This window comes from Xyrauchen texanus, chromosome 49, assembly GCF_025860055.1.
Source record: "Xyrauchen texanus isolate HMW12.3.18 chromosome 49, RBS_HiC_50CHRs, whole genome shotgun sequence".
NCBI lineage: Eukaryota > Metazoa > Chordata > Actinopteri > Cypriniformes > Catostomidae > Xyrauchen > Xyrauchen texanus.
Window position 1 is genome coordinate 10,714,085 of NC_068324.1, and position 263,891 is coordinate 10,977,975.

General features: G+C 37.4%; 11 protein-coding genes, 1 long non-coding RNA gene, 2 other non-coding genes and 2 pseudogenes across 21 annotated transcripts; 7 read left to right on the forward strand and 9 right to left on the reverse strand.

The window, feature by feature from the left end:
• Window positions 1–3,481: 3,481 nt before the first annotated feature.
• Window positions 3,482–14,767, reverse strand: LOC127640266 (uncharacterized; annotated as a pseudogene).
• Window positions 14,768–15,144: 377 nt separating this feature from the next.
• Window positions 15,145–21,551, reverse strand: LOC127640337 (cytochrome P450 2F2-like). Of its 2 annotated transcripts, none has more exons than XM_052122827.1 (9): window positions 21,366–21,549; window positions 20,508–20,670; window positions 20,119–20,271; window positions 19,226–19,386; window positions 18,456–18,629; window positions 18,193–18,331; window positions 17,939–18,126; window positions 17,610–17,751; window positions 15,145–16,094 (listed from the first exon to the last, which is right to left on the reverse strand). In XM_052122827.1, exons 1-9 carry the CDS (start codon window positions 21,525–21,527, stop codon window positions 16,024–16,026), a joined length of 1,353 nt encoding a protein of 450 aa, XP_051978787.1. In that variant the 5' UTR covers window positions 21,528–21,549; the 3' UTR covers window positions 15,145–16,023. The 2 variants fall into 2 exon arrangements, with proteins under 2 accessions (XP_051978787.1, XP_051978788.1); XM_052122828.1 differs by lacking the exon at window positions 15,145–16,094 and adding an exon at window positions 16,606–17,505 and having other exon boundaries at window positions 21,366–21,551.
• Window positions 21,552–22,643: 1,092 nt separating this feature from the next.
• On the forward strand, window positions 22,644–34,080 carry LOC127640513 (transcription factor E2F4-like). Of its 2 annotated transcripts, none has more exons than XM_052123116.1 (10): window positions 22,644–23,107; window positions 23,932–24,041; window positions 26,470–26,630; window positions 26,794–26,838; window positions 26,935–26,999; window positions 30,328–30,622; window positions 30,859–31,011; window positions 31,147–31,191; window positions 31,588–31,632; window positions 31,976–34,080. In XM_052123116.1, exons 1-10 carry the CDS (start codon window positions 22,952–22,954, stop codon window positions 32,089–32,091), a joined length of 1,191 nt encoding a protein of 396 aa, XP_051979076.1. In that variant the 5' UTR covers window positions 22,644–22,951; the 3' UTR covers window positions 32,092–34,080. The 2 variants fall into 2 exon arrangements, with proteins under 2 accessions (XP_051979076.1, XP_051979079.1); XM_052123119.1 differs by having other exon boundaries at window positions 30,331–30,622.
• Window positions 34,081–35,066: 986 nt separating this feature from the next.
• elmo3 (engulfment and cell motility 3) lies at window positions 35,067–64,132 on the forward strand. Of its 2 annotated transcripts, XM_052122915.1 has the most exons (21): window positions 35,067–35,214; window positions 38,360–38,461; window positions 43,251–43,291; window positions 43,392–43,464; window positions 47,348–47,398; window positions 47,607–47,776; window positions 47,877–47,976; window positions 48,532–48,683; window positions 50,070–50,148; window positions 50,775–50,825; window positions 51,112–51,234; window positions 51,543–51,665; window positions 51,786–51,890; window positions 52,153–52,261; window positions 53,559–53,695; window positions 58,275–58,438; window positions 58,542–58,654; window positions 60,266–60,370; window positions 60,503–60,582; window positions 60,774–60,854; window positions 62,357–64,132. In XM_052122915.1, the coding sequence occupies exons 2-21, from the start codon at window positions 38,384–38,386 to the stop codon at window positions 62,567–62,569; spliced, it is 2,148 nt and encodes a 715-aa protein (XP_051978875.1). In that variant the 5' UTR covers window positions 35,067–35,214; window positions 38,360–38,383; the 3' UTR covers window positions 62,570–64,132. The 2 variants fall into 2 exon arrangements, with proteins under 2 accessions (XP_051978875.1, XP_051978876.1); XM_052122916.1 differs by lacking the exons at window positions 35,067–35,214; window positions 38,360–38,461; window positions 43,251–43,291; ... (10 more) ...; window positions 52,153–52,261; window positions 53,559–53,695 and adding an exon at window positions 55,117–55,568.
• An 882-nt stretch (window positions 64,133–65,014) lies between these two features.
• LOC127640392 (F-box/LRR-repeat protein 20-like) lies at window positions 65,015–75,000 on the reverse strand. Of its 3 annotated transcripts, none has more exons than XM_052122919.1 (8): window positions 74,646–75,000; window positions 71,464–71,565; window positions 71,065–71,379; window positions 70,195–70,866; window positions 68,452–68,670; window positions 67,472–67,609; window positions 66,176–66,393; window positions 65,015–65,765 (listed from the first exon to the last, which is right to left on the reverse strand). In XM_052122919.1, exons 1-8 carry the CDS (start codon window positions 74,670–74,672, stop codon window positions 65,597–65,599), a joined length of 1,860 nt encoding a protein of 619 aa, XP_051978879.1. In that variant the 5' UTR covers window positions 74,673–75,000; the 3' UTR covers window positions 65,015–65,596. The 3 variants fall into 3 exon arrangements, with proteins under 3 accessions (XP_051978879.1, XP_051978878.1, XP_051978877.1); XM_052122918.1 differs by having other exon boundaries at window positions 67,472–67,630; XM_052122917.1 differs by having other exon boundaries at window positions 67,472–67,684; window positions 74,646–74,998.
• Window positions 75,001–78,242: 3,242 nt separating this feature from the next.
• LOC127640679 (pinin-like) lies at window positions 78,243–90,969 on the reverse strand. The gene is made up of 13 exons (XM_052123373.1): window positions 90,888–90,969; window positions 89,515–89,655; window positions 89,060–89,119; window positions 87,326–87,722; window positions 86,210–86,243; window positions 84,697–85,418; window positions 83,793–83,943; window positions 82,272–82,368; window positions 81,930–82,095; window positions 79,707–79,779; window positions 79,492–79,602; window positions 78,914–79,087; window positions 78,243–78,750 (listed from the first exon to the last, which is right to left on the reverse strand). The coding sequence occupies exons 1-6, from the start codon at window positions 90,944–90,946 to the stop codon at window positions 84,898–84,900; spliced, it is 1,212 nt and encodes a 403-aa protein (XP_051979333.1). The 5' UTR covers window positions 90,947–90,969; the 3' UTR covers window positions 78,243–78,750; window positions 78,914–79,087; window positions 79,492–79,602; window positions 79,707–79,779; window positions 81,930–82,095; window positions 82,272–82,368; window positions 83,793–83,943; window positions 84,697–84,897.
• Window positions 90,970–92,733: 1,764 nt separating this feature from the next.
• On the reverse strand, window positions 92,734–102,083 carry LOC127640680 (uncharacterized). The gene is made up of 14 exons (XM_052123375.1): window positions 102,064–102,083; window positions 99,946–100,024; window positions 98,576–98,597; window positions 98,396–98,459; window positions 98,168–98,270; window positions 97,974–98,002; window positions 97,764–97,869; window positions 95,750–95,774; window positions 95,552–95,642; window positions 95,217–95,329; window positions 95,026–95,089; window positions 93,418–93,481; window positions 93,290–93,314; window positions 92,734–93,015 (listed from the first exon to the last, which is right to left on the reverse strand). The coding sequence occupies exons 2-14, from the start codon at window positions 100,021–100,023 to the stop codon at window positions 92,990–92,992; spliced, it is 810 nt and encodes a 269-aa protein (XP_051979335.1). The 5' UTR covers window position 100,024; window positions 102,064–102,083; the 3' UTR covers window positions 92,734–92,989.
• A 2,631-nt stretch (window positions 102,084–104,714) lies between these two features.
• LOC127640534 (matrix metalloproteinase-15-like) lies at window positions 104,715–119,281 on the reverse strand. The gene is made up of 10 exons (XM_052123152.1): window positions 118,742–119,281; window positions 116,625–116,773; window positions 116,100–116,222; window positions 115,183–115,487; window positions 113,772–113,933; window positions 111,370–111,638; window positions 109,392–109,530; window positions 108,662–108,809; window positions 107,729–107,844; window positions 104,715–107,056 (listed from the first exon to the last, which is right to left on the reverse strand). Exons 1-10 carry the CDS (start codon window positions 118,856–118,858, stop codon window positions 106,590–106,592), a joined length of 1,995 nt encoding a protein of 664 aa, XP_051979112.1. The 5' UTR covers window positions 118,859–119,281; the 3' UTR covers window positions 104,715–106,589.
• Window positions 119,282–120,799: 1,518 nt separating this feature from the next.
• LOC127640535 (uncharacterized) lies at window positions 120,800–136,544 on the reverse strand. The gene is made up of 3 exons (XR_007970093.1): window positions 134,926–136,544; window positions 122,683–122,803; window positions 120,800–121,830 (listed from the first exon to the last, which is right to left on the reverse strand). It is a non-coding gene; the product is annotated as an uncharacterized LOC127640535 (long non-coding RNA).
• Window positions 124,310–147,744, forward strand: LOC127640533 (protein VAC14 homolog). Its single transcript, XM_052123151.1, has 19 exons — window positions 124,310–124,905; window positions 127,182–127,332; window positions 127,456–127,623; window positions 138,756–138,818; window positions 138,970–139,077; window positions 139,249–139,358; window positions 139,456–139,577; window positions 139,666–139,803; window positions 140,201–140,344; window positions 141,226–141,289; window positions 141,555–141,699; window positions 141,830–141,895; window positions 141,982–142,129; window positions 142,707–142,839; window positions 143,022–143,196; window positions 143,502–143,620; window positions 144,553–144,632; window positions 144,732–144,882; window positions 146,771–147,744. The coding sequence occupies exons 1-19, from the start codon at window positions 124,802–124,804 to the stop codon at window positions 146,931–146,933; spliced, it is 2,352 nt and encodes a 783-aa protein (XP_051979111.1). The 5' UTR covers window positions 124,310–124,801; the 3' UTR covers window positions 146,934–147,744.
• trnag-gcc (transfer RNA glycine (anticodon GCC)) lies at window positions 140,719–140,789 on the reverse strand. Its single transcript has one exon. It is a non-coding gene; the product is annotated as a tRNA-Gly (tRNA).
• Window positions 140,911–140,981, forward strand: trnag-gcc (transfer RNA glycine (anticodon GCC)). Its single transcript has one exon. It is a non-coding gene; the product is annotated as a tRNA-Gly (tRNA).
• A 33,416-nt stretch (window positions 147,745–181,160) lies between the features above and the next one.
• LOC127640563 (polypeptide N-acetylgalactosaminyltransferase 18-like) lies at window positions 181,161–249,967 on the forward strand. The gene is made up of 11 exons (XM_052123190.1): window positions 181,161–181,411; window positions 212,885–213,080; window positions 214,648–214,814; window positions 218,404–218,587; window positions 223,487–223,684; window positions 223,874–223,988; window positions 229,937–230,122; window positions 232,549–232,686; window positions 236,229–236,324; window positions 244,873–245,037; window positions 249,349–249,967. Exons 1-11 carry the CDS (start codon window positions 181,171–181,173, stop codon window positions 249,493–249,495), a joined length of 1,833 nt encoding a protein of 610 aa, XP_051979150.1. The 5' UTR covers window positions 181,161–181,170; the 3' UTR covers window positions 249,496–249,967.
• A 3,801-nt stretch (window positions 249,968–253,768) lies between these two features.
• Window positions 253,769–254,993, forward strand: LOC127640516 (protein preY, mitochondrial-like). Its single transcript, XM_052123124.1, has 2 exons — window positions 253,769–254,083; window positions 254,591–254,993. The coding sequence occupies exons 1-2, from the start codon at window positions 253,884–253,886 to the stop codon at window positions 254,730–254,732; spliced, it is 342 nt and encodes a 113-aa protein (XP_051979084.1). The 5' UTR covers window positions 253,769–253,883; the 3' UTR covers window positions 254,733–254,993.
• LOC127640517 (phosphatidylinositol N-acetylglucosaminyltransferase subunit Y-like) lies at window positions 254,778–256,910 on the forward strand (annotated as a pseudogene).
• On the reverse strand, window positions 255,313–261,054 carry si:ch211-176l24.4 (uncharacterized). Of its 3 annotated transcripts, XM_052123122.1 has the most exons (4): window positions 260,942–261,054; window positions 260,390–260,467; window positions 258,143–258,299; window positions 255,313–256,421 (listed from the first exon to the last, which is right to left on the reverse strand). In XM_052123122.1, the coding sequence occupies exon 4, from the start codon at window positions 256,414–256,416 to the stop codon at window positions 255,313–255,315; it is 1,104 nt and encodes a 367-aa protein (XP_051979082.1). In that variant the 5' UTR covers window positions 256,417–256,421; window positions 258,143–258,299; window positions 260,390–260,467; window positions 260,942–261,054. The 3 variants fall into 3 exon arrangements, with proteins under 3 accessions (XP_051979082.1, XP_051979081.1, XP_051979083.1); XM_052123121.1 differs by lacking the exon at window positions 258,143–258,299; XM_052123123.1 differs by lacking the exons at window positions 260,390–260,467; window positions 260,942–261,054 and having other exon boundaries at window positions 258,143–258,406.
• Window positions 261,055–263,891: the final 2,837 nt, after the last annotated feature.

Sequence of the window (263,891 nt, forward strand, 5' to 3'; positions counted from 1 at the left end):
TATATATATATATATATATATAAAGAAGAAGCTAAAATTGAGGTTACAGTGAGGCACTTACAATGGGAGTGAATGGGGGCAATTTATGGAGGGATTAAAGGCAGAAATATGAAGCTTATACTTTCATAAAAGCACTTATATTAATTATTCTTTTAAAACTTGTGTATTATTTGAGCTCTACAGTTGTTTAATTTTTACAGTCATTTTAGGGTTTGTTGACATTACATCATCATGCGATTAAGTTGTAAAATTGGTTATATCTTTACACAGAAAAGGTTAGTAAGTGATTTCATCACACTGAAATCATGATTACATGCATATTGTTTATGTCTTGTGGCTATACTTTTGAAACAGTGAGTATTTTAACATTTAAAAATTGGTCACACTCACTTCCTTTGTTAGTGCCTCACTGGAAACTCGATTTTTGCTTTTTTAAAGAAAAGTTGGTGCAAGTCAAACGTAATTGTTGTGGTAATCAATATTACACCCCGATGCTGTCGATTGAGGAAGGGGTTCAAGAGGTCAAAGGTAAAAGTTTATTGAGTGAACCAATAAACCTGAGAAGGCCAGCTGTCCGCTCTGCTTTCTCAGTCTCAGACTCCCAGTCTTTATACATTTCTGTTATCTCTTCTGAAGCCATAAATTGTTCATTCTCATTATCTCTAACCAATGGGCTTGCTTCCCCACCTGTCTCTGCTCGCCACTATTATATCTTAGACCATATGACTTCTTTCTAATCGTGGAAACCTAGCAACCCATTTGTTTTTTAATAAGAACATTCTGATCCCATCTTTCCCCCCCAAAAAAAACTGTGCACCGTGTGTGTGTGTATGTGTGTGTGTGTGTGTGTGTGTGTGTGTGTGTGTGTGTTTTCCAGTATCTGGGTGTGAACTGTTGAACTATAACATATAGGTAGTTGTGGCTTCTTGTGCAACCTCTGAAACGGTGGAGATCCATTTGTAGTGTATGCATCCTCTTAAATGGACTTGGGTTCTCACCACTAACTGTAATTGATAGAAAAATATTTCCATTATCAGTTCAGTTGACTCAACTGTTAGTTGATACAACACCTGTACTGCAATGCATACATGCAATACATAAAATAATGAAGAATACCTTTAGTGTTTTTCAAGTCCCTAAATCCATCCCTCTGGAATGTGGTGTTTGACCCTTTCTGACTGTTGAACATATACACACACAACAATATGCTTCATCCTCAGATGGAGAGTACCATAGCCAGGGGTATTTATTTTCCCACTCCACACTATACCTCAACAGCCTTTTCCCAAATTACCTTCGGGGATATACACTCACCTAAAGGATTATTAGGAACACCATACTAATACTGTGTTTGACCCCCTTTCGCCTTCAGAACTGCCTTAATTCTACGTGGCATTGATTCAACAAGGTGCTGAAAGCATTCTTTAGAAATGTTGGCCCATATTGATAGGATAGCATCTTGCAGTTGATGGAGATTTGTGGGATGCACATCCAGGGCATGAAGCTCCCGTTCCCCCACATCCCAAAGATGCTCTATTGGGTTGAGATCTGGTGACTGTGGGGGCCATTTTAGTACAGTGAACTCATTGTCATGTTCAAGAAACCAATTTGAAATGATTCGAGCTTTGTGACATGGTGCATTATCCTGCTGGAAGTAGCCATCAGAGGATGGGTACATGGTGGCCATAAAGGGATGGACATGGTCAGAAACAATATTCAGGTAGGCCGTGGCATTTAAACGATGCCCAATTGGCACTAAGGGGCCTAAAGTGTGCCAAGAAAACATCCCCCACACCATTACACCACCACCACCAGCCTGCACAGTGGTAACAAGGCATGATGGATCCATGTTCTCATTCTGTTTACGCCAATTTCTGACTCTACCATCTGAATGTCTCAACAGAAATCGAGACTCATGAGACCAGGCAACATTTTTCCAGTCTTCAACTGTCCAATTTTGGTGAGCTCTTGCAAATTGTAGCCTCTTTTTCCTATTTGTAGTGGAGATGAGTGGTACCCGGTGGGGTCTTCTGCTGTTGTAGCCCATCCGCCTCAAGGTTGTGCATGTTGTGGCTTCACAAATGCTTTGCTGCATACCTCGGTTGTAACGAGTGGTTATTTCAGGCAAAGTTGCTCTTCTATCAGCTTGAATCAGTCGGCCCATTCTCCTCTGACCTCTAGCATCAACAAGGCATTTTCAGCCCACAGGACTGCCGCATACTGGATGTTTTTCCTTTTCACACCATTCTTTGTAAACCCTAGAAATGGTTGTGCGTGAATATCCCAGTAACTGAGCAGATTGTGAAATACTCAGACCGGCCCGTCTGGCACCAACAACCATGCCACGCTCAAAATTGCTTAAATCACCTTTCTTTCCCATTCTGACATTCAGTTTGGAGTTCAGGAGATTATCTTGACCAGGACCACACCCCTAAATGCATTGAAGCAACTGCCATGTGATTGGTTGATTAGATAATTGCATTAATGAGAAATTGAACAGGTGTTCCTAATAATCCTTTAGGTGAGTGTATATACTGGTCCCTGCTCCATTTGTTTTGAAGGATGCTCTGCCTCTCCTCATCAGAGCAGTGGCTTCTGCATTTATATATTGCAGGGTCATTGGCTGCAAAGCTTGAACCTTCTGACACAGTGAGTGTCACATCTTGACTGTCCTTCACCTATTATTTCCCTCTTTTCTCCTTCTAATTCTTTCTCCTCCTCAACTGCCTGACTTCTCTCTCCTGTCTCCTCTGTTGAATAATAATAATAATAATAATAATAATAATAATAATAATAATAATAATAAAACAAGTCTAAATAACTGACCAATTAAGTTATTGGTCATAATATCATTCAACAATAGGTTATGTTTGGCCCATGCTTATTAAAAGGATAATATCCATCACTTAACAACACATTAATTATCCATAGCTTCAAAGTTTTGGTACCCATTAACTTGCATTGTATGGACCTACAGAGCTGAAATAATCTTCTAAAAATCATAATTTGTGTTCTGCAGAAAAAAGAAAGTACTATCCCTTTAATGGTATAATGTAAAGATTTCATGGTAATTTCTTAATCTTCATTTATTCAATCTTTTCTATAAACCTCACTAACAGCCATCTTATCTACTATACTTTCATGCACTATATTAATATTTTGGCTTATTTTTAAGATTCACGCATTTAAATTTCATAACAAATGGCAACATATTCAATTGTGTTATTTAAAAAAAAACTGATTTTGTTATAGGTTACTCAATTCAATTTGATTGAATTTTGTTTTGAAATTAAAACACGAAAATTTTAAAATGTATTTATATGTAGTGTATTTGGCCAAGTAAGCCTACCATCAAACCTTCCACACACCTTACTTGGAAGACTCCAATTTCAAGTTTTCAGCTACAAACACATTGGTCGCATGTTTTGAATGTCATTAAAATACTCTAAATGCTCTCCCATGCTAACATACACAAACTCAGTGAGACTGAAGTGTTTATTGTGTTTAAATTCATCAAATGCACAACACAATATTCAAAAACAAAGTCAAAGCATAAACATAAGCATAAACGGTTTTCCGTTAATGAACAACTTCAGACATCTACAGAATAGTTCACCCAAAATTTTTAATTTTATATCATTCATTCACCCTAATGTTGTACCAAAACCTTATGACTTTTTTTCTTCAATGAAAAACAAAATGATTAATTCATAGTTGCATGTCCCTGATCGCTATCCATTATCATAATATGGTAGAAAGTAAGCTTTTCATTTGGTGTTCCATGGAAAATATGGCGGCGAGAAAATTATGACAAAATCTTCATTTTTGGGTAAACTATGCCTTTAAGATCCTATTCATATCATATCAAACATTGATGGTTAACTCTCTCTTAGCTTCACTGTCATCCTGTACGGTCTGGGTGCCTGAGTCACTCCAAACACAGGGTTGAAGTCTGGTTCTCCCACGTCCTCTGGCCAGATAAACTGGAACCGGCGCAGTAGAGAGACCAAAATTAAGAATAGCTCCATCCGAGCCAGTCCCTCCCCAAGACAAGTGCGAGGACCTGGAAAGAAATGTATTATTGTACATCACTCAAGGCAGACACCATTAATCTTGCAACCTTAAAAGAAACAATGTTATCACACCGACAGAGAACGGCATAAAAGCTTCAGGCTTCTTAAGCTGGCCCTGTTCATTCAGGAAGTTAGCTGGGTTGAACTCATGAGGAAACTTCCACTTTTCCTCCTCATACAGCACAGATGAGAGATTGGGAATTATGAGAGTTCCCTGCAAGAAAGGAATGAATGGAGGTGTAAAACTAAAACAGCAATAATCATGTGTTCCATACAAGGCTTTTGCGGAATTTTTTAATTGAAACAATGGATTACTATGAAGCCATTCACACCAGGAGCAAACATTCAATCACCAACAAAGCAAGGTTTTTGAAGAAAAACTATTTCTTCGCCGGGCGATGAAATGGCATTACCAATAAAATACCAATAAAAAGTTTTAGGCCAAATAAAATCTCTATTTTATCTCCATTTAAACTCGTTGATATGATCTCAGTGATCTCAAATGTGATTTATCTTTTTAGGAGTACATGTGAAATTTGTTTCGATACTACACACTATTCCAAGATATTCTAAGATTTTCACCTTAGGAATGTGATATCCCATGAGCTCGGTGTCTCTGGTTGTACAGTGGAAAACACTGAGAGGAAGTGTGCTGGCCATGCGCTGAGCTTCATGAATCACAGCCTGTGTGTATGGCATTTTGTGTCTGTCTTCAAAAGAAGCTTGCATTTTATCCATCAAAACACTATCAATTTCTTGTTGACATCTTTCTGGAAAAGAGATGAGGAGACATGTTTACACAGAGGTATCACAAAGATACATTGTATGACATATGCAATCTTTAAGACCTTGAATTTCTGGATAAGCCATAAGACAGAGGACTGTGTATCGGATGGTGTTTGATGTTGTATCAGTTCCAGCAAAAAGAAGATCAAGCAACAAAACTAGCATCTGGCTGTCATCAAACAGGGCACAGGTTTCCCCTCTCTACAATTAAAAAGCAAAACAGTGAACATTAATCCAAATTTAAAGGGATGGTTCACCCATAAATGAACATTTTGTCATCATTTACCCTCCATACTCCTTATATGTTCCATGGAAGAAAGAAAGTCATACAGGTTTGAAAAGACATGGGGGAAAGTGAATCATGACAGAATTTGTATTTTGGTGTGAACTATCCCTTTAAACTAAACTGCAGCATCTCCAAATGCACATCTGCTATTTGATGCAGGTAATGCTGATGATGTAATCAATAATATTAATTATCATGAATAAACAAGCATTGTTGCAAGAAAGACAAAACCTTTTCCATTTCATCCAGATAGCAGTCAATCACGTCACGTGGTTCTCCTGGAACTCGTGTTGCTCTGTGCTCATCTACGATGCCTGATGCATACATTTTAACTGTATTGTAGTCCCTAAGAGCCCTTTGGAAAGGCAAGGGAAGATTCCTCAACAATGGCATGGTGTCGTAGACCTGAAGGAAGTGAAAGATCAGCCAATTTGCAATGGCTCTTTCTGAACCATCCACTTACATACAGTAGAGGTAACAGAGAGTATCATGGTATTACCAAGTTTTATGGGCATGGTACCATGGTAATGCCATATTTTTTTGGGCACGTACCATGGTAATACCATGGCATTCTTTGAACAACCTTGGAGTAACATACTGGAGTAAATACTGTACCATGGTATATATGAAAATAAATGGCATATATATCAAAGTAACAGGGTATTGCCATCTGATATCATAATTGTACCATGGTAAAAGAGACAAACTTGTACCATGCCCCATGGTCCATTGGCAATCTTCGAGTTCTCTGCCATCATTTTTATCATGGTCTGGAAAAACTCATGTTCATACTCGTACCGAGAGCCAAAAAGGATTGAGCAGATGATGTCACAGGAAGCATTGTGGAACAGAGTCTGAGGATCAATAGGTTTTCCTGGCCGCGGAAATGAATAGAAATCAGACCATGCAGATTTTGAACACATTTAGTATATCACTAACCAAAAAGTCTTATGGTATCATCATAGATTTATGGACATGTACCATGGTAATAACAGGGTGTTCTTTAAGTGCCTTATTGAAGTACCAAGCAAATACCATGATATATCAATAGGGCAATCATTTAGTTCTGTATTGTGTATCAAAGTACCATGATATTATCATCTGAAAACACCATGTTATTACCACAGTACTTTATTGTAAGTAATTAAACAAAACTCGCTTAGCCTCAGGCACCTGCATTGGCTTCTAAATAAGCACTGACATAAGACGTCTCTTCTAGAATCCGTTCTTCCATTGAACGCTTTCCCAGACCGAAATTCTTTAAGGTCATCAGGGCAAAGCGACGATGTTCTCTCCAACTTGGGCCATAGTCGGCCATGATTACACCTGAAAGTATATATTTCACACCATAAACATTGTTAGCCTGCTGTTAGCAACCTAGCATCACCAAACGGAATTAAAAATAAAGATTGTTTCCAAACGTTTCTCAAACACTCTCCCTATCTGCCATATGTTGTCAAATAGATAGTGCTGCCCCCAAACTCACACCAATGGTTGAGTTTGCTGTGATTGGCTGGTCAGAATGCTCAAACAAACAGATGAATGTTTTGAAAGTGACAGTGTTTACACTTTTTTTCAGAATAGCTTACGTATTGTCGTCTCTTCATATTAAGAGTTCTGAACCTTGCGATTCGCTGCAAATGTTTGCCAGACGTTTGCAGCTCTTCGCCGTTAGTAGTGAACCTGTAGCAGACCTTTGCAGACGATGAAGAGTTTCCCGCAAAGCTCATTTGAATGTGAAAATAATGAGTGGCAAGTTTGCCAGAACTAATAACTTTTTGGAAGGGTAATGCTGTAAGCTTAATTTCAAAATAAAAGCCACATACCACCTACATCACTTAAAAAAATATGCATTGCTCCAGTTTTGAGGACTGCACCAGCATACCAAGTTTCAGACTAGTTTCACGTAGAAACATTTTCTGAACTTTACATTAAAATATTTTTTTGATTTTTGAACTTTGCCTTTTCCATGTGTGAGATGATTAAGTAACAGGCCAAATGGTCTTCCACCAAAGTCTACCCCCTTGGTGACAAGTGCTTCCTTCATCGCTTTTGTTCCAGTCAGTATCACGGCTGGTCTCCCTCCAAAGTAAAGACTGAAAATTCGTCCATACTTCTCTGATAACTGCCAAGAAAGATATAACATGCAGTAAAGTGGTATTAAATACAATATACTGAAACATAGACTGGTAATATTTTCATATTTAGCTGTTTATTATACAAAAAATATTCTTACCACTCATTATTTTCACATGTAAATTATCTTTGCGGCAAAATCTTCATTGTCTGCAAAGGTTTACTGCAGGTTAACCTATACCGGTGAAGAGCTGCAAACTTCTGGCAAACATTTGCGGCAAATCGCAAGCTCATTTGCATGTGAAAATAATGAGTGGTGAATTTGCGGCAAGTTTGCAGCAAGTTTACCAGAACTCTAGATTTAAGGTAAATAATATACAGTATAAGATATACTTAATGTAAAACACCTTATAAGAAAATGAAAATCTGAATCTAAAACATAGAGAAAAGTATGTATAAATAGTGCATGGCCTTATATCTTAAGGAAATTTGTAGAATTTGTAATTATACTGAGAGAAGCTTTTCAAGCCTGGCCTATCAGAACATGTGTATAATACTATATTAATGTATTTACATTCTTCTTTTAAAGCTTACATTGAAAGCCATTAATCATTATTAATGTGCAGAGTCATATACCTAAAGGAATGTTCCGGGTTCAATACAAGTTAAGCTCAATCCACAGCATATGTGGCATAATGTTGATTACCATGAAAAGTAATTTTGACTCGTTCCTCCTTTTCTTAAAATTTTTTTTTTTTTAAAAAGAAGCAGAATATGGTTTACAGTGAGGCACTTAAAATGAAAGTGAATGTGGCCCATTTGTGGGGGTTTAAACAGAAATGTGCAGCTTATAATTTTATAAAAGCACTTGCATTAATTCTTCTGTTAAAACCTGTGTATTATTTGAGCTGTAAAGTAGTTTAAATCATAATTTTGCAGTCATTTTAGGGTTTGTTGACATTACATCATCATGTAACAGGTTTAAAAAAGGTTTGGGATTTTATCACACTAAAAGGACACATATCATTTATTTCTTGTGGCTACACTTTTGAAAAAGTGAATATTTTACAGTTTGAAAATTGGCCCCTATTCACTTCCATTGTAATAATCCAGATTGTTGCTGTTTTTAAAGAAAAGGAGAGACGAGTCTAACTCATTTTTTGTGGTAATCAACATAATGCCACAAATGCTTTCGTCTGAGCTTAATTTGAATTGAACCCGGAACATTCCTTTAATACATTTTAATGTTAAATGAACAATGACACATTTAGATTGAATTCACTTTCTTAATATAGCACTGGTAAGCTATGTTAAGTGGTTGAGGTTAATTTAATCTATAATGTTTAATGCATATTTTCATCTTTCCACAAAAAAATTACTTTACAGTCAAACAATAACCGACAAACCCCTTGCAGTTCTGCAGCGGACCCCCTAGTTTTAAGGAAATACACTCTTACGGAATCTTTTAATCTGTGATATCAAGTAATTTAAAGTAACTCACTCTTTTAAGATCTGGCATGGGATTTTCCAGATTTAGCTGTAACAGATTGCCAAATATCGGGAGGGGTTGTGGCCCGGGTGGGAATTTTTTGGGCCGACGGGTCCGGATGAGAAAAAAGAGCAGAGAAATACATATCCACAGCAGAATCACTGAGCCCAGCATGATTACTGTTGTTCAACTGTACTCTGTCCCACTAGATCAATAACATGACACTTTCATGGTCATGTAACACTGCATCTAGATAAGGTAATTGGTGGTAGAGGACCCTTAGCATAGATGTTGTTAAATAGGACACTCATGATAGGTCTGCAAACAAAACAGAGATAAGTCTAATACAAGAACTTTTCACTACTTTTTACCTGTATTTCACCACTGAGAAATTCTGATTTGACCATTACTAGTTGAAACCATTAAAATGTCATTTTATTTTTTGTTGCCTTGATTAATCAATTTAGAATGTAGCAATTTAAATGAAAAGATAATTTCTATGTTATGCTGCCTATGTTTGATTAGTATAGATGCCACATTAACCCAATCTTGGGATATCATCTCTAAACATTTTAATCTCAATTTATACAGGAAATCATTTTATTTGAAGTTTATTTCATAAAGAATTTACCATACAGTTTTCAGTCACATATTTCAACTTTAAATGATTGCATTTGTGGAGGGTAGACACAGATTTCTTGATTTGTTTGCACATGTTTCATAATGATTAAACCAGTAAAACCTTGTCCTAGATTTGACGTTTGTGTTTGTGTTTGTGCAAAGGACAGACTGATAGATAAAATGTACTTTCTTCCATTGCAGATTAAAGAGATTTTGCATCTTTTTTTATTCATTTATTTAATTATTGAACAAATTACATTTTATAGCTCTATACTCTTACTGAATGGCCAACAATTCAGTTGTGACTATTTTTATTTATCCTTAGTAAATTTCAGAGAGACATCTGAGAGAAAAATGACTTCAGTGAACCATAACTGAGAACATAATTCATTCTTCTGACCTATGAAAGATTGCTTTAATCTTTGCAATACAATTGTCATCTGGGCTGCAATAAACTACTTATTACATCACTATAGTGTACACAACATTGTTGTTTTGGTTATCTTGTCACAAGATGTTATATTAATCATTGATTAAGTTCAATTTTGTATACACTATACACCATCACGAGTTAAACAAAAACTTCCCATTACCATTTACGCATCTCTGACTATCTCTCTAAGTTTGATGTGCATTCTGTAGGGTTTGGGTGTAAGTGTGATCCCATACACAGGGGTGTAATCTGGTTCTCCAGCATCTTCAGGCCAAACAAACTGGAAGCGGCGCAACAGAGTCACCAAAATCAGGAAGAGCTCCATCCGAGCAAGACCCTCACCGAGACACACACGGGGACCTGTAATCATGTGTACTTATGTTGGTTAAAGAATAGCCCTTACAAAAATCGAAAGTTCAAGGCAAATGGCAGGATCACCATTATCGGCGAAGAGCTACAATCTTCTGGAAAACATATGCAGCAAATCACAAGCTCATGTGCATGTAAAAATGATCAGTGGTGAATTTGCGGCATGAGAGTTCAATTGCCACGAACTTTCGGTTTTGGTAAGGGAGGTTCAAACAAGCTAAAATGCAAACAATGTGACTCCATGCCATGGTTCTATGTTACCTGTAGAAAATGGTATAAAGGCCTCAGGCTTCTCAAACTGTCCTTGATCATTCAAAAAGTTGGTTGGATTGAATTCATGAGGAAACTTCCACTGGCCCTCTTCTTTTAGTACAGTTGTAAGGTTACAGATAACAACAGTTCCCTGGATGGGTGTTGACAGGAGAATGAGTCTAAATTGATAAAGCATGAAAAACTGTGGTTTATAAGCAGGTTTCTTCACCTTTGGGATGTTGTAGCCCATCAACTCTGTGTCTTTGGTGGTGCAGTGAAACACACTGAGCGGTACAGTGTTAGCGATGCGCTGAACCTCATGAATTACAGCGAGTGTGTACGGCATATTGTGTCTGTCATCATAAGACGCCTGATCTTTTCCATCCAGAACTTCATCAATCTCTCGCTGACATCTCTCTAGAGAAAAGACGAGGATAATGATTATCTGTTTAACCTATTGGACAATCGTTAAAATTGACTGATGAACCAAAATACACACCCTGAACTTCAGGGTGAGTCATGAGGTAGAGAAAAGCAGTGAGCAGGGTGTTGGAAGTGGTATCAGTCCCTGCAAAGTGCAAATCCATTATATACATGATGAGTCGGGCTTCAGCAAAGGTGGAACCAGCTTTTTCTTTCTGGGGACATAAAATATCTTTCAGTTGAGACTCTGTGCATCTGTTAAAGTTGCAAAGCCAGACTAGCACACACAAACACACACCTTGTCAAGCTCATCCAGATAACAGTCAATGAAGTCTTTTGGCTCTCCTGGAACTCTCGTCTTCTTGTGTTCATCGATCAGACTCAAAGTCAGATTTTTGATCTTTTCTATATTATCAAAGGCTTTTTTAAAGGGCAGAGGCAAGCTTCTCAATGCAGGAAATGTGTCATAAATCTGTAAGGAAAGCAAATGTCTGACATATTCATACAATTAAAATGTAAGCAAAATCTGCAATGATTTTATTTCAGTGAAATAATTTTTTCCAAAGACGAATGTCAAACATTTCAGTGTTTTTCTATTAAAAGTTTAGTTTTATGTTCATCTTGGACTTATACTGACACCTAGTGGTGTGGATGCAGCGTCGTGTAGAAAAATGCAATTCACAGCAGTAAGAGCACCTTTAAAGTCTTTAAAGTCTTGACTTGACAGGCACAGTTTTCTTTTCTTGTGTTGATATATTAAGAGCCAGTTGAAGGCATGTACACGTACATATTACACATGCTATGCTACACTTGCATATTAGACATTACTTAAGGTGGTGCTGATGTTTCAGTGATTGTCTTGATTTACAATTGACATTGCTATTTGATGAAGAAAGAACATGGAAGTAAACTATAGGAAGTGTAACACATGAACAGTATGAAATGTCTATTGTCAAGTTGTGGATCTATTTAGATTTCATGTCTTACTATGTTCCATGGTCCATTGAGGATCTTTGAAATCTCTGTAATGAGGGTAACATAGCACTTGAGGAATTCTTCATTGTAATCATAACGGGTTCCAAACAGAACCAAGCTGATGACATTTGATGCAGCATTGTGGAACGTAGTCTGAGGATTCACAGTTCCTCCTGTAGAGATACAACGCATGTCTTTTTGTAGAGTAAGATGAGTAGGAAATAAGGTGCAATTTAAAGATATGAGATTATGAAATTAAATTTCAGGTGAAAACACAAGTACCAGCATTTCTTTCCAATTTGGCAACAATGTGTGATGTCTCTCCTAGAATTCTCTCCTCCATGGACTGCTTCCCGAGGCCAAAGTTTCTCAGGGTCATAAGGGCAAAGCGTCTATGCTCCTTCCAAGCAGGGCCATAATCAGCCAAAATCACTCCTATGGTACAATGATGATGTCACTAATGACCTGTGGGCTGTGGCTATTCAAACACTTTTTTTTTTTTACATGACTTCAAACAGCTTATAGTCAGCCACTAAAACAGCTGTAACATACTGGTCAGCTACCAGAGATGGGAGCAAGTCACACATGTTCAAGTAACCATCAAGTCTTGAGTCAAGTCTCATGTGCAGTGTAGATAAATCAAGTCAAGTCGAGTCCTGTTGAGTTTCAAGTCAAGCCACAGTACTAAAATAAATATTTATTTTTGCTCTGAAAAGATTAACTTATATACATATCTTTACATACATTTTTTTTATAATGTGTTATACATATATATATATATATATATATATATATATATATATATATATATATATATATACTATATTAGTAAATTGCGTTAATGAAAATGTATTTTTATCGAGGGCACGTAAAATTAGTGTGAATACTTCTAGATATTATCCGAATTGTTTAGATTTTTAGAATTAACCGGTTAATATGTGTATGCTGTGTAAAAATCCCGTCAGATTTTCACATTGATCTAACAAAAATTTAGACGGGCTGAATGAAAATGACAGTCTCTGACAGTAGGTGGCGCCTATGCAGCAGAAATATAGCTGTTACCCTGGTAACGCCTGTACACAAAGCAGCCCTGCGCATATAAACAATACTTTATTAGGCATTATACGGAGGTAAGATGAAAAGAAAATGCCATCGAAACTTGAAGAGAGTCAGTTCCCTTTAGAGATTTATATAAAATATTCATAAAGGTTTGCATTCAAGGGCTTTAGTTAAAGTCTTCAGAAGTCATAATCACTATGAGAGTACTTGGATTTCGTCATTCTGTATATTTTATACTACTTGTCATGTTTCAATAAATAGTTGTGACTGCAAACATACCTGTTATATTTCTATATTGCAAACAAATGGTTATGGTATATTGTTGACTACTGAGAAGGTTTCGAGGCAATGTCGGGTAATATAAAAGTTGTCGTGCTACAAAACATGAGATTAATTGTGAATCATTTAATTTACTGACAACCCTCAAACATTTGAACAGTAATTTTACATATTAATCTTTCTGGATAATGAAATGATAATACGATTTACTTACATTTCTTTGTGGTCTTTGAAATGTCTGATGAAATTCGAGCTTGTGGTGGTTGTATCGGATATTTTTGCATTGCATATTGTGCATCTGGCAAATCTTTTTTTTTCGCACAATCCAATTCAAAATCTTTATATACAAATGTGATTATTTTGGGAACTCAACAATCATCTGGTATTTTGGCGCTTTGTGAGCAGATGCAGATCTGTGGTGCTGGCTGGTTTACATTTTTGCATATGAATGACTTAATGTCGCGATGTTTTTTAAACACATTTCATTACTGTTTATAATAAGTTATTTAAAACAATAATAAAAAAAACATTCAAGTCATTGTCGAGTCATGCAGTTCAAGTCAAGTCTCCAGTTGCTGGTTCTCAAGTCAAAGTCAAGTCAAGTCATTTTCTTCATTTAGTCAAGCAAGTCATGAGTCCTTAAATTTGTGACTTGAGTCAGAATTGAGTCAACTCATGTAACTCGAATCCCCCACCTCTGTCAGCTACACCTGCTGCATCTATCAGTTATATTCAGATTTATGTTCTTAGCAGACACTTTCTTCCAAAGCATCTCTGAAAGTGAAAATAATGTTTAAAAGGCAATTGGTGAACATCAATTAAAAGCTGTTGCATGATACATGGTACAGGTTGCATCATAATACAAAGTACATTAATCCTGGGTAATGTGTATTTTAAATTATTTGCCAAAATTACTTCTCTCCCGGTCAAGTCTAAGATTTCCTCTTGACTTTTTGGTCTCAAACATTTGTAAAGTCTCAGTCGGTAATTAAATTATAATATTTGATCAATGGTTTGAAGAAGAAGTATAAGTAGAAACATAATAGTTATGTCATTAAAAAAACGGATCCAATTTACGGTAGGGACAGGTCACATATTATTGAACTGATATCTAGGATGGCTGTAATTGTTGGTAGCAGGATTTACCTTTATTCTCAGACAAATGATTGACCATGAAGTCTGTTGGTCGTCCTGCAAAGTCTACAGCTTTAGTAACCAGAGCTTCCTTTATAGCCTCAAAACCGTGAAGAACCACGACAGGTCTTGATCCCAAATACAGACCATAAACATTCCCATAGCGTTTTGCAAGCTGCAAATATTGTAAATATATGTGTGTTTTTTAAGAAGCAAGAAAAGAAAAACTTTTTAGAATATCAATGAACTACAACCAAAATTGAAACAATACTTTTTCAAAAATTTTCAATGGATTGTTCCTGGTCAGATCAAGCAGATTCCCAAATATTGGGAGAGGTTGAGGTCCAGGAGGGAAGTTCTTGGGCCTCTGGATCCGGATGAAGAGAAAGACGATGAGGACGCATATCCACAGCAAAATCAAAGATCCCAGCATACTGACTGATGCCCAACTGCTACAAGCTCTCTTTTTACAAAAGCAAAAACAAGTCAGTGAACTCAAACCACCGACTAAATCAAACGTAATTTAGACTAGGCATGCTGCCTTATCTGATCAGATATTGTGGCTATATTCCAAGAAATATAAAATGACTTTGGTTGAGCAGACCTTCACCTTAAAACTATATGTAAAATTCCTTTAGTACTGTATAAAACAACAGAATGCACGTCTCTATTGATTGATACATCAGAATTAGGGCCCAGTTTACATTTAATTTTATTATATTTAATGGATGAATCTGTTGGAAATGTATGGACTACTTATGGAGTTAAATATTCACAGACTTGAGCACCACCATTTTTGGTCATGTCTGAATTAAAATGTAAATTTAGTGAGCTCTCAGCAGTTAAAATAAAGGTGCACCTCCATGTTTGCCACTTCATGAGACCTTTTAATAAGAATATGTTGACTAACAGCCAGGAACAATGAATAAAAGCAACATGTATTATTGTAGTTATTTTGACTAGGTTTTAAAGAATAGTGTTAATATAAATTATAATATTAAATCAGGCCATTTGTTGTTTGTTTATAGTTCCATCTGCCTTTAACACAGACACTGTTGAAACATCAAATATCACAGGAAAATGTACAGTTGGTAAATTTAAGAGACACTTTTGTCCAAAGAGAACATTAGCTTATATTGGATTAAAACAAAATAAAATAAATACAGAGAAGGGACTTTGCCTCATTTCAGGCATCCAACATACACAACTGATTCACCATGTGAAAATACTATTTAAATAGGTGTAGTGGCTAAAGCACAGGGCTGTTAATCAGAAGATCACAGGTTCTAACCCCACGGCCACCACCATTGTGTCCTTGAGCAAGGCACTTAACTCCAGGTTGTTCTGGGGGGATTGTCCCTGTAATAATTCGCTTTGGATAAAAGCATCTGCCAAATGCATAAATGTAAATACAAGATAATAGCATATATTTATTTAAAGGAAACATTTTGTAAATTATTTTTATTGAAGCACTTGATGCACTTAAAGGGATAGTTCAGCCAAAAATTTAAATGATCTCATTATTCACTCAGACTCCTGGCATATCAGATGTGTATGACTTTCTTTGTTCTGCAGAACACAAATTAAGATTAATAGAAGAATGTCTTAGCTCTGTAGGTCCTCACAATGTGAGTAAATGGGTGCCAATATTTCGAAGCTCCAAAATCCATATAGAGGGAGCATAGAAGTAATCCAAAGACTTCAGTGGATAAATCCATGAGTTCAAACACGATATAATAGGTGTAGGTGAGCAACAGATCAATATCAGTCAACTTCTCCTCCCTGTCCAGTAGGGGGCAATATGCACTTGTGAATCACCAAAAACAGAAGAAGGAGAACCTGAAGGTAAAGGAAAAAGGACTTAAATGTTGGCTGCATCCGAAAATTCAGGTAGCTAACTTGCTGCCTTGCTTAACTGGCAGTTGTTTTGAATGAACTGAACTCTTAAGGAAACTGGTCTCTGAACAGTTTGATAAGCACCTTATTTTCATCTTGTCTCCTTATACAGCCTCTGAAAGCAGAATTTTCCTGTTTTAGGATGCAGAATAGTCTTTTGAGTGTGCTGTACTTCATTTTAAAGTGTTTTTGGATTGTTCTTGGAGCTTTATACGATTTGTGCCATTGAAGAGATGGTAAGTCTATCCCTCACAGCCTCCTTTCCATTCCCATTAATAATCAAAGATGGTGCTAGCATGAATAAGTCTGTTTTTGATCTGTTTCTCACCGATCATATTGCATCAGAAAATATAGATTTAACCACCAGAGTCATCTGGAGTAATTTTATGTTGCCCTTATGTGGATTTTGGAGCTTCAAAATGTTGGTACCCATTCACTTGCATTGTATGGACCCACAGAGCTGCGATATTCTTCTGAAAATCTTTGTTCTGCTGAAGATAGTCATACACATGAGGGCGAGTAAATTATGATAATTTGTAACATCTAGATGTGTTTTTGTTCATGTTTTGTTCCTGTTTCCTTGTCATGTGACCTTCCTGTTTCCCTCCATGTTCACGTGTCTTGTTTTCATTCGTTCATTGTTTGATTACTTTGTTATCAGTTCTAGTTTGTCATTGGTTTTAGTTTATTGTATTGTTGTTGTGTTTAGAGTTCTGTTCGTTCATTGGCATATGTTTCCCCATGTCCATGTATTTAAGCCCTCATGTTTGCCATTGTCTCTTGTCTAGTATTGATGTTTGTGTAATTGTTCATGCCATATTTCATAGTCAAGTCAAGTTTATGATTTGTTCAAGTTTAGTCAAGTTCATGGTTATGTTTTGTTTTGATTCACATTTTTAGTCAGGGTTTTTGGATATTACATTTTGGAATAAACTGCACTTGGGTTCTTCAATTCATCGTGTCATCGTCATTGCCATGCTACATTGTTACAGAATTTTCATTTTTGGGTGAACTATCCTTTTAAATAAAAACTAAGTCAACAATTAATTACATACATTCATAATGTATTTAATCTTGTTTGGACCTTTTAATACATATCATAATACATAACATAAATTACATCCATCTTTGTAAAAAATGCAAGAAATCTGACATCATTATTATGGTTTCACTATTTCTCTAAGTTTGATGTGCATTCTGTAGGGTTTGGGTGTAAGTGTGACCCCATACACTGGGGTGTAATCTGGTTCTCCAGCATCTTCAGGCCAAACAAACTGGAAGCGGCGCAACAGAGTCACCAAAATCAGGAAGAGCTCCATCCGAGCAAGACCCTCACCGAGACACACACGGGGACCTGTTATGTTGGTCACAGAATAGGCTCAAACTAAATAAAACTAAATGATGGGTCTTCATCCACCTGTCTTTATTAGGAAAATAGTAATGTATCTGAAAGATTACCTGCAGAGAAGGGCATAAAGGCCTCAGGCTTCACAAACTGGCCCTGATCATTCAGGAAGTTGGCTGGATTAAACTCATGAGGAAACTTCCACTGGCCCTCTTCTTTCAGAACAGAAGTTAGATTAGGAATTATGAGAGTTCCCTGGAGTAAAAATTTATATATATATATAAAAAAATATTATTTTAAAGGGACAAAGTACAAAAAAGATTTCTTAATCAGTAAGTGAAATCAAAGTGGTCAGAAACTTGCAATTAAAAAAGCTGCAAGTTGTATTTAAACTTTCAATTTCAGTGGGCTGTTTGTTTCACAGTGCATCCAATTCCGTCACCTTTGGGATGTTGTAGCCCATCAACTCTGTGTCTTTGGTGGTGCAGTGAAACACACTGAGCGGTACAGTGTTAGCGACGCGCTGAACCTCATGAATCGCAGCGAGTGTGTACGGCATATTGTGTCTGTCATCATAAGACGCCTGATCTTTTCCATCCAGAACTTCATCAATCTCTCGCTGACATCTCTCTAGAGAAAAGACTGTTTAACCTATTGGACAATCGTTAAAATTGACTGATGAACCAAAATACACACCCTGAACTTCAGGGTGAGTCATGAGGTAGAGAAAAGCAGTGAGCAGGGTGTTGGAAGTGGTATCAGTCCCTGCAAAGTGCAAATCCAGAACGTACAGGACAAGTTGGGCTTCAGCAAAGGTGGAACCATCATTTCCTCTCTGGTAAGATTAAGATATCCACTGATTAGTGATAATAGAGAAGACTTCATCCTAAAATGCAGCCCTACCATCTCATTCAGTTCTATTTCAACCCTTAGAAATATCATCACAGATACACATACACCTTGTCAAGCTCATCCAAATAGCAGTCAACGAAGTCCCTCGGCTCTCCTGGGACTCTTGTCTTTTTGTGCTCTTTGACCAGATTTCCAGACATTTGTTTGGCTATAAATGCATTTTTGAAGGCCTTCTTAAAGGGCAGGGGCAGATTTCTCAGCAAAGGAAAGGAATCATATATCTGCAGAGAAATAGAGTCATTTTTAGTGTGAGATGACTAGTGGAAGGCTTGCATTCTGGTTTATACAAAACAATTTGTGTCTAAGGAGCTCTAAAACTCTGGTTGAACATTGTCTTACGGGGTGCCTGCCTTGGTGCCCCCTTGATGTGGTGCCCCTATGCATTGTATATACATTGCATAAAGTTTTTACACCTCTTCCAACGCTAAAAAAATATTTTAAGATGTACACATTTCAGTTTCAAAACGAAATTCCATCAAATTAAATTGGGTTATCTTTTTTTTTTATTATTAACTATTTTTTATTTATTTTTTTTATTAAACAATTCACTTAGATGAAATTTTGTGATGAAATAGAAAAGCATAAATCTTAAAAGTAGGCAAAAAAACTTTTTTTTTTTTTTTTAGAAAATGTGCAGAATCATGTTATGGCACTTCTTTAAATCCAAAAACATTCTATTTATTTCCTGATTAAGCCAGATTTTTTTAATATGGTCTCATGCTTTTGGACTCCATGTGACTGAATAACTGTGGACACAACTGCAGTGACATACAAAGGCCACGATGACAAAACAGATAAAACAAATACAATGTCTCACCATGGCCCATGGTCCATTAGCAATCTTCGCATTCTCTGTGAACAGGTGAATAAAACGCTTGAGAAATTCATCATTGTAATCATACCGGGATCCAAAGAGAACAGTGCAGATGATATTAGATGCAGCATTGTGGAACATAGTTTGAGGATCAAAAGAGCTTCCTGTACAGACAAAATGTGTTTTGATCAGATTGTCATTTCAACATCTTGAGTGAGTTTATTTAGATGTAAGATACAGTATGTGGTCTGTAACAGAACATTTATTAAAATGTATATATATAATATATATATATTAGTGTAATAAAATCACTTATGTAAAGTTATAATCAATATTACAACTCTGTTGTCATGACGACATAATGCCAATAAACCATGTAATCTGTTAAATGCTTTAACGCCTTAAAATCAATATTTTATCACACTAAAATCACGTTACATGTAAAATGCTTATGTCTTGTGTTTATACTTAAATAAACGGTGTGTATTTTAACATTAATGGACTGTCCCCATTCACTTCCATTTTTAAACTTTGCACTGTATCTGCAATTGAGTCGATTGAGTTTATCTTGTACTGAAGCTCATCATTCCTTTAAAAATAATGCAATTGTAACCGGTCCTGCTCCAAGTGGGATTCGCACCAGTGTCAACCGTCATGGGAGGCAGGCTCGCTAACAAGAATGCTAAAGGCTACAGCCTCTAGTGTAAGTCGCTAGTGCACCTGTTGAGGCCAGGGGAGTGAGGTTTTTCACATTCAGCTATCAGCTGGTTTTTCACATTCCGGACAGCTATCATGTACCAGCTGGCTCCCCTTACACATTATTGTCCAGTTTCAGGACTTAAGCTGATGCAAATTTTTTGCATCAACTACCAAATAACAAAATGAGCACACCTTACCAACAATTTTGTCCAATTTGGCAATTACATGCAAGATCTCTCCCAGAATTCTCTCCTCCATAGATTGTTTCCCAAGGCCAAAGTTTCTCAGAGTCATAAGGGCAAACCGTCTGTGTTCTTTCCAACCAGGTCCATAATCAGCCAAAATTACACCTACAACAATTTTTGTAGGTCAGTTATAACACCTATAACTATATCTGGATGTCAGTTGTGGGTCACACTGATTCTAAGTGAGTTCATTTTTCAGATAAGACTTCAATTCGCTCTATGGCCTATTTTTTTTGAGACAACAAGAGAACAGTAAAAAAAAAGATTTATTAACCTTAGTCTGTATAGAGGTCTGAAAGTGAGGGTTCATTGTCAAGCTGATAACTGGCAACTGTTTGTACCTTTTCTCTCTGTGATATGGTTGACCATGAGATCTTGTGGGCGTCCAGCAAACTCCACAGCCTTATTAACAAGAGCTTCCTTCAAAGCCTCACATCCATTAATTACCACTGTAGGTCTTGATCCAATGTACAGACTATAAACATTTCCATAGCGATCTGCCAGCTAAAAAGTTGAACATTATCAGTGTTGGTTAAGTTACTCTAAAAAAGTAATTACTTATTAACTACTATTTACATCTTCAACAATGTAATTATATTAATGTATTAATTACTCTGTCTGAAAAGTAATTGCATTACTTGTTACTAATTACTTTCTAAAACCCTGATCAACCTCGATCAGATGTCAAATACATGGATAGACATGAAACTGTTCTTTTAATTCAATCAAATATATATTTTAAATTCAAATAAATTATTCATGAACTGGCCAAAGAATTTAAGGGGGCTGCATTGAATTAGAAAACATTTTACAGTATACATTCTAACATTAGACATTAAATTTCTATTTTAAATTCACTATTGTTTTATATAGAATTGTTCTAAAGTCTATACAGTATATAACACAATTACATCAGAAGTAACAATAATTAAATTACTGAAAAATTAAGAGTAATCCATTACTTTACTTTTTTCAATGAAAATGTAATTTAATTACAATAAATAATTACTTAGTAATGCATTACACCCAACACTGAACATGATGATACTACACTTAAACTTTTCCATAATGCTGATTATACATAACACAATAGCAGATATTTTAATAAAATTCAATGTAATATCTAACTCTTGAAAGCAACAAGTGAATGTTGCACAGTAATTCCCCATGTACATTTGTCAAAGAATGCAATACTGTACCCTCTTAAAGTCATTCAAAGGATTGTTAATGTTCAGCTCGAGCAAATTCCCAAATAATGGGAGAGGACGTGGTCCGGGGGGAAAGTTCTGAGGTTTCGAGATCCGGATAAAAAGAAAGACGAGAAAGATGCATATCCACACCAGAATCAAAAAGCCTACCATGCTGACCGTGTAAACGAGAGCAATGTTAACTGCTCTCGTTTACACAAAATATCAGATACTGGTTCACCAAGCCCTCCCACTTCAAATCCCATTCCTATGAATGAATCATGTTGTTTATGAACAGAAAATGCATGAACAATCTTTGCCAATTGCCATATAGTAGAGCATGTATTGTGTACTGAATGAACATGTATTTCAGTCATACCAGAAATGTTCATATTTTAAATGTTCCATATAACAAAATGGATGAAGACAAAGTAGAACTGTAGGAAAAAGCTAACTTGAAGAAAAATGAGTTGACTATAAAATACATAATCCATGTGCAATACTTTTGAGAAGACTTTGCATATTGCGTTGTCTATATAATGTCTATTCACATTCAGAATATTGGTAACACTCTATTAATGTTCCCTTTGTTAAAGGTTCACTCAGTAACATTTTGTTTATGTAATCTTGGACTGACACATAGTGGTGTGGATGCTAACACATCAAAAGCTGCATATAAATGTCTAGTTAGAAAGGATGAATTGCAACTGTTCATGTATAAATTTACTAAACCATTTAATCGATGAAGGTGTTACAAACATAAAAGTTAACCAAAGCCTGAAGATAGAACTAATCAATGAAAATAGTTAACAAAACCAATAGACATTTAGGCTATATTTACGCATTTGGCAGACGCTTTTATCCAAAGCGAATTACAGTGCACTTATTACAGGGACAATCCCCCCGGAGCAACCTGGAGTTAAGTGCCTTGCTCAGGGGCACAATGGTGGTGGCTTTGGGGATCGAACCAGCAACCTTTTGATTAACAATTATTTGCTTTAGGCCACTACCACCACTCCGCATATATATATATATGTTTCTGCGGCAGCCCCAGAGCTCCGACGCTCACTCCAAATTCACTCACTGCTAATATATAGTGCACACACTGTCATTCACTAGATAGGAAATAGTGAATGAGTGAACGATTTAGAACACAGCATACTTTTCTTACACGCCCACTTGTTCAAACTGCAAACCTTATCGTCCCCTACAGGCCGTTTGACAGAATGCAGAGGGATTCCTTTCCTTTTCATCAGGTCATCCCATGATGCACCGCTCCTTCAACGGCTTCAGTCATTCAAGCTGCTCAGCTCTGGTGCTGTGAGAGCGTCCGCTCGGTTAGGCCACCTGGGTTCGGATAAACCTGCATCCTGAACGGACTGGAACCTGAACGGGAATCTTAACGCAGTGCAATACACTTTCCCCGTCCATGCTTCAGGAATCGGCGGCCGTTGACGGGAAGCGAACGTTTGGGCGGCAGAAGCGGCGGTGCTGTCAACGGAGAGTGGAGCTATTGCAGCAGAAAGTGTTCAATATATAGACTAACACAGAGTGCGACGAGAACCGGGGGGATTTATTTATAATTATAAAGCAACTTGATGGATTTAGAGACCGGAAGAAACGAGCTGGGGGCGATGGGAGACCCTTTGCAGCCGCAGACTCCCAGTCGCCACGAGAAAAGTCTCGGGCTGCTCACCACCAAATTTGTGACTCTGCTGCAGGAAGCGAAGGACGGAGTGTTGGACCTGAAAGCTGTAAGCACGAGACTAGTTTGTGCTTCATCTTCATCATCACCACCGTCATCACCGTTTTTATGCTTTCAGTGTCGCACGCGCATAGCGCCTGATGCAAATGTATCTCTTTTTTTAACGTTTGCATACAAACAGATGCACTTTACAGTGTTTTGGGCTTAAAACACAGAAAAAGTTGTTTAAAAAGTTAGTTTTCTTTTTAAAAGGGGGGAAGGGGTGGCATACACAACCCCTCTCTCAACTCCCCCGACAGCTTGGCGCAGATAAAGTAGTTCCTTCATAAGCCAGCTAACAGGTTGCATATGCAATGCTACCACTGTCGGCAAGGCAAACCGCCCCTGGTGCTTGTTGTTTTGTCCTGGATGTTTGTGCGGTTGTGGAAGAATGAGCCCGTCCGGGCTGCAATCTCAAACAAAAGCCATCAAAACAAGCACGTGCTCCTGAGTTGCTGCTACTTTGGATGGTTTAGGCCAGACTTGAGCTTTTTGCACGCTCAGAGTTGCAAACTTTGCATCTCTTGGGTTTAAAAGTTGATATTACGCCTAAAAACGTTAAGATCATTTGTACAGAGAACAACTTGGATTTTGTATTCAGTTGTTGAAAGCAGTCATGACAGTGCATTGTAGTCATTCAGAAAAGTGAGTGAGCTACTGGAACTTGATTGCATCAAGTTGTTTGTTCTGGCTGTATTTCTAGTTTTGTAAAAGGCTAAACACTTTAGAAGTGGGTCCTGTTTTATAGTTAGTCTATTGACTTGTAATGATGAAACAATGAGAGGGATCAAAAATTAATCTCTGTTTTGTTCTTTTGGTGTAAATGTGACGTAGGCTGCAGATACTTTGGCTGTAAGGCAGAAACGGCGCATCTACGACATCACCAATGTTTTGGAAGGCATTGGACTCATTGAGAAGAAATCCAAAAACAGCATCCAGTGGAAGTAAGGCTGACATGCTCAATCATGGCTCTTATTTTCAATAAGACCTATATTCCTCTATTATCGGCCAATGTTTGGAGTATTAAAGTGATTTGTAGAAACATGGTAAAGATTTTAGTGTGTCACTTGGGGTAAAATTAATGGTCGACCAAAAGAGGAGTTTGCTGGTACAATAACAGATGTGGCTGAGAAGGCTGGTAAGTTTTATAAATCGAAAGAATGAAAAAAAATCTCATAGTCTTTCCTTACTGTGATTGGCACAGACATAGAGGCTACTGGCAGTAGCGGTGTTAACCACCTTGCAAACCATCCCAATTGCGTGGGGCCCCTGGACTTCTGGGGGCCCCGGTCGGAAAGCTGACCAAGATGTGACCGGTGACACGTTACATGTTCATGCTTGGATACGCTGTTCTCAGCTGTCTCGGAGCGGTTCACGTGCATTGTGAAGGCAAAGTGTTGCAGGTGCACCTATTCACGCAATTCTGATTGATGCTGCTTATAGTTATTATACAAATCTATAAATGCAACACAGTATCACAGAATTGTAGGACAACCCAGCATGTCACCTGATTTGTAATAAGGAAACGGTCAAATAAAGTTTTACACTGGAGTGCACTATCATCCCGTCAAAATAAAAGCTCCAGGTGAAGTAAATACGCCAGAAATATATTACTATTGTATTAAACAAGTCCTCACAATAATACAAATCAGTATCGTATTATAATAATACATTTGCAGGATAATAATTAATATTCATCTGAGTTCAAAATATTAGTGAGTGAAGTTGTAGTTTTTGCAAATCCTTTTAATTTACTAAAAATGCTTTGTAATAACAAGTGTGTGTGTATATATATTTGGGTTTTTTTATTACTGTATTGGTGCATATAAATTATATTTATTATGTTATAAATTAAATACAATTCTTCCTTGTGTTTATTTAGTGGAAAAAATGCATTCATTGTCTTTCAGATAATTTGTATTTAAAGAATTGGTTCACCCAAAATGAAAATTCACCCTCATGCCATCCCAAATGTGACTTTCTTCTGTTGAACACAAATTAAGATTATTAGAAGAATATTTGAGCTCTGTAGGTCCATACAATGCAAGTGAATGCGTGCCAAAAACTTGAAGCTCCAAAAAGCATATATAGCCATCACAAAATTAATTCACAAGACAATAATGTTAAAAACTAGGTGTAAGGAATTGATTAGATGGATTTAAATTTTTATTTTTTACTAAAATGTTTTGCTTCCAGTCAACTGTGGTATGCACAGTCACAAGGGTGTAGTTCAAACTACCTCACGCTTGACGGATACAAATACAAATCTATAGAAAAACCAATTCAGCTTCTGTATAACGCGTTGTAAACAACACAGCTCTTCCATATTACATGCGTCAGTTCTCGCGTAAACTTTCCAACGTGCTTGCGGCACATGAGAGGAAGCGTGTATTTGACTCTCGTGACCATGACTACCCCAGCTGGGTGGAAGATACATTTTATTTTTATGTTAGATTTTAATGTTGATCTTTTTCTTACTCGCCGAGCGTTTCTCTTCAGAAGACATTATTTATGATGGCTATCATTACTTCATAATGGCTATGTGTGTTTTTTTGGAGCTTTAAGATTTTGGCACCCATTCACTTGCATTATATGGACCTACAGAGCTGAAATATTCTTCTAAAAACCTTAATTTGTGTTCAGCAGTAGAAAGTAATACACTTCTGGGATGCATGAGGGTGAGTAAATGATAATTTCACCCAGTTGTTCGTCAAAAAAGGGCCCTCGGCTGGATGGTTGCTTGGGGCGCCGGAATTCTTAAACCCACCCCTGGCTATTGGAGTCCAAAATGAATAAAATCACAGATACAGTTTATTGTGGTTTTCAGATTTTTTCATTTAAAGTTTAAATGTTTTCAAGTAAAAAAATTTTTTTTGTAGTTTAAATTAATTTTTAGTAAACTATTAAATAAGTGTGTGTTTTGTAACCGCATTTATATCAGTCATCCTGCTCTCTAGATATTGCTTTTGACATAAGCTGTTTGAAAACCCCATATCGGTCGACCACTACTTTAACCAAAATCCCAATATTTACCTGAAACAAATTAAGAACTGGTGCACAGTGTGAGACTTTTATCTATAAACAAGCCCAAAACACAAGGGACACTTATTTTGAAATGACGGAGACTCCATTACAATGCTCTGTTTATAAGTATTTACCAAATTAAGTTTTTATAGCATCTACATTTGCCAGATTAAGGGTTTTGTATAGATATATTTCACCAGATGAGGTTTAATGGTTTATTTAACTTAATAAACACATTACCGCACCAGACATATCTGTTTAAAAATAATGACTGCATTTAGATATATCTCTTTTAATGTAGATTGTAGACTAATAAATAAGTCTGTTTCTATTTTCTTTTGTTTGTAGGGGTGTTGGTCCAGGCTGCAACACGCGTGAAATTGCAGACAAGCTGATAGATCTCAAGTTAGAATTGGAGGATCTTGACCGAAGGGAACATGAGCTGGACCAGCAGAGGGTTTGGGTTCAACAGAGCATCAAGAACGTGACCGATGACTCACTTAATAGCCCATATCCTTCCAGTTATTCCTTGATTGTCTCACTTTTGATTGTTTCACTGTTGCCAAGTTGTGTTCGCCCTAGATGCTGTTTTGAACCTTTTAAGTTGATCCTCAAAGTGAAGGATCTTTCATGTCAAGGCTTATGGCTGTAGTATGTCCTTAACCTAAAACACATTGGCATATGTAACTCATCAAGACCTCTGCAATTGCTTCAAAGGTTGGTTTACTATTAACTGCAAAATGCCATGTTTAATGCTACAAATGTATACATAATTTTTTTAAATTCGATACATCTATGCTTGTTTGCCTCTAGGTGACACTCTTCTAGCAATCAGAGCTCCCTCTGGAACACAATTAGAGGTTCCTGTGCCTGAATCTGTAAGTTTTGCTTGTACTGACCTACTAAAAAGTAATGTGGCACTACTATGTTAAGGTTATGGTGTCAGAAGGTCTTAACATGGTACTTAGACAAACATGATTGCCATATTCTTATACCATGGTATTTACATGGTGACCAAATTTGCTTTAAAGAATACTGTGGTACATATCAGAAAACAAAGAAAAAAACATGGTAGTGCTATGATACTTTTTAGTACTGTTTTGTTAGGGTTATGTCCCTTTATTATAATATATTTATTATTTTTGCCAACTGGGTGATTCCTAAGAAACCTGTCATAAAAATGTCCTGATCCTATTGTACACCAAAATCAAAACAAATCCATAAGCAATAGGGCTGGGTTGTATTTAGATTTTAAATATATATCGATATATTTTCAAACGAGATACAGGATGAGACAATACCATTTATATTGATATAGTTTAATGTTGCGTTACATAACCAGTTTCCTCCATAAAGCCGTGCCAGTGTTTGCATCTCTCACTCTCAACCGGACCCACTCATTCACAAGTACTCCTGTGACATGGAGGGAGATGCAGTGCCGGTCCAAACTGCCGAAAAAACACCCTGTGTATCAATCAGCTCCCTAGCACCCTATGTCGTGAATCAGTATATCTTGAACACATTCAAGATATACTGAACATTTTGACACTTATGACTCAATCACCCACGACACGTTAATGAGCTCGCACATTGAAGTGCAGCTGTTATTAATCAGCACCATCGTTGTATAAATGACAATCATTCATTTTCATTTAAGATATTCAAACGTACATTGCTATAGACCTTTTTCACACTCCGGGTTTTGGAATGCAGAAGTAAATGTTTTCAGAGTAAACTTTGACAGCGGTGAATGGGAGATCACAGCAAATATTTTTTTCACTTACCCATTTGCTCCAAGACCAAAAGAAAAAAATTCACTTTTACGTTTGAATGATTTTCAGTAGAGGAAAAAATAGAGAGCGGTGGATTAAGACAGCAAAATGGGAGAAGATGCCAAATTTACTGTCACTTTCTCAGCAGTTGTAATGGAAACACCCTCGGACCAGTGGTGATTCTTTTTTTTTTTTACTAATTCCAGGGTAATATAACAAAGCATAATGTTTTAAATTACACTCAATATTTAAAAAATGTATAATATAACATTTGAGATTTACGCTGATAAGGCAGAAACGCATCATCACAGTCTGTGAAAAAGGTCTACTATAACAGATAAATGGCATAAAGAAATACAAATATAAAGGAGTGTATTTTAAACCGTGTTTTAACAACTCAAATATTTAAAAGATTGTTTCACTTTCATGGTAATTATGAATAAAAGACATTACAAACAACATCTCTTTTAAAGAGAAAATAATGCTTGGACGTCATTGTTTTACACTTGTGTTCATCATCTAACGACTTGAGGGACTTCAGAAGACACAAGGAGGTTTCCGGTTAGGGACTACATTAAGCAACGATGCTCCCTGGTTTTTACAGTGCATTCTGGGATTTTTAAGGGAGCGAACATAAACTGCAGTAAGAACAGTGTGTTAAACTTCATGCTGCTGCTGCAACTCTGGCGGTGAAGCCTTCCAGCACGAAAAGTCTTCTGCCATGAAACAAAGTGTGTTGCAAACTTCATTTACAATCTCACACGTGGCTTTGACTTACAAAAGAACATTTAGCCCACTTCATAGAAAATATTGAGATATAGATTGTTTATTGCCATTCAGCCTAAAAATACAGAGATATGATTTTTGGTCCATATCGCCCGGAGCTAATAAGAAATTATATGTAGAAAATGGAAGTCTATTTTTGGTGCTATTTGATACATTTGGACATTATTTTCATGAGTTATGCACGTTTTACCCCCCAAGTCTTATTACCGCAATGTGAAAAAATGATATATTATTTACATTAAAGTATTTATACATCACAGTAGTACTCCCTTGGTACTACCTTAAATGTTTTGCAGATTTGTAATTTAATTCAATGTATTATGGTAATGAGAATCATCATTAAAAAAATTGGGAAGTATAAAAGTAAAACTTCCAGACGTGTTGCCGTAATGAGAATTGGAGGGTAAAAATTACTTTGGTAAGTGTCCTAAAAATAATGTCACAGTGCAAATAATCTTAATGGTCCTAAATGTAGGCCTAATTTTCTCATCAGATGTTATTTTTATATATTTTTTGTATTGATTTGGTGTTAAATATGACCTCACAATATCCTTGCAATGTTAGCAAGCATGCAGTCATTCATTATGTGGTACAAACTTGAAGGATTTGATGCAGATTTCAATTACAATTACAATTCACAAGCTTTTGATTCAATTTCGATTCATATGGGTGTATTTCAGCTATAATGTCAATTTTGCTTATATATACAATACATTTTCCATCATATAATGTTGTTGGGTATACAGGGGACTTGTGTTGTCAAACGTTCTGATAATTCGGTACCAAGTCGGTACTAGAATAGAAAAGATGTCAAGATAACAGTGATTCTACAGTACTGTTAGTACCGAGCACCGATTCAATCTGATTTACTAACCCACGCTGTCCGACTGACACAAAACTGCTTTCAAATGCTCACACACTTAATTTGAGTGTGCTCTGTTACTCCTTTTACACTGAAATGCAGAATTTATCAAATAAAAATTGTGATATGTCCAAGTGTGATAAACCTAAAAATGACTGCAATCTTAGTCTGCATTTGAGCTGCGTGCTTTAAATTAATGTGTGATGCAGACTGCTCATACACTGAAAATGCCACAGACATTGAGAACCATTTGCTTTGTATGAGATGATAAAGCAGAGCACTAAACCACTGTGAAGCGCACAGCACTATATATATATATTCACAGCATTTGCGCTTGAACAATCACACTGTCCATGTAACGAACTGTTTATCCATCAGAAGAAAAAGTGAAGCTTCCGTCAAAACCAAACATCAAAATAAAAGCTCATGTCAAAAAAAAGCTAGATGCCTAAAGTTGGAGAAATTGCAACAGAAATATATTACAACTGTCACTGTAGTAATATTACTAGTTACACTTTTACAACATGCAGTGAATGGATCTCAATATACTGCTCAATCACTGGTGACTGAAATCTGATAATTTGCCAGCCAGTGACTAATCACAGACAATTTAGTCACATATTGTGACATTTTGTAAATAAAAAAATAATCTTTAGATTTAAGAATCGGTATTGAAAGCATGATGTATCGGAAAATCGAGATGTTTACCCATTCCCACAAACTAGTGTAGAGTGTTTTTTTCAATAGTTTTAAAAACCCCTAATCATCTTATCTTTTTATTTTCAGCAGGTCAATGGACAAAAGAAGTACCAGATTCACCTTAAGAGCTCAGCGGGCCCGATCGAGGTCCTCCTGGTCAATAAGGACCCCTCTAACTCATCTCCTGTGGTGCTGCCGGTACCCCCACCAGACGATATGCTTCAGGGCCTCCCCACCCCAGCTTCAGCTACCTCAGCTGCTGACACACCCACCAAACAAGCAGCCAACAGTACGCCATCTCCTGCCTCCACCTGCCACAGTCCCACCACCAGTACTGTCCCTCCCAACACAACAACTGCCACTGCTGTTAATGCAGCCACAGGTTAGATGCCTTCTGTGATTAGTTGTTTGTCTGTTCCGCATTACTTTTTGGAAGTACAATTACTTTCACATTTCTTTCTGTTTAGCGTGGTAAAATGAAACAAATTGTAGATATTTTGCAGTTAACAGACAGTTTGTGCTGGCAGACAAATTCTATGGTGTCTAACCTCTTCCTTTTTGGATTGTGATGTCGTTCTATTCTTCATTTTGTTCTCATGCAATGGTTGTGGGTTTTAGACATATCATGCACAACCACTTCAGACACAACAGCCAATCTGTCATCTTCAGTGGATACCCAGCAACTGCAGTCATCTGCTTCATTGGATGGCAGCTCCTCACTTCCTGATTCCTCAACCCTTTTTGAACCAATCAAAACAGACCCTTCAGAATGTAAGTGACAAAAATGTTTTTAGTTTTATTAAAAGAATACTCTTCCTGTTATAAGTGGAGTGTGTAAGCTATCATGCAGCATTTTGCAAGCGAATAAACATATTTCTGAGACATTTTTTTCATTTCTGTTCTCAGTGCTGGATTTCCCCAAAGATCTTTCAGAAATGTTTGACCCTAAAGGTGAGGATCTGTTCAACATACTTGACATTTGCGGTGCCACAATAATATGCTTATGCTAAATATGCTAAAATGCTGTCATCAGTTACTCACCCTCATGTTGTTCCAAACCTGTATGACTGACTGACTTCTGTGAAACGTAAAAGGAGATGTTTGGCAGAATGTTAGTCATTGTCACCATTCACTTTCTTTGCATCTTTTTTTCTTTACAATGAAAGTGAATGGTGACTGATGCTAATCTGCCTAAAATCTCCTTTTGTGTTCCATGGAAAAATGAAATACATGAGGGTTAGTAAATGTATATATTTTAAACTATCCCTTTAGAGATGCAGTGATTTTAAAGAACACAAGGAAGAATTGCAGTTTCTTATTTTCACACTATTTCCTTCCTCCATACAGAAATCATGAGTACAGATCTGCTGGAGGAGCTGATGTCATCAGAAGGTAATGCTCCTCATGAATCGGGAAACCTGTACATTTTCTGTTATTAAACATGAAGTGGAACTTTGGATCTTTAAGTTGATAAAAGTCACAATGTAACAGTTTATTATAGACAGCAAATAAGGATGCTTATGTATGTATATTATGTAATCAATAAAAATTGTTGTAAGTTTGACAATCAAATGAAATTACAAGCTGTTTTTAAACGTTAGCTCATTGTGGTTGATTTCTGCACATGTTCAATGACAACATAAAGAGAATGCCCGCTAGAAAACTTCAACATTGAATTTGGTAATTAACTAACATGGCCACAATATCACCAATTCTCTCTCTCTCTCTTTCATAGTTTTCTCTCCACTCCTACGTTTGTCCCCTCCTCCGGGTGACCATGATTACATTTATAACCTGGATGAGACTGAAGGCCTCTGTGACCTTTTTGATGTTCCCATTGCCAATCTTTGACCTGTACACACACCATGCAATAAGAGTAGTGTACTTAAAAACTTTTAAACCCTTTTCCAAGGTGAAAAAAGAAAGAAAAGTATGGCTCTGTGTCAGATCCAAATGTATAAGCTGATTCTGTGTGTATATAAAGCTTTTATATATATATATATATGTATATTTACTCCTTACCAAAAGCGGCTGGCTGAAAAGGAACTTCCCTGCTAAATTCAACTGAGATATGAGGCTTTACCGGCCCTTGTTCAATTCATCTGATGAAAATATCAGCTATCCATTCAAGCATAATTTCTGTCAAATCAATCTATACTAGTGTGATGCCATTGTTTTTATACTACTTTTGTATAGACACAGAGAATTTCATGGTTATTACAGAAATAGACTAAACTCACCAGCAGTGGTTAGTGGTTCAAACAAAAGGAAATGTGAGCTAGCTTTATTTTAAAATTGTCTTCCTGTTTTATAGTATCTTTTGTCAAAAAGCATGGTCATGGCATATTTACTTATGACTTATCTGAACACAGCCTGCATACAGATTATTAATAAGAAATTATTGTAACACTTAACAATAAGGTTCCATTTGTTAACTAGTTAATGCATTAGGTGTTATGAACTGACAGTGAAATATATATATTTTTACAGCATTTATTCATCTTTAAGGTTAGTTTATAAAAATACAATCGTTCATTGTTAGTTCATAGTGCATTAATACAACTTTTGATTTTAAAACGGTATTGGTATATGTTGGGGAACAAAACTAACCAAGATTATTAAATGCTGTAAAATATTTTGCATTGTTAATTTGAACAATTGGAACCATATTGTAAAGTTTTACTAAAATTAAATAAATTTTTGCTAGCAACCATCATGCTTATCACATGCTTTTGAACAGTCATAAGTGTTTGAAAGAATTCAACCAGTAGGATGCTGTTTGTTCTCATCTTGCATCAAATGACAATGCTTGGAAGCATACAGCGGAATTAAGTTATACTAACAACTAAAGTGGCAGCGAGCATATTAGAGAGATTGAAAGTTCACTGGTATTGCAGAATAGGCTATTGTGTGGAAGCTTTACGGACTTGCGTTATATAACAACATATTTATTGTATCGTCAAGCTTTTCAGATAAAGTGAAGGAACATGTTTACAGTGTTGGATAAACCATTCCTACTTCAATCTAAATGTTTTTGCTCATCAGATGTGAAATTGTGTTAATACTCTGACTAACATAAAGGCTAGCTTACAGAGTTTCTGATGCGTTATGAAATGAATGCCTTACCTATACAACATATGCTATAAGTGATATTTAATATTATGAATTTAACTTAATTTTATCAGGAAAAATGGCTGTGGAAATGTCATGTCTAAAACCCTGTACAAATGTTAAATTAGATGCCAATTATTGCTATTTTTGTATTTTGAAACAACCCTACATAAGTTCCACCAGTGTCCTATTCTCAGCCCATTTAAATGTGTATAGATTCTTTTGTAACGTTAACATATAACATGTCTTCATTATATCTATATGAGAATAACTGTCTGAAGAAGGATGTGTGTTTGGTGGGGAATTAAAGGGCAGTCACAATATGACAAGAAATAGAGTATCAAAGAGAATGTTGTTCTATTGGCTCCTAAATGTGTGTGCACCAACTGATCGCAAACAGATAGTCATTTCATATAATGTTTTTTTACTGTCTTATATTTGTATGGTTGTACACAGTAAGCATTTACCATTTATTTTGTACTCAATAGATTTCTGATGGTCTGGTTTTCATTAGATGAATTGTCTGCCATAGTTTTCGTCTAACCTCTCCACATTGCACTTTAAAGCAGTATGACCACACAGGTTACTTCCAGCCCTGTGCTTTAAAGGGGTTGGCTGATTCAATACATTTGACATTATCCAGGGAATTCTGGCGTTTTTTAAATATTCACTGTTTGTCATTGCATTCATTAGTCATTCATCAACAGAGTTATTGGCCCCTTGAAATAAAGAACGTTTTTTTTTACTTTGATGTTAATGTATGTAAGTTTGTTGTGATTTTTACGGATTTTGATTATTATTATTTTTCCATCTCATTCCAAAGGAGTCTGTCATACTGCTATTATACTTGAGTCATATCCTGGACTTTCAGACATTCATGTTCAACTCTGACTGCAATAAGGGTGTTGTAGTGATGTGATTAAAAATTAGTTACTGAAAGAGTTAAATGTTCAAATCCCACAAGGAATGTTCTGGGTTCAATACAAGTTAAGCTCAATCCACATTATTTGTGGCTTAATGTCGATTACCACAAAAGGACTTTTACTTTTCTTAAAAAGCACAAGTCGATGTTACAGTGAGGCACTTACAGTGGACGTGAAAGGGGAATATTTTTAAAGGCTTAAAAGCAGAAATGTGAAGCTTATAATTTTATAAAACCACTGTCATTAATTATTCTGTTAAAATTTGTGTATTATTTGAACTTTAAAGTTGTTTAAATCGTCATTCTTAAGTTGTAAAATTGGACAAATCTTAACACTAAAATGTTAACGCATATTGTTTATGGATTGTTCCCATTCATTTCCATTGTAAAGGAGGGACACGTTCAAATTCATTTCTGTGGTAATAATCAACATTATGGCACAAATACTGCCGATTGATCTTAAATCGTATTGAACCTGGAATATTCCTTTAATTTCAGGATTCTACTCTATGTTGCTAAATAACAATGATAAAAACAGGTTCAGGTGGTCGTTACACTAGCAAATAAACCTTTCATATTCAGGTATTTTCCACATATAATGATTTAGGGATCATTTAGCATATTTGTTTACGCGTTCTAGTTTTGTCGCGTCTCTAACGGTGTACACAGGATGTAAAGTTGACTTAAGTGTCAGGGCGAGCAAAAGACAACGTTGATCCTTATTCGTACCTCAAGGAAAAGGAAAACATTTGGAGAGTGCTGGGTCTTCGCTCCCTCCTCAAGGGGGCGGGAGGGACATTATTCAACCCGGAACTGTGAATGTGATCGATTAGAACACTGAAAACTTTGAAGTAAATGCAACCGTTCGAATAGAGCTCGGAATAAAAGATCAAATGTTTATGCGATCTCGCCGACTGTGAAACTTCCCCCGCTTCCAACAGGTAAGACCAAAGTCACAACAACAAAAAAAACTTCTGTTCGCAACATTTTGCCAACTTCTTCCCTGGCTCTCGCAAAGCAGAAACAGACTTCACGCAAATGTTGACATGCATTTCTTTAATCGGTTCATCGAGTCTTTCGCATATTGCTGTGTAAAACGCTCAAGGTTAAACTAAAAACGCACTTTTTTCTACTGTTTAGACTTAATGGTTATATAACACATTTATTATACCATCTATAATTTAAATACACTGAGTTTTGAGTTAAAAATGTGTCCTTACAAATGTTGTGTATCTAATGCACGGCACAGCCGAGCGCGTGAAGTCTAAAAGCCTCTTGCACTGGGGATTTAATGAAGAAGGATATTATATTGAAGTCCATTGGAATTTGGCAGAAAAAAGTATGTGTGATCTTTGATTTGGGGGTTGGTGGTGTGTCAGAAGGTGGCACAGTTGAAATTCCAGGCAGTCTGTTTTCATGCTCTCCCACTGTGACTGTATCAGACTCCTGCACATGCTTCCAAGAGCAAGCACCATTGCGACACTGAAGTAGTGAATGTGGCTCAGCTTACCTTCCATTTACTCATTTTTTTTTGTGCAAATTTTCTCCCTTTCTATCTTTATTTCTGTCTCCATTTTTTTTGGCCCAAAAAGGAGAGCAGAGGGAGGGCTGTGCTGTCATAACTCCCCTCTCTGGGAATGAAGCCTGGGAAACACAAACATCCGACCTGTGTCAGCAACTCTCATGCAAAATCTTAAACTTCTTGTTTAATCCTCTAGCAGGATCCATGCACTGATCTCATTATTTCTAGGCTTTACAGTCATCTGCCTTCGATTAGTCTGGAAATGTTACAGTATGTCTGAGTTCTCAGTTAGTAAGGTGATGTAAAGAGAGCAGTGATAAACTGGTAGATGTTTTAGCTACATAGGTTGTATGGTGTAATTTGTGATAATCAAAATCCCAACTCACTTTTTTCCAATGGGAAGCCCTCTAAGGTCAATACTAGATGGCCTGCACATATGGAAGAACTTGAGTCTGTTAAACAATTCGGCAGCGGCTCTTGTTGATAATGTCACCCATTTGTATGAGAAGTAGTAGTTTGAGCCTCAGATGGCACGTTCAAAGACTGTTCACAGATTGCCCACAGTCTGTCTGAAGCTTATTGCAGACAAAAATAGAAAGAATACAAATTACCAGTGTCTACCGGACTGGCTGGCTTCATGCAACTTTTGCGAATCAGGGTGCGAAGGTTTTTAATCCGTTCACCCAGAAAGAAAGTAGTGTTTACAAGGCTGCTACAATGAGCTCCTTCATGTGAACATCAGAAAGTCGTTTATTGCAAGAAAGCTGCTTAAGACTCCAAATCGGGGTACGTGTTTACATGAAATGAAAAGCAGCTTTCTCCACAGTGACATAATTTCCCTGTGACAAAAACATGGCATATGAGGAAGACATCAATATTTTATTCTCTGTTGCTTTGCTTTATTTCCAGATATTCCAGAGTTGTTGCTGAGTTAGTTTCCTTAACTTTCCATTGTGACCTGCAGTGGAATTGCGCTGCAATAGTGGGGGTTCCCTCTTATTCCCTCTTTGTGATTCCCTAATATACCGAAGTGCATAAACTCAAACGTGAGGGACAGTCGATATTTTAAATTCGTGTATAAATAGTTTATAAAGTATGGGTTTTTCCCACTGTACTCCCAGAAATGTTGAATTCTTTCCACTGTGTTGACTTGTTAATATGATTTATGATTTAACATTCTATGACGTTAGTTATGATGTTACTTGGATTTGAACTTGTGACTCCAGGGATGGTAGTTAGCGTCAATACTTGCTGAGATACCCAGAGTTATTTATCATAATCTTTGTGCATATTGCCCCCTTATGCTGCCTTTATGTGCTTTTTGGAGCTTCAAAGTTCTGTCCACCATTCATTTGCATTCAATGGACCAAAAAAGCTGAAATATTCTTCTAAACATCTTCTAAACATGTTTGTGCTCAGCAGATGAAATTAAGTCATACACATCTGGGATGACATGAGTGTGAGAAAATCACGAGTGTGTCTTTATTTTTGGGTGAACTATCCATTTAATCCCTTATCATGTATTGTCTTTCAAATGGATAGAAAAATGTAAAGTCTAAAAATTATTTTTTGGTATATTCTCCCCCTTTTCTCCCCAATTTGGAATGCCCAATTCCCAATGCGCTCCAAGTCCTCATGGTGGTGTAGTGACTCGCCTCAATTCTCTGATGAATCTCAGTTGCCTCCGTTTGCGAGACCATCAATCCGTGCATCTTATCATGTGACAGTTAATCACATTACTGCAGAGACATCATGAGGCTTCATGCTATTCTCTGCGGCATCCACGCACAACTCACCACGCACCCCACCAAGAGCGAACCACATTATAGCTCCCATGTGACTACCCTCCCTAGAAACCGGGCCAATTTGGTTTCTTAGGAAACCTGGCTGGAATCACTCGGCACACCCTGGATTCGAACTCACGACTCCAAGGGTGGTAGTCAGCGTCTTTGCTCGCTGAGCTTCCCAGGCCCCCCCCCCCATCTACATACGTTTAAAACATTTTGTGAGATTTTCCTGATTCGAAATGGCACGTAAGAAAAAACACATTGTGCTTGGTCGCTATACATGTCAGTCAGATAATGCCTTTCAGACAAAGAGGGTGGTTCGTGGCCTGAGTAACCAGCAAAATTGACCAGACTTTTTGCAGATAGTTTATAATCTTGCTTGACTTGTGTAAAAGCACAGAAAGAACAAGAAAACATAGTGCATCACTAACACAAGTTTGCTTGCTGATTGTAACTTGAAACACAATATGAGCGAGGCATAAGTTCTCCTTTAAAAGAGGAAGAAAGGGACATAGAACTCAGTCATCCTGAAAATAGAACGAATGACACCTTTACTGTCCTAGTGCCTTCTGTCCTGGTGTCTGTTGTGTGTGGTTTGAAATGTATAAACCTACTGTTCTTGTTTTTGGTAAGACATCAAAACAGGATAAACCTATACTACAAACATGTACTGATCTTTGTACAGTTTCTCATTGCATGCATTTTAATTTAATTTTTTGAGTACTTTTGAATTGTTTTATTGTTCTCTACCTCCTGAATATTATTTCTTTCTTTCAGGGTTGTAGACATTCAACTTTCAAAATGCCACAGCAAAAGGATATAGTAAAGATTGCCATCCAGATGCCAGGCGCATACCCGCAGCTCATTCAACTAGACCAGGTGAGCCATCAAATGTTTCTCTGATACTGCCATCATAAAGTGGATGTTAACCTGTGCACACGTTAAAGAGCAATACCTGTTCACCAGCATTTGAGGAATAACAAAACTGCTCATTCTGTGTCATACTGAACTAGGTTTTTCTTACAACAGTTCATAAAACATATCATAAACATTAAATAAAGAGCAAGGTATTTCATCCAAATGAGTAAGTAACTTGTGTGAACTGATTTGAATTTCTAGAAACTGGGATTATACAATTGGAGTGCACAGCTTACAATTGCTAAGAATGCTTTTGGAAAGTACTTGGAGACGATATGCTTCATATAATCAACATTATATAATCTATAACTAGATTTGCTTCTGGAGTGAGATTTAACATTTAAATTAGATGATGTCACCCAATCTGCCCTTGTTTACAGCTGTGGCCAAAAGTATTGGCAGTGACATCAATTTTGTGTTTCACAAAGTTTTCTGCTTGAGTTGTTATTAGATTGCTAGATTATTGTGCAGTGATCAGATACATTTTAAATAATTGCAAAAAGCTTCATTGGCCAAAAAATGTACTTTATAACAAAAACCCAAATTTTCACAGTTTTTTTATACTACCCCCAAAAATAGTACAGAGCAGGTGGTGCAGCTATAAATACCTAAAGAACTGAGATCTGGGAATCCTAAAATGTTGAACCATATTTTCAAAAGATCTCAACACCCTCTCTCATATATAAGTCACAGAGTGTTATAACCCCCCTCACAATCCACTCTGACCAGCAGAAAGGGGACTTATTAATACATCATTTTGGATTCTGCCATCTGGTCGAGACAACATTTAAATAAATGTCAGAATTAAACACTCTGGACAATTTTGTCCATACAGAGTGCAAATGCGAGATAATGGGGTGTAACTTAACTTCCCTGATTAGTTTTATAGAAAGGCTTTGCAATGGGAAAATAGGGGCAAGAACTTCCTGTTCAAAACAAAACCAGGGAGGGGCACTCTCAGGTGGAAGTGACCAATGAGCCAAATGTCTGAGACAGAATGCACAATAATAAACCAAAATCCTGTGTAGGCCTAGACCACCTTTGTCCATAGGCCTATGTAATTTATTGAAATTTAATATGGGACACTTGCCATTCCAAATGAAGGATTTCGCTATGCTCTCAAATTGCTTGAGATAAGAGAGGGGAACATCTACAGGGAGAGATTGTAGCAGATTGTTGAATTTTGCAATACAATTCATTTTAATAACATTAACTTTCACAATCATAGATAAATGTAATGAAGCCCACCTGTCCACATCGCTCAAACCTTTTTATTAAGTGGTCAAAATTAACTATATCACACAATTTTGCTGAGAATAAAAATTCCCAAATACTTAATGCCCTGTTTAGGCCACTGGAATGCGCCCGCTGTTAGAGTCTGAATTGATCCAGGTCTATCTCCCTCAGTGGATCTCCAAGCCGGGTCTCTGTGAGCTTGCTCGATTTCCAGCTTATGGCCTGTTATGTCGAGCAGACTTGGGAAGAGCTTGTCTAGGAATTTCACCATATCTCAGCCTTCTTCGTTCTCAGGAATTCCAACAATTCAGACGTTGTTTCACCAATTATGATTCTCAAGTCTTCCAACTTTTGCCTTGGTCGCTAGTGGGTTAGCAGCTAATTCCCTCTCTGATGACTCAAGAAAATCTATCCGTTTATCGACGTCCCCGATTCTTGTGATCGATCGACGTATTACAGCAACATCTTCCATGTCCGCCACAACCTTCTCCAGCTGACTACCACCCCTGGAGTTCACTAGTTCGAATCCACCACAAGGACTTAGAGTGCATTGGGAATTGGGCATTCCAAATTGGAGAGTAAAAGGGAGAAGAAAAAAAAAAGAATATGGATGTATTGAATCTGACTGGTTTATGTCCATTTGGCAATGAGGACTGACACCATTTAATCCATAAAATGCTCTTCACCAGATATATTTAAAGATTTTCTTAAAAAAAAGAAAGAAAAACACTGTATGCTGAGAAACTCGTGCCACTCTTACAAATGACCCAGCAGCAACGATAAATTTTTTATTTTATTTTGATAAAATCCCGCTTAAATTCTCAAACACACATTACTTACAATAGGCTGTCATTAGAAAACAGGAAAGGCATGTTGGAGCAATGGCAGCAGGGCAACAGTTGCTAAGACAGGATTGGCCAGAAACGCCTTTTAAGGCAGGGTTTAGCAAAGGGTCAGTTGATTAAAATGTTCAATCTAATCAAAAACATGACGTATAATTAATAGAATTCACTGAATATCAATATTTGCTGCAAAAGGCATGCAAGTAAAGATGCTTCAATAGATAATGACCAAAATAAGTACAAGTATAATAATTCTTATATTCAAAGACATTAGATTATTGTGGAAAACAACTAAAGCATTAATTAGACAATACAAAAAGAGTCTTTAGAAGTTGGAAAATGTACTTGTTTTTTATTAAATAAATCACAAACATTGTATTAAAGGTGGGGTATGTGATTTTCTTTTTTGACCATTTTTTCAAAATAACTTGAAATCCTATTCCTAACCCACTTACTGGCTGTAAATTAGAAGCACTGAAATGAAAATTAAGCAATTTAATCATCTGTGGAACGGGCAGGACGCGAAAAACTCCAGCCGATCATTTTCAAGACCATCTAGAATCATTGGACAGAAAATGTGTCAATCAAACGGTCGTACCATGCCCCCTCCCCCACCACCCTGGCGCTGCGTGTCCGTTAGTCATCAGCTGCTTTCAGATGGAGCGGCATTTACTACACAGAGCTGTAGTTCATCACTGACAAGCTGGGCAATTTACTCTTCATTATCACGGCCCAGCTTGTTAGTGAACTACGGCTCTGTGGAGTATACGCCGCTCCATCTGAAAGCAGCTGATGGCGATTTACTAATCAATGAATGCACTTTATGTTATGTGCTTTACTGACGAGATGCGCATAACAATCTCATCTGATAACGTTATATCGGTCAGCCCTATATTTAGCCATAAACTTCGGTGACAACCAGGACGTCCAATATATTTTTATATATATTTATACAATATATATTTACATTTCAAAAACATAAATTTTCTAACAATACTAATGATTTATGTGACTGTTGAATGTTAATAATATCTGGTGCAACTTACCGCTGAATGTTGTGCCATGTTGACGGTCTTAGCAGGTAAATGGTGACGTCATGCAGAAACTCCAACCTATGCTAGCCTGGCTCGCTCTCGCGCATCTGAGTTTTCGCTCGTGCATGATTGCGCGTCCATGTTTTTCGAATGGGTGGAGTCAGGGCCAGCGTTGGAGGAGAGAAGGTAGGACCTTATGAGTTGTGTATTTTCAAAATCTGCCGGCCGTTTTGCAAATCACATACCCCACCTTTAAGGTATTAAATAGACATCCTTAGTTAAAATATCTCAAAAGCCCTTGGGTAGGGAAAATTAGTTTACATTGAAAGAATTTACATCTCAAAGAGTTACTTAAATACATTTGTAAAGCAGGACCGGTACCAAGATTCAACCTATGGGGGTATTTTTAACTTTTGGGTCGGCAAGTGGTGGTCTGTTCTCTGGACCGGGAGGGGGGTGCCAGTTTCTGTGAGGCACAAGGAAAATATAGCCCCCCCCTCCCCATAGACCTGGCCATTTGTAAAAGCCTACATTATCTGCAACAAACCATAGAGTTGATTATAAAGAAATGTAGTATGCTATAACAAAGTTTCTCTTAACTAAGATACAAGCAACTTTGTATCTTACAGCAGACTTTTGTTATTTAAATGTATTTGGTCTACATGATGAAGGGCTTTCTACATCTTACAAATCATAACCAATTAGTTCATTCTCAGTTGCTTTTGAATGAGCTATTATGGCATCTGCCCAGTTAAAACAATAGGGTGGACAAGTGTTGTGCATATTCAATATCATCATAGGTTTTGGTCACATTGTGGTCCCAAGATGTCTTAACAGGATGTGTTATTGTGAGTGAAGTCTTCACAATATGAAGGGCTAGCCATTGTCAGAGGTCTCTGTGGGATCTTCTCACTATGGGATAACAGGGTTGAAATATGAATGAACCTGTTGTGTGACAGTGATTGGTGCTTATGGATAACAAAGAACCTCAAACCCCCTAATGACCTTCCCTGCTTCACTTCCTCGCTATTCCAAATGCTTCCACATGGCTCGCCAGCCCATTGGCCACAAATTATAGGGCAGTGTTTGGTCAACCGCAGAACACCAAAATTTCTGATTGGTGAGCCACAGCGGCAGCCACAAATTACGAGCTCTTTCAGATGCTGACATGGGAGATGCTCTCATATTTTGTGTTTTTGTTTTGTTGAAAATCTTTTAAGATTAATAAAATCTCTCCGAGCTTTAAAGAGAGAGTTCACTCAAAAGCGAAAATTCTGCCATTCACTCACCCTCATGTTGTTATAAAAGGAGACGTTAGGCTGAATGTTCATCTTGGCCACTATTCACTTTCATGGTATGGAAATAGATGCAATGAAATTGAATGGTGACATTCTGCTTCACATATTATTTTGTGTTCCTTGCAAGAAAGTAAGTTGTACAGGATTTGAAACATGATTGTGAGTAAATAATGAATTAAATTTGAGTGAACTATACCTTTCAACAGTGTGTTTAGAATCCAGTTAAGTCAGTCAAATGACTCTTTCTTGGTTGTTAGACAAACATTTAATCAAATTATCTGTTTCTCTGCTGTGTTTAGCGTCCAATGCGTTTCACATTTTACCCTTTTTTTTCTTCCAGAAAAAGCCCCTCACTGCTGTCATAAAAGAGGTTTGCGACAAGTAAGTCAGTATTTTTGAATACAGAGGTGTTTATTTCTGTAGCTTAAATATCCATAGGGGGAAAATATATGTTTTTGTAAAGGGTGTATTATTTTTAAAGGTGGAATCTTCCAGGCCCTGACAATTATGCTCTGCAGTATGCAGATGGAGTCCAGACCTACATCACTGAATCTGTAAGTCATTTCCACCGTTTCGTGTGTGTGTGTGTGTGTGTGTGTGTGTGTGTGTGTGTGTGTGTGTGTGTGTGTGTGTGTGTGTGTGTATAGAGAGTTTAAGTCTAACCTACAGCCATTTGCTCTAGTATTGTTCGGTTATCATACAGGGCTATATTTAGCTGTTGACCTTGGGTGTGGTCACAGATGGACTTCATGCTGTGGTTGTGTTTGCACTTAAATCGCTGCTTTAGTTTCTGTCTGTCTGTAACCTGAGCAGAGGGGATGTGTCATGTGACTCTAAAGGCCAAAGTATACTTTGGTTGTCCGCATTGCTGATCGCTCCAGATTTGTTCCGACATGCGGACAGTCCTCCTCTGTGTGCATTGTTGAATATACTAAAATACAGGTGAAACTCGAAAAATTAGAATATCGTGCAAAAGTTCATTAATTTCAGTAATTCAACTTAAAAGGTGAAACTAATATATTATATAGACTCATTACAAGCAAAGTAAGATATTTCAAGCCTTTATTTGATATAATTTTGATGATTATGGCTTACAGCTTATGAAAACCCCAAATTCAGAATCTCAGAAAATTTGAATATTACATGAAATCAATAAAAAAAGGATTTTAAATACAGAAATGTCGGCTCTCTGAAAAGTATAATCATGCATATGTACTCAGTACTTGGTTTGGGCCCCTTTTGCATTAATTACTGCCTCAAAGCGGCGTGGCATGGATGCTATCAGCCTGTGGCACTGCTGAGGTGTTATGGAAGACCAAGATGCTTCAATAGCGGCCTTCAGCTCTTCTGCATTGTTTGGTCTCATGTCTCTCATCTTTCTCTTAGCAATGCCCCATAGATTCTCTATGGGGTTCAGGTCAGGCGAGTTTGCTGGCCAATCAAGCACAGTAATACCATGGTCATTGAACCAGGTTTTGGTACTTTTGGCAGTGTGGGCAGGTGCCAAGTCCTGCTGGAAAATGAAGTCAGCATCTCCATAAAGCTTGTCTGCTGAAGGAAGCATGAAGTGCTCTAAAATGTCCCGGTAGACGGCTGCGTTGACTCTGGACTTAATAAAGCACAGTGGACCAACACCAGCCGATGACATGGCTCCCCAAACCAACACAGACTGTGGAAACTTCACACTGGACTTCAAGCATCTTGGATTATGTGCCTCTCCATTCTTCCTCCAGACTCTGGGACCTTGGTTTCCAAATGAGATGCAAAATTTGCTCTCATCAGAAAAGAGGACTTTGGACCACTGAGCAACAGACCAGTTCTTTTTTCTTTAGCCCAGGTAAGACGTTTGACATTTGAAGCCCATGTCCAGGACCCGTCTGTGTGTGGTGGCTCTTGATGCAGTAACTCCAGCCTCAGTCCACTCCTTGTGAAGCTCCTCCACACATTTGAATGGCCTTTTCCTGACAATCCTCTCCAGGCTACGGTCATCCCTGCTGCTTGTGCACCTTTTTCTTCCACACTTTTCCCTTCCACTTAACTTTCTATTAATGCGCTTTGATACAGCACTTTGAGAACATCCAACTTCTTTTGCAATTACCTTTTGAGGCTTTCCCTCCTTGTGGAGGGTGTCAATGATGGTTTTCTGCACAACTGTCAGGTCAGCAGTCTTCCCCATGATTGTGAATTCAACTGAACCAGACTGAGAGACCATTTAAAGGCTCAGGAACCCTTTGCAGGTGTTTAGCTGATTAGAGTGTGACACTTTGAGCCTACAATACTGAACCTTTTCACAATATTCTAATTTTCTGAGATTCTGAATTTGGGGTTTTCATAAGCTGTAAGCCATAATCATCAAAATTATATCAAATAAAGGCTTGAAATATCTTACTTTGCTTGTAATGAGTCTATATAATATATTAGTTTCACCTTTTAAGTTGAATTACTGAAATTAATGAACTTTTGCACGATATTCTAATTTTTCGAGTTTCACCTGTAGTATCATCAAGCAGTTCTAGTTGAAATGCTTCAAAGTTGTTTGTGTTTGCTCGTGGTCGGAAGTGTATACTCCAGTCGGAACTCACAACAACGAAGTATACCCGGGCCTTAAGAGCTTACTGAATATTTGGAATAAGTAAGCTTTGATTTGATAAGTCTTTTTTTTTATGTACTATCCAGTGGTATTTTTGGGACCATGCACACGTATATGCCTTATGCTTCCTTTTTCACCAGGGCTGTTTGCGTATAATGACTGCTAAGGATTACTATTTGTGTATACCCTCGGTATACCCACTTGTTTTGTTGCTTCAGAAGTCCATAATCTACTGTTGTGTTAGTTTCCCTTTATAAATGGGTCATTCCTACAATTTGGTGTTAATAAGTCCCCAGTACAAGTGTGTGTGTGTGTGGTATTTATATTGTTAAAAACAATTTTTACGATTACAATTGGCATAAAGTTACATTTTAAATAATTTAAATCCTTTTCTAATTAATTCTAATTAATCTGCACATCAAACATTGACAAAAATAAGTGCTAAATCTTTGGATATCTATTGTTTCCCCATACAGGTACTCTTGTTAAGTATTACATTCTCTCACTAAAATGCATTCAATTGTGGTAAATGTGTAATTTTATCACTGATATTGAAGGTTTTTGTGTGCCCTTTGATTTATTGTCCACCCTGTTATACTATGACATTTCATTGAAGATGTATGTAATGAAATTATGTCTCACACACTGATTATTGTATATGTTATATGTGCTCAAGCATAACATGTCCACTCTGTTATGGGAAGATATATGGGTTTATGGGTTAAACCCATATATATGGGTTAAACAATATTAGTTTAGAAATATGTTTCCTAGATATCAATCACAGACCATGTAGTGTCTCATTTATCCACTGAATGTCCACCCTGTTATTGTCCACCCTGACGCTGCCCATTTAACTGGATGGACATCTGAATTTTACATTAATTTATTTTGACCGGATGACTACTACAATCTTTAACATGTCCCTGTAATGATGAATCATGAAGATACTTATAATAGTATGTTGTATTTTTCAAGTTTCAAAGCCAGAATGTTTCAGATTAGTAGGAATTACCTATACGATATGTACAGAGTTGCAGTTCCGTCACTCTCTTCACACTCTTTTTTTTTCTTTCTTTTTTTTTCTTGCATTTTGTCTTCCTTTTTTCTGTCCATCTGTCTTTTTTCTGATTGTCTGTCTGTCGTTCTGTCTTGCTCTATTCTTTATTGCTTTCATCCTTTCTTATCTTCTGTCTGTCTTTCTATCCTTTTTCCTTCCTTGCTATCCTTTTTCTTTTACTTTTTCTCCTTTCTTTCTTTCTTTCTTTCTTTCTTTCTGTGTGTCTGTGTCGTGTTTTTCTGTTGCTTTCTGTTATTCTTGTGTTCTGTCTTTCTTTTTTCTGAATGTTTGTTGTTCTTTTTCTGTTTTGCTCTTTCTTTCTTGTGGTCTTTCTTTCTTTCTTTCTACCTGTCTGTCGTCTTTCTTTCTGCCAGCCTGTTGTCTTGCTTTCTGTCATTATTATGTTCTGTCTTTCTTTTTCTGTGTGTCAGACTTGTGTGTCTGTTCTGTCATGTCTGTTTTTTCTATCTTCCTTCTTGTGTCTTCTTTCTTTCTTCTATCTTTCTTTCTTTCATCTTTCTTTCTGACTGCCTGTCTGTTGTTAATTTTTCTGTCTTGCTTTTTTCTTTCTGCTCTTCTGTCCTTTTTACTTTCTGCTTTCTGTCATTCTGTCTTCTGTTTCTATTTGTCGTTCTTTCTATTTTTTCTTTCTATCTGTCTCTCAGTCTCTCTCAATCTTTTATATTAACATATGGACACATTTCTGGTGGTTATAATTATGTTTAATAATAGCTGTATCACTTCCTCAAAACTGACAGTTGGCCATTTGATGATGTTTGTTCTATAGAATCGCCTGGACATAAAAAATGGCAGCATTCTTCGTTTAACCAAAGCACCAGTGAGTACTTGCACTACAACCTCATGTACACAAAATTGTTATTTTGCAATGAGAGTATGACACTGACAGTATATAACTTGTTAATTACATCTTATAAGTTTGCTCATTGTATGTGTCAGAAACAAATTTCAGTCTGCACGATAACATGTAATGACCATTTATGCTGTATTAGTGAAGTGATTTACAGCATTGTATGTGTGCTTGTCAGGGCCGTTGTGCTGAAGATCTGTATAAAGGCATTCAGAGTTCAGACTCGGGAGTGCGCTGTGACTCTCTGAAGCAGCTAGCGACCGTTTCCACTGACATCACGTTTGCTCAAGAGTTTATCAGTCGTGATGGGCACTCCTTGCTTGTCAAGATTGTAGAGGACGCTCACGAGTGAGTTTCATGTCTGACTCATTCCTCTCTTTCTCACTCAATAGTTATAATTGCAAGTGTATAGACCAAAGAACATAATAGTTTGATTTCCTGTCTCCAGGGCTCCTCTGATAATGACACACACACTCACTGCTTTCATGGAGCTCATGGATCATGGCATTGTGTCCTGGGAGAATCTATCTAGTGTCTTTACAAAAAAGGTGAAATCCAGCTACACAGTACCCTTCACATTTAACATAAAGCACAAACCTTAGACATCTCTTTTATAAATTCTGGTTATCATTCTGTGGTCAAATATATATATTTGTAGAATGAACAGTTGAGGTAAATAATTAACAACTCCGATTAATATTTAATGTCCATTTATTTATACATTTTCTAATTAGCCATTATTTTGCAATAATAACTGGCTGACTCTACATTATCACTAGCGTGTTACACAGCACTGTTGAATATTTAATTCTGATTGGTCAATAGCAATATTCTGTGGTCTTCTATTTTTGGCCATTATATCCTACATAGCTGTGCTAGTTTCAAGTCTCACGGTTCACTCTGTGGTCTCAATCTTCTCATATAATAAAATGTTTTCAACTCAAATTAACATTACATGTCCATTAAAGTACTTTCTGCAGCTGTTGTACTCTATCCCTCCCACTACTCTGGTCTGTTGTTGTAATTTTTGTCTTCTTTAATCTCTTGCCGTCCCTAAGTGTGAAAGTCTGTGTTTTCATGCATTTAATTGTTTGTTTTTTTAGATTGCCAGTTTTGTAAATGCAAAGGTGCTGGATGCATCTATCCAGCAAGTGTCACTGGCCATCCTGGAGAGCATGGTGCTCAGCAGCAATAGTTTGTTTAATGAGGTCAAACAAGAAATCACTCTGGAGAGACTCATCTCACATCTGCAGGTGTATGTATGAATACTTGGTCATTCAGAAAACCATCATTTCGCAATTTTACCAATGTTTATCTTATGGGTGCGGAACAGGAACTAGATAGTTGTGAGTTTTCTAAACTGTAAAATACACCACAAAGATGGTTCTTAGGTGTAGTACACTAGGTTTATGGCATACTAAATGAAACCTATAAAATAATTTGAATTATAATGTGGTATTTTATTTGTTTGAGCAGCCCATCCAGCCTGGCACAATAACATTTCAAAATGAATTAATTGAAAGTTTTTACAAGTAATTTAATTTCTTTAATTCAGATTTTAATTTTTATTGACATAATTTAGTTGGATTTGGTCAAATATACTATAGAAGTTGTAACTCAACTTCATTGGGTTGATCAAACTCAGTGTGTTACGGTTTATTTAATACATTTTCTTATGTTGGGCCAACTTAGTATTTTATTAAACATTAGTATATGCCAGGTGAGCAAGTGTAAGGACAGCAAAACAATTTAGAATCAACTGCTCATGAAGTTAAGCAGCACTCAATTCAAGTATCACTTGAAAGAAGTCCATCCACAGCCGAAGCACAAGTGCCATTCTTCACCCCAATGGTAACACTGATAGCTCCAGCATAACAGACTCTCCTTTTAAACACCAATATAACAGAACCTTAAACATTAACAAATCTCTTCCTATTCTCATCTTGCTCAAAATTGCATAAAATAACACTTGATTTCAACACTTTTCTTCCTATACAGTCCCATACAAAGCATGCTGGGAAATTTAAATCGCCTGTCCAGTTACGTCAATGCTACATCAACACCACTAAATATGAATGTATTCCCAACTCAAATGAATTAAGTAAACTTCCATTTTACAAATTTATTAAATGCAATAAAATCATCTTGTGACAAAGTGTTCTAGAATTGTGTTGCTTTAGTTCAGTTAAATTAAGTAAATTAAACAAGCAGCAAAAATCCTTTTGTGTGTATTTCAAAGTTTTCAAGAAAAAATTACAGCAATTACTGTATATTGACCATAAATGGGAAATTTACTAGAGGGCAGCAGTTCACGCTTCATTACAGTGTGGTAAAATGCAGGGAAGTTTTGCTCTGCTTCATATTCTATGTAATAAACTTAGAAAGTGTCATTCTCTGAGATCCCATTTAGTTTTTTTTATTTATGTGACTGAACTTGCAGCTCAAAATGAGGGCTTAGAAAAACTTAAGATTCCTATCTAATTAAACAAAACAAGTTCCTTTCTTGTAAGGCAACTGAATGTTTCTTGCTCTTCTTGGTTAGATAATGTCATAGAATAGATATTGATCATATTTAAGATAGAGTGCCATCTTCTCACCTCTATCTTTTTCTTTTCTCTTCGATTGTCCATTCTTACTGCAGAACAAATCAACAGCTGCAGACTAAGGCCATGGCTCTGCTGATGGCAATGTTACAGGCTGCTGGAGAGGCAGACAGACAGGTGAGCAGTAGACAATCTCTCTGACATCATGGTGTTGCTGCCACTGTCTGTTAGTATTTAAATAGTGCAGGGTTATGTTCAAAATAAGAAACTTTTTAGTTCAGCATTTAAGTCTAATTACCTGGACCGAGAGAGTGTCCAAACTGGCTCTTGGTATATGAGAACGATTTTGCCAGTGGCAACTCTGCATTATTAATCGGGAATGGGTCCCAGTCCAAAAATAAAACTAAAAATTGCAGCAAAACTTTACAATAAGGTTTTATTTGTTAAAATGAGTTAATGCGTTAGGGATCATGAATGAATGTTGAAAAATATTTGTGCTGTAAAGTGTTGTTCATTGTTAGTTCATTTTAACTAATCTAATAAAATGATATCAAATGCATACAACTTTATTGTAACGTGTTACCAGAATTGCCTTTTTTGCCAGAATTGTGAGTAAATAAAATGAAAGAGTTACTGGCTTGTTATAACATAATACATGGTTTAAATCACAATGTAAGACCTTTCTTCAGTTTTTTTTTATGTGTTTAGTGATGACTGAATATCAGTTTTGTGGTGTTTTGTGTTTAATAATGTCAGTTTATCTCATTCTGATTTAAATTAGAAATTATTTGAATTGATTTCAGGAGCTTTTTGACTTTCTTGAGAAAAGGAATCTTCGCCAGTACATTCACAAGGTGGGAAAGTTGCATTAATTTGATTCTTTGTTATAAAATCACGATGGAACAATTTGGTAAAACTAATTTTGAAACCATGTCATCCCCTTTGTATTGCCATAGTCATAATATCAAACTTCCTCATTGAATTTGTTTCTTTAAATAAAAAAAATACACTTAAAGTAACTTAAATTATTAGAACTGTGACTTTGTAACATGAAATTTGATAATAAAATCTACTCTATGAACATGTATTATATAAATTCTACATTTACATAAATTCTGTCTGCTCACATGCTATTTTCAGAACATCATCCACAGCTCTAGTTCAGCAGGTGATGAGATGGCACATTACCTCTATGTGCTGCAGACTGTCCGTCTAAACCACCTGGAGCCCCGCATGAGAACACCTCTCGACTCTTACAACCAGGTCTTCTGTTCATTTGTCATTACTCTTTGTTTAATCTTCCTTTCTGAGTTACCATTTGAGCTCTAAACTGTTTTTATTTAGCTAGAAATGGCTCTTTGTGTGCAATCTCTGTAAAATGATGTTAAAAATCCCTATCCAGTAATTACGCACAACTAGAAGAACTGGACATTGACTGGTCAAAAGGTGTGGGATCTCTGAGTTCATCTTACTTTCTTTTTCACAGTCTCACACAGACATTCTGCCCCCCTCATTTCTCCAGCAGTCTAAATATTCCTCTCTCTGTGTGTTTGTGTTTTCTCTCCTTTCAGGAGCAGAGAGAGATGCTGCACATTTTGCGTCAGGCTGCGTTTGAGACGGAGAGTGAGAGCGGTCTGAGCAACGAGCGTCGACGTTCACTCTGTGCTAAAGAGTTTAAGAAGCTTGGCTTCTCGGTGTGTATGGTAAAAATGTTATGAAAAGTATTGTTTTCACAATAAATCATGCCACTAACCCTACTCCATTCAAGTCCTAATTGTGAGTTTGTTCATCTGTTGTTTTTGTGTGCGTGTTAGAATAACAGTAATCCTGGCCAGGATCTGGGCCGCTGTCCTCCGGGCCTCCTGGCATTGGACACCATGGCGTATTTTGCCTCCCGTTACCCTGACGCTTACAGCAGGGTGAGTGGGCCCAGACAGAGAGAAACTGTAACTTCTTAAAAAGACCTTTTGTAGACATTCCTGCACAGTATCTGGGTAATAGACATGAAATAATTTTGAAAAGTGTCCTGGGGTGTAACATGCTATACTCCATCTGAAACTATTTTAAACATCTCTTTGCTCATTGTTTTACAATCATTATGCATGCAGCTTTCATAATGGACACTTAATGCATCATCTTGGCATCTACCGACCAATGACGTTCTCTCCGTCTCACTCTCAGTTTGTGTTGGAGAACAGCAGCAGGGAGGACAAACACGAGTGTCCGTTTGCACGCAGCAGTATCCAGCTCACCCTCATCCTCTGCGAGATCTTGCGCATCGGAGAACCTCGTGAGTGACCTGAAACTGTACTGGAGATGATCAGTGTAAATGATCAGAATTTTAAATGGCACATGAAACCGAATGCAATCTCCCGAATGTTTTGCCAACATATCTTGGCAGTTCTAAATGTAGCTGTTCTGTTTTTTTATTATAGAATTAGTCAGAGTAGAAGCCATTTTTAAATTGATGCAAGCAAAAATACACCTGTTATAATGGTGTTTATAAAGTGCTTTACAGATTATGTACATAAGCACTCACATACATGCAATGTAGATATGGAAAGAGAATCAAGAAAACAAAAACAAATGACTGAGATTCAACCAATTCTTGCATTTAAAAAAAGGTAGAGACAATGCAATGAATAAAGTAGTACGCAGGTGTCTCAAGATGTGTTTTTTAAAGTTAGTTATTTTAAAATTGCACTCAGTATTTGTTTTTTCCTCATTAAAAGAAGATTTTAGTCCCAAAGAAATAAGTTTTTTAAAACGTATGCATAAAATCATGAGCACTCGCTTGAGATGAAGACTCATATCAGTAACCTTATAAAAGAGAGGGAAGGGAGAGGGTCCCTTCATCATGCAGGATCCCATGTTATTATTGCATGACCAGTTGAATGCTACCGTACTTGCTTAATCTCAGTAATCATCCTGCTTTTGGACACTTTCACTCATGGATTAAATGAATCGTGTCTGACAGTGAATAATGAATTTCTACAATGGCATCAGTAACCTGAAATGTATTGTGTTTGAATGATGCAGCATCCACGCCACTAGGTCTCAGTGTAAGTCCAAGATGACATATTAAAAAATTGCACATTTAACTTGGCATGGCATCTTAAAAATGTGGCACTCCTGCACGAGATGCTGAAAAAACAGTGAGGTGCAACACATCGGTCAAAAACGTCTGTCTAGCACGTTTTCATAGAAAAACAATTGAAAAACAGCGCGGATAGATGCAAAAATGCATTCAGTGTAAATTGCCTGTAAGAAAACAAATAAGCAAGCAAATAAAAATAAAAAGTACAACAATGAAAAACTAAGGAAGGAGATGAGACAGTTGTTCACAGGTTGTCAAGAAGAGAGATCTACAGCTTGGGTAGGACAACAACATGAAGACATGTAGGCAATATGTTGAACATGGAATTACATATTTTCAATACACAATATACTGAAAGGACTGTACTTGGGTTCAAATATAAAGAACCACAAAAATATTACAAATACAGCCACCTGGTGTTCTCTTCTTGTATCTACATCTCAGATCTTCTCATACACTCATCCCAATTCATTCTTCCCCCTCTCTGTAGCCTCTGAGACAGGCTCAGACTATCACCCCATATTCTTCGCTCAGGACCGACTGCTGGAGGAGCTTTTCTGTATCTGCATTCAGCTCCTCAACAAGACGTGGAAGGAGATGAGAGCCACGCAGGAGGACTTTGATAAGGTCAAGTTTCATCATAGTTGATTATCTTTCAAAAGTGCAAGAAAAATGTTGGTTATTATCAATTTAAGGCTAAAATGAATTCATCTGTTCGTGAAAGCATTTTAAATGTGCCATTGAGACACATTGTGGATTTATTTGATAGGACTATCTACCAGCTGCAGCAGTGATTTATACTTTAAAAGAACAAACAGATATTGATTCATTCATTTGGACATGTCTGAGAAATGTCAAGATAGTGGAATGATAAGCATGCCATTTCTCTTCCAAAGAGACAGACTCCTTGTATACAAAGTGCCTTTGTTATGTCTCCTTTTTTGACTTAAAAGAAAAGTATCCTTCCGCAAGCCCAAACAATTCAGTGGTGCAACAAAACAGACCTCCATTTGATGCTTTCAGGCCGCAAACCTTGCGACCTTGTGACCTTTGTGATGAAACGAGTGTCCAGCCGGCCGGCCTGTCTTTTGTTTTCAATGAAAGCCTCCCTCCACCACGCCAACCCTGTGGGCAGGCACAATAAGGCGTATCTTTTTTTAAAAGGGGTATTAGAACAACAAAAGGAATCACAGTCTGTGTCAGAAATAGAGAGAGGTTAAAATTTGCATCCCACAAAGTAGTTAAATCAGCATTAAACCACGTCCCGAAAATGTTTGACCTGCCCTCCTTTTTTTTTTTCTGTCATGGAAAGTCAACATTGACGTGTTAAGAAACAGAGTATCTTATATTCACTTAGATTAGTTTTTTTTTTTTTTTATTAAAGAAAATTCTGTTAACATTTACTCACCTTCATGTTGTTCTAAGCCTGTATGACGAGAAGGAGAATTTTCGAAGAATGTACTCGTCACTCTTTTCCATGCAAATACAATGAATGTGAATTGAAGTTTTAAAGCTTCTAAATGATGCAAAAGCACTGAAAAAGTATCAGACATGTTCTGTTCGACCTGTGCACTGTAAATCTTCTGAAAATTGTAGTTATGTGTGAGAAACAGATTTAACAGTCATTATTCACTAATAATCTTCCCTTCCAGTTAGTTTTTAACTCGCGACCGGATCACAGAGTTGGTGAATAAAATCGATCGGTCTGAATTGTGAATGAATAAGTGAATAACAACATAAATTTCAGTCTGTTCCTCACACAAAGCTATCGTGTGGATGGAAAACTTGGACAACATTCCACAGCAGTCAGATGGACTACTTTTATGATACTTTAATAATACTTTTATGGGGCAGTCGTATTCTTCTTGATACTTGAAAACTTGAAACCATTCATTTTAATTGTGTGGAAAAAACCAACCTGCAAATTCTTCAAAACTGTTCTTTTTTATGCTCATGAAAGAAATGAAAATGTGTTTGGAATGACGTGAGGGGGATTAAATGACTAAAAAATGAAATAATTTTAAATTTCGGGTAAACTATTTCTTTAACATAAAGAAACCGAATAGAGAATTGCATTAATTATGAATTAGAGGGAAATTACTTTCACTGTTCTGTATCTATATTCTCATCACTTGCTCACTTCTGTTTTTTTTCTCCCTCTGCCTCAAAACACCCTGACTCTGCTGTTTCTCTTCAACAACGTTAATCGTTGCTGGCATCATCCTTTTGCCAGCTGGTTTGCTTGGGCCCATGTGTTGTGTGTGTGTGTGTGTGCTGCTCTCTCTCTCTCTCTCTCTCTCTCTCTTTGGGATGGTGTTTTAGAGGGATGTTTCCAGTATTGAGAATGCGTATCAGTATAAAGGGGGTACGTAGAGGGAGGGTCCATACACGCGCTTTCTAACACATACACACACACCCAAACACCAACACACTTTATCTCTGTCACTGCGGTTGTGAGGGAACAGCAGCAGCAGCAGCAGCAGCTTTCACTGTGGCTGAGGTAGGGATGATGGCTTTGTCTCTATTTTAGGGCTAGTGATAGAATATAGATGTTAATTGGAAATGTATGAAATAGAGGGTGATGTAGATGTGGTGTGGCTGTCAGGGTATATATTGGACTAAATGGCTGTTCGATCATATATAAAAAGTTATTCTCGCCAGCTCTCATCTTTCATTAGGAATATCTCTGCAGTGAAATTGTATTGGTTTCAGTATAATGCAAGTTAGTCTATTATAAAGTTGTAACTATGAACAACATGAGTGTGTTTTGAAATTAAAAGTTTTGTCTTAGTCATATTACATCACAACAGACTCACACATGTGCTTATATTTGATGTGATGTACTTTAATGACAAAACATTTAGAAAAATGAGGCATTTTTGAGGCATTTCTTTCTTTCACATTTATCAGAAAAAAAATTGTTTTGTCATTATCAGCCCAAAATGAGATCAAACAATTTTGATATTTTTTGGGGGAGAAAAAAAAATGGAAATATGCATTAAACTAAAATTCTTCAACCAGAGCTTAATGTTTTATTGTTTCCCCCACATGAATATAAATTACGATGTAATTTACGGTACCACATCCATGCTAAAACAAAAAAGACACCAGTCTTTCAACAGTCAACATGATCACGGTAAATTGGGATTTTGTTTGCGAGAGTTCCAGTGCCCTAGAATCTGCCACATTATACTGACTCCCTGACAAAAGCTATCTCCTATCAGATATGTTTGCATCAGCTCCAGCATGTTTACCTTCCCTTGTGGTGTGAGCGGTAGCACGTTGTGTCAGCAGCATGGAGGACCCGGGTTCAGATCTCGCATTTAAACAAGGAATTTATCACATTCGCATAATCAGTGATGAGCATGATTCAGAGGTTGCATTTTTCCCTCCAACATTACATTTTTACTCCACTGGTGGTTAGGTTTAGCGTTTGGTATGGGAGGTATGTATTACAGCCTGCACCACTGAAAACAACTTGCTTTTGGTGCCCCACTGTGGACATTACACTTGGAAAATGGAGCTCATTGAAAAATGGAAATGGAGCCCAAACAACACTTGCCGCTTTGACCATTGGGGGCAGTGTTTAGAATTTCATTAAGCACAGACCGATTTTAGGTAAAGAGAAGTCAACGTACAGGCTCGATTTGGTACCTGTACATTGTCAGACTGACAGACGCCTGTTTTCAAACGCTTGCATGCTTATTTTGAGTGTGTGTTCTGTCACTCATTTTCCACCGAAAGATCTGAAAGTGCTTGAAAGAGTGTATCATTGCAGTTCTGTCTCTTTCGCAGCTAGACATCCATCCGAGCCATATTTTCATTTTCATTTTTCATTTCTTCTTCTCCTCCCCTGTTGCTTTACTAGGGTGCCCCCACCCCTCTTTCACTGCTCCATTCTCCTTAATATCTCTTGACCTGAAACAGTGATGTGTGAGGTCAAGCGCTTTGTGTATTTGTGCGAGTGTGGTCATCAGGGCTTATTGGAGGAGATGGACACAGTGTGGGACCTTTTTAGGCAATCACATACACAATGCAAAGGGTTGGACAGGAATGCTTAGTTTTCTAATATGTATATGGAGCGCAATAATTTAATAATGTAATGGGTAACTGCTTGGGTTGGTGACCAAGGAAATGTGGTTGTCATTGAGCCAAAAGTAAAACTTTTGTTTTTGCCTGGAGTGCACTTTAAAAATGATTGTGTTTTCTAACATCTAAAAGTTCAGTTTCAGGCTGCAGATGATGTTTGAACTACTCAACGTGGTTGGCAGACATGGGACTATGGTGATCATTGCTTAGATTCAGAATTTATAATGTGTAATTTTATTTTAATATGGTTGGCAGTGATTGGATGATGCTGGCCATTACTTTGAATTAGAATTAATTATGCTAATTTCTGATTGGTAAAATGCTTCAGCACTGGCTATCACTTGTTTGATTGACAGTGCTAAGAGAGAACATGGAAATTTGGTTGCCAAAGCAGAATAAAATATTGTAACAAAAGTCAAATCATTATTATTTGTGTAGTTTTTTTTTATTTGTGCTTTTCCCAATACACATTGTTCCAAAGCAACTTTACAGAAAATCGGCTTTAATGTCTATAGCATCTCAAAAACATGAATAACCAACACTCCTCAACATAATAAACCATTTGATAAAAATAAAAAAAAGACTTTCTATAGCTTGGTATTATTTAAAATTTCACAACTTAGTCCTGCGTTCCTCATATGAGGATATCACTTTACTCTTCAAAATAAAAAAATATATATTTTGGATGTTTATTAGGGGCTATTAGTTACAAATCAAAAAGGGAAATGGAAAACGCACACAGCAGTCGCACTCAGGTCTCTGGAGTTCAAAAAAAATACAAGATTCAGCTAAAGCCAATTTTTTACGTTTTGGTTTCTCATAATAAGTAGTACTTGGCCAGATGGGTGTAACAGATATCATAAAATACCAAGATCAACAATTTATAAATTTGTACTTAATTATAATTATTATTATTTTTTTGTAATTAAAATGAAATTGTGCCTTTTTCTTTTAGATGTTAAAATAGCTTCTGCTATCTCATCTTAATGTGCATAGACAACTAGAAGTAAAGCAATTGTAGATTGATTCCCCCAAAATGTGAAAACACTAGGCACCAAAGAGCCAATCCAAAATGTATTGATTTATGGATGATCTCATTTTCTTTCTTTCTCTGAAGGTGATGCAGGTTGTCCGGGAGCAGATTACAAGGACTCTGTCCAGTAAGCCCACATCCTTGGAGCTCTTCAAGAACAAAGTGAATGCTCTGAACTACAGCGAGATCCTCAAACTCAGACAGACAGAGAGACTCCACCAGGAGGAGACGCTTGCTCCACCCGTGCTGTAAGTCACCAACTTTCCGAACAGAAATCTTATGCTCAGTTCCATGTCAAGCCTCTCAGTCAGTGTATCTTTACCATCCCACTGTGCACATGTGTGTGTGTAGTGAGCTGAAAGAGCGTTTGAAGCCAGAACTTCTGGAGCTCATCAGACAGCAGAGACTGAACCGGCTGTGTCATGGAACACTCTTCCGGAAGATCAGCAGCCGACGGAGACAAGGTGAGAGGTCAGGTTAAAGGTCAAGGGCAGTCACTCAAACCTAAGTATAAAAAGCTATATGATCAATTTGTAAGTACTAATTGTCAGTGGCATACCCCAAGTCTTGGAGGCCCATGTGAACTAGGGGTGTAAGGGTTCAAATTTCTCACGATTCTGTTTGTATCACTGATTTAGGGTCATGGTTTCAGTATGGTTCAGTATTTGCCATGTTCGGAAAAAGTTAATATTACTGCCAAATCCAAAGTAAGAATACTCTATTTGGTAACAAACACTACAAGTTTGCCCTTAATAAAAATAATTGTTTTACAGTAACCATATTACCTATGCTATTTGTAGTAAAAACATAGTAGCCACAACATGGTTACTGTCATGTTTACAATATACAGTAATGTGTCACTGTATGGAAACTACAGTATTACTGTTGTAAAACCATGGTTAATTGTATCAACCATGATTTCTGCAAAGAAAACCATGGTGACAGCAGTCATGGTTACTACAGTATTACTATAAGTAAAATCATGGTTAATTTTCGTTACGGTCTTTAATTAAAAAAAACTTTTCTCTACTTACTAAATCAACATTTTAACTTAATACCTGCATTATTATGCGACATAAAATTCATTTCAAACTCTACTGTGCATATATTCAATATTCGGAAGCTGTACATCACTATAGCAGAAACTTTGCTATTAAAATGGTTATGAGGTATGTTGTGACGCGGCTCGAGTGTTTTAATCATATGCTGAAATCACTAAACGGAGTAAGGAAACGTATCGTTGGCAATGAACAAACCAATTGCTTTAGCTATTGTCTTATGCTTGTTCGAAATAGCACTGAGTGCCTACTTAAAAACAAAAGATAGTGTGTGCAGTTTCGGCTCATCTGCGGCATTCTCTGGTGATTTTGACATAATTACCAGTATACAGCACTCGTGTCGAGTGATGTCTGCAAAAACTGCCTGTTTTGTCATGTTTTTTGACCATCACTGTTGTAATAGACTGCAAAAAGAAAATGTTTCCAGAAAGGAGACCTGAATAAAGCAGGGGGCTTCTCTATCAGCAGCTCGTTTTCTCCACTTGCTATTTTCAACTACACAACGCTTGCAGCACAATGATGTCAAGTTGACCCACGTGAAACACAGGCTGAGCGGATCAATCTACAGATCCATTCAGGCGCATGAGCGGAGATAGTAATGATTTATTTTCTTGGTGGCAAAACCTTGTGTTCCAGATGTGTCCATAAACTTGAGGTGAACCGCGGTGCAGATGCTTACCGAACCGTGGGTGGTAAACTGTATGGTTAGGTTTTTTACTGAGAACAATTACACCCCTAATGTGAACCATCAGATATGTCCCTGCCCACAAGTAGTGACATCATATACCAGCATTTGTATCGTGAAATAGTGCGCCAGTGAAATAGTATAGCTGATGGAGACAGTGGTATTGTTTTGGGTAATTTCGCTCGAAGAAAGGCACATTTCGACCCCAAAAAACATTCCGGGGTGTCCCGTAAGCCAGTGCTAGGTCTCTTGTTTGATTGATTGATGTTGTTGTAAAAATTTTGTGTTTTGAAAAGAAATTTTGTTTGGAATAATTGTCTTTGGTGTTTCAGATAAGCTGTGGTATTGTCGGCTCTCTCCTAATCACAAAGTCCTCCACTATGGAGATGTGGAAGAGGAGACTGAGATGCCTTCCATTGAGACTCTTCAGGAAAAGAGTGAGTTCACTAAAATTACTGCTCTAGAATAAGCTTGTTCGTATGCTCAAAATGTGGCTTTCTCAAACCCTTGGGTGACCTCTGACTTCTTTGTCAAAAAATGCTAATTTAATTTTGCTGTGCTCCTCTCAGTTCCTGTCGCAGACATCAAAAGCGTGCTGACTGGCAAAGACTGTCCTCACATGAAAGAGAACAAGGGAAAACAGACCAAGGTATGCTTCTAATCTTTGGCAATGGCTAATAATAATTATTTAATTAAACATAAAATTGAAATAGTTCTTACTGTGAATTTTTTTTATTGTGAAAGATAGTCTTAGTCTTTAGTTTAGAGAGGAAAAAAAAAGGTTTTTGATCACAGAAGTTTTAATACTACTACTATCTTGGGTTGTGGTTGGTTTTGCAGGAGGTGTTGGATTTGGCTTTCAGCATCACTTATGACGTTGAGGAATATAGCTTGAATTTCATCGCCTCTTCCAGAACAGATGTGAGTTTATGCATTTTTCCACTGTTGAACAGATTGAAGCCCTCTGTTATTCTAATTAATTCTGCTAGTATTATGACAACACAAAGGCTGTTCTATTGGTATACCTCCATTTATAAAGCACTAATTGGTTTGTTGCCATTCAACAATTTATTCAACAATATTCAATCCAATTTAAAAGACAGCTTACAATCAGCTGATACATGACAGTATGTGTTACAGTGCCAAAAACAAGGACTATGTTTGGAAGGAAGGCGTTTATACCCACTGGCCATTCATAGTCCTTTTATGATGTACTCTTAATGAATCGCATATATAAATAATTGCTGAGAAAGACCCTCAAATAATGATTCAATACAATTAAATTATTATAAAAATTGTTTTAAATAATTATAAATATAATGTATATTATAAATATAATAATTCAAGTAATTAAAATGCATTACATTACTGTGCCAGAGGAGTAAAGCATTGGCAAGATAATACTAAAAGTGGCATACTTTGGTTCCATCGTGTCATAAACGCAGTGTTTCAAGTTAAATGTAGCTCTCAATTAAATTCCGATTTTGATTCGATATCAATTCATATGGGTATATTTCAGTTATAATGTCCATTTTGCTTACAGATGAAAGACATTTTCTCCCAGCTAACACTGTTAATCATACAGGGGACCTTATAACTTACTAACAATTCTGTATATTCCATCAATAAATATTATATAAATATATTTTTTACATGTTTATTGTTTACATGCATAATTTGTATGATTTTCAAGTATTTACATTGATTTATTGAACACGTGCTAAAACCCAGTACTGTCTCTAAGAAAACTGGCTGTTTTGTAAAGAATGTCTGTAAATGAGTGCATAAAAACAAGAAATGACTCAAATGGCTTTACTTCATCTGTGCTATGCATAGAAGTAAATGGTTTTTTGAACAACTCTCTGTAAAGAACAGAAAGGATATTAAAAGAGACATTTTCAATGACAAATGGATTGTGTGGATCTCATCTTTGGACACACTAGAAAATAGTCAAACCAAACTTTTAATTTCAACATGCAGTGAAAGGAACTCGCTGCTGAATACTTCACCACAATATTGTACAAATCAATCACTGGTGAGTGAAATCTGAACATTTACCGGCCAGTGGCTAATCACAGACGCTTAGTTGCATAGCGCAAAATTTGCTGTCAAATGCGATCTTGGGATTTAAGAATCGATATCGAGAACACAGCCTACACAGCTGGAGTTCTGCTTACTGCCCCTTGTTCAAAACATTTGGTACTTCAAGCTTGCCATGCTCTGATGTTCGGAATGTTCCTTACTACATTCCTGGGGACACGATTAATTACGTAATTTTTAAAAAATATATTTTACGTGTTATTTTTTATATAATTAATCAAACAGTGTGATAATATGTTGTGATAATATTTCTAATGGTGAGTTCATACTTCTCTGCTGTAAATTATCTCTTGTTTTTCTCTTTCTGTCTATCTATCTCTCAGTTTTGTCTGTGGACAGACGGACTCAATGTGTTGCTAGGCAAAGAGATGAGCAGTGAGAGCATGCGCAGCGAACTTGAGATTCTCCTCTCTATGGAAATCAAGCTTCGCCTCTTAGACCTGGAGAACGTCCCAATCCCAGACACAGCCCCACCCATCCCCAAACCACCCAGCAACTTCAACTTCTGCTACGACTTCAGCCAAGCTGAACAATAATGCTCAGGACACCCATAAATGTGTGGTCATCCATAATTACTGCATTACTATGATGGGAAACAACTGAATGCTGGAAAATGGCCACTAAGTGGCAGCACATATGTGCAGTAAGGTTTTGCAATTGAGAGAGAAGTGAAATTGAAAAATTATTTGAGGACTTGATATAAATTAGAGCACCTTGTACAATCATAGAGGGATTGCAGAACCATGTGTCCTTTTATAGTGTTGTGCTATAATCTTAAGTGCCTGTGGAGATAGCCTTGCATTGGTAGATGCTTTTTGTTGCCTTGTGGCTTGGCATATTGCATCTAAATGTGCCTTTCGGACACTTGTACGATAGACCTGTATGATATTCTCTAATCGGGTCTTTATGCACACCTTTTGTGATTCTCCCCAAAAAGTAGTTTTGCTTCTCCAAATGGTTTGAAATCCGTTTATCCATTATTTATTTACATTTAATGAATGTAAATGGTGACTCTGGTTAATATTCTTTTGTGCTTCATACAATTTTGGAACAACATGAGGCCATGTAAACAGAATTTTCATTTTTGGGTGAAATATCCCTTTTCACAGTATCCCCATTTTCAACCGGTACGATGTTAAAGCTTAATGCATCAAAGGAATTGTCAATCAATAGTTTACTATGAGAAATAACCATTGATATTCATCATTGTAGAATAAAATCAACAGTTGGATAGTTTGGAAGGTACTTCTAGCTGTTGATCTTAGATAATTGCTTTGGTTTGATCCTGAACTTGGTTTAAGTTCCATTAGGAAAATGGTTTGAATCTCTAATATTTTGCATGTCGTTATAGGAGTAGTTTGGCCAAGTGTGAGTTGACAACACTGCATGAATATATTAGTGTCTGATTTCTATTTTCACACTAGTAACTTTATCACAAAACGCATGCATCCAGGTATAAACTCATAAATCAAGGAAATTTACAATTACACAATGTAAAATGATTTAATTTTTGGTCCAATTTTTATATAGCCATTCAAATTATCCATAAATAAATTATTTTCTCCCACTCAAAATGCTGATTTCCATGTAGAATTAATGTCAGTATTTTTAAGGAAAGATGCAGTGTATTCACGATGATTATGTTTTTTAAATATTATTTAATGGTATTTTATCAAGAATAAGGTTTCCTCAACTGACTACAATATCTGGCTAACGGTCTGATTATGGATTTAAGGCCACATAACAAGCACTTCTTTGTATGTAATTAAAATACATCATATGTTTTTTGTTTTAAGATCAAAGAAATATGATTAAAGGGTTCTGTGGTACCTTTGCAGCTGTTTGGCTACTGCATGAATGGAACTGACAAACTTTAAAGTGTGAAAAACTTGTGCCATAATTCACTGATTTTGAGTGTTCTTTTGTGGTACTCACAAATCTAATGATGACTTTGATTTAGCAAAAAAAACTATCCACGTACTGTACATCGCTTCTGTGTAATGATTTAGACGTGACCACTTTACCACCTGAAAATGGTAAGTGACATTAATTCAAGAATTTGTTTTCCCTTTGTATGGAATAAAAATAAATATATATATATATTGTGAACCTTAATTTTGTCTTTTTGGTTACGGTCACAAAATTAGTTGTATGTATGAATTGTTTCTCCTGTAGGGCATTGCTCTGAAAACACCAAGGACATGAGTTAGTTTCCCAGGAAACAGACATACTGATAAAATGTGTACTTTGAATGCACTCTAAGGGGCCATACACACTGAATGCATACGCCTGTGCTGTTTTTACTAAGATTTTTTTATTTGTTTGTAAATGAGCTAAATGACATCTTATACCATTGCGGCATGTTTTTTAGATGCCGTGTAAAATAAAAAGTACTTAAACTTTTAAAAATGTGTCTTAAGGCAGGGCCTGGGTAGCTCAGCAAGTATTGACTGGAGTCACAAGTTTGAATCCAGGGTGTGCTGAGTGACTCCAGTCAGGTCTCCTAAGCAACCAAAATGGCCCAGTTCCTAGGGAGTGTAGAGTCACATGGGGTAACCTCCTCGTGGTCGCAATTAGGGGTTCTCTCTCTCAATGGGGCTTGTGGTAAATTGTGCGTTGATTGCAGAGTGTAGCATGAGCCTCCACATGCTGGGAGTCTCCGTGGTGTCATGCAGAACAAGCCATGTGATAAGATGCGTGGATTGCCGGTCTCGGAATCTGGGAGACTTGTCCTCCACCATCTGGATTGAGGTGAGTAAACGCACCACCACAAGGACCTACTATGTAGTGGGAATTGTGCATTCCAAATTTGGGAGAAAAAGGGATAAAAATAAATGTGTCTTAAGACACTTGTGTTCTGTTATATACGTTGTGATGTTTATTCAGTCTGAACTCCCCTAAGTAACTTTGATAAATGCCTGTCAGCTGCATTAATGAAATCAAAGGAATTAAAAAAGATATACAGTGTAATAACACGATTTTAAATACTCCTTTTTATTTTAATTACAGGTTGAATCCGTAAAGGTTTATAGGTTACATGGCAACAAATTATAGTATAAAAACACATCCAGACCTTTGAGCTGATTACTCTTAGTCATCGCTTACAAAGCCTGATTGTTCACTCCTATCTACTGCTGACAAAATACTGATTCGAATGTTAGAAGCAAGGTGTAACTGGACTATATGCATGTTCAAATTACAGCAATACAGTATAACTAATTAAAAGGACAAATAACAAGCATAAATTTACATAAATTAGAAATTTGCTATCATGATAACAGCCATACTGAGACCACACATCTTCAACTTGTATTATATCTACAATAGTAAGATCAATAGTAGATCATCTATATAATGTAGAACTAACAGAATGATCAGAAATGAGTGGACACAGATAATACTCTGTTACATTCATAAGCAGTGATTTGCCACATTAAAAGAAAAATAAATGTTTTACGCAAAACAATACAGTATTTTGGAATTGTTTCCTCTTATACCTGAGCTCAAAGTGCTTTAAATATATTATTTAATATGAATAAAATTTCTTGCATTAGAGATATTACTCATAGAATTATAGTGAAATCTGCACCATTGACAAAGCGACACTGGACTTTCTCGAGGAAAGGCAGGCGAGACTGTAGGTGGTCCACCTGGTGCACTGTTATGTCCTTACACATGGAGACGTCGAGGGTCCTCAGTCTATCACAGTGCAGCGAAATTATAGAAAGAGTTCTGCAGGAACATGGTGACCAGTTACAATCAAGCAATAAGTTTGTACGTTTGGCATAACCACTTAAAAATGTGTCCGGTGAAGGCTTAAAATGAACTATGATGGCTTTTTCCCGTCCTCTAATATTACATAGTTTAATTGACAGGTTTTGTGATATGCCTAGGGTGATTTGGCTCATGTGAGTTACAGTGCAAACTGCATCCCAGATGTCTTATTTTTTACCAGATACTTATTTTAGGGCCACTGTAGGTTTAGTCCAAGCAAGCATAAATATAAAAATGTCAAAACAATTTATAAAGATTTCAAAAGGACATATGTGACAGCATATCTGTTATGGCAGCTTTTATCTATCTAAGACAGCCAAAAATAATTTGTTTTGAACAAAAACATAACATTGGTTGAGGTTACTCACTCGTTAGTTATGGCGTCGCAACAGGCCAGGTACAGATGCTGTAGTCTGCGGAGGAGTGGGAGGGCCCGTGCCATGCCCTGGTCACTGATCTGGGGACAGTGGCTGAGGGCTAAACTGGTGAGGCTGCAGCAGTGATAGGCTACAGACACCAAGCTTTCATCACTGATTTCAGGCAGCATGGAAAGTGACAGATGCCTCAGCTCTGGAAAACGGAGTACCTGATGGTGCCATGACAAGTGCATAAAGAAATAGTTTACCCAAAAATGAAATTCTGTTATCATTTACTCACACTGTCATTCCAAACCTGTATGACTTTCTCTCTTTTGTGGGACATGGAAAGAAGGAGTCATTTATAACAAATGTCCAAGCTGCTCTTTTCCATTAAATGAAAGTGAATGGTGACCAAGGATGTCAAGTAAGGTTTTTAAGTAAATGACTTAAATTGGGGGCCTGGGTAGCTCAGAGAGTAAAGACGCTGACTACCACCCCTGGAGTTCACGAGTTCGAATTCCAGGGAATGCTGAGTTACTCCAGCCAGAACTCCTAAGCAACCAAATTGGCCCGGTTGCTAGGGAGGGTAGAGTCACATGGGGTAACCTCCTTGTGGTCGCTATAATGTGGTTCTCTCTCAGTGGGGCGTGTGGTGAGTTGTGCGTGGATGCTGCGGTGGATGGCATGGGCCTCCACATGTCTCCGCAACACGCTCAAGCAACGTGATTAAATGCGTGGTCTCAGACGCGGAGGCTGAGATTCATCCTTCACCACCCGGCTTGACTTTGGGAATCACTACGCCACCATGAGGATTTGAGTGCATTGGGAATTCCAAATTGGGGAGAAAAAGGGGAGAAAATCAAGAAAAAAATAATAAAATAACAACTTAAATTTCAGCCTGTTCCAGACACAAAGCTATCATATGGCTTCTGAAGACAAGTCCTATGAACAACTTATAAGAAGCTTTTATGTCCTTTTTGGAGCTTCCCTGCCCCTGGTCATCATCCACTTTTAATATACGAAGAGAACAGCTTGTATATACTGCTAAACGTCTCCTTTGGTGTTCCACGAAAGAAAGTAATTCGGGAAAGTAATTTGGATTGATGCTGATTAAATTATGACAGAATTGTCATTTTGGGTGAATTATCCCTTTAACGTTCAACATGACTGTCTGTATACATTTTTTGCAGTGCGAAAGGCCATTTGAGGATCTAAATATCACAGATTGACCTCTTGGCTCAATGCAAAGAATACAAACTTCAAATCATCCCTCACATGCATAAAACTTCTCTATTATATACTGACCTGTGTAATGCTGGTGTCAGTTAATTTAGAGCAGGCTGACAGGTCCAGTTCCTGAAGACCCCTGAGAGCCAGCAGTGATGCTCCTTCTTGTTCCTTAAAGGTTCCCAGATCCTCATCTGTCACCAGCCGTGGTTTCTCCTGGAAAGGCAGGCTTGGAGGCTGGAAAAATCCCATGTTCCCAAATGTCCTGGTAAAACTTGGACCTTTGTCCTCCTTTACATTTAGGGCATTTATGAGTAAGTTGTATATTTTTTGTGCAATGATTATCAGAAGCAGTGTTAGGGAAAATTACTTTTAAAACTAACAGCATTGGAGCTAAAAAAAAAAGGTAAATACATTACATTACAACTATGTAATTAAATTACGTTGTGTTTTGCGGAAAGTATCTTTTTCAAGAGAGGGTTTCACTTTACCAGTAAATAAATTAAAGGTGAATTGTGTAAATTCTTCACCACTATTGTGACCAAATTGCAAACATAATGACTGTTTTAAAACAATTTTCCCATTTAGTTTCTCCTTTAACCATTGGTCAGACCAACAGATAGTTCCGCCCTAAAGTCTTGCCATTGGTTGAGCCAATAATGCAATGTTTTCCGGCCAAATCAACCTAATAATGCTTTACTTGTACTTGCCTCGGCCTATTAAGAAAGTATTATAACATTGAAAAGTAACACACTTCATCTATAAATAAATAGAAAAGTTAAGTGATACTTAAAAATATATACTCAGAAATTGTGTTGTTAATCCAAAAAGTAAGATGTTGCTTTACTCTGAAAGTTCGAAAAGTCTTATGTACACTGATAGTTTCGCAACACTGCTCCATGAAATAAGTATATTTCTGGTGTCTGTTGTGGCTGTAGGAATGTAATGTAGGAAATAACTTGAAAGGACATAGTACTATCAAAATCTCTTCACAATCTTTAACAAAATGATAAATACAATAAAAAGAAGAAGAATACAGTCACCACCAAGAATCCCACCTCTTTGTCTCTTGGTTCACAATCCTTGGTGGGCTCCACCATCCCCAGCAGCCCCCAATCTGAGATCTCCTTACACCAGCCAAGTCGCAATACCACCAGAGCAGGCAAGTAGGTTGCAATGGCTCGAACGCTCAGGTCAGTGAGGTAGACGCATGAGGTGAGATCCAGCTTTTTCAGGTTACTGCCTAGCAGCTGTGTCAGGGAGTATATGACTGCATCCTGTTTGCAAAAGAGATTTGTCAAGAAGCGAAAGAGAATAAATAACGCGAGTTGAAAAGGGGTTGGTTGATCCACAGTTAGGGCTGGGTGATACAGCTCAATAATTATATTGACATTTTCAACCTTTTGACGATACTCAAAATAGTTCTTGATATTTACATATCTGCTCTGAAATGGCTTAAAAGGGAGATTCATTGGTAAGAACTATAATTTGACTGTGCAGCCACTGTTTGCAAAGTAGATTATAATGATTAATGAAGGAACTAAATAGAGAAATATAGACATGTTTTCCATACAAAATGCACAAATTCCAATCATTTTCATTAATATGCTAAAAAAAAATCAATAGTAAGTATATAAGAACGTAAATATCGCTGTTTATTAATAAAACTATTTTAATACATAAAGCAGCATGTAGTGACTTTCAGGAGCATTTCTGATGATGACGCAAAACAAACCATTGAATCAAAATTTTGATTCATTGAAATGCACAGTTTGTGAATCGAACTTACCAACTCTAATGCCATTTTTGCTACTGAAGTGTAAATAAGATTCGCTATTGAAAAAGAGGTTGACTGATAGTAGACTTTGCCAATACCAATAACTAAGGTGGTGGAAAAGGGCGATAACCCATTAATCAGCGGATAGTTTTTAAAACCAATTTATAGAATGATAAAATATGTTAATAGTTTATAGGCCAGCCAAAATTCTATTAATAATCAGAAAAAATTAAGATTTGGTGCATAACATGGGACTTCTTAACAAAACACACTGGGGACTCTTATTTCAAAATGACGGAGATGTCTTGGTTCCATACAATGCTCTATATTAAAGTATTAACCATATTCAACTTTTTATAAGTTATATATTCACCAGATGTATGTGCTGGCAGGGCACATTTCTATATAGTCACACATTTCTTTGCATGCCCTCACTTCCAATTTAAAACATTTAATTATCTAATCAAAATAACAATATATACTGTATACTGAAATAAAGTTAAGTATGAATATTGTCCCCTGCGATGGACTGGCGACCTGTCCAGGGTGTCCCCCGCCTTTCGCCCAATGTTAGCTGGGATAGGCTCCAGCCCCCCGCGACCCTGTACACAGGATAAGCGGTTGACGATGGATGGATGGATGAATATTGTCAATGATGAAACATTTTGACATTTTTTTTTTACCTCTAGAGGCCGCTGTTGAACCAAGTCAGTTGGAGGAATAATAATTAAAAAAAAACAATCTGCATATATTTTTGCCAATAACAATAGTTCCGAAAACATCTGTGTTAACACTCTCATTCTCCCATGTCATGAGAAGTGTAGGGTTGCGAAAATAAAAATCTAATGACGGATTCTTTGGGAAACTTAATGGACTAATAAAAAGTCCACTAAAATCATTGCAATGTTGCATAATTTTATGTTGCCATCAAAATCACTGCAAAAATGAATATTTATATATCGCCCAGTACTATACACAACTTCCAAATAAACCCCTTGAATCCAAACTTCCTTCAAAGCCTCACCCTTATATATGTGCAATTCCTAAGACTAAGGGTCTCCAGCTGAGCTCTGGGCTGTGGAGAGGACAATCCCTTCACCAGATCTACACCGATGACATGCAGACACTCCGACAAGTCCAGAGCCCTCAAACAATGCAGTGCCATTAACTCGGCCAAGCCTTTATCTGTTATCTTCCAGTCCTGAGACAGGGTGAGCAGCTGTAAGTCCTTCAGCTCAGTTGCAACAGCCAGCACCGTCCTACTTGTTAACTCAGTACACGCACTGAGGTCCAACGTCTTCAGAGCATTCTGTTGCTTGCAGAGGATTTCCATGGAGTAATCTGTCAGCTCTTTACAGCCATGAAGACTCAACTCCTCCAGACAGAGGCCTGGCACCTGGGCTATAGAGCGCAGGGACTCAGGAGTGATGCTGGTGCGACTCAAGTCCAAGCGGCGGAGTGTGGAAGCTTGCTTCTGTAAAAGACTCAGGATATTACGGAGAGAGACAAGGGCAGAGGAGCCAGACCCGACTGGACAACCTCGGTATGGGTCGAATTCAAAAGCAATGTGGCATCCGGCTAGGGACAGCTGGCATAACTTGGGTGTGCAACTAGTTAGCCGGTTGAAAGAGAGGTCTGAGAGGTAGCGGAGATCGGACAGGTCAAGTTCCTGCAAGTTCCTCAATGCATGTTGGACCTGTGAACTGACAATGATAAAATTACACTTGGGTCCAAAATTACATCCACAAGCATCAAAAGCAAATAACAAATGGCTTTGGTGAGAAAAAAAAAATTGAGCTGTTTACCATTGATCGTTAATTTCATAAAGAACTGCAGCATACTGTATATGGACTCATGTTCACATATAAAATGAAACTGAAGGTAAAGGTGCAACCTGCTGACGGTGTTCCTCTCTGGACAGAAAGGCTCCAGACATAAAGAGGCTGTCCAGCCCCTGAAGGTCCAGTTTCTGCAGGCCAGTCAGATGTGGTAAGAGTCCCAACAACGAGGACTCAGTGATGCTACTGCCAGGTAGAGCCAAACTCTCCAAGTGAGGGCCGAGGTGAACACCAACCTCCACAAGAACCTGTCTTGACAGACTGGACCCATCAAGATGGCTGATGATTAAGCCACAACAAGGGCGCCTTGCAAGCGCCCGGATAAAGTCCAGTGAAGATGTGGAAAGGGGGAACTTGAAGGTGACATTTTTCTGCAGTAAAGCACCCACAGGTATATGCAGTTAAAATCAGATATGGGACAAATATCTTGATATTCAGATGAAAAAGAGAACAACCTGAAACTGATGTTCTTGGCTTGCTTCATACCAACTCTTACAGACCAGTGATGCCTCCCTGCGGTCCGTTACATGAAGGTAACCCAGTATATAGGAGATTATCTGGAGCAAATGGGAGGAAAGTCACAGGTTATGGTCCCTTTATGTAATGCCTTTCAATTGATACATGAAACATGTCCTAGTCCCATTATGTTTTCCTTAACAACAAAATGAAACCTGTTTTTGGACCATAAAGATTTTTTTTTTTTGATTGACTGTCTGTAATGGATTAGACAGTCAAAAAAAAAAAAAAGAACTTCATGGTCCAAAATAAATAATAACAATTAAAAATAATTTTATTTTTTGATATGGCAAATGGTCTGCACTTACATAGCACCTTTTAACCTTAGCAGTATTCAAAGCGCTTTACACTGCATCTCATTCACCCATTCACACACCAATGATGGCAGAGCTGCCATGCAAGGCGCTAGCCTGCCATTGGGAGCAACTTGGATTTCAGTGTCTTGCCCAAGGACACTTCGGCATGTGGAGTCGTGTGGGCCAGGAATCAAACCACCAACCCTGTGATTAGTGGATAACCCACTCTACCGCCTGATTCTTTACCCCAACAGATATTGTGTTTTTGTGTGATTAACCCAGGTGTCTCATTTTTATTTTCAGTATCTGCATATAGGTCTATTGTGTTTAATTTTGACCAGTTATCCATTTATCATCTACTAGGCATAAACAGATGTTATGAATAGTCAATAGTGAGTTTACCCTACCAAAACACTCAATGGCAGTACCACTGTACTGGTAGATGAAATTACCATGGCATTTTGATTCCTTGTGTAATAACCAGATTCACCTCCAAATATATTAAGCTTAATCGACAACATACAGTATGTGTAATTATGTTGGTTTCCACAAGAAAAATAAATAAATAATTTCGAATTGCCCCTAGTTTATAAATAAATAAAAAAACATCGCATTAAAAGCAAGATGGAAGTGAATGGGGCCAGCACATAAACTTTGAAATACATATTGTCTCAAAAGTATAGCCATAAGATGTAAACATCTAACATTTTAATATGATTTTAGTGTGATTACTTCTCTTGTCTGTGTACAGTTATATCCAATATTTCAACTCCACTGTCATGACGAAAAAGCCCTGTAATCTGGAAAAACGCAGTAACGTTGGTAAATCCCTGATTTTATCACACCTGCACTAAAATCATGTTAACACAATGTTTTTCTCGTGACTATACTTTTAAAACAGTGTGTATTTAAATTTTTTATGAATGGGACCTTTCACTTCCATTGTAGGCTACTGTAAATGCATTCTTTATTTTTTTTTTTAACGTGGGATGAATAGAAAACATATTTGTGTTCCACATTATCCACATTTAATCAACATCATGCCATAAACTGTGATTATTTTTACGTATATATATATATATATATATATATATATATATATATATATATATATATACACACACACACACACAGGTGAAACTTCGAAAAATTAGAATATCGTGCAAAAGTTCATTAATTTCAGTAATTCAACTTAAAAGGTGAAACTAATATATTATATAGACTCATTACAAGCAAAGTAAGATATTTCAAGCCTTTATTTGATATAATTTTGATGATTATGGCTTACAGCTTATGAAAACCCCAAATTCAGAATCTCAGAAAATTAGAATATTACATGAAATCAATAAAAAAAAAAGGATTTTAAATACAGAAATGTCGGCCCTCTGAAAAGTATAATCATGCATATGTACTCAGTACTTGGTTTGGGCCCCTTTTGCATTAATTACTGCCTCAAAGCGGCGTGGCATGGATGCTATCAGCCTGTGGCACTGCTGAGGTGTTATGGAAGACCAAGATGCTTCAATAGCGGCCTTCAGCTCTTCTGCATTGTTTGGTCTCATGTCTGTCATCTTTCTCTTGGCAATGCCCCATAGATTCTCTATGGGGTTCAGGTCAGGCGAGTTTGCTGGCCAATCAAGCACAGTAATACCATGGTCATTGAACCAGGTTTTGGTACTTTTGGCAGTGTGGGCAGGTGCCAAGTCCTGCTGGAAAATGAAGTCAGCATCTCCATAAAGCTTGTCTGCTGAAGGAAGCATGAAGTGCTCTAAAATGTCCCGGTAGACGGCTGCGTTGACTCTGGACTTAATAAAGCACAGTGGACCAACACCAGCCGATGACATGGCTCCCCAAACCAACACAGACTGTGGAAACTTCACACTGGACTTCAAGCATCTTGGATTGTGTGCCTCTCCATTCTTCCTCCAGACTCTGGGACCTTGGTTTCCAAATGAGATGCAAAATTTGCTCTCATCAGAAAAGAGGACTTTGGACCACTGAGCAACAGACCAGTTCTTTTTTTCTTTAGCCCAGGTAAGACGTTTGACATTTGAAGCCCATGTCCAGGACCCGTCTGTGTGTGGTGGCTCTTGATGCAGTAACTCCAGCCTCAGTCCACTCCTTGTGAAGCTCCCCCACACATTTGAATGGCCTTTTCCTGACAATCCTCTCCAGGCTACGGTCATCCCTGCTGCTTGTGCACCTTTTTCTTCCACACTTTTCCCTTCCACTTACCTTTCTATTAATGTGCTTTGATACAGCACTTTGAGAACATCCAACTTCTTTTGCAATTACCTTTTGAGGCTTTCCCTCCTTGTGGAGGGTGTCAATGATGGTTTTCTGCACAACTGTCAGGTCAGCAGTCTTCCCCATGATTGTGAATTCAACTGAACCAGACTGAGAGACCATTTAAAGGCTCAGGAACCCTTTGCAGGTGTTTAGCTGATTAGATTGTGACACTTTGAGCCTACAATACTGAACCTTTTCACAATATTCTAATTTTCTGAGATTCTGAATTTGGGGTTTTCATAAGCTGTAAGCCATAATCATCAAAATTATATCAAATAAAGGCTTGCAATATCTTACTTTGCTTGTAATGAGTCTATATTATAATCATATTAGTTTCACATTTTAAGTTGAATTACTGAAATTAATGAACTTTTGCACGATATTCTAATTTTTCGAGTTTCACCTGTATATATATATATATATATATATATATATATATATATATATATATATATATATACACACACACACACACACACGTTTTAAACCCGGAACATTCCTTTAATATCAGTAAATTAATCCGTTTTGTATCTTACCTCAGTAGGCAAGTGTTGACCTTCCATGGCTATGAGCTCACCACATGCCTGGTTTTATGAATTATCAGTCAACAGTAGATCGTTTTAATCGTGTTTATCATAGAGAACGCGCCGTTAAAGCGCTTCGGAGACTGGCAGGTCTTGTGATCTTCGCGGACTGTCAACTTGCTACGTTCATGACCACGAGACCGTCTGATAACAGCCTCTTGTGTTCCTCCACATATATTGTATTAACCAATGCAGCAAACGACAACATTTATCATTATCACGTTCCCTTCATCCTAAAACTCTCAGAAATGTGCGTTCACAGACAAGCGAACAGGAAGAAATGGGAAGAAAAACAAAATAACGAAGGACTAGCTCAGGGATATCTTTTTACACCACGTGGTTGAAGTACACGCACTGGTTGCTGGGAAACGTAGTTCATAGGAATATTCCAGATTCAATTCAAGTCAAGGTCAATCAACAGCATCTGTGGCATAATCTTGATTACCACAAAAACATATTTCAACTTTGTTAAAAAAAAATCGAGGTTACAGTGAGGTACTTACAGTGGCCAATCCGCAAACGTTTAAATACACACTGTTTCAAAAGTATAGCCACAAGATGTTAACCACTGATCTATATATATATTTTATTCATATATATAAATGGTATAAATTTATTCATATATATAAATGGTGTTAATATGATTTTAGTGTGATAAAATCACTTTTAGTGTGATAAAATCACTTTAAGCTTTTTAAAGCTGAATCCAATTTTACAACTTCTTACCATGTACACTTCATAACACTGTAAACCTTAAATGACTAAAAACAATTGTGATTTAAAACAACATAACAGCAAATGATACACTCGTTTTAACACATGCATTAATGTAAAGTTTTTTTTTCTCTAAAATTAGACTCTTCACATTTCTGCCTTTTAAACCCTAAAAACAAATTGGCACCATTCACTTCCATTGTAAGTAATTTTTGAAGAATGGTGAAAAGTACTGCTATTATACTGTAATTACCTGAACATAAGTAACTTTGATATTTGCTTCTGTGCTTTCCTTATATCCTATTATTTATTTACACATTATACTATACTAAATCATATTTAATTCACAGTATGTAGAATTAGTTCATATTTATTCAAACTACCTGTGCATAGTCTACTTACCTCCTCTGCCACTGACATAGCAATAAAGATATTTGATTATATTGTTTAAAAATATGATTTTGTAACCTGGGTTATATAAACTATTTAAAGAAAGTCAATGTATAAATGCACAGAATGCACAAAAACAATTTTAAAAATCCTTATTTTTTAAGGTATGCACCAAATGTATTATTATTTTGAAGTAATGCACAGTAGGACTCTCCCTCAGTTGAATATAAAACCAATATATATAGATTTTTTTTTAACTCTAAAATTTTAAATTACAATGTGCACAAAGCTTATAAATCCAACATACTTTAGATTCACAGATCACCTATTGAGCAATAATTAGATCAATTAACATGAAAACTGTTCTGATTAAATAAATACAAAAAGTGTATAATCTAGATTAAGACCAGAGCCATTCATTAAAGAAATGTGTTGAATTGAGAGATGTTTTGCTAAATGTAATTTTTGAACATTAGTGTAAATTTTAAAATGTGCTTTAATCTTGCCTGTTTTTTTTTTTATAGTTTCAAACCCCATTTTGTAGCCTTTTTATAATTGTGTGGGGATTCAGAAAATAAGGCTGCTCTGTTGGCTTGCAGCAACATAAATAGAAAACCACAAAAGACAAGTCCTTCATGATGTGGTTGAAGATTTTTATTCTTATGTACGATTTAGAGGTTGTTGCTCTAATAATAGAAATAAGACTTCCTCCATACTACAAAGACTCAATCCACTCTTTTAGAGCAGAATCATTTAACATTTCTAACATTAGTCCTTTATAATAAAAAGATAATACAGCATTGTTCAGTAGAACTCTAATTTAAGGCACTCAAATTGACAAATGACATAAATATTGTCTTTCAGTGAGGCATTTCCCTAACCTCATTATCACAGTTGGAAAATAAAGATTCAACATAATATACCAATAATAAAAACACACTTGAACCAAATTATTAGCTTACCCTTGAACATTCTCCAAAAGTCATCACAAACTGAAACGAGGTAATGTAAGCAATGGGACACAAGACTGTAAATATCAACCTCAAGAACAAGGCCAAATAAGACATATTAAAGAGATATTTTTGGTTCAATATAAGTTAAGTTCAATTGACAGCATTTGTGGCATAATATTGATAACCACAAAAAAATTACTTTTGACTAATTGTAAATTAATGAAAAATAAATAAAAAGAAAAACAAAAATGGAGGATACAGAGAGGCACTGATAAAGTCTGGAGGGTTTAAATGCAGAAATGTGAAGTCTATGCATTTTATAAAAGCACATTAAGTTGTGTTAAAACTGGTGTTATTTAAGATGTAAAGCTGTTTAAATCGTAATTTTGATGGTTGTTTTATGGGTTGTGTTTACAGTGTTACGTAGTCATGGCAACGAAGTTGTAAAATTGGCTATAACTTTACACTTTATTCTGTTAATATGCATATTGTTTACATATTGTGGCTATACTTTTGAAACAATTAGTATTTTAATGTTTACGGATTGGCCCCCTATTCGCTTTCATTGTAAGTGCCTCACTGTAACACAGATTTTTGCTTTTTTTTAAAGATTAGGAGGGATGAGTTAAAAAAATTGTGTGTGTGTGAGGTAATCAACATAATGCCACAAATGCTGTCGATTGAGCTTAACTTGTATTGAACCCAGAATATTACTTAAAAGCTGACTCTCACCAAAGCTCTATACAGCCAAAAGCTCTTCACTTCAGATCTTCATTTGTGTTCAGCGGCCAAGCCACAGGCAAAGTTCATGAGACCATTTGGGATGGCATGCAGTGTTAGTAAGTAATGAGAGACACCTTCTCTGTAAAATTGTGTGTGAAGGTGTGATACAGCGCATTCCTCAGAGGAATGCGCTGTATCACACCTTCACACACAATTTTACAGAGAAGGTGTTTCCATTCTTCAACACTGAATGCTACTGTGGTCTCAGAATTTTGCCTGTGGATTGGCCCTTAAACGAAGAGATCTGAAGTGAAGTGCTTTTGGCTGTATAGGTCCATACATTGCAAGTTAATGGGTACCATAATTTCGAAGCTCCAAAAGCACAGAGGCATCATAAAAGTAATCCATAAGACTTCAGTGGATTCATCCATGTCTTCAGAAGCGATATGATAGGTGTGGTGGAGTAAAAGATCAATATTTAAGTCCTTTTTTACTATCAATCTCCATTTTCACATTTCATTTTGGCAATTTACATTCTTGTCCATATCACCACCTACTGGACAGGGAGGAGAATTTATAGTAAAATGGAATTGAATATTGATCTGTTTCTCACCCACACCTATCATATAAGTTCTGACTACATATATTTAACCAATGGAGTCTTATAATTTACTTTTATGCTGCCTTTATGTGCTTTTTGGAGCTTCAAAGTTTTAGTCACCATTAACTTGAATTTTGAGGACCTACAAAGCCAAAGTATTTGTCATTCACATCTGGGATGGCATGAGGGTGAGTAAATGATGAGAGAATTTTAATTTTTGGGTGAACTATCCCTTTATCTTTTTGTTTATAGAACAATCATGCTTTTTGTGTCCTTGCTCGTGATATATTACTTTATTCTATTGAGATTTATTCTGAATGAGAGATGAAAACGTCTTGTGTATATGGTATAGATGAAGAGACAGTTTTGTTCACTCCCAAGTCCATTTCAGAGACTTCTGTGAATGTTTCTGTCTCACAACCCATTTTAGACCCAAAACACAGAGCACAACTGTGCGTCTTGTGCGACCATTTTAACGCCCTCTCAGCTGTCCAGAGATTTATTTGTTTTCTCCTCTCCTGGGCTGTCTTTAGCAAACAAATTCCCATCTCCAGTCCCGGTGGGGGTCATGTGAATGTCTTGCTCTGAGTGCGGTTTGTGGACTGGTGAGTTGGGAGCCACAGAAGAAGACATGGAGCGTTACAAGGTATAGAAGTATTTGGACACTTTATCCAATCTAAAAAAATGTATGAACACCATAGCATTCAATAAAAAATTATTGCATCATTAAACTTAGCATCATTTGTTTGCAGATGCCACTTCATTTGATATTTTGTTTCTAAAGCATTACAATTCATAGACTACATTTAATGCATTTATCTGGTAAAATGACGAGTTACCAACTGGATCTGTTGGTCTTCTCCTTCAGTTTGGACCATGTTCCTTTCATCCCTGATTTCTCAGTCATCTCCAGTGCTACTTTTAACAGTTTGGGTGTCTCGGCACAAGGAGAAATAATCTTGATGGGTTCCTTCTCTTTCCCTTTCTTCTCAGCTGGCTTTTTCACCATTTTCCTAAACAGCAAGTTACATATAAACAAAAGCTAAGGCAAAAAAATTAACCACTAGAACACATTGAGAAAACTAGTGAGTACTAGTGATAAAACAATTTGTTAGTCAGTTGGTTTATTATTCTGAGTAGCTCCGCCCACATTTAAATCCCATTAGTCCAAAAGCATAGCCACATTGCTGTATATTAAAAATCGTTGGATTTGTTGTGCTGATATGGATTGCAGTCTTTATTTGGCAACAAAAAAATACAGCTGAAATAATGTTGCTTCTCGCAGCATTTTAGCATACAGTTACTTAAATCTAGAAAATCGTTATGTCACACCTGGTTGGCGCACTGCAAAATTACCTCGGAAATATCAATAACAATTTGGTGTCAATAAAAGCTAATAAACACAATTGCTTCACACCTATTGCCTGTCCCATCTGAGAAACCCAGACCCTCGTATGCTGAGCCCCAGTAATAGAGACAGGCATTGCAGTGGACATCGTACAGCAGGTAGGTTGTGGTTCGAATCAATCTAACAAAATAAGTGAGATATAAGGGGCAAGAGAAACACTCCAAGTCAAGGGTTAAATGCTGATTAGACACAAGTCCTATACAAAGGCTTAAAGATCAGCTTACCTGTAAAAATATCTCACATTACCTTGAATCATATAACTTTGAAGTAATTATCTCTTATCTCCTCCTTGTCACTCTAAAAACAAACATTCCACAAAACAGGTTGTAGAGAAAGCGTTTGGTCACTGATTACTCAAATTGAACTGAATTCTAACAATATATATCAGCCTAAACATACAACAGTGTCCCCATGTTGCACAAACTACAGTCGGGGTTGGAATGCCAAGATGTCCAGAATGTAAATGGTGCAAGTAGTCAATCAACAGCCACACATTAATTTTTTCCAGCGTTTGATAAGGAAATGCCCAACGCACTGGAATCATCCATGCATTCCAGTAAACGCCAAAGATACGCATAACAGATAAAGTATGTAGATCGGTTGCATAAAACTGTTTTAGACTAGTCTTACTAGTTAGTCGTCTAAAATGTTGGTCTTAATTTTTTCAGTCAGTTGCATAAAAACTTAGATCAGTCTAATTAAAGACCAAAATGTAAGACAGCACACCTCAGGCTAACTTTTGTTTACATTACATTTTGCCATTGAAATAACTGAATAACTGTCAGCTGAGCCAGTGGAGGCTGAAAGGGGCTTGAGTTGAGACTTGGTTGAAGACTTCGACTTCAAAAATGGTAACAAAATGATGTGTTTTTAATTATTTGGGTTAAATCACTAAATGTGTTCATTAAAATACATTTTGAAGCATTGTAGTCCTCTAATAAGCAAATATTCTCAGCGAATAAAAAATGTATTGAGCGTCCACTGTCGGCCATTTTTTTAAAGCTGTTCAGTGTCTTATTTTTCCCACAATGCAATGCAAATTAGACTGTCTTACTAAAGACAACTGTGAGCTTGTTTTATGCAACAGGCTTTCTATGGCGTCTTTAGCTAGTCAAACTAATTGTTAGATGCAGTCTTAAGTTAATGGCTATGTTTATGCAACCGGCCCCAGGTCAGCAGAAATTACAGAGCACAGTTACTGTTACATCATTCTTAAATGGTAATGGAAACAAATGTTGACTCAATAAATTGTTTTTATTTAGGGCTTTAGTTTAATTCACTAAGCTGACCTAACTAAATTTGTTTGCAACCAAAATGACAAGACAGGACAGGCACAACACAACAAAAACAATGGAGTGAAGACAAAGGTTTCTATAAGCCACCTTTATGCATCAAATATGTTCCGTTTTACAAAGGGGTCAATGTCAATAACATCTGCTCCTTATAGCACAGGACAATTTACTGTCCTGTGCTTCGTTCTCAGCAGGGGCCTCCGGCACATCCTGCTCTGCTTTCTTTCCTGCTGCAGGCTAAGGTGGCGCTGGAGCTTAAAAAATAAAAAAAATTATATATTATTACTTGTTATATACCCTTTAAAACTGCTATTGATGATGTATTCGTGCTTATTGCAAATTTAGAGTGTAATTCAAATTTGTGTCCTCACACAGTTGTAGTTCATCATATGGACAGGTTCCATATGGTTTGTGAAATCTTTTAATTGAAAATTGTGCACGCTAAGTTTCTTTAAAATAAATGTCACTTTCAAACATTATGCAATAACATTCAAACATTTTTGATGCTTAAAATGGATAGTTCACCGAAAAATGAAAATTCTCTCATTCACCCCTTCACTTGCATTGTTTGGACCTACAGAGCTGAAATATTCTTCTAAAAATCATAATTTGTGTTCTGCAGAAGAAAGTAAGACATAGGCTACACATCCATAATGGCATGAGGGTAAGTAAATTATGACAGAATTTTCATTTTGGGGTGAACAATCCCTTTTAAGGCATGTTCACACATACAATTTTGCGCAATGGACTTCCGGTGGTGAAGAATTTCCTCACGCTGATTTCGCCTCGAGTTCAAGTTTAGTGAACTATGATAGACAAAATCACCGTGCTGACCAGTAGGAAGTTGCTTGGTTGGATTGATTTAGTTTAAGTCTCAGTATAAAGCGCAGAATTAAAAAAAGGCTGTTTGACTATTATATCTTTGCTGGTTTCGCACTCGCTCAACATCCACCACGGTATCTCCTCAGGCAGAATTTCGCTGTGAGAATGTATGGGTGACTGTGTCTTAAGTGTCAAAATATTTCAGGGCCACTGAAAATATTTCAATCCCTATATGCCTATTTGATTAGTTCCATGTGTTTGTGTGATGTGCCTGTATTATTTGAGGTAGTGTATATTTATCCTTATCAATCTGTGACACTGGACTCGGCTCACGTGCATGCGGTGTCTCATCGTCCGAGTTATCTGGATCAGTCAGTTTCTCTTTGACATGCTCCATTCTCTCTTTGAACAGCTTGATCATCTCCTGTAATCTCTCGTTTACCACAGTACTAATCAGGCTGTCTGATGAGGCTGGACGTTGATTAAGACTGAAGACGATCTATAATTAAGGCATTAACATTAAATCCAATATTATGAAGAAATATAACAATTTATGCATATTTATGCATACCATATCTGTAAAGTGTGTTGGGCAAAATTCCAGCAACATATATTATATCATATAAGGAACAGGGTAGGGAATTTCCCGTTTTATGAGAATGTTTATATTGTTACCCGTCATCTGCACTCGTAATGCTGCTCTTGCTTGGCCAGGCCCTGACAGTAGTTTCTATATCCTCCTCTTCTTCGTCATCTTGAGTCAAGTCTCTTGCTGTAGGAGCAAGACAAAAGTAAGTTAGGATGGGGTCTACATGGCGGGACATAGATGAATAGAGCAACTAGTTACAATAAAAGCATTATTATAAAAACTTAGACTAAAGAAGAGGAAATGATAATATGAAATCAATGTAATCTGTGGTCATTTGCATGTACGTATATTTGACATCAAAGTTGATAAAAATGTCATTCATAAAGGGATAGTTCACCCAAAAATGTATTGTCTTCATTTACCCTCATGTTGTTCAAAACAAGTATGACTATATTTCTTCACTTTCATTGCATCTTTTTTCCATACAATGAAAGTGAATGGCGACTGAGGCTAACATTCTACCTTTTGTGTTCTACAGAAGAAAGACAAGTTTGGAACAACATGAGAGTAAGTAAATGATGACAGAATATGTATTTTTGTATGAACTATCCCTTTGATATTTTAAAGGTGCAATCATAAAAAATTTTACCCATTAAAGAAGTTTACTCCTAAAATTGTATTGTAATTTTGAAACGCATGTATAAAATCATAACCCCTCGCATGAGATGAGGACACTAGTCATATCAGTAACCTTATAAAAGTGGTTTTATTTCACACGGGGCAGGGGCTCCCTCATGGGGGCTGACATTTTAGAATACTACTCGCTTAATCTCAGTAACCATCTTGTTATTGGACACGTTCACACTTTATTGGACACGTTCAGGCTTCCTCATGGGGGCTGACATTTTAGAATACTACTCGCTTAATCTCAGTAACCATCTTGTTATTGGACACGTTCACACTTGGATTCAATGAATCATGGCTGATTGAAAATAGTGAATTTCTACAAATGGCATCTATAACTGAAAACTATTAATTTTGAATGATGCTGCATCCACACCACTAGGTGTCACTGTCCACACCACTAGGTGTCACTTTTTGTTTGTCCAAGATGACGAACAAAAAGTTACTGAGTGCACCTTTAAAAAAAATTATGTGATATGCACACAAATGTACTGTAAATAATAGAGTAGAAAATATGGAGTGGATTGTGATGAGACAGCATGAGTACTTCAGTGGGTCCTGATAGAGACTGAATCAAAGTATCTGACACCTTGGTCCAAATTGTCTGTGGCTTTCTGTCTCTGGATTCAACATTGTTTGCATCCAGCTAAATATGTGTGTGTGTGTGTGTGTGTGTGTGTGTGTGTGTGTGTGTGTGTGTGTGTGTGTGTGTGTGTGTGTGTGTGTGTGTGTGCGGTGTGTGTGTGTGTGTGTGTGTGTGTGTGTGTGTGTGCGCGCATAGACAACAGAATAGTAAAGAAACAAAAATCAAAAGGTTGTTATTCAAAATAACTTTTAATTAGATAAATTTGGCCAATTAATATTTAATCTTTCTCTGTTGTTTTCCATGTCCAGAGTAAATTATATATACAAGGTAGATTTACCTGATTTGGTTGGCTTTAGGGACACCAGGAACAGTGAGGGTTTTGAGGTTGGGGTCCTGTGGGTTGATGATTGGGGTTATGGGGCGGGATCTTCTTTTTCCTTTCCCTCTGTCGGAATCAACTTCCACATTCACAGCTGGGTGTACGCTCACTGCAGATCACAGTGTTCAATATTCTTAATGATCAACATCATACAATAGGCCTAAATATATTGAGAATAGCAGTAAGGTATATACTTTTGGCACCAAAAAGTAATTGGACACTTTTAGACACTTAAGCCACATTCACAAATGTACTGTACGAATGTCATTGCATTAGATAGCAAAATATCAACCAAGTTGCATCTGCAATCAAATGATGCTTGACAATTTTGCAGAAATAACTTTGTGCATAACAAATGTTTCTCACTGATACTTTTAGCCAACTGGTCAAACATTTTAGTGGATGTCTCAAATCAGTTCCCCTCAGGTTCACACAAGTGTCCTAGCAAAGTAACCACAGTTGATTACATTAATTATGAACAAGTTTCACTATGTTTAACAACCAGAACATTTCCAAATACATTTGTCTTAATTTATATGCCAATTTGTTATATATTTTGCAATATAATGTAAATACATTGATATTTGTTTTTTATTGTAAAGTATCCAAATACTTTTTGGGGCCACTTTAAGCCATGCCAATACATCAATGTTATTCTCCATGACTCACCTTAAAAATTGGCCTTTAAAGAGTTTGAGGTCAATGCTTGGTACATAAAGAGGCCACTTTAGTCACTACAGGCACAGACATATTCTCTCGCAACCTAACCATCTCTAAGTCACACTTGGCAGCAAGGCATAGCACAGCAAAGCATAGGACTGCGCAGACTAATCTATCAGAAAAAGGCGACAGTGTGGATCACCTGAGGGTCTAGAGGAGGTGGGGTCATCTTCAATGTGTAACGCAGGGTTGGCGACCCCTGACAACTGCCTGGATGGTGTGTGGCAGGCAGAGGTAAGAGGACACATTGGGCAGGTCCAGAACGGAACTTGGGGAGGAGAGTGAGATGCTACAGGGGGAGTGGATAGGAGATTGATGGACTAGATGGTCCAGTTCCAGATCCCTAGTCTTCTGCAGTTGCTGCTTGTGCATCCTGCTCTGGCTTAAGTTTGTTTAGACTTTTCTGAATGTTAGAGTAGTATTGCTGGGCACACTGTGAAATTCTGGAGATCTTTTGTGGAATGCTGGATACCTTTTGTGGAATGCTGGATTCCATAAGTTGCTGAGGAATGTTGGATTCCTGTTGTGGAAAGATGGAAAACCGTTGTGGGAGGCTGGATAATTGCAGGGGGAAGCTGGGAAAGTGGTGAGGAGCACTAAAGCACGACTGGGACAGGTTTGGGAATTGCTGAGGGATTTTGGAGATTTGCTGAGAGATTTGTTGGCATATCTGAGCCAGATGAGGCGGTAGCGATGGCAGCTGTTGGGTGATCTCAGCCAGAGCAGGGGGCAAGTTGGGTATAGAAGGCACTTTGGGAAAGGAGATGTTGTTGTCTTTCATGAACTGGTTGAAGCTGTCGAGGGCCTGTGGTGCATAGGGGATTCGCATGAGGCAGCTCTTCAGAGCATCACATCTGGAATGAACTGTGAGATGAGAAGCAGATCAATAATTGTCATACATCATCATAGTCCATCTTTTGTAGGTTATGAGATTCTGTGGCTATTTTCATGCTTGGTCATACAAAATATTCTGATAATAATATCCAGAGATACCTGTTAGGTCCATATGATTTTCAAAAGAGTAATAAAAAATGTGTTTGGTTGACAAATAAATTGTGACAATATACTTTTTTTACAGATCTTAAATGTATCATATATGTGTATGTATGTATGTGTGTGTGTGTGTGTGTGTGTGTGTGTGTGTATTTGTGTCCAGGTATTCCCTATGTTGTGGGGACCAATCAGTCGGTCCCCATGGAGAACACTTAGAAATCATACTATATGATGTTTTTTGAAAATGTAAAAATGCAGAAAGGTTTATGTGAGGGTTAGGTTTAGGGGGATAGAATATAAATTTGTTCAGTATAAAAACCATTAGGTCTATGGAGAGTCCTCATAAAACATGAAAACCCAACGTGTGTGTGTGTGTGTGTGTGTATGAACAAAAAACATTGAAACAAGCAAAGGGTGGCTACTTTGATGAAGCCAAAATGTAGGGATGTTTTTATTTTTTTACATTTATTGATCACTAAAAAAAGATCATACTTCCAGTTAATTCATAGTTTTGATGACTTTACTAATATGTTGAAAATAGTAAATATTTGACTCGTGTTTGATAGTTAAAATATCATCTGTGGATTTCCGTACCATTTTGGCATAAAAAATGTAAGCATTTGCATTATCTTTACTTTGAAAGACTGACAATACATACTCACCACTACTTTCCTCTTCAGTAGCTGCACTCTCCACCTACATAATGCAAAAAAATACACATGGAAACCGGATTTTGACAAAAAGTGGTAAAAGTAGCCCTACTATAAATACAAAAGCAATATGATCAGCACTGGTAAACACAGTGTACTTTAACCAAAGTTACTCCAGGGGGAGTGTTTTTAATATTGGTGGGCCTCGCATTCGATAATAAGTGTCTGCTAAAAGCCAAGTAACAACAAAGAAGAAATAAAACCTACTGTATGGAGTAACTATTTGCACTAAGTGTAAATGGCACCAGCCACACAGCACAGCTATTTGCACTCAAATAGTCTGTTGGAAACAGGAACTGAAGACATACAGCATCTCCAGTGTCACTGCAGTGGCCTGGGGTGTAAACACAGTGCGTAATGTGCTTTTTTTTTGTGTGGACAACCCAGGTTCGAATCTGCCTTTTGTCCCACTTTATCCCATCCTGTTTTCTGTCTCCACTACTACTATTTCCTTTAATTCTACATATAATAATAATAAAATATGAATATAAAGGTTGATTTCCTCACAGCAATTTAGTCATGGTGAAGGTCGGGGAGTTTAGAGAAAAGTTTTAATGGTTTTACTACATAGTAATACAATAATAGTAATATTATAGTTACCATGTTTTTGGTGGAAGCCATAGTTTTAATGCAATTAAATATAGTGTTATTACAGTACCATGGTGTTAATATAATAACCATGTTTTAATTTGTAGTTACTATAATTTACAACAAAATACCATGGTGATACTATGGTTCCTGAAAAAAAATCATGGTTCATTTTTGTGAGAGAAGGTTAGGTTTGGGGGTATGGGTTGGTGAAGGGTGTCTTTTGGACTCTAAATAAACACAATAAACATGCTGCAGTGATACCGCTATGCTGTAAGTTAGTATTTAATTAGGGGTGCAAATAGCATCTAACACTATTTGCACTTAGTGCAAAGAATATGATTTTTGTTAATATTTACCCAGAGGCAAATAGCCTCTGCCTACAACATAATATTTTAAATATGAACAAGAACAAGTGCAAGAGAAGTTTACAGTTAGAAGATCAGATATAAAATATAAACTCTTCTTTCAAAGAATTACCGGAGTAACAGTCCTTGATGTTGAGCTGCTGGAAATGGACTGAGGTTGCTGAGTGATCAGGCCAGGTTCAGCTTCAGAGTCCCTGGGTTCCTCTTCCTCATGGAGCTCTTCAGCTAAAGAGCCTTCAGATCCGGGTTTGGGTTCAAGCTCAAGCTCAGGTTCAGGTTCAGGTTCAGGTTCAGGTTCAGGTTCAGAGTCCCTGGCTTCCTCTTCCTCATGGAGCTCTTCAGCTAAAGAGCCTTCAGATCCGGGTTTGGGTTCAAGCTCAAGCTCAGGTTCAGATTCAGGCCCTGGTTCCTGCTGTGTGGGTGAAAGGAGCTTGAACTCTTCTACAGGGGTTTCAGTTGGTAACGCAGTCTCTGTTACCCCTTCAGCCTCCAGCTCTTCTGAAGCAACCCTGAAAATAGTGTCATTGTCATTTTAGCTCAAGTATCTTACTTTGAATTCAGACTAAATCTCTGAATGCATCAGGTGAGATACAGTGATCATCTCTGTTTATTGTTGTGCTGTTTGTTTTTAAACTCACAAGAAATTAAATGTATTTAATGCTGGCGCAATTATGACAATGTCGAAAATGTTCTGAAGTCCGATATCGTACAAATATAGAACTGAATAACATGCCATTCTTCAGTGAGGCGAGTCAGAAAATAAGCATCAGAGGGGTGATTAATAACCATAGCAACCACAAAGGATGTGATGCGGCACAGTTGCTAGGACATTGTTGCTTGTTGTAGCACTGCATCATTTTTAAATATTAAGCACCACGTGTTTTGTAATGATGTGTGATTATGCAGTTACATAACATAGGTCTTTAAGTTTAATGGTGCATTGACATATTGGAAACACACTAATGTGAACAACAAAGCACTTAAAAGATCAAAAGAATACAGTATGCAATATGTGGCCATAGTTAACAGAAACAATAAAATAATCTGTCTGAATAACATATGTAGATTTTACATAAAACTTCATCAAGTTGTAAGCTGATTTAAAATTTAGACAATATATTATGACCCAAAAATGAAAATTCTCTCATCATTACTCATGCCCTCCTAGATGTGTGTATTTCTTTCTTCTGTAGAATAAAAGTTAAGATTTTTAGAAGAATATCTCAGCTCTGTAGGTCGATATTATCTTTAGGTGCAGCAGTCTCTTTGGCGATCAATACACTACAAGCTCAATTACACTTCCTAGTGCTTTATGCATACGCAGAGCGCTAGACGACACTAGGAAGTAGAGCTGGAAATCATAATTACCAAAGAGACTGCTGTAGACAAGATTTATATTAAAAAAGGACATAAATGTTTTCTCACCCACACTAATCATTGTTTCTGAAGATATGTATTTAACCACTGGAGTCTCACAGGCTTATACGGTCAGAAGCCTAGGGGCCGACAACTCCCATGGAGAGTTCAACAACTTGAAGGGGGCCTCAGCAAGCCAGCGTGCCCATGAGCCCAGAGGTACCTTAAAGCACCCCTGCTTTTATGCTGCCTTTATGTGCTTTTTGGAGCTCAAATTTTTGATCACCATTTGCTTGCACTGTAAGAACCTGCAGAGCTGAAATAATTTTCTAAAAATCTTCATTTGTATTCAGCAGAAGAAAGAAAGTCATACACATCTGGGATGGCATGAGGGTGAGTAAATGATGATAGATAAAATATTTTTGGATGAACTATTCCTTTAAGGGGGTTATGTTTTTGACAGTTATGCTATTAGTTTGAAAAGTCTTACGCTGCAGTGTGATTTTGTTGGATTTCCATCTTACTATCCTCTTCCTGCAGCACTTGTAATCTGAGACAAAGACACATGCAAGTTTTGTTAGATTTTATGTATAGCCTAATACCCTTCATACATCTGTATGCATGCATATGCCACTTTCAATGGCTATAAGGTTGAGTCAAAAGTCCAATTATAAAAAAAAAAAAAAAAAGTTTTTGTAGTTTTGAATGTTGATTTTAAACACCTAGTTGAAACCCCCCCTTTTTTTTTTTTTTTTTTAATTAAACTCAGTTTTGTGAATCCTTTCCTCCAAACTTACATTACAAAATCTTTTTTTAACTGGCTAAACAAATCAACAAAATAAAAGTCTTAGTCCATAAAATGTAACAACATGCCCCGCTACACACATTCACGGTCTAGATCTGCAGTTAATTCTTTGTTAGTGTACATGCGATTGCATTAATTACTCTTGATCATCATCTTCTGGCTCCTCCACAATGGTCTGAATGCCAAAACGAGCCTGCGCCAACTCCCTGACCGCCATCTCTGCTGTCTGCCTTGCAACCTCTTCTGCCATACGCGCCATCTCTATATGCTCCTGTATTAACCTGCAACAAATAACAGCACAACAAATAAACAATAAAATTATATCTTTTCAAGTTAGTTCAATTAATTTGTCATCAAGCTGCCACTGTGATTCAAAGTGTCTTTCAGGATGATATGTGCCATTCAACAGTCAGTGTTCCCACAGTTTTTGACAAATGACTTTCTTCTGCAGGACACAAATAATGATTTTTAGAAGAATATTTCAGCTCTGTATGTCCATACAATGCAAGTGATTAGTGGTCAGAACTAAAGTCAGAATTAAAGTAATCCATACAACTCTGGTTTAATCCATGTTTCTGAAGTGATCTTAGTGGTTTTGTGTGAGAACAGATGAAAATATAACTCCTTTTTCACTGTTCATCTTGCCAATGCATTCTCTAGGCACTATCGTGATTTCAAGATCGATTACATTTCCTAGTGCTTGACAATTGTGCAGAGTGCTAGATAATGCTAGGATGTGTAATTTGGCTTGAAATCATGATCACCAAAGAAACTGCTGAAGTCAATATATATAGTGAAAAGGGAGTAATATTATGGTCGATTCTCACCCAAACATCTATTAAATTGCTTCAGAAGACATGGGTTAAACCACTGGAGTCATATGGATTAATTTTTTGCTGCCTATGTGATTTTTAGAGCATCAAAGTTTGGTCACCATTCACTTGCATTGTATGAACCAACAGAGCAGAGATATTCTTCTTAAAAATTCTTTAAATAATAATACAAATTTAGACCAATCCACAAATGACTCATTAAAACCAACTGGTGAATCATTTTGACCGATTCATTAAATAGTTGACTCAAAAGAATGACTCCCCTACAAAGTAGTTCAGCATTATGGCTTGCAACCCAGTTTTATTCTACACAAACATCTAGCAGGTAATATATTTCAAAACAGAGCATAACTACAAAAATGTATAATCATGATAAAAATGTCCATGACTTTTAATACTTAATACATTTCTATGACTTTTCCAGGTCTAGAAGAAGAACAGTTTTAAAATTCCATGATATTTTCTATATTATATTGTCTATTTACATAATATTTTCATTGTGGAAACCCTGATGAGCTAAGCTCATTTTTTTCTTCTTTTCTTTAATAAAAATTAATATAAGGTGGTGTCAGGTTGTTTTTATAATCAATGTCAGTTTTGCTTTTGTCTAGTCATACACTTTTTGTCAGTGAAAAGTTATCAGGAATTGCATGGGTGTCTGACATAGAACACCCTCTTACCGTTCCTCCATAATTGATTTGGCAGTATCCTCCGCCTCTCTCTTGATGCTCTCAATCATGGGTATCCATTGTGCTGTTTGGGTCTCTGCATTCTCCAGCTCTATGCATGCTTGTGAGGGTGTGGTCACTGTCAGTGGAAGACATTGTTCCAGTGACCGAGGTGTCTGTGGCTGGGAATGAGCTTGCAGAGATGGCAGTGAGCTCACGGCTGTTACCGGCTGTCCAGAACATGTTTCCTTTGCTTGAGTCTCATCTTCAGAGTCCACCTCCTCAAGAATGAGGTCTGCAGGAATCGATTTAGCACTGCCTGCTGAAGATATAGCCATGCTTGAAGACTGAAACTTCACATTCTCTGTTTATTAAACTTTCATGATATTTCTTACTATTTGATTCTGTGGCGAAGAGTGTTTCATTTTCACTATTTCTCAGGATTTTTTTCCGTCATTCTAGGTATGATCAAGGGTATAGCCAGGAAATAACTTTTTGGTGGGCCTCAACAAAAATGGATGGGCCAAGTTTTTGGCCAAAATAATTTTTTTTACCACATTTTCCATAACAACAGAGAAGCGGCACATTCAAGCAGTTCTTTCACACTTTCAGAAATCAGAATTTATACAGTTTTTTTAAACTATTTTATAAATCTTTATTTCAAGTCAAAGAATAACCTCTAATGAATAAGTGGGACCCCTGCCCATCCTTGGCTACACCACTGGGTTTAATACATGTTCATTTCTATGGACAGCATTGCTATAGACAAAACATTGTGTGTTCAGAAATGGACTTTCCTATAGACTTCCAAGGTGCAAAATTGTCAACACATATTTTGCATCTTTTCAAACTGAGGTACCATAAAATTGAAAAGGATTTTCTGTAGTAACAAGTTGAGCTGAACTGAACCCTGAATATTCCTTTAAATTGAACGTGAAACTGAATAATTTTGGCAATAACACTCTTCCAGTTCAATAGTTTTAGCCTTAATTAAATTTCATTTTAACATTTCAAACACAAGGACTCATTGTCAGTTTAGTGCTTACAAACTAGGAAACATCTGTTAATTAAATTGTCACTCTTAAACAATCTGTTGTTTACTCACAGATCTCAACTTTAGAGCAAAATTTTTTGCATATATTTTTCCACAGAATTCTGGAAGGTTTAGTTTATTATGCAAATAAGACAAATCACAACTATGCATTTCCCTTTATTTATGCAATACATTAGTCTAATTTAATAATTATTAAAATGAAGTATATTAAATATTAATATACCATGTATCATAAAGATTAAATGACAACATATCTGCTTAATCTACTTAAAAAACAGATGTCTTATATATAGCCACAAATGTCAGCCACATTTATGAGTCAAGGCAATACAACTTTGTTCTTTTTTAAAACATACCCCTTTCACTATTCATTTAATTTGGGTGGGTACAGTGAATTTTTGTTTTATGGATATTAGTCCATTGAGGAAACTTGCATTCAAATTTATGATATTTACATCACACTAGCACCATAAATGTTTTAAGACATGTACAGTCATACCAATCTAAATGCCAGACCATAAAGATCACTGCAGTGAAAACAACAAATAACCATCTATTCATACAATATTTTTTAAACATAAATTTTTTAAAAAACATATTTTTTTTATCGAGTTAGTTACAAAGTCTAGCACTATATTCAGTGCAATTTCATAGCTCCCTGGTCATTTAAGAGAGCCACTATATAACTTTTTTCTTTAAAAGTCTCAAATGCATCTGTCTCCACTGCCCATTTCTCTTTTTCTTCATTTCTGTCTTGTTTTCCAGAAAATAAATCCCAGAACACCCTTAAAACATTGTACATTTACACGAAAGGGAAAACTGTAAGTAAATAAGACTTGTTTTCAGAGTATTTATTTTGAATTAAGTTTATTTCTCTTACCCTATTGGTAAATTAAGAATATACATCACTAAATGTAGTTTGATATGCTTAGCTTATGGGGCTTATAGGATTTTACTGGAAAACAAGCCAGAAATAATGAATAAGAAAATGATTTTTTTGTAGTGCTCTGTGACAGTGACAGACTCCTCCTCAGTTGCATCTCTCTCTCTCTCCTTTTGTTTAAGGGGTTCTCAGTGTCCTCCCCCCTGTAACAGAAGGAGAACATGGACTGAGTTACGAGTTTGTCCTACACTGCAACAGTTCAGCTAACTCTGAGGGGCCACTGAGCCTGGGGCCCATTGAGGCTCTTTATCTTTCTAATTGTATTTTGTTGTATCCCAGAGTGGGTCATCTTGTTATCCATGCAATGATCTTTATGTGAGTTTTCATATTCTACTGAAACCACACTAGGGTTTCCAGGAAATAAACTGAGTTTGTTATAAAACATGAAAACAGTGTTAAAAAATAACTCTTACTCACCATTTTGCACAATCTCCCCATCCTCCTGGTGGAGAGAAATTGAGTCAGTCTGGAGGCAGAACTGTTAACATGAAGTGCAAACTTGAAGTAATGTAAGAGCATTGACCCTCACTCGTCACATGACCCACCTTGTTTTTCAGCACTGGTTGTGGCAGTGAAAGGCCGAGACCATGAACAATCCTTCCCACCATACTGAAAACAAGATATGTAGAAAGAAAACACATGGAACACACGGTTGCAAAAGGAGTTAGCTTGAGAACATTGCAAAAAAAACAAAAAACTTCTTAACCAATAATTTTGTCTTATTTTCCAGTAAAAATGCCTAAGCATCCTTAAAAAAAGATAAACTGACTTTGGCTAGGTTTTCTGAAGCACTAAGTAGAACGTTAGTAGCACTTTAGTACTTAATCTCTGAAGTGCGTTTCCCAAAAGCATTGTTATCTAAGTAGTTTGTAAAATCATTCGTAAATTAACGAGAGCTTTGAACCACTCTTAAGTCCATTAAGTGCAATATAAACATATCTTTCTGGTATCTTTCACAGTTTATCAAAGATATTTGGACATTTAATAAATTGCATTAGTATATTTTGATAATTGGAATGCCATTGTAAACCATTTCAGAGGATAAAAAAGGTCTAAAATGTACAAGACACATAATACAGTATAACGTTATATTAGTCTTCATTAAAAAGCATAATTGTAATGGTAAAACTGTTTAAACAGTTTAAAACTTAAATAAATAATTAAAATATGGTTAACAAAAGGAGATTAGAGTGAGAGTGTGCAGTGCAATGAGATTCTCTCTCTCTCTCTCTCAGCCTCCAATGGCTGGTACAAATCAGCACGCCTATAAACTTTTTATGAGGCAGGTCTTTTTACAACTCTAACAAGATGATCTATTTGTATTTAGATATGCCTATGAGTAGTTCAATACTGATGCCTGTCATTTTAATACTGGTCTTTGTGCATTTGTTCAGTTTCCAGCCAAAGTAACAAAACTTTAGGCTACATGTGAGCCCCTTATTATCCACATTGCATACATTCATGTTACATGCATTTATTGCATCACTTTCATTCATCTCTGTGATTGAGCATCAATACATTACTAAAGCCATCATTATTTAATACATTTACAATGTCTGTCAGTATTTACACTATTTTCATTTTGAGAAGACAAACTCCTGGACATATATTGGCCAAAGTTATCAGCACCAATTTTGACAGGACATTTCCCGTACTGAAGCACATAAATGAATAGTTAACCCAAAAATGAAATATTCTCTCATTATTCACTGACCCTGATGCCATCCCAGATGTGTATGACTGTCTGTCTTCAGCAGAACACAAATGAAGATTTTTAGAAGACAGAGATCTGTAAGGTCTTTATAATGCAAGTAAACGGGTGCCAGCACTTAGTCTTTGATGGTCCAAAAGTCACATATAGGCAGCATAAAAGTAATCCACATGACTCCAGTCGATAGATTAATGTCTTCTATAGTGAATTGATAGGTTTATGTATGAAACAAAGGCTTAACAGAGAAGATGGGTAAGAAAAATAAACTTAATTTAAGATACAGTATATTCCATGAAAACAAGTCTTGAATATCTAATATGTAATAATATATGATACATTTTCCTTCTCCAACTTTCTCTAACATTTATCTGATTTTAAGGGTACTTAAATTTTTACTGGAAAGCAAGACAAATGAATGAATCATAGGTTCAATATGACTCACCTGACTGCTTTTGAATCAACCTCTCTGGTCAAGCTGGTAATTGACTCTGGAGGTGGTGAATAAGCTGTTTATTCAAGAAACAAAAGGATTTGTTTATTATTATTTTTTTTTTTTACCAAGAACAATATTAAACAGTTGCAATCTCTCTTTTTTTTGTCATCTGTATTATAAGGTTTGAACAGTTTTGGTACCTTTGTTTGAGCACTGTGATGACCTCGGTGAGGATGTCGTGGAATTATTTGGGGGTCTGATCACATGTTGAGGCAGAGCGTTCTGGAAGCCACTCTTTATCCAGCCCATTACTCTGTTTACACATTGAATTAAGCAGTAGTTTTTATATTTTTTGAAAATGTAAGTGGTGCTTGCCTGTGCAAAACATGTGAACACAATGCAAGGTTGTTCTCTGTGGTTGCGCAGTCATGTTTTTGAGTCACCTTAATTGCATTTTATAGCACAAACTTATTCTCCAGCATGTCACTATTTTACACCATTTGCTTAATACGGCGAAGAATGATATGTCACTCACTTTGGAGGAAACTGAGCAGGGACATCCACCTCAGATAGCTCGTCTTCTGACACCATCTCTACCACTGGTATGTGTGGCAAGGGCTCTGCATCTGATGTAAGAGATACACAGTACATTCATGTACCTTCAATAATAATAAAATTATCACAACTTTTGCCATTTTCAATTCTGCAAATTAATGTTTTGGTTGTTACACACCTGGGAGGTCCTTGGGATCATAGATCTGACATAAACATAAACAGAAATGAAAACAGAACGTTTAGGAAAAAAGGATACATCAGAAATTGTGATTCAGAGAATTAAAAGAAGTTATTGTAATTTATCTTACTATAATGGTACAGTTATTGTTATATAAAGTTATATACTTATTATTCACATTTAATTTATTTGAATAAGTTTCTATGTACCTTGACTTTTAATTATCTTATTTACTGATGGTATTTATCTGTTTTTCATTCAAAATGATGACCAAGTTATTTATCAAAGTGTTTAATAAGGCCTACTAATATATGTACACACACACAAACACACACACACACACACACACACAGAGCCACAACATTAAAAACCACCTGCATAATATTGTGTAGGTCCCCCTCGTGCCGCCAAAACAGTGCCAACCCACATCCCAGGAGATCGGCAGTTACAGAAACACTCAAACCAGCCCATCTGGCACCAACAATCATGCCACGGTCCAAATAATTGAGATCACATTTTTTTCCCCATTCTGATGGTTGATGTGGACATTAACTGAAGCTCCTGACCCGTATCTGCATGATTTTATACACTGCACTGTTGCCACACAATTGGCTGATTAGATAATAGCATGCATGATTGTTGGTGCCAGACTGGCTGGTTTGAGTATTTCTGTAACTGCTGATCTCCTGGGATTTTCACACACAACAATCTCTAGAATTTACTCAGAATGGTGTCAAAAACAAAAAACAGTGCCAGTGAGCGGCAGTTTACGGATGGAAATGGCTTGTTGATGAGAGAGATCGACAGAGAATGGCCAGACTGGTTTGAACTAACAAAGTCTACAGTAACTCAGATTCTGAGATGTGGGTTGGAGCTGTTTTAGCAGCACTAGGGGGACCCACACATAAATGGTCCGCACTTATATAGCACCTTTTTAACCTAAGCGGTATTCAAAGTGCTTTACACTGCATCTCATTCACCCACTCACACACACACACACACACACACACACACACATTCACACACCAATGACGGCAGAGCTGCCATGCAAGGTGCTAGCCTTGGGGTTCAGTGTCTTTCCCAAGGACACTTTGGCATGTGGAGTCACCAACCCTGCGATTAGAATACTGTTAAAGATTTAGCTAAGTTTCTTTTTTTAAGCTTTGATTTATTATAAATGAAATGCTGCACCAGAGCTGCTTTGTCATGATCACAACTCTCTCAAAATATAACGTGAAACTGTTGTATAAGGTAGCTATAAAGAGTTAATTATATGCAAGGAAGACGAGACTTTTAAACGTGTACTATAGCATAACATACAATTAACATACTTAAGTATTCCACAGGGTAGTTTAATGCCTATTAGACTACATCACCTTGCTTTAATGGCGATAGAAACAAGGTCCAGGACTGTGCATGGAAACTTGAACACTTTGTGCACTTGATGAGAGTAACAATCAACAGATAATTTTTTTTGGTTATTTACTGTTAATTTTGAGTACAAAAAGAACTTCAGACTTCACAAAACAATTTACCAAATGTAACAAGAAAATACATAATAATAAAAAACGTTTTTTTTATTTAATATTTAAGCCCAGTGCAAGCTGGGAACACTAGCTTCTTAAGTAAAATGTACTTCTTTTATTTACAACTCAAATTAGCTAATAAATATGACAAGGTTTTTGACTTTTTGATATATGATAATACATTGCATATATGACAAACGTTCGTAAATTATATTTAAAAACTAGAGCATTAATTTGTACATGTTTGAATTGAGTATAAATGTAGAATTTACTTAATATTTTCAAGTTCTAGCTTTAACTTATTCAGTGTAGAATTAACTTAAATCAACATTTTGTGACAAAGCTAAAATTATTATTTATGTATTTAAGTGTACTGTAGATATCACACCTAAGGCTAAAATTATCTTCAAACCAAATCGGAGAAAAATTCGGAGAAGAAGAAAAAGAACAAGAAATTCTCCCTGCTAGCACTATAATAATTCTCTAACCTCTGTGACTTCATCAGATTCTGGAGTCTGTTCTTGTCTGTATTTCTCATCAGGCTGAGGAACCACCTTTCCAATCCCTTGTGAGATCCAACCAATAACTCCAGTCCTGGAGGAAAAAGTGTGCTCAATGTATCAGCTCATACAGGCTACATCCAGCATGTATTTTAGAGCATTTTAACACTTTTCACTGAAGACAATTGATTGTCTTACCTGTCTCCAGTACATTCTCCTTGCAGTGACTGCAAGATAATAAAAACAAAAAACAGTTAATTTCCAAAGAAACGTAGTGGGAAAGCTGTTTAAATCCTTTAAAGCTACGATTTATTATTAAACATCAGGTTTGAAAAGAATTATACATCAAATGTTAAACTACTTTAGAAAGAAGATGAATGGGAAATCAATACTTTAGCGTCAGCGTTAGCTCTGGTCAGAAGAGGACTCCCTGCAGGTTGGGGCAGTGCACTCGTGAAACCATTGGAGAGCCAGTTCATCATACCACTCTGAACACTGACAAAGATAGATATATCAAGTATGTTTTAGTTTCAAACATCCAACAAAATACTAAATATTTTCCATACTTTGCTCAAAGGATTTTTATTTTTATTTGCATAAAACTCCTGTAACTTACTGACCTGCCCTGTGAGGTCTGAGATGTTTGGTCTTCCTCCCTGATTGATTTGGATGACTTTAGCTTGACTGCATGAGAATGAGAGAGATTGCGACTCATTTCATGTTTGTTTATTACGTGTTGATTTTATGGTACTGTGCATTTTGTTTTACATTAAACTTAGCATCAAACACTGTAAATGTACCTCGATTTGATGTTTTTCCATCCTTTAGACAAAAACAGGAAAATGAGAGACATAATATATAAGAGGAAATATATGCAATACATCATCAACTTGGGGTCTGGCAATTATGTATGAAAAAATCTTAACATGCATTAAATCGCAAAACATAAAACTGTATTAAAGGAATATTCTGGGTTCAATACAAGTTAAGCTCAGTCGTGGCATATTGTTGATTAGCACATTAGCTCTCTTTTTGTCTTGTTTTTTTCTTTATTTTTTTTTAAAGCCCAAATCTGGGTTACAGTGAGGCACTATGAAAGTGAATGGGGCCAATCTGTAAATGTTAAAATACTCACTGGTTCAAAAGTATTGGCAAAAGACATAATAAAATATGTATGTTAACATGATTTTAGTGTGATAAAATCACTAACTAACCTTTTCTGTATAAAGTTATATGCAATTTTACAGCTTCGTTGCCATGCCGACATAACGTAAACTCTAAAAAGACGGTAAAAATGAAGATTTAAACAACTTTAGCTCAAATAATACACGTTTTAACAGTTAAATTAATGTAAGTGCTTTTATAAAATTATAAACTTCACATTTCTGCCTTTAAACACTCCAAAATTGGGCCCCATTCACTTATATTGTAAGTGCCTCACTGTAACCTTGCTGTCAATAAAGCTGTATTGTATTAAACCCAGAATATTCCTTTAGTATAAGTAACATAAGTCAACCAGAGCTAAAGTTAAAGTGATTGTTCACCCAATAGTGGAAATTCTGTCATTATTTTCTCACACTCATATGGTTCCAAACCTGTATAACTTTTTCCTCTGTGGATTACAAAAGTTAGCCTGTTCACTTTCACTGCATCTCCCCACCCCTTCACCAATAACCTTACAAAGAAAGTGAATGATCACTGAGGCTAACATTCTTTCATGTTATTCTGTGTTCCACTTTGGAAAGAAAGTCAAGTTTTGGAACAGTTGGCAGAGTAAATGAGAGAATTTTCATTTTTGGGTGAACTACACCTTTAAGGAGGTTCATTTCAGCTCTATGTTTCATTGTCCCTCCCACATTCAAAATTCAAATGTAATGCAAGTATACTGTATTATTGTACATCAGTAATTATCATTTTGATGGCTTTGCAATGTAACTTAAGCATAATCACGAACTATGTAAATTCATTAATATAGTAAATGGTGTACAGAGTGTGGAATGGGATCAGGACCACATGAGCCCCACAACTCAATGTGTCAGAGTGTGCTAACAACTAGGCCATGGCCCCAACGTATTTGCACCGCTAATGTTAAATACAGCAACAGATATCTGTGAGGTGTGTGTTACAAGACAACGTTAATGGACTTGTGGGTGATGTAATCATGGTTTACCGCTGTGGCCAATTCCTCCCCCAGGCTGTCCTGCCCATCAGGGGGTTGTGGCACTACCTTCGCTACCCAGTTCAACATCCTGAGAAATGGATAAAGCTCTGTTAAAGCAATAGATAGCCCCATCAATTCTCAAACACACATACTGCACCTGTAATGTTGGTTGGTGAAGGATAGTTCACACAAAAATGTATGCATTTGGCAGATGCTTTTATCCAAAGCAACTTACAGTGCACTTTATTACAGGGACAATCCACCCCGGAGCAACCTGGAATTAAGTGCCTTGCTCAAGGACACAATGGTGGTGGCTGTGGGGATCGAACCAGCAACTTTCTGATTTCCAGTTATGTGCTTTAGCCCACTAAACCACCACCACTCCATTGTCATCATTTATTCACCCTCATTACTTTCTTCTGTGGAACACAAAAGGAGATATTAGGCAGAATATTAGCCTCAGATTAGTCACCATTCACTTTCATTGCATCTTTTTTTCTTTACAATGAAAGTGAATGGTGTCATTTTGCCTAACATCTCTTTTTGTGTTCCACTAAAGAATGTAAGTCACATGGGTTTGGATGTGAGAGTGTGTATATTATTGTGACTGTATTTAAATATATGGGTGTAATATCCCTTTAAAGGGATAGTTCACCCAAACATTTTTTTTTCTTTTATCATTTACACACCCTCATCCCATCCCAAATGTTTATGAATTACTTTCTTCAGCAGAACACAAGCGAAGATTTTTAGAAGACCATCTCAGCTCTGTAGGTGTATACAATGCAAGTGAATAGTGATCAGACCTTTGTATCTCCAAAAATCACATAAAGGACACATAGAATAATCCATATGACTCCAGTGTTTAAATCCACATCTTCAGAAGTGATATAATAGGTCTGGGTAACACATTTTTATTTTCTCTAAATCTCCACTTTAACTTTCACTTTCAAATGTAAAAGTGAATGTGAAAGTGGAGATTTAGAGTAAAAGAAAGGATTTAAATATTGATCTGTTTCTCATCCATACCTACTTTATTGCTTCTGAAGATATGGGTTTAACCACTGGAGTTTCATGGATTACTTCTATGTACTTCTACAAAGGTCTGATCAACATTCACTTGCATTGTGAGGGAAAAGGTTTTTATCCTTGGGAAAGCTTCTCATCCAAACAATTCTAAAAGCTGATGGTCAGCAGGGCTTGTTTCTAGGGAATTCCCACAACAGTTTCAGAAATAGAATGATTTTGTCACATCCCTTAACAAACAGAAGAGGTTCGATGTGCTTGGTGGGAGAACAATGAGACCAGTGAGGGGACCATGAGCAGAAACCAGGAAAGAAAACCAGTCAACAGTCATTTGAGAGTGTACATAATCGTTCTCAAGGCAGAGTTGCACTAACAATTCTTACAGATGTAGGCAAGATTTTCTCACATTGTAGACAGAAATCATGATAGATAGTTCAGACCTAAATAAGCAGATAATATAGAAACCCATCCTAGTTTGCCATTGTGCACTGCAGTGGGTGATCAGGATATAAAGCAAAAGTCAGTTAATCTCTAAAGTGAGTCTGTCTTCAGTGTCTTCTAATTGGTCATTATTTTACAAAAGTATTTAGCAAAAATGCAGTCTGAGCACTTGTATAAAGTTTAGACTGGAAGACCAAGAGTTTAACTATCTGCCCTTGCTTTTAAAATGGGCAATTATTGTAGGTCCACTGCCAAATTCAGTAATATTGCCGATCCCATTGCCAAAGTCCATAAGCAAAGACATACAGCACAAATCCATCCATAGATTCTTGCTTTTTGTGTGTCTTATCGGGCAAATACATATGATTTTTATGTAGTCAATTTTAAAACCTTGTAGTTTGCTCTTCATCTCAATTGAATCTGTTTTTAAATGAAGAGTTATATATCTCTTTAAAGCAAGTTTAGTCAACTTTACAAAAACTTTTTGAAAAAATGATTATCCTAAAATGCATAAAAATGCACATTAACCTGGTTGTCACATCTTAAATACTAACTTCTAGAATAGATCATTGCTCTCATCCAGAGCACCATTATTAAAATTATGCTTGATTTGTTAACAAGATTCCTGGAAGAAAAGACTGTTATAATCAAATTTCTTACCTGAACGCTCAGCAGTGCTTGTACATTCCGAAGGGATTGACACTATCCAGAGCAGACTTCAGCAACCTGTGAGGATTAGGACTGAGGCAGGACTGGGCTAACTGGATTAAATCGTGAAGGACAGTGCTACCCCTCACAAAATATATAAACAATGGGGTTCTACAATCTGTCACATTCTAGGTGCTCTGGGTGGTTGCTAGTGTGTTCCTATGTTGTTCAGGGTGGTTGCTAAATGGTTACTTACTGGCCCAAGTCAAACAAGCCCAACAGCTCCGGTAGGTAATCATCTTTTTGTCAAATGGGGTGCTTGAGCATTGATCACTTCATATGGATTAAATATGGGACAAAAAAAAGATGTCTTCATTTCGCCAAATATATGGGATGTCCCGGTTAATATGGGGCCATTGCAAACCCCGAGTTATTTGCCAAAGTTTAATACTTAGGCTTAGAGACATAGAAAAACCCCAACTGAATTAGTGGTGCTTGCCATGTAAACTATATTCACTGTAGCTAGGGCTTCATGCAATGCAGGTAATTAGCATTGATGGCGGTAAGGCCATAACCACAATTTTAGACAGGAATTCAACGCACCAATGCAACAACATTATCCGTTTCACTCTGCGAGATTAACCCCGGATATTTCTTCCAAAATAAGATACAGATACAAGTATGCACTTACTGTAATTTCTAGAGAAACCTGTCCTCACACCCAATCAGTAAGATTTGGGTTGCATGTAATTAACTAATCAGAGTTGACAGCAGGAGAACAAAAATATTTGCAAACCTTTTCTATCTTACTAAACTTCTCTATGCCTTGCACCTTTATAAAAAAAAGTGCCTCTGTATTCTTGGTGTATAAGGCTACGAAGTAACGGAGGTTTACAGTGATTCTTTGAATTTTGAGGGCATCTGTGTTCGTTACTTTCAGAAGCCAATGGTGCCATGGTGATTGCTGGTCCGACCAGCTAAAAGGCAGGACATCCAATAATGAGATAAAGTCAGGATTAGCTTTTAACTAGAGACGGGTGCATACAACTGATCAAGGACAAGCTATTGCCTTACAAACACAAACCACAACCATTTTCAGGAAAACCTGAACTGATCTGAGGTAAGCCCCTAAAGTGCATCACCTATCAGCACCCTCAGACCCGTGTCATGTCATTCTCCTCGCTTGTGATTGGAGGAAATGCAGAAGAGAGCTAATCTAATCCACTAACAAGATAATAGGGGAGAGTGTAGAATAGGATGGGGTTTTATGAGGTTTTGGTAATTTATTTAAAAATTAAGCAATAATATATGAAATGCTGTCCTAAATAGTCACAGTTAAAGGGAGTTGTTAGGCAATGTGCTGAAGAGTGACTATTCAAACACAGCACATCCCTGAGTGCCTCATTGTTTTTGTAATATGGTCATTACTGTATATAATAAAAATATTAAAAACACAAATTTTCATTAAAACATTATTTTAAGCAATTTCATTAGGTGCTGTATCCTTTCGCCATCATTAGCCTCAGATACACAGATTCTCGACTGCAAACAATAACTCATAATTACAACAAAGTTATCATGGATACTAGGTTGGTCATTATTACAAGAAAGATTCTCATTATTATGAGATAAATTCATTATTGTGAGAAAGTTATTCATTATTACTATTTTATGCTAAGCCATTATTACAAGAAAGTTTCTCATTATTATAAAGACACTAAATCATTTTTATGAGAAAGTTCCTCATTATTATGAGATGGTTATTACAAGAACGTTTCTTATTACCTTCTAAACAGGATAAAGTCTTAATCTCCTACTGGGAAGAGTTCAGAACACACTAATACATCACATCTACATGTAGATACAATTAGCACCTTCAGCACAATCTCAGGAAAAGCATGATTTACCTAACACTAGTATAATGTCACCGATATTCTTAGAACAGATATGCATGCAATACATTTTGAAGGTGTTATTGTACTCAAACAAAACAAAGGATGTGCACAATCAGCAGAGGACATCCAAAAATAAAGGGGATAACATCTGTGTACTCCATTTTATTGTGAGCAAGCTACATACCAGATAATATCTGTAAAAGCGATACATGCCCTGCATGATTTACACGATTGTTAATAAAAACAATATAATTGTCTGAAATCAAAATTAATTGAGGTCTGAAAAACTTCTCAGCTGAAAACAAAAAAAAAAACATTTTAAACTTAAGCTGGTTTGCTGTTCGAAGCTGGTTTAAGATGGTCTCCTTGCCTGACCAGCTGAAAGTTGACTTAAAATCAGCCTAAATACCATCCTGGCCACGCTGGAGACCAGCAAAGACCAGTAAACCAGCTTAGGCTTTTTGTTTTTGCAGCAGCAGCAGGGAAATTTAAAACCCATTCATTTTGAGAGACAATACAAAAATTACACAGTTTTAAAAAACTGAAGGCCACATATGAAAACTGCTGAAACTGCACAAATTTCAAGTTTATGTGACTGCAACGAAAAGCTTGCAGACTCATGCTTAGTCAAAATAAAGAAATACACTTCTAGCACTGTTAATTCGTGATGGTGTTAATTCCTGATGGTCTGTGTTACCTTAACACAGACCATCACGAATTAACAGTGCTAGAAGTGTATTTCTTTATTTTGACTAAGCATGAGTCGTACAGCACAGATACAGTACAGCCTTCCCAGGCACTGATAGACAGGATCCCAAGGCCAGGAATGCCTCTCATAAACAAAGACTCCAGAGTTGGGGGGAGACTGTGGCTGGGGGTACAGTGAGGTAAACAAAAGGAAAGTCCCACAGGAAGACAAACAGTAAGGGGTGGTTTGGGGGTACTGTACACTATATCTAGGTCATGGTGACAGTATGGCACACCTCACTTCTATTCCCCCTCCTTGTCCTCTTTGGCACGCTCAAAGGAACTCAGGCAGAGGAAATGCTGGCAGGCTACAGGCCCCCACCTTTTTTCTCTCTCCATAAAGTCCAAAATCAGCAACATCTGTGTAATGCAAGCCAGCCCCAGCAACACAGGGAAGAGACTGTAAATCCTCCTAAATGTTTGCAAGACAATTTATTGAGCCTGAATATTCTTTCTTTCTACAAGACCTTGACACAGAGTTTGTGGTTTCCTCTATTATTGAGGCTGGTTAACAGAGGATGTGCTGAAATTTGCTAATCTAATTTTTAAATACATCCAACGTTTCCCACAGTGTAAAACCAAAAAGTCTAGGCTCAACAGCAAAACACATAACATAACTAACTTGCTCACAGAGAAGAACCACAACACAAAATGACCATTAAACAAATCGTAATCATCTATCAAAAATGCAAATGATCTGCTCAGAACAGGGTTCTGATTGGATGAGCACCATAAACAAACAACAAAGGTGTGTGTCACTCGGAAGACATATGTGCACAATATCAGCTATAGAGTAGTGTAAGCAGATCTGTTCAAAACTTAGTAAGCATCCTTGCTGTCTGCTGCCTATGCCTTTTAAGGCAGCATCCAAACTGAAATCGAACTTCACAAGTGACAGATTTGAAACACACTATGAACTCCATGCACCACACAGACATAGGCCACGTTCAAAACTAAGGTTTATTTGGTAAACGAATCAATTACGCTATGTTTACGCCTCTCATCCACACTAAAATGGCCTTTTCATCTACCGAAAAAGGGAGACTTTCAAAAACATTTTCCATTACCACATACTTTGGAAAAAAATGACGTTAGGAAACTGAAAACGGATGTAAATGGATAAGTGTAGATGTGGCCTGCCTTACAGTTGATTGCAATTTGGTTTGCCGTTAGCATGTTGGTAAGCGAACAAAGTTATACTTTAATTTGCACAAAACATACATCGCACACAAATATTGAGTAAAATTATCTATTTTTATTAATACTGCTATTTTTTGTGATACTTTTTGAACTGGATTGAAGAATATTTACTTTCTTATGGTCATTTCTTTCCACTCTTCACATTTTCTTTTACTCCGTTTACATGCACATTTATAATTGAGCTACAGCTTTTTCTGAGTAGTCAAGCTACAGTCTTCATCTGTCTGTCCAAGCACACATGACAATGCGCAACCGAATATTTGAATGAAAGATGTCAGCTGAGGAAGTGTTAAATACACACCACACGTTGTTGTTTCTGTCAAGCAACGAATGCTCCTACACATGGAGCAATGGCGAGGCCGAATGTGGTCCAAATAACGTGTATACATGTTGGACGAACCCAAGCTACAATCTCATTATCTAGGTATGTGGACTTGTATGAGTTCAGTTGAACCAAAGCGTTTACACAAAAGAATTTCTGTTTTACTTCGATTGAAATGAAACTTGTAAAGTGCATGTAAACATACTGACTGATCATTGTATTGGGATTGTGTTGTCCACCAAGTATGCATGCAATGACACTAAGGCCTACTCATACAGCCTTCATGTTGGGAGTGCACATTTGACACCTTAAAATATCATCTAGGCAGGCAGCTCACTAGGCTTTTGAACAGAGCTAATATATGTTAGTGAGCATCAGACCCACTCCTGCAGGGACCTTTTGCAGTGAACTAACACTTTGGGTGTCTGTCTTTTCTGGAGTGTGGTAATAATGACATAGATCACTCCCAAAATGCATAGCACAGAGACCAGAGGTACTGTCACCAAGATGAGGGTTGTTATGTGTTCATTATCATTCGCCCTTAGAACAACATCCACCTCCTTTTTCTCCTCCTCTTCATCATCATCATTATTATTTTCATCAACTTCATCCTCAACAGCAACATCCACATCACCATTTTTGTAGTCATCAAGGTCTTGATTCTTATCTGTGGTCTCTGGCCACCTGTGGTCAGGCTTTATATCTGTGTCTGCATCAGCGTCAAAGGTCACATGGCAGCCCATGAAATCATTTAAAATAGATCTGGGGTATCCAGCATCAACCTTCTTTAGTTTATTATCGAACCTCCAGTATTTGGTGCCTTGGTAGAAGAAAGTGTATGCTGTGTAAAAAAAGAGAGTTGGATAAAATGCATGTTAGTAACTTAATATTAGATTTGCAATGGTTATGTTGTCATGACACTCCGTGCACATCTTATTTTCTGTGCACGAGGATAAATGCAGTAACGTCATTGTTTCATTTTGAATGCTTAACATTCTACCAATGTAAGTAATTGAAAGATTTTCAAAATCGAATTACATTTTCTTATGAAGTTTAAGTGTAAAGGTTACAAAAATAAATATTCTGCACACGTAAGACAAATATCTGCAAAATGTCTGTATGCAGACTGTATGCTAAACGGTTCAGACTGAATTAATTAATTGCATAAAAAATAAAAAGCACTATAATAAATACACTAGTGACTCAGATGACATGGAAATTTCTGGTCATTGTAATCATCACCAAATGTTTAATTACGCGAGATTCTAGTCAATCGTAAGAGAGTACCAAATTCTACAGCTATAAAAAGATGTGGTAAAGGAGATTGTGAACAACACTGTGAAATTAGAAGTGAGTGCAGAACACTTTCATGTCAAAGATCTTATTGCACCCCAGTTTTTCAGCGATGAAGTCACTCTTTCCCTCTTAGCTTTGGATTAATGGATTTTGTTCTCTTTTTCTTGCATTCGGCTGTGACATTTTCTTGGGCAACCATTCCCTTTGCCTCACTTACCTCCATCATCGCTGAGGAAGGCCCCTTTAAGTGCGCCAGGAATGGAGCCCCACACACTCAATGGTTTGGGGTAATCTTTCTCCACAGCATGGGATTCTTCACTAAATCGCCAATATCTGCAAGATAAAACCAGCAATGGGAAAAAATTAAAGTGGACACTAAATTCCTTCTCTGTGCTAAAGCGGTAAAGATATAGTCCACAAAAACAAAAAATTTGGTCATTAAATATTTCCAGCTAAATTGTCTGTTCCTCACACAAATTACCATATGGTTTTAGAACATACTGTATGAAACAGTACATGAGTAGTAGGGACTACTTTTTTGGTACTTTGTCCTATTTGAAGCTTGATTAGCCACGAGTTGCCATCTACTTCGTATGGAATTCGATTGTATGGAGAAGAGCAGAAAAGTAATTTCAGCCCAAAATAACAATAAAATAGGCTTTATTTTTTTGTTTACATGTTTAAAGACTTTATTTGCATTGTGACATCTTTGTCATGACAAATGAAAATATTTGTAACCATTACTAAAATATGAAATATAATGATATTTTATATAAATTGTAATGTATTTATACATCATGTTAGCATGTGTTGTACTGCCTTTATGCTGATTTTTTAAAATTTATTTATTTTTAATTTTAAAGGGCATTTAAAGAAAATGGGATACTGGGAATTACAAAAAAAACAACTCCTTTTGTGTTCCACAGAAGAAGAAAAAACCATATACTGTTTAAGGTGACAAGAGATGATATACAGTAGGTCGTGACAGAAAATTCTTTATTGGGTGAACTGTCCCTTTAATTGAAGCACCACATGAAACTGCTCTCTAAAGCTAAACAGTTAAAAAGTGAGTGTTATATTATGTGTTGACAGGTAACTCTCAAACACTTGACACATCTGGCCTTTTCCACCAGGACCTCAGCATGTTTACCCATCTCCTCTGAAGAAGTAGGTAAAACCAGATGGTTCCCACCACACTGCAGTGTCCACTCTGTCAGGCATGCCCTGACCATAACGAAACAAGTCCTGCGGGTATCCAGGCTCCACGTCTGCCTCTCTGAAAAGCCAGTATTTACTTCCTGCAGGAGCAATACAGAATACAGAGAGGAGATGGACAAAAGCCACATTAGAAGGAAAGACATACAGTAAATGGCAGGGGTTGAATGACTGAGAGATGAGATCATAGAGCCTTCTGTTCACTTACTGGGATAGCACAGAGGATACATTGTACAGCATAACAGCATAGTTCCCTTCAAAAAATGTAAAAGTGAAATCTAAATTCTCAAAAAAACTGCAGAACTAAGAATTCCCAAAATGAAATTCAGTCAGTTCAACCGTTCACAGCTATAAGTTATATAATATAAGTCATTTCTTTCCAGGTTCTCTACCCCTCTCTCTAAGTGTTTCACGAATAACATAATTTGTTGCTACTACAGCCACGGGAACAGATGTTTAAAGGAGAAGTAGACTGATACCTGTGAAATATTAAATTAATTGGACTGTGTTTTTTGAAGATGTCATACACTTTCATCCTGATACTAAGAATATTTACTATCCTGCTGTGTGGATGACAATAATAATTGGTTTGAGATACTATTGTGAAGATCAAATACACTTCTTATTGGCTACTGAAAGCCTTGGAATTAGTTTAGGATGCAGACCTTTAAAGAATACAAATTTTCCATCATGCCGTTCATATGCGGCATCAATGTCTTCAGGAAGCCCCATCCAGAAGAAGGAGATAGGCATTGGGTAATTATCCAGAACCTGGTTCCTCCGAACCCTCCAGAACCAACGACCCTGCCAAAGAAAAACTAATATTGTTAACACACAACAGAAAGCCATTGAAGATTTATACTTCCTTGTAGATCTATCTTTTGCAGGCACAAGATCCAAATTAATGATCAAAAACAAACAAAAGACGTTGATGTATACTGAAATTAAGCAAACAAGGCATAAAAGCAGCATTACAATTGGTATGAAAAACCTCAGATCACCTTTACGTTAATTTTATGTTTACAAAAATGTTGAGCTGCGCCTTGTTGTACCAACACAAAGAGGCACCAAAACACTTTCCCGGACTATCAGTTTCACTGTACCATGTTGGTGGAATGACCTTCTGTCTTCAAAACCGCTAAAAACACTTTATCCATGAGCACTTAACCAGTCACTCAATATAAAAAATAATATATATATATATATATATATATATATATATATATATATATATATATATATATATATATATTTCTTGTTGCACTCTTATCTGTCTTGGATACTACTATTCTGATGACAGTGAAACTTTGTAATGCAGCACTTTTTGTACCACTGTCTCATTAAGATAAATCGCTTCTGATGTATTAATCCTCTTTTGGAAGTCGCTTTGGATAAAAGCATCTGCCAAATGAATAAATGTAAATATACATTTAATAAAGTGATGTTTGCCCATACAAAAGTTCCCACCAAATGCTAGGGTCTTGTAAGTGGTAATCTATGCAGTTGCTAAAGCTGCCGCCACACTAGCGGATTTTCCCCGTAATTTTCAGGTGTGAACTTCATAAACAGTGCATAATCCGTACATACATAGCTGGCCAATAGGTGAGAGACGCAGCACACATTAGCATCTGCCAGCGGTAGGGCGTTAACCACTTGACCGTCCGAACTCCCTGCTGAGTTAATGGCTTCAAAAACTCAAAAAGCACATCAGGCTTGCTTAAATAATTGTCGCTCATATGGGCTTGTCTTCTCTTAAAGTGACCAATGAGCTTCTTTTACTGAAGAACTGACAAAACGTCAAGCTGATCTGAACAGTTGCATCACACTCAGCTGCATAGAAGCACAAACGCGGATTGTAATCCATAGTGATTCTGTCAACAAGCGTTTTTCCTGTGTTTTTCTCCTACACTAAAATGACTGATGAAACTCACTGAAAGCTGCATTTGACATTCACATTTTACGGCAAGCTTCAAGGGGATAAATACACAATTTTCACAAGGTAAGTTACTCCATGAATCACATACTAAAATCACTCATTTAAAATGATTTATGCTCACGTGGTACTACTGTTGTTATTTAGAGAGAGAGAGAGAGAGAGAGAGCGAGCGAGAGAGAGAGAGAGCGAGAGAGAGAGAGAGTTGCTGCGAGTCGGTTTGTCTGTCACCCTTCCACAATTATGAATCGCCATGTGTCATACCTCTGACTGGATAGAGCGAAATCTCAGCAATACAGTCTGCATGTGTGACATCCTCGGGCCAAAATCGAGTTGTTTGGAGTGTGCTAGTGTGGCACCAGCTTTAGGTGTTCTAAGATGTTGCTTTGTCCAAAGTCAAAAGAGAACATGCCCATCTCTAAAATATTCTGAATATTATAGTCCATAGATACGGCTCAGGTCCCTCCTTCAATGTAAGTCTAAGGGATATTTTTGCTTATTGTCTGGCAAGTGACAACTGCAAGTCCAGTCTCTTACAGAAGTAAAAGCACACCTCTACACAACAAGCCACACAATTTAAGGTATCATTCATCTCTAAAGTTTTCAATTCCTAACTCTAAGTATGGGCAATTGTCATAGTTATACTTGCCCAAGCAAGAACACTAGTAACTACACATTTTGATATTACAGCATTTACTGAAGTTCCTAACCTTGAACACAAACATCTCTCCTCTCAACACAGTGACTGTGTCAAAGTTCCCCTTGCAGATGTCAGGTGCGTCCTGATCAGAGCGTGCTGTTGGCTGGGGTCTGTAGGTCCTTCTAGTTGGGTCGACTGGAGGCAACCAGGGCTTGGTGGGCTGCAGCGATGGTCTGGTTGTTCTCGAATGGGCCATAATGGTGGTGGTCTCTGGCTCAGCAGTGGTTGTATACAAGGTTGTGGTGGACAGTGCTTGAGTGGTCACAATCTCTGGAGGTCCTATACATACAAACGCATACATGATTATTTGTAATTAACATTTTTAATTGATTCTTACAATAAATAAAGCAAACATATATACATAGAATCAACATTTAATCCCCACAACCACCCATCCCAATCCCCAACCACGCCCTTACCCCCAACAAACATCCTTGTGGTCACACATGAGTATATACACAAGAAAAAGCAAACACAAATACATTTTATATATATATATATATATATATATATATATATATATATATATATATATACACAAAGAATGTGCAGATTTGTTTGGGAACAAGTTAATACTTTGTCGCCATCCTTGGTATCTGTTCTCAATTTGGCCGGGAACATCAGTGCAAAAGAGACTAGGGATGCACCGATCAGATACCTGGCTCCGATACTGAAGCTTTTAGATGGATCGGGTATCGGTTCACTTGTAAAATGCACCTCCGGTGCCATTCTAAATGCATATTATAAGAATTTGAATAAGAAGTGAATTTAGCTACTGTGAACTTGCCAACAAAAATACACACTTACAGGACTTCCTTGAGAGTTCAGAATGTCAAAATAAAAGCGTGAGGGTTTAAAAGTTAAAGGTGCATGATTGAGATATATTACTATATATTACTATTATTATTTGTTTACAAATGATAATATTTAAGTTGAATAGGTTCCAAACAATAACTGTGTGAATGAAAGTGAGCTGATATCTTACAACTAAATTAATTAAAAAAGAGATCTGAATCCTTTAAAGTCCAGATAAAAGTTGGAAATTGTTGCAAAACATTTTATTAAAAAATGCCTCTTTTCTACTGATGAGTTATACTGGAATTACTGTTAATTTTTGCGCTACAGAAGCCGGTATACTAGTTAATAACATGGAGTGGTGATGGTGTAGTGGTCTAAAGCACATAACTGGTAATCTGGTAATCAGAAGGTTGCTGGTTCGATCCCCACAGCCACCACCATTGTGTCCTTGAGCAAGGCACTTAACTCCAGGTTGCTCCAGGGGGAATGTCCCTGTAATAATTGCACTGTAAGTCGCTTTGGATAAAAGCGTCTGCCAAATGCATAAATGTAAATGTAAATGTAATAATAAAGTGTTTCTTAATGAGCTATACATTTATATTGAAATAATGTGTAGTTAGAGGTTTGTCTTTCTTTACATATTAAAGAGTACACCCAATTAGTTCCACACAATAATGTAAAGATATTCTAAACTGATAATGCAAAAGCTACACTGGTATCAGATTGGGATCGGCCAATACGGAGTGACCTTCCATTGATGCAAGAGATTCTTGCATTCCTTGAATCGATCACGTTTCTCTCGTCGAATTTTCAGAGTCTGGGAACAAGAAATTATGTGGTTCTTCCAAGAAAACCTTCCTTTACTCCTCGCCTCGTGTACTACATGATCTTTATTGGATGGTCTCAGATATTTGGTCAGAATGGATCGGGACCTGTGTCCCTCAGCGGATCGCCAAGCCAGAACCCTGTGACCTCGATCCATTTCCAGCTTATGGCCTGTTATGTCGAGCAGACTCTGAAAGAGTCCATCCATATTCAACCATATTCTGAGCCTCTGTACATTCAGGAATTCCAACAATTCAGACATTGTTTCGCTGGTTACGACTCAAGGTCTTCCAACTTTTCCCAAACACAATCCAAGTCCGCCTTTGTCGCTAACAGGTTTGTAGCCAATTCCCTCTCTGATGACTCCAGATAATCGGTCCGTTTCTCAACATCCACCACTCTTGCAACCAACTCAGTCAATTTTGTCTCCATGGCAGTGATCGATCAACGTATTACAGCAAGATCCTCCAAGTCAGCAACGACATTTGTCAGCATTATTAAAAAATAAGAAGGCTTGGTGACATTTGCCGAAAAGGAAAGTTGTTTAAGAGGAGCAGCAAGTAATTATTTTTATGAAAGATCACAGACAAAATTTTATTTTTCTTTGGAATAATATATGGAACAACAATAAACAGGGTCAATATTGATTTTTTATCTATAGTTACTAAAATCTTTTGTGCGCTGACAAAAACTTTAACTGATTTTAACAGCTGAATGGATTCATTGACAGTCCAAAATAAATATAGTAATGGTTAACTTAACTGAAACAGAGTGTCTTGGAGTACTTACCATAGATCTGGTGAATACCATTTATGTCATCTTCAGCCAATGAGAAGCTTTCTGTGTCCATCCACTGGTAAAACGGGGCCATGATGGCAGTAGGGTCATTGGAGTGCTCCAATCCGAGTGCATGACCCAACTCATGAACTGCGACCAAAAATATGTCAACACCTACAACCACAGACAACAACAGCAAATTAAATAAATTGACACGAACATTAGGTGCTTTAGGGAGAAGTACGTAACTTCAGCACCCCTAGTGTCACCAAACGGAGTTGCAAAAATAATAACTGATTTCAAAGAGGTTTCCCAAACACTCCCTCTGTCTGACATTGCTCATTAAACTGATAGTCCCACCCCAAACTCACACCACTGGTTGAGCTAGTTAAGTTGCTCAAACAAACAGAGGTATGTTTGTATAGGTTAACAGTGTTTACACTTTTTGGGGAAAGCAACCCAAGACAGGCTTACTTATAGTTGTCTTTGCATAGTAAACTGAAATCAGAGAAAGTATTTTAAATAGGGCTGTCGACTTACTAAGTTAATTTAGTGCGATTTATTACATGAATCATGCCCCCAACCTGTACATAAATTGCGTAATAATTAATGATCCTAGCATCGGAGCAATTAAAGCTTGATGTACCACCTAGATGCAGTAGGGGGCCTTCAGCATTTCAGCTTTACAGGCAACACGTCTCATCAAACCAAAGAGCAACCCTTCCATAGATAACGTGCTCTTGCACACAATGACATCTGCCCTCGAGCACAACAGAATGCAGGAATCTTGAGATGGGTATTCAAAGTTTTGAACTTTAACTTTGATCTTTAACTTCACACAGCATCCTAAAAACATTTATGACTAGAAGCACAGAAAACTAGTAAGATGCTCCAAAAATGCTCCGCCCATCTATGCACAAGTACATCAACTAAAAATAGAGCAGAGAGAAGTATGCCAATAATAGGGCTATGTTCAATTATATAGAAATAAAAACAAGCAATATTTCACTTTTAAAGCCACTTATAGAATGTTCTAAATGCTTTATGATGCAATATGATGCTATATGTATTTTAAATATCTAAATTATAATATTTTAGGCCTATATAGGCCTATTATATTTATAATTATTTAAATTATTGTAAATGATCTTTAATTGGGGGACTTTGAATAAATATTGGTATGCAATAAATTTCGTTTAATTCGATTAATTAATCTGCACATCGTTTAATTAATTTGATTAAAAATTTTAATAGATTGACAGTTTTTACACCAAAATTACACCACCTTTAAGCAATTTAAAAAAAATGCCTACATTCACATCACAAGGTTTTCTGTGGGAAAGTAACTACTCCAAAATTGGGAGAAAAAAAGTGACTACTTTGAAGATGGCAAGAGTGCAGAGAAACAGCTAATAGTTCAAACCTGAGCCCTCCTGTTGGTTAAGGGTCCATGGTTCATCTATGTCGAAATGAGTGTCTCCACCCATTCCAGGACCAGGGTAAAAAGCATGAGCCAGAGACCCTCCTTCCCCATCGAAAAGAGACATATCACCATGATATCCAGAGGCAAACAGTAGTATAATGTCAGGCCCTTCACTTCCATTCTTTATCTTGTGGTACGGGACCTCCTCAAATCGCAAAGGTGTTACTTTCTCCCAAACACTGAAGGCCCTGCGAATAGCCTTGTGAGTTAGCTCCTGGCTGACTTTTGGCGAGTGGTTCTGAATGCTTAAAAAAGGAAAGGGGAAACAAAAAACAAAAAAATCGATTTACTTTATTTACTCCTGTGTCATCAAAATCACAGTATTTTATCAGCAACATTTTATAAAGCTTTAATGTCAAACTTAATATATTTTTTTTTTTGAATGTTAATCAAAGTTGCCTTTAAAATTATTTTTATATTTTAAATACCATAATTTAATAAAAATATTTTTTTACTTTTAATTATGGCCTTTTTACCTTTAAAATATAGAAATGTCAAATGAGAAACAGTAAAGTTTGGGAGAGAAAGAGGCAATGGGATCATTATGGGAAACATAAGGAATCATAAATATGGCAAAGCTTAAATATATTAATCAGATAATAACTGATCTCCATTGTAACAAATCACAGTTTGCCACATAAACACACGTTATCTACTGCGAAAGTGTCATCTAAACAACTGTATAAGACTTATCTTATTGGGTATTTTGAGTATTCTATTAAACTAAAATACACTGTAAAAAAAAGCAATATTTTAGTGCCAAAGAGCTCGGAACATGTCGAAGGGCTGGATTTGAACCTATGACAACATGCATTACCCACTGCACCACAGCTCTCAATATTCAGTTGAAAAATCACCTGTAAGTGAGCTTATCCTGATCCCACTTGTGGCCAGTAAGGGTGAAACGCTTATGACGAAAACCTCCCTCAGTTGACTTCTCGAAGCGATCAGGCACTCCACAGCGAGGTCTTTTCATAGCTCTGAAAATACAGAGATTTTAGCATGTCTGGTGGACAGCAAATATCAAAAGCTTACGAGAACATTCAATTTGTAAAACTACTCGGACCCAAGCATGTTTGCAAATTAAAAAGGGAAGACAATATTCTATGAGACTGTATTTGGGTAACTGTTGCATCTCTAAAAAAAAGAAATTTTGTCATTGCCCAAAAGACAATTAAAATGTTTAGTAAGCAGTTTTCACTGAACTGCTACTATATTGCAAAGGCTGCAGCTGACCCAGATACACAACTGTTGGACAGTAACTTTTTTCCATTCCCTCACAGTTAACTTCAAAGTATACAGTCATTACTCTGCTCAAGGCTGAGCTCTTGTTGTTGTTCAATGGACAGTTGAATGAGAGGGTGCACTAGAGGAAATCATACTTCAGAGTGGCCATGTCCATTTGTCCTGTCATCTCCAGGCCATGGAAGCGCTGCATGTCCTTGATGGCACTGGAAAGGATCTGAGATGACTGCATGGTGGACATCTGTCTACTAGCCTGGGAAAGGTAGCCATACATCCTCAGCCATGACTTCAATAGAAAAAAAGAAGTTTAAAATGTAAAGTGGACAATGAACTGAAATGACTACTGAGTAGTATGATTAAGGATGGATTTTAAAAGGATTAAATAAGACACAAATACTGGCCCCTTCTTGAGAACATTTAATGGGCAGATTAGCTTCTGCTTTGTCTCCAAATAACCTTAAAAATACAATGGGAAATCTTATGGAGATCTGTCAAAATGAATAAAACCCCAAACTTCAAAATAATTGCACACCAAAAGCAAGTCTTAAATGTTAGGATTATGAACTTATAAACAGAAATAAGCAGCTGAATGTGTTCCCAGATTATTAAAAGGCCCATGAGTGAGTACAGACAGAGACAATTGAAGCTGTATCAGGACCAGTGTATATGAAAAACCATTCACCATTCAACAATTAAAAAATTAGTTGAATTGGGAGTGAAAACTTTTTCTTTACCAAAATTAGGAGTGAAAACAATTATAATTGCTCCTTAGTAGTCCATTAACTGTTTCCTAAAGATATTGGCCAAAATGTGAGATATTTTGTAACAACAAAATTTTCCCTTTCTTTTATTTCCCTCACTTGTATTTATTCTTTGTATTGTCTTTTTCTCTAAATAGCCTTCTTGAAACACGTTCTACAATGTTGATAAAATAGCAAATTAAAATGTGAAAATTCTCTCATCATTAATTCACCTTCATCATATGTTTGACTTTGTTCTTCTAAACAAACTTGAAGATGAAAAAAAAGGCATATCATGGCCCCTTTAAGTCGTTTTAGTTTTTTACTATATATTCTCCTCCCTACTCAGTAGGTGGCGATATGCGCCTATGCATATGATAATGCGAATCGCCAAAAATAAAATTTCAAGTGGTCATTTATAGTAACAAAAGGCCTTAATATTGATCAGTTCCTCAACCACAACTATCATATTGCTTCAGAAGACATGGATTTAAACACTGGAGTCCTATGGATTAAGCCCAAAGTATACTTTGGTCAGATGCGAATGCTGTACAGGACGCATGAGCAAATCAGAGTGCTCGAGCACTGAACATGTGCAGCCCTATCTTTCTAACTATGCATCTTTGAACGCACATGCTCCTGGAATTATTTGCACAAATGAGTGGATCCACAAGGTGGCAATATTAACATTTGAACCATTATGGTCACAAAGAAATGCTAGAAGACGAAATCACCGTTACATAACAGGCACCAACCACCTGTGTATGCACGCACCGTCAAATGGAGTACACTTTGACAGGCTTGCGTTCAACTGTACGCAGATGCTGAACGTTCACGTCAAAATCGATGTATAGTTTGGTCTTTACTGTTAAGCTGCCATTATGTCTTTTTTGAAGCTTCAAAGTTTTGGTCACCATTCACTTGCATTGAATGAACTTACAAAGTTGAAATATTCTAAAAATCTTTGTTTGTGTTCTGCAGAAGAAAATCATACACATTTGAGATGGCATGAGGGCAAGAAATTATGAGAGAATCAGTAGCGGAGCTTGTTTGGCACCCTTGGAGAAACCCGCTTCAACACGCCCCCAACATTTTTGACCCGGGGAGATGCCACCCTGGGCGGCTGCCCATGTCGCCCATGCCTAAATCCACCACTGGAGAGAATTTTCATCTTTGGGTGAACTATTCCTTTATCATGCCAAGGAAGCGTTGTTGACTTTTCACTCTAGTAAACTTTTTTAAAATAATGGCTGCACAATGCATTAAGTTTATAAATAAAGAAATATCCATATAGCTTATTAAAAGACACCAGGTAAATGTCATGTCTTCATCTAACTTAAGCTTACATTTTTTTTCTCCCCAAGCCCAAGAAAATAAAAATCTTTGACCATACATCAATATGTATCATGTACACATCTATAAACAATATATTTTGTTTTAAATAATCAAGTTTGATCAATTTCAGCATGTTAAATACCATTCAAACAATGTTTTTTTTTAAATACCCCACAAACCTCTGCATTAAAAGCGTCATCGTCTGCAGCTGTTCCAGCAATGTTGATAAAAAGCAGGATGAATATCGCAGTAACGGCTCTCAGTGACCGGTGAGATCTGCTTCCGCGGGCTGACATCTCTCCGCGCCCGCTCGGGACAGCTGCGGTTTATGTGCGATTAGCTGATGGGTTATAAACGCACAAGCTTCTCCTCCCCTGGAACACTATACTTAGAATAGTTCGTAACCGGATATATTTTATATAGTCTTTAATTACCAAAACACAACAATTGTTCTCATTGGAACTCAAAGGCACTACAAGCCCACCAACTTAAATGGACATATTTCTAGTTCCGTCAAGTTTTATTCTCCATCATAGTTCTCCGCGCTTAACGGCAAATGAGATGCCAGTTTTGAAATACGGTGAACTAAAAAGCGACTCCACCTCGTTAAAGTCTCCAACGGCCCAAAAGCTTATAAACCCCTTAATGGACAACTATAACGTGTGCCTGACAAGCAGTTGTCTACCCATTATATAGTAAAGAATAATGCTACTTGTTGATAGTTGCATCATATCGTCTATGTTGACACGTGCCGCCCGGTTAAACCCATCTGGAAGTGGCGAGGACATGCGGCGCATCCTCGATAAAAGGCCAAATGATCTTCAAGCTTTCGGAGGACGCCAAATAAGAGCATTGAACCAACCTCACGAGGATCTCATGCCGATTTGCAGCCGCACCCGCTTCTCTCACAATCCGTTGAGCTTTCTACACCCTTTATTATTAAACATGCTCACCGCTTTAGAATAAAAAATACATTAGTGTAACTTACATGAAATCGATTTATTTAAAGAATGAAAACAGTTTTTAAGCAAATGTGATTTGTTACACGAAGTCCTCACTGCCACCTGTTGTTCATACTCCGTATAGAGTTGGATTCATGTTTCTTATGGAAACAAATCAAGCAGCAACACATTTGATTTAAAAAGACAACACGTTCAGGTTGCCCAATCAAGGACCACTCGATTCCCTCTCCAACACTGTAAAATGTCAGTTGAGTGTAGGCCTACTTGGTTACAGCTTTTTTCAACCATGCAGTATGGAAACGCAAGTTTATTTAACTATTGGTCATGTGTCGTCTAATTCAGCTTTAGCAATGCTGATCAGTATAAGGAAGTATAAATCACTCCCAAGAGATCTAAAATGAAACAATCTATACTGTTCAAACAATTGAAAGAAGTGTTACTCAAGTCTAAATCCAGTTATACCAATTAGCATAATCTAAATTTAAACCCGTTCATTGTGCCAGTTGAAGCAGTGGCCCCAAAATACAAAATTACTATAAATGAATGAATTTTATTGTGCAGATTAAAGTCACATCAAGTGGCGAATAAATGATGCTCGATCTTTTTATTCAGAACTAACTTTGAAGGCATTTTTTGCAATTACTTTTAATCAACTGTTAATTTCAATGTATGAAGTCAGTTCACCTGAAGTTCACGCAAGTGTCCTTGAAGAATATCCACAGGTTTAGTTCACCACATTACTATGTTTCACTAAGTGACAACCAGAAAGTGTCCAAATACTTAATTTTTAATAGTAAATCTATCTGCTTTTATAATAAATTTAAGATTTATGTATTTCAATTTCTCAGTAATCAAGTATCATTTTTTCGAGTAATCTGTCAAAAATGATACTTTCAGTTTTATTACTGGTAATTTAAGTGTTAAAAATGACAATATAATTTGATGGAATTTTGTTATGAAATTGAAATTTGTAGATCTAAAAAATTGGCCAACATATTTTGTGTTTCATTTAAAACCTAGCAAACATCTTATAGTGATTTTATTAAAGTGCAATACATTTCTTTAAAATAAATGCAACTTGGCTTGATATTTTATTATCTAAATATACCAACCTAGTCTCATAGAATCACCATTACTAAAACTACATTTTTGCTAACTGAGTTTTACATTCCAAATTCTGTTTCATCGCAGTTCTCTGGTGAAATTAACACTAGAGGTGCTTCAACAATGGTGCGTTTTATTCAATTTCACATAAATCACAAGTACAATGGGGGATTATGACTTCATAAACACATATTTTTTGCACTTTCACTCACACACTGCTAAGTTATGATATAGAAACTCGGCAGACTCGCCTACATTTACACACTTACTCAAACACGATTAGCTTCTGCAGTAGCTCACCTGAGAGTGTTCAACTTTAGACTCTGAAGTATGTGGTTTGAGCCCAAACAAGCATGGAAGTTCATATGTGACACAAAAGTGTCAAGCGACACGCAATGACGTGGTTGCTTCATAAAATGTGCTTTTGCGACAAAAACACTATCAGTTAGGTTTAGGTGTTGGTTAGGGTAAGGATGTCGGTTTTGTTTACCTCATTGGTCAAAGTTTTAGGTTAGAGAAGTATGTTTTACTCATTAAAACATCCATCTAAAATTCATCTTAACCTTATCTTATTACAGCATAATTTGAATCGTATTTGACATATCACTGAGAAACACGCAGCCAAACGTGTAATACATGTAATTTTTAAAAAAAAAATATGTTGCCATGGTCATGTAAAATTCATGAGGCCAGGCTGAAATATACATTTTAATATATTAAGTGTGGCTTAAGTATCCAAATACTTTTTGGGGCCACTGTACCCGTTTTATCCACTGTACCTATTCTCAATTGCATTAAAAGTTATCCATGTATTAAAATGTTGTATGGACCTGTCTAAACTTAGGCCTGTCTGGGACCTCATGTTTGATTAGTCTGTAAGACAGGAGGCTTTGAAACTGTTCATCCACAATCACCTCTCTTTTACACTCCTAAAAAAAGGGTTATCAAGTAAACTATGTGAAAATAAGACCTTCAATAGCACAGAAGAACTTATTTGCAATAAGACAATGGTACAGATGCTTACAGGAATCCAATAATTTTCATCCTCTGGAGTACAGAGATGAACAGTACAATGAGAAACCATGGGCCTCACTTAGAAAACGAAACATTTCAAAGGAGAAGCGGACAGTTGATCCCTTGCCATTTCCCTTTCTCGATGTGCTGAGCTGTTGACGAATAAAGTTGTTTTGTCATCTACACACCTTAAAGCAAGAAAGAGGACAGAAAACAGAAAAATGTCAGGAAATATTGGAAGTGTGATTATCAATGTTAGTGACTTCAGTGGCAGTTGTGTGTGAGCCACCTGGGTTTGATATTTGCAAGAAGATCAAATAAGAGTATTCTTAGTAAGCTTAAATTCCCAGAACTAACTCACATTTATCAGCAATGTGAGAGTAAAGCCTGATTTGTCATGAGGCGGAGCAGTTTGAGTTGCCCAGCACTTTCAGACGGAAGAAGTCTTCTGTCTCTGTGACTTGGATCTGGACGTAGACTTGATCCTTGAACTTAATAATATAGGTGCACTGGTGAAAGCCTCTGTGTACGTGTGATCTTTGAACAAACTCTTTCCACACTCATCCAGCTTCAGCAGGACTTCTCGTAGCAAAAAAAAAAAAAAAAATAATAATAAAAAGACCAAGTGCACAGAATATACTGTACACAGTTTATTTTATGGCTATAAATATTAATGTTTTACCTGGAGAATGAAAAGATGGGAAATGCCAGGCCGAGTCAAGGATAGACACATTTGTACTCTATCTGGCTGTGTTTGAAACCTTTTTGAAATTAATTATTACTGTAAGTAAATACCTTTATATATATATATATATATATATATATATATATATATATATATATATATATATATATATATATATATATATATAAATTAATTAATTTTATTTATTTATTTTTTGTTATAGGTTTAAAACCAAATTAAGAAACGGACACAGCAACAGTTACATGAGAAAGCAGCTACAAGTCATGTCAGTCTTACCTAAAGGGGTTTGTATCCAGTGTACATTGGTGTGTGCACTGCGAAATATCACATTCACCTGTGTACACAAAATGTGTTTAGTGACTTGACATCACTACGACGCCACCTGTCCTTCACGTTTTCTCTCTCACCAGGAACATTGCCAAGAGCGCACAGTAAAGTTGAAGACACAGAAACACCTGTGGGAGAAAAATGTCATTTTGAAGTTTTAAAATGGCCTGTAATTTATCCGACTGTAATTAAAACTGCGCGTGAAGGGTTCACACCTTTTAATTCTGAGAGCATGTCATTGGTGATGTTAATAATCGTGACACTTTTATTTATTTAGCCCGTTTTGAATTAGTATTTGGAAATATTTAGAAAAATGTCAACGATTTTTCTAAGTAATTACTAATCTACACGTGAAAGGATTCTTAAAAAAATTTAAATATGGATTAAATACTTCAGAGAGGAGGCCCTAAATTAATGAAATGAGTGAAAACTGCTAACAGAAAAGGAGACAAACGGTTCCCTTAACCAGAGAATATTTATCAGAGAGGGGGCCACTTATATTAAAATGAATGGCAGAAATTGGAAAGCTCAATCAAGAGGCTGTAGCGCCCAATAGTCAACGGATGTAGAAAAGGAAGTCCCGCCATACAGGTAAAAGAGGCAATCACCTTTTAGATACAGACATTGCCTGTCAATCAATTCAAGAAGGCACATGCCGGGAGTTTTTTTTAAGCGTAATCTGAGGTAAAGAAACACAATTTATTATACCAGTTTTGTCAGATTTTACTGCTGATTTGAAACATGTTCTTTGATCGTAATCTTGACCAGCCGTTTTGGAGAATTCGGTCTTTCCCATTCAAGTAGTTAGTAGTTGTATTTTCATGGCAGAGCGTTGCAAAATTGCCCGCGAAGTGACCTGACTTAAAAAGACATGCACCATATCAGAAACAAACCTTATAAACCGTCATTATTAGATAAACTAAAAAAATACATAAATATAAACCGTGTGACGACAACTATAAAACTATGTAGAATTTATTTTGACATCGCTTTCATTCAGTTATTATAACAGAAATGTTATTGAAAACATTAATTGTTCAAGAAATTTTCGTTGTAGTAGGACATTTTTTTTGGCTTCAGTGATTCTCCAATGATGACAAATGCTTATTTAGTTAATATTATTATAATTCTAACTAATTGTCATATTCATCAATGGAAGCTTTATTAAACTTTATATTTGTTTTGAGTAAAACAAGGCTGTTCATATACAAAGGCTTTAAATGTGAGCTTCATAAAGTATTAATTTGAATTACTATATATATATATATATATATATATATATATATATATATATATATATATATATATATATATATATATACACACAGTATGTAATTATTGAACCTTAATTTGTTTTTATATTATTACCTCTCCCTTACACTATATATATAATTTATATCCTTAAATTATTTGTATTTTATTTTTATATATTATATTAAAAATTAACACATAGCATTATATTAAAATAAATACAAATTATTAACAGAAGTGCTCTATCAAAAAGAGAAATTCTCCTGTTTTTATCTTCCCCCACCTACTGTTGTTTTAAAGACCATGTGATTCTTATGACGTCATCAAAAAAAAATCCATTGATCGGTGCTCGATTTACAAGCCACTGACGTTTGTAGGAAGTCATGTGAGCCGGGACATATGGAGGTTGTGACAAATAGTTTGTATTGAAAAACAGCGCGATCTGCCACTGTCAACATTTCTTGCGAGGATATTCATCAGATTTTTTAGATGTGATCGCGTTCGGATTATGGGCTCTGAATGATAAAATTGATGAATTAAGAAGTGTCTCAAGGCTTTTATTGTGGATTGGCTGTAACGACAGCTCTTTTAGTTAAAGTCGCAGACAGCAGCAGGTCCAGTTATTTTATAAGTGCAAGTGATGAGTAGCTTAGAATGCAAACTTATTTTAAGACGTCTTTTTGTGTATTATAAAACAGATGAGCGAGTGGTGACCAGTAGCTCTTGGATGAAACATTAATTTATTGATAATCTGACTGAACTGTCATCTTATGTTTCTGTTTACTCTGGACATTTTCAAAGGTCAGTTTTAACAGTTCATAGTGTTATATGCGTAATTTGAGAAGGTTTTCGGAAAAGTAAAAACTAAATAAAAAATGAACACAGAAAAGGATTTTTCTCCCCTGACTCCTAACATTGTGAGAGCGCTCAACGACAAACTGTATGAGAAGAGGAAAGTGGCAGCTCTAGAGATTGAAAAGTGAGTCCTAGTGTATTATTTACTATTTCAAAACACCAGAACAGATATTCTTTCAGAGAGAAAGAAAATTAGATTAAATTGCATGCAGTTGCTGTTTGATTTATTCCCATTTATGACACTGACACTTACACACTGCATACAAATGATAATTAAAAACATGTTGTTGTTCTCTCTTTGTAGTAAGTATCAGTATTTGTTTCTGTGCTTCAAGGGAGAGCTAATCATCTGACATGCCATGTGATCTCATTATTAGTCATGTTAAATCAATAGCCCATAGTTCAGTCATTTTCAAACAGCACTGAAGGAAATGTTGATCTATACGTTTGAGTGTGTCTATTAAATTGAGGTTGACTTTTATCTACTTGAGCAGGGGTTTCCAAACTTTGCAGACCAAGTTACCTCCCAAATATAAAAGATACCAAGATTTTCTCCATAGTATTTTATAATAACCTTGATTAATGATTTCCTACCAGTGCTGGGTGGATTATTTATGAATTGTAAACAGGTACTGATTACATATTACATGACAAAAAAACGCAATCAGTAATGTAACCTCATAGATACATTTTTTGGGTAATCTAATCAGATTACTTTTGGTGCTTAGATCCACAAATTCAGAAAAAATATTGTAAATGTAAAGCTATGAAGAAGTTTTCATATTTTCATAGAGGTCTAGGCCTTCCATCAATGACAGACTCAAATATGTATGAGTTTAACAGGCATTTCTTATTGGAGTTTCTAAAATTATGGACTGGTTCAAATGCAATTTTGCAATTTTACAAATTTCATCCACATGTGGTAAGAGATCAGACCAGTTATATTTGTGATTCAGCTTCACAAAATGTCTCTTTAAGTTTTCACTACACTAAAAGTGCATTCATATACATTTGTGAAGCTGACTACAAAAACAATTTAAGAAACTACAAGTAACTATACGGCACTAATCCAATTGAATATGAAATTATGTGATTTTGTGCATTTGATGCGTTTGATGGACAAAACCCTTCCAAAGACTTTGCGATACATGATTATATTACACACAGAGTGATAATTAAAAAATGTGTTTCAGTTGGTTAGATTTGTGATGTAAAGTTAAAAAAAACCACGCAAACACACATTCAAATGCTTCTTTAGATTTGAAGTATAATCCTTCGCAGTTGACAGGATATTAACCTTTGGAAGGCAGAGTATATATTGCACAGCGATGTTTTTTGCCCCGTTTCTCCTTAAAAATGAAATTATCTCTATAGATCCAGTGGTTAAATGCTGAGGTAGACCGCTCCATCTTCATCTGGCTGACTAGTAGCGAGTATCAGTTCTGAGTGCAATACACATAACCCTCCCCCTCTGTCAAAAACACTCGAAGACTTACCGAACGTATGTCAGCGGTGTGCTGACTTAGAATGTAAAAGATTGAAAAAAAAAGAGAATGATTTTAGAGAACAATTTACTGCTGTTGCGGGAGACTGGGTAGCTCAGCGAGTATTGACGCTGACTACCACCCCTGGAGTCACGAGTTCAAATCCAGGTTGTGCTGAGTGACTCCAGCCAGGTCTCCTAAGCAACCAAATTGGCCTGGTTGCTAGGGAGGGTACAGTCACATGGGGTAACCTCCTCATGTTCACTATAATGTGTGGTTCTTGCTCTCGGTGGGGTGCGTGGTGAGTTGTGCGTGGATGCAGCGGAGAATAGTGTGGGCCTCCACACGCACTACGTCTCCGCGGTAATGTGCTCAACAAGCCATGTGATAAGATAAGCAGATTGATGGTCTCCGACGCAGAGGCAACTGAGGTTTGTCTTTCGCCACCCGGATTGAGACGAGTCACTATGCCACCACGAGGACTTGGAGTGTATTGGGAATTGCGCATTCCAAATTGGGGAGAAAATATATATTTTTTTACTGCCGTTGCCTTCATAATATGTAATCATGCTGTCTATAAAAAAGTAACTGTAGTCCGATTATAAGTATTTTAAAATGTAATTTAATCCAATTACAAGTACTTTATTTTTGTAATCTAGATTGCATGTAATCTGTTATTACCCAGCACTTACTACCTTCTATGATGCTCAGCTGTGCATTAATGTACCAAATTTGGATATAGTTAATATGACATAGGTATGTAAAGAATATTCTTACATTGTTAAAACAAATCCTATATGTTATATAAATCTGTCCATGAACCCCTGGTGCTAGAATATTGAAATGAAATATATATATATAATATCACTTGTATAGCTCAGAGGTTTCTCATTGCTTTTTTGCATTCTTCTGCCAGGCTTGTACGGGAATTTGTAGCCCAGAACAACTCTGCACAGATCAAACATGTTGTCCACATTTTGGCCACAGAGTTTGCACTCTCCCAGCACCCTCACAGCAGAAAAGGGGGTCTCATTGGCCTGGCAGCGTGCTCCATTGCCCTGGGAAAAGTATGTGAACTATACTATACTGTACTGTTATTTTATTGGAAACAGCCTTTACTTGTGGATATTTGCTGAATTAGGTGGCTTCACTTATGATTATCTCATCTTCCACATGACGTGTTTTCACAGGATTCTGGATTGTACATGAAAGAACTCATTGATCCAGTTCTTACATGTTTCAATGACTCTGACAGCCGTCTGCGGTACTACGCCTGTGAGGCCCTTTACAATATAGTGAAGGTTGCTAGGGTAGCCGTGCTGCCTCACTTCAATGTGCTGTTTGATGGGCTTAGCAAGGTAAAATCTTTCAAACCTTTCATATCTAGTTGCATGCTTGGTATGTAAAAAAAAAGTTATCACACTTCATGCTCCTTTTAATTATTTTTATTAATTCATATTTTTTTATTTTATTATACTATTATAGTGCAAATATATATATATATTTTATATTACTTATAATTTATTGAATTATTATGAAAGCTACACTATGTAAGTTTTTTTTTTTGTTAGAAATGAACAAAATTAAAAGTACACCAACAATTCGTCTTCCAAACCATGTTTTTGCCTTACCCAGATTCACTACGGCAAGCCTATAATAATAATCATTAATATTTTAGAGCTGTTTGGACGGATTTTATGGGAAATTGGATACTTACGTTAGTCGTCCGTGCGTGTTTACTTCATGTCCGTAAATAAAGAAAAGAAGGTCCAATTAGGTACTACAGTGCATGTATATGTGGGGTGATGGGTGTGAATGAGCAAAATTAACCATGGATTGTTCCCAAAGGCAACCCTGGGAACAGTCACTATTCAATTTCGAGACATGTGTCGGTCTGCGGGAGAGGGAGAGCGGTAAGTCTCGTCGCCTAGGCCGCAATTACCTCTAAAACCTGTCTCTCGTTATAGTCATGCTGGAGGGAGACCTGAAAAGGCACGCCAGAGCGTCAGAGTAGAGACAGAGACCAGAGCCACAATAAGTTTATCGAGTGACGCATAATGCACAGACAAAAGTTTCAACTCCGTTTTTGATACCAAAGAGCCATCGGAAAATGCTATTCCAGACAGCTCATCATAATCCAGTGGCTGTATGAGCGTTGGCCCTGCAGCGTGCTTGACGTCACATGGGAAGCAGGACCTTCAAACAATAACAGTTCAATTCAGCACATTCTTGATCTTAGAGCAAAACGCCACATTTTGGGTCAACTAACATAGGAGAATTTGCTCCAAGCTCAAGAACGCCAAAACCGGCTGTATGATGGGGAGATTGGCTATGGGAATTTGCACCGGGAGGCAAAGTGCTTGTATTACTCCCAATCTTGAGCTCCAAATAACTCGCCAAGTAGCAAGGGCCCTTTGAGCAACAACAAGTATGAGATCTCGATTATGAGGTCAAATGTACAGATAGAGGTGACGCATGTCAAATATACTGTCTCAACCTACTGAAATTTTGGTGGGAGACGGTCCCTGAGACATTGGCGATGGTGATTCCAGAGAGGGTGTAGCTGAACTTAAAAGCCAAGCATCTCACCCCGGTTACTTGTGGAAACCACCTTTCACCTTCTCAACTCACAGACATTGCTAATTTGGGTGTTCTCACCTCTACCTGGTCATACAAACCTCATACAGCACCACATCGAGACTATGCCCAGGGTAGTGGTACGTACTCGTCCCTACCGACATCCCGAGCACAAGGAAAAAGTGGTACGAGAAGAACTATATGCAATGGTTGAGATGGGAGTAATAGAAGAATCCCACAGTGATTGGTCCAGCCCGGTAGTGCTGGTTCCTAAGAGCAACGTGTTGGACCAGTTTTGTGTGTATTTTCGAAAGGTAAACGCAGTGTCTAAATATGATGCATATCCAATGCCTCGTATTGATGAACGAATCGGTTACCTAACATAACCTCGGTTCTCTCTAGACGAGGGAACGAGTATTGTGTAAGCTAGCTTACGCTACGGGAAAGATTCATCTTTTCTGAGATATTGAAGCCAAAAAATTATCCTTAATTTTGTATCATTTGTCAACGCAGTGCAGCAACTGCAGACCTTGAGCGGGCTAGCTAGCGAGCTCATTGGTTGCTCTGTGGCAACTGCTGCAGCCTATAGACGAACTTAGGCGAACTCGCGTCCAATGAGAGGCGTCCCGCGCTACTGCATCAAAGCCCGCCAAAATGGGCGTGGCTAGAGTGCATATAAGCGTAGTTCGTGAGGCTGGAACCCTGGTTTTCATTGAATGAAGCTGAAAGTCGCCGTGGCGCGAAAGCACGCCGGCTACGCAATACTCGTTCCTCGTCTAGAGAGAACCGAGGTTACGTTAGGTAACCGATTCGTTCTCTTACGAGAGGTTCTCTCGTATTGCATAAGCTAGCTTACGCTCACGGGAACCCATTGTCAACGCCGCGGCGCCAAGCATCCACTGCATGAGCCCCGGGGTGGGGGACCCGGGGAGCCCTTGTGAGTGGGGAAATAATATTTGGCCGGCAAGAGTGCGGACCAGTGTGTGTGTAATACATAAGCACATTGTGGGAAGGGAACGACAGAGCGGCGGTGCCGGTCTGTGTGGAATGAGTCCCATCAGTGCAGCTCACCAGGGGAGCTGTAGCGTATTAAACCGCTAGTAGTTTTGCCTGCAGGGCGGGCACTTCCAGATTGTAAAATCTGACAAAGGTGGAGGGGAAGCCCAGCCCGCTGCCACACATATGTCGTGAATGGAAATCCCGCTGGACCATGCTCACGATGAGGCCATGCCTCTAGTGGAGTGAGCCCTAATGCCCAACGGGCATGGCAGGTCTTTGACGCCAGTATGCGGCAGCAATAGCGCCCACTATCCATCTAGACAGTGTCTGTTTCGAGGCGGCGAGACCTTTGGTGCGCCCTAACGAAACGAAAAGCTGCTCAGAGCGCCTGAAAGAGGCGGAGCGCACAGTATACAATCTCAGTGCTCTGACTGGGCAAAGGAGATTGGCGTCGCGTTCGCTATCGGATGCTGGCAGCGCCGATAGGGAAATGACCTGTGCTCTGAAAGGAGTACCGATCACCTTGGGAACATAGCCGTGTCTAGGCTTTAAAATGACCTTGGAGTCACTTGGTCCAAACTCAAGACACGCAGCGCTGACAGACAGCGCGTGAAGGTCTCCCACACGCTTGACTGATGACAGGGCAGTCAGAAAAACGGTTTTGAGTGAAAGGTATTTCAAATCCACAGATTGAAGCGGTTCGAAAGGGGGCTTTCATAGTTTCGAGAACTATAGAAAGATCCCAGATAGGAACCGATGGGGGCGTGGGGGTTCATCCTTCTAGCTCCCCTGAGGAAGCCGGATGACCAGCTCGCTTTTTCCCAGTGACTGGCGCGCAGGGGTTCAGCTAACGCCGCGACGGCCGCCACATACACTTTGAGCGTGGATGGGGATCTGCCCTTATCCAGCAGCTCTTTGTAAATACACGAGCAGCGACGACACCCCACATGTCCGTGGGTCCAGGTCTCTGTCGGTGCACCATTTTGAAAAAACAGACCATTTTGACACATAGAGTCTTCTCGTGGAAGGGGCTGTAGCGTGTATGATGGTGTTTATTACCCCTTCTGGCAGAGCGACGGGTAGTCGCTGATCACCCACGCATGCAGCCTCAGCTCTGGGTGGGGATGCCAGATCGCGTCGCGAGCTTGAGAGAGGAGATCTGCTCTCACTGGGATGGGCCACGGCGCTGTCAGTGACAGCTGCGTAAGCTCCGGGAACCATGTCTGATTCTCCCAACGCTGGGCTATGAGGAGCACCGAGTGACGCGCTTCCCTGATCCTCTGCATTACCTGTGGCAATAGCGAGACGGGAGGGAAGGCGTAAGCGGGCGGTTGGGCCAGTCCTGGGCCAGCTGCCCTCGCTGAGAAAAATATTGGGCAGTGAGAGTTCTCTTCTGACGCTAAAGAGGTCTATCTCTGCTCTGCCGAATATGCCTATAACATCTGGACTGTTTGAGCGTGCAGGGACCATTCCCCTGGGGGAATATTGTCTCTGGACAGTCTGTCCGGGCCGCCGCTCAGGTGGCCTGGCACGCGCGTCGCCCTCAGCGAAGCGCAGGTGGCACTGGGACCAACTCAGTATGCGTTTGGCCAGATGGAAGAGGTTCCTGGATCTGACACCGCCCTGACGGTTTAGGTAGGATACCACAGATCTGTTGTCCGAACGGACCAGGACGTGGTGACCCTGAATGACCGGAGAAAGCGCACAGCGCGCACTCGACCGCTATCATTTCCAGACAATTTATGTGAAGGAGCTTTTCCTGAACTGACCATAGGCCAAAAAACCGGAGAGCCCTCGCGAGACCACGCCCCAACCCGTGTTGGACGCTGCCTGTCGAGATGACTTTTCGGCGAGATACAGCTCCCATCGCCACTCCCCGCTGATACCATTCGGCCACTGTCCAGGGCTGCAGAGCTGAAATACAGGTCTGAGTCACCTCGATCGGCTGGTGGCCTGTGGCCCAAGCCCGGCGAGACGCTGGGTGTTTAGCCAATGCTGAAGCGGGCGATGCGCAGTAAACCCAGCTGAAGTACTGCTGCGGCTGAGGCCATGTAACCTAGCACTCTCTGAAATTTTTTCAGAGGCGTGAGGCTGTTCATCTGAAAGGACGCGGCTAGTCGCTGAACACGGCGCCGCTGTGTAGATAAGCGAGCCGTCATTGCCACGGAGTCTAGTTCTATTCCAAGGAAGGAAATTGCCTGACTGGGCTGTACTGAGCTCTTGGTACAATTGACTGCAAGACCCAAACTGTTCAGATGGCTGAGGAGAACTGTTCTGTGAGACAGAAGCTCCGTATGTGACTGTGCCATAATCAGCCAGTCGTCCAAATAGTTCAGAATTCGCAAGCCCTGACTCCGCAGGGGTGCGAGCGCCGCATCCATGCACTTCGTGAAAGTACGGGGTGCTAAAGACAGGCCGAACAGAAGGACGGTGTATTGATAAACCTGGCCGCCGGCTGAATCTCAAGAATGGCCTGTGACGGGATTTATCTGAATCTGAAAATAGGCATCTTTCAGATCGAGAGAGATAAACCAGTCCCCTGGCGTGTATGCGCGAGGAGTTTCCTGATTGTAAGCATTTTGAACGGTCTTTTGCAAGCACCTTGTTCAAAACCCTGAGATCTAATATTGGTCTGAGGCCGCCGTCTTTCTTGGGAACAAGAAAATAACGGCTGTAAAACCCCGACTCGCTCAGCTTAAGGCGGCACTTCTCTATGGCCCTTTTGCACAGAAGGTTTGCTATTTCTGAACGAAGCATGCAGGCTGGTTCCGTGTTCACAATAGTTTCGAGCCAGCTCTGAAGCGGGAGGGCGGCGATCGAACTGTAGCAAATAGCCCTGTTTTATTGTGCTTAACACCCATTTGGATATTCTGGGATAGCTTCCCACGCTTTGAAGCGTAACGCTAGAGGGTGAATGGCCAAATCGCCCTGATTGCCGCACACAGCAGCTGAACAGAATGTGTGAGCACGCTTACTGTGCTTATGCATGACTGCTCGCAGACAGCAGGGACAGGCTGTTCTGTGAGTGACTTCCGATTGAGGTGAATGGGGAAAGAGTCACATCTGTTAAGTGATGCGCGAGCATAGTCATGGGCACGGGACTTACATACAGAGTAGTGTTTGCTGGCCGTGTGACAGAGCGGGCAGAGAATGGGCGCCGCGACGTATTCGTGAGTGCGCTTATTGACTCTAACACTCGAGCGGGCTGTGTCCGCTTTTTGTGAGTGGGCTCTGATCGGGACACGGAAGTGTAATGCTTGTGTGTAGAGGTGAACACTGGATTGTGGGCACATTTTCTACACAAGGCTGGTCGTGGTGACAGAGCTGCCAGAGAAGGGCGCCGCGACGGATTCGTGGGCGCGCTTATTGACTCTAACACTCGAGCGGGCTGTGTCCGCTTTATGTGAGTGGGCTCTGATAGGAACACGGGAAGTGTAATGCTTGTGTGTAGGGGTGAACACTGGATTGTGGGCACATTTTCTACACATAAGGCATGTTTGCTCTTTACAAGATTTCTTTGGGTCGCCGTGAAAACGGTGTTTGAGTGCAGGCAAGCGGGCAGTGTCACCGGCTTGTTGGCTGCTGAATCCACCACTGCAGTAGCCTGAGAGAAGGGGACTGACAGAGGGCGAAGCTTTGACGGCTGTCCGTCTTCGGCGGGACTGAGCCGTGGTTTTCACAACAAAGCTAGGAGGACTACGGTTGCTCAGGTTTCAACGCAATCTTAGGCCGAGGCCCGCGGGGGGGGCAGTCTGCGGCGGCTGTCTGAGCGCGACCTAGGGTGGCCGCCCTGTCGACGCTGAAAAGTCTGGCTTTGCTGAGCTGGGCGCTGTGAAGAGGCTCGTGCAGGAGGCTGGTCACGTGGGCGGCCTGCAGAGGCGCTAGCGCGACGAGGCAGGAAGAGATTCATGGCTTGGGTGGCTTTCTGGACTTCCGTGAAACGGTCAACAATGCCACTCACCGCGGAACCGAAGAGACCGGACGGAGAGAGCGGCGCGTTGTCCGTCGCGCTCCTTAGATCTGAAACAGCCTCTGGGTGTCCGCCTTTCTCATCCCATTCTGGAAGGAGGTCCGCTTGGAGGATCTGTAAGACGGCCATGGAATGCAGAGCAGATGTGGCTTGGCCGGCGGCGGCATAGGCGCGGCCAGGCAGAAGTAGTTCTGCAGGCCTAGACGGGAGCACCGGTTTAGACCGCCATCTCGCGGAGGACGGGCAAAGGTGTGCTGCTACCGAATCCTCTGGATTCCTGGGCCGAGGAGGAGGCTTGGGAGCCTGACCACTCCTCGCTGTCCGAGCCATGATGGAACAGCAACCCTTATCCTCCGCCTCGTCATCCCAGATGGCAGCAGTGCGGCCGCCGGCGGCAACTGCGCGCGTCCCGGGGCGGGGAGGGTGAAAGCGAGACTCGAGGGAGAGGCTCCGGCGAGGCAGTCGCTTCTAACACCGGTTCCGGCAGCCTTTGGGAGCGGCGCTTCTTATTGCGCGGCGAAAGGAATGGCGGCGCGGCGGCTTCGGTTTTGCATGCTTCGAGTCGAGCCCGCAGGGTCAAGTAATCATCAAATGACACTTGCATTGAAAGACATATTTAAATATTGCCGCTAATCCTCCACCTCTCCTAGCAGCTCTGCAGACACTCATGAAAGTAACGTTTGGAGGGGCTGATTAATTGAGGACTGTTGCAATGCTACTGTTATCTAAGTCTCATTTAGAAACAAAGTCCAGGTTGTTTTTGGTGATGAGGTCATTGACTAGAAACGACTTGTTGTTTACTGAGCGAATGTTTAAAAGTGCTAACTTGACAGTATCTGTTTTTGGCCCCACAGTAATGTTGGATTGACGTCTAATATGCAACAGGATTGACGTCTAATATGCAACAGAATAGACTGGTTTTCCATACATATTGAGAAAGTCTTCCTATCACTTAACATAAAAGATATTGAAAAAGCTACTGGCACAGTGGGTTCCCACTTGTTCTGTAAACATTTGTGAGTGTTGCTGCCACCGTAGTGGGGACCCAATACACATCAATTAGAGCTGTTGTCAGTTCTTTGTTGTTCACCGAAAGCAGAATGACGAGATGTACCTTAGCGTTGTGGCAGTGGCCGGAGAGCTCTCTCACAGGGAGGGTGAGCTGGGCCAGCAGGCTTTGGTGGTAGAGGGGCCCGCCATTTTTTGGTTGGGATCTGGGGGCTAGCAGCAATGGAGTGGGACAGCTTTCTACCAGCATAACTTGTTCCTCCATTTTCACAGAGAAGCCCAGAAGTGGGGATGTTGACAAGAGGGAGGTGTGTGGTGACAGAGACTGTGACTCTGGGGTTTCAGGAGGTTGATATATGTTGTTATCGCCCTACTCTCTACTTTTTCCCCAGGTCCTGTATCTTGGAGTAGTTTTAAGTCGTCACAGTCTGACTGTAGTATGCTCTGTGTGGGGGGCTCAGCTCCATGTTGTTGTGTCTTTGCTGTGTTATTGAGGGATTTGTCAATCAAATGTCCATCCAAGTGCTGAAGTGTGATCCTGTGGTCATCTGGACACTGCAGTGGTGTTTGTTTGGGTGAAGGATATCCGATTTAAACAATTCTCTTTGATGCCCGAAAAGATTAAAATGATCAATGTGGTTTAGTCCTCTCATGTTGCAGGTTTTGTGCAGCCAAGTGTTTAGACTTAGCAAATGAGAAAACAAAATTTTTTCCTTTGCTTGGAGTGGTCCACTGCTGAACGACTGCACTTTCAATCTCATTGAAATCCCTCTTAAGGAGTTCTGACAGCTCTTTCTGAAAATCCTTTTTCCCATATGTATAATAACTCCATTCACAGTCTTATGGTAGTAGCCCTGCTACCAAAGTTTCTAATAACGTAGTCCCCTACTATCAGAGTGCTGGGCTCGGCTGTGGTCTCAGCTGAATACCACTGCCTGCTCAAACTTTAGCGCCTGCCAGCTGCTGGCTGTTTTGATCTAAGCCTAATCAAGTTTGGGGTTTCTTTCTCCACATTCATTAATGGTTCAAATCTATATACAAAACATATTGGGGGTGGAAGTATACCAGTATTGGTTAGTCAAGTCATAACTGGAATGGAAGATGCCAATGCTGCAATATGATATAATCATGATATAAATATAATGATATGTCGAGTAACTTTGGGTCTAGTTCCCTGTTTATGCTATTGGTTTTGCTCTCACTTTCGTCAGCCACTTTTGCCATCTGTTTTGCTGGGTTTTCTAAGCTCAGTGTAGCCTGTCAAGGAACGTTTGATTCAAGGGACTCACCAGCTATAGGCTGATTGTGTCCACAGTGACACTCTCCTGTGTATTCCTTTGGCAAGTACTGCAAGTAGTTTTGTTTCAAGAACTGTGATTTTTTTTTGTAGAAGTCTATGGCAGTGTGCAGCAAGTGGAGTTTGATCTGAAAGGAGGCATTTTCTTTCTCGCCTGTCTGTGTGAAGGAAGCTGTGTTGTCCTTTTTCAGGAATGTAAACTTCCTGTTGTAGGAGGCTGGTAGACCGCTGTCACAGAAAAACTCCCATTTTGTAGTCCCAAAAATCTGTGGTTGTAGAGTTGGTGCCAAACTATGTCGTTTTGAGCACTGTACTGAATTTCTGATATGAAAATTAGAGATTAAAATGCAAAAGCAAGGTAGCAAAGCGTGGAGCAGTAAGCAGATCCATTCGGACAGTAGCGAAGCAGGAAGTAAAGAAAAGGATTTAGCAATAAAGAAGTCCTTGGTCATTTGGAACATCAGCATAGAGTTATTATTAGTTTCTGGACACTGCAGTGGTTATGTAGGGAATGTAATTTATTCAGGAGAAAGAACCAGACAACTCAAAGTTGGTGATGCTTGATCTGTTTTTTTTTGTTGGGTTTTCCTCTCTAAACAATACTGTAACTGAGGGGATGTTACCACATATAATGTCTTGAAATGGACCTATATAATTCACAGCTGTTCCAATTATTTTTCGCTTCACTTGAGTGAGCCTATATCTCGCCCCTCCTTTGACAGGCGACCACGGATTGAAAATGGCTGGCAAAACTTCCCACAAATTCTGCTCGGTTTCATAACCAAATTATCTGCCTGGTTAGTGATGTTGTATGTAAAAACCCAAATGCTCCATTTTGCTGTTGCCCACCACATCACTTTGATGTTACTTTCTAATTATTCTCAAAATAGTATGACTTTAATCTCATAATGCTTGGACTTTATTCTTGAAATTTTCACTTTATTCTCAAGATATTATGATAAATGACAATCGCAAATTTAAGTTGTTAATTATTTATATTTTATGGTTAGCGTTAGTTTCTGCATAATGAAGAGTGAGCTGACATGTTCTCGATTTGATCCGCAATTTCAATTAAAACATGTTTGATGTTTTTGTGCACCTGACATTTTCTCTTGTAAAGTTCTGAACCGGTGTCAGTGTTGTGCTTAATATACTTATTATTTGACAGGTAGGGTGGTCATTTTTAAGTCATGGAAGGAAGGATTCTTCTTATTTGTATATTAAAATATTGCCTGTGGGCTGAGCCCCGGATGACACAGAAGTTTAGTGACGCCCCTGATTAAAACCAAGCAGCTGAAGCACTGAAAACCACATTTGATGCCTGTTTAGTGTCACTTTCACGTCTGAAATTGTAAGTGAATATTTATAGTAAAAAGGGACTTAAATATTGATCTCCTTCTCACCCACATCTATTATGTCGCTTCTTAAGACATAGATTTAACTACTGGAGTCTTATGGATACTTTTATGCTACATTTATGTGCTTTTTGAGCTTCAATGTTCTGGCCAACATTCACTTGCATTTCATGGACCTACAGAGCTGAAATATTCTTCTAAAAATATTCATTTGTATTCTGCAATAGAAAGAAAGCCATGTTTCTGGAATGGCATGAGGGTGCGTAAAAGAGGAGAGAATTTTCATTTTTGGATATACTATTCCTTTAAATAAAAATGACTTGCTGATCAGGTACCCTGTCGTGCCACACCAGAGAGCGTTGCTGCCTATATTGCCTATGCCAGGATCCGCTACTGTTTGCAATGAAGAAACAGCAGCAGCAAAGTTGAACTTCTCCCAGACGACACGGAGTATGACACTGAGCAAGACACTCATAAGTAACAAAAACAAGCTTATTCAAAAATGTAATGTAACCCATGATTACCTGAGACACTTATTCTCTAGTTTTGACATCAAAATGTAAACGGGTATTAATACAAAACTTGTGCATATGTTATAAGCCTGTAATAACGCTGGTAAGGTTTACATGCAACGTGAAACCGTGGGAAGAGGCCAAAAAATTACTTGTGCTGATCATTTTTGTTCAAGCCTCTAAATAATATGGGTTATGTCCATGTATAGTAAAGCCTGACGTTAGGTCCCTCTCGAGTTTTTTCCCCCCCACTAAATAACAGAAGTAGTTTTCTTGCTACAGTAATTTTACCTCACTCACAAGGGCCATTAAGAGATTAAAGCATGATTTTGTATAAAGCTACTTGGAAACTGTGTATTGTGAAAAGTGATGTACAGTACAAATGACTTGAGTATAGACAAACTAATTTTTCTCAAGAAAAACATGAAAATTGTGAGTTCATATGAGTTTTTCCCATTACAATAAATCTAAATAAATGCAGTGCTGTTGTTTAAGTTACTTTATTAGAGCTCTACTTTTTGTTGCCATTGTCAGACATTTGTATATTGTTACATGCCTAATAAATATATATATATATATATTTATATACCTGTATAACCTTTTAGAGATGCGCAACAGCACAGGCATGATTTTGTAACCTCTTCTGTTCTCATTGGGAGTACACAATCATTGACTTTTTCCTATTGTAAAGTCATAATTCCCAAAGAGACCCAAATGTGCTCCAATGCCAGAGTCAAATGTATCATTAGCCTACATGATCTGTTCTCTATAGCTTGCTGCAGATCCTGACCCCAATGTAAAAAGTGGATCTGAACTCCTGGATCGGCTTCTTAAGGTGAGTCTGAAATAAGACAAATGTCAGTTTTTAATCTGTATAGACACCAACACATCGATCAACCAGATTGAAGGTATCACATGACATAATGGCAGAAACCAACTTCTGTGATGCCTACTCTACATTAATTTGCATCTTTTTTTATTTTAAGGACATTGTAACGGAGAGTAACAAATTTGACCTGGTGGCTTTTGTCCCCCTTTTGCGTGAGAGGATTTACTCTAACAACCAGTATGCCCGGCAGTTCATTATCTCCTGGGTGAGTTGAGCACTTTTGCACAGTGTACACACACTATAGCATTTCAAAGGATTCAACAGAGTGCATTTACAGTTCTGCATTTGCTTGGTTTTTATATCGTTGTTGCTTTAAATGGATGCCTTTGATGCTACTGAGACTTCCTGTAATATTTTGTCTAACTTTCTACTCCAGATCCACGTGTTAGTATCCGTTCCTGATATCAACCTCCTGGACTACCTACCAGAAATTCTAGATGGACTCTTTCAGATTCTTGGAGACAGCAGCAAAGAGATCAGACGAATGTACGATGCAACATCTTACCATTCACCTGCCATAGCATTTGTTCCTTCCTGGTATTTCTTGTTCTTTTTAAGAGTATTAACAGAGGCTGTTCACTAGGTGTGAGGTGGTTTTGGGGGAATTCCTGAAAGAAATCAAGAAGAATCCTTCCAGTGTCAAGTTTGCAGAAATGGCCAACATCTTAGTCATCCACTGTCAAGTGTCTGATGAATCAAAGTCCAGTAAGTCAGATAAAATATTTAGGCTTACTTGAAACTAGGCATTGAATCTAGCATTTTCCGTAACACATTTTATTCTTGTTTTTTGCAGCTAACGATCTCATCCAGTTGACTGCTATGACATGGATGAGAGAATTTATCCAGCTTGCAGGGAGAGTGGTTCTGCCATATTCCTCTGGCATATTGACAGCAGTGCTACCGTGCCTTTCCTATGATGATCGCAAGAAAAGTATCCTTTACTGCATGTGATACTGGATATTTACATAATATTTACAACATTTGTGTTTCTCATATACTCCTAGCTAAAAAATATTTGTGTTTGACGTTTCGTTTACATTCAGCTAATTGTCAGTGTATTGTTTTTCTTGCATTTACATTTATGCATTTGGCAGACGCTTTTATCCAAAGCGACTTACAGTGCACTTATTACAGGGACAATCCCCCTGGAACAACCTGGAGTTAAGTGTCTTGCTCAAGGACACAATGGTGGTGACTGTGGGGTTAGAACCTGTGACCTTCTGATTAACAGCCCTGTGCTTTAGCCACTACGCCACTACCACTTCTTGCATTCACAAACAGATGTTTTGTACTCCCTGCTCAGATCCATTTCCTTAAACAATTTCTAGGCACTAAAGACGCTGCCAGTCCATGCAATCACAGCTTGATGAAGCTTGTGACTCCTGAAGATGATGAAGATGATGAAGACTTGCAGACCAAAACTTCCCCTCTTAGCAACGAGATCCCATCTAAGAAAGAGGGAGATCTGAATGGTGAGTTTTTTTCATTATTTTTTAAACTAACCTGTTTTGGGCAATTTGATATGAGTCAGAGCTCTTGGGGGGTCCCCTTATAACCACTCCTCTAACTGTTCCTTCAGAAAACAGTGCATGGTGCATTCGGGTGTGTTCAGACTTTTCTAACATAAAAAAATCTGGTTTAGGTTATTTATGGAAACGGGGACATATAATGGACAAAGTTGTACAAACATTTGAAAAACTAAAATTAGAAAAGTTTTTATGAAACATGAGAGGACCACCCTCAAAGTTATATTATTTGGTCCCCAAATCCCTCCATCAATCAGGACAGTGGTTTTAGGTGGATGTTTTTATGCTGTCTAGTGGTTGTATGAGGGAAAAGTTATTTTTGCATTGGCCGGGAATCGAACCCGGGCCTCCCGCGTGGCGGGCGAGAATTCTACCACTGAACCACCAATGCGTTTCTTATTGAAAACGTTGCCCCCTTTCTGTTAGAAAGTTTTATAGAAATGGAACAGTGCCTCCTAGTGTACCAACATAGTAAGTACATTTGACATCTGACCTAGATTGCTTTTACAAATGCATTGGTGGTTCAGTGGTAGAATTCTCGCCTGCCACGCGGGAGGCCCGGGTTCGATTCCCGGCCAATGCAAAAATAATTTTAATTTATATTTCACACATTCACTTTTTTATATTGTCTAAATATCCAATGTACAAGATATAAGTAAAAATTCTTTTTTTTTAATTATTATTATTTAATTATTATTTTACTAATATATATATATTATTATTATTATTTTTATTTCTTTTTGTTAAAGACGTTGTAACACTGAACAAAATTATACAAAAGTAAAATGTGTGTAACAGTTATATCGCTATGTCTTTTTATTTTTTAGATTCCCTCAATGAGTCACAGGAGTCAGTGGGTTTCAGCAACATCTCTTTCTTTACGCCAGCAGGGTACGCTTGGACAGTTTTGACAAGAAAACACTTTGAGAATTTATCTTTTAATGTTTAACAAATTAAGGACAGAATTCATTACGCTTAGTCCTAAGAAGAATCAACCATTGACTTTAAATCTTAGTAATTTATACAAGTCACTGGCTAGATGCAAAGAGAACAATATTCTGAATACAATAATAGGCTGCCCAGTTAAAAGATCAGAAACCATTCAATGATTTCTATTACGTTTTTTTTAACTTTACACGTTTTCGGCACTTTGTAGTTCTGACAGGTCTGCAGTAACTTTGGACCTGGATGGCATAGTGCAAGTACTGAACCGACATTTACATGATTCGTCCACTGGAATGATGACACGTATTGCTGTGTTAAAGTGGCTATACCATCTCTACATCAAGACCCCTCGAAAGGTGATGCACAATTTCACTAAGTCAGGAGAGAAATTCTATAAAAATATACTTGTTTCAATGAATAATGCATTAAGTAAATTTAATTCAAATACTGTATTAAGTAATTGATGCAAATGTATCTCCATGGCAGATGTTCAAGCACACAGATAGTTTGTTCCCCATGCTACTAAAGACACTGTCTGATGAATCTGATGAAGTAAGTACTCTGCACAAAATTCTAATTCTCTCAGTGCTAATCTACCAGACACAGCCATTTTAAAGAACAAAGACTATGTCTCACAGGTAATTTTAAAAGACCTGGAGGTTTTAGCAGAGATTGCATCATCGCCTGCTGGACAGACGGACATATCTGGATCATGTGAAAACTTGGATAGCAAATCGCAGCTCCATATACCAGGTGGAGTCAAAGATGGGCAGCAAATGGTGGTGGGTAAGTATCAAGGCTGGATACCCCGGGGGGGTAACTGGGTAGCTCAGCCAGTAAAGATGCTGACTGCCACCCCTGGAGTCGTGAATCCAGGGCATGCTGAGTGACTCCAGCCAGGTTAAATTTGTCCGGTTGCTAGGGAGGGTTGTGTCACATGGGGCAACTTCCTCCTGGTCAAAATAATGTGGTTTGCTTTCGGTGGGGCACGTGGTGAGTTATGCATGGGTGCCATAGAGAATAGCGTGAAGCCTCCACACATGCTATGTCTCCATGGTACCACGCTCAACAAGCCATGTGATGAGATAACCGGATTGACGGTCTCAGACGCGGAGGCAACTGAGATTCATCCTCCGCCACCCAGATTGAGGTGAGTCAGTACACCACCACAAGGTGGGGAATTGGGCATTCCAAATTGGCAAGAAAAAAATAAATGGAAAATTGGATACTCATTTCCTGTCCCTCAGTCTTTTTTAAACCTAGAAAAATCAGATACCAACTCTTCAAAATAAACCAGTTGTATGCAAATTGTTCAAACAGCAGTAGTCTAAAATTGCTATTATAGTATACACTTGATTTACAGGTTCTAAGATGGCTGACATGTCTCCCTCCACCCCCAGCATGAATTCATACTTCTACAAGTTCATGATTAATTTGCTCCGATGCTTCAGTTTAGAGAGGAAACTTCTAGAAATGAGAGGGGCCTTCATTATCAGGTAAAACCACCCTACTTACGTTAATAAAGACAATTAGCAGTTCCTCAAAGTTTACTTCCAGGAGAATAGTACTAGTCCAAGTAGAAAACCCTGTAACTCTCAAGTTTACCCTAACCTAACCTAAGCTCAGTCATACAGATTAACTTAAACCAATGCTGATAAAATTGTTTTACTCAACACAGACAGCTATGTCTCCTCTTGCATGCGGAAAACATATTCCACTCCATGGCAGACATCTTACTCAAGGAGGAAGATCTGAAATTTGCATCCACCATGGTGCAAACACTGAACACTATTCTGCTTACTTCTGCCGAACTGTTCCAGCTGCGAAACCAGCTCAAAGACCTACGCACCCAGGTGACACCTGCTAGAAGGACTAACCGCATGCTAATGTGTTTCCTAATATCATCGTTTTCCAAAGTAGAGCGTTTTCCAAAGTCTCCATTTTTGGTGGAGAAATGCACTATTCCAGTGTAATTAAGAGGAGTAAACATAGCAAAATCAATGCATTTTCAACCAAAAACATATGACTGTGGACGTTGCCTAGGCACTAGACACTTCTTTCTTCTAAGACCCAGTCTCATTCTTAATGTTTGATCTTGGAGTTGATTTTGTTAAAAATATGCTGTAATCTTTGTTGCATATTTCTTTTGAACCTTCAGGAGAGCTGTGCTCTTTTCTGCTGCCTCTATCGCTCTTGGTGTCACAACCCAGTGGCCACTGTGTCCCTCTGCTTCCTGACCCAAAACTATCGCCATGCCTACGACCTCATCCAGAAATTGTATCCTGTATTGTAAAGTTTCAAATACTGTGTGATTTCGTTACATACTGACTCTGTACTTAACTCGGTTTGCTAGTCTTAAAGCTGAAGTGTGTAACTCTTTCGATGTTAAAATTCTTTCTCCTATCACTACTTAAAGGTGCACTCAGTCATTTTTGATATATGTTGCCTTTGATTTAGTCTGACACCTAGTGGTGTGGATGCCGCATCTTATAAACACAATAGTTTTTAGCTACCAATGCCATTGTAGAAATTCAATATTCACAGTAAGCCAGGATTAATTTAATTCATGAGTAAAAGTGTCCAGGAACAGATTGGTTAATAAAATGTAGCGAGTAGTATTTGGTTGGTCATGTGATCCTAACATGGCTGCTCCAATGAGGGGACCCTCTCCATGTAGAATAAAACTGCTTTTATGAGGCTACTGATATGACTGTAAATGGTCATGATTTTAGACCTACGTTTCAAAATGACAAATCTTTCTTTAGAAGTAAAAAGTTTTATGTAAAGAAAAATGACTAAGTGCACCTTAATATGCAGATATAACTGTTAGCTGTTTGTAGGTTAATTTTTTCGAAAACTGTAAACATTGTGTCTCTGTGATGCTATAAACATTCCTCCTTTTGTTTTGAGCAACCAGTACAGCCCCACACAACAACATTGACTCCCGACTAGTGAGTTGGGACGGGACTATCTGTTTGTTTGATCAACATCATACCGAGGCGTATTTGTAAGACTGTTTGAAAACAATGTTTATTTTTGCAATTCCGCTGTGTGGCGTAGAATTAACACACTGCAGTTTTAAGCAATATAATACTAGGTTCCTACAGTCATGGGAAACTTGGAAAAATTCTGAAAATGATTTATTCAAAGGTGTGGGAACCCAGGATTTATTTCAAATGACATGAAACTCCTTGACTTAATCTGATCAGCGGAGATCTGGAGGTGACTGTGGACTTCCTCATGGAGGTTGATAAACTCGTGCAGCTAATAGAGAGCCCCATCTTTACCTGTGAGTTCCATTCCTCCATCACATAAAACTGTTCATCAGTCTGATACTATCAGTAATATGCTTTCCAGCTCCTCAGACTAACACTCGTTATGTTTGCAGATCTCCGTTTGCAGTTACTGGATGTAGAGCATAACCCTTATCTGATCAAAGCTTTGTATGGCCTGCTGATGCTGCTTCCTCAGAGTCAAGCTTTCCAGCTGCTTTCACATCGGCTGAGTTGTGTGCCAAACCCTGAACTCATGAGGACTGTGTGAGTACCAACCAGGGTCAGAAATTAACTGGTGCACAGGGAAAAAATGCCACCAAAATTGACTTCAATGTCACTGAATATGTAAATGTTTGGCCAAAAAAATGCCCCTTTATTTAATTTTCCCCAATGATATAGTTCTTAATATTATATTCCAAGCCTAGTTATACACATTATAATATAAATTATGATTTAATGATGATTTTATTTGGTGGATAAGAGGTAATAAATATTCTCCATCTAATTTATGTAAATTAATTGATTACATTGAAGTATCTGAAAAAAGAATGAAACAATGTCATTTTTGTGTTTAGAAAAAATGTCCCTAAATCCAAATCCAGTGGGCAATTTTTTTACTTTTAAGGAAAAGTTATTTTCTGACACTGACAAACAGAACCAGTCTTCCAAGGGGTCGCAATGTCAAAATCGACCCAATTTACTTTCTTCGTCCATGTTCCTGGTCTTTTGGTAATTATATCAAATACATTTGTGTTGTGGGTAGAAAAAACAAAACAACTAGCATCCTACATTGTTTCTCAAAAATACATCAGATTACAGAGGTAACGCGGGTTGCGAATGGGGATTCACATTGACTTTAAACACAATGCTGTTGTCAAACTCTGCAAAGAGTTAAAGGGATAGTTCACCCAAAAATGAAAATTCTCTATTCATTTACTCACCCTCATGCCATCCCAGACGTGTATGACTGACTTTCTTCTGCTCTACACTAATGAAGATTTTTAGAAGAATATTGCAGCTCTGTAGGTCCATTTAATGGAAGTGAATTGTGATCAGACCTTTGTAGCTCTAAAAATTACATAAAGGATACTTTAACTAAACTCCAGCGGTTAAATCCATATTCTCTGAAGCGATATGATGGTGTGGGTGAGAAAAAGTCCTTTTTTAAAACTCTAAATCTCCACTTTCACTTTTACATCTCAAAGTCACATGTGGTGCCTGTTTAGTTTCACTTTCACATCTGAAAGTGAAAGTGGAGATTTAAAAAAAAGTACTTAAATATTGTTCTGTTTCTCACCAACACCTATAATATTGCTTCTGAAGACATGGATTAAAACACTGGAGTCTTATGGAATACTTTTATGTTCCCTGTCTGCTGACTACCTGGATCAGGGAGGGGACAAGGGGAGGGGAACAATAATAACAAAAAATGGGGTACCTACACCCTGATAATAAATAAAACACAATAATAATATATAAAAAGTGAAATGCCAACGTGGAGTGGCAGCGGGAGAGAGAGAAAAAAAAATTGACTTACCAGTTCTCCGATACACCGTAGCCTGGTCCTCAGCCACTCCACCCTCTAGCAGATGACAGCTGGTGGCAGTCCTCCGGCACCAGGTTGACTGAATGCCCGCTGCGTTCCGGTGGACGGAAGGGGTCTCCCTGACTGCTCCAGGTGGTCAGTTAGGAGGAGCCCTCCTCCCCTCGCGGTCAGCAGCCGTTCCTCCGCTCTCAGTCGGCCGGGCTCCTCCGTCCCCCGGTGGATGGCCGCTGCTGCTCCGCCAGGGTGGCGCATCCCTCCTCCTTCCCGGGTTTTCGGCACCAGTGTAACAAAGTTCAATGGAAAGGAGGCGGCGAGAACTGGCTTGATAATATAAATGAAATTTAATATGAAACTGAGTCAAAAAGACAAACAAACAAGCAGGTGTCGGACAGCTGCGCGTAACACTCTCTCTGTCGCACTGCCATCGCCGATTGCCTTTATCCCTCTCGGGCTTCATCAGCCTAATTAGGGCCTGGGTGTGCGGAATCACAAACCAGTCCCACCCTCCGCCTGCCACACTATCCCTTTAAATATCTTCTAGATTGGGTAGTCGCTCTCTTCTCAAGTACATACACAGTGTCATAAAGTGTCTCCTTCATTTTTCAGGGAAGACCCAAAGGTACCCGTCAAGGATAAACGAGTAGCCCAGCCACACATAGACTACAGTGAACTGCTCCAGCACTTTGACCGAGTCCAGAGCAAACATCTGGAAGTGAGGCATCAGAGGACGGGACGCTCAGAGCATCCAGACAGGAAGCTGATGTTGTAAATTGTTGCAGACATAACTATTGTCCAAGAGAGGCAGCAAATGTGGGATAAAGGAACATCAGACTGCAGGGCCTGTAGTTGGCAGCTACATTCATCTCATTCAGTTGTTAATGTATCAAGCGACTACATGCATGAGGGAATTTTTGTGTCTTTTTTATGATAAGTGAAGTGCTTTATGTTTAGGTGCTGGAGACTAGCTCTAGTATAAATGAACTTGAACACAATTTCAGTTGGTCAAATCTGTTACAGATTATGGGGCAATGGTTATATCGATCTTAACCAAATATAATCCTCCCGAGATTATTTGTTCAGAACACCTTGCACGTGCCCGTGGATGTTAAATATGAATTTTTAATCTAAAACATGAATATAGCAGACATCTGCTCATGACATGTAATGTAAATGAGTCTTGGTTGGGTATTTGTCTTTTTTATTTTTTTGGAATTGCGAATTAACTAGATTTTGTATCTCTTACACACACACCATGGTACTTGCAAACTTTTTCATTTCTCTGTAATGTGAAGACAACTTTACAATAAAGTGGACCATATGTAACCTAATCAATTTTCATTCTATTTTGTTATCTTCCATGTTTCCTAAACCCAGGTGGACCAAATAAAAATCTCTGTTACTTTTGACAGTCCAGCAGATGACGCTATTATATGACTTTTGTTAAGAATAACTTGCCAACATGCCACGCTGAGAAAATTCGTCATTTGCCACTGAAAATAATTTTGAGCAACTCGACAGATTTTTATTTATGAAAATACAATAAAACAAATTCAGAGAAGTATGCAGGGAATATAGCAATTTTTTTTTTTTTACCCGTATTTACAGGTCCATTTTTTTTTAAAAGCCCAAATTAAACATTTCTCGTTAGTATAATGGTTAGTATTCCCACCTAACATGCGGGAGACTGGGGTTCGATTCCTTGATGGAGAATCTTTAACTTTTTATATATTATTATTGTGTTTTATTTATTATCAGGGTGTAGGTACCCCATTTTTTGTTATTATTGTTCCCCTCCCCTTGTCCCCTCCCTGATCCAGGTAGTCAGCAGACAGGGAACATAAAAGTATTCCATAAGACTCCAGTGTTTTAATCCATGTCTTCAGAAGCAATATTATAGGTGTGGGTGAGAAACAGAACAATATTTAAGTACTTTTTTTTAAATCTCCACTTTCACTTTCAATACAAGGGACATTTACAGTATATGCATAAATTAACACACAGCATAAACACATTTATAACAATGACAGAACAAGAACAAATGAACATAATACTTGGAGAGGGACACACAGCAGCACTGGCTGCAAGATACGTTTTAACGTGTCACAGCCTGAGAGACAGCGGGTGAATCTGTGTTATGTGTTTTACCCCCGTGTGTTACCCCAATGTTCACCACAGTGACCCTCAGTGTATGTGTGTATATTCATTTAAGTGTCAGTATATGTCAGTTCTCTTCAGTTATTTAAACACTGTGGTCTTCAGCAGTTCTGAACCTGTTTTGTATTTATTTTTATTATTTATTTTTATATTTGTTAAACTAAATGTATAGATTAAGGTGTAGTTCTTTTTTACACAGCCTCTGCTTTGGCAATATTGTATTGTTTACATTCATGCCAATAAAGCCCCTTTGAATTGAATTGAATTGAATTGAATACATTTATAAAACGATGAAAAGTCCGCCTTGCCTATTTGTTTTTTTTATTATGGTGACCATAGATTCTGCCAAGATCTTTACTTCTGTAAAACCATAATACTGATATAATGTAAAAACATAATAATAAAAATTTTAACACATTAAATGATGGCAGTGGTGGCTAAAACAAAGCTACCGCCGTTTTATTGTAAGAATGACTGCAGTGAATATATTTTGGCATATCTATGTTACACTTTTGTAAGGCAGATAAAAGGTTCAGCTCCAATGAAAACAATGAAATAGCTCACAACAGACGTAATGCTGTTTTTCTTTTTCTTTGAGAAAGTGGCTCATTTAATCAAACAGCTAGCTTTTCAAACTTGTGCTCCTCCTGTGACATATTGAGAATGGCAAAACTGCCGATTGCTTGAAGTATACATAAAGATCCGCCTGTCTGCTTTTGAAATTACTCTCTCATCCCTTTGATCAGTGATTCTATTGAACATTCCCATTCCACAGGAAACATCAAACTTAACCATTAAATATAGCACATGCTCTTACATCCTGCTACTGCAGATCTGCCACGAACAGTAACACTCATCCACACAATGAAAAAAACAAATCCACCTCTTTCCCATAACGCTATACTCATTACAGCCAGCATATGACATTTAACAGTGATCAAACATATATCATGTATAACACAAAATAGCTTCTACCTTTTGCAAGGCTCATAACCTAAAGTAATCAGTAAAGGGTTAGTCCAATTGCCAATGATTTGTGGACGTACAGTTTATCACCTCAAGGGTAAAGTAGGCCATAACATTTCCTCTGGATGTTAAGGGTCATTTAATAGTTTTCTTTATAAAATAAAGTCACATTTTTATGAGCAAGTTTGTTGCATTATCCCTGTACTGAAAGATAACAAAACAAGTATAGCTTTCACCTTAATTTCTTAAAGATCACACAATAACTTAATAGCCTATATTATATAACAAACCATGCATAACTGATCAGCTCTAATGCTAGTTTTATTTCCTCAGATGTTCAAGAGCAATCTTTTGCTGTGTTTACACTGACTGAAACTATGGAACGATATTCCGGACATTATTCAAAAGGAATTGCAAACTGTATTTGCAATTGCGTTTTCAATTTGTGGACGCATAAAATGTGACATAATCCAAACACAATTGCAAATCGCGCATTACCGTTTGCATTGAAACAGAATTCTAAATAGAAATACAATGAAAAGTTAAGTAGTGCGCTAGAGAGACTCTCTTTTAGATGGACAGTGTAAATGATTTGATAAAACATTTATTAGTTCATTGAAGTCAGGCACTGGAGAATGTTATGAATGCCATGTTATGTTTTTTGTTCTGTAAGGTTTAATTGGCTCACCAGGGGGTTCTGCTCGCACCCTATTCTTTCTAGAGACATCGTATGATCATAATCACAGAGCTCCCTTACAAGCTTCAAATAATAAGGGGGGTAAAAAACACAACAACTTAGCGAACATATGGGCTCTGTTCAGAATGGAAAACTAGCTTACCACTTATTGAATACTGTACAGTATACTGTCTACTATTTATTTTAAACTTTAGGCATTATTCCATAATAAACATCATCACGTTGCATGTTTAAAGGAATAGTTCACCCCACAACTAAAATTCTCTCATTATTTACTCACCTACACGCCATTCCAGATGTGTAAAAGAATATCTCAGCTCTGAGGGTCCTTACAATGCAAGTGAATTGTGTGAATTGTGAACTTTGAAGGCCAAAAGGCAGCATAAAAGTAATCCATTAGACTCCAGTGGTTCAAACCACATCATCATAAGTGATATGATAAGTGTGGATGAGAAACAGATCTATATTTAAGTACTTTTAACTGAAAATCTTCACTTTCATTTTCACTTCCACTGACTTTCACTTGCATATTCAGACACCTACTGGTTGGGGGTGGACAAAGGTGGAGATCTGTTCTTCACCCACATCTATCATATTGCTTCAGAAGATATGGATTTAACAACTGGAGTCATATGGATTGATTTAATGCGTCCTTTATGTCATTTTTGGACCTTCTGAGTTCTTGTCACCATTCACTTGCATTGTATGGACCTACAGAGCTGCGACATTCTTCTAAAAATCTTCATTTTTGTTCAATAGAAGAAAAAAGTCATACACATCTGGGATGGCATGAGGGTGAGTAAATTATGAGAGAATTTTAAGGGTGAACTATCCCTTTAATCACAGCTAATGGTGTCCAGATATCATATGGGAAATAAAAAGTTATTTAGCATTTGAAATCCAATTTTGTGTAGAATGTTATTCAACATTTGTCCAATTAAATTAGTAAATATTGTGGTATGAATTAGAATTAAAAGTTGAGTGCATTGCATTGCACAGTAAACAGCAACAGTAAGAGTACTATGGTAGTATGCTATTCCGAACATTTGTGGTGCCTTGTACCAACATTTGTGCAGGCTTAGTTTCCAGAAAGCTTTTCACTTGACTGCTTTTCAGCCAAACATAACCTCATTGAAGCTGCAGTTTTGCTTTGATGAAACCATGGACATAGAGTACAGACAGCTGAATGAGAAAACAATGCTATTCTCCAGTGGGCTATAAGTGATATTGGATTAATAATAAATAGCAGGCAGCAATGTTTTCTGATATGCTGTGTACAGTTGTTCTATGTCTGTCCCTACATGCCCCAAGGCTTGCTTTTTTCTGGCTGTGCAGAAAACGTCTGATAATCATAATTTCCCACTTCTCAGGCTGGGCGCATCTTGCTGATGCATCTTGTTGAGTTTCAGCAAAAAACATCACAGATTATATTTAATCAGATCCTCTTTTTAAAAGACTGCACTTAAAATGTTGAATAACCAAATTAATGAAAGCTTTCAAATATTGTGGTTTTTAGTCAATTTCTATTAGCTTTGAAGACAGTTCAAATATGTCATTATACATGACATCTGACTTGACAGTCGTGATGTCATGTATAAAGAACCAATATGACATCGGTCTTAATAGCTGAAGGTAGTAAACACATATTTCTGTTTGATATGGCATTTTATTATGCCATTAATGCCTGGGATCTCCCACAGTTACTACCACAGTCATCATTGTCCATAGACTTAATGCAATGTTTTTTTGTAGGTCACACTTGATTATTCATGTGCATTATAAGATGAAGATCTGCTGTAACAGTGGTGAACAATGATAGGAGTTACAAGTCCATTGTGTTTTTTCTCTTTTGATGTGGCATTAAAACTTGTCATGTCGTGTTGTCATGTACAGTAGGGTCCGTCTGTCTCCAGCAACTTGGTACGGAATTAAATTATGTTGTTTTAATTGAAGATTATGTGTCTAACTTTAAACTTAATACACATAATTGACCATATCAGACATTGCTACAATCTTTTCTTCCGTCTATTTGTAAAATCCAACCAAATTTGGCAAGCATCCTGTAGTGCATATAGGTGAACGCCACATCATGGGGGCCCTCCAGTGTACTGGCCCATGGGCCTTTCAGGTCTTAATCCATCCTTGCTCATAGCCTCGTTGTCATTCCCATTAAAAATCAAAGATGGAGCTATGTGAATAAGGTCTAGCTTCGCTAGTGAAAAGCCACTTGATTTAAAAACTAGCGAAGCTACCACCACAGAGTGGTGCCAAAAGAAATCTGTAACACAGTCATCAGGACTGAATATTTTACTAACCCAAACCCCAAACCTAAACCTAAATGTTAGTGGAGTAAAAATGTATTTTTAGAGCAAAAATGCAACCTCTGAATCGTGCTCACCATTGTTTGCGTGCACATGATTATTTCCTGGTTTCCATTGGACCAGAACCCTTGTCTCGGAGATTGCTTACACAACAGTAGGAACAGAGGGAAAGGTCATCATGACTGAATTAATGCTAAAATGCTAAATGGTGACGCAGCTTGTCAGTAATTCACCAGAATGGGGTTGATTTCAGGGTACATGAACATTAGGAAGCAACATGTCGATTCCCTGTGTGATCATGTTGCCTAGCAACTCTCCAGAATGCTTTGGCAACCACCAAGCATCCTCCTAGCAACCACCCACAAACCCTAGCATTATGGCTCTGAGTTCTACATGGGCAAGCTCTAAACGCATTTAGAAATTTAGTTTTTGGTGATATCACATTGAACAGTAGATTGATTTAAAATGAATAGCAACTTACATGTCTATTCGTAACTTCTGAACTACACAGTACTTTTGACTTTTAAATTCACTCCCTAACTCACTGTCCCTGCATAAAACACATGCTTAAGGATACCTGTCCTCTTGCAGCAGTCTCTTAAATCATGTTCCAAGTAAATGACAAAAAATGATTACATTTCTTTCCAGGTATGGCACTGCATTTTCACCCTGCTCTGAAATACTAATCATAGTGACTCAGTGATGGAGTGTTTTGTCTAGGCCAGCGCATTCATAAATCATAGGTCCTTCAAATTATCAATAAACAATTATTTATATATAAGTAGGGGAAATGCATTCATGGCAAAGTGTAGATGTATCTGTTGTGACAGTATATTAGAAACCTGGGTTGTGTCTGAGACGGTTTGCAGACAGTTTTTCTCTTCACTGTTTGCCGTATTCACTTCACCATGTCAGACACTCAGTTATTTCAGACAAACACACCATCATTTGTTTGGCCTGCATTCTCAAGATTGGTTCCTGCTTCACTGTGGAGACAAATGATTGTGTTCTTTCTTCTGACAAGCAGTCAATACTTCATTTTGTTATGTCTCTAGGAGCTCTTCTTAGACGTTACAGATTTTTTTGCCCGGTAGAGGTCTGTGGTGTTTTTATTTAGACCTAATGCTTGTTTTGCATAATTTAAAAATACTTTATTTATAAAAGGAATTATTTGAGGCTTAATGTCTTTGTGGCACAAGATAAACATGACCACGTTAATATTCCTAAATTCCTGCAAATGGTTTTATGTGGCTTATTGCAGTTGTTGTGGCAGTTTCCTGGTGAAATGAACACAGAGGTGCTACATCAACAACTTAATCCCTTTCACAAAATGTATGACTAAAACGTCAGACTATCTGTTTATAATTATTTACTTTTCCCCTGTTAGTGTTCCTCACAAAATGCTCTCTTATGACATAAAAAAAACTATTATAAAGTGCATATAAGGCGATCAGTGTTAATGATACAGTACATTTTAACATTTGCATTATATGACATAATCAACAACATTTATAAGCTTTTATGTAGAGCATTGCACCATGGTACGAGTTCTGAAAACCACGCTTGCCAACATGTGAGCCGAAAGTGTTAAAGAAACACCACAAAATTAAATGGTTGCTTTAGTCGTTGTGTTTTTCATCTAATATTTGCTTTTTATGACACTATTGGTTAGGTTTAGGTTTAAGGTTTAGGGTAGAGAGGAATTTTTGTTTATTTAAAACTCGACTAAAACACGAAGGAGCCAAGTAATGTAATTTTACTAAAATATTGTTGCAGTCATGTAATGTTCATGAGATCAGGCTAATCAACACAAGAGTACACTAACTCAGGGCCGATTCAGACCATTCTGGTGCCCTAGACGGGATCCCTGCTGGCGCCCCTGTTGGGGGGGTTTGTTTGGGGTGCATATGTCTTCTAAAGTGAGATGATAGGTATGAGTGAGAAACAGATACATTTTTAAGTCCTTTTTCTATAAATCTCCATTTTCACCTTCATTTCCACATTCATGTTCTTTTATTTTTGGTGATTCGCATTCTTTGTGCATATTGTCACCTACTGGTCTGGGTTGATCAGAGGTGTAGATTTATAGTGATAAATCTTAAAAATGTACGTTTTTCACCCATACCTATCTTATCACTTCTGAAGACATGGATTTAACCACTGCAGTCGTCTGGATTTATTAATTTTATGCTGCCTTTAGGTGCTTTTTTGAGCTTTAAAGTTCTGGTCACCATTCACTTGCATTGTATGGACCTTCGGATGAGATGTTAAACTGAGGTCCTGACTCTCTGTGGTCATTAAAAATCCCAGGACACTTCTCGTAAAGAGTAGGGGTGTAACCCCGGTGTCCTGGCCAAATACCCCCATTGGCCCCCATCTACCATGGCATCGTATTAATCTCCATCCCTGAATTGGCTACATAACTATACTCTCTCCTCTCCACCAATAGCTGGTGTGTGGTGGGCGTTCTGGCGCACTATGGCTGCCGTCGCATCATCCAGGTGGATGCTGCACACTGGTGGTGGTTGAGGAGATTCCCCTATACTATGTAAAGCGCTTTGAGTGCCTAGAAAAGCGCTATATAAATGCAAGGAATTATTATTGAATTAAATTATTAATTAATTAATTATTAATTACAGAGCGGAAATATTCTTCTAAAAATATTTTTTTCTTTTTTGCAGAAGAATGAAAATCATTCACATCTGGGATGGCATGAGGGTAAGTAAATGATAAGATAATTTTCATTTTGTGTGAATTATCCCTTTAAATGTTTTATTTTAAAGTTAGTTCGGGACAGAGGCGATGTGCTAAAGGGGGCCGTGAAATGCAAATGGTACACATACTGACCAACACCAACCCCACCCCCCTGTCGATACATTGACATCCCCCAACCCCAATCAACACATTTTCTCCAGGGCGAATTTTTCCTCCCAGTCCCAGTATTTTCCTCCAGATATTAAAACATTCCCAGCTGAGCAGCCTTCTGTAATGAATTGTAATGATGTGTATTATAAAAATTGCTACACAAACAACAATAATTTGACTAGACTAAATGTCTATTTTTCATGTGTTATTTCACATGGACTTCCGCTGATGCACCCTCAAAAATGGGTGAATGGATCTCTGCGGTATTTCAGTATGATCACACAAAATTTTGAGCCGAGCCTGGCCTCCTTGCCATCAGAATGTGACACACTGCTCCAAGCCCCACGCTGAGGCAAGTCAATGGATTTCTGGGAGTTTCATTTCCACATTGAAGCAATTCAACCCTTTAACCACATTCAATCTCCACAGTGTGGTATTCTCTACAGAGAGATGTAAATAGGAATGCTGACATGAATCTCCAGTGGTGATGCACCAGATAATAAAATGGACCGAATGCCCTTGAAAACAGATTATGGGGAAATAAAAAAAATAAAAGAAATAATAAAAAAATATTTTTGTTCCAGAAGCATTCATTAGCTTTCATTCTATATTGCTGAAGGAAAGGATGTTTGTATCTCTTTGTCAGCTAAGAGAAGCTGAATGTATTTATGATCTTAATTGTTTTAGGAACGTAATCACGACATCAACTGAAACTTAACATGGAGGTCAATTTTAGACAAATCTGACATCAGTAGTATTACCAGCTCCGAGAGGGATAAAGGTCGACTGCAGAGGATCGTGCGGGAGAGAGAGATCGTTAACGGACATGTCCGTCATGTGTGTTTGTCTTTCCGTTTATTATTAAACCATTATTTATATTGTCAAGCCGGTTCTCACCACCTCCTTTCCATTGATCCCTTTACACTTGACGGACATGTCCGTTAACGATCTCTCTCTCCCGCATGATCCTCTGCAGTCGACCTTTATCCCTCTCTGAGGCTTAATTAGCCTAATACGGGACCGGGTGTGTAGGATCACGACCCGGCCCCGCCCTCCACCCTGCCACAATGAAGAATTGATCCTAGAGAATTGGCTAATTACGGACTGATTTCAAATCTACCATTTATGTCGAAAATACTAGAAAAGGTAGTGTCCTCCCAACTATGTTCATTTCTACAGAGAAATGGAATATATGAAGAATTTCAGTCAGGATTTAGGCCTGAGTACAGAGACTGCACTAATCAGTTACAAATTACTTGCTCTTATCATCTTATCGTGGCTACATTTCACTTCTATTGCTTTTAGACCTTAGTGCTGCCTTCAACACAATAGATCACGACATTCTCTTGAATAGGCTGGAGAATTACGTTGGCATTTGTGGACTTGTATTAGCATTGTTTAGATCCTATTTATCACTACCAATTTGTATGTGTAAACAATGAATTGTCAAATCAAACAAAAGTTAAGTATGGAATGCCACAGGGATCAGTTTTAGGACCTTTTCTCCTTATACTTGCTTCCCCTGGGAATAAGTTTCCACTGTTATGCCAACGATACCCAACTTTATATTTGTGGTAATGGCGTAGTGGGCTAAAGCACATAACTGTTAATCAGAAGGTTGCTGGTTTGAGCCCCACAGCCACCACCATTGTGTCCTTGAGCAAGGCACTTAACTCCATGTTGCTCTGGGGGGATTGTCCCTGTAATAAGTGCACTGTAAGTCGCTTTGGTTAAAAGCGTCTGCCAAATGTAATATTTCTTAAAATTAGCAGAGAGTATGAATGAAATCCAGAAATTTCCTTCTATTCAATTCCAACTAAACAGATGTATTAATGATTGGACCAAAAACCTCTAAAAATAAGCAGCTACAATATAATTTGACTCTTGAAGGACAGAGGTGGACAAAGAACACAACTCCACTACTTGAGTGAAAGTACAGATGCTGCTGGTCAAATATTAATCCATTACAAGTGAAAATTGTAAAGACTACAAATTTTTACTTAAGTAAAAGTTCTTAAGTATCAAAAGTAAATTTCCTTTTTTATGTCAGCGCATTATTTTATTATTTTTGCGTTGTTGTATGTAATACAATTCCTTATGCCTCTGAAGCAACCTACTGAATACACTAACTAGCTTGTAGAATCTGTGGAAAAAGAGCTCTTAAGCACATTTACATTTGAATTCCCGCTTTTGCATGTTAACTAACGTCATTGTCGAACCTTAACTATGCATTAGCAGTGTATCCACAAGGCTATGGCAACTTGGCAGGCAAATACTGAAGCTTTAGCTCTAAAGCACAGATCATTTCAAGCTTTCACAAGAAATGAAAAGTTTACCTACTTCCATATTCCGCAGTTTGGACAGCGAGTTTTTGAAGGCTGTGATATGGTTCATTTTAGGTAAACAAAGCAAACATTTAAAACTAAACTAATCTTTAAAATTTTCAGAAAACTGGAACATATTTTTTGTTAGTATGGCCATGGGTGTGCGCACTGCACAGAGGAACCGGCTTCTTCCATTTTGCCTAACTGATCATTGTTCAAAAAATGCTGGGAAATCATTAAACTTCACAAAATGTGACCCTAGCCTATTGATAGGCTGTCTGTCACCTGCAAAAACACAATCATTTTTTAAAGAAGTCTGAAGTCATGCGTAAAAGAAAAACGTCAATCATTGACAAACCGAACGTGTCACTCAAACGTCAATAACCATCCAGGGTAGACTCTGGGATAAGTCTGATTCCAACCTTGTTCGAGCACGAGTCAAGACCGAGTCAAAATGCACCCGAGTCCATGACAAGACCGAGACCAGTCAAATATGGTCCCGAGACCAAGTCCAAGACCAAGTCTGGACTACAACTAGGGTTGGCACTTTTGAAGTTTTAAAATAAGGGGTAATCACGGCCCCGAAACACATCCTCCATAGTTTTAGCAATAAATGTGTTGAGTTAATATGCGTTATTAATAAAAATTGTATATCCTTTCTTATATGCTAAAATGAGAACTTTCCTGAACCATGACTTATAAAAAAATACAGAATTTATATGTTAAAAATATATTAATTACACATTTTCAGATCTTCTTTATCTTATTAAGTATACATTTTGAACGTTTTTTTTATTTGATTATTTTAATTTATTTTATTTGGTTATTTTTTCCTTCATCTGTACTTATCTTTATGATTGTATTCATACATTGTTTGATCTTATTGAACATTTATATAGAAAAAAAAACTCCACAGTTTTACCACCATTTGTGGACTTTTCAGACAGTCCCTTACCACACCCTCCACAGTATTAGCACGTTTTAGGACAATGTGTGGACTTTTTAGAGGGTCCCTTACCCACCATAGGCAAATTTTCCTATTTATATCAATGTTAAATTGGCGACCTGGAATGATTTCACTGTGACACCATCTGACCAGCTTAAATATGGGACAAATCGCGTCCCGTATTGATTCAATATGGGACGCATCATTTTATCTTTAAATACGGGTTGATCATGTATTTTACGGGAGAGGTGGCAACCCTATCTACAACATTGATTGGATTTAGGATGGACCCCACCGAACATCACCGAAATGACCTGCAGGTTGATCTGCAATGCACCTCATTAATCTCTGCCTGCATCACCTCTTGTCTGTTGATGGACTACACTCTTGAAATGGAATACATAGACTATCAAATAATTGCCAACAAAACCCTTCATCAGCCAACCAACAAAAGACAAATGCATCTATGTGAACTAATGCAATTAATCCAGGATGGATTTCAAAGACATTAATCTTAAAATAAAAAAACACACACACATTTTAAACAATGGACTTTAACGCTTATTTATTTTTAATCGTTTTAAACCATGACTTGCACTGCACATAAATAACTAATATTGGCATTATATTCATGATGTTAGCCAGAGGGGAACTGGCCCACACAGTGAGTCTGTTTTCTCCAAAGGTTATTTTTCTCCATTACCCAACATCTTATGGAGTTTTGTCTTTTGTGTTCCTTGCCACACTCGCCTTCAGTTTGCTCACTGGGGTTATAAATACAATTCTGATTTAATTATTTAATTTCTATACACAATTTACAATCATATTTAATCAAACTACACAATGATCACTCTAAGAATTTAAAGATATTACAGTTTCACACAGTTTTTTTTTAAATGCATGATTTCCAGTAAAGCTGCTTTGAAACAATGTGTTGTGAAAAGCGCTATACAAATACAAATGACTTGGCTTTACTTAGTTTGCCTTTGGGAGGACTGATACTGAGTATTACTCTGCAGTTTTTAACCAACTAAACATTTTAAACATATTATTTATGCTTTGCTTTATTCACTAAAGGAATGTATATGAATTTTAAGATTTTATAAATTTCCATGAAATCAATAAATACCCTGATATTTCCAGGTTTTTTTATGAGTGTGGGAACTCTGTCTATTACTACATTGATTAAGGAACACTTTGGCCAATGCAGAGACAAAGTTCCCTTCATCCTCTTGCTAAATTCTTTAAGATATGATACTTGCACTCGCAATGAGGAAAAAAGACATTATTTGTTCCCTTTAAAGAGACACGTCTCTTAAGAGGATGACTGTAGCTTGCTGAAAGTCTAAAAGAAGAGTTGCTAGGACAAAACTCTGGCTGTGGATCAACCAGGTGCACTTTTCTAGTCTCAGCATTTTTGTCGCTTGATCTTCAACGACTTACTCAGCAATGTTCTCTCAGAGATTTAGTCTTGTTTATATGAGAACAGAAACCTAGTTAAAGAAAAATAATGCACTCCATGTCTTTTCGACTCCACCATGCACTCACTGAAACAGAAATACAACATGATATGCAACGGTGAAAATGACAGTGTAAGGTGACAAGTAAAGTACAGATTCCATCACCTTTTCAGTTGTTAATGATTAGATCTTCCCATTACTGGTTTTGCTTCAATGGACTGTACACTGTAAGTAAATATTTTACTTCATTCACCTTTTTGTTATCTGTGTTTTAAAATGTTCTGTTTCTGTTTAGCAAGAAACCTCTCCAAACGATTCAGTCTGTGAATGAACTGTCCAAAGGATTCCGAGTCAGATTGAATCATGAATATGTTCAAGCTGTTGGAATGATTCATTAAAAAAAATACAAATAAAAAAACTCAAAAAGAGTGAATCATTTGAGAATCTGGTATCACTACATCTGATTCAAAACAGCCGGCAGAAAATATCAGATGCACGACTTGAATGCTGAAATATTCTCTACACTATATATACATTTAAGGTTCCTTCACAGTTTGAAGGAGATCCCATATTAATTTATTATGGTTTTAAAACAGTTGCTACATTATAATTATCTGCAAAATGACAATAAAGTTTTTATCTATTTTGTCATTCCCTTTTCAAATATAACTTTCCATAAAGACCTCCAGATTGTCTGGTTCAAGTCTCAAATTCAAGGTCAGCTGAGTGCATATTTTCAGACTTTGCAATCACAGTACAAATCAGAGAGACAGGTTCTGAACTTTTGTTCCTTTATATAAAAAAGCCCTGATCTGTAAAAAGACTGAGTAGAATCTAAATGAGAGATTGGATTTTTGAGAAACTCTCTAACCTCAGATATCATTTTTTTTTTTTTTTTAATGTAGCACTCATATGTCTTTCTCTGTCTCTCTCCCCTCAATTAATAGTCTCCTACTCATTAGTGGCACTGACAAGCCCCCAAAAATTAGTATTATTATTATTTTATGAATTCAGTTTGTTAAGCAGATCTGACTGTTTAGCTTTGTTTAATATATACAAATTCCAAACAACACAAAGTTGTTTATCTTCATTAAAGAGGTTAATGAAGGGAAATAACTCTGTCATAACTGATTTAGTGCACAGCATTTCGTTTTAGCACAGCCACAATGGCAAAACAGAGAAGCTGCAAGATAGGGAGACCGGGCAGTGTAAACACACTTTGCTTCAACATCTGTAACTCTAGGATTTTTTTGCACAAATATTAATATCATGTTCTCATACAGTATTTATTTGCTAGATCTTAAAGTAGTTTAGAAAGCTACTACTTATCCGTAAACTACATAAATTAAAGTAACAGTCCACCAAAAATTTAAAATTGTCTCATAATTTACTCACCCTCATGTCAGCCCAGATGTATATGACTTTCTTTTATAGAATATCTATAATATCTATAATATAGAATATATTTGTAGAACATCTCTGTAGGTCCATACAGTGCAAGGAAACACCAAAAAGGACCAAAACTTTAAAGCTACAAAGAGCATATAAATGCAGCATAATAGTAATCCATACGACTCCAGTGTTTTAGTCCATGTCTTCTGAAGCTATCCAGATGTGGTGTAATCGAGGTTGAAATCCAGATAACCAAGGAGACTGCTGATGTCAAGATTTATTGTTAAAAAGGAGTTATATTTTTGGTCTGTTCTCACCCAAAATGTATTGGATCATTTAGGATGACATTGATTAAACCACTGGAGTAGTATGGATTACTGTTATGCTAACTTTATGTGTTTTTGGTAACCATTTACTTGCATTGTATGGACCTACAGAGCTTAAATATTCTTTTAAAAATCTTAATTTGTGTTCTGCTGAAGAAAGAAAGCCATACACATACACATGGCATGAAGGTGAGTAATATATGAGAGAATATTCGTTTTGGGTGAACTTTTTCTTGAAATTATTTTTTTGATGTGTAGTTATCTTAAATGGACAATTTATTGAAAATGTGTTTCAGTGACCACTATTGAAAGACTGAAATAAAAGATTTGTTTTTGGTCTGATGATGTGAGTTTTTACTTGCTTGTATAAACCCATTCATCCTCTCCTTGAGGGCTAAGAGTACTGCAATCATCCACACCGGCTTGTTGATGTGTGGCACAAAATAAATATGGAATGATGATGTATTAGCAGCCATTAATCTGCATCAGTTGAGGGAAGCATTGCCCTCCGGATGACAGGGGCAGCACACAAGGCCCCTAGATCCATACCGTTTCTTTATGCAGAATAATTCTTTAGACAATTTGTCACAATCCTTTAGATCTAAATGAAGATTTGCATTACAGCAAGAAACACTAAGAAAGGGAATTGTCCTTTGCAGCTCAAATACTGGCCAGAAACTGACAAAATAGATCATACAGTATGTCTGTGGTCAGCTGTATTGTAGTGTGCACTAAATTATGAGTGTAGACATGTTTACCTCCTTGAATATGATAATAATGCATTTGTCTAGCACTTTTTTCCTTATTAAGGGCTTGAACATAAAGCTAGATTTTTTGCAATATTTAAAAACACAAAAGGTGGTTGTTAGGGTGTTGTTATGCAGTTGGTAGGGTGGTCTGGGTGGTTGCCAGGTGGTTGCTTACTAGCCCAAGTAAAAAGAGCCCACACCCAGGTCTACGATATTCTAATTCTTCTATGTAAGTCTATAGGATTTTTCACGTTTTAACATCTGCCAGGCAAAAAAGTCATAAATCTGATACAACGCAGAGTTACAAAGTAAAGTTTAGGGTACAACAGGGCTAAAGCACCCTTAATGAAATGTTGCTTTTCTTCTGGTCACAAATGTATCAAGGTAATATATATAATTATTATTTTTATTTTTTAAATTGTTTGAGCAAAATTATTTGTGTGAAATGAAATAATAACGTAAGTTTGTTTGATTCAAATTTTGATTACCCCACACCTGGGGTAAAAGGCCCCTAGGGGGTTTAAAGTGATATCATGTAGATACCAGGTCAATAGATATAGGGCACAGTTTGTCAACTAATGCAATGAATTAATAATTAATTTTGAGACACCAAGATGCTTTTTGAGTAACAAATTAAGATGATGCATACTCAAAATAACTACTTCAATTTCAAACACATTTGGCATTTTATTACATCTCATGTATTCTATATACAAACTAATCTCTATTGTGATTGGACGAATCAATGTGAGTCCACTTTGAACATTTTTCATAAATCTATTTGCCCCACTTAAAAAAAAACCCCAATGTGTTTAATAGGGGCCTTTAGCCTCTGCAACAGGGGGGCTTTTTACCCCAAATACTATCCTTTCACTTATTGGACAGTTATTGAAAAAAATTTCATTTAATGACCTTAAACAAAACTGGAAATTATAAATTAGTATTTTGTTTCAAAAGAAATGTGTTAATTCCAGGGATTTTCATAAGTTTGCAACATTTTCAAAAAATCTTAAAAATGAGATCAAATCTAAAAATCAACTTTCAGACACCACACACAAAGATCTCATGGAACAGGAGCATTTTCCATTGTATAGTGACAAACAGGTGTTTATGAAATACTGTGGTAGTTTTTGAGGCTATATAGTGTTTTGGGAGAAAATCAAATCAAAGGAGCCTTTTAGCCTTTGTTGCCAAAACTAGTGAACGGGTGGCGCTCAAGCTATCATCTGCAATGATCCATTTTTGATTGGCTTACACAGTGCTGTCTTACTTTAAATGTTCAGAAAACAGCATGTATGTTTTTTACTATGAAAAAAAGGTAGAAGTCCAACCTGATATTTTAGTTCATAGTGAAAAAATACAAATTGTACCAGATTTTAAATACCTTGGAATTATTTTAGACTCACATTTGACATTTGAAAAGCATATAATAAAGTAGTTTGTGCAGTTACATTTAACATAAGAAATGTAACATTTATATGGAATCAACTTTCAATAGATGCTGCTAAAGTATGTTTACATTCGATTTCTCTTACTGTATCACATCATGGTCACAAGCAGGAAAAACTACCCTCAGACCTTTACACAGTTTATACAAATGGGCACTAAAAATATTTGATAAAAAAAAAATACATATCATCGTTGTCATATAATTACGAAGTATAATTCCTTTAATTTGATAATTTGTTAATTTTAATATTTGTTGCCTAATGTACAAAATTATTAACAACCTTGCTCCACCACCTTTGAAAGAATTTGTGTCATTGCGCTTTGAAAACACAAGACAAACTAGAGCCTCCTTAAGAGGAGATTGTGAAGTGCAATACAGAGCCACCGTCTTTGATCGTTCAGCTTTCTCTATAAGAGCTGTCAATATTTGGAATATGTTACCAACTAACATCAGGCAATGTCCTACTATAGCACACCTGAAAATATGGTTAAAGGCAAGCCACAAATTGAATAATTTGTAATCAGGTAATTTGTAATCATAATTTTTAGCAGTTTTAAATTTTTGTAGCTCATGTATTTAATCATGTAATGTTATTTATTATTGTTATTAGTGTTGTATTTTTACTTTGGATGTTATGTTTTTGTCTGCTTTCTATTGACTAATGTTTTAACAATGCTTTTGTAATTAATTGTTTCTGCCCAGGGACTACAGATGAAATTTAGCTCTGTAGCTAATTCTGGGGCTGTTATCGACTGTCCATTGTCCCTGTCAAATAAACTTCTAAATAAAAATTTAAGAGATCAAAGAGCCTTTAGCCCCGTTGTACCCTAATACTTTTAATTATCTTTATTGTCTTACTCAAATCCTTTAAGTATGAGCAATAGTAATAGTGATGCTTACTTTTTCACGCAATACTAATGAGTACACTGTGGTATAAAATTAATACAATGAGTTCATTGGCAATTTTATGAATAAGCTTAAAAGAATAGTTCACACAAAGATAAAAAATTCTCTCATCATTTACTCAACCTCATGCCCAGATGTGTATGACTTTCTTCAGCAGAACACAAACAAAGATTTTTAGAAGAATATCTCAGCTCTGTAGGTCCTTGCAATGCAAGTAAATCACATAAAGAAAACAGAAGTAATCTGTAAGACTCCAGTGGTTAAGTCCTTTTTCTTCTTTTCTAAATCTCCACTTATACTTTCACTTTTAGATTTGAAAGTCACACGTGGTGTCTGTTTAGTTTCACATTCACATCTTAAAGTGAATGTTAAAGTGGAGATTTAGCGTAAAAAAGGACTTTTGATCTGTTTCTCACACACACCTATTACGGTATATCCCATCTGAAGATTTAGATTTAAACACTTTGGTCTTGTGTTTTGAATTGTGACCACAGGTTTCATTTCAAATGTGTACAGAGGTCAGTTAATATTTCCCCTAAAACAACATGAGTTGATCTTTGAACTGAGAAAATGCTCTGTTTTTGGGGTAAATAAATACACAGTTTATTCCTCTGAAAAATACTTCATAGTTCCAAAGTCAAGGTGACTTTTGCCTAAGATTTGATGTAGCATTGTTAACTGTATTTATCAGATATCATAAATACATTTTAAGTACTATATCGAACATCTTTATGCATTCTCATAAGCCAAATTTATATTGTGTTATTCTTTGTCTTTTTTCTCTCTCATTGTCTGTCTATCTGAAGGATGTGGATCACCTCTCTATGAACACACAGCATCATTATCCATCATGTTAGAGGATGAGCTTCAAAAGTTGTCATCATGGTGCATTACACAAACACAGTGGGTGAATTGCATGGAAAGGTAAAGCAAAATTATTTGTAAGACCCTTTAATTGGTTTGTAATGACCAAATGTAACATAAGGAATGAATGAGGGTCAAAGAGGCATATTATTTTTGGAGTTCTGCCTTTTAAAATGCATATTTAGGCAGGGGTCAGCATTATCATTATCAACGGACATTAACAAGAGTTATGGCAATACTTGACACAGGCTTGCCATCTGAAACAGTTTAGAGAATGTATTAGTGTCAATGCAAAAGACTGAATACATTTCCTTAATCATCATTGGTCTCATTTATATAACATTCGCTTCAGAAGCAGTACTGAAATATTGTTTTCTGTTGAGGAAGGGCTGCATAGATTTTTATCTCAGCTACCTTTTGTCCAATTTGGCTTTTATATCCTTCATTTAGGAAAAAAATAACAAGACTTCAAAGCTTCATTTTTCTTTCATCCCCCATCCCTGCATCTTGACCCTTTTTTTCAGTGACCTTCTTCCATTTGGACAGTAATGTCATATAAACCTGCTTTACTCTGACATCTGGTTTGCAATAGCATACAGATATCCTCCACTCAGCGTTAGGACTTCCAGAGCTTCTATGTCAAACGGATATACAGTAGTACATGGCCAGAATATTTATATTTAATGTAACTGTAAAATCATTATTTTAATTCAAATTCCTTTTAGGACGCTAGAATTGAAAGGAATAGTTCACCACAAAATGAAAATTCTATCATCTTTTATTCACCTTCATGTTGTTTCAAACACATATTCTGTAATACTTTGCCAGCAGCCATATCACCCTGTAGCTCAAAACCATGTCAGTACCTGGATGGGAGACCTCCTGGGGAAAACTATGGTTGCTGCTGGAAGAGGTATTAGGGAGGCCAGCAGGGGTGCTCACCCTGTGCTCTGTGTGGGTCCTAATGCCCCAGTAAAGTGACAGGGACACTATAATGTAAAAAGGCAACATCCTTCGGATGAGATATTAAACCAAGATTCTGACTCTCCGTGGTCATTAAAAATCTTAGAGCACTTCTCGTAAAGAAAAGGGATGTAACCCGGGGTCCTGGCTAAATTACTCCCATCCAGGTGGATGCTGCAGTCTTGTGGTGGTTGAGGAGAGTCCTGTTAATTGTATAACGCACTTTGAGTGTAGTGTCAGAAAAGCGCTATATAAATGTAACGTTCATTCATATTCTGTAATACTAACTTTAGAACACAACATTTTGAAGAACTATGAAAGTAGATGGTGACTTAGGCTGTCAGTCCCTAACATTCTGCCCAACATCTCCTTCTGTATTCCACTGAAGAAAGTTAGTCATATGGGTTTGGAATGACATCAGGGTGAGTAAATGATGACAACATTCATTTCTGAACTATAACCCAAAGAAATAGTTCAAATGAAAATTAAAATGGTCTCAGCATTTACAACCATGTCTATACAGGTCTTCTGAAGCGATCCAATCAGTTTGGGGTGAGAACAGAACAAAACAAAGCCCTTCTGATAGGGAAGTCTATAAAAGGTTAGCATAGAGTAGCATAGACATTCTATGGCAGTATACTGGCGAGGAGACAAGAGGCCGTACCTTTTGAATGGATGTCTATGGAGATTCTTCACAATGCTGAATAAACTGCTTTTGTGAGGAAACAGCTCATCATTTAATGAATTAACCGCCTGCCTGCTAATCTTTAACATGTTTTACACTAAACAATCCTTTTTGAGTGAACTATGTGTGGAGTTTACATTGATAAATTGCTGTTTTATAAGAGAAGTCACAGAGGATTTTACCACTGGAAGGTGTCAGTTTACACAGTTCTATAAGATCTCTGACCAAAATATAACTCCTTTTACAGTTTTTCTTTGGCTCATTTTGTGAAACAGTCTAAATGTAAGTGCAATTGTCTCAACTGTTTTATGGGATATCACAAATATTTCATGTCTGCAAAACACTTTTTGGGTGAGTTTTTCTCAATTGATTTGGCACATTTACTGAAACAAACTTACATTTGTCAAAACTCTAAGTACATACAGTCCTCACATCACATGGTACATTCAGCACACCACTCTGTGAGACCTGCAAAAGGATTAACTCAAGAATTAACTCATGTTTCAAATGTAAATAAATCCATCAATGAATAAATAATTGTCATCAAAACAAAAGGATCCTTTCTCATTGATTAGACCAAGACAGTCAAAATGCAAAGACATCTTGTCAAAATGCAAAGACATCTTTTTCTCGATCGATTTTACCAAACTCAGGTCACTGCTCTCAAAACAATTAATACAGCCTGAAAATTTTGTAATTGTCCTAAAAAGATTCTGCATGTTTCTTGATTTTCCTCATTTTCTCGAAACACTGCATACTAATTTTTCTGATGCAAAACTCATGCTTTCAAACCAGTTAGCACAGACAACTATATTAAAGCAATATTTTCAAATGCACATGTCAGGTTGACAAATCCCTTCATATTAATATTGGCTGTGTTAGTAATGCACACAGTCACTTTTCACACTACTATCATGACTCTATGAAATTCAGAGCAAACAAACAATGAGGAAGAAGAAGAAAAGGGCAAACTGAGACGAGTGGAGGAAGAGGAATTAGGAAGAAGTGATGAGAAGAGGGGAAGATTTTTTCAACACTTACAGGGGTGAGCATTGAAAGATTTGAGGAAAGACCAAATAGAGATGAATACACTTATACATTTCTTTCCAAAATACTTAAAAAATGGACAAACATACAGTATATGAGGAAAATGTATTGCGAATTTATTTAAATTTGTATTTTGAATATACCTGCAATTAGGTATTATACAATAAATACACAAACACACACACACACACACACACGCACACACATACTAAACAAACATAGATATAGACAGACAGACAGACCGACCGACCGACCGACCGACCGACAAACCGATCGATCGATCGATAGATAGATAGATAGATTATGCTTGTTTAAGTGGAGTTTTTTTTTTCTTTTTCAGAAACTGTTTCAGAAGGACTTGATGTTTAGAGTAAATGTGTAGGAAGCTGAGATTTGTCATGCTCACTGACTTCAAACATTCTGGCTTCATGCATTCCTTTAGTTTCTAGTAAAAAAAAAAAAAATGGCTGGAGTTAGTTCTCCATTATGGATGAAACTGCCCAGAGGAGATTTACCATTGGAATTTATTAGAATGTGAGAATGCCACATAGTACTTGCAGCAAATACGTTATGTAAGAGAATTATGTGTTTTACTACAAATTCTCCCCCCTGCTCAGACAATCTCCACTTCCCTTTCACATTCTCATTCTTCTTGTGTTTTTGGGGATTCACATTCTTCATTCATATTACCCCCTACTGCACAATGAAGAGAATTTTTTATAAAAAATGACTTAAATATTGATCTGTTTCTCACTCACACCAATCATAGTACTTCTAAAAATATGGATTCAAACACTGGTTTTGCTCCCTTTATGTGGATTTTGGAGCTATAAAATTTTGGCACCCATTCACTTGCATTGTTAGGACCTACAGAGCTGAGATATTCCTCTAAAAATCTTAATTTGTGTTCTGCAGAAGAAAGAAAATCATACATTTCTGGGATGCCAGGAGGGTGAGTAAATGATGAGGGAGTTTTCATTTTTTGATGAACTACCCCTTTAAAGCTAACCAAAGTAAGCTAAGCACACTGAATCTACTTCAGATGGCAATATCTTTTTAATAAATAAATGTATACTATAAAGGTATTTATCATTTAATCACAGTCGTATTTTTTTGGCACAAAAAAAAAAAAAAGAAAAAGATAATATTTTTGACTGAACACAGGCTGATCTCACTGTGAATTCAGCAACAGAAGTTTGAAAGTTCTTCAGTTTAAATAATTTTGTGCTTATCAAAATGTGAACCACTGCCTTCAGTGGCTGAAGCTAGGAGTGCTGTTGAACGGAAATGTGAGCTTGTTTCCAGGTGAAACTTCAACCCACTGGCAACAAAAGCTAGTTGTAAAGCAAGTTGTTTTTAGTTCCAAATGATATAATACAGTCAACAGGAATGCATATTTTATCAACCATAAGACCTAATACAAACCCAAACAATGGAAAATGGATCCTCTGAATTTTTTATTATTTTATTATTATTATTATCATAAGATCTTACAAACATAACAAATATTATTGCAAAAATCAGGAAAGAAAGAAGAGAAAAAAATGACAGGGGTATTACAACATTCAAAAAGAAATCAAAGGAAATAGATGAAAAGATTTACAAATATTATTTGGTTTTGATAGCCTTCTTTATCTGTGACCTAGAAATAGTTTTAAAGTACTGTTGTAGTTCAGTATGCAGAACATCCAAAATGGGTTTCTGATTAGAAAATGTACATTTATGTACATAAAACATTGTTAACAAAATAAATAGATTAATTAAATATATTTAGTCTTTAATTTTTCTTTTCCATTTGGGTCACAAGTGAAAAAACAAACAGTACATTTTCCCAAAATATATAAAAGTATTTTACAATGTTTTCATTTATAAACTGGGAAAGGCCTTTCCACAGTAACTTGGTGTACTGGCAATGCCAAAACAAATGGATAATAGTCTCTGGGTGCTGCTTACAAAAAGAGCATTCAACATCAATATCTTTTCATTAACATGTTATACTTGATGTATTATGCAAAAAGATAATTCTCTTATCTTGTTAGTTAGTAAATATTTATTTGTAAGCAACCAGACCTTCCTCCAGTCAACATCTGAGACAAAAGCATTCAAATAAACTATAACATTTGGGACTGCCACAATATCACTTTGAAATAAATAACGTGTAGTTCTTTTAGAGGTCAAAGAGAAGCAGGTTTTCCCCATCATAGACGTAGCAGGGTCAAGAGGAGTTAAAACAAAGGGATATGGGATATTTCTTAGCAATCTAATAACACCATTTGGTATGACGTCAAGTACGATAGCAAACTCTTTGGGACTTATAGGAATATTAAAACGATTCTTCATCAAATAAATTCTTCATAAGTTAATAACTGGCCTTCTGCGTTAAATAAATGCCTTTCTAGCAAAATGCCTGTATCAAACCAGTGTTGGAGGAAGAGACATTTGTTCTTATATAAAATATTTATGGGGAGAGAAGTTGTGTTTATATATCAATAACCAGGTGAGAAGAATCTGTTTACGAAAATTAGACAATTTAGCTGGTAAATGTTCAACATTATAACTACAAAGCAACAAAAAATTAAGCCCAAAAAACTGAGAGAAAATATGATGTTCTCATAGGTATATATAAAAACAGACTTCTTGATATAATGTATGCAATTATTCCAAATTAAATAAATAGAGACTTTGGCTGTCAACGTGGAGAGATTGTGCAGTGTATGATAATCTGGAGATACCCTCCCCTTTGGAAAGTAAAACTCTCCCTCTCATCTCTTTGCAACCATAAATTATTATTATTATTTTTTTTAGTCTTTTCTATAATGGGAGAAAATTATGTAAGACATCTATCATTTTGGTTCTTACAAACAGATATACCTAAATATGTTACTTTATCCATAACTGGTATATTATTAATAACAGGTAGGGTGAATTTTTTAACTGCAAGGAGTTCACATTTAGAGCATTTTTCAATAGTGTGGATAGCAATAGAAATGCAAGTGGCATCTCTTAAATGAACCTTTTCATAGAACTTTTATTGCTATAAAGAGATTAGAATTAGAATTTGGGTGGCAAAAAGGAAAAGATAGGGTGAGATTGGGCATCCCTGTCTAATACCTCTTTGGAGGTTAAATCTAGGGTATATACCAAAACTTAATTTTAAAGAGCTGTTACTATTTGCATAAAGCATCTTAATAGCATTATAAAGAAAATGACCAAAACCAAATATCTGTAAACAAAAAAATACGGTTCCACCGTATGAAATGCTTTGTAGAAGTATAAAAAAGATAAAGCTTTCCTCAGAAATAATCAAGAATATAAATAATGAAACAAATATTATTAGAAATGTGCCTGTTTTTTTTTATAAAGCCAGATTGGGATTCATCAATAAAATAACACATCATTTTCTGCAGGCTTTGGGCACAAACGTGTGCCAAAATCTTATAGTCATGATTTAAAAGGCAAACTGGACAGCAACTTTCGATTAACATAGGATCATTCTTAAGTTTTGGGATCAGCATAACCACGCCTTGCGCTAAGCTTGGGGGAGGTATTTTTGCAATACTTTCTGCATAGACATTTGCAAGAAAGGGAACTAAAGATTCAGAAAACACCTTTAAAAATTCTGCAGTAATTCCATCATTCCCTGGAGATTTATTGCTTTTAAGACGATTAGCATGATCAATGACTTCATCTGTGTAGATGGGCTCATCACATCAATGTTTGGCTCAATAGTTTTCAGGTCATCTAATGAATCCAATAAAGAACAAGTGTCTTCCTTACAATATCTAGACATGTATAAAGTTTTATAAAATTACAGCAGTCGTTGGAAATGTTGCATCCCGAGATCCTTAGCCAAAGCAGCATGTGAGTCTGAGCTCCACCCTGGCAGGCCTTCAGAATTTCCACAGAATCCCTCAACAGTGTAAGTGAATAGACATCTAAAGTCAGATTGTCAGATTCATCAGCCAATCTGATTGATTTATTTGTTCTTGTGGGTGTGGTCTTTAGGATATGTCCCAGTCCGGTGGGAGGGGTAGGGGTTTGCGTAATATGAATGTGAAGCGATCATCTATGTTCCGCAACTGCTTTCAGGTCCTTGTGCGAGTAAGGGCAGTCGGTGGACTTTCTGGTGCCCTCCTAGGGTAAGATGGTGCCTCCCTAGGGAGTTGGTGCCCTAAGCAGACTGGGTAGTATGCATATAGGGAGTGGGCCTACTGATGATTATACAATCCATTTTGCACATCGGCCACCCCTTTTCATTGGTCTTCTGTCTTCCACGGTTCGTCTGAAGACACGCCAGTGTTACGAGCCGAAATACACAATCTTCTAAGAACATGATAGAGGTTGTTCATATGAATTTATAAGCCTGCTGTTCCAATATGTGAAAGCATGGCAAGTCCTCACGGGCATGTCAGAGCTGGTGTTTACAATGATCGAGCACAATCTATGTTGATATGTCAGTGTTGCATGCACAGACTGCGATAAACACTGCAGGATTTACAGCCGTTTTTTCCTCGTTCTGGAGAAGGACATCAGGCTTCGGCCCATTCTAGTTCTGAGATGCTTGAATCGCACACTCACGACGTGTCCATTAAAAATGTTAACTCAGAAACAGATCTTATCGCATATCTGTCCTCAGGACTGATTTACATCAATAGACCTGAAGGATCCGTAATTTATGTACCAATTGCACCACATTACAGGTGGCTTTTTAGATTCGCATTCGAGGGAACTGCGTATCAGTCTAAAGTCCTTAATTTCAGCCTGTCTCTGGATTCCTGCATGTTCACGAAATGTATCGATGTGTTTTGAATTGCCTCAGCAATTGGTTATTATTAATCAATCAGAGGTACTACTGAGACTTGCTGTTTTGCCATATGGAAAATCTGGTCTTATGTCAACAGGGTGGAAAGCACACTTTTCCGCAGCCAGTAAATATCCTTTTTAGGAGTTCCTGTGTGCGCACCTCATGAATGAGCGCATACAGACCATTCTTCAGTGTCTGTTTCAGTTCAAACTGAAATAACATTACCACTGGAGTAATTTCATTTTTATGTGCATCGCGGTAACTCGCCTCTGTCTGGCTGCACTAGCACCATGGACAGTGCCATCCTTCAACCAAGTCTTCTATGCTGGGTCAAGTTTTCAGAAAGAAAGTGCTGACCACAAATGCATCTAACTCAGGTTGGGGAACAGTGTGTAATGGACACCTGACTTTCGACACTTGGAAACAGGTGCGAAACGGCCGTGACATGGCAGCCGCCTAGTGTTACTGGCTGTATTTCTAGCTTTGAGAGCTTTTCATTTCGATATTCTGAATTACCACATTCTGATTTTTTTGGTCAATACAACAGTTTTAGAGTATGTATGTCACCATGATGCACTGGCCCACGTATAGCCGGTATGCTCTTCCCCTGGTGCGCTTCATTCTGTCATCAGAAATTTGGACATGGAAAGAGTTCTGTTAACTGCGCCAAAATGACCCAATCAGTCCTGGTTTCTGGAGATACTGGACGGGCCTCCATGGGAAATACTGCTGAAGAAAGACCTCTCTAAAACACAAGGCAAGGTTTTGCATCCCCAGCCAGAGCTGTGAAGCCTACACGTGTGGCCTTTGAATGGAGCATGTTAAATGCAGAAGAACTGATGTATTCAGTCATGAACACCATTAAATCCACGATTAAATCCACCTAGGCTGGCTACAGTCCCGACTTGGGACCTAACTTGGTCCTAACTTCGGAATTGGTCCTAAAAGGACACGTAGGGCCCCCCTTCGAGCCTTTGGACTCAGTTGATTTGCACATGCTCTCTAATAAAACCGCACTACTGTTGGCTCTAGCCTTAGTAAAATGGGTCGGTGACTTACATGCACTATCAACTGACAATTAATGTCTGGAGTTTGGCCCTGGTCTTTCAAAAGCCACTGTCAAACCCAGAAAAGGCTATGTGCCTAAGGTTCTAACCACACCCTTCAGAGTGCAGGTGGTTCACCTTCAAGCCTTCTTCCCTTTAGGTCAACCAGTGCTCCAGCCAAATAATGACAACCTCCATGCAGACTGTCTCTGAATGGAACATTGCTCCATTTTTCTTTTAGATAGAGCAGTTATATGGCATGGCTTGTCCCAAAGCAATCTGAGTCTCCTCAGATGACAACATAATCAGACAGTCTAAATGGTGGTGAAAACTGGACTCACTTTAAATGTATTCAGAGGAAATAAGATTCTTTCAGGCAGGAACTTCTGAATTTACCCTTTCTTAAAATTGTCAAAAACATACACAAAAACCAGGCATTCAGATTTTCATTTAAGAGAATGTAGACTTGAGAGACTGCCTTACATTTCACTGAATATGATAGAAGTATGCTTACATGTGTAAGAGGTAATGAAGTTCATATTTTACACATCTCATTAAAATGAGAATGCATTGTGCTCCTTTGGTACATTAATTCTGGAAAATAATATAGCTTACATACAGTTAAAAGTGCATAATTATTAGTACAGTGACTTGTTCTCCCTGAAATTTTCCCGCAGTTCTCTGAGTGAGTATAGACAATCTTTAACTGAAAAATTAGCTCAGCCTCCTTTTGAATTGATCTGACCACAGCTTAATTCAGTAAAATTTCTCGATAGGAAAGTATAACCCCCACATCATCCTCGATTGATTTTGCAACATTTGATATACAAGCAAGATATGAGCTTCTAATAACCAATGGCTTCTTTTCTCTAAAATTATGTCTTCTACATAGTGCATTGTTTGTTCCAAAATAAAGACTGGGAAAAACAGGGGTCAGAATAAAACTTTTTCTCAATAAGTATTGACATGCACAATACGAACCCCCTAGCAACCACACAGAACACCATGGTAACCACTCTCAACACCTTAGCATTGTGGTGTCAAGTTTTGAACAGACAAGTCTGCTCACATTTTATTACTCTAGTTTTGACTTTAGTTTTCTTTTGAAACCAAGGTCAAGGAACTTGTGTTCTCTCAAAAAAAAAAGAATGAGTAAACACCGCTGTGTTTTTTCCACTATCAATGAACAAAGTAGGCCTATACAACGGCTAATAGTGGATTTTCATTATTGTAATCCTCTGTATATGTTTCAACATTCACCAAGTAGGTCAACTTGATTTTCCAATCCATGATCACTCTATGTAAGATTCTCATGAAAAGCAATCAGTTTAATGCACCATCTCATGCTATGCATTAGGAGTAGGAATTCTGAATGAGTACATTTCACATTTCTCCATGGGCAAGAAGAACCCCATTGCTATTGATATTCCAGGCACTGTCTCCTTCCTTCTGTTATGGAGCCGATATACCCCAGACCAATCAGTTTAAATTACTGCCCAATAATATATCTCACTGCAGTGGGGGCTGTGGAAGAGAGAACAGAGTGTATTCTGTCTCATTGATCTTATGCATAGCTGAGTCATAGGGTCCATGCTTTAATACAGCACTATTAGGATGTCAGGGCTGGATGTGTCAGTAGGCAGTGCTTCCTTAAAATTGGGTAAACCCCTGTATTTATAATTGCCACTTTCCACAAATAGAGTACAAAATAGGGCCTGAAACTCCATTTAAACTTCATATAAAAAGTAATTTTTATAAAAATGGTCTGCGAAAGGAGGTGCTAAACCTACAGAAAATAAATACATTTGATATAAATAGATTTTCTATTCATTTTATATGAGGCTTGCAAAGCAACCCTGTTCCCAAAATTTGGGGCATGTCTAAACACAACTGAAATCATTGATATGTGTAATTTCTGTATACATTTTCTCATAGAGAAAATCCAAATGTTGGTTTGCATTCATCAATAAATGTATATAAATAAATTAAAGAAAATTATGTTTGCATTTTTTTGGAACAATAACACAAAACTCTGTACTTATTGAGAAACTGGAATGTGATTATTTACTATTATTCCAGCCATACTGTATAAAGCAGTGATGCCCAAACCAGGGCCCGTGGGCCAAAGTTGGCCCATGATGACCTTTGATTTGACCCTTCTTGCCATACATGACAAGAGGAAAATAACATTTAAAACAAATATGCCATTGACAGAACTCTTCATTGCATTAGTTAAGCAGATTGCAGAGTGATGTTTTTTTATATTATAATATAATACAGTCGCAATTTTTACTTTCGGCCAATGGCCCTCAGTTGAGTTTGATTTTTGGACCTTTGTTGGAAAAAGTTTGGGCGCATCTGGTATAAAGGGTCCAAATCATGTCACTTAATTTTGACGTGAATATTAAATTTTTTGTAACTGGAGAAAATCATTCAGCAACGGAGTTGCTTATTTCACAATTGTGTTTTAGGTCATTAAAATGAGAACCAAGCAGTGTGAATCGGGCATTCAAAATTGGGAGAAAAATTATAATAAATGAGTTTCAATAACATTCATGTGTTTTAACATATAAAAAAGCAATTGAAAAAAGTAAAAAAGTAATTGCATTACAGTAACTAATTACTTTGTAATCAGATAACACTCAACATGCATTTATACAGACATTAGAAACAAATAGCAGGTTTTCTCAAATACTTCAACACAGATAAACATATGCAGGAATTTTGAAATGAGATTGTAAAACTAGGTTAATTTTACCTGTAAATCAGTAGCAATGTAGGGTACAAACTGTCAAAAGGAGTTTGATGGACGAGAAAAGATAAGCATGTGTGTGATATGATGAAGGTTTTGTGTTTGAAGATAAAGTTTGAGTGTTATTTACAGATAAAGATTTAATGGTTGGTTTGTATTTAACTGATATAATTTGAGTGTCAAGTGAAATGTTTAAAAGGATGTTGTAGTTATTAAGATATTTTGAAGGTTGGTGACCATGAAATGTCTGAAGATCGGCTTTTTCTATCAAAGAGAGTTTGGGGTCTGAGTTTCTTCAGGATTCTTCTGACAGTATCAAGTATCAAATCATTTGTCCAGCAATCGTCTGTGTGTGTGATTTTAAGAACAAATTGTGACACAATCTTAAGAAAAATGTACAATATACAGTTTTCAAAGATTTCACAGCAATCCATAAATTATGCTATTCTACAAAATTAATACATACAAATAATAAAATAATAATACAAAAGTAAACATGCTTAATTACTAAGTTTTTAAAGCACACACACTTAATTATAACTTATATGCTTAAGAAATTGTATAATTCATATTTATTATAAATGTGTGCACTATTTACAGATGACTAATTTCAGTTTAATGGTCAGTTTTGAATTCAATAGAAATAATGTGAGGAATATTTAAATGTATTTATAAATCAAATGTTCTTTCACCAGACATTTAACAAACCACTTCTAATTTACTAATTTTACAAAACAATTTACTCCTCATTATTTTTAATTAAATATTTCTCATTTTTAACATAATGTGTTATGTTAAATAGTTTAACATAAACTATTTAAAGATAACTTAATTATGAGCATTGAAATGTTAAATCAATACATATTTTTAAATGTACACTCTCTTTACCACATTGATTTCTTATAATAGTCAGGAGTTAATGCTATTCCACGAGTCTTTCAACAATGTCCTCTAGTAATAAAACAACAATTATTGAAAGGCCTAGTAACTCTCTGAACATGAGGAAGTGCTTTTTATCTTAATAATTATTGGAGGCCTTGTGTTAATGGAGCTTACAGATAAGACTGACCGGTCATAAATAGCCATATTTAAAACTGTGTTTTTACATTTTATTTGTATCATTATGTTTAATTAAATATATTTTATAATAAACAATTTCAAGATGCATGTTTTAAAGCTTAATTTGTAGAATATCTATAATATTTCTATTGTACACACCCACTTTAACCTCCTCTGTTTATGAAATTTAGAGACCTCCCCATACATAACCTAAAATATTTTAAAAGCTTATTTTAAATTTATACAGAAAAGACCAACTGGAGTACAATCTTTGTCCTCTTCTAAGAGTATAAATATTATTTTATCATCCATATTTCTGTTTCTGACAGCAGGGACAGGATATTGATGTCAAAGTAAGTATTGACATTTTTTCTTCTTACAGACTTTTTGGTCATTCTAATTTTCACACACATCTGCAAATAATATATAGACTTCCATTCTGAAATATTTTACATGTGCAATTTTATCAGAATAATAAAGTTCTCATAAGAATTAATATTAAAGTCACATGACTACAATTCAAATACACAAATTTTAGATTCAAATACTGTCTGGTCATTATTCTAGCTCCATAGTAATGGAACACCCTATTCGTTTAAATTGCCAATTATTATTCTGCATGCAAGAAGTTGGGGTGGAGCTAGAGGGGGTGCCAGAATCCTGGCCACCCCATTGGCCAACCTACTCACAGCTGCACCTCTCTCGTGTTGTTTTTTGAGATCTACAATGAGCCGAATGTGCAGTGGTCTGTCTATACCTGCATGTCTTTTAGTCCTTCAATCCCAAGCAGCCTTATTTGCCTTTTTTGCAGAACCTTCATTACATCTAAAACTAACCAGGGCATATCTCTTATAAGATCAATCATTCATACCTGTAGATCTTTGGTCTGGATCTCCTACATTTTAAGAAGTAATTATGGACCTAGATCTCCATAGAGAGAGTAAAAAGTATTTTAATATTTCATGCATCATTACATGCAGCTGTTACCCCGTAGGTGTTTCTGTGTTCATTTGTGCAGGCTAACCAGGTGAAAGAGTAAGTTGGAGAAATGTCATCGCCTAAAACAAAGATCAAACCCAGTGCCTCGGGGTAAGTTTCTCTTGATTCCATCTGGTAATGTAATGTTTCTCTGATGTTTTTTCCTCCTCGCTTGATCACCCTGAAAGCTTTGAATAGAGCATGGAGGGGTGATGAGGCTCGTCTGTGAAAATGGTTTCGACTGCATCCTTCCACTTGAGTTAGAGCCTGACCGTTTAGGAGGCAACAGAAGTGATGGGTGGCCCACTTGCAAACAAAAATCCTCCAAATATTTAAACAAATACATAAATTATTTGTCAAAATGCCTTTAATCTCCCTATTAAACTAATCATGTTAAATAGCACTATGAGACAGTACATTAAATGTATTACAATGGCAAGTTATTAGGTCAAAATGATGAATTGACTTCTTACATTCTCTGGCTGGATGAGTTACCAGATTAAAGGAAGAATTTACCCAGAAAATAATAAATTGTCATTATTTACTCACCTCCTTGTTGGTCCAAACTTATGCTGTTATTTTCTCCATGCTAACAAAAGGAGGATTTTTTAAAAGACTTCATGCTGCTCTTTTCTATACAAGGCCAATTCATAGAAAAAGCACAATTAAGTAGTCCAAACGACTTGTGCACTATTTTCTAAGTCTTATGATAGCTTTCTAAATTTACATTGTTATTCACTGATCATATTGTCCTCCTCTGAAGCTCTGAAATCTTATTTGTGTTTGCATTTGGATTTAAATGCAGCATGTTTACTCATCACACCAGGTTTGATGTCTTTGCCGGCAAATACTTTGGATAGTTCACCCAAAAATGAAAAATCTCTCATAATTTACTCACCCTCATGCCATCCCAGATGTGTATGACTTTCTTTCTTCTGCAAAACACAAATTAAGATTTTTAAGAGGATATTTCTGCTCTGTTGGCCCTCACAATGCAACTGAACGGTGGCCAGAACTTAAAAAGTAATCCATAAGACTCCAGTGGATAAATCCATGTCTTCTGATGTGATATGATAGGTGTAGGTGAGAAACAGGTCAATATTTAAGTCCTTTTTCCCTCTTGTAAATCTACACTTTCACTTTGTGAAACATTGTGTTGTGGAAGTGTCTTTCACTTTCACATTACTACTGGTTGGAGCTGGTTCAAGGTGGAGATTAAAAAGTAAAATGGACTTCCTCACCCACACCTTTCATATGGCTAGACATGGATTTAACCAGTGGAGTCATATGGATTACTTTTATGCCTCCTAACTGTCATTTTTTGACCTTCAAAGTTTTGATCACCATTCACTTGCATTGTGAGGACCAATAAAGCTGATATTCTTCTAAAAATCTTAATTTGTGTTCTGCAAAAGAAAGAGTCATACACATCTGGGATGGTATGTGGGTTAACAAGTGATGAAAGAATTTTCATTTTTGGGTGAACAATCTCTTTAAAGATGCCGAACTGAGAATGAGATTTTAGAGATGACGATTTTCAATAAACAACTTCAGCCTGTTCCTAACTCACACAAAGGTATCATAGCTTCAAAGGACATGAAATATAACTTATGTAATATGTATATGTATATTATATGTATATGAATATATATATATATATATCACACTTCCATAATTTCAAAGAAAGTTTTTATTGTAAACCCTGTTTACATTGTAACTGCTGAAGTTAGAGCAAGTGGGTAAGATCAGGATTTCCAAAGTAACCATAACAATAACCCATACTGACTTTATATAAAATAATGAATTCAGTTACAAAATGAATATCATCGATTGGAAAATATTTTACCATCTACTGTCATGTCGGATCAACAAACAATAACCCCATTAGTGCGAGGGAACGCCATTGGCTGTAAACAGCAGCTCGCGCTGCAACATGCTGCTGCGCGTGTCCCTCTGGCTGTATCCTCTTGGCTTGCCATAGTATGACGCCGTGCACGCGTGCTGCCGGACCACTGCTGCGCTGCTGTCAAATAGTGCGGACAGGCGCGAGGGACATGAGGCGTACTTGCCTTAAAAGCGCTGAGCTGTTTTGACATCGGAACAGTCAGTTGCTACTCCCTGCCATAACATGTTATGGGTACGCAACGCTATATTATATGGGAAATCAATCCGCAAGGCTATATGAGAAGAGCAAAAGAGTCGCCAAAGGTGTAAAGGATTTGTGCCCGTTTCTGCGCCGTGGACATGTTGCGATGGCATGCACGAGGAGAACTAAAACTTTGGTGTCCACGTGCGTGATTTTAAGCGGCATGACCAATATTTTATGTCTCCTCTACGTCGGCTGGATCACCAATTATGTGTCTAATAACGGGAACGTCAAAGTTGCAGGTAGGACGCCCGTTAAAAAGTTTGATGACGATAACAGAGGAGAAACACTGCGCATTATCGAGAGACTCGACAGACTAGAGAGTGTTGTTAACCAGCACATCCAAGGTATGATGTTTTAAAATGTATATTTGTAATGTGTAACAGTTGCATGTCCTTACAGCTTTAAATAACGACTATTGAAAGTTTAAAAGGGCTTTGCATTTCTAATAGCTACTGATCTAAATCTCACTGAAGCAAGTAATTCAGCCCACCAAAGAATATGGACACATGATCTCTCTTATCCCGTTCTACATTCAGGATCAAGTTGATTGTACTGTCATTCATCATCAGAGTCACTCATAATCATAAAGATGCAACGGAGTCAGATAATTCGATTGTAGAACTCCTGTCTGCAGTTATATAGTCTCACTATTCAGCTCCAAATGCTGATTTCTGTAGCGAGGGTCAGTGTGAGCTGGTGCAGTGTTTATTGCAGAGAAGGAGAGACATATTTAGCACTTGGCACTTGTTCCTTGGGTAAACATCAGCCCCACAGCTGGTGCCATGTTTCACTGCTGGACACAGAAAGGATCCCATTTTGACAGCAGGGAGTGATGTTAACTTGCAAAGGCTGGAGCAGCCTCTCTCATCCTGCATAATTAATCGTCAATCTAGATTGTGCATGTATTGTTGTAAACTCTTGACATAATTAAATTGTATTAAACCCTTTAATGCATGGTGGACTACAGTGGATAGGTCTTTAGAAAGCCATGTAGGGCATGGTAGACCACCATGGATGACTCATTTTGACTTTCTTATTCTTATTCAAGACTGTGTCCACTATATTTGTATTTGTGTTTTTCTAATTAATGGCAATATAAATTCAATATGGTGATGACGACAGTGGTGCTGCACCTATTACCTCTGAGATATTTTCCATTCTTTTATTTTGCAATGGACATGTGTGTGAGTCTCAAATTAAATCATTTTGAGAGAAAAAAAAATAATATATTGTTATTATAAAGCAATCATAATCTTTTCTTTTGTGATGCAATCATGCATTAAAGGCCTTTGTGCTTGGAATGAAGAAAGGTGCGTTGTCTTCAAAATATGCTCCCATTTATTAATTAACAGGCTTTATGTCAAAGAGTTATGTGAGAAATTGCATTCAGACCAATTTTTGTGTAGTTAATGGCTTGTTCCCTCACTCTCGATGATCAAGGGAGGAGGAGGGTGGTCTGTCTATCTTCTGCAGGCATAAAAGTGGCTGTGGAGCCCAATCCGTATGGCATAGACATTTCTGCACTTGGGACAAGAGAAGCCCTGGGCTGGTGGTGTCTGAAAGGCAGCCTGCTCCTTCCATCTTTTCCTCTTGTCCTCAGCAGCTTCAAATTTGAGGCTGGCTACGTTGATGCAGCTATGCCAGCCTTTTCTGTCGCTTGCTTCCATTGTTGAAGCTGGTATTGTGATATCTCAACCATAGAAGTGTTGTAAATGATGGCGATGGAGGCTTGTCTTCATTTGACCTCCATACGTAACGTAAAATAATTATCATATGACAATAGCCTCCTTCCCTACTCAGTGCAGTTTACATTTCAAGTTCAAGGAAATCCATTGGTAAAAAGCCAAGTTTTTTTTTAAAGTTAAATAAATTCATTATGTTTCCAAAGTCAATGAGTAAATGGTGTTAAATAATTGTTATCTCAATATTGACCAAAATAATCACGATTAAGATTTTTGCCATAATCGAGCAGCCCTATTGGGTTCCAAAACCTATTTAAATGGCAATTTAAAGTTGACCAAAAAAAGAGACTTCTGTATTTGGAAATAATATGATTATTCAAGTGTTATGTTTTTATGTAACACTGTGCAATATTTTCCAAGTATGTAAAGCTTTAGAGCAGGTGTTTTCAAATTGGGTTAAAGTGTGGCTCCCCCTAGAGAACTTGAAGACAGCCATGCCCATAACTAAACTGCAAACATGTTCATTAACATCCACAGGCTACTGGCTACACTAAAATGAGATTTTTCTTTATTTTCATCGCCCCTACATCTGTGGGAACAATGAGCCGACTTTTTGATGCGCACAGGTGATTGATGCGGGGCTGCACGGTAGAAAGGAATGACCGTAAATCATCCTCCACCTGCAGCCTTGATCGGTATTTGCTTTTAAGCAAGGTCAAAGCGGAAAACCCGCACTCACATAAGTAAGTGGAAGTGAAGGAGATGAGGACTTTCATAGCCTTTCGAGAGATGTGGGGAAACTCAGTCAATACAAAGCGATCGATTTTGCAACAAGCATATGCATAACATGCACTTTATGGTCCCAATGCAAGATAACTCCAAATAATTTTTTTTTTTTGAGGATAAATGAGAAATGCGTACGTTTGTTTTTGTGCAACTGATTATGTCATCATGCTTAAATAGGCATAAACGCATGCGCACGTCATTTAATGTAAATATGAAATGTACTAATTCCTTGTACACTATCCATATGAACTTGAGCAATCGTGAGCAAACTTTTCTAGCGTTAATGAGGTACCAAGTGCGACACCGCATATACCGTTACGCATATTCTCAAACTACTCAGTTTATGCAGCAATGCATTTTGCGTTCTGCTGCTCCGCGAAGGCTCTGAGTAGCGCTTATTCACGTTGCTCCACGATCGCGGCAAACTTGAAGAATTAGTAGCACACTGCTGAAAATATTTTTAAGAAAATTCCATGACTTTTCCAAAACATTCAGTGTTAACTTGTTTTTCCATGACTCTTCCAGGCCTGGAAAACACATATTCAAAATTCCATGGCATTTCCAGGATTTTCATGACCGTACGAACTAGTGCTGCACAATTAATCATATCGCAAACGCGATGTTAGCCTGTGCGATTATATGAAAATATTTTATATGCAGATTCTGAGATTTTATTAAATAAATAAGTGCATGTGTGGACGTGACAGCACATTCTCTCTGAGAGCTGTTTGCCCATTTTCTACACAACTAATAAAAAGATGGCCAGTCATTCTCAGTTTAGGAGTGGCACGTGTGGTCATGTCAGTTTCCGGTGTGCAGCGTGGAAATCAGGTGAAGATGGATGCCGAGCAGACCGACACTGAACTGGTGGTCAGAAAAAATAACACAGAAACACAGATCACATCTTGGCGATATGTCTTTATTTCATCCATAATTAAAGTTAATATAATACGGGAGCGTGACATGTAAATAATCACAAACTCCAAAACTGTCATTCTCTGTGCGGTCAGAGCTGCTTCAACCAGACCGGGAGAGACATAAAGTTCTGCCGGCTGATGCGCACACTAACACAAGACGCTCGTCTCTCACCCCCGCTGTCTGCAGCTTGCAGCTTGTGTTGCATCATTGATGAGATCATCATAAGATCAATCTTATGTGAAAAATAACATTAAAGTTACCACTACAATAAAATGTGTCTGTATGTGTATATATACACAACAGCAACAGTTTTAGTGGTTTGATTGAGTGAACCACACTTTTATATCCAGTTTCCTTTTCAAAAGAGTTTATAGAAAGTACATGTTAAATCCTGCTTAAATGTTTGTTTGTACAATCTTATTTTCATGAAAATTTGTATGCTCTTATTTATTGTTCTATTTTATTTAGGTGTAATTTTGAGAAAATAACTTTGCAGTAATAAGTTTGCAGTAATGCAAAGATATTATTTAATTTTGTAAAAATATTTTAATGTGAAAACACTGTGCATTTTTAGTTGTTGTTGTTGCTAGTTTGTATGTTTGAGTTGAAAAATACACATTTCAGCATTATCAGTAATCTATTTGTGCATTTTCCTTGATAACCAATCAAGTTGACCCATGATACCATTTGTTTATTATATCGCAATATTAACCTCAGTAATTGCAATATGACATTTTCCCCAAATTGTGCAGCCCTAGTACGAACCCTCTCTGCGCCTTCCCTGGGGCTCTCTGGTGCGCCTCACCAATTGAAAACCTCCACTTTAGAGGAAATCATACATCCCTATTTTTATCATATGATTCCGAGATAAATATAAATAAATGACTTAAGGCGTATGAAGCAGAAGTATGACAAATTGTTTGACAATTATTTGTTTGACAATTAATCGTCAGCCAACTTTCATAATAGTGACAAACCTACATATAATTTTTGGGTGAACTATCACTTTAAAATTCAAAGACATAATTCTGCTCACAGATTAAGAAATCATTTCACATGTCTCAAGTTTACTTGCAGTCTCCCTTAGTTTAATTATGGTTGAGTGTCAGTTGCTCCTTCCAGAGAGTCTTATTTCCTCAAAATCCATAAAAATGAAGAGTCCTGTTTTCACGCCCATCTGAACCGTCTGATTGCATTGTCAATTTGTCACTAGAAGAGACTGACACTGCACTGCTGGTCTGCTTCGAGAGGAGCAACAGTGTTGATGTGCCTGTTGAGAAAAAGATTTTAAGGCCAATTCTACCTTATAACATACTTTCAACTATCAAGTGTGAACTTAGTCGAAGTTCAGTTTGGAAATGTCATTCTTATGAATTACTGTGACCATCAGGTTTACGTGATCTGGTGTTGTGCCATTTGAAATGCAGATGTAAGGAACTTCACAGCAGAAGGGAAGGAGGACACAGGGAAGCAGGTTTTCCAGGCTCAGATAAGACTTTTAATCAGCCACTTCAGTGCTTTACAATTTCACAAACTCATCAGCCTCACAGGCACGTAGTTACTTAAACACATCAGTTTCACAAACACAATAGATTAAACGCAACAGCTTCAGGAGCACCTTGGCCTTCCTTGTGCCAGACTCTCACTCTCCTCTCTGCTGGTGGCATGGCTGCTTGTATGCCGCTGTCCCCATGGTCACTGGAATTAGAAACAGGTGTTAAACGATCTAGCTCAGGTGCAAGTGCCCTTATCGCTTTCTCTCCGGATGGACGCTTGACCAGGCCCCCAAGTGGAACTCCAGATACCGTACCTCCACCTGCACTTCTTGGGGTTTGCTGTGAGTCCCGCTTGTCTCAGCAACCTCAGATGCTGCATGTGCTGAATACGGCCTGAGAATTTGGTCCATAAGATGCTGAAACATAACCGGGGCTCCAAACAAACCGAATGGAAGCATCACAGTTGGGGATCTGCCAATAACCCTTTGTCAAATCCAGTGTCGAATAAAATCGAGCTGTGCCCAACCGATCGAGCAACTCATCAATGTGAACGCGGCCAGCCCAAAATGTCAGCGGTTCGCTCAAAGAGATCAAGGAACGCTTTTGAGTTGTCTTCCACCCCATCTTTGAGAGCACAGGTGAGGGCATGGGGCTGTGGTTGTCCGGGGCCACAGCCCCATGAGAAGGCTCCAGATTGCGTGCCGGTCCTCTGATAGAACCCGAAGGATCTCAAAGAACCAGCAGTCTTGATCTTGCCGGAGCTAAAGCAGGGATTGTTGGTAGGACTGTTGTAGGCCAGCAAGGGTATTGAGGATCTCTGCCAACTGGGGGTACTCCATGGGTGTACTTCCTCCTACTTTGATCCCGAGTTTTGGCACCAGTGTAAGGAACTTCACGGCAGAAGGGAAGGAGAACATAGGGAAGTGGGTTTACAGGCTCAGGTAAGACTTTTAATCAGCCAATTCAGTGCTATACATCTTCACAAACTCATCAGCTTCACAGGCACGTAGTCACTTAAACTCATCAGTTTCACAAACACAACAGATTAAATGCAACAGCATCAGAAGCAAAATGGCCTTCCTTGTGCCAGACTCTCTGTCCTCTCTGCTGGTGGCGTGGCTGCTTATATTCTACTCTCCTCATGCTCCCTGGAATTAGAAACAGTTATTAAACAATCTAGCTCATCTAGAGCAAGCAAGCACCCTTACCTGTTTCTCTCTCTCCGGATGGATGCTTTACCAGGCCCCCGCTGCCACAGCAGAGTGTTTAAGATACTGTGGAGTTGGCGAGAAAGACAAGAGAAATGCAAATATCTAATTGGCAAGTTGCTGGAAAAAACATTGGCAATGTGGCAAGACATGTCGAAGGGCTTGTATCTTTTAGAAATAATATCCAAAATGATTTAATTAAATCACAGCCATGAACCTGTAAAATATAAACCCTTTTATATGTGCTACTTGCTGGTCCATTGCAGGGGAAGGGACATTTTCATTCTAGCAGAGCGTTGAGAGACGGGGGAGATAAAAGCAGCCCAGTCCACAAAGAGACAGCGAGAGAGTTGCACACCAGAGTGTTTCTGTTTTTTTGTGTTGTGCTGAAAAGCTGATCTGTGTTACCGTTTATGATGGAAAGCAGTTTTGTGTTGAATCAAGCTGAAAAGCATGTTGTGTTTTTTACGTTAATAAAAAGTGACTCACGTGGACTGGAAACAGGCTCCCGCTTCCTCCTTTATCTGCCCAAACAGGAACCTTGTTACACTCTTTTACTGGATGCAGTGTTTGGCGAGTACATGAGAGCCTTGTAGTCATGAGCTCATTGGTAATTGCTGTGGAACCAGCTGCTGAGTATTGCTCTATCTCTAAAGGGAGAAGTAGTGGTGTGCAGAGCAAATATAACTTATTCATTCTCTACCCTTTTTCTCACAGCTCTGCCCTGGAGATCAGCAGGGTGTCTGGGTGGTATAACAATCCCACCATAACTATAGTCTTTTTCATTCTCTGCCTTGTACACGAGTTCATACGTACATGAGTCACACTTTCGAGCTGAGTGTTACCCCACTCATTTAGTTTGGACTTTCTCTCATTACGGTGTGCCTGGCTGACAATTAGGCTAGATGTTTTTGCATGCACAACCCGTGGGAATGTGTTGTCCTCATGCAGATTCTGTTATAATACCACCTGAGAGTGTTATCATTATCAAAGTTTTTTTCACACATGGTTCACTAACTATAAGACAGGAGCACAGGGGCTTGTTTTAACATCACGCTTCACTTGCTGATGAGAAATTAAGGAGAAATGCTAGAGGGAAGGAGTTGCACGAGAAGTGGATTATGTGAGTGATTCTTGAGGTCAAAATAAGTGTCAAAATTGTGTGTGCTGGGAAACTGCTTCCTCAATCTGATGATTTTTATCAGAATGTCTTAATTGATGCTCTGAAATGTGTTGTAGTTAATTAAAGCCGGGTAATTACTCAGACACCCATCAGATTTTACTAATTAAATTAGTTGTCTCTATGTTGAATAAGGCACGCTCAGTCTAGACAGTGGAAAAATAAATAATTCTTGCAGTTTCTTTACCAAAGCCTTGCGATGAAGAAATCTGATAAAAAATAAAAAAAATAGCAAAATCTGGTTGAAGTCGTCTCGTACAATCTGATTTGCTTGTTTACACAATTTGCGGGAGTAAGGACAGAGGTTTTTCTTCTTTTTTTGCCTGGTCACAAAGAGATACTATGACAATTAACAACCACAAGTTTTGCTAACGTTTGCCAGGTTAGTGGCATCAAATCTTTTGAAAGATTCAGGGTGCTATTCACTAAGAATAAATTGCTCCAAATAGTTTACATTTGTTTGAGTCATTTTAAGTAGGATTTTGATTTAAAATGATTCAAAAAAATTAAAAAAAAACTTTGTTGCTGGGTCACTTGTAATAGTGATTCGAGGTACATAGATAGGATACACACAGTGTTTTTCCTTGTTTTCGTTATTCTTTTTTTTTTTTTTTTTTTTACATGTTGAGAAGAGCATGCTATGGATTAAAATGTGTCATTCCTCACTCCCAAATGTACATGTATAACCTCAGCAAGGACACCTACATATACTCCATAGTAAATTAAAGCTAACAGCTAACATTAATTCATTTAGGTATTGATTCTGTTCTTAGTACCGGTGACGGTAAATAAAGAGTTCATAGCATCAAAATGAGTGTGTTATGAGATGTTATAAGCAGTTCTTTTCACTTACTGTAATGTTAAGAGATTTGTAATTGTTATCAAGTGACACTTTTCTCTTTTAATGTCTGTGATGATCGTTTGCCTCAATTCTGATTCACAGTCTGCACAGTTTTCAATCAAATTACTGTGTAATTTAACAATTTCTTTTTATAAAAAAAACTTGTGCTTTACAATGTCACTTCATTCCAGCCCACGTAATATTCCTTTCCGTTTATCTCCCATTAATTCCAATGGGAAGTTATACAAAGCTTCTCAGAGCACGCAACTGTAGCCAAGGGGGGCTGAGCATAGCGAAGGGTCAATTTTATGTTAATCCATGTCTTTCTGTCAGACGCACAAGTGGGCGGTTCTTGCCAGAATAAACTGCATTGTGTACCGGACCTTACTCTGTTTAGTCAAAGTTCTTGCTATGTAAGACTCTGATTAGGGTTAAATATAAGGCATTTGACATGTGTAATGTCATCATTTGATTCAGAACTGTTTTTCAGCCCTTGTTCAATTGTCTCACAGTAAGGTCAGATGCTGTCAGTGGGTACCACTTAGAGTGCATTCAGATTTCACTGGTTTGTCGGATGTCTAATGTTGGAGAGCAGCCCTTAATCAGGATGGAGCCTCAGTAATCCTTAGAGCTCTTGCTCTAATGAAGCCAAGGTGTGTCAGCTATATTCCGTCATTAAGTAAAATCTGAGCTGACAGGGAAGGTTGAGAAGAATGAAAACATGATCTGACTTATTGTTTCATGATGACGCTCTGATTGATGTGATTGATGTGATTAAAGTTGGATAAATACACTGTAAAAAGGTTGCTGTAAATTTTATAGTAACTTAATGCCGGATGCGAGTAAATTACTGTAAAGTTATTTACAATATATTTACCGTATTTTCATTTACTGCATATTTACTGTATTTTCATTTAATTAATTTACATTTTATTTAATTAAGATTTAATTTGTAATTTTTCTACCTGTAAGAAAATCTAATTGTAGTACAATTTACACCGGATTTATATTATATTTGATCAATAAAATGCATATCAAAGTGGATTGACCCTAAACCAGATTAGGAATATACATTCTGCGCAATTTGTAGTCTCACTGTCTTCCTGGTACTGCACATTGAATACATATTAGCAGCCAAACAGGACAGCTAATGCTGGTAAAAAATAAATCTGTTAGCTCTTGCGGCTGGATGATGACTCTGCCCTCCATAGTTAGCATCCATGTTTTTGCTTGGAGAACAGAATCTCCTGTAACAAACACCATCACTGCAGCTTTTTAGTATTGTTACAGGCTATGTTCAGTCTATGTGTAAGAGCTTAAAGCTGGTGTTGTACATACCCACCATCTGATCATAATCTCAGCCATAGTATCAATTAATCAAACCATTTTCATAGCCTTACCAAGTGCAATCAGCCTTGGGATGCTGGGAACAGAGAAGCTTCTCTCTACATCTGCTGGAGTTGCAGTGACCTAAGTGCAGCAATTAACAAAAACGGTAATATCACCGTTATGACGGCAATCACCGACATCAGCCAGAAAAACAGGCACCAAAACACAAAAAGATACTGTTATAAAAACTATCTTTGCTCCAGTGACACATGTTAGTGCTGTTAACATCAGGGCCGGCCCTGACCAATTTGGTGCCCTAGGCAAGATTTTAGCTGGTGTCCATCTCAGCCAATTCCACAACTGATCATTGTGTACAAACTATCATTCTTTTTTGAGTACATTAGCCAGCTTCTTTTGATTTTTTTTCTCCATTGACTAAGACTCATGCTGACACTTCTCCCGTTTTTTTGTTTCGGAAACGTGAAACTTTTTTTATTTGATGTAGTCCTGAGAACCAATTCTGTTCTTACCTTATTTAAAACAGATGGCCAGTCAGCAGGGTCTATTGTTGCAGCCTTTTTGTAGATGCATGATGTTGTGCTGGGGCTGTGCTGTGCTGAGGTAGAGGGGACAGGTGCAGTTGATGCTGCATCGCTGGGCTGTGCTGAGGTAGAGGGGACAGGTGCAGTTGATGCTGCATTGCTGTGCTTAGGTAGAGGGGACAGGTGCAGTTGATGCTGCATTGCTGTGCTGAGGTAGAGGGGACAGGTGCAGTTGATGCTGCGTCGCTGGGCTGTGCTGAGGTAGAGGGGACAGGTGCAGTTGATGCTGCATTGCTGGGCTGTGCTGAGGTAGAGGGGACAGGTGCAGTTGATGCTGCATCGCTGGGCTGTGCTGAGGTAGAGGGGACAGGTGCAGTCGATGCTGCATCGCTGGGCTGTGCTACGGTAGAGGGGACAGGTGCAGTCGATGCTGCATCGCTGGGCTGTGCTACGGTAGTGGGGACAGGTGCAGTCGATGCTGCATCGCTGGGCTGTGCTACGGTAGAGGGGACAGGTGCAGTCGATGCTGCATTGCTGGGCTGTGCTGAGGTAGAGGGGACAGGTGCAGTCGATGCTGCATTGCTGTGCTGAGGTAGAGGTGTCTGCAGGTGGCCCAGGATTTTCAGGGGTGGGATTCAAATATTTCAAAAGTTCATCTGAAGAGAAAACTGGAGTATATGGTTGTTATATTAATAAAAAGCTGCGGATGGTGAAACAATATACAATAATATCACTTAAGCCACATTATAGCCTAAACACAAATAGCAAGAGTAATTACACCTAGCATTCATGCACAAAACATGTATTCAATGAGCACTTCTCTAGTATGCTGTTTGCTATAATACATATAATGATATAAAATCTAATATAATATAACAATCAATAATGAAATTTACTTATACATTTTCTCAAAATGATTTATGTTATAGGTTAGGTTATTCCCCAAACAAAACCTGAATAGTCTTTCCAACATTCCCTTACGGCAGTTTCACTGTTCACACACACATTTTCGGTTAACGTAATGAATTGAAGGTAAAAGTAACTGACATTAACTCTAGCTAGCTATTTAAATTAGCAAATGTTACTAGTATCGTCCAAAGTATGCTACTCTTCTTGTTTTTCTTCCCTGGGCACCAGAGGGCTTTGTTATTTTTGACATGTTTGAAGAAGGCTACTGATGCTAATTTATCTTGTTCAGTGACATTGTCAGTTCAGATAACTGAACTCGCCCACCCCCCACGATCAGGTAGTCTAACTATGAGAGTGGGGGTGATTGATGTTCCAGGCCGAGGTGACGCTGAGGGCAACAGAAAATATAAGCTATGTAGTTATATTGTTGTGGGGGCTTTTCACTTTTTTGTAATATTTCAAATGAATAGTATTAAAATAGTATTAGCAAAAAAAAAACTACAAAAATCACTCACACATTCGGGTGTCCCCTATGGGTGGATGGCACCCCTAGCATTTGCCTATTCTGCCTATGCCACAGGCATTCTCAATTGTCCCATTCTCAAACTGCCATTGGTCAGTTTTTCAGGTTCACTACTGTAAATAGATTTACAGTACAGAAGAATTACTGTAGAATTACAATAGTGACCATATATTTTCCCATAATCCTTTGCTATTTACAGTAATGTATACACATTTACAGTATCTTGCTGTACATATTACAGTAAAATGCTGTTCAAATTACAAAAATCAGTGTAGAAATCTATGAGGCATAACTACAGGCTTTCGCTGACTGATATCAATAACAACGGGTGCTTGATAGTTGCGTGATATTCAGTACAAGGTACATCGTTGCTATTATATGACTCAGTTTCATTATTTGCAGTGTTGTTCAAAAGTTAGTCCACATTGTAAATCTGTTATTCAAAATCCTAATAATAATATCATAATAATAATAAGTTTTAGGATTTTGAAAATCTGTTAAAAAACATTGAATGAGGAATAAGAATTAGTCATATTAAAGATTCTTTTGAGGTCGCTTCTGTGCCAATGATTCAGGATTACAAACATGCTTGGTTAACCTTGACTAACAGAGCGAGACCAAATAATGTGTGCAATTGAGATGTCTTTGCTTGAATGAGGGACAGTTCCCTGAATACTGCAGCAAACCTTGAACACGTCAAGTCTCCTGGGGCTGTTTACAGAAGATTTTTTTAGGCCATTGCCTGGGCAGCATCAAATAAATATAATCAAGCCACTCATGCATCATGCTGTCTAGCTAATTGAGAGAAACAGAGTTATTTATTTGTGTATTTTGCTCATATATATGAACTTGTTGCATTTGTAATCAGTGAACTGATTGGATTTAGCTAAAACACCTTTACAATCTATCGGATGTTATGACATTAACATTTATTTTTTAGTATTTGTAAGGGTTTTTCCAAACAAACTTTAAAGTCTCTTGCCAATATCATTATACACTCAAATTGTGTCAATATTGCATGCTTTACAATGATCATTTTAAGTTCTTAAAATTTATTTTCATTAGAAAAAGTAATTTTTTCTACTGTATCTTTGTCCATAGACACTGATTTGTTCAATTACTAAGGATAGTTCATTAATGCTCTGAATGGTATTGCAAAGGTTATGATGCAACATGCAACCCCCATCCATTGTTCAAAAACAGACTGACTTGTCACTCTCTACCATCATATTATTGTAAAAAGCCATAAAATATAGAAGTACCACTGTTAAATGCCATGAATTGCAAAGGCTAAATTGTATTCTACTGCTAGCAGCTTATCACAGTGTTTCCCAACCACTGTGCCGCCACACTAGTGTGCTGTGAAATATTGTCAGGTGTGCTGTGGAAAATGATCAAATTCCACAAAATAAATAAATGCATGAAAAAAATTATAATTTCAGGGATACAAACTCCTCACCTTACGGAGAAATTCGCCATTTTGAAACCATAATAATGTGCAAAAGTGAGTGATATTTATACGCGTTCTATCACATGACTCGCGTCAGTGCTACAGAATACATTGAAGTCTATGAAGTGACGTCACTTTACACCAAAGTGTTTTTCCACACATGTTTGTGCTTGACCAATAATGTTTTTGAGAGTACTAAGCAACAAAAAATATATTTAAAAACTTTCCAAATTTGTGAAGAGACATTGAATGTCTCATAATTTCTTTTTAATTAAATGTTACCTTATCGTTTATGAATATCAGAGACCCCAGTTATTGAACTAATTTAAATTCACCAAGAAAACACTTAGACTTAAACATAAACGAGTCCCTTTCTGCTATCAAAGCAACTGCGAGCTTTTCCTCTCTCTTCCAAATACCTCTTTTCAGTGTTTATTGTGCACACCTCGTGCTTTTTAAATTGTCCCTCTGTGAAGCTTTCTGCAACTCTTGACATGTGGAGGGCAATGCGGCACTTGACGCTGGGTTCAGCCTCCTGAACCAAATTAAAACTGCCACGAGAAGTCATCTGTCTGAGACAAAGATGCAAAATCTAAAGACAGTTGCCTCAGCATCAGTCTCCCTTGATGCGTTTGATTATGCACAGGTGAGTTTTAAGTTGTCGATTGAGTTCTGTTCAATAAATCTTTTTACGTGTTTTGTTCATATTTTAAACATATTTGTTTATTTTAATATTGCGTTGTTCATATGTCGTGTTTTAGTGGCTTCCACTGTCACTGCAGGTAAAAAAAAACATGCATCTGCTTCGTGTGGTGTCTCTGTTGTTCATCTGTTCTCTTCATAAATAAATAAATAAATGCATAATCTCATCTTGTAAGTTCATGATTAAAAATTTGAATGAAAATAAAAGCTATTAAATATCTTATCATTAAAATATGAAAATTAAAAGGGCGGGTAATAGATTATGACGGAATTTTTACGACCCTGTCCGTCAAAATGACGGACGATGAGGAAGTCTACTGCAAGCGTATGTGACTTTTTAAATTTTTTTGCATAGATGAATTTCAAGTAAACACTCTACTATGACGGACAGAAAACATTGACAAGTTCTTGAAAAGGAAAAATAATGATGATGGTTTGGTTATGTGGGATAGTGGTGTGCCATATCATTTTTTTAGTCGTAAAAAGTGTGCAGTGGCAGAAAAAAAAAAAAACTGGGAAACACTGGCCTAACATTAGGTAGATTTATGTATTTACAGAGTGTGTGTGTGTGTGTGTGTGTGTGTGTGTGTGTGTGTGTGTGTGTGTGTGTGTGTGTGTGTGTGTGTGTGTGTGTGTGTGTGTGTGTGTGTGTGTGTGTGTGTGTAAGAATATACAGTATTTTTTTAAATCAGATTTTTGTAATACCGAATATAGTTATAAATGTTATAGTTCTAAATCCTAATATTAAGTTGTAAATCCGAATATACTGTGTATAATTGTAAATCTGAATGTGAATATATAGTTATAAATCCAAATATATATTTATGAATGTGAACATAATCCAGATATATTAAATCATTATTTAAAAGCTTTGTTTCAGTATGTTTACATATCTGTGGTATTCTCCAATTTACAAATTCATAATGAAAGGGCAAGATAGCATAAAAAGGGCCTTTAGGTTCGTCAAGCAGCAGAAACCAAACTGCAGCGACGGTCTGTCATGGCTGGACATCTCACACACCGACCCATGAGGATTTCATCAATGCTTGGCCATGGCTCGCCCACCAGGCGCACCTGAGGGTTTGAATCCAAATGTGTCTCTGTGACTTTATTAACCTTTGCACTGCAGGAGAATGCAGGAGTATATCGCTTACAGCAGTCACAGCATCTTAATCTCTAATCACATATGCACTCCCTGCACAGTGTCCTGACAATAGTGTTCAAGTTGTGTGCATCAGCACAATAATGCCTTCTTAACAGAAGCACAATCCACATCAGTGAACATGTCTCTAGTAAAACTGGAAAGCTGTTGTGTTTGCAACAAGGCATGTCTGGATGCATTTGGAACAGTTGGTATGTGCCATACAAGTTTGCTAACAGAAGCAATATATTGTGATTTCTTTGTCTTTAGAGACATTAAAATTATAGCAGTAAGCCACGAGAGACCATACGTTAGTGATTCTACTACAGTTAAGTGGTTGTAGTAAGGCATGCAGACTGCCAAAAACTTCAAATCACTAATGTACAGTATGCACATCTTCTAAGGCAGAACACAGTAACTACACTTGTTTAGCAAAAAGGTAGGTACAGTATATATACATGATTCTATGAGACCAGGTTGATTTCACTATATCCTTCATAGAGATTTGGCTAATCTTTTGCCTCATAACAAATTAAATTATTGCAAGCCTGTACTCGACTGACACTTTGTAAACATATAAACTCACTCTCCTAAGGTGACTTGCACATTGCCACTAGGAATTATTTTTCTGTCACATTTTGATCTTTGATTTGGTATTTACATAACAGTTACATTTAAATAAAGAGCTCAACAGAATCACAGATGGTGGAGTTTTTACTTTTAAAGTATGTGTTATAGGGAGCTCTGCTGGGCTGTCAACAGCTCAATCTCTCCATTAGGCCACCTGTTAATGAACTGACTCGATTTGATGAGAAAGAGCGTGTAATTGATTTATTATTTCAGTCACACTCTCAAAAGTTGACTTGTTCTAGATAAGCACAGGTCACAATAGAGTAGAAAACTTAGATAATTTCACATTAGTTATTTTGGCCTTATTGGCAACAATAGACTAGTTGAAAGAAAAAAATAAAATATAATATATATATATATATATATATATATATATATATTATTTTATCACCAAGTGTGATTCTCCAAGTGGGTTTTTAGCCTTGATTGGGTTTTGAGTGCACTTGGTGTTGTCTGCTTATTTTCAAGTGGCTTCATCTAAACTAGGATCTTGACTGTAATATTGATGTTGTTTAATCTTGACACAACAGCAAAGCCAAGATTTGCCAGATCAACCAGGATTGTGTTTTGCATGCAGAAATTAGAGGCAATTACTAAATCGAAGTCAACCTTTTTTTTATAGAAGTCAACAATAGTTTATCTTCACTACTGTTCTATAGAAAGAAAACCACACTTACCATATTACAGGTCATGCCTGTTATTAAAGATTCTGATTCCACAGATTTGTGTGATTAGGAAAACTTTCTGTACCAGAGGATAATTTTAGAGAAACAAAATTATTTCTTTATAGCTTTTTTTATAATACCTTTGTGAAGTTATTTTGGTGTCTCTTTAATTTTTTTGTCTCTTTACAAATTTTTATTTGTTGAAATTTGAGTTTTTTTTATTCAATGATGTGATGTATTAACAAAGATGAAACATAGCTTGAAGAAGTTTTATTTGGCATGATTTCAAGGAGTCAAAAGTGACCATAATTGAATAATCGGCAGTTAATGGATTATATAATTTGAGTGACATTCACTGCCATAATAGCCTATTTTGAATGTTGTTCTGTCAGTTATTATGGTCATACGTGGCTGTGCATGCATTCACAAGCAAACAAACACTCCGTGGCAGGGAATAACTCAGTGACTTCTAGGTCACCTGCTAAAGCAATTACAAGCACAGCCCATGGCAATCCATGCATACAAAAGGCTGTGCATTAACCAGCTTGAGTTCAAGGTACCCAAAAGCCCAGATTTTCTTTGTGCATCTTTTTATGGTTTCTCCTTTCATTTTGCTCACTTTTTAATACAAGCTACTGAATGTTATCACCGTGACAGGGAGTCTAACAAAATACGGGTAAAAGACAGTGAGCTTTTGTTGCCGTTGTGATACTGTTGTCAAGAATGAAAGGGAGCTAAACAATATAAATCTTTGGTTAGACGTAGATGCAGCCCACAAGTTAGTGGTTTGAGGACAGGGATTTGAGTGCTATGAACTGAGGGAGGAATTCACTAAGATTGAATTGCACCCATTGATTGTGTTGTTTATCTGCATTAAGCACCGAGTTCACCCAACGTTGCAAAGCAGCACAAAAATGTTGCACAATTCCCGAGCTTGCGAGTCAGTTCTGAGTGATGTATTACTGCTGCAATTGTCAGTAGAAAATGCACACAAACATATCTTTTTAATAAAACTCTGTTTACTGCTCGCTTTCCACAGGCGGAAATAGTGCAATTTTAATTGTAGCAGGAAATTAGTGCTGATTTTTGTGAATCAATAATAGGCTATAATTTTAATTGAAAGGAGGCATAACGATATTTCAGAATATTTAGGGCCTGGTTTAACTGCATTGCAGGTGTTTAGTAAATATGTCATGTGTTTTTGCCCAGAAATACCACACACAAAAGTGGCTAAACTGTTTATTGAATTCGGCCCTGAATTTGTACAAATTCTTATGGAGACTTGTTAGTGCAAGTATGTCATTTTTATATTTTCTGCCGTGTGAAAATTAATAATAGCTAATTTTTCGTTATCTCATGCTTAAATGTGATTTACTAAAGCTAGTAAGTAATAGAAAAAACCTGATGACTTCTTGGGATGAGAAATGTAATGTTGTCAAAACATTAAAAAAAAATGTCCATTGTCTTATTTGCATTTTGGAACAGGCTCAAAGAAATTATTTTTTGGAACTCACAAGTTTTTCAATCTTTAACATTTCTATTAAAACATCCCTAAGCTTTTGAAAACGGTATTATTCTGCATTGCATTCATTCCATATAGTGTTCTGTTTTAATGAGATTGTGAAAATTCATTTTCATTCACAACTCTGTGCCAGGCAAGAAATATTGAAATCTGCAGACAGAACCACTTTTTTTTTCTTTTCGCTAAAAGAACAATTGTCCCTGTCAAAATGTGGAATCCATTCAGAACTGGATCCTTCCATATACAGTGTGTAAAAGCCCATTTATGTACCTGGTAACTGTGATTTATATGTGCTCATGCTCACGTTTTGACAAATGATCATTTAGTTCCTTGTGTTGGACATCATATCATTAACCAGCAGGCCCACAGAATTTATTATTAGTGACAAAAAGTTCAAAAAATAATTTCTGCTTCACATTACACAGTAATTCTTGCAAGCAAGTAGCCCATATTCCATATGCAAAAGTATTCATCATTAATGGAAAAACTCTGCAGGAAGAAAAAGGGAGAACCATTTCGTATACGTTCGATTACATAACCTTAACCTATCGGCAGTTTGCTCACAGATAACTGGACAAAATAAGCGTGAAGTAAATAGAAATATCGCTAGTGGTTCAAATGACTCGCACTGTTTCAATTACTAAGAATAACTGATAATTGTGAGATCTTCCTCCATTTCACACTCTGCAGGGTTGCATGAACTCCCAGCTGCATGTTTGGCAGCTTTCAGCTCGTCTTTGAAATGCCACTAGCATGCCCCAGTTATAGAGACTAATGTACATGATACCATGAACTGCTTTCATTCCTTTTCAGGACAAGTGACAGATGGTGTTTTATTTCAGCTTTGTAATACTGTACATGGATGGTGGTACAGTATGTGTTGATCTAAAGTGGAATCCATGAGATGAGACCAATAGTGAAAAGTCTTCTACTATGCATTTTTTAACACAAAACATTTAATTACAAATTAAATTATATTATCAGCATAACAATTAGAGTGAACAGGTAAAAAAAAAAGATGATTTTTAGAATGTCCTTCTTTTGCTTTATTGACAGCATGTGGTCTTGTTTTGTCTGCATATTATTATAGTGTTTGTAACTGATAGAATGGGGCTGTTTGGGTTGTGATGCCTTTTGCTGTTTTAGCTTTCCGTCACTGAGTCTAATAAAACTTACTAGCAAGTACTTCAAATGCATAGACGTGCGTCTCTGAAGTCTGAAGCCATTGCATTTTGGTTACATCACTGGCATCTCAGAAGCATCAAGCAACACTAGCATCTGAAACGCTTCAGATTGGTGTAGGTAAGATATTTATAACATGCCAAATTAAACTTACTTTGTTGCTGCATACACTTTTAGTTTAATACGAAGACATTCCTGACCTTTGACTCATCCATTAATTTATGCATCATGTAGCTTCAGTAGGATGTTAAATGTCCCTTAAAGAAGGCAACAGGGTCTGTCAAATGAGATGACTGTTCTGCTGTCGTCATGGTGCCAACAGGACATTTTAAACCCAGCAGATGCTTACATAAGAGCTCTTAATGAGAAGAGCAGTGAAGATGACATTCATCACCAGTGAGTGCTTCACATAGCAGCTTGGTCATTTCCACTGTTATGAATATAACACCTATTCACTCTCAGCCAGTTCGAGTGACCCAATTAAGGTTGACATTTAGAGTGATAGACATTTGGATTAAATTAATTAAAGGAACAGGATGTCAATACGTTGTTATCATCACTTATAGTTTATTCAAACCCTCAATAGGGTCAACATGGCACATTGTTTTCTGTCTTCTGTCCATTATAAGGGAGATGTGCTAGTTGTCACACTTTTTAGTCCAGTGAATATTTCTTAATGTTTACTTACAATTTTTTTCTCACAATTACTTGTATTGGCACATTCGTCACACTTAAAGTTTTGGCTACAAAAAACATTGTCATTACCACCATTATAGCCCAGGAAAAAGGTACAGTTCATTGAACATACAATGAGCTTTTGGGACCCTTTTTGGGGTAAGTTGTCACAATGAAACCAGCCATTAAACGGCCTATTATTATGGGCTTAAACAGTAAAAGTATTACAAAAATGTATACCATAAAAATATCAAACATTGTTGCGACCACTGATCTATATTTATATATAGATCAGTGGTTGCGACCAACAAATATTGTAATTAATACATTTTAAAGATTTCTAACATTTAAAACGCGTGACAAATTACCCAAATAAAAACATGAGAACTGTGACCTGACATTTATGGAAAATACCCTGTCCTGAGAACATAGTTCCATGTTTTGGTTAAAATCTTCCATCATTAGTTGACCCTTGCCTAGGGCTGTCACGATAATGACATTTGGCTGACGGTTAATTGTCTAACAAATAATTGCGATTAATTGTCTGTTTTAGGGCTGTGACAATGAGACCTCTCGTTATGGGCTTTCCCGATTAATTGTCATATAAATTGTCATATTTTTTGAGGTATGCTTTTTTTGTCATTTTGAACAAGAACCACATTATAGCGACCATGAGGAGGTTACCCCATGTGACTACCCTCCCTAGCAACAGGGCCAACTTGGTCTGGAGTCATTCATCATGCCCTGGATTCGAACTTGCGACTCCAGGTGTTAGTCAGCGTCTTTACTTGCTGAGCTACCCAGGCCCCCTGTAATGCCTATTTTTAAATAATCCAGTCAGTTAATTAAATACTATTCCACCTTATAGAATTTTTCTCTTTATTTGGAACTTGACAAACATATTCAAAGAAAAACACTCAACTTGGTATTAAATTAACCTTACTAAATACTACATAAAACCTTACATAATGCAAAATTTCACATTATGACACATTTCAGTCTAATGCTGTATAATATTATTATTATTATTATTATTATTATATATAATATACATATAGTATTATATTAGTATGAATAATAATATAGTATTATTATTAGTAGTATAATATATTATAGTATAATATTATTAAGAAACTCAACATCTTCTCAAAGCACCACAACAAACAAAATATTGCATAACTTAAAATATTCACAGAATTAGAATGATTTAAGTCATCCCTATAGAGAATATATGATGGCAAACATGGCTGATTATTTTCCTTATATCTAACATCATTCGAACATTATTTTTGTAAGGGTGATGGTGTGTAGTTTAAAAACCTGCATGAGAGAAACCATATTGAGTGGCCTGAGTGATTTCGCTTCGCTCTCTCCTGTCTTTGGAGCACAAATAATGGGAAGCCTGCTGGACTTGTTTGCAGATGCATGCTCCATAGATAGCTTGTGCGATAATCATGTGAATCACAGCTGCACAGATGAAAAGCATATTTAGAATGCAAGATAAATGTCATTGAATTTGCTTTGGTGGCCGAAATTTCACTTGGGCGGCCGCCAAAAAATGGTCAGAGCCTGAAAAACTTAAATTCTCTCAGTCTCACGTGAAGCCATGAAAACTCATAGATACTTTATGCACATGCACATGGATATTTACATATACTTTACACTACATAGCCTAGCAAATCACTGTTTTCTGCTCTGTAAAGCTTTTTATAAAGCCAAACCAATCCCACACCACGGAGGATTGGACCTTTTCTTCACAATCTTCCTCATGTTCACAGGTATTTCAGGAACTAGCATTACTTCCTCCTCCATTTCTATATGTACCCCATATGTGTAACGTGAATAGAATGCTGTGCACATTTCTTGCCATGCAGTGGTGATTTTGTGTACTTTGAGGCGATAATCCAAAATGTATAACATTTGTCAAATTTCTTGTCTATCGGTATATCACCCACCCCTACCACTGTTTGTTAAAAACACATTTGTGTAATTGGACTTTTGACTCAAAACCTTGTAGTTATTGAGAAATAGCCATTGCAACAACTAGCCCCGAACTCCCCTATACCGGTGAAAGACATTCCCGGTAACTTTTACATATCCACTTACATAAACTCATAATGGATTAGATGTACATCTTAAACTTCAGAATGTCATGTACCACCCAGCAGACTCAACTGTGTCCCATTTTCTGCCTCTCTTGTGGTCAGACAGATGGCCAGCCTGGACGACAAATCACGTTCCACCCCACTCCTTCCCAGCACAGGCTTTGGCTCCAGGCTGAGCCAGGTCAGCAAATACAGCCTCACTTTCTCTCTCTGTCACCATCCCTGGAGAGCTGCAAAAAAAAAATCTCTGCCTCTGAGAAAGTGAATGAAATATATTTCCAAACTTTGCCATCAAGATGTCCCATAAGCTGCTTGGTACAGGATTGGGAGGATGGCAAATGTTTGCAAACGGAGCATTTAGGTGCTCAAGACACCGTACCTTCTGTCTCTCCATCCTGTAGCCTTGGGTTGCCCTGCCTCTGGTCACAATGTTGTTTAAAGACTGTGGTGGAGCATTTTCCCTATAGCCATCATCCTTCAAGCGATTTATGTATTCTACCTCTGGAAAAAATGTTAACGCTGTTTGATATAGTCTAGCATTAATATTCAGGGCAGATACACATATTGGGGTTTAAAAGACTCTTAACTTGGTGTTTTCCCTCTTAATTTCATCTTTTCTTTCCTCTGTAGTTTTTCAATATTTGAGTATTACTGGCAATTTTAGTTAAAGGTGAAGTGTGTCATTTTTTTCAATGTTATACTTTCTTCTGTCCAAGCTGAATATCCAGTGCATCAACTTTAAGCCATTTGTAGGGTGCATTTGTGGCTCTCGCAATTGGCTAGACTCACCAATGACAACGGCGACGTGTTTCATGGGAGAGTTTGCAATGGCATACTTCATATACTACTCTTACTACTTCTGCTATGTCAGTCTATGGTAGAAATAAAGAGTATGTTAGTATGCCAATACCAAGGTGTTTATTCTGACACATCCAGTTAAAAAAAATAGACACCTTTTATTGGTGTTAAAATAATATAGGCTTTTATTGGACTTATTTGATTGTATTCATAGCAGGTACTGTTTTAAGCAGCACATAACCCTTTCAAATGAATAATGTTTCTAGTTATTATATGTAATATTCAAACCTCTGTCTATCTAAAGCCACTTCGTCTGTAATAAAGAAAACAAACACCACGTGGTCTGCATGTGACTGATGTAAGTTCAGTTCTGTATTTACATGTGTTTTATTAGATGACATGGCACACTGTTTTTGCAAATGCATTGCAACAAAATTGTTCCCAGACTTGGATATCAGTAGTTAGCAAATTTATTGGATATTGCATAATAAAATCTGAAAAAAAAAAAAAACATATACCCTTCTTCAGATGGCTAATTTTTTTTATTTGGTTTTCTTATGTCCCCTAAAAGGCTAGAAATGGTAATGTAATTATGAGGTTCATCAGAGCGTTTTGTCTGTGCACTCTAAAGCATAAGTAATTTATTACAAAGTGCTACAGTGTTTTCCCCAGTGGCTACAACTTCCATTTAAATTTTGTGCCAATTTCCTTGGAGGTGGAGATTTTGTTCTCCTGAACACATGGCTTTAGTCACAAATTGTTTTTGCGGTATTCTTAAAATCGCAACATGTATAGAAACCTGACTAGTAATAACAATAATATAGCAGTAAGAAATTCCAGTGACCATTGCACATCCATTAGAGTAAAGCAATTTAATGGCATTTACTGTTATTCTGTGGAAAATGCTCAGAAACATACTTAAACACTCCAAAAATTATTGCAAAGCATTTGAATAATTAATTTAGCATTGAATGTGGCTGTGCATTGCGTTATATTTGCGGAATAGCTTCTTTATGATGACTGTGTGTTGCACGCAGAGGTGGGTAGAGTAGCCAAAAACTGTACTCAAGTTGAAATACAATTAATTAAAAAAATAATAATAATTACTCGAGTAGAAGTAAAAGTACTAACATAAATAATTACTTGAATAAGAGTAAGAAAGTATCCAATTAAAAGAGTACTCAAGTAGTGAGTATCTAGTTACTTTAACAAATTACATAATAGACGTTTAGTCCCCTATATTCCATTACATAATACACATTGAACATGTATTACAGAATTATTATTATTAATGGAAAGTCTGTCATCATCACAATCATGTTGTTCCAAAACTGTATGACTTTCTTTCTTCCATGCAACACAATAAGGAGATATTGGACAAAATGTTATCCTTGGTCACCATTTTAATTTCAGTGAATGTGTTTTTTTCTCCATATTTTGATAGTTAATGGTGACCGAGACTGTCAGTCCCTAACATTCTGTCTAACATATTTTGTGTTCCACATAACTGGGAAATTGAGGGTAGGGAAATGATAACAGAATATTAAATTATGGCTGAGCTATCACTTCAAAGGGATTGTTCACCCAAAAATGAAAATTCTCTCATAATTTACTCATCCTCATGACATCCCAGATGTGTCTGACTTCCTTTCTTCTGCAGAACACAAATGAAGATTTTTAGAAGAATATTTTAGCTCTGTAGGCCAAAATGTTGATGCTCCATAAAGCACATAAAGGCAGCATAAACTTCAATTACATTTGAAGCTTGAGAGTTTTGGGGGGGTTCTTTTGAGCTTTATTCAACCTAGTAAATGAAATTGAACTGCATTTTTACAAACTGACGTGCCACGTTCTATGTTACGCTGCAGTTTCCTGGTGAAAAGAACACTAGAGGCACTACAACAACTGATTATGACTTTATAAATAATTACTTTTGTACTATTAATCACACACTGTTATGTTATGATATCAAAACGAAACGCATTTACTCTAATGCATCATTTGAAAAAGTTTACATTTTAACACTTGTATTAGACTCACATTTATACACTTATTTATAAGTGATTAGTTTCTGCAGTAGCTCACCTGGTAGAGTGTTGGACTTTGAACATGAAAGACCTCGGTTAGAAGCTGGTTAAGCACACAAGCTGACGTGTGAGAAGAGTGTTATAGAAGCGACACAAAATTACCTGGTTTCTTCAGAAAATGTGCTTGAAATCTGAGTGCCCAACATCCCACACACAAAACTCTGAACATTCAACAAAACCCCGGATCACAACACACCACCAAAACACTCTATCAGGTGAGCTACAAACAGAAAAAAGAAAACGTGCACTTTAACCCAGCGCACGACAGCGGCAACTGGCCTCCATCCCTCTAAACTCAAAAGGGGCTTTTCCACTGCACGGTACAACTCGACTCTGCTCGCTTTTTGGTGGTTTTCCACTACCTGATACCTGGTACTTTTGTTAGTACCACCTTGGTCGAGGTTCCAAGCGAGCCGAGCCGATACTATTATGTGACGTCATAACCCTACAGGTAACTGATTGGTCAGAGATTTGTCACTACCAGCGTCACTGGATTTGTGGCATGGGACATCAACCCGCTAGTTTTAAAGTTAGCTACAGTGATAGCAGTATCATTTGTTCACGTGACTTTCGAACTGTAAAAAGAAATGGCTGTGCGCAAAACCACACCGTGGTCAATAAACAAGGTGGAGACGTTCCTCTCGTTAGCGACCAAACGAAAAGAAAAAGTATTTCAGGAAGTGTCTCAGCTGTTGGCCACACATGGCTACCACCAGACCTACCAACAGATTCATCCACACAACTGTCACAATGGTGTGTTCCTTCTTAAAACGAACTTTTGCCACTAGTCGGAACTAGCACAAAAAAATAAATATGCGCTCCATTTCCTTGGACAGTCAAACGAATATTCAGAGAGTTGGCCTATTTGGCTGCTACATTAGTGCAACAAATTACATAATCATTTGAATTACTTGCAAGAAATACTCCACAAAACAAACTCAAGCCAATAAGAGGCATAAGCACAAAGAATGTCCAAATTTATCAACTAAACTGTCCCAAAGGAGTGTTACTCCATAAAACAAACTCCTGCTGCTAGGTGTTTCTTGCATTCCTTGAATCAATTACATTTCTCTTGTCGAATTCGCAAAGTGTGGGAAAAATGCTGTGGTTCTTCCAAGAAAGCCTTCCTTTAATCCTTGCCTCGCGTAACAGATCTTTATCGGATGATCTCTCTCAGTGGATCGCAAAGCTGAAATTTCCACTTTATGGACTGTTATGTCGAGCAGACACTGAAAGAGTCCGTCCAGGAATTTCACCATATCCTGACCCTCTTCGGCCTCAGGAATTCCAGCAATAAGGACATTCTGCCGGCTATGGCTCTCCATGGCCTCCAACTTCACCCAGACATGCTCCAAATCCACCTTGGTCACTAGCAGATTAGCAGATAATTCCCTCTCCGATGACTCCAGATAATCTATCAATTTCTCGACATCTCCCACTCTTTTAACCACCTCAGTGAATTTAATCTCCATGGTCGTGATCGATCGACATAGTACAGCAAGATCCTCCAAGTCAACAACGACCTTTGTCAGCACTGCCAACATGTTTCTCCGACCAGATTGACTCCCAGGCTTGGGGCCTGGTCTGGGGCGTCAGCTTGAGCACATAAGTGTCCTTTAATGTCTCCCAGAGCTCGAGGATTTTTAATTCTTTGACATATTGTCCTCCTAGAACAGTTATGGAACAGAGTGTATCAAATCTCACTGTTTATGATATTAATAGTGTTAAAACTAGCAAAGAGCTCGCCGTTCACATGCCTGAACCTTGCATGGTGTCATGCATGACTCTTGGCTCTCTATTTTGAAGACTTTGGTGTAAATTCGAGTGTAGAGAAATAAAATTAAAGTTAATTTACTAAAAGTAATATAATTTATATAAATACATATTTCTATATAAATATCATCTAGTGTCTCTGGAAATACCTTATACCATGTATAATAACATGTTTAATTCATACTGAAAAAGTACATCTATTGCAATAAAAGAAACTACACTTACAGCAATTATATGAATTTCTTGGAATGTCTTTCCATTTGAATTCTACTTTCTTCAAATTACAATATTTATTTTCTTTTTACTACCTCAATTCAAATTTTATAACTGAATCAGAATTTAAAAGGCCATTTAATTCTGACAAGCAACCCTGAGAATAATGTCTGAGCATTGGTGCTCTCAGTTGGCTATCCGGTAATTGCAACAGAGGTACATTTGCAAAATGTTTAGACTAAGATACTGGCCCAGTATGACACTGTTTAATAAGTAATATTAGAATTAAGCATTACAGATTGTTATTCAACAGTCATAGAGCGCTACAGTATTTGTCATGATTACAAAACTAATCACTACACTTGTTGTATAGTACTGCTTGTGGAAATAGCCTTGGGAATCTAGTCATTTTGTTCTGCAATTTAGTGCTATTTTAGCAGCTCTTGACAGGACAGAATGTATAATGATGGCTGTTTGTTTGCAGAGAGAGAGAGAGAGCGGTGGAGGGAGGCTTTCAAATGTGTTGAAATGTAAAGGCTATTTGGATTAAGGTTACACTGCATTGAAAAAAGCAATAAACTGTTTTATGGCCGTGTCTGTGCCAAATATTTGCACTGGAAAAATAAAGTGAGCGAATAATGAAATTGGTCTGTGATGCTGCAGGCAATATATAGAGGCATCTCAAAATTGCATGAGCAAAGAGCTGTCTACATCCTTGACCACAAATAAAATAAGAAATTATATTGAAATCTTATGGTCTGAATCATACCATTTTTTTCTTTTAAATTTTATATGCAACATGCCATCATTAATACATAAAAAGCTTTTCTGGAGGATAAGACACACTGTGTTAAAGTAATAAATCTTCACTGTGTATTTGCTCTCACCTCATTTAGACCTGCACTACAGGGCTAATTTAATCAAGTAGAGTATCCTGTAACCTCATAGACATACGTCTTATCTTACAGTATTACTATGGGACCAACAAGTTAATTACATCACAACTTTAAAACAATTATTACATCACAACTACAAGCTGAAGGTGGAAAACTTTATGCATTATTTAATATTTATCTTCATTTATAGGCACTTTTGGCCCTGAGGATTTTCAGACGATAAAGTGTCTTAAAAGTACACACTTTTCACAGTTGGTTTTATTTATTCACAAACTATGTTAAACAGTGTATATACTGTACATGCATGTCGTTGTAATTTCATGCAAGACGTCTCAAACTATGTATTGTGTTTGATAGCCTTCTGTGATGGCTCTTTTTTTAGGGACAAAATTATAACACTCAGACTATTTTCATTGCTGTCATACACTGTCTGGCCGGGGAAAAAAGTCGCAGTTTGAAAAAAACAAAAAAGGCAGTGTTATGATCTGGGGTTGCTTTAGGTCAGGTCTAGGCTCAGCAACATTATGCGGCAGTAAAATGAAGTCAGCTGACTATCTGAATGTACTGAATAACCAGGTTATCCCATCAATAGACTTTTTGTTCCCTGATGGCATGGGCATATTCTAGGACAACAATGATGCCAAGATTCATTGGGCTCAAATTGTGAAAGAGTGGTTCAGGGAGCCTGAGGAATTATTTTCAAACATGAATTGACCTCTACAGAGTCCTGACCTTAACCCCATTGAAAGTCTTTGGGATTTGCTGGAGATAGGGTTGCCACTTTTAGACAGTTTAAAAATAAGGGACACTGAAATCCACCACAGTTTTATCAATAAACCCGTTAAGAGTTAAAATGCGTTTTTAATAAAAATGGTATACCCTTTCTTATATGCTAAAATGAGAACACATTTATACATATTTTTTTATAATTTTTATTTATTTACTTTTATTTGTTTATTTACTTCACCTGTACTTGTCTTTATGTCTCAGTAATTGTATTCATACATTGTTTGATCTTATTGAAGATTTATATAGAAAAAACTCCATAAGTTTAGCACCATTTGTGGACTTTTCAGATGGTCACTTACCCACCGTAGACAACTTTTCCAACTTATATCAATGTTAAATTAGCAATCTGGTACGATTTCACTGTGACACCATCTGACCAGCTTGATTCGATATGGGACATCTATCCATCTATCAATCACATGGTCTCAAAGGAGAGACTGCACCCAAGTGCAGATTTTAATGAAGACACAAAATGATCATGTAACAATGTCATCAACAAAGATGATATAATCTAAAGGCATGAAAAGATGTGTGACTGGCTACTTCAGAATAAGACTAGTGAATGGAGGACAGAAAATTAGGGATTAAGTACATACAGAGTGATGACTAAACAGAACACCTGGAACTAAGATGGGGAACAGAGGGCAGTGAATCATGGGAATTGTAGTTGTAGTATGGGGCAAACTACAACAGAAGACAGTGTCAATATAAAAGTCCCCCCTTTAAGGGGCGACTCCTGGCACCCAAAGACGGATGAGGAGGGCAGGATGAAGCGGATGACGAGGAAGGATACAGGGGATGATTATGAGGCCAATGAGGAATTGGTGGACGATCAGGAGGCCATGGAGGAGTATGCGGATGATCAGGAGGCAAGGGAGGAGGCCACAGGGCAGGGACTGGGTCAGGAGGCCTGGGAAGGCCAAAGGGCAGGGACTGGGTCAGGAGGACTGGGAGGGCAGCCACAGAGCAGGGACTGGGTCAGGAGGCTTGGGAGGTGGCTCCAGGGAGGAAATATGATCCAGTGATTAGGTTGCAGGAAGTGGAGACTTAGGGGGCGGAGCAGCAGGAGTAGGGATTTGAGATTTAGGAGTTGGAGGCAGTGGCGGAGCATGCTGAGCCACAGGAGGTGGAGTTTCAGGAGAGGATGGAGTCTCAGGAGGTGAAGCGGATGGAACTGCTGGAGGTGGAGTTTCTGGGGGTGAGGGTGGAGCTGTAGGAGGCTTGATGAAGGCAGGCAGATCCATGGGAGGCACTTGGGGCAGAGCCGTGGGAGGCTCAAAGAGAGCTGGCAGCAACTGGGAAATGACCTCCGTGGTCGAATGCACAGGCAAAGCTGTATTCCAGTGGAAGTTCAGTCCCATACCATAAATGGATTTGTAGGAGTCAGTGAGTTGGTAAAACTAAATATTCCAGAAGAGGAAGATCCTCTCTGGACAACTCCATAAGTACCAGTCAACTCCATGCTCTTAGTAGGTTCTTCTGCTGTGTCCAAATCAGAGGACTAGTCTTCTGCCACGCAGTCACAAAGGAGAGAGAGAGTTGTGGTGTTAGAACCCAAGTGCAGATTTTATTGAAGTCACAAAATGATCAACAAGTAACAGTGTCAACAACGAAGATGAAGGCATGAAAAGATGTGTGAGTGGCTTCTTCAGACTAAGTCTAGTCAAAGGAGGACTGGGATGCAAACTACTCACCTTTCAGCTAGTCACCTTTTCCGAAGCTACATTTTCCTTATTTAAATTACTTTAGAGTTACTTTAAGCTTAAACAGTTAAAAAAATACAATTATTTTTTTAAAAACAATAAACAAATCGACTGATAATATCCACCTACACCTACTATGACTTTCTCACTTTTCACCTCATAGTTTTGCATCCCTGTTTACAAATTCACTGTCCTGGTAATAATCTTAGAAAATGGCCAGAATTTTGTCAGTAAGCAGGCTTCTGTGGCTACAAACTGTTATCTCACAGGGCTGTTGAGATGGAAGTGACAGCAAAAGCATCAGGTCATCTGTGGAGCTCATTAGGGTTATGTGAGTGCGCTCATATTTTGGCTTTCAGTGGAATAACGACTATGTGAGTCAGATACAGAGATCCATACACATACAGGCACACAACACAACCACATGTCATATGCACACATATATGACCCTTATATTTATGACAGAGAGATGCTTTTTTTATCAGAAATGAAAGAGCAAAAGTAGGCAGATTTTTGTGTGCGCTCTTGTAAAGTCGATAGTTTGGGTTTCATGCTGAGTGTCTTGTTTTACATAAGCTCCTCAGAGATGGCATTGACAGCCAGACAGCATATGCCACAGGCGAAGTCACTAACGCCAGACGTCTGCTATGATGCTCCACTCAAGAGGCTGTTGCATTTAAGAGGGGGACAAACCTATTTTAGTTAGGATCCTTCCTACAACATTTATCTCATGAAGTGAATCCTTTCAAATTTGTGATTTAAGACAACCTTGTGTGATTTAAAAGAGATCTTTTGGAAATACAGTACCAGATTCTGAGTAACCCTGTTTTGTTTAGCTAGAATAACTGAATGTTGCACACAGAGCTTTTAATATCTTTTTATTTAGTAAAAGACTAAATGTATTTATTTAGCATTATAGTAGGCTGTAAGTTCTAGCATTTTGTCAAAAAGTTGTACAACATGTTATAGTACGTTTGAAATTCTTCAGATAACAGATAATCATATTAGAGTTACTGTCTTTCAGTTAATGCAATTACTTTTAAATGCATTACTTGGGTTACACCTATTTCTAAAATAATATTATTCATAATAGATTTAAAAATATGAATTCATATGTTGATATATATATATATACATCTGTTTTAATAAAAAATAAATGAGCAGCTTTTGTTTTAAGATCAAGGACTGCTTTTGCAAGAATCCTAATCTGAAGGAATGTTAGCATGAAACCGGATCACCTACATGCAGGCCTCTTAAAAGGATTTTTATATTCCATGTTTTCTGTTTTTAACTTGTTTCCATCCTCACAGTATCTGCAGTAGCAAAGATGAATGATCCTCCCTGGGCCAGCTCTTTGCTGTGTCTGTAATTTAATAACCTCTCTGCTGTTAATTAGTATTCCTTAATTACCTGCATCGGCCTCTCATCATTCTCTGAGCAATGTCTGGGCACTTTCTCTCTGTTCTGCTAGCACACTCAGCATTCATAAATCTGCATGCTGTCATCATTTCTTAGTATTTGAGTTTGATGTAGCGGAAGGTAGATATTATTGTTTTGCTCTGGTTTTGCTGCCTAGGCAATGTGATGGAGAGTTTCTGTTAGAAAAAGGGTGAATTAGCAGTCCTTAAGACCTTGAAAGGGTCGCAAACTTGATGAATGGAAAAAGAAAACCTGCATTTTTTAAAGCAATTATCTTTCTGACCTGAACGTTCTTATTCTGTGCTACAGTGAAACTTCTGGAATCACAAAATTGACCACATTTATTTTAGTCAAGTGATACTGATACTTTTAGTTACTGTAGAAAAAAATTAATAAAAAATACATGCAGCTTTGTCATCACAACACAAGTACCAGAGGAAATATCTTAATCTACATTGGGGTATCTTGTCTTGCCCAGTGGGGACCTTGAAGTCAAAAAGTTTAAGAACCACTGAAATAACACAAATGGAAGTATTATGATGTGACAAAAATTGCAAAACAAATCAATAAACTTATATTTTACTGCCTAGATAAATGGATGAATGGTGGGACTAACACTTATGTATTGCTTCTCTTTTTTGTCTGAACCTTAGAGAAACCTCTAAATGATGGGGAAGACACAGCAGCAGACCTGTCCCTCTCTGACTCGCTGTTTGCCCGCTGGGGTCATAACCTTGGCCCAGACAGCCGGAAGGTGGCCCTGAAGAAGTTCCAATATTATGGTTACAACGGTTACCTCAGCGACAGACTGTCTTTGGACAGAGCGATCCCAGACCTCAGGCCAGACGGGTGATTCACTCAATGCTCACGGTCACCATCTGAATCTCTGTCGCTCCCTCTCTCCCTCACTTCTCTTTCTTTTCTCCTTCAGTTTTTCTCTATAAGCATGTATCAGTTCTTTTTAGAAATATTAATTTCATCATGCTCATTGTGATGAACAAAAGGAATCACATAGAAGGTACTCCAGTCTAAAGAACTGCAGTTCCTCACAAATTACTATGCCATTTTTAATTAGAGTAGTTCATCAAAAAAAATATTTTTTTTATTTCTGTCATTATTTACTCACTCTCGTGTTGTTGAGAATTTTTAAAGAATCATCACATGGACAAAAACAATTTAAAGTGACCATGTTTGTCTTCTGACATAATTAAAAAGCTGTCTGTGAAGAACAGACCTTAATTTAAGTTATAATTTACAGAGAATGTTCCCCTTTTTCCATATTTTATTTTAGAGCTAGGGTTGAGAGGAACATTATCAGTGAATAATGACTTAAATGTAGGTCTATTTCTTACATAAAGCTATCGTATGGCTTTAGAGGACTTGATATACATAATGCACAAGTCATATGGATTGAAATGTAAGATCTTATTCGCCAGAAATATTCTCCTTTTTCAATATTTAAATTGAGAGCTACTACGGAGGGGAAGATTATCAGTAAATAATGACTTGAATTTCGGTCTGTTCCTCACACAGAGCTGTCGTATGGCTTCAGAACATTTGTAATATAGCGCAAATTCATATGGAGTTTTATGATAATTTAAAGGTGTTTTGTCCTTTTTGAAGCTTGAGAGGTCACTTTAAACTGTCATTCTGAGGAAAAGAGCTGCATGACGATTCTTCAAATATTTATTTGAATGTCTGATTCTTTTTTGTTCCGCATAAAAAACAACACATGACTTGGATATGGATAATCTTTACATTAACTTTTGCTTTAAAGACATTTGCACACCAAACACAAATTTTTGCAGCAATTTCTCTGAGCGATTAACATTTTGAATCAAAACAATGGATTCCTTTGAAGCCATTCATACCTGGAGCAAACATTCGCTCTCCGACAAAGAAGGTTTTTTTTTTTTTTTTACAGTAATTGTGTCAGTGTCAGTGGTTTTTTTTGTTTTTTTTTGCCTGACGATGAAATGCCTTAAACAATAACCAAGGACATGCATTTCATTTGCAGACCAGAGAGCCAACCGGCTGAAAGAACTGATACATGCTTCTAGAGAAAAACTGAAGAAGAAAAGAAAGAGAAGTGAGGTAGAGAGGGAGCTACAGGCTTTGTGGCATCTAACATACCAGAGTAAAATTGCTTGTCGATTAGCATCAGCTATTGAAAAGGCATGCATGTGTTAACGCAAATCATTTGACTCCCTTTTAACGTGAAAGGGCTATTCATCAGCAAATTGTTTTGCATTTCACATCACCTCTGGTGTGCAAAGGCCTTTTGTCAGAATCCACAAAACGGGAGAGGATATTTAACTTTGGAAAAACTGCTCAGAAAGCTTTTACAGAAGTGTTGATGTCTTCTGTTACCCCCTGCAGATCTGTCACCCTCTATTTATGGTTTTCTGTCCTCCAGGTGCAGAAACATCTCATACCCCTCCAGTCTACCACAAGTCAGCATCGTATTCATCTTTGTGAATGAAGCTCTGTCAGTCATCCTGCGCTCTGTTCATTCAGTGATTCATCAAACACCCTCCCACCTGCTCAAGGAGATCATACTTGTCGATGACAACAGCAACAACGGTGAGTACTTGCTTGGGGACTTTTTTAATCTGCAACTTTGTAATTATGTCGCAGGTAATTGAGTCATTAATGTCCCAATGTTTAGTGGATCAATGCCCTTGCTAGTGTCCGAATTTGTGTTCCCGAGATACTGATTCATGACATCTGGAAGTAGAGAGCAGGATTGGACACAGCCCTTGTTCTTGCCCCACACAGGGACTCCATCAGTAGAAACTGATTCTTATAATCTGTTTAATTATAAGACTGTTTAATACAAAACATAATGTAGTGCAGTACATTTCAAATTCTTGTGATCAGATTACTTACTGACTCTGTTACATGCAAGCCAATTACTTCACTTGGATTACACATTTCTAAATTGATATTATATATGTAGAATACTCTGAAAACATGAATTATGTTAATATGTACGTCTGTTCACATTTTTCAACAGCTGAAGGATGTGCGCCCCCTAACGAGTCAGTAAACAAAGAGGAAAAGTAGACATTAGATTGAGTGGTAAACAAATGTTTTTCTTTAGAAAGTGTTTCAGAAAGCAATTTAAAAGTAATTGGTAATGTGATTACTTTTGTCATTGAAGAAAAGTCAGTAATCTGATTACAGTTTTAGAGTGGTAATTAGTCATTTGTTATGAATTACTTTTTTAAAGAAACTTTGAAACATGTACCCAACATGCATTAGGATTGTTACAAGGGAATTTTCAATAAAAATGACAGTTTTATAAACATTTTCAGCAATCCAATAGCGGAAGGTAAATGCCATGAGAACAAGGCACTGGGATGATGACTTCTGAATGTAACGCAGACATGTGTCATTTACTGTATATTTTACAGGGCACCCAAGCCTCTTTTTAAATAATACAGACATTGGCTTTACTCACCCAAAGAGATGCGCTGAGGTGTGGTAACACACACCTGCTGCTAGCCACCACAATGCAATATAAGGTATTGACATTTTGAGCGCGTCCTCTTCAAGAGTTTCGCTGTCCAACGCTTTGATACTTTAATACGGGACACGAAGCCTTCAATACAGTATGTTTTACTGCCCACTAAATACAGGACAATAGGGAGAATTCATGGGAAAATACACAGAAAAATACAGGATATCCCGGCAAAAACAGGACAGTTGTAATCCTTGCAGCAATATGTATATGCCACCTATCCTGTTTTTTAAGTAATTGTCTGTGACATATGTGTTGATATTTGGATAATACCCACATTAAGAACATAAAAAATAGCAAAACATCCATTGCTAAACACCAGTGTTTCTTCAATCAGCTGATTGTTATCACAAAATAAATGTCTCCCAGACAGAGAAACCAGGACACCGACGCAAAGCGGAGGACTCTTGTATCACCCTGAAGAGGCTTATTTTACAATAACAAATGGCTGACTGGATTTTATCCCACTTATTACATAGCTATTAACAAAACAAATAAATACATGGACATTAGATATTGTTTTTCATTGAAATTATGTAATTATGTGAGAAGAAATAAATCACTGGACCACTGAAACCTGTGAAAATTATCTCCCTCCATATTATCCAGCCTATTACAAGACTACTTGCCAAATAAACTAATAAATTGACATGAAACATTAATTTGCATTGAAAATTTGTAATTAGGCCTAAGTGAATAGAAATAAATTGATGAACAGCTGAAATCCACCTCCGGTTTGCTTTGGAGTTCTGTTGGTGTTTACTCTGTAATTAATGAACATCTGACTGCTCATTATACATCCTATTACAAGACTACTTGCCAAATAAATAAATAAATACACATGAAACATTGATTTGAGTTGAAATGATTTTATTAGCATACTCAATTCAATCTGAATAGAGATCACACAGTGATCCGTAAGTTATTAACGATGGCTCAGAAACCCGGATGAGCAGTCTGATATCTGGATTTGTGGTTGTTACTGAGAAATATCCGACCACTAGATGGCACCATTGGCCAGTCAGAATCGAGTTGTGGTGATGGGGGCGTGGTCGTGTGTCTGTCTGCGGGAGAGAGGGAGTGGTGTGGCTTATCAAACTGGTTGACATGATTTGTAAATGTGCAAAAGCAGATTGGAAAAAAAAAAATCAGGTTTTCCAGGACTAGTCAGATTCGTGTCTAAAAAACAAATACAATAAAATAACATTTCCTTCTCTAATAAATTGTAATTTTATCTTCTGATGTTTCATGGGTTGTTTTTTTTATTTTTTAAATGGGTTGCCTAAAGATATAAATACCACTGCTCAAAGTTACTGCCTTTTAGTACCTAATATTAATCTTATATCTGTTTTCTGTACGATAACCATGGGTCGGCTCAGGTGTGCAATAAAGCTCGCTACTTCGGTGGGTTCATCTCAGTTCATCTCCATTCAGAAAGCAAAGGCTTTTATTTGCTCTCAGTCACCTCACATTTATTTAGTTTTACTGTATAAAAACTTCGTAGCAGCTCACAGTGGTTATGCTATGGTGACCTTTTCCTTTGTTTGTGTGTGTGTGTTATAATGAGGGAGTGGGGGGTTAATGTGAGGTTCAGAGGTGTGGACATGTCGTTCTCCCACAGATTGACAGCAGCCCCACATCACACCATCTGGTTGCCATGGTGATACAGGATGATGTCTGTCTCTCTTATAAAAACAAACAGCATAGGAGACAGATGGGAGTGGAGTAATCACCGTCAGACAGCGCTAGAGACTCCAAATATCACAGAGCGCTGGCAAATATTAGTGTCTGATGTTCAGAATATTTCAGTTCATGTTCATAATTCCCTGAGAGGTCGAAGGGTTAGTCTATATAAACTAATTTTGAGTAGAAAGTAATAAAAGTAAGGTACCCATATCACTAGGGTCTCTATTCTTCATTTCTGTCAAGAACTGAAACTTTCACAGATGCCACAAGGATGATGTTGTAAACACAGGTAGGAATTTAAGATTGTATGTTGTCTTTTACTCTTTCCCTCAGGGTTACTATGGTTATTGAAAACCTGGAAGTATAAGGGAATTTAAGATATGTGGAAAAGTCATGGCAATTATAAGTCAAATATTTAAAGTCATTGAAAAGTCATTTAAATTTCTATTGTATACATTTTTGTAGTTACACATTGTTCTGAAATATCTCTAAAATTTCTCAAGATCAAGCTGTCAAGTGAGTTGTTATTAGATGTAAATGTAAGTAATAAATTGAAGACGAATGCCTATTTTATTGACTCTACCCCCTAACCTAAACCCAAACCTTAAACCTAACCATCAGAGGAGTAAAAATTTGATTTTAGAGGGAAAATGGTATCTCTGAATCAGGCTCATCATTGATTATACTTATACATAGGAAGAGAACCCAGGTTTTTAAAGCCACTCATGCAACGCACACAGAAACTTATTATTCGCACCTTAGAAAAAACATTTGCATTTGAACCGATGCCAAAATTTAAAGGGAGATGCCGTTGTCAGTAACTTGGCAGAATTGGAACAATGTCGGGGTACTGGAATATTTGGTAGCTAGGTGTGTGCTTTCTGTGTGATCATGTTGCAAATAGTGTGGGAAACCTGATCCCTGTTTTTCAACTAATCCCTCTTTCCTTCTCTTCATATGTAGCTGAACTGAGAGAAAACCTGCAGAGGTTTGTGGAAGAGACCAACCAGCAGCATCCTGACTTCATTAAAGTGGTTCGTCATGACAAACAGGAGGGTTTAATTCGCTCTCGTGTCAGTGGCTGGAGAGCTGCCACCGCCCCCATCGTGGCCCTGTTTGATGCCCATGTGGAATTCGGCATGGGATGGTCAGTGAAAGTAGATTTTCAGGTCATTTACACTGCCTGTCCGAAGTTTGTACACACTGACTTATTTTTCCATATTTTAGAATAATAGTAAAGTCATAAAAACTGTGAAAAAACACAAAGGGAAGTAATCTTGTCCTAGAATACACCTCAGCACTCTTTTGGCATTTTCTCAACCAATGAGGAATTTACTTTTTAAACAGTATTGCAGGATTTCCAATGTATGCTGGACACTTGTTGGCTGTTCTTTCACTATCTGGGTCCATTAATTAACAAATTTGCTTTGGACAGAAATGTATACATAGGCACAATTTTTATCTGTTGATGAATTTCTGATATTGGCTCTCCCAGTAAATGATTGGATCTTTGAATGTATTGTTCAGCATTTAGACAATTAAAGAAATAACCTACATGTAGTCTCTAAATAATCATCAAAGTACTTTTTAAACGGTGAGTTCATAGACATGCATTGTGTCATCTTAACATTTTGTCATGCATCTTTATGCTTGCTGAAAATTCTGGCTTGTTCCGAGTAGGCTTGTAGTCTTCTATGTAATGTTGGTTTTTGATAGCTCTGTGTTGATAAAGCATGTTGTGTTAAATTATTTGTCTTTTTGACCCCAATGAGAATGTATTTACACACACAAATTCCTTCTTGCTTTACAAATCAGATGTGAAGCCAAATTATTAATCATCATCTGTAGATAAAGACCAATATACCAGAATATCTTTAATAGTGTGGATGAGAAAAACTCAGAATAGTCTGTTTTTCTGTGCAGTGAGTTCTCTGTGGGTGTGAGGGCAGAAATATGAGCAGAAGTGCCCGTCTACTGCAATTAATGTACTCCGTGCAGCTGTCAAGTCACATAACTGTTCATTATTCTCTGTGCAACATGTCTGTGAATAAAAAAAAAACACCTCTAAAGGGCTTTGGATAGCATCCAAATTGTCTTATGCGTGTCAGCGTATTTCTGCTTAGAATTCATGCAATGTTCCGTCAATTCATGGACACGAAGTAGTGTCACCTCAGCACACAGGGGTTCAATGCAGTTTGTACAGAATTGATAGGACAGCTTTTAGCTTGCCTGGGGCTGTTTATGAAGTTCAAATACAGAGCTAATACTAGCCTTCACAACTTTTAAGATTAGTTTTCTTTTTTTTTATTAAAATGTTTTATTCTTTCCAACAAAGACAAGAATAGACTTAACAAAAATAATTATACATCTGGAATCAACTTATAACCGCCCACAGGTTCAAACACAAAACAACACCATACACACATATAAACAGAAACACAAATAGAATATTAATAGCATATTAAAAAGGACAAAATTCCACAAATATATATATATAAACACACCAATAAAAAAAATACACAAAAATAAAACAATTGTCTCCCTCCACTGCCCCTCGATAGGAGCATTCCAAATGAGACAAATGACTGCCCCACTTCCTGCCATATAGTTCCAGATTACCCAGCCATCTAGAAATCATCTCCTCAAATGCCACCACTCTACCCAACTCTGTGCACCACTCACGAAATGAGGGCTCATCAGTTGATTCCATCCCCTGAGGATTACCTGTCTGCCAATCATCACGCTGGTTAGGACCCAGCTTTTTATATATTTATCACCTTATTCAGGACTGCCCCATCACCCAAAATACAGTCTTGGACAGAGTGAGATTTGAGTGTCCAGCACCTCATAGGTGAAATCCTGGACTCATTCTGGAATACATTTTTGAATTTTGGCACAGAACCAGAAGGCATGGACCATGTACCCCTCCAACAACTGGCATTGCCAGCAGGTGGGTGTGTCTTTAAGACCAAGCCTGTACAATCCACAGGGGGTCCAATAGAATCAATGTACAATTTTGAATTGCATAAGATGCAACCTTGCATCGTTAAATACAGACTTGACATTTTTTAGAGTCCTAGCCCACACTCCCTCCTCCAATACCAAGTTTACATCTTTGTCCTATAATCTCTTGATAGAAATTAAAGCTCTGTCCCCCAGACTCTGAATTAGCAGGGAGTAATACACTGATGCCTCATGACCTTTTCCAAAAGGAGTAATCACCTCTCCCAGAGTACTTTTGTCCATACTGAGTGCATATGTGAGAACGGGGTGTAATTTAACTTCTCCAATAAGTTTGATAGGCTTTACTATGGTGAAATAGGGGCAAGAATGTCCTCTTCGATACAAAACCAGGGAGGGTCTCTCTTAAGTGGAAGCGACCAATGAGTCAAATGTCTGACCGAATGCATAATAAAACAAAATAATTTGGTGTAGGCCTAGCCCACCTTTGTCAATCGGCCTATGTTACTTATTGAAATGTAATCTAGGACACTAACCATTCCAAATGAAGGACTTTACAATGCAATCAATTTGCTTGAAATAAGAGAGGGGGACATCTACAGGGAGAGATTGTTGTAGGTAGTGAAATTTTGGAATACAATTTCTATTAATTACATTAACCTTCCCAATCATAGATAAATGTAATGAAGCCACCTGCCCACATCACTCAAACCTTTTTATTTAGGGGTCAAAATTAACTCAATAGGACAAATCTGCTGGGAATAAAATGCCACTGCAAGGCGCCCTGCTGAAAAGCCGTTACTGGGCAGTAAGCTGTCATAGTGAAAGCTTTGGGTTTAAACCAATTGACTCTGCATCCTGAGACCTTAGAAAATGAATGAATAATTCTGTGGAGGCAAGGCATAGATCTAGTAGGGTCGGAGATGAATAAAAAAATGTCATCAGCGTAAAGCAAAAGCTTATGTGCCATACCTCCTGCCACCACCCCTGCAAAATCATCTTCCCTTCTTATCGCGACTGTTGATGGTTCCAGATCAAGACAGAACAATAATGGGGTAAGAGGGCAGCCCTGCCGGGTACCCCTATCCAGAGTAAAATAATCTGAAATTAATCCATTTGTTTGTATCGCTGCTACCAGGTGTCTAAAAAGTAACTTAATCCATCCAATAAAAGTAATGAATCACATTTAGTATTAAACCCCCACTATTATTAACATTAAACCCCTAACTATTCAATGTCCTGCAAAAAATAGTTCACAAAACAAACTCTAACAAAAAGGAGGCATACGCACAAAAAAATGCAGATTCATCCACAATACTGTCCCGAAGGAGTGCTATTCCACAAAACAAACTCAAGCCGCTAAAAAGGCGCCCAGTTTCCTCGGACGTTCAAGTGAATGTTCAGTGATTCAGGCTCGCTCGGCTGCAATGGGAGTACCACAAAATAACTTACTCTCTCCATTGGCTTTATGAAGGTCATGGTTTGCTGGGGACATGTAAATATTTTGTGGCCATCCTTAGTATCTATTCTCAATTTGGCCAGGAACATCAGTGCAAAAGCGACCTTCCATTGATGTGAGAGATTCTTGCATTCCTTGAATCGCCTTGGTCGCTAGCGGATTAGCAGCTAATTCCCTCTCTGATGACTCCAGATAATCTTGTAAACATCTCAGTGAATTTTGTCTCTATGGCAGATCCTCCAAGACAGCAACGAACTTCGTCAGCATTGCAGACATGTTTATCAATTGTCGCCAAATTTCTTTCACCTCATCGGCCAAATCGACTCCTGTGCTTGCGGCCTGCTGATCTGGGGCTTCAGCTTGAGTGCTTAAAGGGGTCATATAATGCCATTTTTGTACAAGTTAATATGAATCTTTAGGGTCTAAATGAAAACTTTGTAATATACTTTTATTAAAAATTCTCATTAGTATTTTAAGAAAACACTAATTTTACCTGCTCAAAAACAGCTCTGTTTTCAGCACGCTGTTTCAGTGCATATGACTTTAAATGATAATGAGCTTTGGTCACCCCGCCCCTTCTTAGCAAAACCAGCTTTATACTGACCCTCGTTTATAAAGCAGTCTGGTGAAAAATGATTCGCGCAAACATGAACACATTGACGTTGCTCGTGGGGAATATTCCCATCGTAAACAAAACTCAGCCACTGCGTCTTCAGCGGTTCAGATTTAGGAACATCAAAATGACTGCTGTGTTCGTTATTACACCGAAGAACAGAACACCACAATCGCTTAGGCGCTATTCTGCTCCAGTATATCAACAATGATGACGGACTATGATTGACAGCTCGCTCACGAGCGAAGGCGGGTCTGTGTTGAAACACTGCTGTCAATGTTTGGGAGGGAACGGCTCGATTTGAGGCAGGGAAAATATATAAGGAGATTAAAACAAAAACACTGGATGGATTTTTATCATAATAGGATGGTTGTGTACAGGCACAGCCAACACACATTTCAGTACAATCAACTTGAAAAAGTGCATGTACCATTATATGACCCCTTTAAGTGTCTTTTAATGTCTCTAGAGCCCGAGGTGTTTGAATTCTTTGACATAGTGTCCTAGAACAGTTAAGAATCAGGGTGTATTAAATCTCACCGGTTTATGAAACAAAAGTATTAAAACTAGCTAAGTGCACAGAGCTCGCCTTTCACACGTCCATACCTCACATGGTGCCACGCGACTCACTTAAGATTTGTTTTCTAAAGTACCATTATCTTTTTGACAATGACATTTTAAGGTTTTAAGGATCGATGACTTCTAGTTTGCCATGATTATGTAATCATTGCCTACCAGAATGAAAGCTGCATTCAGGTTTCAAAAGCAAGTGCAACTTTTTATATGCATTAATGTGGCATTAAAGAGACCGCATTAAATATGGTGATCTGTGATTGAGGAGCTATAGTGTTTAAAGGTAGAGTGTGTAATTTCTGCACCACTAGTATATTAAATAAAATTGCTAAAATAGTGATTACAAAGAGACAAACTACATCCATCGATCCATCTATTATGACTAAATTACTCTCCTTTAATTTAAATAATCTCTGTTGTCTTTTCTCTGTTGATCTAAGGGTTGAACCAATCCTTCACAGAATTAAAGAAGACCGAACCCGGGTAATCACCCCCTCTTTTGACAACATCAAATACGACACGTTTGAGATTGAAGAGTATCCTCTCTCTGCTCAAGGCTTTGACTGGGAACTGTGGTGTCGCTACCTGAACCCTCCTAAATCCTGGTGGACACAGAAGAATCATACTGCACCAATAAGGTAGATAGACTTTTGTTTTGAGATATGAATAAGTAGCCCTCTTTCCAAACACGGCATGCTGACTTTCTGTTTACAGTCCCTTTTAATAATTTTTTTAATATTTGTTTATGAAAATATGCTACTCTTAATTCAGTCAAATATATTCTCATAAGTCATTTGAGAGACTGTATCTCCTCTCTTGTTTACCAGGAGTCCTGCTCTGATTGGCTGCTTTGTGGTGGATAGGGAGTATTTTGAGGAGATTGGACTGCTGGATGAAGGGATGGAAGTTTATGGAGGGGAAAACGTGGAGCTGGGGATCCGGGTAAGAGAGATTCTCATACTCTCTTACAGAGATTTAAAAGGGCTGTAGATAACAGGATATCTGGCATTTAGACATTTTGAATTACAAGAAGAGAAATTCACTAAATAAATTTAACACTGTCACACAACAGACAAATTTCACTAGTCAAACGCAAGATTTGTGACTAAATCTTTTTTACTAATTATGCTCATTTATTATTTGGAGTGTAGAATATATTTTGTCCTCAACTGATTATACATATTTACCTGTTTCACAAACATTCTAAAAGTAAACATTGATGTGAAAAATATATTATATCTTTATATGATGTATTAAGCTTTAATCACACAAGTGTAGGCTACTAACAATATAGAATAAACTTGAGTATCAGAACTTTCTATAGTGAATTCTTCATAATTTATACAGTATATCATCACACATATTATTGTTAAACAAATAAATATCATGTATGGAGAAGCAATATACTGATATATTAATAACATATTTAAATAAAAAAAAATTATTGGTGGCATTTTGAACATTGATAATTAATATCATCTAATGTTTTTGGAAATGCCCCCATATGCTATTTGTATGATAACATGTCTAAGGGTAATTAATTAAAAGCTGTACTTGCAGTGGAAATGAAATTATATTTTCTTATAATTCCATTATAATTCTACTTTCTTATATTCAAATTCTGCATTCGGTTTACTGCCTCATTCAAATTAAGGAATTGAATCCAAAGCTGCTAGGTATTCTCAATTCAGTTCTGAATGGTGAATTATTGTGAAGCTCACTTAAGGCTGCTAATGATAACCTGCCAAACAAGCATCTTGCTCCAAACTAGTGGGGTCCTAACTTCTGACTATTACACATGTACAGGGCCCTGCCAAGACCTCTGTCAGACCTGCCAGCTCTGTAATTAGCCTCTGCAGCAATAATTCAACCCCAGGCTGTGAATGGAGCTTGCCACAATGAACACAATCTCACATATTGACTCGCTCACACCCACATACACACTCACTGTGATTTGGCCTTGCAAAGTTGCAGTCAGTCCATGCTGGGTGCACCTAGATAATACGAAGTAGTTCAAACCCCCCACCACACACACAACCAGCTATTGGGATTTTTCATGTTGCATCACTGAAGGCTTCAATGAGGCAGAGTGGAAATAGACATGTCTCAGGAAGTGTCAGGAAATGTGTGCAGGGAGATTTAGCACTCTTTGGGGATAATGGCCCTCAACATCTGTTCATACAGCTGTCTCTCCACAACATTATTCCATGTGCTCATTGTATGAGATTCACAAAATCTCAAAATGCAAATTCACAAATGTTGCAAATTCTCAGTGTTTGAAGGAAGAAAACGAAGTGGATTTTTTTTTTTAGCTTTGTAGAGCATGTTTTTGGATGTCTTTGGCTTATAATAATGTAAGTTACAATCTGTTTTTAGAGATACACTACAGCTCTGTTCCAAAACCTAGTAAGCTGTCTATGGAGGAAGCATTTTAAGGCATCATATGTGTGCTTCTGACATGAAGGCTGTTTCAAAGATGCATTACTCAATTGTGAAAAAATAAATCGACCATGGCTAATGAAACAATAAATATGCTAATAGTTTTTTCAATACCGAAAATATGTGATAAAAGAATTTTCATCTTATCTAATTACAAATGTATAATTTTTTCCAATATTTGTGAGTACTAGGTTTTTTATGCTGATTAGTGCATCATGCTGATTTCAGTATGATGTCATGCTTTGTGCTTGACAGGCTGATCATTAGCTTAGCAACATACTAACCTCAAACTCTAGCTAAAATATGCATATAATTGTTCAGTAAAGAAACCTATCAGTAAAAATGGCTTACATCTAAAATTGTTAAATCTAATAAAAAAATTGGCTTTTAACCAATATTGTTTGTGTGTGCTATGTATTTTCATGCTTATTTGGGCCACTTTGTGGCTGACAGGGTGCTCATTAGCTTAGCAACATGCTATCATGCAAAATATAATCATGAATTATATGCTTATAATTCATTCAATATTAAAAACTATTAATAAAAATAGATAAATCGAGTTACAAAAATATATGTGTGCTATGTCCTGTTTTTTTCTGCTTATTAGGGCAGGCAAAAAGATAACCCACTTTCTGCATGATGCGCTGATCATTAGCTTATCAACATGCTAACCTCAAAGTTTAATTAATATATGTTTATAATTAATTCAGTACTGAAAACAATCAATAAAATTAGTTCAGTCTGATTAGAAATGGTCTGTTTTCACCAATGTGTGTGTGTGTGTGTGTCTGACAGGCTGATTGTTAGCTTAGCAACATGCTAACCTCAAACTCTGTTGGAACCTATTGCATGAGTCTCCTGTGCGTAGCGTGATTTGTTTGGCGCTGCCTGTTAGGATGCTACTTAACAAGCTAGACCCCATCACCCAACACCAGTGCCTGGCCAAACTGATGCTCCAACATCTAGGAAGCCTTCCCAGAAGGGTGGAAGCTGTATTGTATCATAGTTGCATTGGGAGGACCAACTCCCTATTAATGCCAGTGGTATTGAAATTAAATGATCATTAAGCCCATATAAGTGTGTTGTTTGGGCGAAATATTGTATCTAATACTCTGCCATTTTGCAGTCAGATATTTTGATAGAGTGTTACAGTATATAACTGTGATAGCATCATGTCAGTCAAACTCATGTTTAAGGCACAGGAGCCATAGAAACTGTCCAGTTTCATTGACCCCCAGTCACATTTTGTTGATTGGAGCTGTTTTTCCACTTTGGAACAGGGTACATGACCACTGAAAGGTCACTGCTTCTGTGCTCTTCTATTCTTAGCTCTCGCTAAAGGCCTCTGTTTATAGTGATGAAGAATAAAAATCTTTGTTGATCATGTCAGATGTCAACATGGCTATATTTAAAATCTGTTGCCAAAGAATGTAAAACATTTTCCAGGTAAAGAATAATAAACCTGTCAGTAATGAAGTCATTCAAATTTTAATTATACTGAACACTCAAAAAGATGCACTATGTAAAAATTGTAGTGAATTTCACAGAAGGGGTTGGTTGGTCACAGCTGGTTGGTTGAATACATTCCTCAAGTCTTTTTTATTTAGGGCAAAAAGTCATCAATTATTACCAATAGAAATAGATGTTTTAAGATTCAGATTCACTTTTTCCAGAGTTTTTTTTTCCACCATAAACTGACTGTTTACATATCTAAGAGCAATATAAATAGTATTCACACAGCTGCATTGTACTACTGATATTTCAGATCACTCTTGGTGGTATCCATTTTGGAAAGTGACCAAATTTGAAATGGCTTGAAGATGGTATAATGTGAGTTTGATTCTCATTTCATGCTTGCAAAATTTTCCACAGTACGACAGATTACTCTTTCGATTTGTGAATCAAAGCCGTGTGAATATCACTGTCTGCAGCAGGTATTGTATGCAAATGTGAGAAATGATTTTAAACGCTTCAGGAGAACAGACAGCTCAGTCATGGATCATTGGAATTGCTGTCAATGATTATGCAAATGAATCATTCTACTGGCAAATAGGAGTGGCACACATCGTCCACCTCCTGTTGAACTCTGCCCAACGAGTCGTAGCGATGCAAGTCTGCCAGAAATGCAACATCATTGCAAATGTGACCCCCCCCCCCCCCCCCCTTTCCTTTTCGTATGGGTACCTAAGTGTTGCCTGTTGATGCAGATATGAAAGATGTCAAGATACCAATGTGCTGTACAACAACTATAAGAGACAGCATTTTTTTTTTTAAACAAAAATAAGACAATAGATGGACTATAAAACGCAACACTAAGCACGATTAAAAGCCAAGGTGAAGATTTAACAAAGATTTAACAATGGATAGTGTGGGAGCAGTTCTTATTTGATCAGGTAGACTGTTCCAGAGCTTTGGACCAGCTACTGCAAAAGCACGATCACCACTTTTCTTAAGTCTAGACCAAGGGACAATAAGCAATCGTTGAGCACCCATTCTAAGAGATCGAGAGGCGTTGTGAGGACAAAGTCGTTCAGAAAGATATGTTGGTGCTGAATTGTTCAGTTGTTTTGAATTTAAATATGGCACTATAGAATCATTATTCAACCAAATGAATGCCATTCGAGCCCCTTAAATATGTGTAAAAAATTACTTTAACAAAAATTCCAGTGAATAGTTTTAACATTTGTATTTTTTCAACATGAGAATGTCTTTTCTTGGCCCCACCTGATGAAAACAGAAAATATGGAAATAAATATAGTGTTTTGTCTTTTATGTATGTATATTTTTAGATTTTAGTTGACAATGTACTTACTATTAGGCCTACATTTTAAGTACATTTTAAGTAATATGTCAATCATATTAGTCATATTTTTCCCTTTAAATTCTTCATTAAAAACTTGTACATTTGACATTGTCGTTCTTACGAAGATAAGTTCATTTTATCTAATGTTTTGGTATGTTTGCTAGTAGGGGACGATCTTAGAATATCAACCCTGTTACCATGATTTTGTATAGTAAACCACAGCTAATTTTAAAGTGGATTTTTGTAGAAATATCAGCTTTAAATTCTCTTTCTAAGAAGCACCTTGTAGTTTTGTGACTACTTCATGTTAAATTAAACTGTGGACCCTGTTATTGTCAGCCTTTTTACCTTTCTAAAGACATAATTATATTCCAACATATATTCAATTGTATTTATTTAGCTTGAAATGGCGCAGTGCAATCTAGTAACACATTATGTGTGTGATAGAATGACTAAAATCGTAAAAATATTTACTTTAAAAATCATCTTAATAAATTAGAAAAGCATGTTTCATAGAAGGACCAAATACCAGTTTTGTATTGATGCTGATTGGATGTATTTTTAATATACATTTCAATATATGCATTTCTTCAGATATTCTTTGCATGCAGTGTTGCACTGAAATGACCCGGACATGTGTCCATACCAGATGTTTAATTTAATGTTTCACCAAACCAGGCCTGAATGAAAGTGTTTTGGGGTAAGGTGTGAATGTTGAATGAAGTGCAGCATGCTGGCATTTGGTCTTTGTAATCCCAAAGTGAAGATTTACTAGAGATATGTTCAAAGCTTATCCCCATGTGAGAGAGAGTGTGTGTATTTATTTGAAACACTCTGTTTTAATAGCACTGCGGGAGTGCAGTAAGAGGAAGAATGCTAGGGAATCTCTCTCTCACACACACACACACACACACACACACACACACACACACACACACACAAAGCTTCCAAACTCTATTTTGAGCTGCATACAAATGCAGAAATTTAGGGCAAATCATTGATTAAATGTGTAATATGTGAAAGCACTCCAGGCAAACAGATGCATTTCTGATCTTTTCGCAACTTTACTGACACACCAGGCGGTGACTGCGCTGTTAAGTTGCTCATAATGACAGCAGCGTGTCAGAGAAATGTGTTGAATTATAGCAAATTAAATGGTCCATTCAAGCTTCCAAAAATGTTCTTTCAACATCCTCTTTGGTGCACAGCCTGTTGGAAATGAGGAAAGTTTGTCTAAAAGCACAATGGGTGTTTTTAACCTAGAGCTTTGCTGAGGGAAAATTGGTAACACTGTAATTGTCCATGATTTGAATTGTAGCGTTTTGCTTTTTGTTTTTTTTATCTACAAAGCACTTTTTTTTTATTTTTTATAGAAGTACAAAAGTATAAAAGAGTTTTTTTAAATCTTAGAGCATGTCCTTGCTTGTTTTTTCCCATGGAGTTTGTTTTGTGTGTGTTTTTGCAGTAATTTGGTTTATTCTGCCAAATAAACTTACATACTCCACAATGAACCACAAGCACTTTGGGATAATAGTTTTTTGGTAGACTACTAAATGGATTTAAAGGAAGTTTAAAACTAGATGGAACTGGCCTTATTGCAAGATTAATAATTTTTTCAATAAACTTTTATGCATTTGTGTGTAATCAGGTATGGTTGTGCGGAGGAAGTGTGGAGGTCATGCCCTGCTCCAGAATAGCTCATATTGAGCGTGCCCACAAGCCCTACACGGAGGATCTAGCAACTCATGTTCGTAGGAACGCGTTGAGGGTGGCGGAGGTGTGGATGGACGAGTTCAAGAGCCACGTTTACATGGCCTGGAATGTTCCACAACAGGTACAAAGCCCACGATTTACTCACAGATAAACTAAAGGGAGACTTTATCTGCTTTTCCACCATCGGGCCGAACGGTTCTTAGGATGTATGGAACGGTTTCAGTAGCATTTCCACTTAAGTACGGTTCGGCACGGCTCGATTAAAAAACGATCTCAGCCCAGAATTCTCGGCAAGGTTAGCTAACCGTCCTCAACTCTTCTCAACTGTGCTGATTTTTTTATGATGGTTTAACAAGTATTGGAGCCTACATTTATTTTTCTACACACCTTTTTCATCAGGGAAGTAGATTACTAGCTAATTTTAACTCAAAATACATCATTATATTCTTATATACTATTTTTATATAAAAATTGTATAACATTTTGTCAATAAATATCCTTTTTATGTAGCCTGGGAACTTTTTATCTTCTGCATGTTCATGTCCAGTGGCAAATAGTGCAAGCTCTCAGCAAATGATGGTAAACCTCGTGGTTTTTTCGCTTTACTTTCATTTTTGCAACATGGTCTTCATCTTTGCTCTTTTTTAGCAGAGTAAAACCATGGAAAAAAGCAGTACTAAAAACTGGGATATGTGATCATCCTCCATAGGTCTTTTCTTCTTATTTCACCACACCATAGTGGAAAAAGAAACCGTAACCATGCAAACTGGCTCGGATCGGCATAGAATTGAGGACTGTTCGGCCCAGTGGTGGAAAAGTGGCAATTGGAACACCCTAGAACACTTCTAGAATCTAGAAATCCTGAATAGGTTCTAGAATGATTAATGATTGAACCTCATAAAATTGTTGTAAAATTCAAAATGTAAATGCACATATATATGACATGCACACGTGTGAAGTGTTGTTCTTTTGAACATTGTTTTTGGATCAACAGGTATTATTTTGGGTCTTGGTATTAGGCCATGGTCCTGGATCTGGACATTCTAGTTTATGACTATGACCAAAGGAGTGTATTCTTAGTCTGGATCTTAGAGGAAATGGCATTTGTCTTTTAAATATTAGTTTTTAAAATTAGTAAACTAATAAGTGTTGTGGGTCAGTGATTATAAAAATTATTTTATTTGAACTATAAGTTTTAGTGTTAAAGTCCTTGAAGTCATCCTGAATTAACTGAGGAAATACACAGATGCATTGTCCTTAGATTTTGGCTGATGAAGGATTTTGTTAGTGGTTAATTCATTTTCTATGTAGGTTAAGAGAGTGTTGTCCCTTCTTTGACCAAGTTGATATAGGTATTATTTAGTGAGGAGCAACGCAGTCCGGCTGGAAGCTTAAGGCAGGCTGCAGTTGGTCATCTTCACTCAGCGGAATCGGACATCAGGCAGGACCGGAGATCTGGCAGGCTCTGGATATAATCCTGAGGTTTAGACCGGGAAAGAAATCAAATAAAATTAGCATAGATGCCATTCAATTTAAAGCAGGGTTAAAGAATAAGACAAGTGTTTTCAGTTCCTGAAGACCTAACTAAAGCAGCATAGCTTTGAATTGTATGCCTGGATGAATAGATAAGTCTTTAGTCTAAACTTAAATTGAGAGAGTGTGTGTGAGTTCCAAACCCTGCTAGGAAGACTATTCCATAGTTTAGGAGCCAAATATGAAAATGATCTCCCTCCTTTTGTGGATTTTGATAACAGGCCGAAGTTTTGCGATCATAATAGTGCAATTGATTATAGCGTGACAGAGGGTCACTTAAGTATTTTGGAGTTGGATCATTCAAAGCATTGTAAGTAATTACAATTTTAAATTTTACAGAATTTTAAAATGAATACAAATCTTAACAGGTACCAATGTAATGGCAATAAAATTATATGAGCGTATTTCTTGGTTCTAGTTAGCAGTCTCTCTGCTGCATTTTGAACCATCTGAAGTTTATTTATTAAATCTGCTGGACATCCACCTAGTAATGCATAACAATAATCTAGTCTTGAGGTCATGAATGCACAAATTAGTTTGTCAGCATCAGAAACAGATAGCATGTGTCATAACTTGACAATATTACTGAGGTGGAAGAATGCTGTTCTACAAATATTGGAAATTAGTATTTCAAAGGTTAGGCAGCAGATATGTATATAATTGCCATGGACATTAAAAAATACATAATAGTTTGCTACTTTATGTTAGGGGTTGAACTTTAGCTAGTCATCATTTTATGAGCTTTCACTATTGAGCTGTACATCTAATTACAGAGATGACTTGAAATGCCATGTTCACTGCTGCATATATAGTATCACTTTAATTTACAGTAAGAGCCTGACCTTGAATAATTGAAACACTGAGATAGGGTCACTAACATTGATACAGAAGAGCTTTATCGCTTACAGTCTTGAACATCATGTTCTAACCAACCATTTCATTCTGAACTCTAAAAATGAATTCCCTTATGCTCAATGTGTGCATTTTTTTTTTTATGGATGTTTGTGTGTTCAGGACTCAGGGATCGATATCGGTGATATCACAGAGAGAAAAGCGCTCAGACAGAGGCTCCAGTGTAAGCCCTTTAGCTGGTTCCTGAAGAATATTTATTCTGAGATGAGAACCTACACAGACACAATCGCCTATGGTGTAGTGAGTACACACTTTTTTTATGTCTAAATACAAATGGACTGGCATTTGGACACTGAAGCCACACTTAAAAATATATAAATGTGTTTACAATAAGTGCCACTTGGGTGGATATTTTGTGCAAGGAAAGATGGCTCAAGCTCACTTTTCAAGCACAATATTTAGGTTTTAAATTATAAAACAGTAGATACAGTATACTGTTCAAAATCAAGACCAAAATTTTACACAAGCTTGCATTTCGGAATCTTCCTTATTATGGTCATTATGGGCATGCGATTAATTGTGTTAATTTTTTTAACGCGTTAATTCAGTGCGATTAATTTTACCAAAAATAACGCGTTAAAAAAATTAACACAATTAATCGCATGCCCATAATGACCATAAAAAGGAAGATTCCTGAGAATTGCAAGCTTGTAGTACCACCTGTTTACTCCAGAGGGCAGTAAGTGAAATTTCAGCTGGATGAACAACGTGCAGTTTATACAGTGAAGAAAACACTTCAGTAGGCAGATGTGTTACGTTCTTGCGTTCAAAACACTCGAAGGAGCGCAAATGCGATCTAAGGGATCTCAAGATGTGTTTAAAGATTGAGTATTAAATTATATTTAACTTGACACAGTGACCTAAACATTTTATGTTTATGACGCAACACACCCGAGATGTCTGACAGAGGTGTAAATTAGGGTTGTGCCGATGGACGATGTCCAACATCACGATGTAGAGCCACCATCGTGATGCCACGCCCCCTTTTGCGAGTCTTGCTAGTGTGACTCACTAATCCTAGTCTCTTCTATAGTTAACCTAAAAACTTTGCAGGGATTGCTCTGTAAATTAAATTGAGAATATAGCTAATGCATATATGCTATTTTAAATACTGTGGTATATGCCAGAGACGTGACGTGTTAGTCTGTGAAAATACCGTGTCAGGCAGGCTACACAAATATTGATCTTGACATTGTTAGCTTCTTGTCTTTTTTACATGTCTTACACTGTACATTTAGATTAAAATATTTTATTTTAAGCCTTTATTAATTAATTATTAGTAGTTGTAGTGTCTCAGAAAATCTTGCTCATTGTCACATAGCTCTTGTATACACAGAAGCGGCAGTTTAAGATAAACCCAGACCAGCTGAACGTCAAATAACTTTTGTCTGGTTAATACTTTTAAAGAAAAATTTCCTTGGCCATAAATCCATAATGTCAAATCAAATGAAAGAAACAAGGTGAATATGAATAACACACATTTATTAAAACATAGAAGAACAACAAATAAAGAACAAGAAAACTGGAACGACACTCAGACCGAAACTCTGCATTAACATTTCACTTATAATTAGCAGCACAATTAACTTCAGCACAGGCTACAAAATAAATTATGTTATTGAAATATTGTAAAGTGGTCATATGAACTACACAAATGAACGTTTAAAAAATAATATGCAAAATCGAATAGCTCCAGAACGGATGGCTGAAAAATGCGTAAAGAAGTCTAATATCTTTCACCATAGACCATGTTTAAATTTCGATGTTTCTGGCCAGAAATACCAACATATTCACTTTATCTGGTTTTAATAAGCTGCGGATTGGAGTAACTACACTACCCGCTGTGCTGAAGACCCGCTCTGATGGAGTACTGCTAGCACATATGCACAGATATTTCCGTGCTAATCTTGCAATGAACGGAAACATTTTGTCGTCCTCTTCCCCATCAATGGCCATTTCCTGCAGGTACATGGTCATTTCTGCCTCCACCTTTTGCTCATCAGTGAGTGTGGCTGTGGCTGCTCTCTTCGCAAGAAGGCTGCCCAAAGACGACTTTTTTTTCTTAGGCGCAATATATTAAAAAGCCCTGATGAGTAGGCTACTAATTAGTTGGGCTAGTAAAATAACTAAATTATAGTTTTTCAGTAGAAAAAAAATATCTGTGTAAAGAGATATATTAAAATAAAAAGTGCTTAAAAGTGCACAACTCTTCTTAAGTGGAAGAAATATTTTTCCCCTTACGTGCAACCTATTGGAAAGCTGGATGAGTCAGTTGGGATAGTAAAATAACGAAATTATAGTTTTTAAGTGGAAAATAGTATTTATGTAAAGAGATATATTAAAATAAAAAGTGCACAACTCTTCTTAAGTGAAAGCTAAAAAAATGCTTCACGTGTCGGTGCAACCTACTGATAAAGCGCCGACGAGTCATTAGTTGGGTTAGTAAAATAACGAAATTATAATTTGTCATATCATTTTTGAAAATTCTATGAAATTATATACACCCCCTTCAACTGCCAATTTAGGGGACATCGCCCAACCCTAGTGTAAATTGATGGGCCCTTAAACAAGCCCTCATAATAAATCTCCAACTGATTGACAAATTCACTTGTGAAATGGATTGCTGTGAACTGTATGACAATGATTGGCTTATGATCAATAATATGGTAGTAAACAATACATTGTATTCTAAAGCCGCTTTTTGTATTAATGATACAAAAATGATGATTAATAATGATTAATGATTAACTCTTCTGCCACAAGAATGTAATGTATATAATTTTTTAAATATTTAAAGATAACTGTATAATTATATATTGATATAAATATGTATAATCATTATATATTGAGTTATTGTTATAGGAGGGTCTTTCTCAGCAAATATTTGTATATGCGATTAATCACGATTAATTAATCGGGACACCATGTAATTAATTCGATTAAAAAATTTATCGATTACAGCCCTAATTATAAATAATTTTTATTGCTAAATGTTATAAAAACAACTTAACCTTGCACTGCACTCTATGCTCTCATGCTGCATACATATACATTTTGCACACAATGAAAATATGATATTCAGATACCAGTTCATAATGTACAAGTTTTTGTGATTACATTTAACTAACTGGTCCCAAGGTGATTTTAGTGGATGTATGAAGACTGTTCCCCTACAGTTCAAAAAAGTGTCTTAGCAGAGGTGTAGTTCATCACATTAACTATGGGCATGTTCCACTAAGTTTGAAATCAAAAAGTGTCCAAATACATTTTTGTCTTGATTTTGAACAGTATACTGTATCTACTGTTTCATAATTTAAAACCTAAATATTGTGCTTGAAAAGTGAGCTTGTGCCATATTTCCTTGCACAAAATATCCAACCAAGTGGCACTTATTGTAAACACATTTGATTGTGTTAATTTTTTTAACGCGTTATTTTTGGTAAAATTAATCGCACTGAATTAACACGTTAAATCGACAGCCCTATTTATAATACATTATATTTTTCTTATTCTGAGCCTATGTATTAAAACCAGCCTTTCCTTAATTTATAACAATTTAAGGCCAACAGAGCAGTTTTGTTAATTGGCATTCTTTTGTGGAATAATGTAATTAACCGCTCCATTGTGAACACAAAGTAAACTTAGCTCCAGGGTATTTTCCAACATATCGGCCATTATCAGACAGAGAGCAAAGATGGTTTATGCATTTTTAATCCGTTTTCCCCTCTACATTTTTTGCAGTGTGAAATGGGATTCGTATATTTTGTCTTTGTGTTGTATAGCTGAGAAACAGTCTGAGGCCAGATCTGTGTGTGGATCAAGGACCCGAGTCTGACAACATTCCCATCCTGTACATCTGCCATGGGTTGACGCCTCAGGTTTGTGCCCAGTCTACTACACATTCCGGCTTTCAGCCTTTATCAGACATCAGAGGTTGTGTAACTCGTTTATAACTTATAAGTGCTCGCATTTGGCCTCATCATGTCTCCTATTCTCTCTTTCAGTGTTTCTCCCTGTATGTGCACTGTTGAAATGTAATATGGCCTCACGGCATTTTATTTATAGTTACAGTAGAGTGGACAATAAATAATGAGTAGAAGGACAGGGAACAGAATCGTAAGTATTGCTAGCCAGATTCGAACTTGCGTCACCCTAATAAGCAGTACAGCTACTTGTTTAAACCATCCATCTCTGTGTCAAAACTATGTATAAAAATGTATTTTATTAAATCAACCTTTATCAAATGAAGTTCGGATGTGCAGGTTACACATTATCTGTCACTGATATTCTGTGAAGCAGTGGCGTAACTTGGATCTTAAGGGCCCCAAAGCAAGGCCCCAGTCTTTTCAAATTGTACCCTTTTGGGCCCCCTTCTCTCCCAGTGTGGCTGTACACCCTGCATATCTGTAGTTATGACACAGCATGTTTGTTTCTTGAGCATTTCTTTGAAAGCCATGCATATATGGGAAAGTTTTTTTCCTCCAACATTTTTAATGAATTAGTGTAGACAACAATATGCTGTTACATCAGAAAAATGGAAGTGTCTACATTATAATATTGAAAGTTCCCCCTCCCTGCAAAGTTTAAAACTCTTGTTTTAGCCAGACTGATCACACTGTTAATTTTCTTTCAGTAAGTCGAAAGTTCTGCTTGTAAGAATTGTATAATAGAATGCTAAATGTAATGGTCAGATTTAAATATACCCGCATTTATCCACCATTAATATGTAAAGGAATTTTGGTAGTATAAATGTACACGGTATGGATTAAAGTACCTTAACCAATAATACATAGAAAATTATATAATGGAATTAGCCACATTCGACCACCATTATAAGAAGGATAAATGTCAAATGATCAGATTGTAAATCTGAATAAAATTCTCCACCAATAATATGTAATAAAACGGCTCGTTGTATCCGATCACAATTTAGATGTAAGGAATTTGCCTAATAAGGGAATCATGATTAATTCATTTATTGAAAGAATTAAAAATGAACGTCTGATCACTTGGCCACGCTGAGTGGATAATGATGCATCTGTTAACTCATTGGAGTAATATTAATCTTATGGCCTATTGAAAATAATATCACAATATGTTTAGATATGGTTCGAGCTTTGAAGCGCAGATCTTTAAAAAAAATTAATAAAATCAAGTGATGAGATTATTTATCAAAATATACCAAAGTCAAATTATCTTTGAATACAAAAATACTTTATTGCTAATTTAAACACATATACAACATGATGGTTGTATAAAAACATATAAAACAGGTTAGGTGAGATAATTGTAACAGAAGGTGAATGAAATGATCTATGCAGAGAAATGAGTCAATAGACAATGAGAACCAACGATACTTCATTTAGAATAAATACCTCGACTTGCAATCGGGTTTCTCAAATTATATTAAAGAGACACCAGCATTTCAGCAAAAGTTGTAGATGTACCTGGGTTTCCTTGCTTTGCTTTGGTTCTTTGGATCTTTATAGAAAGTTCTGGTTGTACCGTCGTTGTCTTGGATCTGTATTAATATCGTGGATTGAAATAATGAGTTGGGGCTTTGAAGTGAGGCCTCCAACCATGGAGACTCGTGACTCCCCATCACATGTGAGAGTAGTGACGCAGAGAAGAACTTCCTCTGAGCTTTACGTTCTGAACTTTCCTTTACCGAAATTCGAATCACTGCCCCATACGGCAGAAGCTGGAATTGTGTGCAGAGTGGGGCCAAAAGCTAACTGTATTTTTAGTTGTAAATTATGTAATACAGTTAACAAGAATGCATATTATATTAACACAATAACTTTTATATATATTTTATATATTAACCCAAAACCCAACCCTAAACCTAACCATCAGTGGAATCAAATTATAATTTTTTGAGAATTTTTCATTACATGCGCAGTGTGGTCACATACATTTCTGACTTCCTCCGAATGTGGTTTGAGTTATTGGATCAGAAAACATTTTTGACCTGTTCCCATTTTGGGCCAGTTGTTAATAGGGCCAATGTGTCAGAGCATGTTTGCTAATCGCAAGACCACATCTCTAACGTCAACATTGATCTTTACCCCAGTAAAATTACAGTATATTCCTCTCATCTAATGTACAAAGATCAGCACACTTCAGTTGTTTAATTTATGCTGAAAATAGAACATGAAGAAACAAGTTGAAAGGCGTCTCTGACTCTTTTATGAAGATTTAGCTACCGCATTTCCCTGTATATGCTTGGCTTGCTTTTCTTCCATTTTCCCATCACTTTTGATCTCAGTCTTTCACAATGGTATACTGTACAATTTTGCAACCCATAAAACTGCCATTGCATTGCATAAAACCTCTTCATTACTTTCTGCTGAGGCCTGAAATTTTAATTTTGACTTATGCAATCCTCCTTTCTTAAGTTACACCACTGGGTTCCACAACAAATTATACACTGCCAAAATAGGGGGTTTTCACAGCTTCATGCTCTTCAGGAGATTTAGGAGTTAGACTGATTCCAGGGCTACAGTCTCTGTAATGAATCTTAATAAAGTGCGATGACTTAGAACACAGACTGGGAGGGTTGTTTTGCCACCATAGGCGCATCATTTAGATGAGGAAGTATTGTAGAATGTGAATATATGTCAATGATATATAAAGGAGAAAGGGAGAGAGAGAACAACCATGTCAGCATGAGTTTAACTACTTAGTTGGGTCTCTCACACTTGCTGAATTCATATCCGTGTGTGCCTCCATCCAGGGTTGGGGAGTAACCGAATAGATGTAACGGGATTACATATTTAAAATACAAGATATTAGTAACTGTATTCCCCTACAGTTGCAATTGAAATCATTAGTAATTAGAATATAGTTACATTAAAAAAGTATTAAGATTACTGAAGAGATTACTTTGCATTTTATTGTCATTTGTTTCATTTAATATTTAGTCCTTTCTGATGGAAAAATGTAGGCATAAATTATCTGATCCAAAGTGCATTTAAACAGCGGTGAAACACTTTCTTATGATGTGTTACATTCATACAAGCAGACAGAGAAGGAAGTTTGAAGTAAGTTTGGAGCAGAATAAATAAAAATAAACCTTGTGTAAATTGTCAGCTTTATGCTAAGCTAATATGCTATTTCTAGCCATTTTACATGCACAAGTTACCAGACACAATCATATTTTTTTATCAAGAAAATTCACGTTGGATCATAATTTCTTTTTTCTAGTAAGACCTTTGATACTACGGCAAAAATCATATTCTTGATAATCATGTTTGTATTGTAATAAGATATTTAGGTTTTTCAGAGAATGTATTTTTAACATGTGTTTTTTAATCTTACTGTACTGGCAGTTTTTATTGTCAAAACAAGTGAAAAAATCTTCCAGTGCTGAAGAAGAAATCTAGAGTATTTAGAATATGTTACTGACCTTGAGTAATCTAATAGAATCCGTTACAAATTAAATTTTACAGCATGCATTCTTTAATATGTAGTGGAATACATTTCAAACATAACCCTCCCAACCCTGCCTCCACCTGTTTTTTTGGAAAGGACACAGTGGTGCCAAGCAACACAGTGTGTTGTTTCCAGTTATCTCTGTTCTTGCTGATTCCAAACTTTCCAGAATCTGTTGAGGAAATCAGAATTTCATCATCTGGAGCTAATTATAGGACATTTTAGATGCAGTTCTTTCTTGTAAAGAAATGTGATATATGGCAATGCAGTATATGAACATATAAATTAGTTCATATTTTTGTGCATACATGTACATATTCAAATTCCACTATGATTTGGAAAAATATTTTATATACAGTACTGTATATAAAAATGGCAATTTTTGTAGTTTATATACATATATATAATATATATATATGAACACTGGCAGCCAAAAGTTTGGAATAATGTATAGATTTTGCTCTTATGGAAAGAAATTGGTACTTGTATTCATCAAAGTGAACAACACCCCAGTGGTCACATAATTAAAGACACACGAACAAACAATAAAAAAAACAACAACAAAAATATATAATAATCACACACATCCACTACACCTCTCTCTCTCTCTCTCTCTATCCACTGTTCGTCCCTGAGAGCCTTTCAAAAAAAGTCAGATATTTGCCCATTTCTCCACAAATAATACTAAATTCCCCAGTCTTCTGGATGCCCCCTCTTCAAAAGCTGACACCCTGCCCACCTCCGAACACCACTCCTGAAGTGGGGGTGCTCCAGCCGACTTAAAATGATCTGTCAATCATAATGCTAGTTAGGACACGTTTTTGTATGTGCTTATTCTCCATATTACACACCACCCCCCTCATCATGTAAAATACAGAGTCTGGGCCAAAAAACAATTTGAGAGTGCAATACCTCACACATAAAACTCTGAATCTTCAACAAAAATTATTGGATCTTAACACATCCCCAAAAGACATGGGTTGTGTCTCCATCTTCTGATTGACATCACCAGCAGGTGGTTGTGTCTTTAAGATCAAGCCTATACAATCTATAGGGGGTCCAGTAGACTCTATGTAAAATCTTGAATTGCATAAGGCGAACCCTTGCATCTCTAGATGCAGACTTGAATTTATTCAGACTCCTAGCCCACACTCCATCCTCCAATACCTAGCCCACACTCACATAATCTCTTAAGAGAAGTTGAAGTTCCATCCCCCAGACTCTGAATTAGCAGGGAGTAATACACTGATGCCTCATGACCTTTTCCAAAAGCAGTAATCACCACTGCCTGAGTATCTGCAGCTTTAGGAGGATGTATGCGACTCCCAAAAATAGTACAGAGCGGGTGCCGCAGCTGTAAATACCTAAAGAACTGAGATCTGGGAATCCCAAAATGTTGAACCAAATTTTGAAAGGATCACAACACTCCACTCTCATATAGGTCACCAAGTGTAGTAACCCCCCTCACAATCCACTCTGACCAGCAGAAAGGGGAGTTATTAATACATAATTTGGTGTTCAGCTATATGCTCGAAGCAACATTTAAATAAATATCAGAATTAAACACTCTGGACACTTTTGTCCACACCAAATGCAAACGGCGTGTAACTTAACTTCTCTGGTTAGTTTGATAGAAGGGCTTTGCAATGGCAAAATAGGGGTAAGAACTTCCTGTTCAATACAAAACCAGGGAGGGGCTCTCTCAGGTGAGCGACCAATGAGCCAAATGTCTGAGACCAAATGCGTAATAATAAAACTAAATCTTGTGTAGGCCTTGTCCACCTTTGTCAGTCGGCCTATGTAACTTATTGAAATGTAATCTGGGACTCTTACCATTCCAAATGAAGCTATGCTATCAAATTGCTTGAATTAAGAGGGGGGGACATCTACAGGGAGAGATTGTAACGGGTAGATACATTTTGGGATACAATTCATTTTAATAACATTAACCTTCTCAATTATAGTTAAATGTAATGAAGCCCACATTGCTCAAAAACCTTTTTATTAAGGGGTCAAAATTAACTCTAACTAAATCAGACATATTTGCTGGGAATAAAATGCCCTGTTTGGACCACTGAAAGGCACCCAGCTGAAAAGTCATTACTGGGCAGTACGCTGTCAGAGACAAAGCTTCGGATTTACACCAATTGAGTTTGTATCCTAAGAACTTAGAAAAGGAATAAATAATTATTTGGAGGCAAGGCATAGATCTAGAAGGTTCAGAGACGAATAATACAATATAAAGTGTAAAGCAAAAGCTTATGCGCCACCCCTGGAAAATCATCTTCCATTCTTATCGCGGCTGCTAATGGTTCCAGGGCAAGACAGAACAATAATGGGGAAAGAGGACAACCCTACCAGATGCCCCTATCCAGAGTTAAATAATCTGAAATTAATCCATTTGTTTGTATCGATGCTACCGGGTGTCTATAAAGTAACTTAATCCATCCAATAAAAGTCTTCCCGAACCCGTATATTTCCAAAATTTTAAAAGATAATCCCATTCTACCATGTCAAATGCCTTTTCGGTGTCAAGTGCCTCGCAAAAGTGACATTTTGCATTTGTGCAGTTCCACAGTCAAACAATTTGAGTAGTTCCTTTTATAGTGGAACCTGGTATATGCAGTTTTTAAAGAAAACGGTTTTGTGATCATTTCACATTTGTGAATTTGGCGGGGGGAAATACTGCTTAAACTGCCTAAGTGGTCTTTTTAGTCTTTGCTGATCTCCCTGCTGGTCTCATGGGGTGATTTTAAGAAAGTTTTTGTCACTTTTCAGCTGGTCAGGCTTGAGACCAGTTGGCCGACCAGCTTAACACCCGCCTAGCCAGGTTGGGAGACCAGCTTAAACCATCAAAGACAGCAAACCAGTTTAGGCTGGTTGTGAAGAAAAACAAATTCAACAAAGAGCATAGTACCCTCCAGAGACACTAAGAGATCAGAATTGATTTGTATCAGAGCAGAAAAAGAGAAGAAATCTCTAAACTTTTGATTGCCAAAGTTGCACTATATGGTATACAGCAAATATAATCTGTGTATATGAGAGAAGTATCAAATTGTGCAATGCGCTTAGAGATCTGAGTGAAGAGCCAACACTCAGTTTATTTAATCTAATCAATATTACTGCGAGAGCTTCTCCAAGCACAGGCATTAAAAGTAAAATATCAGCCAGTCCAGATCCTGAGAAACAAAAATGGGCATAATGCATTGAACAAATTCTCTCAGAAAGTTCTTGTTTTTAGTAAGCAGAGGGATTTACTCTAAGTATCAAGCCCAACAAAAAATGTGCATTAATGATTTAAAGAACATGTTGAATATCAGGAAATGTACTTCCATTTGCCACACGATAACAAAGTGTTTGTCTGATGTGTTCCTCAGAGTAAATGAATGTTAAATCACACAATTCAAACCAAAATTAACTTGCTTCTATGATGAGAACTTTTCATTTAACAATACATCAGAATTCCAATAAATTAAACAACATGATCACATGGGAAATTGACATGTTCCAAAAGTTTATGAATACTGAAATCAACTCCATTCAGCCGAATTACTGATGCGGCAAGTGAAGTTTTTTCGCCAGTTTATGCGTGAACATATTTCCCTCTTGTGTTAGTGCTTGGAGACTTACAAGTTGGTTGTTGAACGACTAGTGGAATATCCTGCCCCATGTGTAGGATGTTTAACTTTAGTCTATTTATGACTTATGTCTGTACGTTTTTTTTTTGTTGTATATATCGTCTTCAGTCAGCTTTTCGAATGCTCCCACACAGCCGATTTTAGTTGCTTTTTGTTGGATATTTGTCTGGTAGATTGAATTCCTCTGTTATATTTTGAAGTTTGTTTGTAGTAGCCCCAGTGTCACGTGAATTGAAACTTGCATTCAGTCTGCAACACCTGGCCAAGCACTTCGTGGACACCATCTGTTACCATAGTAACGGCCAGTAACCAACCAGACACAAGCAAAAGATATAGTGTTCTGTATATTTACTGTATATATTAAATACATTATATTTTTGCCACATGTAAATAAAACATTTCACAGTTTTTAACTGTAGATTCTAAAATCTTGTGGTTAAATTAACCGTATTTTTATTCACATTTAATATTGAAACCATATAATCATGGCATCTCTAGTGATCAGTCTGAATGAAAACCAAGGCTGCATCCCAATTCGCATCCTGTCTGTACTTCATAGTACTTCAGTGTCTTAAAAATTTGGGCTTTTCTCAGCATGTGTGATTATTAATTTGATTTATCTTCATGTATTTATTTGATTGACAGCCCCAATTTTAACATCAAAAATTTTGTTAGATTCTAACGCTTGCGTGTAAGCAACAAAGGGATCTGTGGAATCAAGACACTTTTTTTTGTTGCTATAGTAGGCTATGCCCAAATGCTAGCATACTGTCTTACTAATTACTAAAAAGTAAGTGGTTTCCCACCACCTGAAATATACATACTTTGAATGCATAATAGAAGTATGTGAATTGGCATACAGCACAGGTTTGAGCAGTGGGTTTGATATTAACAAATGAGTCATATGATCAGTATTTATTCCTCCCTGTTGAGCCGATTAAGATGCAAAACTAGGAGTCATTAACACAGGGATTTGGAACTGAGCCACATGTCTTAGTGATTTCAGAGGAAAGGCACAATTCTCTTACATGAATAATGAATTTTACTGGCTGTTTAATGCAAAGCTGAATAATAAACACGCTGTCCAAAAGACTCTCAGACAGCCTAAAATCAATCAATCATGATATTAGATAAGATCATGGATCAGAATGATAAAATAAATATGATAATATTGGAAAAAAAAACTTTTTATTGGAACACCAGACTGAATATATGAAAGAATGGAACAACAAGAAAGTATGACTTTTATTCTTCTGTGGAGCACACATGGAGATGTTAGGTAGGATGTTAGCCTCAGTCACCATTTATGGGTGAACTAAACTTTTAACAGTATCTTTCTTTATTGTCATTTCAGAATGTATTCTACACCAGCTCTCAACAGTTGCATGTTGGAGGATTGAGTCCAACCATTGATGATGATGACAACAAGTGCCTGGTGGATGTGAATGGTCGGGCACGATTGCTTGAATGCAGCTATGCCAACAACAAGCACATGAAGCTCTCCTGGCTCTTTACTCAGGTATACATGCAGTTTAAGGAAATTAGTACAATGCAACAGCACAACTTGTCCTAGTCATACTCAATTGGGCATTTTAAACACAAACAATAGGGTTGGGAGCTGAGAACAGGTTCTTGTTCAGAACCGGTTCCATTCTTCCAAAAATACAATCGTATGATCTTCGCAACTTTCGGTTCTGTTAACGGTTCTCCAGCGTGCAATTTTCCGCAGATGCATGATCTGGATCCGCTAGCAACCAATGTGGATTTGGAGTGTGTCTGGGAGAAGTTAGAGGACATGGAAAACCATAGTCGGTGGAATAACATCCGTATCGCGGGAGTCCCGGAGGGAGTGGAGGGACAGGATATGATGGAATTCCTGGATGGGCTCTTTCCCAGTCTGCTCGACATGGCAGGCCATAAGTTGTAAATCGAGTGTGCTTGCATGGTTCCGGCTCGTTGATCCACAGAGGGAGACAGGCCCCGATCAATTCTGGCCAAATTTCTGAGATCATCCGATAAAGATCTTGTGTTACGCGAGGCGAGGAATAAAGGAATGAATTCTAAAAACTTTCTTGGAAGAACCACAGCATTTTCTTGTTCACAGACTTTGTGAACTTGACAAGAGAGAAATGTGATCAATTCAAGGAATTCAAGAAACTGGAAGGTTGCTTTTGTATTGATATTCCTGGCAAAATTGAGAATAGATGCTAAGGATGGCCATAAAACATTTATATGCCCACAGCAAGCGATGTCCTTCATTAAGTCAATGCTGTGAGTGGGTCGTCTTATTGTGCTCACGTTACAGCCGAGTGGACTGGCTCACTGAACATTCGCTTGAACGTTCGAGCAGCTGCAGTTTCTTTTGTAGAGTAACACACCTTCAGGACAGTATAATGGATGAATCTACATGCTCTTTGTGCTTATTCTGCCTGTCGGCTTGAGTTTATTATGTAGAGCAACACACCTTCAGGATAGTTTTATGGATGAATCTACACACTCCTTGTGCTTATTCCACCTATTGGCAGGAGTTTGTTTTGGAGTATTTCTTGCATAGTCATTGGAGTAAGTAATTTGCTTGCACTCATGTTGCAGCCAAGTGGACCGGCTCGCTGAACATTCGCTTGACTGTTTGAGAAATCTGCGCACCTCTTTTTTTTTAAGTTGTTTTCGCCTAGCTGCTAGGGTTTATTTTGTGGAGTGTCACACCTTCAAACAGTTTTATGGATGAATCTACATGCTCTTGTGTTTATTCCGCCTATTGGCTGGAGTTTGTTTTATATATTATCTTTGCACTATAATTCTGTCCCACAAAATTTGTATAGAAACACCGGACTTGAGCAATCTGACGGCAAAGTTGTCATGGGGGTGCATGGACTGTTTGAGTTTGGAGGTATGGATGGCAGTTGGCGCTGTCACGTGCTGGGTTAATGCACATGTCTTTCTTTTTTCTGCTTGTTTTGTTCTGGGGGATGTTCAGGTTTTGTGTGTTGCACTAATGTTGGAATGTGGTCTTTATAATCTTGTTTTTGACACACAATACATTTTTTGTCATGTTTTAATATGAGTGGATTGTTTCTCTCCATGTGGAATGCAAATGGGTTGGAGCACCCCATAAAAAGAAGGAAGGTTATTTCTCTTTGTAAGCGTAAGAAATATGATATAGTGTTTCTTCAAGAACACACCTTTCTCTGTAAGAAGCTGAAAAATTTGGGAAGATATGGGGTGGTAATTTTTTTTATTGTGCTGGCTCGAGTAAGAGCAGGAGAGTCATTACCTTGATAAGTTTCATAACAATTCAAATGTCTTAAACAGAGTAAAGATAGGAAGAGACATTATTGTTTTAGCAAAGTCTTATTTTGGCTAATATTTATGCACCTAACGTTGATGATCAGGGCTTTTTTATAGATCTTGAAGGGATGCTGCAAGCCACTGGCACTCCTCATGATGTAATATTGGGAGGATACTTTAATCTAGTGAAGCAAAAATGTGCAAGCCCCCTAGAGCAGCATTGATGCTTCACAGGATGTGTAAAAATCTTGGTCTTACAGATATTTGGAGACTTTTGAACCCATTTGGTAGGGACTATACATTTTTTTCATCAGTCCATAAGATTTAATCTAGAATATAATTGTTTTTATATCTAAGTCCATCATTTCATCTGTTGTTGATTGCTCAATTGGAAACATTTTATTCTCAGATCCCGGTGTGTTTAGAGGTGTTGCCACAAACGGAGAAAAATAAATCACATAGTTCTCGCTTTAATGTATCCCTTTTGCAAAATCCTGAATTCCAACAAATACTAAAGGCTGAAATCAATGTCTATATTGAGACCGACTGGTCCTCAGTATCTTCTGTGGGTGTGGCTTGGGAGGCACTTAACGATTTTTGCTTGTTCTAAAAAACTGTTGGACGAATGCTGTCGATTCAGCTTGACTTGTATTGAACTTGGAACATTCCTTTAAATTATGTCCAGTCTGGTTTGCTTTTGTCCAAAAGTGTCAGAAAGAGCCTCAGCTTCCCATTAATACAAACACAGTGACATCTCGTTCTGCCTAGCTCAAATAAAGCCAATGTCAACATTTCTCTCTTCTTAAGTTCTGAAGTCATTTAAGGACTTCAAAAACTTTCCCTTAAAAATTCACCATCAAATTTGCAGCATCTGTCAGCCTTCCGGCTGTATGACTGGACACTTTCAGGATATCAAATATTAATAATTCAGATGTGAATTATTGTGAGCGGTGTGTCTTTTAAAGCTCCCCTAATTCAATTCAAGTGCCAGTAAGGAGTTTAGCTTGCATCTTAATTTAAGCCACAGGATTTATGAAACAAGCCATATAATATATGCATCTTTATTCAAATAGGGAAAAATTAACATATGTCACAGCAGTTTGTGTAATTTAATGGAATAGTTATGATTCAAAATTATGATTCTGTCATCATTTACTCACCCTCATGTCATTCCAAACCCATTTGACTGTAGAGATAATAGGCAGAATAATTGCCTCAGTCACCATTGCCTTTCATTGCACACTTTTCATTCCCTTTCTTTTTCCTACGATGGAAGTGAATGGTGACTGAAAAAACATTCTGACTTTAATCAATGCAATTACAGTTATTCAACAGCTTGAACCTGAGGAAAAGTGATATAGAGAGGGTAGGTATTGTTTATAATTTGCTTACTTGTGCAGTGAGTGGAACAGGTGAAGCAATTACCCAACCAATTAACTAATGCGCAAACATTTGAAGGTCAACAGTAAAGATACTTAAATTTATTAAAACCCTGTTACATAAGTGACAGGCTATTACATGATGAATTGCTCCAGCTTTATTTTAAATGCAACTTTGTTTAATGTAATTATTGGATGCGCTCATGAGTCAAACGTGTATGTGAGAAATGTGGGATGAAATGTGGGATGTTTCACTGGCCCAGCATGTCAGAAAAGCTCTGAGTAGTCATTTTGTCAATTGCTTAATGTGTCAAATTGTGGGAGTTGTTAACAATCACAGTGTTTCAGTACACCCTTCTCCATTCTTTACTTGTCTTGCCTAATGCTTACCTAAAACATAAATTTTTCCATGTAAAATATTCCTTGGAAAGGCATTCCTTTCAGCCATCCAGATTTCAGAGTTGGAGTTCGGGTTAGGCTTTGGGCTGGGGATAATATTCTTAACGCAATACTACTACTACATACTGCACATTATACAGTGGATACTGCCTACTATTTTTAATTGTGTGTAAAACAGTATGCCATTGTAAATGGATCAGTGGAAAGGATGGGCAAGGAGGCGGCGAGAACCGGCTTTTCAATATAAATAATAGTTTAATGATAAACTTAAAAGACAACATAAACACACACATGACGGACATGTCCGTAAACGATCTCTCTCTCCTGCACGATCCCCTGCAGTTAACCTTTATCCCTCACAGAGGTATAATTAGCCTAATACGGGACCGGGTGTGTAGGATCACGACCTGGCCCCGCCCTTCGCCCTGCCACAGCCATATAATTAAAATATTGAAGGTATGAATACATCAGGATTTCTTGATAACTCACATCTAAGGACTTGAAACAAATCTCTGAATATCATTTTGATTGCACTTACCTGGTAAATCCACTAATTCTTTCATGTGCAAAAGTGATGAAGTGCCAATCAGATTGGAGCTTGCCAGATTGAGAAAGTGCTTTCCAGTTTTGTGCATAATATGCATCAGGCGGTCAGCGAATGGACTGTGCCGTTCCATCTGAGGCTGAGATTTTGTTGTATCTGACCTTATGGTACATTCTTCAAAATTATTTTATAATATTTTGATGTGTTCTTTGTCTTCCAGGGAGGCTCCGTTCTGAACAGGAAGTCGAAGCGTTGCCTGGAGCTGGTAGAAAGTGCAGAAGTGGAGCATGGTTACCAGCTGGCTCTTCAGAAGTGCAGCAATCAGAAATGGACAATTGCAAACATATTGCCTGGCACAGTTCTATAATGCCCTGGTGTTTTTTGTGGGACTTGCATAATGTAGTTATCACTGGATTTACAATGTTCTGAGATGCTGTTTCCCTTTACATGCATTGATGTTTAGTCAGACAGAGGATAACACTGTATGATGATAACTTGATGTCTCAGGCGTGGACTTCAAAGACATCAAGGGACAAACTTCAAACATCTCCTACTGATTATTTATACTTATATTTTCTGTAATTTGTATTATTTATATTTCATTTATATTTAATGACCAAAAGATGTTGGTGAGACAGTGTTGTTTAAATGTATATCAACACAGCTCTTCTGTATTATTTAAGCTTGCATTGGCTCTTGTATGTTTGGAATTTTTGTAGATTTGCTACTGTGTAGCACAAAGTTTAAATGTATTTTTAGTTTTTTCTTTCCCTCATTTCTCAGGCTTGTGAATGAAGGATGTAATTATCCAATGTGGGGAAAATATATTTTATAAATATAAATAGCCTCTATAAAACATTTTAAAATACTTTTAACTTGTCATACTTGATTTTGTCTACTGAGGCAGAACTCTATGTCCTCTCAGACACTTGCGGAACGTTGTTATGGACCATGCATAATACGGATGGGTTAAGCCGTTGCGTACCATCTCCAGAATGCAACCGGGGTCCATGTTGGGATGGCAAGTGGGGTGGCAAAGCTAATTTTTGGTGTTGCAGCTGCCACCCCGTGCCACCCTTCTGACCCTATCCATGACCATGGGATAAAACCATCAAACCTTGGTAACGCGCCATCCTTAAAGCTTTCTTAGCTATTCAAATTCTTCATATTTATCAACCACAGAATTCAACATTCTTTTAATCAGGAAGAACAGTTTAATAAGTCATTCTATTTGAGCGGTTTTACCTTGGGAATAACTAGGGATAAAATATAGCTGCAAGTAGCAATGACAGCCCCAAGCACAAGTGGTCCATTTCCATGTGGTGGTTTTCAGAAAACAATGCAAGGTAGACACAGGCATTTGACATTATTCTAAACCATTTTAAAGAAATTTGAGTAAATATAAGAAGATTATATTACACTTTCTGCTGCCAGGTGGTGGCACTGTGACCATGACCCAAAATAGTCAAATCCATGATTAGCCCCCGAGACTAAACATACTTCTTCAGAAGAAAACACTTCCTGTTTCCCATTTTTCAGCATTAATTTAATGCCTCGCCATGGCAACACCATTCGATATATCAAAATCTGTTGGCAATTTAGCATCTTCAATGTCTTGGCATAATGTTGTCTAAATGTGGTGACAGTCTCATGAACAACCTTGGAGGAGTATTTAAAAGTTAAGAGACTGGAATATTGAAAAAAATAAATATGAAAGTTCCGGGTTGATAAGTACTATATATGTACCAATTTTGGTGACTGTAGATGAAAATGAAGGTGCTACAGAGGTCTTACACACCCATTTTAAAGGGTGCGCTACAGATCCCCCCCACACATACGCCCATGCGTGAACTTTTGCCCCGACCTAATGGCCAATGACTCTGTGTGTGCAAAATTTTATTTTGATCCCTGAAAAAACAATACAATCGACCACACTGCAATATGCCATTGCAATATTAACAAGCTATTCAATTCTGTGATATTTGCACTGGTATCATCATTGTATGTAACGCTTTAAGCATTGTTGTAGACAATATATAATGGGTAATTAAGAATGAATGTTTATTATGATACCTTGTATAAATTAATCTAATATATATCAATCTCTTCCATTGCTTAAGTGATCCGCCTTGTGGCCATTTGGGTACACTTGACTCTAAATTACTGAAATGTTATATATTCATTATTTAGACTTATTCATTGGAATGCACATTCAAGCAGTGTAAGATTTGTTTAGTTTATTGAATATATTGTTATTTGTTATTCTTTATATCATTTCAGAGACCACATTCAATCACAAACACATTACCTTTGGAATTGATTAAAATAACTCAATGCTTTGGAACAGAGGCTGTCGTGGAACTCTTCTTCTTTGCTCCCTGATATAAACCTTCTGACCAAGGTTGAAGATAATTAGTTAACACACCAGTGCATCTACACGCACAGTATCTATTACAATCTGGGTTCACCATCCATCTGTGTGTGTTGACTTCCTAACATTTTGAGAGTACATGGGCCTTCCTATTTTCATTTCACTTTAGAAGATTTTTCAATGTAATTTTATAGCTCTTGAAGTATATGTCTAAAACAAAGAATAAAAACTATTTTAAGAAGTTGAAGAAGAAACCTGTGATTACAATTATATAATCATTTGTGGAACACTTGTAGACCATTTTAGCATAATTTAAAGTTACTGTTTTTATGCACTTTTTTTGTCTGAATGGTTTACAGCATAAGAAGCATAAACACTAAGTGCTTGTTATCAGCTTTGAAAAGTGCTGGGTTCACACTTCTGTACCTTTTATAATCCCAGAGACTACGGAACCAAACCCAATGAGTTTATTAAATAAGTGCATGCAGTACTCCCACAAGGGCTCTTTGCATCAGTTATCTGCTATAATGCTTCTACATGAAGTGTTTTGCAAATTGGGCAAGCCATTAAAATTCAGGACTTTGAGAAATGTGGTGTATTCCAACATTACATGAACAGAATTTTTTTTATAACATTCAGTTTGCATGAAGTAGAACCTCAAAGGAATCTCATTTACTCCTATTTTAATTTTTTTGATCGACTATTGTAAGGGTTGTTTCGGCTCATGAAACTCGGCTCGTGATTGGATGGATGGTTGCTCAATCAGCTCAAAATAACAAAACGCAAAGTATACTGTAAACAAATCCACCATTTGTACACTGTATGGGTTTAGCTTGGAAAAGTGTGGGGGACAAAAATCACCTTTTTAAAGAGTACGGGGACATGTCCCCCACAGCTACTATGCCCTTGACTTGAAAGCCTCCTCAGGAGTTAAAAAAAAAAAACACAGTACTTCATCACTCTCACCATCCTCATGAGTTGCAAAATAAATTTGTTTTATTCTGTTTTCCAAGGGATCCACTTTAAAGTTCCAGGCATTAAAAGCAGCTTCAGAAGGGTAAGTGGGTATTGCAAATTCATATGGCAGAGGCAATCGATTCATCCAAAGCCATGGGCCAGTCTTCGAATGATCCACAATGTTTTCTGAGCAGTGTCTGTCCTTCATTTGGCCTGAAGCAGGTTTGTGGAGCAGGTTTCATTTGACATTCTCGGCAGGTCAGTGTCAAGAGCTCTGCAGCGATCCAGAGCTTTCTCCCAGCTTTCACTGTCCCTCAACAACATCAGTTCATAACAGTACAAATATGAGGTAAAACTAAATCATTTGCTGATAGAAGAAACAGACCATCCACAGAAAACTCAATTCCTCCACCCCTAATAAAACCTTAATTAACTGTATTAATCTTTCTGCTCCAGAAAAAAAGTAAGAGTAGTATGGTAGTGTGTGTGCTATTCTGAACTTAGCCAATCTTCAGAATTTTAATTGTAACCGACGGTGATGTGATTGTGTGTGTGTGTGTGTGTGTGTGTGTGTGTGTGTGTGTGTGTGTGTGTGTGTGTGTATATATATATATATATATATATATATATATATATATATAAAAGCATACTTCAGATGAAATGATTTTTAAGATCATGAGAAACATTTCAGTCAAGTGTTTCAAAAGTTTTGACCGATATATATATATATATATATATATATATATATATATATATATATATATATATATATATATACATACATACACACACACACACACACACACATCACTAAAATTATCAACATCTGAAAGCGTCAGTGCATAATTTAATTCAGCTTTCTCAAAAGTCAAATTTGTGGACTGCTGTACTTTTCTTCCAAACCGCAAGTGTCAGGAGTTGAAGCATTTGTTTATGTGACAAAAATGTACTGACGCCATCTGCTGGTCATTTAAAATTTCTGCTGTGACTCTTCGGTTTTCTATGTTGCATAGAGCACAACGGTCGGTTTCCGGAAGTAAAAAATCCCTTTCATTTTTTTCCATAGACGAATTTATTTTTAACAATAACTTATATACCTTTAAAGATTATATTTCGCTTATTATCGCATGAAAATTGCATTATCTTATCCTTTCGAATCTTTTTGAAAAGCTTGAATGAAATAATATCGTGTCATTTTCGTCTTATTATTATGCTATTAAATAATGTGCTCTATCTTTGAGTAGCTGACATAAAATAAGCTATATTTACTATGAGGAACATTCTGACACCGGAATCTTCTTACTAATGCAAAGGTGCAGGGGACATATTTACAGATACAGACGCGCATCAGCGCTTCCGGTACATTGTTAGCAGTTAGCAAACAGGTGAAACAAGTTTGTTTTTCAATCATAAAACTATTTTCGGATATGTCTCATTATGTTTTGGGAAGACTTGTCATTGGAGTTGTAAGCGTGGTCAGATCTGTGAATTATCTGCCACTCCTCGGTGCCAGAAGCTCTGTTAAGATACAACGGAGGAGCTGGACTGATGGACTGAAGGACAGTCAGGCGTTTGATGTCTCTATTCTTGAGTTTCTGGTGTGTCCACTATCCAAAAAACCCTTGAGGTATGAGTGTTCATCATTGCATAATATTTAAGCTTACAAAACTAAAACGACTATGAAGCTAGAGGTATTTATTATGCGGATGTTACGTACTTCGAATGTATATATACATATTTCATAATTGTCTATTCATAATATGCACGTTATTTTGTATTACACGTATAACATATTGTATTGCATAGATGTTTTGACATTTTGCACTAATTTGTATCTTACTTTGATGCGTTTATCTCTTTTCTTTCTCTGTAGCTTGTAGAAACAACATTGAATTGCCAATAATTAGTGCTGCATGATGTATTTACTGATCGTTTGATACATAAATATTAACTTGACTTGGTATTGTAAACTGTGTCTGAAACCTAGTGAGCTGTCAAACTAGATACATACAGTATGATGTCCAATAAAAGCTAACCAGGTATGCAGCTCACTAGGTTTTCAAGTGTAGTGTTCAGCTTCTCATAATCAGTATACTTATACTTATAAATATTTTATAATTCCGATTTATTCCAGGTATGATGAAAAGAGCAATCAACTGATAAATGAAGAGCTTGGCATCGCATATCCTATAATTGATGGTATTCCTAACATGATTCCTCAAGATGCGCGAATGATACAGAAGACTGAAGCTACTGAAAAACCCATTGAAACCTAAAGTGATTTCATAAATCAAGTTTATCACCATTTGTTTTCTGTTGCAATGTTTTTCTCCCTGTCTACAGTGACTGTTTTTATTCCACTGGTTTCATTGTCTGGACTTTTTTACTCCGCAAATTTCCCACAAGGCTGCACATTACAAACAGTGTCTGTTTTTACAGTCTGTTGTTGCCAGTAACTGTTCATGTGTATGTTTTCTATCACTTGTGGAAGTGGTTGGGAATCAAGCTGTTTAGACACAATTAGAAAATGGTTTAAATCAGAAAATGGAATGCAGACACACTTTTCCACGTAACAGACTATTTTAATTTCTCATCTTTTTTAGTGAACAATGCTTGCTTATAAACAAAGTACAACTTTTGGTGTTGAGGCATATTCAAAATACACCATAAAAGTGTAATTCAAAGTTGAACTGGAAGTAAACAGTGAAACTATGTAAACAATGTAAAATGCAGATATATTAAACAAACTGCAAATAACAATGCTTTGTGTCTTTCTGTAAATCTGTAAACTTTTAGCTTCACAAATTTGGTCCAATCACATATAATATAGCAGTAGCAACAACTGCTCTTATTTCTTTAGTCTTTTTTCAGCGCTTTGAGTTTCATCAGGGGACATATAGGCTTCGGTGAGTCATCACCCTTGACCTTAAAAAAAAATGACTCGTTCAGGCGAGTCTGAATGACCTTCAGCTGGGACAAGTCACCCTTGGCCTTCGAAACCACATCACCATCCTCACTTGATGTGTCAGATATCTTTAGCTTAGTCGGTTTCACAAAATCTACAGTAGAATGTTTGGCTAAAACAACTGAGCCTGGTGTTCGTCTTGCTCTGTTGGGCATGCTCAGGTCCACCGGTTCCTCCATGCATATGGATGTGTTGTGCTGCTGCTGAAACCTGAGAGAGTAGGAGAGCTCTGGGAAGGTGAAGAAGTTTTCAGTTTGAGTAGCTGCCTCAGTTGTTGACCTACACGGACGGTTCTCTTGCGCCATAACTGTAGTAGCTTCATTTCCGCTTGCACTGCTAGAAAATTCTGCATATGGATCCAAGAATGATTTCTGTGTGATAAACAGGTCTTGGCTGTTCATTTCTTCCGGTTGGGATTCCACAATGCTTTCCCCTACAAGCTGCTTGCCAATGCTCATGTTTCCAGAGAAAACAGCTCTTGGGAAGGATATAGCAGATCTATAAGAGTTTCCAGTGGCAAAGTTTTCATCCCTTGCCTTTGTTCTTTGGCTCTGCTCAGGTGGCAAGTTAAAGTTTACTTTCTTTTTACTTCGGCCCTTATCCATCTCTTTCGCACTCCTACGACACACACTCTCAGTTGAATGTATTGCCTCCAGATCAGGAGAGATATAGATGACAGATTGTGAATCCTCAGTGTGACTGGTGCAAACTGGTTGGTTGAGCTGTTTTTTGGATTTCGATTTCCAAACTTGCTGGGCATCATCCTGCAGTTTTGTTTTCTTCTTCTTTTTCTTACTCTTGCGCATTTGTGTGAAGATAGCAGTCTCACGGCAGCCATCGTGCAAAAAGATATTAGGCACAGACTTGGTTTTGCTCTTGTCCTTTTTTTCCTTTTTCGCTTTCTTGGATTTCTTCATACTGTTGTGCTTCTGAGATGCTTCAAAAGCATTCTCAACATCATTGGGAATGATTCTCTTCACTGGAAATGAAGCCATTTCTTCTATAAAAATAAATAAAACAGATGAGTCTTATGACAAAAAAGAGCAAGGCACAAAGCATGTGTTGATACATGACAGAGAATACTTATTGCCCAATTTTCAGAAATGCTGGGACAGTATGGAAAATGCTAATAAAAAGGAGTGATTTATAAATTTGATTCACCTTGTTCTATATTGAAAGCACTACAACAACACATTTTATGTTTTACAGTCAGGGGTTTACCACTGTGTAACATCACCCTTTCTTCTAGTAACACTTATTAAGTGTTTGGGCACTGAAAACACACTGTTAAGTTTAGCAAGCAGAATTCATTATGCAAGTCTTCAGCTGCTCAATTGTACAGGGCCTTTGTTGTCATATTTTGTGCTTCATAATACACCACATATTCTCAATTGGAGACATGTCAGGACTGCAGGCAGGCCAGTCTAGCATACGCACTCTCTGCTTAAGCAGCCGTGCACTTGTAATCCAGGCAGTATATGGTTTGGCTTTGTCTTGCTGGAGAATACAGGGACGTCCAAGGAAAAGACGGCATCTGGATGGCAGTATACTTTACTCCAAAATTTGTACATATATTTCTGCATTCATGGTGCCCTCACAGATGTGAAAGTTACTGAAAGACACTGACACGCCACCATAACATGACAGACACTGGCTTTTGGCCCTGACGCTGATGACAGCTTGGATGGTCCATTACTCTTTGGCCCGGAGAACACAACTGTTTTTTCCAAAACCTATTTGAAATGTGGACTCTTCGGACGACAAAACACGATTACACTATTCTACTTTCCATTTTAGATGAGACCGAGCCCAGAGCAGTGTCTATCTTTCAGTCACTGTCTTAGTCTTTCAGTCCGAAAGTCTTAACTAGCATCTGTGGATGCAGCGGTGAATGGCGTTAACTGACAAAGGTTTACTTAAGTATTCCTGAGCCTCATGTCATGATATCCATTACAGACACATAACAGTTTTTAAGGCAGTGATTTCTGTGAGATCGGAGGTCATATCAGAGACCCCAGTTATTGAACTAATTTAAATTCACCAAGAAAACGCTTAGAACTAAACATAAACGAGTCCTTTTATTACTTTCTGCTATCAAAGCAACTGCACGCGTTATTGTGCACACCTGCCTCTTTGACACCTCGACTCAACTCATGTGAAATGCACTTTAAAAAGAACATTATTGAAACTCAAAATAATAATTATTTGTCTATTATTGTGGTCTTTTCTGATAAAAGCCATGCTCAGCAGTTTAAATAGGTTACCGTAGGAAATTAATACCATAGATCTGCTTTGTGTTTATAATTCTAACACTGAAGTCAGTAGATTTGTAGCCATACAAGTCTTAATAAAGGAGAAGGTAAGGACGTTATTGAAACTCACTATTATTAGACTACTATTGCTGTCTTTTTGGATGAAAAATAATGCTCAGGCTGAAGGAAGACTATAGATCTGCTTTGTTCTTTTAATGCTTAAACACTATAAATTTTCTTGGTAGATTTTGGTCACAAACAAAATTACTCACTCACGGCACATAAGACGCTCATTTGTCGCCACCTAGTGACATTTCCAGAAGGAGTCACTGAACTAATCAGTTACTAATCAGAGTAATGTCTGTAAAGTCTTGAGCACTCTGATTTTATTCTGCCCCAGACTTTGTGTTTTGGGTGATGGGGCCTGTATTAACGTAGGGGACAAACACATGAAAAACTGGGTCCTTACCAACATGACGACTGGCAGGAGGGTGATTCTTGAGGGATGGAAGTCGGCTGGTGCGCCCTCATTTCATGAGTGGTGCACCGAGTTGGGAAAAGTGGCAGCTTTCGAGGAGATGTCGCATAGATGGCTGGGCAGCCAGAGGGGCACTTATTTGGCCTTCCTGGAGGGTTGCCGGGGAGGAGCAGTGGAGAGGGACAGTTTAGATTAGGTATATATAATTGTTGTGTGGATTCATTTTTCTTTTTTGTTGGTTGATTTTTCATGTCATTGAGTGTTTTTTTTTAACTGTCTGTTTATACGTGTGCCTGTTGTTGTTTAGTGTCTGACCACTGGGATGTATGTTGGGTGACGGTAGGGGGGGAGCATATGTTGATAAAGGTTGATTTCGTGTTTCCATAAGTTGTTTGAGTTAATGTGTCTTTTTGGAGGAGGGCGGGCTGGAATGACGCGCGCCCAGTGCCCAATCAGCCTGTTGGGGAGCATGAGGATAAAGGCGGCTGGTGAAAACAGTTAGAGAGAGAGAGAATTATGGGCAGCTGCCCTGTATGTGTTTGTGTTTATATTTTTATTTAATCAAATATTATTTATATTGTTAAGCCGGTTCTCATCTCCTCCTTTCCCCTGAACCCCCCTTTTACTGGTGCCGAAACCCAGGAGGGAGGAGGGATGCCCGTCATAGAGTCCTTAACACTGCCGTTCACCCAGGGGAGTGCTGCTGCCATCCACTGGGGGACGGAGTAGCCCGACCGCCCGGATGCAGGGAATGGTCGCTGTCCGTGAGGCGAGGAGGGACTGGAGTCCCCGACCGTCTGGAGCGATGGAGTTGCTGCCAGGGGCGGAGGAGTGTCCCCACGTGCCACCAGAAAACCAGAGGGGCATTCTGTCCACTAGGGGGTCGGAGGTTTGACTCCGGTCTGCCCAGGGAGGAGCGGCTGTCATCCGCCTGAGAGTGTGGAGGAGTGATCGGGGACCACACGAGGGTGCATCAGAGAACTGGTGAGTGAGCATCTTTTCTCTCTCCTCTCTCTTACATTTATATTGTTAAGCTGGTTCTCAGAAAAAAAATCTGAAAAAAGTTTGAATTTTTCACAAATTAATACTACAGAAGCAAAACCTAACTGTAGTAAAGATAAGATAATGCACTTGTTGTTCTGTAATTGCTTTTGTCTTCAATGAGATCCTAACTGAAATTGCCATGGTAACAATCAGATAAGATAGGATTCTAAAATAAGGATCTTTCTGTGATACGCCCCTAATAAACTTATAGGATTCCCACTCTTTTCAAGGCATAATTTTCCAGGACATTTCCAGGACACTCTATGTTCCCAACAAGTTTAATAGTGTGCACGTGTGACGCACGTGTGACGCACGTGTGACGATCATGATGAGGTGTTTTCAGTATATGAATGGCTTCACACATTCAATCTGAAGCGGCATCACTTGCAGATTATATAGTATTTATTAAATTAAATCACATTTGCAGTTTAATTATCACACCAGGACATATCGCAGTTTTCATTTGATTAATTGTGTATTCAAACATTCTTTTTCGTCCAAATATGTCATATTCCATGATATTCTGCATTTTAAAGCTAATGTCGTTTTTATGACTAGATTCTGTGATTCCGTCAGTGTTTTTGCGTACTACATGTGTTAAACACGATATAAGCAGACTCAGTTGAATTATTGAAAATGTATTCACATCCCAAGGTTTGATGGCCAAATCACCACACTACCAACACAGGGTGTGAATTCGTTTAAAAAAAAAATATTTGTGGTCTGACCATCATCTCTGTCTAAAAGTGTATTAACTCAAATGTTTTTGTGGTTAAAACACAACAGCAATGATGGAACGGAAAAAAAAAAAACATTTTATACTATATCAATACTCAGGATTTTGTCTGAGTAAAGCAGAGATGACAGCAGATGAGCACAAAAAAAAGTATGTGACAGGGATTTGGTCATGACAATTAACCGTTGACGTTGTTTCACAATATGCATCCACTGGCAGTGACAAAACGATATGAATGTGTATTTGACTCCTTTTCCAAGTCCCGATCCTTAGCATGTTTTTGTACATGTAACAAAAACCTTGTTAGCAACACTGTCAAACAGTTATATTATACAAAAATATTTTCCAGGACAAAACAATTATTTTCCAGGACATTTAGGTATTTTTCTAATATTCCATGACTAGAAAACTACATCTCAAAATGTACCTTGCTAGTTAGAATGTCCGTTTATACTCACTGATGTATTTTCGTTCCTGTTTCACATCAATGTGTCCTCCAAAGTGTCCTATTTGACAATGGTTTCTGCCAATTACGCCTGTTGATTTGATACATACTGTATGTTAACATTCTCGGAATTATGCATGGAATTCATTAATTGACTGTACACTGCAAAGGCAGCACAAAAGCTGCAGTTGATGTGACATATACTGTCACATCACATATTTTTACTCTGAAATGACAATTGCTGATAATGTTATGAATTAATGTCCAACATTTTTTATTATAAATAAAATCCATGATTTTCTGTTTTTATATAAATAAAATTCACAATGGCAACAACGAAGTGTAAGGCTGCACTGATACAATATAACATTTACCCAGAACGAAAGCAGGCAGCATCAGAGCTGCATTTGCTGAAGTGGGTCTAAGCTGGCATGGTTTTTATGTGGCACTGCATCTCTTTTCACATCATTTGGAACAACCACAGAACTTACTCAGACCAGGCTATACTCCAGTGTGTAGAGAGAATAGACATTATGTCCCAAAACACATATTACTTTGAACTTACCAAACAGGCTTCTGTGATTGCAGGTCAACTTTTCTGTCAGACAGATGGACCTAGAGGTACACAAGTCCAGTTATGATATGTATATAGACCAAAACATGCAGACTTTGTATTTACATTTGTAACACACCGGAAATATTACGGTAAAGCTCGTCAAAATGTGAATGTTGCAATGTATCCCATCGTTCGTTGCGACATAATTTTCAACAGATTCTGCGCAACATTTGCTACAGATGTAGCAACTTGTTCAACTGCACGTCCTCGGTGATGGGAATGGCTAAATACGCGCTATTATCTGTTAAATTAAAATATTTAATGTATTAAAGTGTTCTGGTCCTATGCCAACATGAAAACAGTGTCATTTACTTGCCTGTTATTTCAATAACTAAATTTAGTGTGATATTTTTCCTCCAATTGCGTAAAGTGCGCCTTTGCACATGCGCCTTAAGTAACGAACGGTGCTCATAAAATGACGCGCGAAAAGTGTCTTTGAACAGCATGTATTCAAAATACATAATAAATAAGCCAAATGCTGTGAGGTATTTCATTGTGAAAAACGACATATCAATAATAGCACTGCTTAACACTGTTTTCAATGCCGAGGACTGAATTACATTCCATTTTACAAGTATCACCGTTGCTGTGACGATCACGAGGATTACCATTTGACCTTTTTACCTTTAGTCGTTTCCCTGAATCGGTTCTCTGGGCCACATCAGTCCTCGATACGTCACTTGGCATGTATGGCAACCATTTTTACTACTGGTGCTGGAGAAATCCCTTTCTTTTCAAAAGGATCTGTTTGTGTTTGATGTAGTGGCCTATCACGTCAGCAGTTCACATGATTTTTACTGCCGTCCTTTTGTAGTGTAGACATGAGTTAACGTCTTCACTACAACGTAAAGTTGAGGCAACCAGCGTCACTACAGTTTTACAAGTTTATTTTCAAAAGGAACTTGAATTTAGATTTAAATTTGACGATCTTTTATGTTTGTGCTCTGAATAATGTGACTCGTTTCCGTTTCAGCCTTTATTTATGTACAATTTGTTCTGTAGGCCTACTGTCCTACAGTTTATGTACATTGCATATCTGCACATTACATGATTTTGTTGGTTATGTTAGTATAAATACATAACGCACATATGCCTTATAGTCCTGATTATTCCACATGTTTCAGCTGTAGGCCTACCTACCACAATAATATCCACTGGGCCAGTCATGTTGAAATATTCTATTATTTTATATTCTGTACTTGAACTGGTCTTTAAAATGTATAATATTGTGCCCCTAAATTTGATTAGTAGACTTTGAAATCCAAGATTTAAGATAAAGCTCATGATACATAAAATACTAAGAGACTCGTGTAAGTTTTAATATTCAGCAATGCACATATCACAATGTAAATCTGCACATTCTGACGGACCTCAGGCTCAGCTATTAGAAATTCATGTTTTTGTTAAGAGGTAATAATTACCCCCCTGGAGTTGATTTTAAGGGTCTTTTTTCCTTTTATTTTTTTTTCTTTTCTTTCTATAACATACAGTGTATCTAGATATCAAAAGCACTTAATTTTGTCTATACATTCTACAGCACTTGCATCTGAGACATATCTATGAGAATAAAGAAATATGACAGCTACTGGTCACTATAGTGTCCGGCATCCATAAATAGGCCTATAATAGAATAGTATGGAATATATCAAAGATTTGCTCACAGATAAGAACAGAGGAATATACTACAGAGGCATTTTTTACCCCACATTTTGGGTAATGTTAGTAATTTTAACTATTGTCCACTGTATAGAAGAATTTAAAGGGATAGCTCAGCAAAAAAGTGAAAACTCTCTTAAAATTTACTCACCCTCATGCCATCCCAGAGATGTATATGAATTTCTTTATTCTGCAGAAAGCAAATAAAGATTTTAAGAAGAATATCTCAGCTCTGTTGGTCCTTTCAATGCAATTGAAGCTTAAAAATGCATATAAATGCAGCATAACGTGATCCATACAACTCCAGTGGTTTAATCCATGTTTTCTGAAGCAATCTAATCGATCTAATCTAATTATGTGGACCTACAGAGCTGAGATGTTCTTCTGAAAATCTTCAGAAAGAAAGTCATACACTTCCGGAATGGCATAAGGGTGAGTAAATTAATTTTCAGTTTTCGATGAACTATTCTTTAAAATCTTGAAATAGTTTTTCCTTTCATAATAAAATTCTTCATGATCTTTTTTCAATTCATGTAAATAATACCTTAAATGTTCCAAAACCACTCTATACATTTTTAGTTTTTACATGCTATTGTAATGTATGTACTGTTGTATGTGTTGTATGTCAGCTCATGTAATAAACATTTTACTACTCAATAAACCTTGAGGCAAAGCAAAAGTAGTGACATTGTGCTACTTAATATAGATTCAATTCACTGTGTCACTAGGTGTATAAGGACTTGCATTGCTTTTAAACCTGTGACATGTTTGCATTGGGTGGCCTTAGTTGACTTGATCCCTCTCAATTCTCCCGAATAATCATGCGCAGCACTAGTTGTAACACATACTGCTGATTAAATCGCTTGCATTGACAAAGCATGAGGTAATGGGAACCACAGTTTTGGGTTTGAAAGTTCCCCCAAAGGGTCTAAATACTGCCTAGGATTGTTAAGACTGTGTTAGGGATCCTATACAAGGGTCAAAGGTCTACTTGTTTGGTGTGTGTCATCTAAACAGGCCAAGCCCACATCAGCTCATACCTGTACCAAAAGAGACCACGATGGGGTCAACCATCTGCAACACGTGGGCTTCATCAGCCATAAATCTTGTGAATCTGGTATGTAAACAACTTTAATTACTTGCCACTTGTGAAGTTTATTTTACAGAATGCCAGTAAATTAAACAGTATGCTCGTCAACAGGTGCAATGCACGCAAGGGACATAAGCAGTATTGGATAGAGCT

Excerpts from the sequence above, each read along its gene's own strand:
- LOC127640513 (XM_052123116.1), top strand. The coding sequence starts at position 22,952 with ATGGATTTAGAGACCGGAAGAAACGAGCTGGGGGCGATGGGAGACCCT. Across the intron at positions 23,108-23,931 it reads GAGTGTTGGACCTGAAAGCT|GCTGCAGATACTTTGGCTGT; the intron begins GTAAGCACGAGA and ends AATGTGACGTAG. Across the intron at positions 27,000-30,327 it reads AGGTTCCTGTGCCTGAATCT|CAGGTCAATGGACAAAAGAA; the intron begins GTAAGTTTTGCT and ends TTTTATTTTCAG.
- elmo3 (XM_052122915.1), top strand. The coding sequence starts at position 38,384 with ATGCCACAGCAAAAGGATATAGTAAAGATTGCCATCCAGATGCCAGGC. Across the intron at positions 51,666-51,785 it reads TTAAGAAGCTTGGCTTCTCG|AATAACAGTAATCCTGGCCA; the intron begins GTGTGTATGGTA and ends TGTGCGTGTTAG. Across the intron at positions 60,583-60,773 it reads ACAAGGGAAAACAGACCAAG|GAGGTGTTGGATTTGGCTTT; the intron begins GTATGCTTCTAA and ends TTGGTTTTGCAG.
- LOC127640337 (XM_052122828.1), bottom strand. The coding sequence starts at position 21,527 with ATGGTAGGCTTTTTGATTCTGGTGTGGATATGCATCTTTCTCGTCTTT. Across the intron at positions 20,272-20,507 it reads CCATATCACAGAGAGAAAAG|GTGTAATTTTGGCTGATTAT; the intron begins GTACAAACAGTT and ends AAATTGTTGTAG. Across the intron at positions 17,506-17,609 it reads CTTTATGCCCTTCTCTGCAG|GTCCCCGTGTGTGTCTCGGT; the intron begins GTAATCTTTCAG and ends CCAACATAACAG.
- si:ch211-176l24.4 (XM_052123121.1), bottom strand. The coding sequence starts at position 256,416 with ATGGCTTCATTTCCAGTGAAGAGAATCATTCCCAATGATGTTGAGAAT.
- LOC127640534 (XM_052123152.1), bottom strand. The coding sequence starts at position 118,858 with ATGTCAGCCCGCGGAAGCAGATCTCACCGGTCACTGAGAGCCGTTACT. Across the intron at positions 109,531-111,369 it reads GAGAGATGTTTGTGTTCAAG|GGTCGTTGGTTCTGGAGGGT; the intron begins GTTAGGAACTTC and ends TTTCTTTGGCAG. Across the intron at positions 107,845-108,661 it reads TACTTCTTCAGAGGAGATGG|ATATTGGCGATTTAGTGAAG; the intron begins GTAAACATGCTG and ends TTTATCTTGCAG.
- LOC127640533 (XM_052123151.1), top strand. The coding sequence starts at position 124,802 with ATGAACACAGAAAAGGATTTTTCTCCCCTGACTCCTAACATTGTGAGA. Across the intron at positions 124,906-127,181 it reads GCAGCTCTAGAGATTGAAAA|GCTTGTACGGGAATTTGTAG; the intron begins GTGAGTCCTAGT and ends TTCTTCTGCCAG. Across the intron at positions 127,333-127,455 it reads GCTCCATTGCCCTGGGAAAA|GATTCTGGATTGTACATGAA; the intron begins GTATGTGAACTA and ends GTGTTTTCACAG.
- LOC127640563 (XM_052123190.1), top strand. The coding sequence starts at position 181,171 with ATGGCATGCACGAGGAGAACTAAAACTTTGGTGTCCACGTGCGTGATT. Across the intron at positions 223,685-223,873 it reads AATCATACTGCACCAATAAG|GAGTCCTGCTCTGATTGGCT; the intron begins GTAGATAGACTT and ends CTTGTTTACCAG. Across the intron at positions 245,038-249,348 it reads TCTCCTGGCTCTTTACTCAG|GGAGGCTCCGTTCTGAACAG; the intron begins GTATACATGCAG and ends TTTGTCTTCCAG.
- LOC127640516 (XM_052123124.1), top strand. The coding sequence starts at position 253,884 with ATGTCTCATTATGTTTTGGGAAGACTTGTCATTGGAGTTGTAAGCGTG. Across the intron at positions 254,084-254,590 it reads CTATCCAAAAAACCCTTGAG|GTATGATGAAAAGAGCAATC; the intron begins GTATGAGTGTTC and ends GATTTATTCCAG.
- LOC127640679 (XM_052123373.1), bottom strand. The coding sequence starts at position 90,946 with ATGATTGAGAGCATCAAGAGAGAGGCGGAGGATACTGCCAAATCAATT. Across the intron at positions 89,656-90,887 it reads AAATCAATTATGGAGGAACG|GTTAATACAGGAGCATATAG; the intron begins GTAAGAGGGTGT and ends TATTTGTTGCAG. Across the intron at positions 85,419-86,209 it reads TACTGAAGAGGAAAGTAGTG|TTCATTCCAGATGTGATGCT; the intron begins GTGAGTATGTAT and ends CTCATCTCACAG.
- LOC127640392 (XM_052122917.1), bottom strand. The coding sequence starts at position 74,672 with ATGGAAGGTCAACACTTGCCTACTGAG. Across the intron at positions 68,671-70,194 it reads GGAATTGCACATATATAAGG|GATGCAGTCATATACTCCCT; the intron begins GTGAGGCTTTGA and ends TTTTGCAAACAG. Across the intron at positions 65,766-66,175 it reads TGCGACGCCATAACTAACGA|AACTCTTTCTATAATTTCGC; the intron begins GTGAGTAACCTC and ends ATGTTCCTGCAG.
- LOC127640680 (XM_052123375.1), bottom strand. The coding sequence starts at position 100,023 with ATGTTGAACTGGGTAGCGAAGGTAGTGCCACAACCCCCTGATGGGCAG. Across the intron at positions 98,598-99,945 it reads GGGAGGAATTGGCCACAGCG|GATGGAAAAACATCAAATCG; the intron begins GTAAACCATGAT and ends TTTTGTCTAAAG. Across the intron at positions 93,016-93,289 it reads TGGGGAGATTGTGCAAAATG|GGGGGAGGACACTGAGAACC; the intron begins GTGAGTAAGAGT and ends CTTCTGTTACAG.